General features: G+C 37.9%; 21 protein-coding genes across 38 annotated transcripts in view; 7 read left to right on the forward strand and 14 right to left on the reverse strand.

Annotated features, from left to right (window-relative positions):
* The first annotated feature begins 1,839 nt into the window (after window positions 1-1,839).
* On the forward strand, window positions 1,840-15,763 carry abhd16a (abhydrolase domain containing 16A, phospholipase). Its single transcript, XM_084435600.1, has 20 exons — window positions 1,840-1,996; window positions 3,215-3,271; window positions 3,428-3,494; window positions 5,633-5,719; window positions 5,836-5,921; window positions 6,010-6,083; window positions 9,580-9,687; window positions 9,851-9,965; window positions 10,720-10,821; window positions 10,947-11,010; window positions 11,102-11,151; window positions 11,269-11,392; window positions 11,472-11,576; window positions 11,666-11,729; window positions 12,269-12,325; window positions 12,412-12,474; window positions 12,556-12,632; window positions 13,406-13,504; window positions 14,939-14,985; window positions 15,223-15,763. The coding sequence occupies exons 1-20, from the start codon at window positions 1,895-1,897 to the stop codon at window positions 15,313-15,315; spliced, it is 1,641 nt and encodes a 546-aa protein (XP_084291726.1). The 5' UTR covers window positions 1,840-1,894; the 3' UTR covers window positions 15,316-15,763.
* A 1,341-nt stretch (window positions 15,764-17,104) lies between these two features.
* On the reverse strand, window positions 17,105-39,466 carry vars1 (valyl-tRNA synthetase 1). The gene is made up of 31 exons (XM_084435439.1): window positions 39,377-39,466; window positions 38,358-38,702; window positions 37,845-37,988; window positions 36,943-37,150; window positions 36,607-36,722; window positions 36,415-36,490; window positions 36,222-36,322; window positions 35,142-35,269; window positions 34,734-34,898; window positions 34,555-34,636; window positions 34,287-34,406; window positions 33,575-33,683; window positions 33,403-33,491; window positions 33,223-33,313; window positions 33,020-33,144; window positions 32,807-32,910; window positions 30,656-30,814; window positions 30,489-30,579; window positions 30,288-30,393; window positions 30,094-30,164; window positions 29,349-29,474; window positions 25,994-26,098; window positions 25,835-25,903; window positions 25,650-25,728; window positions 25,141-25,268; window positions 24,874-25,029; window positions 24,502-24,720; window positions 20,946-21,057; window positions 18,697-18,875; window positions 18,229-18,378; window positions 17,105-18,129 (listed from the first exon to the last, which is right to left on the reverse strand). Exons 2-31 carry the CDS (start codon window positions 38,700-38,702, stop codon window positions 18,061-18,063), a joined length of 3,822 nt encoding a protein of 1,273 aa, XP_084291565.1. The 5' UTR covers window positions 39,377-39,466; the 3' UTR covers window positions 17,105-18,060.
* A 2,609-nt stretch (window positions 39,467-42,075) lies between these two features.
* LOC311275668 (uncharacterized protein) lies at window positions 42,076-46,342 on the reverse strand. Of its 2 annotated transcripts, none has more exons than XM_084384826.1 (2): window positions 45,876-46,316; window positions 42,076-43,573 (listed from the first exon to the last, which is right to left on the reverse strand). In XM_084384826.1, the coding sequence occupies exons 1-2, from the start codon at window positions 46,170-46,172 to the stop codon at window positions 42,284-42,286; spliced, it is 1,587 nt and encodes a 528-aa protein (XP_084240952.1). In that variant the 5' UTR covers window positions 46,173-46,316; the 3' UTR covers window positions 42,076-42,283. The 2 variants fall into 2 exon arrangements, with proteins under 2 accessions (XP_084240952.1, XP_084240953.1); XM_084384827.1 differs by having other exon boundaries at window positions 42,086-43,570; window positions 45,876-46,342.
* A 344-nt stretch (window positions 46,343-46,686) lies between these two features.
* ino80e (INO80 complex subunit E) lies at window positions 46,687-52,697 on the reverse strand. 2 transcript variants are annotated; one of them, XM_084384830.1, is made up of 9 exons: window positions 52,211-52,697; window positions 52,054-52,124; window positions 51,912-51,964; window positions 51,766-51,838; window positions 50,547-50,664; window positions 50,072-50,186; window positions 49,575-49,673; window positions 49,168-49,376; window positions 46,687-46,758 (listed from the first exon to the last, which is right to left on the reverse strand). In XM_084384830.1, the coding sequence occupies exons 3-8, from the start codon at window positions 51,936-51,938 to the stop codon at window positions 49,170-49,172; spliced, it is 639 nt and encodes a 212-aa protein (XP_084240956.1). In that variant the 5' UTR covers window positions 51,939-51,964; window positions 52,054-52,124; window positions 52,211-52,697; the 3' UTR covers window positions 46,687-46,758; window positions 49,168-49,169. The 2 variants fall into 2 exon arrangements, with proteins under 2 accessions (XP_084240956.1, XP_084240955.1); XM_084384829.1 differs by lacking the exon at window positions 50,072-50,186 and having other exon boundaries at window positions 52,211-52,688.
* LOC311275669 (zinc-binding protein A33) lies at window positions 52,637-59,202 on the forward strand. Its single transcript, XM_084384828.1, has 7 exons — window positions 52,637-52,699; window positions 54,524-54,632; window positions 54,895-54,990; window positions 55,405-55,638; window positions 55,964-55,986; window positions 56,108-56,223; window positions 57,190-59,202. The coding sequence occupies exons 2-7, from the start codon at window positions 54,567-54,569 to the stop codon at window positions 57,750-57,752; spliced, it is 1,098 nt and encodes a 365-aa protein (XP_084240954.1). The 5' UTR covers window positions 52,637-52,699; window positions 54,524-54,566; the 3' UTR covers window positions 57,753-59,202.
* A 3,855-nt stretch (window positions 59,203-63,057) lies between these two features.
* Window positions 63,058-73,913, reverse strand: LOC311275666 (uncharacterized protein). Its single transcript, XM_084384825.1, has 9 exons — window positions 73,728-73,913; window positions 70,641-70,693; window positions 68,758-68,778; window positions 68,383-68,655; window positions 67,205-67,495; window positions 66,044-66,331; window positions 65,663-65,841; window positions 64,828-64,929; window positions 63,058-64,680 (listed from the first exon to the last, which is right to left on the reverse strand). The coding sequence occupies exons 2-9, from the start codon at window positions 70,684-70,686 to the stop codon at window positions 63,748-63,750; spliced, it is 2,133 nt and encodes a 710-aa protein (XP_084240951.1). The 5' UTR covers window positions 70,687-70,693; window positions 73,728-73,913; the 3' UTR covers window positions 63,058-63,747.
* A 197-nt stretch (window positions 73,914-74,110) lies between these two features.
* Window positions 74,111-83,769, reverse strand: mdc1 (mediator of DNA damage checkpoint 1). Its single transcript, XM_084384824.1, has 10 exons — window positions 83,492-83,769; window positions 82,912-83,056; window positions 82,212-82,799; window positions 82,042-82,126; window positions 79,730-80,961; window positions 76,059-79,216; window positions 75,792-75,974; window positions 74,936-75,061; window positions 74,730-74,840; window positions 74,111-74,641 (listed from the first exon to the last, which is right to left on the reverse strand). The coding sequence occupies exons 2-10, from the start codon at window positions 83,042-83,044 to the stop codon at window positions 74,432-74,434; spliced, it is 5,826 nt and encodes a 1,941-aa protein (XP_084240950.1). The 5' UTR covers window positions 83,045-83,056; window positions 83,492-83,769; the 3' UTR covers window positions 74,111-74,431.
* An 814-nt stretch (window positions 83,770-84,583) lies between these two features.
* On the reverse strand, window positions 84,584-90,116 carry tubb5 (tubulin, beta 5). 2 transcript variants are annotated; one of them, XM_084385016.1, is made up of 4 exons: window positions 89,917-90,116; window positions 87,527-87,635; window positions 86,706-86,816; window positions 84,584-86,549 (listed from the first exon to the last, which is right to left on the reverse strand). In XM_084385016.1, the coding sequence occupies exons 1-4, from the start codon at window positions 89,971-89,973 to the stop codon at window positions 85,492-85,494; spliced, it is 1,335 nt and encodes a 444-aa protein (XP_084241142.1). In that variant the 5' UTR covers window positions 89,974-90,116; the 3' UTR covers window positions 84,584-85,491. The 2 variants fall into 2 exon arrangements, with proteins under 2 accessions (XP_084241142.1, XP_084241143.1); XM_084385017.1 differs by having other exon boundaries at window positions 86,706-86,813; window positions 89,917-90,070.
* A 1,489-nt stretch (window positions 90,117-91,605) lies between these two features.
* On the forward strand, window positions 91,606-102,067 carry flot1b (flotillin 1b). Its single transcript, XM_084385115.1, has 13 exons — window positions 91,606-91,730; window positions 92,460-92,514; window positions 94,283-94,358; window positions 95,795-95,885; window positions 95,966-96,109; window positions 96,339-96,458; window positions 97,054-97,149; window positions 97,239-97,391; window positions 98,492-98,673; window positions 98,804-98,849; window positions 100,175-100,312; window positions 100,409-100,585; window positions 101,469-102,067. Exons 2-13 carry the CDS (start codon window positions 92,472-92,474, stop codon window positions 101,490-101,492), a joined length of 1,290 nt encoding a protein of 429 aa, XP_084241241.1. The 5' UTR covers window positions 91,606-91,730; window positions 92,460-92,471; the 3' UTR covers window positions 101,493-102,067.
* Window positions 102,068-103,576: 1,509 nt separating this feature from the next.
* On the reverse strand, window positions 103,577-151,564 carry ddr1 (discoidin domain receptor tyrosine kinase 1). 3 transcript variants are annotated; one of them, XM_084385111.1, is made up of 19 exons: window positions 151,201-151,537; window positions 132,875-133,027; window positions 129,936-130,038; window positions 126,974-127,202; window positions 126,733-126,880; window positions 126,504-126,606; window positions 121,832-122,018; window positions 119,818-120,067; window positions 118,997-119,110; window positions 117,960-118,007; window positions 116,055-116,215; window positions 114,415-114,616; window positions 113,752-113,865; window positions 111,925-112,220; window positions 111,645-111,772; window positions 107,696-107,893; window positions 107,339-107,603; window positions 106,042-106,191; window positions 104,662-105,962 (listed from the first exon to the last, which is right to left on the reverse strand). In XM_084385111.1, the coding sequence occupies exons 2-19, from the start codon at window positions 132,969-132,971 to the stop codon at window positions 105,822-105,824; spliced, it is 2,934 nt and encodes a 977-aa protein (XP_084241237.1). In that variant the 5' UTR covers window positions 132,972-133,027; window positions 151,201-151,537; the 3' UTR covers window positions 104,662-105,821. The 3 variants fall into 3 exon arrangements, with proteins under 3 accessions (XP_084241239.1, XP_084241238.1, XP_084241237.1); XM_084385113.1 differs by lacking the exon at window positions 113,752-113,865 and having other exon boundaries at window positions 103,577-105,962; window positions 151,201-151,564; XM_084385112.1 differs by lacking the exon at window positions 117,960-118,007 and having other exon boundaries at window positions 104,633-105,962.
* Window positions 151,565-165,553: 13,989 nt separating this feature from the next.
* gnl1 (guanine nucleotide binding protein-like 1) lies at window positions 165,554-172,148 on the reverse strand. The gene is made up of 12 exons (XM_084385207.1): window positions 171,904-172,148; window positions 170,642-170,795; window positions 170,388-170,524; window positions 170,061-170,212; window positions 169,242-169,313; window positions 168,798-168,990; window positions 168,616-168,714; window positions 168,346-168,531; window positions 167,627-167,805; window positions 167,362-167,536; window positions 167,115-167,255; window positions 165,554-167,031 (listed from the first exon to the last, which is right to left on the reverse strand). Exons 1-12 carry the CDS (start codon window positions 171,974-171,976, stop codon window positions 166,784-166,786), a joined length of 1,809 nt encoding a protein of 602 aa, XP_084241333.1. The 5' UTR covers window positions 171,977-172,148; the 3' UTR covers window positions 165,554-166,783.
* Window positions 172,149-172,887: 739 nt separating this feature from the next.
* znf384b (zinc finger protein 384 b) lies at window positions 172,888-186,482 on the reverse strand. Of its 4 annotated transcripts, none has more exons than XM_084435722.1 (11): window positions 186,290-186,482; window positions 185,368-185,426; window positions 181,449-181,680; window positions 181,248-181,337; window positions 180,897-181,036; window positions 180,178-180,251; window positions 179,349-179,573; window positions 176,907-177,074; window positions 176,665-176,743; window positions 174,075-174,233; window positions 172,888-173,977 (listed from the first exon to the last, which is right to left on the reverse strand). In XM_084435722.1, exons 2-11 carry the CDS (start codon window positions 185,422-185,424, stop codon window positions 173,669-173,671), a joined length of 1,533 nt encoding a protein of 510 aa, XP_084291848.1. In that variant the 5' UTR covers window positions 185,425-185,426; window positions 186,290-186,482; the 3' UTR covers window positions 172,888-173,668. The 4 variants fall into 4 exon arrangements, with proteins under 4 accessions (XP_084291848.1, XP_084291847.1, XP_084291850.1 ...); XM_084435721.1 differs by having other exon boundaries at window positions 185,356-185,426; XM_084435724.1 differs by lacking the exon at window positions 179,349-179,573.
* A 758-nt stretch (window positions 186,483-187,240) lies between these two features.
* On the forward strand, window positions 187,241-198,216 carry LOC311307027 (telomerase protein component 1). Its single transcript, XM_084435725.1, has 13 exons — window positions 187,241-187,560; window positions 187,866-187,981; window positions 188,297-188,439; window positions 188,647-188,770; window positions 190,549-190,670; window positions 191,013-191,099; window positions 192,088-192,177; window positions 192,638-192,726; window positions 193,261-193,489; window positions 195,538-195,660; window positions 195,756-195,921; window positions 197,543-197,628; window positions 197,879-198,216. The coding sequence occupies exons 1-13, from the start codon at window positions 187,471-187,473 to the stop codon at window positions 197,965-197,967; spliced, it is 1,554 nt and encodes a 517-aa protein (XP_084291851.1). The 5' UTR covers window positions 187,241-187,470; the 3' UTR covers window positions 197,968-198,216.
* Window positions 198,217-198,560: 344 nt separating this feature from the next.
* On the forward strand, window positions 198,561-206,195 carry pianp (PILR alpha associated neural protein). Of its 6 annotated transcripts, none has more exons than XM_084435731.1 (6): window positions 198,561-198,708; window positions 199,077-199,129; window positions 199,431-199,700; window positions 201,285-201,363; window positions 203,469-203,588; window positions 205,339-206,195. In XM_084435731.1, the coding sequence occupies exons 1-6, from the start codon at window positions 198,704-198,706 to the stop codon at window positions 205,358-205,360; spliced, it is 549 nt and encodes a 182-aa protein (XP_084291857.1). In that variant the 5' UTR covers window positions 198,561-198,703; the 3' UTR covers window positions 205,361-206,195. The 6 variants fall into 6 exon arrangements, with proteins under 6 accessions (XP_084291857.1, XP_084291853.1, XP_084291852.1 ...); XM_084435727.1 differs by having other exon boundaries at window positions 198,651-198,708; window positions 199,345-199,700; XM_084435726.1 differs by lacking the exon at window positions 198,561-198,708 and having other exon boundaries at window positions 198,992-199,129; window positions 199,345-199,700.
* A 2,350-nt stretch (window positions 206,196-208,545) lies between these two features.
* Window positions 208,546-215,985, reverse strand: cops7a (COP9 constitutive photomorphogenic homolog subunit 7A). The gene is made up of 8 exons (XM_084384831.1): window positions 215,838-215,985; window positions 214,880-215,002; window positions 213,311-213,386; window positions 212,964-213,052; window positions 211,556-211,758; window positions 211,351-211,456; window positions 209,729-209,898; window positions 208,546-208,867 (listed from the first exon to the last, which is right to left on the reverse strand). The coding sequence occupies exons 2-8, from the start codon at window positions 215,000-215,002 to the stop codon at window positions 208,828-208,830; spliced, it is 807 nt and encodes a 268-aa protein (XP_084240957.1). The 5' UTR covers window positions 215,838-215,985; the 3' UTR covers window positions 208,546-208,827.
* A 1,788-nt stretch (window positions 215,986-217,773) lies between these two features.
* cldc1 (C-type lectin domain containing 1) lies at window positions 217,774-221,329 on the reverse strand. Its single transcript, XM_084435601.1, has 6 exons — window positions 220,931-221,329; window positions 220,713-220,814; window positions 219,634-219,789; window positions 219,391-219,542; window positions 219,128-219,249; window positions 217,774-218,035 (listed from the first exon to the last, which is right to left on the reverse strand). The coding sequence occupies exons 1-6, from the start codon at window positions 221,025-221,027 to the stop codon at window positions 217,870-217,872; spliced, it is 795 nt and encodes a 264-aa protein (XP_084291727.1). The 5' UTR covers window positions 221,028-221,329; the 3' UTR covers window positions 217,774-217,869.
* A 10,321-nt stretch (window positions 221,330-231,650) lies between these two features.
* On the forward strand, window positions 231,651-239,281 carry LOC311306962 (zinc-binding protein A33-like; the record flags this gene model as incomplete). The annotated part of the gene is made up of 6 exons (XM_084435624.1): window positions 231,651-232,266; window positions 232,507-232,602; window positions 233,230-233,463; window positions 233,610-233,680; window positions 233,772-233,887; window positions 238,749-239,281. Exons 1-6 carry the CDS (start codon window positions 231,820-231,822, stop codon window positions 239,279-239,281), a joined length of 1,497 nt encoding a protein of 498 aa, XP_084291750.1. The 5' UTR covers window positions 231,651-231,819.
* A 765-nt stretch (window positions 239,282-240,046) lies between these two features.
* Window positions 240,047-244,291, reverse strand: LOC311306958 (uncharacterized protein). Of its 2 annotated transcripts, XM_084435619.1 has the most exons (7): window positions 244,121-244,291; window positions 243,552-243,872; window positions 243,145-243,450; window positions 241,490-241,582; window positions 241,167-241,226; window positions 240,290-240,370; window positions 240,047-240,186 (listed from the first exon to the last, which is right to left on the reverse strand). In XM_084435619.1, exons 1-7 carry the CDS (start codon window positions 244,161-244,163, stop codon window positions 240,131-240,133), a joined length of 960 nt encoding a protein of 319 aa, XP_084291745.1. In that variant the 5' UTR covers window positions 244,164-244,291; the 3' UTR covers window positions 240,047-240,130. The 2 variants fall into 2 exon arrangements, with proteins under 2 accessions (XP_084291745.1, XP_084291746.1); XM_084435620.1 differs by lacking the exon at window positions 241,490-241,582.
* A 2,026-nt stretch (window positions 244,292-246,317) lies between these two features.
* LOC311306951 (uncharacterized protein) lies at window positions 246,318-267,399 on the reverse strand. Of its 3 annotated transcripts, XM_084435604.1 has the most exons (10): window positions 267,039-267,399; window positions 263,243-263,563; window positions 262,836-263,141; window positions 262,580-262,672; window positions 261,748-261,813; window positions 248,901-248,993; window positions 248,580-248,690; window positions 248,185-248,216; window positions 247,871-247,939; window positions 246,318-247,681 (listed from the first exon to the last, which is right to left on the reverse strand). In XM_084435604.1, the coding sequence occupies exons 1-10, from the start codon at window positions 267,133-267,135 to the stop codon at window positions 247,634-247,636; spliced, it is 1,236 nt and encodes a 411-aa protein (XP_084291730.1). In that variant the 5' UTR covers window positions 267,136-267,399; the 3' UTR covers window positions 246,318-247,633. The 3 variants fall into 3 exon arrangements, with proteins under 3 accessions (XP_084291730.1, XP_084291731.1, XP_084291732.1); XM_084435605.1 differs by lacking the exons at window positions 246,318-247,681; window positions 247,871-247,939; window positions 248,185-248,216; window positions 248,580-248,690; window positions 248,901-248,993 and adding exons at window positions 256,849-258,162; window positions 258,684-258,752; window positions 259,010-259,041; window positions 259,400-259,510; XM_084435606.1 differs by lacking the exons at window positions 246,318-247,681; window positions 247,871-247,939; window positions 248,185-248,216; ... (1 more) ...; window positions 248,901-248,993; window positions 261,748-261,813 and adding exons at window positions 256,849-258,162; window positions 258,684-258,752; window positions 259,010-259,041; window positions 259,400-259,510 and having other exon boundaries at window positions 267,039-267,398.
* Window positions 267,400-278,405: 11,006 nt separating this feature from the next.
* LOC311306950 (zinc-binding protein A33-like) lies at window positions 278,406-284,006 on the forward strand (the record flags this gene model as incomplete). Its single annotated transcript, XM_084435603.1, has 6 exons — window positions 278,406-278,982; window positions 279,223-279,318; window positions 279,890-280,123; window positions 280,269-280,339; window positions 280,431-280,546; window positions 283,474-284,006. Exons 1-6 carry the CDS (start codon window positions 278,536-278,538, stop codon window positions 284,004-284,006), a joined length of 1,497 nt encoding a protein of 498 aa, XP_084291729.1. The 5' UTR covers window positions 278,406-278,535.
* A 13-nt stretch (window positions 284,007-284,019) lies between these two features.
* Window positions 284,020-287,067, reverse strand: part of LOC311306957 (uncharacterized protein) — a 4,312-nt gene continuing 1,264 nt past the window's right edge. Inside the window, exons 4-7 of one of the 2 annotated variants that reach the window (XM_084435617.1) lie at window positions 285,623-285,706; window positions 285,300-285,359; window positions 285,013-285,093; window positions 284,020-284,909 (exon numbers count right to left, since the gene is read on the reverse strand). In XM_084435617.1, coding sequence (XP_084291743.1) covers window positions 284,854-284,909; window positions 285,013-285,093; window positions 285,300-285,359; window positions 285,623-285,706 — 281 coding nt within the window. In that variant the 3' untranslated portion in view covers window positions 284,020-284,853. The remainder of the gene's footprint in view (window positions 284,910-285,012; window positions 285,094-285,299; window positions 285,360-285,622; window positions 285,707-287,067) is intronic. The other variant, XM_084435618.1, reaches the window with a different exon arrangement.

Genomic DNA, 287,067 nt, shown 5'->3' on the forward strand with positions numbered 1-287,067 from the left:
ACAATAATAGGTGAATTGGTAATAGGTGAGGGTAAAAGGAGCAAAGCAAAGACGGGTCATGACTCATCACTTTGTGCCAAATTTCATGAGAGGATTGTCAAACAATTAAAAAAATTACATTTCTCAATGCAAGATTGCAAAGTATAGGTCTTTCACCATCTACCATACATAATATGGTAACAAGATTCAGAGAAATCTCAGTCTGTGTGTAGGGCAAGGCAGGAAACCTCTGTTGAATGTGTGTGACCTTCAGATGACACTGCATGAGAAACCGTCACGGACCTTATGTAGCCCCGCCCCTTTTCAGCGCTGCGCTCGTTGTCTTTTGACTTCCGGTCTGTATTTTCACAGCGATTTTGCGTGTTTATTAATGAATGAGGTCTATAATACAGCCACATGGGCTCAGAAGTACTTTGGAAACCGTTGTCATTTAACACAGTCTGCTGCTGCATCAAGGAATGCCACTTGAATCTTTGTTATGCAAGGAGAAAACTATACATACCTTCTATGCAGAGATGCCACAGAGTTCTCTGGGCCAGAGCTTGTCTTATGGTCTAGAAGACAGTGGAAATGTGTGTTGTGGTCATGACCCCATGTTTAAGCTTGTTTTTGTGAAAAACGGACATTGAGTTCTCAGTCCCAAAGACGAAAGGGACCAACCAGACTTTTATCAGTGACAGGTGCAAAAGCAAACATCTGTCATGGTATAGGGGTGCATCAGTGCAAATGGCATGGGTGACTTGCATGTGTGTGAAGGTACCACTGACTATATTGGGATTGTAAAGAGACATTTAATGGCATCAATGGGAAGCAAGATAATGCCTCATTCAGGATGTGTTACAACAGAGTGGTTTCTTAGACACTCTACACCATAGAGTGCTTGACTGCCTGCAGTCCACATCTGTCTCCTATTGAGAATGTGTGGCCCATCATGAAAAGGAGAATAAGACAACGATGACCACAGACTGTTGAGCAGCTGTCTTGTATCAGGCGAGATTGGGCAAAAAATCCACACACAAAAAAATGTGTATCCTCAATTTCCAAACTGGAGTGTGTAGCAGCCATCCAAATCTAAATCTGTTCATATTTACAAAATATAATTAAGTTGTTCAGTGAAAACATTGGACATCTTTTCTTTGTACATTTGTCAGTTAAATAAAGTTGAAAGAGAATTAACAAATCACAGATTCTTGATAGCATTCACAGATTTTAAAGCATTTTGCAAAATGTGCCAACTTTTTTTTTTGATCTGAGGTTGGGCTTATTAACAAAGTTAACATTGGACCCTACTTTTATGGACTTTTTCTTTTTTTGAAGTAACACTACGATATTTTAGGTATTACCACCTGATGTATTATATGTATTATGCATACATAAAGGTGCATTGTGTCTTGTAAAGTTTCATAAAACTCATATCAATTGATAATCGGTCCTGACTCAATAATAAAATACCCATTCAAAATACAATTCTGAACATTTAATATGTAATAAAATATTTATAAAAAATAGAATCATTATTTTTTATTAATAAATATATTTGTCATAAATGTATTTAGAATAAATATATAATGACAAAATATCAGAACATATAATATACATTTAATATATATATATAACGTGAGCAAATAAATTCAAGTTTATGCGTGAGGCTTATTTATGATCACGTTTAATTTATTGATTGCAACATTTTATGATTTATTTATTTATTTGATTAGTATTGTCTGCTATATCTCTCCATAAAACTCTTTTTTTTTTTTTTTCAATGTAAAGAATAATGGTTTGAACACCAGTAATGAAACGTATCGAACTGTGACGTGTAAAGGCGCGTTTTAGCATGCGCTACTGTAGCACTTTTGATCCTCGCACGCCGCCGTAGTTCCTGACCGAGGTGAGAATGGCCGGCTGGATGTGGCTCCGGTGCCTTTTTGGGCCCAATCTGCAGCGGATCCACCGCTCACCGGACCAGACACGAGCCGACGGCAGAACGCCCCGCAGGGTACGACTCTTTCTTCCCCTTCAAACAGACCCGTAGCAATGAAACACTGCCGAGATCAGTCTTGCACGAATGTGCGGAAGTGCATTATCGTGTTGTTGGCGAAGTCCTAAATCCTAGAGAGCTGCCTATCTAGACAGCAGTTTGGGCACCATATGCATCATTTGATTCAAACGTTTGTATTATGCGCCAATGATGTCCTAAACAACTAGAACCCTAGATAGGCAGCTCACTCGGTTTTGAGACACATCGAGTGACGGAGAGCTGTTTGCTAACTGAATTGAGCTTAACGTTAGCTCTAATGGTCGACTGACAGTGACAGATCATTCAAACCAACTGTCACGAGGAGCGCAACCATATCAACACTATCACTGTTGATTGATTGCGTTTCATCGTGTTTCTGTTTAGTTTATCAGACGTTAGCTATTGGCATGGCATCGTACTTACTTGCATTAATAATTGATTAATATTGTGTTCACCATCTCATATCTTACCCTCGTCTTCACAGAAACTCTAATTAATACTGCATGCATGAAAGCAATACGTTACAATCTACCTATTCAAAATGATCCCGACTTTTCATTGGCTCACCTTAAAAAATAAAATAATGTAAGAAGCTTTTTTAATCTTTATTTATTACGACTATGGTGGCTAAACCTTGTATAGATTGACTGATATTGTTTTTTGTAACTGATAATTTTCATGTAATGTTATTTTGTCCATAATTGTTGATAAACACGTGTTTTTAATTATTATTATTTTAACTTACTGTTTTATTTCTGTCTTGAGGCACAATAATAAATAGCCTAATCATTAGACAACAACAATAAAACCAAATATTCATTCTGAATATTTCAGTAATAATAATAGTGTTGTTGTCGTTGTTTTGAAATATAAATGGTAACAAAGTTTGAAAATGAAAAAAATGACTGTAAGCATCAAATATTGTCTCACTTCAGAATGAAAGCTTTTACATGAAAAATAATGTATGTAAAGAATAAGTTGTTTATGAAAGGAACACTTTCCTCCTGAAGGGTAGAAAATGAGAATATCAGTCAAATATATCCATCAAGCATATTATGAGTCAGTCTCTAATACCAAGTGACCGTGTTTTAATGTTGTAAAATATCTGTGGTATTTTTATGTGCTAAACACTATGGTCACCATAGCAAACTTTTGTAAAGATACTCATAATAACTGGCATGTCTTTATCTTCTGCAGGGGTGGAATTATCAGCCCAGAGGTTTGGAGAAGCACACGGACAGCATCCTCGGCTGGGTATGACTTCAGTGATGTTTCATGCATTTTTTCTCTACAGTTTGTGTAGTGACCAAGTGTTATCAATGTATTTATCCTTGTCAAAAGCAAAACAAAAACAAAAATCCACAAGTTTTGTAATGTGAAATTGAATCACTATCATATGTTGTCCTTCAGGCCTCAGTGCTGTGGTCTCTGTCATACTACAGTTCTCCACTGCTCCTCTGCTATCTCTACAGGAAAGGTAAAACACAAATACAGCGTCATACAATGGCAAACCACTTTTATTTTGATGGTCTCCTTTAGATATTCTGTTGACTATAACATTGCACCTACATGTCAACTAACTCTCATTAGAGTATTAGTTGAGTATTAGTAGACTTTTAGGGTTAGGGTTAGTAGAATAAATTGACATGTACTTGCAAGGTTACTCATATTCAGTAGAATGTCTGTTGGGGAGCATCAAAATAAGTGTTAGCAGATATTAAGCAGACAGTCTACTAATACTCTAGTAAGTTGACTTGTAGTTGCAAAATTACTTATAGCCAACATATAAAATTATTAAATATAAAATATAAATATAATATTATCCAATACAAAATATAAAAAGTGTTTTTATTCATGCTCCAATATTCTTGTCAAAGCTTTTCCCGGTTCTTGTTTCCCTATTGTGAATATAATATGCACAGTATAGTGCAGATCTTAATGTTATTACACGAGCAGGTGTTGATTGGTTCAGTCTTAACGTTACTCTCAGTCGGTGTAATCATATCAAATGAGTCACGGGCTAATGCTCTGACAGCAGTGCTGTATGTATTTTTAGCCTGGTTCATTCATAAGAGCTTTCAGTGATGTTGTTCTGCTAAGCAGACCTGAGGAGTTCTGATGTTCGGGTTGTGTATGAGCTATGCTGTAGTTTATAAACCGAACAAGTTCTTTGCTGACTCACTACACTAGCCGTATTTTACATCATGGCCAAGCCAAGGTAGGATCTTGTTTAGTTAATATTCAAATAGCTGAATCAGAGATGTTATAATGGTGTGATATATACAGTATGAAGTACTGAATACATTTAATTACTGTATTTTAATGTTGTATCCAGTATGATGTAGTTATGTTATTGTGGTTGTTCAGTATCATTTGGATATTGTGCCGTTAAAGGAGTGGATTGTGGTTGGAGATCATGTTGCTGTCTTGCAAAAGAGAGTCTGGGCCTTACAGAGATGTGGTTAATGGCATTTTCTAATAATTGTGTAATTAAATGACAAGGAAATGCTACTAATACATTGATAGTACATTGTAATGTACATTGTAATTTTTATAAATGACAGATTATATCTGCAGATTAGTGTAATACGTTATTGACCACAAATAAAAAGAGTCAACGATTTCTGCTGTCTCTGGTGAACTGTAGTTCAGATTTTTGCGCACCCTGCTAAAAATACACCATACCGTTCAAAATGTTGAGGTCAGGAAGAATTTTTTTTATTTATTCAGCATTAAATTGATCAGAAGTGACAGTGAAGACATTTGTTTCAATAGATTTCTATTTCAAATAAATGCTATTCTTTTGTACTTTGCATTCAGCAAACAATCCTGTATCATAAGTAAAATCCAAATTTAGTCTTAAGGAATTATTTTATTTTAGTATTATTTTAACATCAGTGTAAACCACGGGGTTTAGGGTTTCAGGTAGGCCTACATTGTTTATTTTACAACAGAAACTGACAAATCTAATTTAAAAATAAACACTGCTTAGTTATCATTGTATGAATTAAATATATACTCATTCTTATTAAAGCTACAAAAGTTATTCAGCCAAGAGCAGCGAGTGATTTTCTCTTTGTCTTTTGTTCATGACCCGTTATTGCAAGCGGTTGCGATATGCATATTGCGATGTATTTGCGACATTTCGATAATTTCTATATATTGTGCAGCCATAGAAGCTGGCATGGCGTTAAGAAAGAAAGAAAGAAAGAAAGTAAAAGAAATGTTTCTTGAGCAACAAATCATCATATTAGAATGATTTCTGAAGGATCATGTGACACTGAAGACTAGAGCAATGATGCTGAAAATCCAGCTTTGCCATCACAGGAATAAAGTACATTTTAAAATACATTTAAACAGAAAACACTTATTTTAAATAGCAGTAATATTTCACAATATTACAGTTTTTACTGTATTTTTAATCAAATAAATGTGCTTTGGTGAGTATGTAACATGTAAACATGTAAAAGGTGACATTCTCGTTCACATCTGACCATCCTTGCTGTGCCCTGAATAATATTGTTTTCTAAATGGTGTCACACTGAACAATTGTAATATCAAGCATTAATATTGTGATGAGTTATTGTGGGCTATTAATAATGCCATCTCTTCTAGGGTACATCTGCAGCAGTAAGCTGGTTCCTCTCAGTCAGTATGTTGGCACAGCGCTGGTCTGTCTGCTGGGAGTAGCCTGTCTGAGAGGTGACACTATATTTGACCTTGTTTATTAGTAATGTTTGTCTGCTTAATGACTCCACACTGTTGTAAAATAACATTTAATACAGGGATAAGTTTAACGTTATTGTGTTTGTTGTTAGGGTGGGGGCGCTGGAGAAACCCAGAGTACATTCAGTTCTTCAGCATACTGGAGGAGACCAGGAAGAACCACACACCTAGCAACAAGGTGACACAGTAGCAGTGTCATAGGAACATTCCCATGGAGCTTTGCTTTAATGAACACATTAAATTGATGTTGATTATGTCCCCTACAGAAAAAACTGGCATGCTTTGACTTCGACTTCAAAAACTGGCCTGTGGATTTCAGCTGGAAAGAAGTTAGTAGTCCGTAAGTAAAGCCTGTCTTTCTCTCACCAAAAAAGAGGAATATCCATCCCCGACCGCAGCTCGATTTTTACAGCAGAAGCAAATGTTATCATCTCAGAATAGAGAAGTTTATATTTATAATTTACTTATAAATACAGACTCATAGTCATGACTTGAAGCAATGTGTCATCCCTTAAAAATGATCACATAGCACTTGTAATAATTTTATGTGAACTGCTGGATAATTTTCATGTCTACTTTTGTTGGGTACCTGGACACTGGAATAACGGGAAACAAGGAAGCAGACAATGCCTCAAAAGAAGCACTATCAGCAGGCCTCAACAATGGATCTTAAACCTAATATAAATTCCTATATTAATAACAAATGGCAAACAGAGTGGGATCAATACAACATGAACAAAATGAGTCCCAAAGTTGGGAGGAGAGGTTTATATCATTTTTTAAATCTATGGGTCCAGATTGTTTATACCCGTTGCCAAATAGGTCATTCCAGGAAGACTCAAGTTTTTAATATTGGAAATAGATTCACCAGCATGATCTTTTTGTCAAAATCCTTTATCCCTAAAGCCTGTTTTATGAGATTGTTCTGGTTTTAACCCTGTTAGAAACCCTTTTTTATTTACAAAGTTAAACTCAATATAGAGTTTTTAGTAAAAGTAGAATTTTGATATGGTTTACCATACATTTTTCTTGCCACGAAAATAATTAAAGGGCACCTATTGTGCCCCTTTTCACAAGATGTAAAATAAGTCTCTGATGTCCCCAGAGTGTGTATGTGAAGTTTTAGCTCAAAATACCCAACAGATCATTTTTTACAGCATGTTTCAATTGTCATTTTTTAGGGCTCAGAAAAACGCACCGTTTTAGTGTGTATCCCTTTAAATGCAAATTAACTGCTGCTGCACGGCCCAGGGGGCGGAGCCTCACGAGCTCACGCTAAGAGCCAGGACAATCTCATCTGATAATATCAAAACAGAAACTCTCAGTAGTGGTGTTCATTTCGACTCAGAGTCGGACAATAATGCCCACATAGACAGAGAATATATGCTGTATGGAGATAGAACAGGAATAATTTAGTTTAATTACGGTTATTTGTCATCTGCTTTTATCCACTATTAATACAAGCCTGCTGTAGCAAACCCCGTCCGAATGATGACCAAAATATACTGATGAGTTCAATTAAGTTTAAGTATTCTATTCTAGAATATAGAATTCTAATATAGAATTCAATCTAGTTTAAGTATTTAAGTATTCTACCTCACACAAAAGATGAAGCCTTAGTTTTACTCCAGAAAATCACTGTAAGAGCCGAATAAACACAGTATATAAGTGCGCATTAAAGTCTTATCCATAAACTCTCTCTCTCTCTCTCTCTCTCTCTCTCTCTCTCCCTTTCATTATCATGGAACATACACAGCGAAATACACAAAACACTCGTTAGAACTAACAGTAAACAAATATATACACACCTTTTCAGTGGGTGCTTAATCAACTGGTAAACTCTATATCCACGACTGGATGAGCTGTCATAAAGTGCGCACTCTCACTTTAATTTTTGCCGTGATTAGTAACGTTAGGCCTGTCGCTCCAGAGACTGTAAGCTGGATCACGAACAGTACAGATCCATCCTCGAGTAACAACGAGAGTAAATGAAGACTGCTAAGGTCATTCTTACATCCAACAACAAAACACCTCAATCGCTTAGGAGACATTCTTGTCTACAGTTGCTCCAGCGTGGAAACAATGGCGGACTGTGTCCAGCTCACTCAGGGCGGGTCTAGGCTCAAACTGCAGTGTCCACCAACAGTCGTGGGAGGGGCCTGTGCAAAGTGACGTCACATTAGGCTTGGGCGGTATTCGAATTTTGATACCGTCAAACCTCCTCCCTATTTTACCGGGGTATACGGTATTACCGTGACTAATTAAAAATTATGACATAATGGGCTCAGACGGCGTCACCAAACTGTTGGCTTGTGCCTACACCGTTCAGAAACTGAATGCCAGATCGGGCAAAAATAAAAATAAAAAATCAAGCCCAACCCGTGCACGTTGTGTCTGAGTCCGGCCGACGGCATTAACTGTTATTATGAGCCCGAGCCCACCATTATTCTACATAATATCTGTGTGCGTGCAACAAGCAAGAAGTGCCTTTGTAATCCGGTGACGCGTGTCCATTGATTTTTATTAATAAAACTTTTCTGCAAAGATGGAAGTTGACGATCGCCATCTCTGTAGTGAACGCGCCTATAGAGAGAAATGCACATCATTACACAATCAGAGAGTGGCCTTTTTCTTTTCGCTTTGAATTGTTTCGTTTAAAGAAATTGACGATCGGCATCTCCGTAGTGAACGTTATAGAGAGAAATGCACATCATGGATTACAGAGAGTACGTTAGGCTAGTCTATTTATTTTCGTTTTGAATGGTTTCGTTTAATGAAATTGATGATCGCATCTCTGTATGAACGCGCCTAGAGAGAAATGCACATCATGGATTACTTAGCCTAATCAGTGAGTAGCCTATTTCTTTCGTTTTTAATTGTTTCGTTTAAATAAATTTCAAGCTTTATTTATATATATTTGTCATGTCTGTGAGGCATAGCCTACAATGAGTTTCGGTTAATTTATGAGATTTCAATGCAAGTGACCGCGGCATGCCCATCATGTCATGATTATCCAGGCACTTGGTTGATGAAAAATTTATTAAAATTAAGAAACAATATATACAAAACGAAATTCGTTTTAAAGAGGCCTTTTACAAAACGAAATTTATTGAAGTGGATCGTCTGACTCCCTATGCATCCCATCTTATTTGTGCCGTTCACTTTTCATAATCAACAAAGATGGAAGAAATAACATAATATTTTAACAAATACGAAACTTAATGCGCTTATTTAATGAACTCGAGAACAAAATGCATCCTGGCAGTAGTGAGTGGGCGGTTGTTTCGGAGATGCGACATTAGGTTAGAGGTGTTTACATCTCTTGAATTTACCGCCTCTCCCTTCTCATTCGGTTGGAACCAGAAATATTGCCAAACTGCAACCACACATAAGCATTTTTTAAGCAATAAATAAATTATATATATTATAGGCTATATAAGTGCCGGTAATGACGGTATTGAAACTGATACCGGTGCTATTTTAAGATCCCGCGGTATCCGATATTACCGTAATACCGCCCAACCCTACGTCACATTGCCCCGAATCTGAGAACAGCTCGTTCTGAGACAGTGCTTATGATTTATGGGGATTTAAAAAAAAAAGCACTTGGTGGATTTTTATCATTATAGGGTGGTTGTGTACACACACTGCCAACACACATTTATGTTCAAACACCATGTAAAAGTGAATTTTGCATAATAGGTGCCCTTTAAAAAACAAACTAACAATGCTCAGTCTTTCAGTTTTAGAGGAGTTTGCTTTAATTGGGTGTCATTGGCTAACTCTGAGATAACGCTAACATGTTTCTAATGTATCCGCACTTCCTCTGTCTGCAGGAAGCTGTCTAAAGGCGGCGTGTCTCTGCTGCGTCCTGAGCCGAAACACAGAGGAGCAGCAGATGGTGTGCTGAGTTCAGTTCGCACGCTGCCTTGCCACATCTTAAGGTAACAAGCATGTGATAACACATTTACACACTTGCAGGGATATACTTCATTGTTAGGGTTGTACAAATACAAAGATTTAGATGAGGTTTGGTAACTGGTGACCTCTATTCCATATTCATCAGCAGTCATGCCACATGTTTGAGTCTGTGTGTGTTTTGTGTAGTTATCTGATAGCTCACTCTTTCGGGCGGAGGATGCTGTACCCGGGGTCAGTGGGTCTGCTTCAGAAGGCCATGAGGCCCATGTTACAGCAGGGTCAGGCCAGACTCGTAGAAGAGGTAACACCGAAAGATAGCTACAAACACATACTGGAACACAGGTCATTTAAAAGACCTCAGGAAAACTTCTCACATTTTACTAAGTGACAAGTTAAATTCTACACATTCCTAAGGTCATGAAAAACCTGGACATATCATGGATAAAAAAAAAGAAAATAATTTATTATAATTTTAATTAGCAATAAAAAATGGAATTAGCAATACAAAATAATTAAATCAAAATAATTAAATTATTTATATATATATATATATATATATATATCCAAAACCGATAATATGTTCAGTCAGTAAGAAAGAAGTCTTTTATGCACAAGGCTACATTTATTTGAACAAAATACAGTAAAAACAGTAATATTGTGAAAAATTATTACAATGTAAAAAATGTTTTTTATTATTTTAATACATTTTAAAAAAGTCATTTATTCGTGTGATAGTAAGCTTAATTACGTCAGTCTTCAGTGTCACATGATCCTTCAGAAATCATTCTAATATGCTGATTTGGTGCTCAAGAAGCATTTCTTATTATTATAAATGTCGAAAACAGTTGTGCTGCTTAATATTTTTGTGGAAACTGAGATGCAGTTTTTCAGGATTTTTTGATGAATCGAAAGAACAGCATTTATTTGAAATTAAAATATTTTGATCGACTTTTGTATGGTATGTGTATCCGAGAAATGATATGGAAATTTGTTGATTAAATGTGTGGGATTCCTGAATAAAGGTCATAACCCCATCTCTGCCCTGTTGTGTTCAGTATGACGGTCAGCGGAACAAACTGGTGGCTTGTGATGGGAATGAGATTGACACCATGTTCGTGGATCGGAGGACAGATGGAGGACCAGCCGGAAAAACACTGGTAAGAATCTGAATAGTGTAAATAAAGTAAATTTGCCATTACAAGCTTCAGAGAAAGAAAGTAGTATAGTTACATAATGACATATTACCTCAAGCCACTTCCCAATGCTGATATGATTATCACAGGTGATCTGCTGTGAGGGAAACGCAGGATTCTATGAGGTCGGCTGCATGAATACGCCACTGGACGGTAAATGTGTTTACCTCAGTGTGTCTGTGTTGTATTCTCAACATTCATGCACTAGATGGATGTGAAACTGTTTCCTCTGTTGTGTTAATAGGTGGATACTCAGTGTTGGGCTGGAATCACCCAGGGTTTGGCGGCAGTACAGTAAGTGAACATCACGCCATCTGTTCCTCACGCTGACCTTGTCATAACAGCACACAGCTAATGTGGTGTACACTAAATACATGTTTTATCTAAAAACCTGTGTACTTTTTTTTTCAGGGAGTTCCATTCCCTCAAAACGAGGCCAATGCGATGGACGTCGTCATTCAGTTTGCCGTTCACAAACTGGGCTTCCAGTTGAGTGACATTATCGTGTACGCCTGGTCAATAGGGGGCTTCACAGGTAACCCATCACAGATCAGACAACAGACAAAATGATTCATTTGTTTTACTGTAATTCTTAATGTCTTGCTCTATTTTAGCCAGTTGGGCTGTGATGTCATACCCAGAGATCCGAGCTCTGGTTCTAGATGCCTCATTTGATGACCTTTTACCCCTTGCGCTGAAGGTCATGCCAGAAAGCTGGAGTGAGTGTTGTACTCTCTTCATCTCTACTCATCTCTAAAGAGAAACCCGAACAATTCACTGATCAATCCGTTTGTTTCCATTTCCTCAGGACCGTTGGTCACCCATACGGTGAGGCAGTACATGAACCTGAACAATGCCGAACAGCTTTGCAAGTTAGTCGTCTTTGTTTTTAACTATTAAAGTCGTTATGAAATGAAAGTCGCAACAGTCTTTTCAGTTGATGTATATCCGAGTGAAACGGCTTCTCGAATAAGAACAAAAATAGGGCGGGACTTGATTTTCTCCATCAGGAATTGAGTGGATCATTGGATGGTTGTGGTTTGCTAGTGATGTCATGTGAGTGACAGGTTGTCCCGCCCTCACATCACTAAACACATCATCAGAGAATAGAAGTCATTGCAAGAGGAGGGGAAGTTATTTTGATTAAAGATCACGAGGGCACATGAATTAAAAAATAATGTGCACAAGAGAAGTCCTTTATAATAAACTGCAATATTTTCCTAAAACAATAAGCATGGTCCATTTTGATTTCATGGTGACTTTAAATAAATCACGTAAGCTTTACAGCCTGAGCTCCATTTAGAATCAGAATCAGAATCAGAATCAGAAAGAGCTTTATTGCCAAGTATGCTTGCGCATACGAGGAATTTGTCTTGGTGACAGTATTTAAATACTTTGGCTCTCATTTCAGGTACCAGGGTCCAGTGTTATTGATCAGAAGAACCAAAGATGAAATCATCACTACCACGTGAGTTATCCAGGACTCAAATAAACACATTCTCGCTTGCGGAGGCAAACGTGATCTTGACGTGGCCGTATTGTGTTTTGATACAGGGGTCCAGAAGACATCATGTCCAACAGAGGGAATGACCTGTTACTCAAACTTCTCCAGTACAGGTCAGACACCATTCACACAAGCAGCTTAATCTGACTCCGCTCCTTCAGTTGCTTTCATCTCTCGGTCTCTCCGTCCCTCAGGTATCCTAAGGTCATGACAGATGATGCGATCAGAGCCGTCAGGCAGTGGCTCGCAGCAGGGACACAGGTTGAAGGAGGTGTGTTTTTATAGTTGTAAATTCATTTTCATTAATATTATAAGTTTTTTTTTTTTTTTGGAATAACGGCATTTTTTTTATTAATTTTTTCTTACATTATTTTATAATTTTATTCAGTTGACAGTTCAGTTGTTTATATTCATGGTTACGTTTTACAGTAATGGTAATGGTGGATAGAAAACAGGTAGTGTACGTTTAATGGGATGGTTCACCCAAAAATGAAAATTCTGTCATTTACTCACCCTCAAGTTGTTCCTGCTGAACACAAAAGAAGATATTTTGAAGAATGTCAGTAACCAAACAGTTGATGGACCCTATTTTTCTTTTTCTTTCCATACTATGGAAGTCAATGGGGTCCAACTGTTTGGTTACCCATATTCTTCATAATATCTTTTTGTGTTCAGCAGAAGAAAGACATTCATACAGGTTTGGAACAACTTGAGGGTGAGTAAATGATGACAGATTTTTCATTTTTGGTTGAACTATCCTTTATTAGAAACCAAATATTTTCCAGATAATATTTTTCATGCACTTTAATATATTTTTATTTTGTACAGTATCAATTTGGTCTAAAATAGTCCCTTGCAAGTGAATAATCATTTTGGGGTCAGTGGCATCAGAAAGTTTGAAAACATCTTGATTAGAATACTGGCCATTACACCTTATATGTAAAGAATTGTCAGTATCAGTCCCAATTTCTAGGGTTCTTTCCGTGTTTCCTCTGTTTTATTTGGCTGTATTAAGCAGAATGTCACTTTTACCCTGTTCCTCAGAATCTGTGTACACCGGCTATGAGGTGGATGATGATTGGTGCTTGTCTGTGCTGCAGTCCTATCAGACAGACCGAGAGACCCTGTTCCCCTGGAGCGTTGGTACGTGCTTCAGATTCATACACAGTAGCCATGCTCACTTCCAACTTAAAGGGTTAGTTCACCCAAAATTGAAAATTCTGTCAGTAGTTACTCACCCTTATGTTGTTCCAACCCCGTAAGACTTTCGTTCATCTTTGGAACACAAATTAAAATATTTTTGATGAAATCTGAGAGCTGGCTCACTCCTTCATAGGCTGCTAGGCAATAGGGGTTATGCGGAACATACTTCCGGGTTCTACAAAACGGGTATAACTACTTCCGGTCGTCAGCTACTGAGGTAAACACAGCGTAGGAATGGCGACCTTTTATAGCCGGTGTTTACAGGAGCTACCCATTCTATCCATTTCAGATGTACATCGTATTGCCAAACGGACGTCCAGAGCCCCGAGTACTCCGTTAGATAAAGGATTTAAGTTTTTACGCCTCCTCATTTATTCATGATTATGAAGGTATGTAAGTTAGTATATGTAGCTTTTGCTAATGGCACCCGATGTAGAGTTAGCTAACTATCAGTAAGTTAGTTTAGACTTGTATGCTATCAGTAGTTTAACCTTTTATATTTGCTTGCAGACGATTAAAACAATCAAATGAAGACTGCATTTTATTTTTTTATAAAAAATTTTTTTTCTGATACTTAAGCATTCGTGACATTTTAATTAAAACAGAAATAAGAGTTGTATTCTAAAAAAGCGAAAAATAAGTTACCTCAGAGATCAACTACCGCTGTAGATGCGTACTTAAGTGCAAAGTACGTTGGGCGTTCCGCATAACCCCTATTTCATTCTGCCGGCCCAGAAAAGTTAGTAAAGACATCGTTAAAATAGTCCAAGTGACTACAGTGGCTCAACCTTAAGTTTATCTAGCGACGAGAATACTTTATGTGCGCAAAAACAAAACAAAAATAACGAGTTTATTCAACTATTCATTTTCTTCTGTGTGGGCGTTCACGAGAGCGCCACAACGCGTGCGCGAGAACTGAGAAGATGACGCAGATGGGTCTCGATGTAGTGTTAAAATGGTTCTAAAGTGTGCATTTACTGGATGTCCGAATCGTGAGAAACCAACGAGAAAACGTAAAAGTGCTTTATCAATGCCGCAAAATGAATGGCTTACCTTTCACACTTTCCCATCAAATGATCGTAAGTGTAATTTTCTCAATGAAATTGCCTAGCAGCCTATGAAGGAGTGAGCCTGCTCTCAGATTTCATCAAAAACATTATAATTTGTGTTCCAAAGATGAACGAAAGTCTTACGGGGTTGGAACAACATGAGGGTGAGTAACTACTGACAGAGTTTTTGGGTGAACTAACCCTTTAAATGGGGTGGTGTGCTAGAAACGAGGACATTCAGCAGTGATGTCCATTACTATGGCTACAGTTTCTGCTTAAAACAATACTGACATTTGACTGTCGGCGATCTGATCTTCTGTTTTAGGTGAAGACATGACACTCGAGGGCAGAAGACAGCTTGCTCTATTCTTGGTATGTAACAAAAATGTCAGAGTATACACCTTGTTTTACTGTATTGTAGTATTTTGTAGCTACCCATATTCTTGCACATCGGAGTGCAATAAGCTCTTAAATGCTTCTTTTTTTTTTTAAATACTTCATTATCACAGTTCAAACCATAATTGCTGTCTTTATAGTGTTTAAGCTATTAAGGGCTTTTGAGTAAGTTTTTGTTTTAATTAACTGGTCATTTCTTTCTCTCTCTCTCAGGCACGAAAGTATATGCGAAATTTTGATACCACACACTGCACTCCACTCCCCATTTCTGAGTTCAGGCCTCCCTGGAGACTAGAGAGCCAATGAGAAGGACAGGAAGAGAGCGCTGGAGGCCAGAGGTCAATGGGAATCACATACCAGTACATTGGAGTCAGTTCTGTGGGACAGCAGGAGGGCGCTTAGAACTAGTCATTCATCTAAATGTGACAGGGTTACTCGTTTTTTTTTCGTTCACATGGTCTGACAGAGCCGTTTTTAAACTATTGGTTGTGCCATGCCTCCATCGCAGTGGGCATTTAACATGAAAATGAGGGTTGGAAATGTGTCGACACTCAGGCTTGTCGTCATCGCCTGGACGTTTGTTTCTTTTGAGAGACTCAGTGATGGGACTCAAAGATCTCTTGCCTCTTTCTCAGTCTGTTTTTATTTTTATCCTCTATTTCGTGGAGCACTGTAATTATGAACAAATCGTATCGTTAAATGTCCTGAATGTTATATTGTATGAATATTAAATAAAAACAGGGGATACTCTTTTTTTTGTGGTTGGATTTCTCTAAGTCTTCAAACACGTGATTATTTGTTTCACACAAAATAAAAGTTTGTTATTGTACTTGAAATGGTATGATTGTATGTTTCTTTAAAATGTAAACATGAGAATATATAGTTTGAGATTTTATATTCAAGTATAAATTAATTTATATAGCATATATATATATACACATTTTTAAAACTTTCAAATTTTTTATTATATATATATATATATGATCTACAGCTTAAAGGAACACTCCACTGTTTTTTGAAATAGGGCTTATTCACCTTCTTTCCTACATTTAGATAGGTGGGCAAATGCATTTTTGTCTCAGTGCATGCATTGTTTTAGTTTGACAGGGTCGGCGCTATCTTAGCTTAGCATAGAATCCTTTGTTGCCAGCTAGCATGTCCTGAGTAAAAGTGATATAAAAAATTGTAAAAACCCACCTAATTACTTCTTGTGGCCTGCGTATTCACAACAAGTACAAATAGTGATGCAGATTAACACTAGGCGATTTCCTATGCAGATATTGACATGGGACTATATTAGGGGGAAGCACAGGCGACGCACTGCTACTTGGGCGCAGAGATATCACGCCCAAGTAGCAGTGCTTCGCCTGTGCTTGCCCTTAATATAGTCCTTAATATATAACTCAATATCTGCCTAGGAAATCGCCTAGTGTTAATCTGCATCACTATTTGTACTCGTTGTGAATACGCAGGCCACAATAAGTAATTAGGTGGGTTTTTATAATTTTTTATATCACTTTTACTCAGGACATGCTAGCTGGCAACAAAGGATTCCATTCATTATGCTAAGCTAAGCTAGAGCCGACCCTGTCAAACTAAAACAACGCATGCACTGAGACAAAAATGCATTTGCCCACCTATCTAAATCAGACCTGCAAACTCCTGAGACTAAAAAAGGTGACAGTGTCGGGGGGGGGGGGGGGGGGGGGGGGGGGGGTTTAGATTATGCGGTGCATATGCGGTCCAGGTATGCGGCGCATCCCATGCAACAAGAGATTAACACAGTTGCCAAATTGCTTTATGTTACACTTACAGTATGGGGTAGGGGTGTAACAGTAGGGGTGTAACGGTTCACAAAATTCACGGTTCGGTTCGATACGATACACTTGTGTCACGGTTCGGTTTGGTACATTTTTGATACAGCAAAAAGAAAGAAATGCCAGAGAAATTTCCTTGATTTAATTTTTTTTATTCTTTTTTTTATTAAAACTAACATCATAAAGTATGATATTTTTTTTACTTTGAGCAATTCTGGAGCAATAATTGACTCTTTTTAGGAGCATATAAAACAAAACAGCTCCTTGGAAAAAATATTGTAGTAGTTATAAACAAAGGTTTATTTTATTTCAGAATGATTAACATTTGAGGGCAGCAATTGTATTCATAATGTCAAAATAAAACCGACGTAATGTTACTTGAAGGCATTTACTATTCCTGCCAACTTCCATGGTTGCAGTTAGTGTTACTACAGTAAATTCATGGTGAATGTTGCTGATCTACACTGGATAGTTCATTCATGCCACAATGTTTCTTCCTGGTTTCCACGTCAGCGCTGTTTGATCCGTTAATAACGGAGAAATGTGAATGTTTCTCACTAGATCTCGCAGGAGTCGCAGCGATGTTATTACTTCTGTGGCGAATTCAAATGCTTTCTTTACTGGATCTCTTATTAGCGCTGTGTAGTAACAGTGTCGCTTTATCAAGATCGGCTCGCGCTGCTTTGGTCCAAACTGATAAACGGTCCGTCAACCACACATTAACGAGCAGTTTCGTTCCGCTTGCATTACGTTTGCCATTTGATGTTGGGCAATGTTGTGGTCGCGCCGGCGGATGAGCGCGCTCACCACGCGCAACGCGCCTACATTTGAAATAACGAAATTTCAAATGTATTTTGAAATTTCAAAATACCCCCCCCCCCCCCCAAAAAACAAAAACTATTCGGTTCTACGCGATTCACGTAAATGACCCAACTGACCAAAAAAACGGCGATTGTCGCCGAAAAGCGACAAGTTTGCAGGTATGCTAAATGTAGGAAAGAAAGTGAATAAGCCCTATTTCAAAAAACGGTGGAGTGTTCCTTTAACTTTCTATATTAAATTAGACAAATGAGAACATTTTTTATATTTAATCTAAGGTTGATTTTTATTCAAGCTTCCCCACATAGTTCAGTGGACAGGACTGAGTGACATTAAACAAAGGAAAGTATCTCAATGTTCATAAATGTGATGATTAAACGATGATTAAAAAAACATGATAAAGGTGAACGGTCGGTTACATCATTTTTCTGAAGTTCTCGATGGCTTCCTTCACTTTCTGCAGCTCTGTTTCATTCTGCCTCAGCTGGAAAGAAAGAAAATGTTGCACTTTTCTTCAAGACCAGTAGAAAACTAATTTAAGATTATTTTCTCAGACAAATTGCATCCCCTCCATCCTACTTACCTTCTCAGCATCCGCCTCCTGCACCTTAACAGGAACTTTGTCCTTGTAGTCGTTCTTGTTCATCTTTTCCTTCATCTTTTCCATCTGTTTCTCCAGCTCCGCTTCCTTTGCCGTCAGTTTAGTGACCTCCTTTTCCAAGTCGATCAAACCCTGAGTCGGAGACAAGGATTTCGAAACTGGCATGTTTACAGACACAGAAAGCTCATTATACTCATTAAAATGTGATTCTGTAGGAGGGGGAAATGAATTTTTGATGCAAAGCCAAACCAGATTATTGGGTGTTGAGCTGGTGGTGATGTTATTTTTGGAGTATCATATTTAAATTCACTTTATCTCCTCATTCCGGCTGATTAATTGAATTATCGTATTTGGAAGCTGTGGTGGGGATTATGACAACCAGAATAAAACTCCCTTCAGGTGTATAAGTGCAAGCGAAAACGCATTCTCGTCACGCAACAACATTTTTACCTTCAGCATGAGGTGAACAGTGCATCTGTCCGAGGCGATGGCCACCGCACAGCCTTGTGGGATAGTGTTGTCGCCTCCAACCACTGCGTGAATGGTCTGAGAGTAAGACAGTGTCTGGATCTGAAGGCTGTATGCCTGGACCAGAGCCGCAGTATCAGAGTCTATGCACTGCAGGTAACCTGACACAGATATAACACAAGAGGTACATTTGTGTCTGCTAATAAAATATGAAATTGTGATGATATGGTCAGTAGGTTGTGTGTAAACCTCAACCTGTGTGTGTGATGTGGCTAATGTTTAGACTAGGGATGCACCAGCGTTTCTCTCTTGTGATTCTATAATGAATCTGCTAATGTTGTTCTGCAACATAATTGGAAACTCAGTCTCAGAAATGTATTTTTGATGGCTTTACACAGTAGAATTTTCACATTTGGGTCCATTTTGACCTTTTTTTTTTTAATCCATAGTATGAAGATGAAACTTTAAGTTTGTTAATACACATGATTCATGTTTTAACAAAAAAGGTAAGAGATAAAACTGAACTGTGGCTTTAAACATGAAATTACGCTTTTTTTATTTTATTTTACATCTGTTAGATTTGTCTCAAATTACTTCTGTAAAATACATTTGGCTTCTTTCCTCATTTTGTTTATGAACATGCTTGTGCAATCACACACAATAAATCTGAAATTACATTAAAATCACAAGCACAAATTGTCTTAATGTGTTTGTAGAGCAAAAGTTCATAGACCAAATAGACCAAACAGTCTAAACATGGAAAAGGAAAGAGGGTTTGGACAAGGAAAAAAGTCCACATTTTACTTTGCTGCCACCTATTGATGAACTATTGCAGCATTAAAAAGAGATTCAAGCTGTTTATCATCATCATTTTTTCATATGAAAGTAAAATTAATATATTGATGTTTTGGTGTTGTTTTGTTAAAAAAGAAAATGTAGGTTTCATAAATGTACACTGTTTTGAGCAGTTTAATTAAATCCACTAAAGTCATTGCAGTTCATACTGATAATTCTCATATTATAAGTTCTTCTAAATTTCATCAATAATATATTCAAATAAAATTTCTGATAAATAGTGATAAAAATATGTTTTCTTGCATTACATTGGTTTTTGCAGTCGTTCTTGAAAAAAAAAAATCTAAATTTTTTGTTAACAAAAAGGGGGTATATTAAGTAATAACCTGGTAAAAACATGGTAATGTTCAGAAATGTAACATTTCTGTGAATTCAGTTACTGATTAGATACTATATGAATTTAGTTTTATAACATTACTTTCCACCAGGGCTATCCAGGTGTATACAGTTTTTAATCCATTAGGAGGGTTAAAACAATTCCATCATGTATATATATATATATATAGATATATAGATATATACTTTGTTAAAATGTTTGGGATCAGTACGATTAGTTTTTCTTTTAAGAAATGTATTTATTCTTTTAAGAAACTTTTTTCAGCAAGGATACATTAAATTGATCAAAAGTGACAGTAAATTAATTTAAAATGATACAAAAGATTTCTATTTTGAACTTTCTATTGATCAAAGAATTCTGGAAATAGTGATTTCTGAAGGATCATGTGACACTGAAGACTGGAGCAATGATGCTGAAAATTCAGCTTTGACATCACAGGAATAAAGTACATTTTAAGAGGTATTAAAAAACAGAAAACCTTTTATATTGTAATTATATTTTACAATATTACTGTTTTTACTGTATTTTTGATCAAATAAATGCCACCTTGGTGAGCATTAGCTTTCTTTCAACATTTTTTTTTTTTTTAAATCATACCGACCCCAAACATTTGTACAGTAGTGTATATGGCTGATATGAAGATTCTACACTATTTTGTCTAAAAAAAAAAAAATAAATTAAAATAAATAAATAAAAACCCTAATTTTAAATGCTACAAGTTAATTTAGACATGACAACATTAAATGTTCAGAAGAAAAAAAAGTTTTTTTGAGATCTGCCAAGATTTTAAAGATTAACTTCCAGTAAGTGTTAGATGAAGGCAAAGTAACATAAATGTAAAAATAGAGAAAAATAGCCAATACCAAATACTGACTAATACTGATTAAAAATTCTAAAATCAGTCAGATATAGTATATACCAACATATTGTGCATTCCTTAATGACCAGCACTGGATTTGGATCAGTCACATCAACAATATTCCCTAGCTGAATCTATTCAGTGTGAAATGAGTGTGCAGTGTACTGTGTGACGTCTCACAGTCAGCGCGGGTCTTGGTCAGGTTGTAATCGGCCCGGAGTGATCGGATGGTTCTGACCACAGACATGACAAACTCCATCTGACGGTCGACCTCCTCGCTGTGCCAACAGAACTACAACCAAACAAAACACCATTTATAGTAACCAACACAGGATGCATTTGTTTCAGATGGTTTCCTCTCTCCACTCTTCATGTAATTTAAACTTTATGTCACTGAAGTTCCAAAAGGTTATTTTTATTCCAGTCATCTTCACATTCAACTACATTCCCCTCTCCAAAGAACTCATTATAGTGGTACATCAAAGACTATATCATGATTAATAAAGCGTTTGTTATCTAAAACTCGATCTTTTTTTATTCTGGCTGGTTCTCTCTGGGATTTTGTCCCTTTTGACCAGAAAATTATTCTTATTAGATTCAGTCTAATAATACAGGTTTGCTGAACTCATTTGTAGAGTTCCACAATTTGGACAAAACTTGGTAATTATATACAAATATGGCTATAAAATAATAGTAATAAAAATAATAATATTGGCAAATATTCAATATTCAATAGTTCATATTCAAAATCAATAGCAAATATTATTATTATCATCAAAGTTTGTAATATAATTGATAAATTAAAGCAAAATAAGAAATATTAAGCCGCGTTTCCACCGCAGGAACTTTCCCCAGGAACTAGGAACTTTGGGCTGGTACTCGATGTGTTTACACCGCAGGAACCAGGGTCTAAATGAAGTTCCGGGTAAATATTTCCCCCTCCGATAGTCCCTGCTCACGAGGTAGTACTTTTTCAAAGTTCAGGAACTTTCAGGGGTGGGACTTGTGCGCTGCACAAGCTGATTGGTTGTGTTCACGCCGCATTTTGGTTGGATGACTCCACGCAGCATTTTCTTTATTTTTAACCTCCCTTTTAAAAAGTGGCTTCATGCAGTAAAGTTGTCTGTCTGCAAATATGGAATTTAATAAAAAAAACTGGGGGACTGGCGACGAGTTTCAGGCTTTATTATTTGGGTATTTGTGGAAGAGGAAACTTTCTGCGCGTTCGTCACAGCCATCTCACGGCCAATGTCCGCAATAGCTGATAACATACAATTTTATATCCAACGTTAGCATTACGAGCTCTGAACACGCTTTATCAGTGCTCGTCTCTTTTCTGCCACAGCTTTTAATATTAAGTCATTATGTTTACACATTGTCATCTATTGCAAGGCAAACCATGTTACAAATTTACTATAACAGGATTGGAATAGCGCATTGAGGTGTAACAAACAACTATTTACAAGACTGTCACTATTTATGATTGATAGACGGGGTTCAGGCTTTTTTTAAAGAGTATTTGCGCAAAAGGAAATTTTTGCGCGTTCGTCCCAGTCATCTCACAACGTACCTTGTCTTAATTTTATACGCATACAAGCTTTCTGAACACGCTTTAGTATCAGTGCTCGTCTATTTTGTTATGTTAATTACCTCGTTAGTAAACCAATAACTGCAACACAGTTTGAATCTCCTCCAAACTTATAAATGTGGCGCTCAAAACTGATTACTGTCCGTCGCAGACTGGGAGGAGCAGTTGCGCGCAGTTTACCTGAATTCCCGGTACTTTAGACCGCGGTGTAAACGCAGAAAGCAACCGGTCTGGGGCAAAAAAGGTTCCTGGGAAAAAAGTTCCTGGGACAAATTGTTCCGGGTAATTTCGGTGGAAAAGCGGCTTTACTTTAGAAATATTTTACTTAAGTATTTAAGACAATATCAAATAATAATTATATTTTAAATTACAACTGTAAAAATTACAATACTAATATTTATGGCTGTCACAACATTTTTAAACATTAAACCATCAAACTTTTATTTACAGGGAGCCCTTAAAGCTAATAAACGTAATCGTATAAACGTAAATAAACGCTTCTCATTAAAAGTATAGGAAGATGGTTGGCGCATGTTGCTTTCCCAAATGCAGAGAACTTGCAGAGATGAGATCATGCATAGCAGCATTTACTGCAAACCGAACCGTTCTGAGATCCTGCAAACATCAGCGGATATTGAGCCGCTCACGTGTAAGAAAACTTGATTCTGAAACAAGCACTGCATATATTTATTTAATCTGAAGCTACCAGTAGGTGGCGGTAAGTCACTGTCTTAACCATAGACTGTAAAAAAAGATGGACGACGCCCCTTCGCTCTCTTCCATTGGTGAGAACTGAAGCCGCCAGTGTCCCGATATGGCGCTGACATATTGGAACTTGAGTCTGCGCAGTAGCGATCTCGGGACCAGACCTGCGCAGTAGTGAGCAGGAAGTAAAGCCGCGAAATCAACGCTCCGCCCTCACTCTCGCAGAATGCACTTTTTAAAAAATGTATTGCAGTACGACACGAGGCTTGTTAAAATGAAGTAAATACAATCTCCTCAGTCCTCCGAAGATCCCGAAAAAAATGTCCGTTGGTGCTTCAGTGACTAATTTGCTCAGAGAACCTGTCAATCACAGCTGTCAATCATGACGTTACACCACCGTTTTTATAGCATCACGTAACTAACTAAAACCAACTTATTTTTGAAACAGACACTTGAACTTACATCAGCGTGATAAAAACGACAGCAAATGAAAGAAACCACCTTTGGAAAAAAGATATTTGAAGTGTAATTTAATTGTTTAGTTGGTCTCACGTCTTGTTGAATAACACGGGGAGGCGGGGCTTATGACCTATACTACGACCAGTCAGCGATCGAGATGTTTTGGCTTCACTTTTCAGGGCTTGTGCGGCACGCTTGGTCTTAACATGTGAGCCATCAAGTCATTCATCTTTTAGCAACAAAGCAAGTGGCTGTATTTAAGGGTCATTGAATCATTGACTATCGCGATTCGTTCAAAGCCGCAGATTCGTTCACGAAACGCCGCTGTGTGTTGCAGTTCTGCTGTGGCTTTCGCTGGAACTTATTTTGTAGCAAAATAGAGCAAACAATTCTGACAATGTACATCACTTAGTATTACACTTTTGTTTGTTGAACTGTTGTATAAAATCAAATGTCACTTTTGCAGTCGTGTGGAAAAATTGCATTCTTGCTCGTATAATATATGATCAACATTAAAAACAAGAACTCGCACGGGGTGTGTTTTTGTATAAAAGAGAGTTTGAGTCTTAATCTCTATGCACAGTCTGGGTCTATATTTGTTCTTCGTGCAAATAAGTGCTAAATTCCCACTTTTTACATTTTTTACATTGTCGTGAACTGAGGCAGCGTACTGTGCAGGCAAACCTATCATCTGTCGCTGCTTGTGTGGATGCAGTCAGTTTTGACCGAAAAAGATGAGGTAATATGATTGGATGTCATCTATTTGACCTTTTATGGCATTTTGCCTGTTAGAAATACATGCACGGTTTTGAAATTATAATAAGGTGGGGTAGAATTAAATGAATGGCAAAACTCAGCTTTTTGTCCACGTAACCCTCTGTCACCCCACATATCCCAGTTTGGGAAGCCCTCGATAAGCCATTTCACGATTTCGGTTGTATTTCGATTCATCGTGCAACCCTATATTTGGTCACCCCTGCTCACCTCTGAAGTGTCTGGATAAGGTGTGACACTGATGCTGGGGGGGCTGTCCTGAGACCGTCTCCTTGGCAACCGCTGGAAGAGCTCTTCAGAAACAAAAGGCATGATAGGAGACAGGAGGCGGAGTCCCACCTCCAGACAGGTGTAGAGAGTCTGTCTGCAGATGTCTGCCTGTTTCTGCCCTTCTGAATCTGTCCTGCTCAACACCGGCTTCACACTTTCCTATATGAGCAGAAAAAGAAAAAAAAACATCTCAAAGTTAAACTTTTCAACAAAACTCTAAAGCTTATTTAGAAATGTGTGCAGAGACCAAATTAAATATACAAATGAAGAGGTCAAAAGCAATTGTGTGTAGGTGGTGTGTGTATTCCTTACCAGATAAACATCACAGAGCTCATACAGCCAGAAATTGTAAATGGCAGTGGTGATTGTCGGAAAATCGTAGGCCTGGAATCCGTTATCACACTGCGCTATTGCTGCGCTCAGACGGGACAGAATCCAGCGATCAGACACACTTTCACTGCCACACAGCTGAGAGACACAGAATCACGTGTTTAGGGAAATAAACCCACAATACACCACAAAGTGTATGTTTTTCACAATGTCCTGACTCCTGACACATCGTCCATCTCTTTCTCTCACCTGAGCTTTTTGGCAGGGAACAAATCCCTCTCCCAGTGTCCTCATGGCAAACTTCACTGCGTTCCACAGCTTGTTACAGAAATGCCTGTATCCCAGAATCCTGTTCACGTCCAGATTAATGTCTCGGCCTGGGAGAAATAAACAGAAAAAGCACAAAGTAATACTTTATCAGGACATGTTTTATTATTATTAATTATCATTATTATCATCCACCCAAATATTCAGAATACTGGTATATCAATACAGGTTTGCCAATGATGATTTTACATTTATTTTGTTATTGAGAGGAAAGCATGCAACACACATTTACATATTCATTTAAACACTGCTCCCAGTTACATGGGCGGCATTGGGAAGTTCACTAACAGTAAATCCCAGCAAAGGCATTTCGATCTACGTTTTACCCCTGAGCAAAGAATGAAAAAGAACTTTGCCTTGAGTTTATCGGGGCCTTTATGATAATATTTGTACTTTTCAATGTAGATATGCTTTCGATATTTTTTTTTTACCTTGACCGGTATAAGCACATAGAGCAAATCTGAGCGCATCAGTCCCGCATTCTGGAATTCCACTGGGATAGTCGGATTTCTAGAGAGCGGACACATGCACAAACAGAATGTAATAGAAAAACACAGCAACAGCTAAAAGGTACAATAAAAAGAGATTACAGGAGCTCATAGAAAACTGGTTATACCTGTCCCTGTTTGGCCTTCTCAATCTCCAGAGGATCTAGATTACTGTCTATTAGTTGACCGTGAAGACCCTTACACACACACACAACTCAAATTAATTTTGTGCAACGATGCAGTATGTAGCCACATGGTGTTAATGTAAGAGTAAGTAGTTTAGCTACCTCCAGTGAAATGCCAGTGATGACGTCCAGAGGGTCGATGACGTTACCGAGAGACTTGCTCATTTTCCTGCCATGGGCATCACGTACCACTGCATGCAGGTACACCTAAAAAAACACACCAGATTTACACCACAAGTTACACTAGCTTTGAATGAATTGACACATGCTGATACATCTAAGTGGAAGTTTAACAGTCTGTTAGAAACTCTTTTAAACACTTTTAAATTTTGCAGGTCCAGAAGCTCTAAATATAAAATATACAATATCGGGGGTGACCCCGAATAGTCGAAGATAGGATGAGCCTGATTCGACTACCAATCTCACGGTCGGATCTTCACAGAGGTGTTATGAAAAGAGGATCATGCCACTTTGGCTATATGAGGGCGCTCAATGTCTCTGATTTCACAGAACTACCGGTTTTCTGTCAATACGTTAATATTCAGCCTATTATGATAGTGCTGTATATAAAAATGTGCAAAGAAAGAAGCTTTTAATAAATATTTTTTAACGTGCTTTAAGTTTCACTTTCAATCCGTGACCGAAAGAGGAGCGTCTTGGCGGCAAGGATTTAAATCTTTAACAATGTCTGGGATAAGAAAATCTAAAGTGTGGATGTACACCGATTAGGGCTGTGACGGTATGGGATTTTTTCTTACCGCGGTGAAGAAGCAACAAATATCGCGGTTTGGCGGTTAACCGACACCACCCCCCCCCCCCCCCAAAAAAAATCACCCGCGGCCGCATCACACACTGCAGACGCGATCAAGACCGCATGTAGCTTGTAAATGACAATTGAAATGAATAATCATAAAGCAGTATTCTTTATTAAAAAAATAAACAAATTAACATTTATATTAAATTGTAAATATTAATAATTAACTATTAATTAGGTAGTCTTAAGGCCGGCGACACACTGGCTGTGTGGTGTGAGTGTGGCGTTTCTGTTGCGTGTCAGTTGCGTGTCTTTTTCTATGTCTTTGCACACCAGAAACAGCGCTGCTGCTGCTAGGTGACATATACGCCTCATTGGTGATATATTCGACATATGGGGAGAGAGTTGTGGAAGGCCTAGGCTACTTAATGTTAAACATAAATATATAGCAGCAAAGACAGCGTCGGCACTCGGCAGTATTGACGGCAAAATAGGCTACAGAATAATTTCGTTCTGTATTGACAGGTGCAATATTTGAAAATCGATAATATTTTTTTAATTACATTTATATCTACATTTATGTCAAAACCTTAACTTTCAAACATCAAAATGTAATTTATTAATATGTATTCATGTCAAAATGACATACAAACATCTTTTCCTATTATATTTTGCCAGGAAACGCTTCCAACAGGCTTGCGTGTCGCGTGAAAAATAGGCGTTGGTTCTATTTCTGGCATGCACGCGTTTTCAGCGCGGCTCGTGCCGCACCTGAGAAGCGCGTCTCACGCTCTCAAGCTCTAACCTGTTAACATGGGAGCCGAAATAAAAACGGACACGCCACGCAGCCAGTGTGTCGCCGACCTAAGGTAGGTGTGCTGCACTTAAGTCCTGCAAAAAAAAAATTTCTAAGATGTGGTCTAGTTATTGGTTAGTGGTATTTCCTCACGAGACGGATACTTTTGTGCGCCTTGTCCAAATTCACCGGGTTCCCCTTAATTGTCACCTGCCTCAAAGGCGACACAGTATTTGGCTTAGACACTAGATTCGTGGCTATTTTTTGAATCATTCGGCTAGCGCCGTCAACTATTATTTCCTATACCATATAAGAAAGATCGCTATACTTGCAATTAAAATCTAACTCCAACTGTTTACGTTATGCTTGTCTTTTATTCCTGTGTTTGTTTGTATTTAATTGAACATTATCTGTAAACATCACAAAACCTAGCACTAAATTAATAATAATCAGACACACACAAAAAAATAAATCCCCCATAGGCTATGTTTAACGGACTGTCCCTCGACTCCCTCCCTTGCACAGGAAGCGTTTTTTTTTCTCCAGAAGCCCTTGAACATGGGACTCGCAGAATACAGTAAATTATAAACAAAATATTAATGTGTTTATAGTTCATATCACACACCTATGCACTCCTGTAACTTTCAGCAAAAATAAAAAAACGTGCGGTGTTGACCTCACACCGCGGTAGGCATCTCATCAACGCGATATTGCGGTGATGCGATTATCGTCACACCCCTAACACCGATCAGAAAGGATATTCTCCAAGGCTGGATTTAGCATCAGGAAAACCATGATCGCACTTCTGCCGGCCAACGTTAACAAGTTGGTTTTCCACGGGACATTCTAAAATGCTTAACGTGAAAAAAGCTTTTAAAACGCTTAAAAGGCACTTTAACGTGGCTTAATGCATGTACACAGTACACACTTTATTAAGAAACCATACTATGTGCAGATAAGCAGATGAACCCAGAATATGAACGCAATGCGTTCCTCTTATAGTAAAGCGTTTTCTTTACATAATTTGATATTTTAATTGAACTATTTTAGGAGATTAAGTCGTTAACCTTTTTTTCATGTTAAGTGTTTTAGAATGTATTTTATCCGCGCGCACAATTTGAAAAGACTCCAGCGGACACAGACAGAGTGAAAGACTGGATTTGTTCTCTCGATCAGGTGGGGTACAAGTGATTTCAAAACTTTTCAGCCGGTTCTAATTCGATTTTTGGATGCGGTGAACATTTGTAGCTAAAAAGACTGCCACTCCAGTTTAGCATTTATTGTTGTTTCTGCAGTTAAAAAGACAAAGTTGAAAATTCTGGCTACTATCGTTATTTTAATATTTTCTTTATTTTTATTTTCTTTATTGATCTGTCAAGGTTATCTAATGTAACTATTTGTGGCTTGTGTTTTGAATATATGTTCCCCTGCACTTCAGGCATTTTGCACACATTTGCTCCTCAGCTTGTGACTTGATTCTGATTTATTTCGTTTTGTATTTTTATTTATTAGAAATGTATATTCTGTTCTAACTTAATTCTGTAAATTAATTGTTTATTTTTTCGGTGCATCGATGTTGTGCTGTACTTAGAGCCTGCTCGCACAGGCAATTTAGCCGATTTAATTTGATTTGCATGTGAAATGCAAATCCTGTCTGCAGTGTGGCCTTTCTGGAGTTATTTATGTTATTTCTTAGTTTTATTGATCAAAAATGTTTTTATACATTTTCTTCTATATCTTTGTGTGATGTTCGGTACATCGCAGCTTTGAAATGTTAAAGCCCCGCCCCCAGACACATGATTCGACTATTAGTCGACTATAGGCAAGACTTGACGACTCTGATTCGACTATGAAAATCCATAGTCGGGGACACCCCTAATATATATTAAAAAACACAAAACACCCACCTCTTTGAAAGGTAGTTTTCCAGTAAGTTTGAGGCCCATCATGACCATACGAGCCACCCAGAAGAACAGGATATCGTGGCCTGTCTCTAACAGTGTTCCTGGGTAGAAGACTCTCAGGTCCTCTGACTAACACATAAATATTGCAAAATTACTTAATCACTGCAGTCTCTGTATATATTATTGAATAAAAACAATTAAAAAAAATGTGCAGAGACCCAGGGACATAAAGAACATATACTTTCTCTATAGCACAATATAATATTTTCATTGAAAACATGAACTGACATGCATTGAACTGCATTATATAATGTGTATACAGACATTAGAAATGTAATTAGAATATTTAATGTTTTATACACATTATATAAAAACAAAAATAGGAAGTAAATTCAATTCAACAAAAAAATACAACTTTTTATTATTAGATATATTTACAAAACAAATTAAATAAATAAAAATAATCTGGTATTATACAAGTAATATAAAAATATTATAAAATAAGCTGAGCCATAATCGCATTAATTATCGCAGGCGATACGTCCGTGATAATTAATGCGATATGGCTCAGCTTGTCAGTGAACTACGGCTCTGTGTAGTTACTGCCGCTCCATCTGAAAGCAGGTGATGGCGATTTACTACTAATCAAGGAACCGGCTTTACTGACGAGATGCGCATAACAATGTCATGCGATATATCGCCCAGCCCTAGTGTGTGTGTGTGTGTGTTTTCTGTATTAATATCTGACCTCATTGGGCCAGCCAAAGATGGAGAAGGGGAAGATCCCTGAGGAGAACCAAGTGTCCAACACATCCTCATCTGAAACAAACAGACAGAAAGAAAGATGCTTTATTGATGCCAGAGGGTAAAAACTGACATGAACAAAACAGAAGGATAAAATGACTCAGTGGTAATGAGAGCAAGTGTATGTTTGATTCGTACCCTGGCGTAGAGAGATTTTGTCTGCAGTGACATTGAAGCGTTTGGCAGCTTTTTCTCTGGCTTCCTCCTCAGATCTCCCGCTGACCCAATAATGTCCGTCCACATCCTAAAAGCATGCAACAATACAGTATCTTAATTCCCAGCATCCCTGTGTGTCCACAGCACATACAGCAGGCTGCATTTTCCTGTGTCTCTGCTCACCTCGCCTTGTTTGACTGACGAATCATTCACAGTCACAAAGTACGCTGGTATCCTGTGGCCCCACCACAACTGCCGTGAGATGCACCAGTCCCTGATACCCAAAAAGTGTTACTACACACACACGGTGACTCCAGCAGAAAACGTCTGAGCTGAAATAGATGGGTCACCTGATGTTGTCCATCCAGTTGAACCAGGTTTTGAGGTGGTGGTCAGGGATGATCTTGAGCTCTCCGTTTCTGACGACATCTGCGGCCTGCTTTCCCATCTCTCTGCAGTCCACGTACCACTGAGGCTTCAGCAGAGGCTCCACTATGTCCTTAGAGCGGCTGAGAAACACACAAACACTCATCAGTTGCTTTGTGCATGTAAACATAACAGCTGTAATGGAATTAAAGACACCATGAAATCAAAATGGACAAATAATTTCTTATTTTTTTATGTAATATTGCAGTGCTCATAAATTATTTATCGGTATGCATCATTATTTATTTTTTTATTCATTCATGTGCCCTCATGATCTTTAAATCATGATAACTTCCCCTTCCTCTTGCAACGACACCTCTACTCTTCGCTAATGATGTGTTTACTGGCACAAGGACGGGACAACATGAGATCACAGCAATAGCAAACCACAACCATCCAACGATCTAATCAATTCCTGATCCCGAAAAATCCTGCACCACATTTTTTTCTTGTTCGATAAGTCGTGAAAAGACTACTGCAACTTCTGTTTCATGACGACTTTAAAGGTCTATTCCAAGATTAGATGGCACTTCTGCATAGATCAAAGCGGTGCTTCTCATGTGGTTTGGCTTCAGGACCCAGACTTTACTTTGGACATCAAGTATGAGAATTGTTAACTGTACAATATTAAATTACAATGGTTTCATGCTCTCGTAGGCAACAATTTACTGCACAAAAAAATTGACAAATTATAGTAATAAATTAAAATTTCAACTTATGAAATTGTAGTTAAAGGGATACTCCACTTTTTTCGGAAATATGCTCATTTTACATCTCCCCCAGAGTTAAACAGTTGAGTTTAACCGTTTTAGAATCCATTCAGCCGAACTCCGGGTCTGATGGTACCACTTTTAGCATAGCTTAGCACAGATCATTGATTCTGATGAGTCCAGTAGCATTTCTTTCAAAATGACCAAAGAGTTTCAATATTTTTCCTATTTAAAACTTGACTCTTCTGTAGTTAAACCGTGTACTAAGATCGACGGAAAATGAAAAGTTTTTTGAAAAGCGATTTTCTAAGCCTATATGACTAGGAACTACTCTCATTCCGGCGTAATAATCAAGGAACTGTGCGGCTGTACCATGAGTGCAGCAGGCGTAATGATATGACGCAGCGCCTGAAAATAGGTCTAATAGGTTAGACAAACTTAGTACCGGTCACGTTGGAAGAAGTTACCGAGCTGGGGACTATTTTCAGGCGCTGCGTCATATCATTACGCCTGCTGCACTCATGGTACAGCCGCACAGTTCCTTGATTATTACGCCGGAATGAGAGTAGTTCCTAGCCATATAGGCTTAGAAAATCGCAACTTTTCATTTTCCGTCGATCTTAGTACACGGTTTAACTACAGAAGAGTCAAGTTTTAAATAGGAAAAATATTGAAACTCTTTGGTCATTTTGAAAGAAATGCTACTGGACTCATCAGAATCAATGATCTGTGCTAAGCTATGCTAAAAGTGGTACCGTCAGACCCGGAGTTCGGCTGAATGGATTCTAAAACGGTAAAACTCAACTGTTTAACTCTGGGGGAGATGTAAAATGAGCTTATTTCCGAAAAAAGTGGAGTATCCCTTTAATAAAGAATGGTTTGAATATTAGTTTATTGTTGACGGAAAAGGGGATGTCAGGCAAACCGGCCACATTGGCATCTCCATAATATGCATATTCTGGACGTACAGACAAAAAAAGGAAATGAAAATGTATTATTTCTTCCTCTCCACAAAAAATAAATAAAAAGATTTCCTCCATTTTCAACAGTGGATCTTTCATTGTTAACTTCTTTGTTATTCCACTAGGAGGCACTTTACCTGTGGTTCACATCTGGTGATAGACAACATGTTTGGTTGTCACTGGCTGTGAAAGTTAGCAAGTTACTTTAAATGTGCAATTGATTTATTATAAATCATTGCAAATAAAGTTTTGCCAGCTATATGACACTTTCTAGGCATTTAGTCAATTTCTGATTTTAGCATTGATTTTTCCCTGCTTTACACAACCTTATCAGACCAGACCAGCGAACTACCAGCTGAAAACAACTGAAAGTTAAGGAGTTAAGAGGAAGTTAGTGTCTAACCTGCAGACGGGCACCACCATCGGATTGTCCTTGACCTCCTTAAACTGGCCTCTATCTTTCAGTGCCTGGAGCACAGTTTTCCTCGCCTCAAAGCGCTTCACCCCCTAAAACACCAGAGAACAATTTGTCAATCTTCCATCATATTTATGACGAGATTAAAAATAATACCTGGTGTGAACAGGGTCAAAGATATCACAATGTGTGTGTGCCTACCAGGAATGGAGGAGGAACATTGATTAGTAGACCATTTTCATCCAGGATGTTGATGAAGGCCAGTTTGTGTCTCTCTCCCACCTCATAATCATTATGGTCATGAGCAGGAGTGATCTTCACGGCACCTGTACAACAACACTCCACTGTAAACTGCAGACAAACTTACAGAAAATATATGTTTTTGTCCTTGTAACATTTATTACCTGTTCCAAAGTTCATATCAACAAAGTCATCAAACACGATGGGCATCTTTCTGTCACAGAATGGGTGAACGACCATCTTTCCTTTGAGATGCTGGATAGTAAAGAGTTCATTTAACTCAAACACATTCTCAAGACCATTTCTCAAACACCAGAGTTATGAAAAGGAAACGTCGGCATCACCTGATATCTGGGGTCATTAGGGTGGACGGCCACAGCCGTGTCTCCAAGCATGGTCTCAATACGTGTGGTGGCCACTACCACCTCCTCATCTGCAGGAGAACAATACATTTTAATCAACCTCTGTATGTCTTGTCAGTACTTCTAACCTCATTTATGCAGACACAACCCTTACCTGATCCTTCAATCTTGTAAGAGAAAGACACCAGCACGCCAAACTCGACTTTTTCCTTATAACCCGGCACAGGAAGAAGGGTTCGCCCTGTCAGCTCCTTTTTATCGACCTAGAACACAACATTCATCAGGTGACCACAGAAAACGGAGACTCTGAGACTGTTAGTGAAGATGTAACTTCTGTCATCTGCTACTTTCTGACATAAATGTAGTTAAACTGTCAAATAATTGATGGATATATTTTCTCAGACTAGCTTTTACTGTGTTTGGAGAGTTTAAAACTCAATTTTATGAAAGTTATCAAAAAGGTAAAACTTTGTTCACACTGCATTTAATTTGATCAAAAATACAGTTAAACGGTAATATTGTGAATAGTGTTAAAATAAGTTTTTTATTCATATCATTTAAAAATATGATGTATTCCTATGATGGCAAAGCTGAATTTTAAGCATCATTACTCATCTTCAGTGTCACATGATCCTTCAGAAATCATTGTATGACAATTTGCTGCTGAAGAAACATTTATTATTATTATCAATGTAGAAAACAGTTGAGCTACTTAACATTTTTGTAGAAACCATGATAATAATAAAAGTCTTTACTGTCACTTTTGATCAATTTAATGCATCCTTGCTAATTAATAGTATTCAATTCATTCATTCAAAAAACAATTCTTGACCCCAAAACTGCCCCCACATATGATATGAATGTACCTCTATGTCAGAGATGGCGGAGTTGAGGGTGCAGGACCAGTTGACGAGTCTCTTGCTCCTGTAAATCACACCTTCCTCATGCATACGTATAAATGCCTCCTGGACCGCAAACGACAGTTTCTGCAAGCAGACAGTATTACACATGATTAAAAACTGATTATCCATTATTAAAAAGCGACACTTTAAAGCTTAGCAATGACAAGCTTTTTAACAAGAATTTTTGGCTGTCATTTAACACCTGGGTTGGGTTTTTGTGCATTGTACTCACAGTGTCCATGGTAAAACAAGCTCTGTCCCAGTCCAGAGAGGAGCCCAGCTTCTTCAGCTGATGATAGATGCGATCTCCCTTTCTGTTCGACGCCAAAAGGAAGACAAATTTGTTCATATAATTGGAGTTAAATCAATTATTTAATGATCTTAGAATTCTCCTCAACCTCACACACTCACTCGTTCTTCCACTTCCAGACCTCCTGGATGAATTTCTCTCTCCCGAGATCATGTCTGGTCATCTTTCGCTCTCTCATCAGTTTCTTCTCCACCACCACCTGTGTGGCGATACCAGCGTGATCACAGCCGGGATTCCACAGAGTGGTCTCTCCTCTCATCCTGTGCCTGCATTAACACATTAAAGCAAACCAACGATCAAACATATTATTTCGGACACATGATGTCATAGGCTCCATATCATAAATTACCATTTCAAATCTATCTTAAGTTATCCAAACATTAACAATCAGCCACAAAGTGTCTCGCCTTGACTTTTATATGCTTTTTTATTACAGCTAATAAAGCATAAAATGTATATAATGGCTAATAACATTACATTAATTATATATAACAATTATAACCGGTTACCATCTTGTCAGGGAGTCCTGAATTGCATTGGTCAAGGCGTGACCAAGGTGGAGGGATCCCGTCACATTAGGTGGAGGAATACACATCATGAACACGCCACGTGGGTTTGGCTCACTTACATTCTTTCTCTGGATAATAAACAGCAGAAATATCATTTAATGAATATACACTATCGTTCAAAAGTTTGGGGTCGGTAAGATTTTTTTATGTTTTGGAAAGAAGTCTCTTATGCTTACCAAGGCCGCATTTATTTGATCATATATATATATATATATATATATATATATATATATATATATATATTTGCTCATATAATTATATAGATCACAATATATATTGTGCAATATCACAACAATTTTAAATACTGTTTTCTATTTTAATATATTTTCAAATGTAATTTATTCCTGTGATGTAAAAGCTGAGTTTTCAGCATCATTGCTCCAGTCTTCAGTGTCACATGATCCTTCAGAAATCATTTTAATATGCTGATTTGCTGCTCAAGAAACATTTCTATTTGCCTACTCATTACAGAATCGAGTACAAAATCTTACTACTTGTGTATAAATCTTTAAATAATCTAGCACCTTCTTATCTGACTAAGTTACTACATCCCTACACTCCCGTGAGAGGACTAAGATCGGACGGCAAATTCCTCCTTAAGATCCCCAGAACCCGCCTAAAGACGAGGGGTAATTGAGCCTAGCACCACTCTTTGGAACAATCTTCCTAATTTTATTAGAATGGCTTCCTCTCTATCTGAATTCAAATCTTGACTTAAAACTAAACTTTTGTCTTTGGCTTTTAATGTAATTTTGTCTTTTTTTTTTTGGTTGCTCTTAAATGTTTTTTCTGTGTATTTTTATTACTATTGGTGAACAGAAAGTTCAAAAGAACTACATTTATTTGAAATAGAAATCTTTTGACTTTCAATTTAATGCATACTTGCTGAATAAAAGTATTGACTTCTTAAAAAAATATAAACATTTGATATTTAAACATTTGTACACTACATTTTGGTGGTGTACCTACAGTGTTTATTGTATTAGAGTATAAAAATACATTATGATTTTCAAGTCATACCCCATATTCAGGCTTGAAAAATCCCTGTTTCTCCCACCAGGGGTACCAGGCCGCTTCCACATACTGAGGACTGTAAGAATCGGGCAGAGGACTCAGGACATCTGAGACACATGAAGAGAGACACATAAATGATTAGATGGGTACGTGACAAATTAAAAAAATACAATTCCTGCTAATGGAAGCAAAAGCACACCTTTTTTCTCTCCAGAAGGCGTGGGTATGTTATAGCTAATCACACCCAGTTCCTTCTTCTCAGGTTTGGCCTTTTTCTATTGGAGGGGATGGAAGAATAAACAATATGGCAAGTTCTGCGTTCTGCTTTCTTTCTATCTCTGCTTGTGTCGATGTCAATGAGAGAATAATATGCTGAGATTCATCGCTCTACCTCAGTCTGAGGCTGCATCTTCTTCTTCTCCTCAATCTCTTTCTTTTGTTGAAACTTCTCCAGCTTTTCTCGCTTCTTGGCCTCTTTCTTCAGCTGAGCCTCTGTCTTAGGAGGACCTGAGAATCACAAGGACAAGAGGACAAAAATAATTATTCATGGGCAACATAGACTTCTAAAATGCTTTCAGACTCTGATAAGACTAAAGTCTATCTGAAAGATCATGTGAGCTGTTTTAATTCACTAGTTTTTAATGGTCTTAAAATGACCCTCAAAACGCTATGACACATTTCTAAAGAAATTAAAAAAGCAACAACTTCCAAATACACACATCCTTACCGTTACCAGGTGTGCAGTCTGGTGTAGCAGCGTCAGAAGCAGCAGTTGATGTGGCATTGGCGGCAGCGCTGGGTTTGGGGGTCACGGGCACCATTTTCTCACACAGTGAGATTTGACCCAATACCTTCAGGAATTGTGGCTGGTTCACACAGGTATTAAACCACCTGGTCACATTCACCAATGACTTCCTGTCTGCAGGCTCCAATGCCTTAAATAAAAGTACTATAATGAGCGATCAATTACAGCAACTGAAAGTTGAAGCAGTTCCAAAAATCATTTACTCACGCTCATGTCATTCAAAATGTGTATCAGTGTTGTTTTTGTTAACTAAAAACTAGAACAAAAACTTATTGAAATAAAGTTGAAATAAAATAAAAATATTACATTTTCAAAAAATTACTTTTAAAGTTAAAAAAGTTGCCTTAACTGGTAACTAAATGAAATAAATAAGTTTAAACTGAAGTACTAAAATTACTAAAATTTAAACAAAAATATATTAATGCCATATAGAAGTATATAAAAAATAAAAGCTTATTCACAATATTGATAAATACCATAACAGTACATAAATAATACTAAAATAACACGACTTACTTTCTTCTGTGAAGCACAAAAGAAGATATTTTAAAAAAATATTTCGTTTTTTATCCACACTATGAAAGTCAATGGCATGCAACATTGTTTTTGGACCCCACTGACTTTCATTGTATGAATAAAAACAGCTGAAACATTCTTCAAAATATCTTCTATGATGTTCCACAGAAGTAAGTCAGCCATGTATGGAATGACACGAAGGTGAGTAAATTATAACAGAATTTTTTTGTGTGTGAATTGTCCCTTTTATTAATACAAGCCATCATGCTAAGAGTTCAAATGGTTTAAGATTACAGATGTGCACTCACATATTTGAATGGCAGTAATGCAGCCATAGCAACAGCCATATCAGCCAGAGTCACACCCTCTCCTACCAGGAATGTCCGCGGTGCTAGAGTCTCATCTAGAGCTTTGAGAACACGCAGCAGCTCCGCTCTGGAACTCTGCAGAAGCTAAAATGAAAAATGTAAGTTAGTGCAGCTTCTCATCCAGAAACAGTTTAGAAAAATAAAAATACAGGGGCAGTCATGGCCTAATGGTAAGAGAAGGTTGTGGGTTCAATTCTCAATACCGGCAGGAAACTTTCTTGAGCAAGGTACCTAACCCCCAATCACTCCCCAGGCGCCACAGCAAAATAGCTGCTCCCGGTGTGTGTACCCACAGTTTGCAGTGTGTATGTTCACTACTCACTGGGTCAAATTCAGAGTATATCTCTTTCACTTAAAAAGGTCAAAAAATTTGGAGCCGGAGGCGTACACTCAGTGATGCCTATCAATCAACACATGAGATAGTCAGACCATAAAGGCACACACATGCCTTACCTTCTTATCAACTCCCACGATCCCCAGCAGAGGGAATGCCACAGAGCAGGCCACGGGCATCAGTTCATTCTCAGCAAAGCTCAGCCATTGCCAGACCTGACTTTCCTGTTTCTTATCGCTGCCTGTCCGTTTGCCCGCTGATGCCAGGTACCAGCTCACAGCATTGGCACCGGTGAGCACCGTGCCACCCACACCCTCTAAGACCAGTGCAGGACGGGACCTGCCCACCTCAGCCGGAGGGTTCTCATGGACTATTCGTGGAGGAGATCGACAGAATTCAGCAGCGATCAAGGGTAACAAACTCCTGAAGTCATCAGGGTGTGAAGAGATGTAAAGAGTGTCCATCTGACAGAGAGATATGGGTCATGTCAATTAGTAATTCACAAAACGAGTGAATAATGTGTAATGTGCATCTTTTTCATTTCTGCAGTTTTTTGCATGTCACAATGACTATTATTAAACTTAATATGACAGATATATGTCATTGAAAACCGTTTGCACTTCAATACATAAACGAAAGCAAAAGTGTCAGATTCAGTTTTCACTATTCTGTCAACAAACAACACTTTTAAGATTTACAGTTATTGAATATCACCTACTTTTCTTATATATCTAACTTCTGTGATCTGAGCCTCGTCATACATTTATGTAAACTGTTCAAATGACAAATAAACTGAACTTGACAATATTAGTGTCAGTCAGATTATATTCTGAATATGATCTCACTGATTTAAGATTTCCTTAAATACTTGTATTCATTTCAAGATCGCAATAAACTCTTTTACTCAGTAACCTTTTTGTATTTACATTACAATGTAATGCTTCAATAATAACTTGAGAGGTTTGAAGTCTAAAGATAGACCGGCTAATTGGCTAAACGCATGATCTGTTCATTTCAGCAGAGCTATGACTACTAAAGTCAAGAAATCACATATAAGACATGCAAACTTTTAGAGTTATTGATCAGCACATATACGGCAGCATCTGTATTTGAAGTCTGAAGATCATTAATAACTCACCTGTATGCAGCTAGGGAAACGTCAGTCTAAATCCAGCATGCACACAGACTCCAGTGCTTTTGCGTGCTTCACAGGCGCTACCGTAAAGGCATAATAACCGTCGTAAAGCGCATCCGTCTGACGCAATAAACGTGTAAAACAGACTAAAGTGCCCGATAGAGGCGCTAACGAACCGTAATAACTTTCTTTTTTTCTTTTTTTTACAGTCTATGGCAATAACATGAAACACTAAACGTTATGATGCAAGCCACTGAAAATGAGCTCTGATAGGCAGTTTACGAATTAAATTATGGATTAATTATGAATTATGAATATAATTATTTATGAATATAAATTATCTTTTTTTGTCACTTAAGTGTAATGTTGCCTGTTAAAGACATTATTTACTATTTTAAATATAAAAATAAATGTATTGACAACATTTTTAAACTATAGTTTTGATATTCAAATTTTATATTCGCAAAATGTAGGATGGAATGAAGATTTATATTTTATTTTTTATCTCATAAGGCTTTTTTGCAAAGATCTTGTCTCTTTAATAATACATTCATTTAAATCAGGGGTTTTCAAACTGGGCTCCAGGGACCTTCAAGGGGCAACAAGAGAGCGTTAGCGGTCCGTGGAAAAGTTCAGGGAAAAACTGTAAAAAATGTCAAATTAATACAAATAAGATTAAAATAAATACATGAGAAAATCAACAAAACAAATTATTTTTAAAATGCGTGACTAAATAGGTAGCATAAATGAGTAAACTTCATGGAAACTATATATTTTCCAAATAATGTTTTAGACATATTTATAATATTAATTTCACAGTATTGGGTCTCTGTTCAAGAATATATATAGATAGGAGACATATATACCAATATACCATATACCAATTTTCTTTGTGAATGAATAATGTATCGTAAATAAATAAATGTTCTTCCTTAAAATACATGGTGCATAAGTGAGTACACCCCTATGTTAAATTCCCATAGAGGCAGGCAGATTTTTATTTTTAAGTATTTTTTTATTTTTATTTTTTAGGATACTATGCATCCTGATAAAGTTCCCTTGGCCTTTGGAATTAAAATAGCCCCACATCATCACATAGCCTTCACCATACCTAGAGATTGGCATGGGGTACTTTCCATAAGATCATCTCTCAATGCAAATCAAACTAGCTATTAGGCTAACTGAAATAAAACCATGCCAATCTCTAGGTATGGTGAAGGCTATGTGATGATGTGGGGCTATTTTAATTCCAAAGGCCAAGGGAACTTTATCAGGATGCATAGTATCCTAAAAAAAATTTTTTTAAATACTTAAAAATAAAAATCTGCCTGCCTCTATGGGAATTTAACATAGGGGTGTACTCACTTATGCACCATGTATTTTAAGGAAGAACATTTATTTATTTACGATACATTATTCATTCACAAAGAAAATTGGTGTCCTTTAAGGTTGGATTTTTCCTAATTTTTTAAATTAAGGCATTAAGTTCAATTTCCAAAATATGATTTTTTATTCCTCTTTTTAGTCAACTTTAGCATGGGTGTATTCACTTATGCATTGCACTGTGTATATATATATATATATATATATATATATATATATATATATATATATATATATATATATGTAGGCTATACCTTTTATTTTTTTAAATGAGGGTCCCTCACACGAGGATGGTCATATTTGGGGTCTATGGCAGAAAAAGCCTGACTTAAATAACCAAGATTGGAAAATTTATGTTTACATGTTATTTACAGTTAAATGTTACAAATTTGTATTTGGCACAATGTGTGTACGTTAAGATTAGGCCTACATGCGTACTTCTTTTTTTATCACTTCATAAAGGTTCCACTTTATAATGGCTGTTCATTATAAAGCATTATGCACAGCCAGGTGCTATTCTAATATTAGTACAAGTGATGATGGTATATTAAAAACAATTCTTATTTAGATTCCAATATAGACAGATACAGATTACCTTGAAGAAGGTCTTTTACGATAGATTGGCCTATAAATGACAGAGAGCATGACTCACAGAGAAGAGGTTTTATTGCAGCATATAAACCATGACACAGCAAGGCCTTTGTATGTCAGATTAAATGACATAAACATCTCACACAATTACATCGCTTGTTTGTCACTTAATAAACATTGCTCAACACCTTGAAATGGGTTCAAATAACCCTGCAGTGTACCTTTCATTTCCTCCTTTTACGGCAGACAGACACATAGAGGTTTCATGATTTAAATCCACATGCCATGGTCAATATTCATTGTCCAGTCCACAAGCGACTATATAGTGTGACAGTTGGGTTCTGGCAGTAAAAATCCCATTCAATTTCACTAGGGAATTGATTTTTTAACAATAACACAGACCTACTGTGAGCTATGAGGTTGCTAATAGATGTTTTTTTTTGTAAAAGCCTTTGGTCAGCATTATTTCTACTTATTCTTTAAAGACTCAGCTGAATTTGTGTTAAAAACTACATTACCCATGATTCTACACAGAAATCTCCACCAATCAGAGAATCGAAACAAGCAAATTGCACCAACTCTTAACAATATCTCTCTCTCTCTCTCTCTCATGTGTATATATATATATATATATAGATAGATAGATAGATAGATAGTTTAATCAATTATGTCGCAATGCAATTGGATTGTAGTTTTCTCATTAAAGCCGTAAAGTTGTCTTTTTGTTTGATTGCAAAATTTGATTTAAAGCAAAAGTATTTGATAATGTTGTGATTTACCTCGTTTGCTTTGCTTTTTACAAATCCCAATTGAAAAAAAATGAATGGGACAAATACTTCCAGAACTGCTGAAAAAGTGGGTGGGAACTGTTTAACTCTATTTGTAGTGCAATATGCAAATAAGGTTTCTAACACAGGCATAAACACACTTTTAAATCTATTCACCAACCACTTCAGATGTCAGCAATTCAGGCACTTGCGATTCGGATGATTCCCCTGAGCTCCCTCCGAAAGCTTCCTGGACATTGGTTATTGTATTCTCCACGACTCCACCTACGAGGGACGCAGCGATGTTTAGCATGTGACCCACCCCTCTTCCACTTCTCCAGGTAAGTCTTCCAATCCCACTACCTACTGTTGACACTTGTAGGCCCATTTCAGAGCATACGGTACACAGGTAATCTACCATCTGATCCCCAACTGACCCAAGAACCATCCTGATGATACTAAACCCATTCCCCACCGTTCCCGTCATGATCCCTAAGGCATCCGACGCCAGAGTGCCCGTCCCTGTGAATGCATCCTGGAATGCCAGGACCAGGCAGCTGGCTAATGGACTGAGGCAAGAGTAAACCGTGCACACGCTTGTTTCTCCTGTCTGATACAAGGTGCTAAAAATGCATGAAACCCCAGAAGACACTCCTGAGCACAAGTTGTTGACCAAAGTGTAGCTGTCGACAGGCACCGAGGCCAGAACGGCCAGATCTTCCTGAAGAACGTAGGCGAGCTGGAAGGGAAAGTTAGTGACCTGGTTTACGATCGGAGAAAAAGGGGCATAAAGGAGAGAGATGGTGGAAGACAAAATGTAGAGAAGAGCAGACTCTGAGCTCTCTGTCTCATTGGTGCTCTCCTCAACGTCCATGTCTGAGCTAAAGGAATATGTGTAGCTTGGGGCTTCGCCATTCACATGCTCTGTCACGTCCTCGTTTTCTAATTCTGGTGTTCCTGCTTCCTGAGTGTTATGTACGCCAACGTGTTCTTCACTTTGTGCATCAGAGTTGGGTGTTTTGATGTCATTCAGTTGCTTTTCCAAGAGTGACGTCAGTCTTTCTTCTCTCTGATGTCCCATTTTACCACAACCTCCTGAAAACAGGCTTGTAACTCCTATCAGCTCCTCTAACTCCTCAATGCTGAGCACTCTCACATCCCCCTCCTTCACTAGCCCAACACTGAAACTACCATCTCCATCTGAAGCAGCACAACACACTGCTGACCACAATAGTTTCCCCTCACACTCATTAAACCCACCCACACCAATCTGCACATACATTTCCCCGCTCATCTCTGAACACATCGGTACGACAGAGCTCTGTGTCAGCTGTGCTGTCAGAGCATCCCATTTCAGGAGAGGGGAGTTTGAGGGAGATGGGGTCATGTTGGTGGTTCCTCTGTAAAGAGCTGGGATGGCCACATGGGAATCGTCATTGATTTCTTCTTTGGCATCCTGCTGATGTGTTGAGAGAGACAGGTATAATGTAATTAATTACTTGTTTCATTGCAAAAGTATACAATGTATTTCTCCACACTATAAATGGACAAAACTGCACAACCATGATTTACATCATTTACAGTACTCACCTTAATGTCATTTCAAACCTGTATTTTCTTCTGCAGAACATATGAGAAGATATTTTGAAGAATGGTGGGGTCCAAACATCGTTGGACCCCACTGAACTTCATTGTATAGACAAAAACAAAACAAAAACATTTTTCAGAATTTCTTCTCTTTGTGTTCTGCAGAAGAAAGGCATGGGGTCGAGTAAATAACGACAGAATTTTACCACCAAGAGTTTGAAATTTGGGAGATTCGTGGTTGACAGGGAGGAATGAGATGTTTTGAGGTGTGACTGAATTAAACAACCTGTTCTGAGTCACTTTCATGAATAGCCCCATTAATTAAATGCAACCAGACTGTCTAGGGATACTTTACATATTGTAGTTTTACCTTCATTTTACTGTAGTGATGTATGTCTGGAGACCGGTCTTGGTATCGAGACCACTTTTACGTGGTATCGGTCTTGTCACGGCCTTGACGGTCTTTGGTCTTGGTCTTGTCTTGGTCTCGGACCTCTCGGTCTTGTCTAGGTCTCGCTGTCTCAGACCGACATAGTGGTCGGGGATTTAGCAATACAATAGGCTACTACAATATCCACGACGACACAACGTTCGATAATGCAACATTATTATCCGCAACGGAACGGATTGAAGCGCGCGTCCGAGTGAAGACAGTGCGGCGTGTGCGCCCAATATACGAGAAAACACTTTATCCGCGCCACTGATCGCAGCGGCGACGAGCACTTTGATCACTTGATTTAAAAAACACATATCAGTGACATGATGGCTTTTAACTTCATTCAGGAGATTTTGGGTAACTGCACAACTGACAGATGACTTTGAGCGCACCGCCAACGGTGTGTGTGTAACCATGGCGACAAAACGACCGACTTTCGGATTCTGCACTTAAGCCTATAATTTCGTTTTTAAGCATTTTATTATGTATTTAAAAGTTGCAGAATGGATTAATTTGGAGACTCCGAAATCGGCAGAGATAGGCAGGCATTTGCTTAGATGAATTTGTCTTTGATATCTCTCTCTCTGTGTGTGTGTGCGTGTGTGTGTTGTTTGATTACAGTATTGTATTTAAGATGGTGTTAGACTAAATAAATGGTCTTTTAAATATCATCTGCATATCTCCGTTGTGTTGACTAAACATTAGGCCTAATCCAAGTTTATAATTGTGTATCTTTAATTTGATGTTACGATTTCATCTACACATTAAGTATAATTTCAATTGGTTACATATTTCTCATTCTTTAGACAGTTGTTGGAGGAGCAAGGTGGTGTTGGAGGTGTTTGATGTTTTGTCATAATGAACCAGTCAGTACCAGTCATGTCAGTCCTCAACAGTACACAAAAGTTAAGGGAGTCTCAATCATCTAATAGTGCAGTAACAGCCGTCATGCAATTGCTACACATAGTTGATCTCACCCTGCAAAAACATTTACAGTGAGCTCACAGTCACACACATGACATGGTCTGTCTCTGTATTGTTCTGCCTGTGTAGTTGAAGTAATACCATCTAATTGAATGTAAACTGCGGCTGAACCCTAGTATGTTGCTGTTCTTGAATTCATATTGCTTAGCTTCAACACTAGTCTATTTTTTTTCCCCTCCGGTCTCGACTTGGTCTTGGTTTTGACTTGGTCTGTTTTGGTCTTGGTCTCGATACCCTTTGGTCTTGGTAGTGTCTTGGTCTCGGTTTAGGCGGTCTTGACTACAAGTCTATTTTACTGTACACTGTAGAACTCTACTGCACTGGTCTTGCATTGCTGATTGGTCTGCATTATTACTGGTCTGCATGGTCTTTTATTGATGCTGGTTTTGTGACGTGTTGAATAAATTTAGAGAAAGGACAAAAATAAGAATCTTATTTTCTCTCTTTTTCTTATTTTCAGATTGACCTTACTAATATGATCCTTGAATTGGTCAAATGTTTATTTTCCACTTGACTTGACAACCTTGTACATTTGCATGTCGGCAGAAACCGTAATGAACGGCGTTTAGCAAAACTCTCTGGTCAAAACCTCAAGAAATCTATAACCTATGCTTACACTCGTTTAGTACAAAAACTGTGTCTGTGAGATAATAACAGCCTTCACAACTACTCAGCAATGCCTTTTTAGCAGATAAGCATGCTCAAGTCTACACAAAGCTCCAATACAGTGACTAAGGAAAAGAAACAGTCTCACCGTGCTGTGCACTCCTCTGCCCCATCCATTATTCAGGCCGAGGTGAAGGGCTGTATAGACGGTGGTCTGGCAATTGGTGTTATAGAGCGATGCAAAAGGCCGTCCGGTCAGATGTCTGTGACACCTCTGCTCCAAACCCAGCTCAGACAGTGATTGTGGAGGTGTGCCTCTGAAAAAACACTCTTGACACTGGAGAAACCCTGGATCAAGCTCCGTGTGTGTACTTGCCCAGACTACAACACCATTGAACAGCACTGCAGAGATAAACACAGCGAGTCTGGGCAGAGCAAACAGCATGGCCAAAACCCTTGGTACAGCGAAGCAGAGACTGCAGCTAACAGTGCTGAACTAGCAGCTATACAAAACAAGATCCTGCTAGACTCTCTCTCTCTCTCTCTCTCTCTCTTCAGCAATGCAGAATGAGTCTGGGCACAATCTAACCTTCTTCATCCCTCCCCCTTTCACTCACTCTCTTTCATCCATCCCTCCCTTTCTAAATCACTCTTTCTGACTGCACCTCATCTTAGTATTACTATAATGCACACAAACCAGTACACACACCTCTCACACGCCTTAATGACTACCTGTGTGTCAGCATTCCCCAACATCCCCACAAGCAAACATGCCATTTGTGTAGCTGAAGTCATTTTTTATGGCCAAAAGAACATTCTGACAGGAAAAAACAAACAGGAAAAATGTTCAGTCATAAATTTGGAATTTCATTTAATAAATCAGAGGTGGTGTATAAAAACAGGTGCTGGTGTACTGACTCAAAAACAGCATAAAGAAAGTAGACAGAAACACAGAAAAACAGATTTTAAATATTTAATAAAAACAACAACAACATAAAAACAAATATTTTGCTTGCAGTTTCCTTTGGCACCTGTGTGAAGACAAAAAAACGAGAATTGAATTGCTTTCATTTAATATTTTTTTATAAAAGTAATAAAGAATTGTGTTAATAAACTGTTAGAGATACTGTCGTGTCTAGTTCATGTTCAGCTGGTGTGTGTGCATGATTAATAATCCCATAGCAACTTGCCTGGACTTGTGTTGATGTGCTCCTGGGTAAAATGGGTGTGGCTCTCTCAATCTCAGTGTGTTTTTCCTCTCTTTGTTCTGCTCACTCTCTTTCCCTCCCTTATTGTCTAAATTCTGTCGCACAACTCTAAATGTACTGCATGCTTACAGGTAATGTATTGCAGCTCAGCAGTCTTAAAAGAATGAGCCTATCCAGTATCCAAGATGAGTCAGGGTTTTTTTTTGGTAACTCAATCTGTTACACAACCAAATGCCAACATTAACAACACAGATCCAGCTTTCTTAATGACGCATCACAAAATCCTGGTAACTTGGTCAATCTCCAATTTCCCACATGGGATAAATAGAGTACCTATCAATCTGGAAAGATCTGAATGATCTCTAACAATATAAGACGTGCAGAACGAGTTTACTGGTTGTCCTGCCAACATTTTCATTGGCCCTACCACAAAAAATTGATCAAGTATTAATCTTAGCGATGCATTTTTTTTATATTTGCTAAAAATATTTACATTTTCAATTAAAATAACAACGTAATATAATGTTATAATGTAACTCCATAAATCCATAAACACAATTTTGCTGGAAAGCGATGGCATATGAAGCAAAACATTTGTAGTTTTCAACACATTCATACCAAAACTTTCAAGCCAATTACCAAAACCACATATACAGTGCTATGCATAAGTTTAGACACCCATACTAAAGTTGACTAAAAAGAGGAATAAAAAATCATCTTTTGGAAACTGAACTTAATGCCTTATATTAAAAAATTAGGAAAAATCCAACCTTTAAGGACACCAATTTTCTTTGTGAATGAATAATGTATCGTAAATAAATAAATGTTCTTCCTTAAAATACAGGGTGCATAAGTTTGGACACCCCTCTGTTAAATTCCCATAGAGGCAGGCAGATTTTTATTTTTAAGTATTTTTTTTTGTTTTGTTTTTAGGATACTATGCATCCTGATAAAGTTCCCTTGGCCTTTGGAATTAAAATAGCCCCATATCATCACATAGCCTTCACCATACCTAGAGATTGGCATGGTTTTATTTCAGTTAGCCTTATAGCTAGTTTGATTTGCATTGAGAGATGATCTTATGGAAAGTACCCCATGCCAATCTCTAGGTATGGTGAAGGCTATGTGATGATATGGGGCTATTTTAATTCCAAAGGCCAAGGGAACTTTATCAGGATGCATAGTATCCTAAAAACAAAACAAAAAAAATACTTAAAAATAAAAATCTGCCTGCCTCTATGGGAATTTAACATAGGGGTGTCCAAACTTATGCACCCTGTATTTTAAGGAAGAACATTTATTTATTTACGATACATTATTCATTCACAAAGAAAATTGGTGTCCTTAAAGGTTGGATTTTTCCTAATTTTTTAAATTAAGGCATTAAGTTCAATTTCCAAAAGATGATTTTTTATTCCTCTTTTTAGTCAACTTTAGCATGGGTGTCTAAACTTATGCATAGCACTGTACACCATTGTTCATATGTTTAGGGTCAGTAAAATTGTTTTATTTTATGATGCATTAATTTGATAAAATGTGACAGTAAACACTTTTACATTGTTACAAAGGATTTACATTGCAAATAAATGCTGTTTATCGTTAAACCTTAAAGAGTAGATAGATAGTTAAAACTATTTATTCATTAAAGAATCCTAAAAAATTTATTATGGTTTCCACAAATATATTAAGCAGCAAAACTGTTTTCAACATAGATAATAATAAGCAATTTTTCTTGAGCAAGAAATCATCATATTAGAATGATTTCTGAAGGATCATGCGACACTGAAGACTGGTTCAGCTTTGCCATCACAGGAATAAACTACATTTATATATTAAAATAGAAAACAGTTATTTTATATTGCAATAATATTACACAATATTATTTCTATTTTTGATCAAATAAATGCAGCCTTGGCCAGACTTCTTTTAAAAACATTACAAAATATTATCAACCCTAAACTTTTAAACAGTAGTGTATGTTGGCCAACTAGATAACATTATCATGCCATTCTTATTGTTGAGCCCAGTAAAAGCAACTTGGTTTTGGATTAAATGTGTTGCAAGATCTCGTCAACGGGTAACTCAGCATGATACTGCCTGACAAAAAGTCAGTTTAAGCTGGATTTAATAATATATAATATTCATAATGATGAAAAGTCCCCTAGATAGAACGATTTTTCAGTAGTTGTATCTACAGCTAAAGGCTCACAGAGGCCTGTATTTTTCTATTACCTTCACTCATTGGGTATGTCAATGACCAGCTCTGCCTCATCACCCTCTCCTCTCTCCTCCTCTCCTTGGTCACTATCTCCGTCGCTTTCTCCCTCTTCATCGGCTGCATCCTCACTCAGCATCTGCTGTGGGACCCAGCTGAACGGCCCACTCGCACCCCCAGCTGCACCACTGCCTGCAGGGTAACTGGACGTGACGTGGCCGACCACCTGAATGAGAGGGAGGAGCAGAGACATTTTTGTTATTATACTGCATATCAGAAACATCATGTAAATAAAATGCATGAAGAGAAATGTGTTACTGTAAATGCAAGATTATTAAAAGACGTGACAAACAGTGTAACAATAATGGCCACATGAATCTAGGCCACTGTGTTTCCAGCATCAAACTCTCTGTCCCTCTCTCACCTTCCCTGAACCGTCTTTCCTGTGTTTGGCCAGTTTTGTTTTTCTCTCTTTCTTCACACGCTCAGCAGAGGGAGCCAAATACTCAGGAGGGAAGGGTAACTGCTCACCCACAATCACACACACACACGGCACCAAAGAATAAGAGTCATTCCCACACACACACACACCCAGAGTGCCCAGAGAGATGTGTGTGAAGTCCACATAAACCAGGTGAGGTGATAAAAGACAAAAAGAGAGAAAAAAATGAATAAAATGACAAATTAACAGGTGACAAAAACAGAATGTAAAACACTAGCCTAGTTTCCATCCACCTATTTTTATGTAAAACATTTTTTTTAACGCTGGATGGAAAATCCAAGATATGCATACATTTTAAAACTTTTGTGCTCAACTGAGGTGGATCATTTTTTTTATCCATTAAGAAGACATGCGCATAAACTACATGCGCATAAAAAACATTAAGGTATAAATTACTTGATGTGCAACAAAAAACTCACGTGACTTTGCCTCAACAGAGGATGTGATTGGATAACTGGACTAACCAGCAGACAAATTTCATTGCACACCATCTCAAATGTTGTTTTGGTCATTCTGAAATGCCTGAGCCAAAGTCTGTCATCAAAAAGGTTGGGTATAATTACCTCCCAGAACTCTCACATTATTGCAAGGCATCTGAATGCAAGATAACATGACAGCATTTAACCCGTTTCATCTGTGCGCAAGTAACAACCACAGTGGGTTCCCTGATTGCAGCAACTTTCATTTTTATTAAAGATATTTTGCACCAATTTCACAGGAAGTGATGGATTGAAACGGTACTTTATTTGCAAATGTTTCATTTGATATCCCAATTTTGAGCAGTAGTTAAATTGGCAACTTTCGATGGAAACATAGCTAATGTGAGTAACTGAAAAACATGAGTGCACTATGTATGAGGCCTGTGGAGAGCTCATGGAGGTGTGATGTACTCACAGTGTTGAGGTACTGTGCCGGAGCAGATGACTGGAGAGGAACCGCACCAGAGCGGGACAGGAGAGAGAGATGAGGAGATGAGGACGACGGGACGGGAGGAACTCCAGGACTTCTCCTCCTGAAAAAAAAAAAAAAAATCAATCAAATTATTGAAGACACAGAGCTACTGTAAAAAGATTAAAACATATGCAACAGCAGAACTGACATATGCATAGCACATGTTAGCTTGATAAAATCAGGAATGGCACAAAAAAAGAAAGAAAGTTGCCATACTTTAATCATGCCCAAATTAGTTCTTTCAGGTGAATTTAATTAATTTTAATTTCCATTTTTTCATTTAGTAGAATTATCATTTTTCAAATTATATTTTTTCAAAGCTATTCAAAAGCAAATTGTCTATCACGACATATGAGTTACTATAGATGAGCATATACAGTACATTTATGTGTTTTTACAAGTCTTTTCCTATCGGATGGTTATTTCTTTTAAGCAGCATGTAACTGGCAAATTTTAAAACACTTGTTTAAGCTCAATGGATAATTAAAAGGTTAATAGGCAGTGCAACAGATAGTGTTAAGTGATAATTCTGACTGTTGCAAAATTCAAGAGGTTTACATCCATAAAATGTCAACAAACCATAAAGGGTATCTATACTAGGTTTGCGCACTTTGCGTTAAAAATGTATCTTATGATCACCAAGGCTGCATTTATTTGACCAAAAATACAGTAAAACTGTAATATGGTGAAATACTATTACAATTTAAAATGTTTCCTATTTTAATATATTTTCAAATGTTATTTATCCCTGTGATGGCAAAGTAGCTGTATTTTCAACATCATAACTCCAGTCTTCAGTGTCACATGATCCTTAAGAAATCATTCTAATATGATGATTTAATGCTCAAGATTATTATCAATGTTGAAAACAGCTGTGCTGCTTAATATTTCTGGGGAAATCAAGATTTTTTTTCCCCCCTGAATTATTTGATTAATAAAAAATTCATAAGAGCAGCGTGTATTGATCAATTATTCAATTGCATCCTTGTTGAGTTGCATGAGTTGAAAAGAATACAAATCTTACTGAGCCTAAACTTTTGAACAATATTGTACACATTTTATTTAAGGCAAAAAAAAAAGAGAGTGTTAAACTTTACCAGCTACATTTCTAATGTTTTACATGTGTCAAATCCAAACAAAAATCCACTTGCTGTAGACTCACTTTTTCCCTGCATCCCTGTCTCTCTCTCTGGCTCCCTCTCCATCGCTGTCCGAGGAGACTGTGGCGTCAGAGTCTGAAAACAAAAACACTCTCAGCACACAGAATCCCTGGAAGTTTCCTAGAGGTCATTTTCTTTAGAGACCTACCAGAAGACTCTTCATCCACTCTTTCATACTGCAACAGCCTGTCCAACAGAAAACTGACAAAACAAAAGCATTCAATTATGTACAAGCAAATGTGAAGCATTGATAACTTTAATAAGAAGACTAGGGGTTCTACTAACGTTACCTTTTGTCTCTTGAAACTTTTAATAGTTTCCTCTGAGCTCTTCTCAGCTCCTCCTGAAAACACTCTTGCTCCTGAACAGAGAAATGAAGACAGAGGATTAACAAGCTTTTTAAAACGACAAATAAAAAATCGAACACTGAAGAAAAACGATACTCACATATACTATAAACTTCAACTTGCGTTTGAGATTTTTGTATTTTCTCTTGTAATCCACCTCTACTTCAGCTTGTCCGTTCATGTTATACTTCAATGGATATATACCTACGGTTTCAAATGGCTTTGCTACTTTATATTGATTCGAGACCGAGACTGTCCAAATGTTAATATCTATGTTTATCCAGAAAGATTTAAGAGACTCAAAAAGATTTAAAGAAACTACTAACTTCACTCCTGTTTCCTCTGTTAGCCACGCTACCGCTACATAACCAACCAACAAGATAAAGAATTAACTAAATATTTATTTGTAGAGTCTAAAAAACAAGTACCGATGAAGACAACGACAATGTGATAATCTATTATGCCAAACAAAATTACAAGACATTTAACAATAAACACCTATCTCTCGCATGTCAGGTAACGTACAGTGCTGAACTGCGACGTGCTCTTTGTTTACTTCCGCTTTCTACGTCATACGTTCAGGAAATGGGTAATGCAGGCAAATCTCTAAACAAATGCTGACTTTTTAAAGTTCGCATAAGTATCAGTGCCATTTCTCGAGAAATATAATATATAATATAATATAATATGATATAATTAAGCAATAAGCCCCGCGAAGCCGTGTTTTACAGTGGATTTAGAACAGCTAAGGGGCGTTGTTAGGCACGACGCGGTGCGGAACTTTTAAAGTTCGCCTAAGTATCAATGCCATTTCTCGAGGAATATAATATAATATAATATAATATAATATAATATAATATAATATAATATAATATAATATAATATAATATAATATAATATAATAACACAATATAATAACACAATATAATTTAATATAATATAATATAATAACACAATATAATTTAATATAATATAATATAATTCACATTAACACATTCAATTCACATTAACAAAATAAACGCATTAAAATGAATTAATTTCATGCATTAAATTTAATTAAAACAAATGTAAGTAATTTTGTTGGTGTCCACTAGGGGGCCTCATTATGCATCCAAAAATGATTAAAAATAAGTTGAAATATAATAATTTTAAACGGTAAAATGCGATAAAAATCAAGAGGTAACTGACATCACTTCCTTTTTTTCTTTCCCAATAATATTGATTTTATTGAAGAACACAGTTATTTTATCACTATTATAAAAAATCTACATTTATTTTATTTTTTATTAAAAAGACAAAGCATACTATCAATTCTGAAATAAATGAATAATGTAAAAAAAATCAGAATTGTAGTCAATTTAAGCTATTGACACTACTAGTTTCTGTTAGCCCAATAAAAATGTATGACAACAAACAGCTTTGTCATCATTGCAGAAGAAGTACCACGAGGGAATCTCTTCAGGCCATTGGTCTCAAAATAATCTGAGAGCCACTGCTCATTATCATTAAGTTCTAAAAAGCCTGTGTAATTGATATGTAATTTCATCATTTTGAAGAGTCTTATGTAGACCGTGCATTTAAAATGATTGCACTCTTCCCTTTTACTGAGTCTGCATCTTAATCTCAGCAGTCACACACTCAGGACGGGTCCATGAATAATACATTGCCTTGGTTGAGCAGTGTTCACACACGCACACACACGCACACACACAGAGAGAGAGAGAGAGAGAGGGGAGGGGGGGATGACGTTCACCACTGTCATTGTCATTCAGCCCTCAACTATTTCACAGAAATATTTGAAAAATCTTTGTCAGACAGACTGCTCTTTATGAAACATAATCTTCCTCTGTTTGCACAGACAACACAGGCACACACTCACTTTGTCTGCATATTATATATCATTTGTGCATACACACACAGACAAAATCCTTGTGTCAGACCCCTTATAGCATGAAACATAAGCCCCCCTATAGCCCTTCTCTCTGTGTTGCTGCCTGTAATAGTCTGCCTCTGTTCTCTGACGTTGGCTCTTGTTGCAGACAGAAATAGAAAATCTCTTCCCTCACTTCCATAAATTGCTCATGCTGTGCAGCGAGACAGCTGTGGACCCCACAATACATCCCTCTGCTTTTCTTCTCCTGAGTTGATATTCTATTATGTGAAGTCAAATTATGTCTCAAGCCATTAAAGATATTATACTGCACTTATTTTGAACTTAAATCGTTCCGTGCAAATTTAAGTTGGTTGTGTGCTGGTCACACATATAGCCCTCCTTTGATATATTACCCTCATATTGCCTTTGTCCTTCCTCTCTCTCTCTCTCTCTCTCTCTCTAAAACTCTCTCTCGCTCTCTAAAACTAATACACACCTATCACTCAGTTTAATTTAACCCCTCTCTCTCTCACGTATGAGATCCCGGAGCTCTGTCTGCTTTGTTCTGACAAGGAAAACTGGAATGCACACAAATCACATGAAGGACACAAACAACAACTTTAACAACTCCCTCCTTGGCGCCCAAAAGGTAAGAATAAAATCTCACCTTCATATGTCATACCAAGGTGAAATACACAGTGTGGATTGTTTTTTGGATTCCAAGTGGGACAACAGCTTAAACTTGTTATTTTGGACTTTCTGAGAAGAATAAATAGAAAATTAGTTTTTGAAGAAGTAGATTACGTTTAGGGTTAATGCATAAACTGTATCAATCTAATTAGTGTATTTACTGAGTGAGCTTGTTACACTACAAAGTGGCTTTGTGTTTGTGCTGTGTGTTTGTGTTTCAGGAGAAGCTTATTCAGGCGATTAAAAAAATTAAACATGAAATTGATGAATGTTATGAAGCTGAGAAAGACACCTTTGTGGACGCACTGGAGGTCGAGGTACAGATTGATTTACTTTTGTAATATGTACGTGTGACTGAATGAGTATTAATAGTCTTTCCTAGAATACACTGACTGACTCGCATGGAAAGATAACTCACAAAAATAATTACGAAGGCCTATGAGAAAATCATTATCATAATGTAAACTCACCTCTTCCAAAAATATGTAGAAGTTAGATATTCGTAAAGATATTATAACCTTATATTATAAGACCCACAGCATCTTTCTGCAAGCCCATGGGGGTACCAGGACCCCATTTAGAAAATTTGACAATTTCTGGTATTAAATTTGAGTACTAACTTCATTAAGCTAATGTCAGCCTGCTCATTTCTCCAGAGTTAAGTTATTAGTCTCTCTTCCTCTGTGTTTCTCATTAAGTCATTAATGTCTCTCATTTACTTTCCCTCACAGAACAGATTTGAAGAGATAGAGCGTGAAATCCGAGCAGAGTTCCAAAACCTCCATCGTTTCCTATATGAGGAGGAGGAGACGGACCTGGAACGACTGAAGAAGGAAAGGGAGAGACGAGTGAAGATCTTAAAAGAGAGAGAGAAAAAGATTGCCATGCAGGGTAGAGATCTAGAGAAAGCCATCGAGACACTGAATTGCAAACTGCGGGAAGATGACAGTCCCACACTTCTGAAGGTGGATTTCCATTTTAAATTGTATGAACTGACAGCCTAAGCAGTGAAAGACTTTATCTTTAAGCTTTAAGTAGTTTGGTGTTTTGACATCATCTACATTTACCACATCACATATTTACTTCCATAGTTAGTTCATGCAGTGCAATAGACACCCACAGAACATGCTAGATGCCATTTGACACTGTTCAGATCAAGTGCCGAAACAATCACATGATTGAAAGAGTGAGGAATCTGAAGTGCTGACTGCTGTATTCAGGCAGTGAAACATGCCTTTGAATCTACATGTTCATACTCTAGTCTAAGCACTATATTTTTTATCCATTTAGGAAATCAAAGAGCTTCTGAAAAGGCAAGTGTCTTTTCTATTTCTATTTAACATATTATCATATTCATTGTTGTTAGTTTTCTCATTTTTTCAAACTGGTCATCATCTACCTTCTTTCTTGTTTATCTGTCCTTATATTTATTAGATGTGAGGTGAATTTCATTCGACCTGCCCCAATAGACAGCGAAATCCTCTCTGGTCAGTTTGTGGGGCCCATACAGTACCGGATCTGGAAACACATGAAAACAGCACTTTACCCAAGTACTAAATATTTAATAATATTACATTATTTTATTACCCATACTAAATAAAAAATATTTTATTTCCTTTACTTAAGAGCTAAACATCTCATTAAAGTGGTGGGAATTTTGATTCATCCCAGTGAATCCAATCTTTTGAAAAACGATTACTTTAGTGACCATTTGTGCAGGTTACATCGCCAGTAGGCTAGGTGGCGACAGATGAGTTTTTCTGTTATGATTGATATTGATATCATTTATTCAGGTGATTCGTTAAAACATTGGCTGTGTCCAAAATCGCATACTCTCTGAGTAGACACTTATTTTGAATAAGTAGTTACTTTGCGAACACTAAAAAGGTAAGTTCTGAATAAAATGAATGTGTCTAGTATGAATGTGATCCGAGCATCCTACATTTGCCATGTTGTCGCTGTCATGTGACCTACCAGCATCAGTTGTGTGACAATACTGCCTTTCACAGATTCTCTCCTGTGGCCTCATGGGATTTTAAAGTGTCCAACAGATGTACACTTCAGAATCTCATCAGATGTAGTAGCTCACTCGTGTATTATTTGCCTACTCTTTTATGAGTAACGTGAATTCGGACACGCTACTCTTGTCACATGCTGTTTTTAGCCTACTATGGGGAAGTATGCAATTTCAGAAGTAGCCAAGTGTTCCTTCAAGCCTTGTTCAGACTCAAATCACTGACTTGTTTAGTAGGTTCATCCAATGAAATGCTCCTTTAAAATGCTCGAAAGCTATTTAATGCTATAATCAGTATTTGAAAGTTGGAAAGCATTCACACGCTTCAAAAAGGACAAAAAGTCAGTTCATGGAAGTGTTCAAAACTCTGAATCATTCTCAAACGAAACACCACCACTTTAGGCTAATAGATGAAATGTTTGTTACATTATACTTTTATTGTACATATCACTGATTACTATTACTGAATTCTCAATATACTCTATTTCGTTTTCATACACAGACATATCCACGTTGACTTTTGACCCTGAAACGGCACATCCCCTATTGACCTTATCTGCTGAGAAGACGTCAGTGATTTTCAGGGAGGACAAGGTGGTGCCCAAGGAGAACCCAGAAGACAGGAACCCGAAGCGCTTCCACTACTACTATAGCGTGATGGGCTCAGAAGGCTTCACCTATGGCAGTCATTACTGGGAGGTGGAGGTGAAGGGCAAGACCGCCTGGCGAGTGGGGGTGGCCAGAGAGGACGTGCACCGTGGGGAAATGGACTCTTCCTCCACGTTAAACGGACTGTGGACGCTGTGCCTGAAAAATGGCTCAATCACGGCCTGCACCCACCCAAAGCCCACACAGGTGCTCTTGTACGCCCTCCCCATCCGCATCGGCATCTTCCTGGACTGTGATAATAAGGAGGTGTCTTTCTACAACGCTGTCACCATGACGCCACTCTTCTCCTTCTACATGGGGACTGTTCTTTTGCCGATCTATCCATTCTACAACCCATGTGACTCAGATGAAGGACAGAACTGTGCTCCTCTTTCCATCTTCCATCCATCACTCTGAGGGTTTGACATAGGAGATAGATGTTTGTTTTTTTCCACCTACTGCTGACACAGTTTGAAATGATGAATTCTGATCACCACACAGTGTGTGTATACCTAGAGCAGTTTTGCTGTGTAATTTTGTTTGGATAAACTGTTTAAGTTACAATATACAGTGGCATGAGAGAGTGAATTCGGACAATAAATTAAAACAATTTTCTGTTGAGAGGCAGGAATTCTTTTTTGCTCACAGTGCATGAATATTCTGTAGTGGCTAGCCGTTGAGTGTACATCAGTTGCACACTTGTTATTGAGGTGCATTATGGGATTGAATGACTGCACTTGTTAATTCTGTCATTATTATTTACTTGTTCCAAAACGGAATGCAAATATGGTTTGACATCATGATGTTGGAGATTCTCAAAAACCAATGAGCTTTTATTGATGTCCAGCCTGCATCATAGTGTGGTTTGAGAGGCACAGACATATGGACAACACGGCTATATAACCATGAGCATCCAATTTCAGAAGCTAACCAGGGTTTGCCTTGGTTAGAGCTTAGTACTTGGATGGGAGACTGCCTAGGAATACAATGTAATAGTGTTTTATTTTGGGTGGCTCAGTGGGTAGCACTGTTGCCTCACAGCACGAAGGTCCCTCATTCAGGTCCTAAGCCAGGAGGCCTTTCTGTGTGGAGTTTGGATGTTCTTCCTGTGATGCTGTAGCTTTCTTCCGGGTATTCTGGGTTTCCCTCAAAGGCAGGTTATGTAAAATGAGTGAGTTTGAATGTGCGTGTTAGCACTGTGATGGACTGGCCGTCTGTTTAGGGTGTTCCCCTGCCTTTGGTCCAGGATGCTGAGTAGGCTCCAGCATTCCAGTGACTTTACATATGACAGTTGGTTTAGAGAATGGAATTTCATCAGGGTGAGTAAATAATTATTTTTTTTGTATACACTTTATTAATAAAAGATGTGTAAGTTATCATGCAAACTGTGTGCAAATCATCTTTGTGCATGTAAAATAAAATGGAAAGCAATGGAAAAATAATAAAAAAAGGAATTATATTTCTGTGCCAATTGACAGAATTTTAATATTTTTACTGTTACCATTACCTGTCTATAAATAAGCCAGACCCATCTGTTGCATTCAGCCATGCCCGGGAACTACTTTGGAAACTATGTGCTGTTGGAGGGGGCTCTGCGCCCTGATAGTGACAGGCCAAAGGAGAAGGGAAGAGAAAGCTAGAGAGACACTTTTAGTGTGATTGACTGACTACAGGCAGAAAGCCCTTCTTCTTACTCTTTTTTTTTTAATAGTTTTTTTTGCAAATGTCTGGCAGTCACAGGAGAGTCATATCAGAGTGCTGTGTCACAGGTGTGAGGAGGAAAAATAACACTACGACTCTGAGAAACATTTTAAAATCATTTATTATTATTTGTAGGCATGAAATAAAGGAAGTATTTCTTCTTTACAAAATGTTTATGTGTTGTGTTTGTGCAAAAAGAAAGAACGGGAACTGATCAAATGTAGAGCATCACTCAGGTGGAATAAGGAGAGAAAAAGAGAGGCAGAAACCTCTCATGCACCTGTGGGACACAACTGCACGTTGAGTTTACTGGGAGAATGCACAACACTCAAGGATACTTAGACTTCTCATGCTCTGTACATTCTCACCACTCATTCTCCTCACTCTTGAGAGATGATTCCACACCCATTGAATTCTGGGTATTTACTTAAAGGCATAGTTCATCCAAAAATTTAAATTCTTTACTTTGCTCACCTGCATGTCATTCCAAACCTGTATGACTTTCTTCTGTGGGGCACAAAAGAAGATAGTTTGAAGAATATTTCTGTCCATATTATGAAAGTCAATGGGGTCCAAAACAACTCTTGACTCCACAGACTTAAAATGTATGGACAAAAAATATTTTTGCAAGAAAGCCAGTGATACAGCTTTAGACTAGCATGAGGGCGGGTAAACAATCAGAGAATTTTCTTTTTCAAATGAACAACCCCTTTAATGCCCTTTAGAATGTCATTGACCAATCAGGTCTAACCCATGGAATGGTAAGATACAGGGTGAAACATACAATGCAACAGTTTCAGTGACATCCATGGAAGGGATGTTTTACACAATGGAATTGTCCAATTAGAGACCTGCAGAGCCATGCGATACATGAAGATCAGAGTACTTCTTTTAGACGTCTACACACTACCTCCTAAATATGCATGACCACACTAGCACAGATAGACACTATGGGAGAGTAACTACAGCATGCAATGACAGACTGCAATGACAATGCATCGTTACTTTAGTGTCTGTATTTTGTAAAGCACCTTGAGCAAGGGAAAAGCTTTATATAAACTAAATTACTATTCCGTTGGCGTAGTCTTGAGCATCAATTAAATCAAAATGACCTGTAGTACATGGCTATCTTGATATCAGAACAGATATAGTCAGGTCCCACTAAACATCATGGAGTCCATTCTGATATAAATCTCGCACTGTGCTCTTCTTTAAATTGCTTCTGCATTTAATACCACTTAAAAAGGAACAGCAATTACCAGCCAGCCGGGGAGAAAAGGGACATTGCTAATTGCATTGAAATGACAACTTTCCAATGGAGATTGTTGCTAACACACTGACACACACAAACATACTCACGTGCACTTGTACAAACACATACAGGCCTCCTGATGTTGCCAATTGTGAATAACATCTATAATCTCTCATCATAAATACCATACATACAACACAAGTATCAACACACAACACACAAAATACAAAAACAGACAGTAATCATGTCATGATACAAGACTATCATCAGTGGCAGTGTCCTGAAGGGTAACGGATATCTTAAGTATGGTCTTCTGCTTTAAGACACTGTGATGATTCAGTGAGTGACCAGAATAATATTGATTTTGCCTGGAAACCTGTGTGATGTGCATTACCGGGATGCACTTAACTGTGACATCATTTGCTGGAGATGAACGTAAGGGGATGTGACGTTTAACAGCCAATGGCATTAGCTGATGGGAGCATGATAGTTATGCTACACTATTTTCATTGGTTTTGCATCGTATAAAAGCTGATAAAAACCATAGTGGCTGCCTGTGAATGGTTGTGAAAAACTAAAGAATATGGAAAGTGTAGAGCAAACTACAGAACCTCACAATACACAATTGACAGCAAGTTATTATTATGCATGTGTACACCATTGTGTGTGTATCTGCACATTTTTATATTGCTTAGATGTTCTTACTTCAACACCGGCTCTCTTTCTCTCTCCAAACAGAGTGAGGAGGTTAACTTTTAAGGTGGACTCAGTAATTTTATTTAAAATTGGCTTGTTAAAAAAATGAATAAGTAGTTTTGAGTTTAATTTTACATGGAGTGGGTCACCTCATGGGTGCTGCCATGTTGAAATAACTAGCAGAGAAGGCCTACTACTCATTTTATTTTAGAGGCCCACCTATTAACAGACACGTTCAATTATTGTATAAATTTATCAAGGCTGACTGCAAACAGAGCATTTCTACAGTAGAAATGCTCTGTTTGCAGTCAGCCTTGATTAACCTAAACCTAAAACTATTGAATTTCCATTACTCTGCCTCCAACCCACCAGGTGTTAGTGCAAGTTCAAGAACACTGTCGGCTAGCGCAACTAAAATTACTGAGTGCATCTTCAACATCTCAAAACATGGTTTAGATGTGCTCATAATCTATTCTGTGTCAGATTTACTTACTTTGTAGGTTTGGTCTGCTTTGTCATGGAATATATCATTTTGAATGCTACAGTGCACATAGGGTTATGACATCTAGGGTTTGTGATATTTACATTATGAGATGTGACACTAAGACTATATTGGTTTCAAGTGTCATTTCCTTTCACTGATATTAAAACAGCTGTTGATGGCTGAGAAGAAACAAGGCCATTTTTGGAGGTTCAAAGGCATTGCCAAATATCTGATTGAGATTTGTAAACCTTTGATTGTATTTCAAACCTTGTGCTTTGCCAAAATAACAACATCTTTTTTTTAAATGTCGACATACGTTACAATGTTGTTTAGTTAGTGGTTTAGTAGTTTAGTCAGGATTAAATGTGAGGTAGTAATCATCTTCAGTTAGAAATTCTACCCACAAACCTCCAGTCTGTCAAACCTGCCCATGCTTTAAGTTCTTAATACATATATTAGCTACCATCCGCTTACTCACTGCGATTTAACATCAGCTCCCATATAGTGTGGTAGGAGCAAGTTCCTGGACGGATACAACATTAACAGGCAGTGGTGTTCAGGCTCCACCGGAGGCACCTGGAATATATGTAAACTGATATGTGAGACTGTCTTTCAATTATGACTATAAATCCAAAATTACTTGTGGAACATTTTAGAATAACCAGAAGCAACACAAACAATCTAGATCTTCCTATGAACCATGTCCACTTGCTAATCCTAACCCAAACAAGAATCAGCGGATTTAACCATACAAGATGTTCTTGGGCTAATTCACTAACCACCTGCAATCACTGTCATTCTTTTCAGCACAAACAAACTAATTTATGTAAATTAGGGTCATTATAGATTCAGAGTCAGCGCTATTTACCATTGCGCTATTATCGTCTGTGGAAAGTGGGCGGTAAACAGAATTTAATTTAATGAGATGTCTGGGTACACTTTCAATACATTTTCGACCACGGGAGCAATTCATCAAACGATGAAATGATCTTGAATGGTGTGCTATCAAACTCACTTTTTAGCCAATTCAAGAGTTTGGATAACAGTGTGGGAGTAATGCTGTAAGCCTGCCAGTAAAAGCATATTGGCATATTGCAGTAGTCTGCTGCATCCTCCACAACCGAGCACTCAGTTCCAGGCAGCAAAATGGGAATATGCACTCAGTGCATATTTTTTGGGTGTGTTTGCATCATTACCTGATTTGCATATTTCCTTTAGGGAACCATATGCTAAAATAGCACTATTAGTAGGGTCAACTATTTTTTAGCACAATACTCCAGAACACTTGCTAATGATGGAAACAGCCTCACTACTGAGATCTATCAATCTTAACATGACTCACTCAAAGAACCAAACTTGTTCATATTCACATATACTGTTGCCTTTGACCATTGTCCGAAGTTCTTGCTCACAGAAATAACTGAAAGAGACTTCAACAGCAATACTTTTGTTACTAGATGAATAGGAAATGTGCACCGTCACATCTCTGGACAAGAACATCTGTGAGACTAGAGTCCTAGGTTAGACTGATAGAAGAAGATTCTCAAAAATGTCTTTCAGGTACAGATTAGTCTATGAAGGTTTGTGAATTCTTTTTTTTTTTTTTTTTTTTTTTTTTTTTGGCTTTGCACTTCACTTCAGTAGTTCCTCGTTCATCCCCTTTGTAAAAAGGACATGTTGACTTGCATGCATCGAAGTGACATGATTTTTCAATCTTTCCAGTCCTCAGACAGCAGATGGTTGGCTCACCACTTTCTCAGTATCAATCCTGCAATTTAGATTCTCCGACTTGTCAAAATGGAGCAGAAATGATCTTGTAAAGAATGAAAATGATTAATGTCCCATGCCCTTCTGTGCCTTTCTCCAAATTCAACCACAGTTATCTTGGATTACGGAACTGATGATAGAGTTTATTTTCTCAATAGCTTCATGCAGTGATGTATTATTTCTGTGATGGAAGATTTGTCTTTGTACACTTTCGTGGAATACCCCAGATAGTCTCCCTCATTTTGTATTAAATCAGCCAATGGTGTAAGGTCTGAAGTGCTTCATCTCTGTATTCGAACCCTTTTATGGGGTGATTAAATATTAGTAAACTGAGTGGATTTACAGTGGATCTTTCCATTGATGCTTGTTAATCGTATTAAAAGTGAGACTCAAAAGACTGAGGAACCCACCCCCTTAGGAAGTCTTTTAGCTTTTCTTTGTTAAGTCAAGTGTCTAGATTGTCTGTGGTGGTTAATATAGGAGGAGGCAGGAACTAGGCTATGGTTTTTATCTCAGTTGGTGGCAGCTCCATCAGTGCTTGAAGGTGGTGCACTGTCATTGGGAGAAGCCGAGTCTAGGCCTCCACTAGAGATGAGCTCAGGAGTTTTGACTGAGCTTTTCCCAGTATCAGGGGTTTTGGGAGGGGTAGTGCCCTTCACATCCAGGCCAGGAGATAAAGGTGCACTTGGCTCCTTGGATTCGGGAGTACCATTTGTAGTTGGTTTCGAGTCGAGAATCGGTGAGACTGGTGGTTTAGGCTCAGGGATTGGAGAAACCGGTTTAGGATCCGGAGTCTTGGGATCAGGTGTGGGGCTTACGGCGGGTTTCTGTTCAGGGGTGCCAACTTTAGCTGGTGTGAGTTCAGGAGTAGGTGAAACTGCTGGTTTGGCATCTGGAGAAATGGCTGGTTTCGCATCAGGAGTTGGCATTAATGCTTTTGGAGATTCAGGGGTTGGACTTGGAATTGGTTTAACATCAGTTGATTTGGCCTCAGGTGCTGGACTTGTTGGTTTCGGGTCAGGTGTCACGGGTTGCTTGGGTTCTGGCGATGGGCTTAATGTCAGTTTTGTTTCAGGTGGTGGTGGTGAGATGGTCACTTTTGGTTCAGGTGTAGCAACAGATTTGGGTTCAGGTGATGTCGTTACTGGTGGTTTGGGTTCAGGCGAAGGTGGTGGAGGAGCCGTCGACTTGACCACAGGTGCTGGTTTTAGATCGGAAGTTGGTGCTGGTTTTGGAGGTGAGGGGGCAGTCTTTGGCTCTGGAATTTGGTTGGGAATGGCTTTGACGTCAGCGGCAGCAGATACATCAGAATCTGCAATGGCTATTGTTGGGGCATCAGTGTCACTGTCAAGTGGGAGCCCAGTGGTATTAAAGCCCACTCCAGAGTCACTGGTCTCCATGTTCCTCTCTTGTAGGCTTGGCTCTTTAGTAGACACCTCCAAACCCTGAGGAACATACTCAGAACTTAGCATTCTTAAAGCATTTCAAAAACATTAAACATAATTCAGCATTTTATACTGAGTAAATGCTAAGAGTTTAGATATAAAGCTAGATCAAATGACTAAAATGTCTTTCAGCTCTCTGGTGCTCACCTTAATGCTGACCTCTGTGCTCTGTGATTTCTCAGTGATGTCTTCTTTCTGTGACAGGGCCGGGGCTTCCTCATTCTGACGGGTACAGGCTTCTTTCACAACCTGTAGAAATATGAGCAAAGGGCTTATAATATTCTCCAATATATAAACACAGAAAGACAAACACTTTTTCTTATTTCTTTCATGTTGTAGAAGACATGAAATGAGAATGTAAAACATAAAGCAAATGTTTGTACTTTACATATCTATTATTTATTTATTTTCAAACTTTAGGTGTGTCCTTTTTATGGCACTTGCAAATGGAATTGCAAAATTTTCAATCAGGTTTCCCCAAACAATCTTCCTGTTTTTCATTGGTTAGTCAAACAGAGAGCTCCACCCTCCAAATTACGTCATTGGTTGATCTAATGTTGCTCTGTTGAGCTTGTCAGGATTCTGTTTTGATAGTGTCACAGAGCCACAGTTTGTAGACCTTTTGGGGAAATCAACATGTGAATTGATTATTCAGCTAAATAAAAAGTAATAAAATGTATTTGAACTTTTGGTTCCCTACAATATTCACAGAAAAATCTGTAAATTTTACACTTCGCTTTGACCCTTTTCACTTTTCAAAAGTGTTGGGTACAAATACATCCAAATAAAAAACGAAACCTTAAATAAGACTCATTTGTTTGGAAATGCCACTTGGTTGGATATTTTGTATCTAATGCAGTGACATTAATATATCTGTAAGTCCACATACTTTATGTATGTGGCCATTATGTATTTGATTTGGGTTTTTATGTTGTTTTTTGTCCTTGGTGCTTATATAGGTGATAAGATAGGTGGTAAATACCTTTCTGAAGGTCTCTCCCTCCACTTTCCCTGCATTCTGGGCTTTCTCCTCAATGGCTCTGGCCTTTGCTGCACGTCTGCGTATCTTCACCAAACATGACACCAAGCACACCAAAAGCAGCAACACCAATAATGCTACCAAAGCGATGATGGCAATGTAGAGTTTAGGAAGCGTGTATGCTGAGAGAGAAAGAGATACACCATTAGGTGCAAAGCATGAAAATTAAATTAACTGGCCTGAGTTTTCCAAAAGCACCGTAAGCCAAAGTTGATCATAGAGACCATTGGTGGCAATTGTTCTACGATTAACTTAGACTTACAATGCTTTTGGAAAACGCAGCCCGTTCTTTTCATTTCCCTTTGTCATCTTGCATCTCCTCACCTTCCATCTCCAGGTGGACATCAGACACCAGGAATCCCTGAAGGTCAGTCACACTGAAAACTCCGGCATCACTGGCCTTCACATCTGTCAGAAGACACATGGAATTCTCCAAAGAGAGGCGACCTTCGAGATCCAGGTTAGGAGGCAGGTTGAGCTCTCCACTCTCCATAATCAAGTAATTATGGTTATCAGACTTAGGGGTGTACACCAGGCGAACTAAGGTGCTATCTAAGTGCAGGTTTATTTTCAGAGTGCCACCGTATGAAAGGGTTTCAAATATCTGATGTGCTGGAAGAAAGAAAAAACGAAGGACAGAAAGAAAGTAAGCTGTTACTGAAGCCAAGGTGTTCAGCTATTTTCTAAGATGATGTCATGAGAGTGAAGAAAGAAGAAAAAGAATCGGTAGGGAGGAGAAAGCATAAATTTTTTAGGGAATAAATGCCGCAGACAGAGAATGGCAGAGAATCCATTCCATCCGTCTTTCTTCCTGTCTTTGTACTTCCCCTAATATCCTTTCTTTGAACCTGAAGAGTTCTCCCCACTCTTAAAAATAAAGGTTATTTATTGGCATTAATGGTTCCATGAAGAATAGTGGAAAAGTGGTTCTTCTATAGCATCACTGCAAAAGAAAAAACCTTTTGGAAGCTTTATTTTTAGCACTGTATATTCCATAAAAACAACATCCAGTCTTATATTTCACACCTCAGTTTTTATGCCTCTCAGGATACTTGATTCTGATTGGTCAGTTGCAGTTTTTGTATAATGACCACTAAACCTTTAATTGGACTATTGTCCCCGGGAAACAATCTTCTGGACAAGTTTCAAATATCTCATATCACTCTGCGGCCTCTTTGTTTTCTCATAATCAAATGATTTCACCACAAATCAATATTTCCATTTATTTATAGCCATGTACTGTGCGGTAAAATGTACAAAATAAATCCCCCCTTCAGGATGATACAAGACACTTATGCTTCACATTGTGGTCCTATTCACCTTCTCAGTGTTTATTTTAGGGACTGGCAGACTTTATTATCCCATTTCATTTCTCCTTCAAAATGTTTCCCATAGCTACTCATATATTATTAATATGTTACTTGAATGTTATTTAAAAAATATTGTTGTGTCATGAACCCCTGAAAATGTGCTTCATGCTCTCACCTTTAACATTCAGGCAGATCTTCTTCTCGACTTTCCCATTGGGATCGCTGAAGGTGTAACTACCTTCATCAGCCCCTGTAACGGCAAGCAGAGTGAACTTTTGAGGAGTGATCTTGATGCGCTCCTGGTAATTCTCCTTGGGTGTTCCATTCAACAGTTCCACAGCCGGTAGTGAAGTCTGATTGGCCTCCACTGAGCTGTGTCGAAAGCCCACGCGCACCGTGTCTGAGATATCACTGAGCGAAACGTGAAAATCTGAACCATAATAAACAATGTCCTCATTAAAGCAATCTGGAAAAGTAAGAGAGAGAGAAAAAAGAAAAGGAATCCATGAGATTTTTACATTTTCTAAGAAGAATAGAATTGCAGGTCAAAAATATGTTGTAAGAACTATTAGATGTTGTATGTTGTAACCTTTAAAGTCTATATTATTATGTCCTGTCCCATATCAGAAGTAGACAGTTAGACGTTCTCAACTGTATCCAACAAAATCATACATTATTTTGATATTGCCTATTGAATTGGTATTCAAATCACTGTAGTAAAACACATTTTCATTATTAAATTTGCAAATCCACAGTTTGTGCAATAGCCTGTTAATAATGTATACCCTAAATATCCTTTATAATTAAAAAAACTAAAGTTTTGACAGCCAAAATGTACTGTAACCTTTTGCATATTTTCTACAGCATGTGTCAAGTTGAACCTTCAATACTGTAACCCACGTTATAGTAAGAAACAATTATACAATAAGAAACAAGTGCAAATTTGGTAAAACAAACAAACTATAGTATCTACTGGGTGACCGCTTAATTCAGACTTAACTCAGGAGTATTTGCAGAATTATTTTTTGCAGAACATTTTTGTTTATTTAATGTTTATTAATGGAAAGTGTCAGCCAGCACCACTAATAATGGGAGAAATAGATATTTGGGTAGAGAGAAAGAAGGACCTTTAGGTAGAGAAGAACGGAAGGCAACCAGTGTGCCTTGACAGAGCTACAATTACTGCAGGAGGTCATTAATCCTCCCTCACTGTTCACCACATGACTTCCTATAATAATGGAAGTCACTCAGAGCTATTCTAATGTGAATGTGTGCATCCAATTTAGTGTGCAAGCTGTTGTTCAAAGTGAGCAAACCATTTTTTGGTATTTTGACATGAAAATGATGCAGTACCTCTAACATAGAGTATGATGCGTGTAACATCCTCTGTGGTTTGGTCAGATGTGATGGTGTAGACTCCTTCATCACTTTCTCCAACATTTTCCAAGATCAGGTGGGTCAAAGCAGTGTTGAGTTTGGCACGAAGATCAACCACTTCACCAGATCTCATCAGCGACTTCTCACGTCGTGGAGCGAGCGAAGGCTTGAAAGACACGTCAGCTTTACCTGCAGGCATGGGGATGTGGAAGTCTTCCCCAAAAAACAGAGCCTGGGACACTTCTTTGCCTACAAGAAACACAAAAAGATAGAGAAAGATTTTATTGTGCTACACTTTTTTTTTTATAAATCATTTGAATAATAAAAAGTGACTTGTTGCGTTTTCATTACCTTGTAGAGTTGCAGAGAATGCTAAAAATTCAAAAAGAAAAGCACCAGTGTTTAGATTAACACATTCATTAGCGGCATAATGTGACATCAGCTAGTCAAATCATACGGAACCTGAGAATGTATTTTCAATTTATGCAATATTCAATTTAATTACATTTACATTTTTCTTTTGGATTTGCATGTCAAATTAAGGAATTAAACATTGATTAAACATCTGTTCAGGCCATATTGCATGTCGAATGTCTAACATTTTTTATTTATTAATATGACAATTCATATAGAAAGACTTTTTTTAGGTTTATTGGAATATTTTAAAGAAAATATGTAAAGTGCACATCTGACCATTTCAAAGCACAAGAACTAATTTAATACTTCAAGTTTTCTTTTCTTTTTTGTATTGATATCCAATAGTCATTCCGTGTTAAATCAACACAATTTCAGAAACTTCTCCAGCTCAAATTTTTTTGATTTTGTTAATATTTTCTTCTGAAGAGAGACGAACACAAGTAGTGATGAAAGCCAAAATATTAAATGAATAAACTATATTGTTAAAAATTGTCAAAATGAAGTTGAAAAATGGGGGGGGGGGGGGGGGGGGTGACTTTAGGAAGATGGCAGAATCATTATTTTAAGAGAGCTATGTTGTATGAAATTGTTTTGATAGAGGGAAAAGAGATACATTTCTTCTTTAAACACAATCAGCTGTTTAACCACATCTGGTTTTTGACCATTGAAAATGGTTAAACTTCAACAGTTTGAACATGGAGCTGCATTGAGACCCCCATATCAATGGGATTGAACCATATAGGGCCTTAAAAATAAATAAAGATTACAAAAGAAAAGTTCATTAAGAATGAGATTCTAGAAGGATATTGAGATATATTGAATACTTCTTGAGTTACAGGCATGCAAACTTTGGAAAAATGATATTTTTAGCACCCAGACAGGTATGTTCTATGTAATTGTGCTGATTGAAAAAAAAAAAAATAGTTTCAACATTATTTGTTCTTCAGATATTCCTCGTTAAAAGAAAAAAGTATCAGCTATGCAAAGTGACCCACATTTAGTTTTTGACTACTGAAAATATGTCGGCTACAATTTACCAATTAATTCATGAAGACACATTGAAATCCCCATTTCTCTGGAAATGAACCACATTAGGGCTTAAAAATGAAGATACTAAAAGAAAAGCTTGTTAACTACCAGAATCTAAAAGCATTTTAAGATCTTTAATAATTTTTGAGTTACAGGCATACAAACTTGGTGCAATTATTATTTTTATTTTTAAAAATAATAATAATTATTATCTTTGTGCAAAAATAAAATAGTGATGCTGGCATCTTTCTAAAGTCATTTTTACCCCCCATGTAAATTGACTCCAAATCTCAGGTGAAAATGGTCATTTTGACCCCCCTCTACAAAATAGTGGATTACTCTATTACTGTACAAATCTGTGACATTTAATATTTTGGCTTTTAGCACTACTTCTGTTTGTCTTTCTTCAGAAAAAAAATATTTGAGCCAAAGACACGGAATGACTCAATACATAATTTAGTATGTATGAAAACGACCCACTTTGTTGCTAAATATGCTAAATACATCCATTATAGATGGCACATTTAATATTACTTGTCACGTGGTCAGATATTCATTATAACTAAAATCTATGTATGTACAGTACACAGTCCTTCCAAGCTGGTACATTCAGAACTCCGCTGCCATTTGTGAGAACATTACAGCTCTTATAGAAGATGCATTGTGGATCAGGACTGTAATTAAAGAACTACAATAGCTATTAGCATGTCAGAGCCACTGTCCTTAACATTTATAATAATGATACAGAAGATCAACCACTCAAAAGATTCACAAGGACTCTTTCTTACCCGAGTAGAACAGCATGCTTAAGACGAGCAGTCTCAGATTCAGCATATTGGCTCTGAAAACATTCACACATGAAAATACATTTACATTCAAAGAGGATTTCAATTCTAAACACTGACATTGAAATCGTATAAGTTTCATGGTACATTGCTCAATTGCTCTCAAATTCCTGCTATGGAAAAGGACAATGATCAAAAAGGCAGTGTTTCGGCAAATGGACACAGGTCGATTGAGTGCTTTGATGTGGACTTGCAAATATAGGGTGTGACTATAAAACAAATCCGTTTATGTGAATGTTAGACAAGCATCTATGTTTTCCAGCTTTTATGGGAGACGTGTGAGCTCTGATCGTCAGGCCAAGGATCTAAAAGGGCTGTGTTGAGGAATGAGCCTCTTAAAAGAGCTAGGCTATTTGGACATGTCAGTAATTGTGGGTTTATTGGCTTGACTTGTGGATTGCTTATGACATCTGACATTGATCTGGTATCTCAGAGGGGATTTACAATGAATCGTAAGAACAGTCCGTTTATTGAGATTCCCAGATTCATCACCAATAAATTACATTAGTCATTTCATGAGAAATGATGCTTTTAGATACAGTGCTGTCTGTTTGTGTCTTTATAAATGCATATGGAATGAGAAACATGACATCATTTGGGTGGATCATTATCTCCATAATCAAGACAGGATTGTAATGACTGAAGACATTAAAAATGTGAGAGGAAATGAGACTGAATCTATCGGTTAGCCTGATTTGTTCTACAAAAATCTCTCGTAACATGTTACATCCCAAAGAAATTCCATGATTTTTACACAACTTTTCTAGTCTGCATTTTCTTTGCTGACTTTAGGCGATTTAAATGTGAGTAGGCACTTATTGGAAAAAGAAAGCATAAGTAAAATATAATATATATATATATATTATAATATAATATAATATATATAATATATATATATATATATATACAAAAATATAATGATCGATGTTTAAAAGTGAATAACAGGTGTTTAAACTCAGCATATATCTATCTATCTATCTATCTATCTATATATATATATATAGTCTTAGGTGTTTTTTTTATTTCCATGGAATGGAATATTTCCATTGCAATTATTTATTATTTTTGAGTAAAAGATCATTTGAAAAAAAATAATAGGTTAAAGATAATTAATTTATGTAATTATTTCCATGACATTTACAGGCCGGGATATCAAAATTTGAACATTCCCTGATATTTCCAGATTTTCTAATGACTGTGGAAACCCATATTTTGATGCACAAACTGTACTTTATACTTAACATAATAGTTAAATTATATTTAAGTTTAAATGTATTAATTATTTGTAAAGGTGGCATCATATAGGTATTATGATCAGTAGGCTAATGTCGAAATATCAGGACAAACACCATCAATAACGGTCTGAAAGCCGGCACTTCACACATAATGACATAGCAAGATTCCTAAGAAAACCTTTGCCAGGCCAGACATTAGACAGCAAGGCAAGCATCCAGAACAGCAGATGCATTTAGGCCATTCAGTGATTTCATAACAGACTTCTGCTCAGACGCTCAAATATTGCATATGAATGTTTTATTGTCATTTAGTTGCAAAAATAGTCAAATAAGAATTTTAAAAATAAAAACAGCAAATAAGTATATTATTTTTCTGTCTCTGGACAGTGCTGATGTGTAAATGCGTCGGCGCTTTTTTAGTTTCAAATGGACAAAGTGCCATCTGGTCCACTTACATCCTTTCCCTCCCTCCCTCTCAGTATGACACCTCTTACAGCAACCTCACAGTTCCTCTCATGTAAGACAGCATACATAAAACATGGGCAACACAAAGGCAGAAATGCAGACCGGGTGCTCTCGTATACAACATAAGATGCAGTTGCAATGCAACAATGAACCTCAAATCAACCTGCAGCGGATAGCCTATATGAACTGCAATATCATAAATTGGTTAATTATGCAAGAAGCAGGCTGTGTAAACCAGGGAAATAAAAAAAAAGATAAATAGGGGCTCAGGGAAATCAAGCTCAACCTTTGGAAAGGTGCTGTATGACTATTTCATATGTGGTTATTGATGTTGGAAGCAGGTCATCTCCTTAGAGACCAGGACTGGGAATCTGGAAATTACTTCCAGATCATTTCATTCAGACTCATTTGCTATACTAGGCTATGTCTTGGATCATAATATATTTTAAAGCCTTGAATCATACTATTCAAAAGGCGATAATGTAGTTAGAAGGGTCTGATGTATGACATGAAAGGGGGTGAGATCATGGCTGTGTCTTACAACCTAGTGAGCTGTCTACCTAGGCACCATTTTGGGGCATCATTATGGTTAAAAATATGGCGTATAGATAAGCATCTGAATAGGTTTTGAGACACAGTGCAGCGGGGGCGGCGACAGCTTGACTTACCGCATCTCCCCTCTATTTCAGACGAAACCTTCAAATGATCTTATCACCTCCCAATCATAAAACTATTTGCCAGTCAAACAAATTTTCTCTCGGTCACACGATGAGAAAGATCGCCCACACATGTTCGGGTTATTACGGTGCACAGACGACGAAATGAAATACGCCGCAGTCAACCGGCAAAATTAGACTTAAATAAGAATTATACAAAGACTATAAAATCTAGAATATTAATGTTATTATAAAACTGACATTTTTTCGAGCTCATCGCGACAAATAAGTCTAATTATCATATTTGCTTTTCTCATTTTAATTTCCCGGTAATTTCATCACAAAGCATATTTTAGTGCAAACATTTGATATGATACAGGGTGCTTAACCTGCACGCGCGAGCTGACGGGGCATTTAATGTGATGCTATGCAGAACCGACCGCAAATCTCTTCAACAAGCCTAAATGCTCTTCTAAACCTCTAAATATGAATCTTACGTCTTATTGTATTCGCGTTCCAACAGCAAACATCAACTTTATCCAATCGGAAAAGTACCAGACGAAGCAGAAACTGCAGAATTTAACCCTTCAATTCCTGCAACCCAAAGCCAGCTGCCCGTTTATGACATCCCTGCCGCAAAATTGATATTCTCCCTTACCGTGTTCACAGCTCACCTTCAATGTGCTCCTCGAATGATAGAGTGTAAAAGGGGGAATTTCCGTTATTCGTCCCTTTCTGCTTCCAGACCAGCTCAAAAATCACTTAAGGGCTAAGTTGCACCTCAGGAATCCGTCCGGTCTCTCGCCGCGTCTCGAGTGCGCTCGGTAAAGCCCGGCTCTTCAACCCCTTATGGGCGTGTCAACGGATCCGAACACACTCAGACAACCTTTGCAGAACCGACGTGAAGGTCTTTAAGGTGTTCTTCAGATCGATCCATCTCTGAGACCAACGCCCCTATGAATAAGAATGTGCACTAGACCATTTTGCCGTTTTTATCTGCATTTTCTATTGATCAACAGCTTTTTAAACACTAAAGGGCAAAAATCCACAATGTCTCTGTATTTTGGCTCTGAAAGTGTTTATTGAAATATTACATTAAAAAATTAGAGAAGCTCATTCTCCCTTCACTAACAAACTCATCATTCATCGACAGCCAGCCACCTCACACTCTCCATCTCTCACATTCACAGGAATCGGTGAGTGTGTGGGTACAAGCCTAGCAGCATCTCATCTAATTCATTTCGGTCTTCAGAAAACTGGGATGTCATGTGTCACATTTTCATCTTGCGCAATCTGAACTTAAACGTCTGTGCATAAATCAGATTCTGTCTTCTGCACAAATGTATTACAAGGAGAGTCCTTTTCTATGTCATTGTCACTACTTCCTACGGCCCCTGGCAGCAGCTTTGGGGGCTGCAGGCTGATTGGATGTGTTGAGAGAGGAAGTGAGAGAATGGGCCTGCAGGTCAACTCTCTGCTGCAGAATGCCAGTCAATAGGAACTCTGTGCTGACCACGGGCAATGACATACTCACTGCCTTCTGACAAAGCCCCCTGTCCTGTTCACATGACACCACCACAGTGTGCTCCTGAATAGAGAGGGAGAAACACAATAAAATATGGGAATAAGTAATATGTGCAATACAATTAGAGAATATATGCACTGGTTCTGGGTACCTTCTGAGCAGAAGGCATTTTAGGGAGGAAACGTGCACCGCAGCAGGTGATGATTTCTTTCATTTGAGATGGTTCTGGCATCACAGATGGGGTTACGTGAATCTCATAACCCTATAAAAGCAAAATTAGAGGAGAGAATATGTGTGATGGAAATAGTATACTTTGGGTTTGATACGCAAAGGCGGAAGAGCTTGTGAGGGACTAACCTTTAAAAGAGGTTGACTTTGAGCGGTTTGCAGTGTCTTCTGTAGGCTGAAACTAAACTTCTTCTCTTGCTCGACGTCTTTCAATATGTATTCATCAGTAGAAAGGAAATGGCCAACTTTTCCACACTAGGGGAGAAAGAGGATGTTGTCACACTAAAATTCAAATTAAAGTTCAAAATAAAGTCTGTATTATGTACTTGTTAGACTTCTTTAATTATACAGCTAGAAACCCTTAAACAGATTATATATATATATATATATATATATATATATATATATATATATATATATATATATATATATATAATCTGTTGGTATTGATGAATATATATATATATATATATATATATATATATATATATATATATATATATATATATATATATTCATCAATACCATAAAAAACATTCTTGACCAGGAAATTATACAGTAAAAAAAATTTAAGTTCAGGAAAATCATTTTAATGTTAATTATTGTATACATGATTTTTCTTGATTTTACAAAACTGGTAATAATATTTCATAATATTATGTTTTTTACTGCATTTTTGATTAAATAAATGCAGCATTGGTGAACATAAGAGACTCACCGGTAGTAGAGCATGTGTGTTGAATGTGTAGGGTTATTAAAGCATTACTAACAAAGATCGTCTACGGCACTGTTGTACACTTTTTTGTTGTATATTGTCACCCAAAACAGAACCATTTTCAATGTGTGAGAACATCTCACAATGCATTTAAAAAGATACATCAAACCAACATATGCATTTTATGGGAGAAAAGTCAGATAAGGATTGTGGTTTTTAGGTTTGGCTTGGTTTGAATCAGGAACATTTCTGTAATAATCACTCCCTCACCTTCTTAAGCCAATCAGGATTCACGATCGGCAGCCCCCTGGCAACAGCGCACAAAAACTTGACAGTGCGTCTTGCTTTATCAGTCACCAGGTGAGTCATATCGTTCACCCCTCTCGCCAGACTTCCACCCAATCGAGAGACCACTCTTTCTCCATCTTCATCCGTCAGCCCAGTGAATAACACCTAAAAGAGAAGAGGACAGATTGGTGTCATCCACACAGTGAAAGAACTTGCTAGTTAATGTCTGTATCCGAGGGTGTGTGTGACCTTGTACGCCTGACTGGAAACAGAGCGCCTTGGAGTCTTGGGTGTGGGTGACGGAGCCTCTTCTGTGGATGTGCTAGTGTTGGCTGCTCTCTTGCGACCTCTGCTGTTGCTTTGGGGTACAGAAGTGTCATTTACCATCTCTGCATCTTGTTCAAGCTCATTGCTCATTCCGACATTTACATTCTCCACACCAGAATGCCTGCCTCCTCTCCCCCTGCCTTTCCCAGAAGTTTTAGTTTGGGAAACTTTCTGTGGCTCTTGTAGCTTCGCACTCTTCCTGCCTCTGCCTCTTCCTCTCGTCCCTTGGTTTGACGTTATGACACTATTAGCAGATCTCTCAGAACTTGTAGAACTGGAGCGGGTTCGTGAACGGGTTGTTGAATTGGAGTCCTGCTCTTTGTCTTCGACTCCAATAGCTAGTCCTCTCTGGCTAGACTGTCTAGCACTGATTGGTTGCTCATTAGTTGTCTGTTTCCCTCGGCCCCGTCCCCGTCCCCTGCCCCGCCCTCGGCCTCTCTGGATGGATGGCTCCTGTTGTGAGGATACAGATTGTTCCGAGTTTATAGATGAGCTTGAACAACGCCGTGATCGTCTGGCAGGAGGAACAAGAGGAGTTTCCAATTCTGTTTTGTCATCCTCCACTCGCTCATTCTTTTTTGCTTCCTGACGGTTCCCATCCTCCATTTCTTTTTGTTCTCTTTCTCTCATCTGAAGCTCCTCATTTTCTTGTTTCTCCTTTTCTAATTGTTCTCTCTCTGCCGCTAATCTTTCTTTCTCTTTTTGTTCCTTCTCCATTTGAATTCTTTCCTCTTCTTTTTGTCTTTGTACTTCTCGTTCTCTACTCTCTCTCTCCAACCTTTCCTTCTCTTCTCTTTCTAAACGATCCTTTTCCTCTTTTTCCCTCTGTATTCTCTCATTTTCTTTTCTTATTTTTTCCTCTTCCCTTTTCAGTCGTTCTTTTTCATCTAATTCCTGCTGCTCTCTTTCCAGTTTTTGCCTCATTTCGGTTTCAGCCCTCTCCCTCTCTTCTTGTTCCTTTCTCTCACGCTCCAGTCTCTCCTTTTCTTCCCTCTCTCGCTCCTCTTGTTCTTGGAGCTCTTTCTCCATCTTCTCTTTCTCTGCTTGGGCATTTCTCTCCTCCAATCTTTCCTCTTCTTCCTTTTCACTACACCTATGTTTTATACCTGTTCTTCTGGTTCCTCTCCTTGTAGTTTTTTCCTCTTCACTCTCTCCCTCTTCCTCAGACAATGCTTTTGCCCTCTTTCTTTTCCCTTCCTGCCCTTTTCTGGTTTTACCTTGGACTTTACCAGATGAAGGTGTCTCACTCTCCACCTCTGTCTTGTTTTTCCTATGTCTTCTGCTACTTCTGCCACTAGGTTCTTCTTGAGTGTTTTCCTCACACATGGGCTGTGTTTCAACAACCATGAGATCAGAGTTTGGTTCAACAGACTGTGCTGGTTCACCTTCATCTTCCTTTTTTCCTCTGCGAGATCTTTTGGATCTGATGATACTCAGATTTTCATCCCTTCCAGTTCCATTCTCACAAACAGGGTGTGTTTCTGTGATAGTGGAAAGGGAACTGACGGCAGCTTCAGCAGGTTGTGGAACGCTATCCTCTTTTATCTGTCTTCCCCTGCGGGATCTCCTGGATTTGATTCCACTGCTTAGATCTTCATCTCTTTCAATCACTTCCTCAGGAACTGGTTGGGTTTCTGTGATAGTGTGATGAACAGCAACCTCAGAAGTTTGTGGAACCTCATTGTCTTTCTTTGGTTTTCCTCTGCGTGATCTTCTGCTTGACGTTTTACTGCTGAGGTGTTTCTCCTGTTCTTCATCTTCTTCATGCATAGGCTGTGTTTCAGCTATCATGAAATGGGAAGTGGAGGGTTTTGGGAGTTCTGTGGAGTTGTGTTCATCTATCTGGCCTGTGCTAACTGCCTTAGTCAGATCTTCACATGGTGCTTCTTCTTCACACATAGGTTGAGTTTCAGCGATAGTGACACAGGATTTCAAGCCTGTTTCAGCAAGCTCTGGAGATCTGATTTCATCTGTTTGTTGTCCTGTACTAGGTGCACCGTTGTTGATCCCACTCTTCAGATCTTCATCCGATGCTTGCTCCTTCTCACACATCAGTTGCGTTTCTGTGATAGTGTGATGCACAACATTCTCAGCAGGTTGTGGGGCTTCCTTTTCTTTTTTTGGTCTACCCCTGCGTGATCTTCTGCTAGGCATCTTGCTTCTGAGCACATTCTCCTGCTCTTCATCATCTTTACCAACATGTTGTGTTTCAGGGATTTCAAGACTGGAAGTAGAGGCTTTTTCAGTTTGTTGTATGGGTTCGCCTTTGTCAGTTTGTCTTCTACTGAGCTTGTTTAGATCATCCTCTGGTGCTTGGTCTTCCTCAAACATTGGTTGCGTTTCAGCGATGGTGATATGGGACCTGGTAGGTTTTTCTGTATGAGTACTGCTGATCACATTGTCCTGATCTGGTGCTTCTTCATCATCATCACCCATTGGTTGCGTTTCAGCTATGGTGACATGGGAGCAGGAGTTGTTTTCATCAAGATATGCAGAATCACATTTCTCAGGCTGTTGTCTTGTACTTGGTTTCTGAAAGCTGTCCCCACTCAGATCAACATCTGTTGCTTCTTCTTCCTCACACATGGGCTGAGTTTCAGTAATGATAAGATAGGAGCTGGAGTGTTTTCCTTTGTGTACTTTTCCTCCACCATGGATTCTCCTGCCTTGTTTCATGTTCTCCTCCTCTTCACCCTCTTGCGTTTCATTGATGGTGTCTGCCTCTATGAGCTGGGTGGGCTCACTCTGATTAAACTCTTTGTCTTCTCCCTCCCAGATGAGTTGCGTTTGAGCTGAGAACAGAGAAAAGGGCTGTGTCTGCTCTTCTCGTCTTGGGGTGCTGGCGATGATTATAGTGTCTGCTGTGGAAAGGTGAGAGTAATTAGGTGTCTCTTCATCTTCCTCCTCCACATTTGCTACAGGAATTAACTGAGTTTCAGCAGTGGAGAGGTTGGAGTAGAGTTGGGTATGGCTCAGTGGCTCCTCCTGTTCTTCCTCTCTGTCTGTCTCTGTGCCATATGCCTGCGTAGCCTCAAGATCAAGCTGCTTTGGCTTGAACCCAGCACTGGCCCTAGCAGCTCCTGGATTTGACATTAAAGACAATGTATGGGTATAAGTTAAGCTCAACTGAATACATTTGTGGCATAATACTGATTAGCACAAAAAATACATTTTGACTCATTCACAAAAAAAAAAAAAGAAGAAGAAAAAGTTAGGTTATGGTGAGGCACTTACAATGGAAGTGAATAAGGCAAATTTTTGGATGATGTAAAAGTAGAAAATTGTTGAAATTGTAATGTAACTTTCATTCATTCTTCTGTTAAAACTTGTATTATGTTGCGTTGTGTTGTCATGATAAAGTTGTCAAACTGACCATAACTTTAGACAGAAAACGTTAAGCATTTTTTTCACACTAAAATCAACATGCACACTGTTCACATCGTGTGGCTATACTTTTGAAATGGAATATTTTAATGTTTACAGATTGGCATTTCAATTTTTTTTTGAAAGCAATTTTAGACATTTACTGTTTTGTGAATATTATAATAAAAAAAGAATGAGATTAATAGGCAGGAAGTGAACGGGATGGTTACCATATACTTGTGTGGGTGGTAGGTCCCAGTCTTCCAAGTGACCAAAAGCTTGGGTTGGTTCCTCAAGACAAGTCTTTGCTTGAGAATGATGGTCTTGTTTTTTATGGGTGCTCTCTTCTGACTGCATTGCTTTGCCACCCACATACGCCTTCTGACTCTCTGCAACCTTCACAGCTTTGCCTGGTACAGGTTTAAAAGGATCCTCATCATCTGTTTCACTGTTCGCTGACAGCAGATCGCTGGCCTTTATCTTCTCCTTGCCCTCATTCTCTTCATCTACATCTGTGTCACTGTCCATGTGGAGCTCTGTCCCTGGAGTTGATGTAGGTCTGACATAACTTCCCTCTCCAATGGGAGGTGAAACCTCTGTCACCATGGAAACCTTCATGGGATTTTCATCTTCAACATCAGTGTCACTGTCCAAGTTGAACTCTGTAGGTGGTGGTGCTGCTGATGAAGTACTTTCTGTAACTGCTAAAACTTCTGCTTCCTTTTTGGAGACATTTTCAGTTATAGGAGCCTCATTCTCCTCAACATCAGTATCACTGTCCATATGAAGATCTGCTGAAGGTACTGATTTTACCTTTGGAGCTTCTTCAATCAGAGCCTTTTGTTCAGTCTTGCTTTTCTCTTCCTCTTCTTCAACATCTGTATCACTGTCCATATGAAGTCCAACTGAAGATACAGATTTATCAAGAGTTACTGCATTTTGAGCCTCTGGTTTAGCCTTATTTGCCTCTGGCTCCTCTTCCTCAACATCAGTATCACTGTCCATATGAAATTCAGCTGAAGGTACTGGTCCCACTTTTGGAGCTTGTTCAATCTGAGCCTTTGGTTCAGTTTTGCTTTTCTCTTTCTCTTCTTCTTCTTCTTCAACATCAGTATCACTGTCCATTTGAAGTCCAACTGAAGATACAGATTTCTCTAGAGTTGCTGCATTTTGAGCCTCTGGTTTAGCCTTATTTGCCTCTGGCTCCTCTTCCTCAACATCAGTATCACTGTCCATATGAAATTCAGCTGAAGGTACTGGTTCCACCTTTGTAGCTAATTCAGGCTGGACCTTTGGTTCAGTCTTGCTTTTCTCCATGTCCGCTTCAAAATCAGTGTCACTGTCCAAGTTGAGAGCTAGCAGACCAGGCTTAGATGAGTTTGAACAGGGTTCACCGGAGGTTTCCCTCAGTCTGAATCTGTCCATTGAGGTCGAAGATGGAGTGATGGAGCTCTCATCCTCACTGAGAAAATAAGACAGAAAATAGTGAAGTTTATTTTAAGCACAAGAAAACTAAGAGTATTTGTAGAGCTGTACGATTAATCGTTAAAAGATTGCGATCTCAATTCAAACACCCACATGATCTCATTCCTAAATGACAATGATGTGTCTAACCTTTAACGAAATCACACCGGAACATTCAAATCTATGTTTGTGCTAATCTATGAATCGTGCAGCTCTATTTATTTCTACAATATATAGGAAAATCCCATAGGTGTATTGCACAGTTTAAACATTAAAGTGCAGTTCATTAGTGAAATTTTGAGGACACTGTCCATTGTTAATAGTTTAACAATGTATGAAGCACAGAAAGCACTTTCAAACCAAGCAGCTTTGTGATTAATTTGTGTGACCAACTTCAACCTGAAGCAAAATCTGTGAAAGGGAAATCTTTTGCCCCCACACAAAATTTCCAATCACATGGATTCCTACTAATTACAGGATTTTGTCTGTGAAATTAATTTACTGAATGGAAAGTGCTGTCTGTGTGCCTGTCACTGCATGAATTTGCATCAAGCCAGGCAGATTTTTTTTTTTTTCATTCACTCCATTGTTTTAGGTTGCTTCATACGTACCTATTTTGCAAAAGGCTGATTGGCTAAACAGGTTACTGGGACTCATTGAAACTTTCAAGCTCATAAAAATAAAGTTAGAGTGAAATGAATCTATATGAGTCAACTGGTATATTGTAAGTGTTCTGAGGTGACACTTCAAGCCTTAATGTGCTTTCAAATCATATTTTTCAAACACATTTAATAACTACAACAAATAGGGCAATACAAACCTCAATGGTTCTTGCACATTGCATGACATTTAAATTTGAGATGAAATAATGGCTTACATTTCTGTTATACAACACAATTGCGTTGACTTAACTGAATTTACCAGCTGAGTCGTATTTGTAGAAAAGTAAGAAAGTAAGAATTTGTAAGAAGACAATGACAGAATTTTCACACATGGGTAAAATTTCTCTTTAAGTACATATCCGTTGCCCTGCTTTATGCAGTAAAAAAAAAAAACATTCAAGAAACATTCAACCTACCTCTCTGGAATGACTTTTTTTGCAGGGGTCAGGAATGATGAATTTGTGGAACTACACAGATGAGAGGAGGACGCTGAGTCTGAAACTATAGCAAAAGAGAAAAAAGAAAGCATCAAAATAGTGTGCTACCATAGCTTTCAGTAATATTCTTTAGGTCTCACTTTACTTACCAAAATCTTTCCTCTCATCACTCTCTCCATCTGAACCAGAGTCTGAATCAGGTACCAGGGTGATCTCAGGATGTTTGTGAGCTGGCTGTGGTGAACACATTTTGGGTTCTTCATCCTCAGGGCTCCATAAAGGCACAGGAGGCAAGGCACTCCTCTCTTTCTCTTTCAACCCATTCTGCACGCCTTTCCTCAACTTTGACTCCGAGTCACTGCTTGACAGCGGCGAACTATCCTTTTCCTCCTTTTTGGAAAGTCCTTTCTCTGGGGTTTTGTGTGTATCTCTCTTCGAGATGTTCAGGCCAATGTACTGACATGGCACGTCAGCGATCACCACACTATCTCCCTCGGTCAAAGCATAACGTACCTGAGGCGTCAGCTTGATTCTGCCTTTTCTGGTACCATTCATACTGCCCATGTCCCATAAAAGTGCTTCCACAGCATCACCGTTACCGGAGCGGCTGCTGCTGGAGCGGAAAACCGAGATGGAGATGACAGCATGCCGACCGGACACAGATCGGGCCGGAAGCAGAACAGAACAGGCAGCAGGATCACGGCCCAAGACATTCTCTCCGACGTAGAGAGGGAATTCTAAATTAATGTGTGAAGAGAGAAAAAAAGAAATGAATGCCATCATTTCAATAATGTTCAGGAAATATTAGTTATACAATATGACACAAGGTAGTCAGGTTTATTGTCTCACCTGTCTCTGGTATGTGGTCATTTTTAAACACCTTCAGTGTAGCTAACTGTTCTCTTTCTGGTCTTCCTACTTTCTCCTCCTCTTCTTCTTCTTCTTCAGAGAAAGGATCCTCAATCTGCTGAGTGGCATCCATCTTCCTCTCTGGCTAAAGGATCAAGAGTGATGTTACAACAGAAATACGGTTGTTATGGATACCATTCACAATGTAAATAAAGACGTTTTTAAGCCCGAATGTATGCAATACACACATAAACAACATTGCTAATATCATCATTCTCAGTTTTATGATCAGTGGAGATGTATATGTGTGATAAAAGTTTACTTAACACATTTGGTATGATATTAGGACACTTGTGACTTTTTCATTAGCTACTTCTTAATCGAATATGTTTTGCTAAGTGCAACAGTGGAAGCAGTTAATTACGTAGAGGAATGAAAGCAATACTTCTCATGAAAATGTAATCAGAAATAATGCATCCCATCATAATGCAAAGGTAAACATGCAAGACATGGCCATTGTTTACGTTTGTGCTGGTATATCGTGCATGATCCACTGCATTTAATAAAAACGTGCGCTTACCTTGTCATGCAGAACACTTGGAAACCATTTCCTGAAAACTAAGGACCGCCTTTTAAATGAAGACTACTGATTCGCTAGTCAAGTTGTCAGTCAGAGAGTGAGCCTACACTTATTGGGTGAAAATGCGTCACTGCGGCTTGATTGGTCAACTGAGAAATAGCAGTCGTCTTTGTCCAAAGTTTTCCGCGCTCTCTGCAGAGGGGGCGTGTTTGGTAGGGTGCTTCTCAATTCTTAAGTTAATTATTTGTGCATCCTCGTTTCCTTTCCTCGAGGGAAGGCTGCAAGGAAAAAAAGGATGACGGAGGAATCGAATGAAAACTTTTTTATACATTGGAATACTTGATCATGATCACTCGAGCGTCACTAGCAGCGCTCAAAGTATCTTCCCTTATGTTGTTGAAGTTTGGCTATTTAAGAAATTCAGAATAAATAATAATAAAGCAAGATACCCTATTGAAATATGTGTGGTTTATATAAACTGCAGTGGTAAAGTATAAATTAAAATTATTGTGACCAATGTGAATGGGGAGAATTGATACGTGCGTCATGTTTAGTCGATAAAACTCTTCCGCAAAGGATACACCTGTGCATCATCGCTCATGACTCCTCTGCAAGCCTCCTCACTCCTCTCCTCCTCGCGGTGCAATTCATAGACAGTATATAAACGGTGCAATTAGAGAATTGAGATGTCCTTCAAGATGGCTGAGCTCGATCGGTTTCCGGGTCTTAGGATGGAGGACGGAGGAGCGAGGAGACGAGGAGGGATATTGAGAGGCACCCAAAGTGTTTTTTTCCCTTCATCAGGATTTTTGAGAAGCCATAATTTAGATATTTCTTACTTTTATATATGTCTGAACCTCGCGACTAAGGTTAATATATATAGTATTACGTATATAGGCCTCATATGCATACTCCCATATCATTTGTATATCGTGCTGTACTTTACTGTAGGCCTAGTATGAATCATGTGTTTAATGCAGGCAATTCACTAAGGCATTATTATTCTAAGTGCAAAATAAGTGTGACTGTATTGGTTCGACCTGAGCTTCTTCAAGGATGTGTACCATGCCAAAAACCACAGCAAAGACTTGATTATTAACGAAATCGTTTTCTTTTTTATTTTGGTTTTCTCCAGAGGCTCAGTTTTTTTTTCCACACAGGGACAATAAAGGAACATCAAAACATTTAAAATATGACATATATGCAGTAACACTTAAAAGTATGGGCTCAGAAATTAGACATAACAGAGTCCAAAATTGCACCAACAATCAATTCAACATGCTAAAACTTTCTTTCCATCTGCATAATCTAAAATACTTTCCTGTATCATCCATTAATCAATGTCCTCCTGTAGACGTTGGCTGGCGTCCAAGCGAGGTTAAGATTAAATAACCCTGTTACCCTGAACCTGTTATTTCGTCTTTCTTTCTTTCAGTCCTTTTCTTTTCCTTCATTTTTCACACAACATACTTTTCTCTTCTAAACATTTCTTTAAATACTGTGATCAGACCCATCAAGGGTCACGTTGAAGTGCCATAATCTCACAGAGTTGCCCTGTTCTAGTGCAATAGTAACAAAAGAAAACACAAAAAACACCATAATAATAATAATATGCATAATTTGCATACAAAAAGAAGCGAATGTTAAAATTAAAGAAAAATGAGATGTTACTGTCCTCCTTGTCCCCGCCATCTGTTCAATTATAACATTGATTCTAACTGGATGTTTGCCTTTTTTTTCTTCCTTTTTCTGTAAAGATAGCAGCTGACCATCAGAATAGTAAAGAAATACACAAAAAAGTGAGCAATTTGTAATTGTAAACACAGTTATCCACCTATTCTGTTTAAGAACATTCTTTCTGCCTTCCTCTGGTTATTTTTGGCCCCATTGGTCTAGTGCTAATTCCTACTTCATCTGATTGAGACACTAAAAGTTGTTGCCATACTTTGCTACATTTACTTGAACACACTATCCCCCCCAAACACCCTTTCATTTCCTTCTTAAGCATCGTCATCTGCCTCTTCCTCAAACTCGCCCTCTTCTTCTGCGGTGGCGTCCTGGTACTGCTGGTACTCGGACACCAGATCATTCATGTTGCTCTCCGCCTCTGTGAACTCCATCTCGTCCATCCCCTCTCCCGTGTACCAGTGCAGGAAAGCCTTACGCCTGAACATGGCCGTGAACTGCTCGGAGATGCGCTTGAACAGCTCTTGGATGGCCGTGCTGTTGCCAATGAAGGTGACGGCCATTTTGAGACCCCTAGGAGGAATGTCGCACACTGCGGTTTTGACGTTGTTGGGGATCCATTCCACGAAGTAGCTGCTGTTCTTGTTCTGGACGTTCAGCATCTGCTCGTCGACTTCCTTCATGGACATGCGGCCACGGAACACGGCGGCGACGGTCAGGTAGCGCCCGTGTCTGGGATCGCAGGCTGCCATCATGTTCTTGGCGTCGAACACTTGCTGCGTGAGCTCAGGCACGGTGAGGGCGCGGTACTGTTGGCTGCCTCGGCTGGTCAGAGGGGCGAAACCGGGCATGAAGAAGTGCAGACGGGGGAACGGAACCATGTTGACTGCTAATTTCCGCAGATCTGCATTTAGCTGGCCGGGGAAGCGCAGGCAGGTGGTGACTCCGCTCATGGTGGCAGAGACCAGATGGTTGAGGTCGCCGTATGTGGGAGTGGTGAGTTTGAGGGTGCGGAAGCAGATATCGTATAAGGCTTCATTGTCTATGCAGTATGTTTCGTCTGTGTTTTCCACCAGCTGATGGACTGACAGTGTGGCGTTGTATGGCTCCACTACGGTGTCAGAGACTTTTGGGGAAGGGACCACGCTGAAGGTGTTCATGATGCGGTCAGGGTACTCTTCACGGATTTTGCTGATCAATAGGGTGCCCATGCCGGAGCCGGTTCCTCCGCCCAGGGAGTGAGTGAGCTGGAAACCCTGCAGGCAGTCACAGCTCTCGGACTCCTTACGGACCACATCCAAAACCGAATCCACGAGCTCCGCCCCCTCCGTGTAGTGGCCCTTGGCCCAGTTGTTACCAGCGCCGCTCTGTCCTGTGAGGTGACAGGGAGGAAGTGCACACATCAGAATGTGCAAGCTGAGACATTTTACATCTGTTTTTATATTCATTTGCTTTTGCTACTTTCATTTGATATTTTTTACATTATATCTGCACATTTTTAACATATTCCCTTTTGCCAGTCACTCACCAAACACAAAGTTGTCTGGTCTGAAGATCTGTCCGAAGGGTCCTGAACGCACAGAGTCCATGGTGCCAGGCTCAAGATCCACTAGAATAGCTCTTGGCACATATTTACCTCCTCCACGAGACAGAGAGAGAGAGAGAGAGAGACATGGGAAAGAAGCAGACCAGCTCAGTACACATAAGAAAATAAATATATAAAATAAGCTATCAAACATGAAGGCTAAGTTGCCATTTTCTCTTGACCTTTAGATGTCAGTTCAATTAAAATGTGGTTTATTGGCATTGTATTGCCAAAGCATTTCTAATGTTTACAGTAATTCTAGAACAGATGAAAACAAATGATAAAAAATGTGTAATTAAATACAACAATCAGCATTTTAGAATTCTATGAACACTTTTTGTGTCAATATATTGTGCCGCTAATAAGATACAATCTCTTTTTTCACCTAATAAATATTGAAGTTGTGTATTATTGTTTAACTTTCTGAAGCCATGCAGGGTTCATTATTTCTATTGATTTGATTGGATCGTTGTTGTTTGCTAATTGCTGCGTTCATGTCATGTGAGTGACAGGTTGCAGGAGGAGAGGGATTATTGTCCTGCCTTGCTGGTGAACCCATCATCACAGAAGAGAAGTGATGTCATAGTGAGGGGGAGGGGCATTACTTTTTTTGATGAAAGATTACAGCCATTTTTTTTTTAAATAATAATGTGCACAGATAAATCATTTACAATAATCTTTACAAAGAACTTTTAATGGGGACACACTGTTATTAAAGGGTGCGTCTTCCCCATCTTGCCCTATTGTGTATCTTAGTAAAATACCTGTTGCTTCATTGTAGTAGACACTAATTCTATCCAGCTGCAGGTCACTGTCTCCATGATAGGTTCCTGTTGGGTCGATTCCATGTTCATCACTAATGACCTCCCAGAACTGTAAAAAACACACAGCAATTAAAACTTGCATGCAATTCAGTAAATTCTAGATCAATTCTATCTTATTAAACACTGAGAACATATTGAGAAACAGTGTCAACTAATCACTAATCTGGAATTGGCTTCAAATGAGTTTTAGCTCAGAAAGAGGCTTTATTGATGTTTAAATCGTTAATTCTATGTTACTCTCCTAGTGACCTTAATCTGAGAGAGAAGCAGGGAGAGAGGGGTCGAGATGAACTTAATAAGGCAGCGAGCGAATGCGAATGGAGAAAGAAAAGATTGTTCTCGGGATATATTGAAAATAATTGTTTTGAAAGAATGAGGCCAATAAACTGGAAGGCGCTGACTGACACAGCTCTACAGTGACCCCGCTCTGATACTCTTGCCTATCAAAAACCTGTTACTCCAGGCAACCTACATTTCTGCTGTGTCATCACATAACATCATTATAAAACACCACGCTGACACATATGAAATCATTCGGCTTTACATATTTGACACTCCTGGATACATTTGATTTAACCAATTAATCCAGCAAACATAATTACTTATGTTTCATTTAGATCTGTATACTGTCGAGGGGATGGGTAGCAGCTGTTAGAGCTATTAAGTCCAGTTGTGGATGCCTCCTCCTCCCCGCCTTGACCTCAGATGAGTTTAACAGACACTCACAATCTCATCATGTGAAAGGCATTTCAAAGTCTTTTAAAGGATGAGGACGATTTAACCCAATTTCTGATGCCACAGAAGACATGCTACATCTCATGGGCAATCTTTAAAAAATGTGCATCTATAATGGGGCCATGGGTGTGAACATGTCCTTATAGGCAGCTTTAATCTCTATGTTGATGTGGCACAGAATTGGATTTAAAGGAATAGTTCACTTAAAAATGAAAACTCTGTCATCATCATTTATTCACCCTCAAGTTGTTTTTAAACCTGTATGAATTTCTTTCTTCTGCTGAACACAAAAGAAGATATTTTGAAGAATGTCGGTAACCAAACAGTTGATGGACCGAATTGACTTCCTTAGTAGGAAAAAAATACTATGGAAGTCAATGGGGTCCATCAACTGTCTGGTTACCGACATTCTTCAAAATATATTCTTTTGTGTTCAGCAGAAGAAAGAAATTCATACAGGTTTAAAAACAACTTGAGGGTGAGTAAACGACGACAGAATTTTCATTTTTAAGTGAACTATTCCTTCAATGGATTAATTGGATATTTTAAATGCATTTAAAGGATAATCCTTTTATGAGAACAAGAACCTAATTTTAGGGCAAATTAAACAATGCCTCGTACAAAAAGCACACTAAAAAAACTTTATTTAACTGATTAAGAGTTCATAATTTCACATTATTAACCTTCTTTAATAACAACTACTATTAAAATTGTTTATTAATTCTCCATCGCCCCACCCTTCCCATCCTCCTCCGCTTGACCATTGACCACAGCGGTCAATATCTGCACATAATTTCAGATTAAGAATTTAGTCAAAAGACAGAAAAGACTTGCTAAAAGTATTTCGCGTGAAAATGATGTTAAGGTATGCGGTAGTAATATTAGTGGCATGGCATGCATCATATGTCATGGCTCGCGACTCGCGAGCTGGTCCTGTCATGACAGCTGTTTAAAGGGCTCGTGACACTGATAACGGGTAGTTTAATGAGAGAGCTCTGCTGTTCACATCAGATCCGCCACACCCGGTGCGCATTGAGAAGAATGAAATAAAGAAAGAGGACAGACCCCCCTTTCCCACAGTCAATCCCTTCACCCACATCTCTGTTTTACAGACAAAGAGATTTATGGTTAGAGTCTACGGAATGTGAGCATCATATATTTAGAGAAATAGCTATACAGAGGGTGTTAAAGAAATAGTGAGAATGAATGAAGAGTGGGATCCGCAAATTTTGGGCGTGAATGAAGGGGGTTCACAAGGACACAGCAGTGTAATGGAAAACTATTCTTGTACATTATGTGGGTCTATAAAACTGCCCAACGTGTTGCTAGTGTAATGCATTATTAATAACATTTGGTAAGATGTGCAATGCAAAAAAAGAGGTCTGTTCTGCATAACAGTGTGCCTTCTAATATGTTCAGAAACAAAATTAAGATCAAATCTTGCTGTTTTAGATTTAGTAAAAGCTATAAACTAGTATAACATGGAGTTCTTCGCCGGGGCTTTATTGTTGCATTCTGAGACCTCTGCACAGTATTCTTTCTCTTACATTCAAAATATAAATGACTCACTTTGTACTCTGAAAAACTGTTCTTACCTTGGCACCGATTTGGTTTCCGCACTGACCGGCCTGGATGTGAACAATCTCCCTCATTGTTACAAATTGTGCGAGAAGTTCTCAGATAAATCTGGAAAGTAGCGGGGCGTACCTCAGAAATAATTTGGAAAAGCCGGACAAAGGCTTTATATTCCTGGACTGTCTCCAGAACGAGGCTTGGTGGTAGTGGGCGGGGCTCTGCTGGATGTTGAGAAACCTGATTGGTGCATGACCGGACCGGAAGTATATAGGGAGTGTCACTGCCAACAAGGATTGCTTGTAGAAAAAAGAGAGAAACGTCTGCTTGTTGTATTCAGTTGTTCTTTTCTTATTAAGATTTTTTTTTAGTAACATTTTTAAAACAAATCACAGACATTTTTTACATCAGTTTGATCTGTATCGCAACAATAGCCCAAATGTGCGCTTGAACTATTAGCCTACTCTTCTGAATATGAAAATGTCCTTATTGAACCTCATTGTTATTAGGTTGAATGTAGGCTATGTTGCACATTCCTGTTTTAACTTATAATTGTTTAACTTTATTTAATGAAGTTTACCCACTATTATTATTGTCACTGTGGGTACAAACTGGGGAGACAGAAAAAATACAATGGCAATTGTCATAAAAATTTGTTTTCAATTCCAATTTTTTATTGATTTTTTTTCAATTCCAAAATTTGTTTCCAATTCTCACTGAGCTTTCTGCATAAATATGGAGTGGATAGAAGAACCAGAGACAGTAAAAGAGGAGACAGCAGACTTTCTTAAGTTAACATAGACAAAATAGATAATGAAAAGAATAAAGAAACACACAGAAAAAAGTTTAGACTCACCAGTTACCTTTGGTTTTTGACGAATGGATGTATTGCCTATACGACGTGTTTAAAATGTAGGCCTAGGCTACAATAATAATAATAATTATAATAATTATAATAATAATAGGCTAAACGTGGTGTGATTAACTGGAACACATGCAGGTAGGTATAAATGGTAAATATGTTCCGTATAGGCTATAGCATATTGGACTTCTCGCATTTGCAATTATAATAATGATAATATTTACATTATTATTATTATTATTATTGTTATTATTAACCCCAAATAAGAAGTGTTTAAATGAAATATTAATCAATATCCTATCCAATTGTTTGCTAAACTATGTAAACCCATTTATGCCACATAAGAAAATAAATGCTTTGGTAAATCATAAGTACAACATAAAAAGACGAACATAATAGCTGAGATTTTGGCATAAAAAGTCATAGTTATGACATAAAAAGTCAAATTTTGTATTTAAGTCATACTTTTAATATTATAATTATGACCTTTATATCATAACTATGACTTGATAGGCTGTCATAATTTGGACTTTTATCTCATAAATTATGACTGTCATAATTTCGTTTTTTTTTTTCATCTCATAATTTTGATTTAGAATCTCAACATTTTGTCATAATTATGTGGCATGATTTTAAAAACTTTCATAATTTTCAGATATCTACTACAGTAAATGACGGCATATTTTTCCTCAGTCCACAGCAGAGAGCAGTCTACGCACTACTCACAGACTGAAAAAATATCACTACTCCATGACCGTCGCAAAACCTAGTGAACTACCTACCTAGGCTGCATTTTACGCATCTTGAACGCTCAAAACTGCAGTCACGGTTAGGGAGCTGACAGAGTTTTAAAACACAGCCTGAGTGTTTTGAATGGGCGTGGCCGGCGGAGACTGCGTGATTACGACGAGCTTTTACACAAGGGAGACAATCCGGACCACATCTACTTCGTATTTACCGAAATATCAACAATCGGTAAGAACACATGGTTTGTCTAAATGTTACAGTGTCAGAACTTACGATTCTCAACACCAAACTAAACTTAAGTGCGCGTGATATGCGGCGTAGTCGCCGCTAAGGAGCAGCCAAGCACTTCCTGTTCTTTTGCAAAATACATTAGCGTTTCTAAACACGTAACGTTAGCTTACAAGTTGTTCATTATTCGCACCTGTTTTGTTAGTGATTCTGCTGTCGTGTCTAGGTTTTATAATGAGAGATTAACGTTTATTTATCGTCAAGGGTTAACGTTAGTGTTGACAAATTCTTGTTGATTTTAGTAACGTTAGTTTAGCCTTTTACAGTGAGTTAGATTATTGGTATTTAGAAGCAGATATTTTATATCGATTATATACATTATATGGGAACTATTTTTAACCTCACGGTATATTAAAGTTAATTTTAGAAGTAGGCTATATCATATTTTGGGATATAATTATGCGTATTATGAGATCTCTTCTACTGTAATGTGATTGTTGAAGTTTATTGGTTGGTCGACAGGTCTGTGATTTGAATAAAGTGAAAAGAGTTGTAGATGTTTTACAGTAAGGCAATGGGAAGAGCAGACTCACATGAGAGACATAAACTACTAGAGTCATCAACATATCTGAACTCGTGAGATTAACTGGTGCTTTCTGTGTTTACTCAGATGTCATATCTAAAATATTCCCAGCATGTGTTGATCTAGTGGCTGCTTTCTTTCCTCAGATCTAATTCAAGATGTTTTACACCTGTGGTCCCAATGAGGCTATGGTGATCTCAGGTATGCTGCATCTGTTGGTCTTTATTACAGTTATGTATATAAATAGGCTAAGTAATGAATCTCCTTTAAGGTTAGAATAAAGATACTATATATATAATAATAAACTGAAAAGCAGCTGTGACTAAAGATTTGCACCCATCAGACTTTATCAATAACCCTTAGTGCTCTGTAGTGATTTTTTTGTTGTGCAATCTGCATTCTTTTTTAAACAATTACCAAATGTAGAACTGGTTTCAGCTATTCATGTGACTTTCATTCACAGGTCAAAACAGACACAAAGTTCACTGTAATGGTTGTGATATTTTGTGTAGATAAATGTCAGTGGTTACACATTAAGATAACTTTAATGCTCAGGGGAAGAAAAAAAACCCCAGCAGGCTCACATTTACTATAACAACAAGGTTAATGTAGGCAAACCGCACTGTACAAAGGGGAAGAAAATAAGTCACGAGCTCCATTATGTCTCTGTCGCCCTTGTTCTCTCTGTAAACAGTTGACAAGCTGCTGGAGACATGCAATGACATGAAGTGTGCTTATGAGTTACTTTCCTAACATTGGAAATCATGCAAGGGATTGACATTGCTTTTTAAAGGGAGATACATTTTGTACCGTGATTTGTTAAAAGTGGAGGATTTTCAGCAATGTAATGTTACATGACGACTCTGTTGTTAAACTAGAAATGTGTCCTGATAAAAGCAAATGATTCGTATAATGGTTGACTGTTTTTTTATTTATTAATTTTTTGCTGTAATTTAAAACATAGGACTTGTAATAGGAAATATTTGTTCAAAAGTTTGGGATTTTTTTAAATGTCTCTTATGTTTACCCAGAATACATTTATTTGATAAAAATACAGTAAAACAGTCATGTTGTAAAATAATATTACAATTGAAAAAAAAACTGTTTTCTACTTGTAAAATGTAATTTATTCCTGTGATGGCAAATCTGAAATCTAATATTTTGGTTTACATCTCAAGAAATATTCCTTAGTGTTATCAATGTTGAAAAATGTTCAATTGAACATTGGAATCCTTGGTGCAATTTTTTTTCTGGATTTTTTTAATGAATAGGAAGTTCAAAAGAACTTTTAAAAGAGCATTTTGTTACAATATATGTCTTTGCTATCACTTTTGATCAATTTAATGTATTTTTGCTGATTAAAAAAATAATAATTACTGACCCCAAACTTTCATGGCCGGTAAAAAACATTTATGGCCTGTAGCCCATATAACAAACCAGTATTAAATAACCAGTATTGATCAATGCCTATGTTATGTATCCCTATAGATGCACAATATAGGCATTGATCAATACTGGTTATTTTTACCTTTAGATGATACTTATTTGAAAATGTAATAACACTGTTAAATGTGCATTTTCAGCATATCTCAAAATGAATATTACATTTTCATACTTAACATTATTATGTTCTGATGCCTAAATTCACTTCTAGCATTTAAAAATGATTGATTTTATTTCTTAATTTATTTAGACAAAATAGTATTACATTATATTATTGACCGTTTATCAGTTATCGGCTATGACATAATAAAGGCATTATCGACTTATCTGTATTGGCCAGACTTTTAATATCGAAGCATCCCTGTTGTTGTGATGTTTCTGTGATATAAAATAGATATAATTAAAAAGTTTGGACATACCTCCCTCCCACCCCTAGCCAGTGGATTTTCAAAATTCCACCAAGTATGTTTTTAGTCAAGTATTGACACTTTATACCAGCAAAAAAAAACCCTGTCATCTCTTTCAGGATGTGGTCGCTCTCCTCCCCTGATGATTGCTGGTGGAAGAGTGTTTGTTATTCCCTGCATTCAGCAAATCCAGCGGTATGTATCGAATTACAATAGAAGGCGGATTATTACAACATGTTAGTGCCTGAACACACGTGCATTGGAACCATTCTGTTTAACCAGGTGCTGCAGGGCTAGTCTCTAATGTGATTCAAGAATAGACTGGGACTCACTGGCCTCATGAATGATGGGAACAAGAACAATAGGCGGCTCTGTGTGCAGTAGAGACTCCACTAGTGTTTACATTCCTCTCCACGTATACATGGAGAAAATTAATGAATCATCCGTTCCTCAGAGAGAATTCCTTCATTCCATTTTGTAGATCGCTACAGATCAGTGCAGTAGTTTGTGGATGAATTTGCATTAGTCTGTCCATAATCTGATTACTGTACATCAACATTCACGTCTGTTGCCCTGTTTACACCTGGTATTAAGAAGCGTTTTCTTCGATCGGATCACAAGTGGACGACACTAAATTCCGGTGTAAACGGGGTCTAAAACGTGTTAGAGCTTGTCCACTGCGACCACTTCCAGAGGTAGTCGAAAACGCGTTTCGCAAAATTGCTTTTGTAGTGTAGACGCTCACGTGGTCGAATGCGTTCAAACACCCACAAAAAACCACCTCCGTCTACTGACCTAAAGCGTAAACATTATGGGAAGCGCACTAGCCACAGTAGCCAGACAGGATTTAAACTTTATTGACTGAAGACCCTAGTTTAGTTTGAAGACAAAAATTGTACTAAACCCAATGTTCTCTCACCATTCCTGATTTCTAACACGCACTCACATCGTTTGGCGTGGTCTTGCAGCTCTTAAATCTGAAACGAAAGCTGTGCGTTTATATGTAAATTGCGCAAGCTTATTTCGTCCATTAGATCGAAAGATCTACATTTACCGCCCATAGACCCTCCCCTCGAAGAAATCAGGACAAGAGGGGCGGATTAAAACACCAGGTGTAATCGGGAATATGTCTCCCTCATCTACTTGTAATCCGATCGAAGTGGTACTAACTGCATTCAAATGACGTCCAGCTCCACCTCTCTGGACGTCTAATGGGGTGGAGGGATAGAGTTGTGGGTAGGGTTAGGGTGTAATTGGATATTCTAGCTCCTCCCATTAGGCCGCCCAAATTACATTCGCTCCTCCTCACTGGATGTCTAGCTAGACGTAAGCTCCACCCATTTGCTCTGCAGTGAGCATCCTCTTTATTGAACAAGGTGTAAACAGGTCCAGTGTGAGATTAAGTTTAGCCATCAATCATGCTGTGTAGCTACGACCACATTGAAATTGCTAATTAGTGCACTTTTTTTATGATAAAAAACTTCTGTTCCAACGTAATGTGTAGATATATGTGGGTGTGGTTTGGGGGCGGAGCCATCTGTTTGTCCAAATACTGGTAGTCAATGGATATGTTTGGGAAACCTGTTTCATGCCGACGTAAATGTTTTACAGCTGTTTTTCTTTTCTCCTAGGATCTCTCTCAATACTCTGACTCTGAATGTAAAGAGTGAAAAGGTCTACACCAGGCATGGAGTACCGATCTCAGTGACTGGCATTGCCCAGGTTAGAGACACACACACTTTACGGTCATCTGTTACATCAGTTTTACAGTCTGTGAGTGCTGTTATTTATGTGCTCTGCAGGTGAAGATCCAGGGTCAGAATAAAGAAATGCTGGCTGCAGCCTGTCAGATGTTCATGGGGAAGTCTGAGACTGAGATTGCTGAGATTGCCCTGGAAACCCTTGAGGGACATCAGAGAGCCATTATTGCCCACCTGACTGTGGAGGTACTGTGAGATGCTTAAAGAGCTATTTGTGTTCTGTATCAAACACACACAGAATGGAAGAAACAAGCTTTTTATAAGAACATTTCAAAGAGGACTGGAGGGTTTTAGTGCTGAAATAAACAAACAAGCAACCTCGGCTGACTGAGATATGTGGTGTGCTACTAACTGTGCTGCTGTTTTCTGATTATTTGTTATTTATTGTACAATCTCTCATTCTTTCTCTTTGTAGGAGATCTACCAGGACCGTAAAAAGTTCTCAGAGCAGGTGTTTAAGGTGGCTTCCTCTGACCTGGTCAACATGGGGATCGGTGTCGTCAGCTACACGCTCAAAGATGTGCATGACGATCAGGTGATGTTATGCACCTCACACCCTAAACACTATTTTTCAAAAGTTTGGGGCTGGTAGGATTTTTTATGTTTTTTAAAGAAGTCTCTGATGCCCAAGGCTACATTTGTTGGATTGAAAATACAGGAAAACGTACAGTAATGTTTTAATTAAAAAAAATTAAATCCATTTTAATATATCTTCAAATGTAATTTCTTCTTGTCATGTCAAAGCTGAATTTTCAACAGCCATTACTCCAGTGTCACATGATCCTTTAGAAATCATTCTAATATGCTGATTTGGTGCTCATGAAACATTTCTTATTATTAATGGTGATGACAGTTTTGCCGTTTAATATTTTTATGGAAACCATGATACATTTTTTCAGGATTCCGTGGTCGATATAAAGTAAAAAAGTACAGCATTATTTGAAATAGAATTTTATATCATTATAAATGTCTTTACTGTGACTTGATCACTTTAATGAGTCTTTGCTAAATAAAAGTATTATTTTCTTCCCAAAAAATCTTACTGACCCCTTTAAAGCTTTTTAAAGAGTAGTGTATATTCATAATAATACATGCATTTTAGTATGAAACTCACCCGGACTCTCTCACAGGATTATCTAAGCTCGCTGGGTAAAGCTCGTACTGCCCAGGTGCAAAAAGACGCTCGTATCGGTGAAGCTCAGTTCAAGAGAGATGCCGTCATCAGGGTAAGATTTTTCATATTCCTGTTGTCGTTAAATGGTTTTGGATAAAACTGAATGTATGTGTTTGTGTGTGTGTGTGTGTGTGTGTGTAGGAGGCTCACGCCATGCAGGAGAAGGTCTCTGCTCAGTATGTAAATGAAATTCAGATGGCTAAAGCGCAAAGAGACTTTGAGCTGAAGAAAGCATCCTATGACTATGAGATCAACACCAAGAAGGCAGAGTCTGAAATGGCCTATCAGCTTCAGGTACCAAATGATATTCAACTTGGTTTCCAGCTGGTAAAATGAGAAATGCTACTTTACATCAATTAATATTTTAGGAATTTCAAGAAAAACAGCAATTAAAACCCTTTTTGGAGCCCTTTCACACCAAAAGTAAAATAAATAAGCCTCAGGCTGAAGAAAATGTGATTTTTATCTAAAGTCATTTAGTATGGTTTCATTGGATCATTGAAGGTGAGCAGCAAATGTATTGCTTAATAAAGTGAGATTAATTACATAAAGTATATTTGTGTAATGTAACATTTAATTATTGCAGGTTTGCGTAATATTCTGAGTTAACCTTATGTAAATAAGAGGTTGCATCAATCATTCATTTTGAGAGATAAAATGCAAGACAGAAAACCATAACACATCAAATGAATGAATTAAAAGAATAAATAATACATAAATAAGGTGACATTTTCCTGAACTGCTGAACTGACCGCGTGAGAAGTGCATTTCTGGGTTTGTAGGATCACAGAACTCATTCCTCTCACTCCTTACAAATGTCCCCATAAAAAAAATATTACCATCCGAATAGGGCTTAAAGCCCAAAGTATACTTCCAACACGGACACATAGCCTTTCAAAGTATACTCCATTTGATAGCGTTCGCGATACATGCGCTCTAGAAAGATTGTCCAGTGTCTGCTATTTTTCTCCAGAAGTTATGACTGCTATAAATGTCTTTGTATTCTTTTAAAGTAAAGTTGCAGCTATCTCATAACCCCTCTCACAAGAGCTTGTCAATGTGGGCGTCTGTTGTTGTTGCAGTCTCCGGTATTTTGTTGTTGTTTTTGTTGTTTTTATGTCTCTTTAGTTAATTTTTTTACTGTGAAACAAAAGCCCAGGCCAGTGTTGCCACCTATTGGAACAACTGATTAGTGCAAAACAAATTTAATGCACATATATGTGCATACAAAGTATGCACGGTTACAATAATCAGGCAGCGTGTGTATTATTCTTGTGCCGAAATTTGCGCCGCGCACCTTTCTCGCTGACCCTTGTGTATGTGTAAAAAACCAAAGTATACTTTGGGCTTGAGTCACGTCTACTGACGTTTTTACCCGCTGTCATTTGATTTAGGTGGCCAAGACTAAGCAGCGTATCGAGGAGGAGAAGATGCAGGTTCAGGTTGTGGAGCGTACGCAGCAGATCACTTTACAGGAGCAGGAGATCACCCGCAGGGAGAAGGAACTGGAGGCCAAGGTCCGGAAACCAGCCGACGCTGAGAGATACCGTATTGAGAAGATCGCTGAGGCAGAACGGTGAGGAACTGATGCAGTGATACACAAACATCGAGATTTTTTGCGTTTTTGTCTACTTTAACACACTGATAAAACTGATAGCTTGGTATCATAATCTCAAAAAACCTTTTCATCTCCTCTCATCTAACAGGCTTCAGTTGATCATGGAGGCAGAAGCTGAGGCAGAGTCCATCAGAGTGAGTTCATGAATCTCTCCACACACCTGTTTTTCGCCAGTGACAATGAGCGTTGCTGTTTGCATAAGACGCACCTTACGCGACATACACCTTTAATTCTTTTGAAAAAATGTGCCAGCCACATCAGCATTTTTGATCATTTTCACAAAAGTTATAAGGCCCTCAGATTATTTTTTGTATGAATATCTGAACATGCAGTAAGTCAAAAGAAAGAACAGACCCTCTGCTTTTAAACAAATTCTAACTCCATGCATTCCTTTTTTATCAACTCTTGAATATGGGTAAGTTTCATTAAAAAAAGCAACATTTTGAGCAAAAAGCTGAGAAACATGCTTTTTTGTCAAGACTATATCCAGATAAGATTCAGTACGATGATCAAAACATATATGGAGTAGATAGAGTCCATCAACACCGCCTAATGCTTGCACAGTCCTTTCATTCAGTAACATTAGGCAGTTTTGATTTATATGCCGTTTAATGTTGATGAAAACGTTATTTTACATATGCATCTGCTTACATATGATATAGTTTGTTTCTGCGTCTTTTTCGTCTGTCTTTTGATCAGGAGATTCAGTATTCCTTCAGAAAATGCCTAATAGCGCCCTCTACTTTATAACAGTGAAAAGGACAACCTTGAAATTTCGATTAATGGCGGGGAAAGAGCCAGCTGTACTTAAAGCGAAATCGAAAAACGAACTGGTGTGATGTCATTTCAAACAAAATCAAGCCAAAGCAAAGTTCATTTTGGGAGTTCAAAACAGCTTGCCAACACCTTTGAACTACCATTTGTCCGTGGCGATTATAATAAGTAGGTGTGCTCTGGGGTTCCGCCTACTTTGGCACAATTGAAGTTTTCTCCAGTTCATTTCCTATGTTCACTCCGTTGAGGTCACGACACAAGTAAAAACAAACACTCTGGAGAGCCGATTTGTGGGAGAAATTGAAGCGACACTGACATTATTTTTTTCATGTAAAGCTACTTTTGACTTTGCTATTGTATAAATAAACGTGACATGACCGCTGCAGTGCCGAATTGCAGAGTTTGTGCAAACATCCACATCGCTATGATCGGATGCTTTCTTAACTGCCGTTTTCTCATCTGTGTTATTTTCTTATGCGTTTATTTTGTTACTGAGAGGAAAGCGCGCGGCATGAGCATAGTCAGGATGTTCCCTAAAAGTATATCCTTGCAAAGGTATTTTAAACTTATTTTTACCCTTAAGCAAAGAACGAAAAATAACTTTGCCGTGAGTATATCGGGGCCTTCAGACTATTTAACACATCCCCATTCTCTCATTCTTCATCTTTTTCTGTCTCTGTTTCAGATGAGGGGAGAGGCACAGGCCTTTGCGCTGGAGGCGAAGGGTCGGGCTGAAGCCGAGCAGATGACCAAAAAGGCTGAAGCTTTTAAAGAGTACAAAGAGGGAGCCATGGTGGACATGCTGCTGGAGAAACTCCCGCTGGTTAGTGCATCTGAACTTCTGAATGTCATTAAATAAGTTCAATGATAAGATAACACTCAATAATGTTCAAATGCCATTTGTCCTCCACTGCTCTAGATGGCAGAAGAGATCAGCAGGCCACTCTGTGCAGCTCAGAAGATCACCATGGTGTCCAGCGGTGGGTCAGAAGTGGGCGTTGCTAAGCTGACAGGAGAAATTCTGGAAATCATGACTCGCCTGCCGAGCGCGGTGGAGAAACTGACTGGAGTGAAAATATCACAGGTTACCTCACCTGTGAGTTAATGCACATAAAAACACAAACCAACACATTCTCACCTGTGAAAGGTTATCCCATTTCGTTTTTAAATCTAGTTGGTTTCGCAATGTTATGGCATAATTGATTCTAACTGTGAGTGATGACACGCTGATCGCTCCAAAATGGCGGTCGAATGTGGCATCTACGTATTTATATCTATGCCTCTCACACTGACAGCGATTAAATCACTATAGTGCTGGTAGTCAGCAGGCTTTCCTGTAGTATCAATGTCTGCATTCCCATTGGTAGTTTTCATTTTCTGATGCATCATCAACGTTCTCTTTCACATATGTCACTGCTAATGACCAACAGCTAGGTGATATAGCTAAAAAAAATTGTTAACATAAGTAATGTAATTAATGTTAAGTAATGTAATATAATTATAATCATTATGTGTATACGTATGTGTTATATATATTTTTATATTCATTATATAATCTTGTCATCATTAAATCAAATGCACTTGTATAACAATACATAATTTTAAATCTATTCATTGTCATTTATAAATGCAATTTGTTCTGATTCAGGGATATGTATCAAACTTAACAACTCTCACAATGTATTGGTTAAAGTTTAAATCAGAGATGGTAGTAAATGTATATTAAACATAATGGCTAAATAAATAGCACATTTAAATCTTTGCAGTAAATCTAATTTAAATCTTTCTGTGTGAATGCCATAGACTGTAAAATACGTCTGTTGTTTGAAAATGTGCTATATAAATAAAGTTGCTTTCTTGCTAAAAAATATATGCCCATTAAGATCACATTGAATATTTTGGTATTACATTGCTGTAAAACACCTGGTTTCCACTCCAGACACACTAAATGTAGATGCCTTTTTCTTTTCTTTGGCCAGGCTGGTTTAACCCGAATGGGCTGATGGAGTCAGATGAAGAGGGAATCAAGTCTGATCAGCTCTGATTGTGGATCTCAACGCTTCCTGTGTGTGCGCGCATGTGTGCATGCCTGTGTTTGTACTGAACTTAGAATATTGAGACTTTTTTTTTTTGTAATCAACCATTTGTTACATTCAGTTTTTATATTCTATTTTGTGAATTACATGATTTTATCACATTATATTATAATTTTATACATTTATTAGGTGAACTACATCTACTCTAGAGCCTCTGTTAATAGTTAATATTCAGGGAAGCAGGGTTGGTCTTTTCATTTTTGAATAGTTTCTGTCTGTTAGAGCCACACGCCTGTTGATTCTGGTTCAGTTCCTTTCTAAAAACCAAAGTGCATTCCAGACCAATGCATGTAAATTCACCTCAAGTGCATTACTGAAGCCATAGTCCGCATGCATAATTGCCTTCCGTATCCAGACACCGAAATGTGACGCTTTTTTCTTGCCGTTTTAAAACTCTTTGTGACTTATGTTCTGAGAATATATTGTCCGGTGGTTTAATACTTTTTCTTTTCAACAGTGGCACTAAAGTTTGCAGACATTTTTTTTTTTTTGTTAATCAGGCCACTTTCCCTTAAAGGAACACTCCACCATTTTTTGAAATAGGGCTTATTCACCTTCTTTCCTACATTTAGATAGGTGGGCAAATGCATTTTTGTCTCAGTGCATGCATTGTTTTAGTTTGACAGGGTCGGCGCTAGCTTAGCTTAGCATAATGAATGGAATCCTTTGTTGCCAGCTAGCATGTCCTGAGTAAAAGTGATATAAAAAATAAAAATAAACCACCTAATTACTTCTTGTGGCCTGCGTATTCACAACAAGTACAAATATTGATGCAGATTAACACTAGGCGATTTCCTAGGCAGATATTGACTTGGGACTATATTAGGGGGAAGCACAGGCGAAGCACTGCTACTTGGGCGCAGAGATATCACGCCCAAGTAGCAGTGCTTCGCCTGTCCTTCCCCCTAATATAGTCCTTAATATATAAGTCAATATCTGCCTAGGAAATCGCCTAGTGTTAATCTGCATCACTATTTGTACTTGTTGTGAATACGCAGGCCACAAGAAGTAATTAAGTGGGGTTTTTTTATTTTTTATTTCACTTTTACTCAGGACATGCTAGCTGGCAACAAAGGATTCCATTCATTATGCTAAGCTAAGCTAGCGCCGACCCTGTCAAACTAAAACAATGCATGCACTGAGACAAAAATGCATTTGCCCACCTATCTAAATGTAGGAAAGAAAGTGAATAAGCCCTATTTAAAAAAACGGTGGAGTGTTCCTTTAAACAGGTCTGTGTGCTCAGGTAAGGGGTTATTTTTTACAGCAAGTTGAAAAGTAAGAGGGGGTGGGAAGTGAGTGCAGAAAAGAAACCTAATGGTTTTTGAAGTTGATGAACAAACAGGAAAAAGAAGAAGAGAAAACAGGTCAGGTTTTTAACGCTGGCCGCAAGCATGTCTTTGTGCCCACAGTAACTCAAGTGAAGGCTGATTGTGGTTTCATTTCTCGTATCATTTTCCAATGGTTGCAACAACAACAAAAAAGTTATTGTTTTGGTCTTACCATGCTGCTGTGTACTTAACACTAAAATTGACTCAACATTACCAGAGGTAAACCTATGCATCTCCAGTTTACGCCTTCAAAGTGCCTCAAAGCGCCATTTAACTACAGCAACCTGCTCTTAACTCTAGTGTTTCAGCAACAGGAACAGAACGGTGATGTGTCATGTGATACTTCCTGGCCCTAATGACTAATTTCATTCAGATTCAGTTTGTCTTCATTGGCTTAAAACCTTGTTTATATATATTCAACAAACCTACCTAATATTTGCCTTATTGTGTGTTCAATTGTGAAGTAAATATTTCACCTTAAACTGTAGATCTATATATCCAGGCTGAGATTTTTACATATGATTATACAAGTAAGTACTGTTTAATAAAAACAAACTATTAGCATGTATTCTACGTTAAAACTTGTGTGGAAGTGTATGTTTGCGCAAATTTTGTTGTGAAATCACGTACTACTCAAAATGAACAAATTGTAAATGAAAATGAGGATCGGATTTCGCTTTATTGGAAAAGGTTACTTTATTAAAACACCTACAAAAAGAGACAACACAGGCAATTGCACTGACTAACACAGGCAGGGAGTCTAAAACAGAGACAGACAGACCCGATTAATAACAGATAGCAATATTAATGAAGAAAATTATATCCCATGAATTATTTACATTTTTCATTATTTAAGAAACATGAATAGCTGAGGACAGAACGTGCCCAAAACTATTTAAACAAAATAAAACAAAAGTTCAGGCCTCATTGTACCAAAAAAAAGGTCAATAGCATAATCGGGATTGGCATGATAACCTTTGGGAATCACATTCTTCTGTGTACATTACAGTAAATGTTACTTATGTTGCTCTCCACCACACCTACACACGCAGTCTTCCTCTTAAATGAGGATGAGGTGGCGTCACCACACCAGTTTCAAGTTAAATGTACAGTCTGCAGTCACTGAAACCATCACTGAGATTAAATGCAATTACGTTCTGTTGCTTTAAGAGAGTTTCTTTGCAAGCGTCCCACAGTTTTACATAGTAAATTCAGGACAAATGCTTTGGTTATTTTTCTATTTTCTTAGTTTATCTCTATTTCTCTTTATAAACAATACATTTCTTATTGGTATAAATTTACATTTCTGTGGCCATTCCGCATGGACTCTCACTACGTACTTTCCAGGCCCATTCATTTCAATTTCAAGTCCAGGCTCATATCGAGTCCTTTCAAATAGTGCATTGCTAGTACATTGCCATACATCCCATCCCAAAAGTGTTTTTGAATTCCAAAAGTCTAGTTTAACCCAGCACATACTGGTACCAACAAGTTCATGATCTGCGTTCAGCTTAGTTCAAGTCAGTCCACGAAATGGCAGGTCATTAGTCATTTTCTGTGCCATCGAAAATGATAACTCGCATTCACACCTAAGGCCAGTTTCACAACAAGAACAAGAACTATATTGGCGTCCACACCGACGGATAATAACTTCATGTTGTGTGAGATGAGGTTACGTCGTCTGCTGCTTTAAATGCTCGAACTTGAGTGGATTCTGATTGGCTGTCAACGTTTTTTTTTTTTTTATAGTTAGAGCTCTGGTGTGGACTTCCCTATTTTCATAGAATTTAGATTATTAAACAATTAAAGTTATTATCCTAGGTGTGAATGAGCCTAAAGGGACCATTTATATGCAGACAGACAGGGGGTGGAGTCACAAATATCCATCCAATAATTGACCACAATTTGATCGTTTCACACATCAGCATTCGTTTTTTGACGTTCATCGAACTCCAAGAGGTCTAAGGACTCATGAATTTGCCCCATTGGGTTTCCACCGTTACAATGAAACCTCATTTCATATAATTGAAAAGAAAACGTCCACTCAATGTTAATGTTTAGTAATGATGAATTACCCTCCACCACAAAAAAGACATGGAAGAACTGTCTGATATATCCTCAGATTTTCTACATGACCACAAATGGTAGCAAAGTTAGACTGTTAAAATGTTATTCACTATTATTACTTAATATGCAAGTAGAAAAAACAATTTTTGTATTTCTTCTATAGTATGTTTCAATATGCATAATCATTAAATTGTCAAATGCTGCCTGAAGAGAACTACGACTAAATAGACAGTTTGTAGAGCCGTGTGCTTTTGTGCTGCCTGTCATCTACCTATAAAAACCCTCCACCAGTTCCTACGATTATGTTTTGAGATCTATTCAGCGTTCAGGGAATGAAAAGACGGTTTTGATACATGTGACAGGACCAGGATTTAAGGTTCAGAGGCCAAGCAGCATTTTATCCCCAAAGCAATTTCATATTATTCCTGTATCTTGTTAGCCCATTGTCAGAGCTTAGTCATCAGAACTGAACCTGACAGAACCATTTACATATTCGTATAAAAGACAGAGGAATGCCAATTATGTGGTGCATTTTGGGAAATGTGAGCTCTGTGAAACCAATTACTGTGAAATAGTGATGTGGAATATATAAATAGTGAGGGAACAGTGAGCCTAAAAATGAGTTGGGGATAAAATGTTGCTTGAAAAGTTCAGGATAAGGGATGAGAAGTGGGTCATTAAGGGGCACCGAACCTGCGGCTTTTCTTCGCCCCATCCCATCAAAAAAAGACACTAATTTACATAAGAGTGCTTAGCCGTGTCTGCTTAAGAACACACCACCTGTCTGTGGTCCACACACACTTTCTTACATTCTTCCTCTCTTCATCTCTGTCCCTCTCTAAACCATGTTCATTGCGTCTTCGGTGAGGAAGGAGTGAATGTACGCAAAGGAAGGCCGTAGTTTACAGTCTCTGTTCCAGCAGCTAAGCATCAGCTCATACAAACCCTGTGGGCAAACAGCCGGGCGAGACAGGTACACCTGATGAAGAGAGAGAGAGTTTGGCTACGCTTATTTTTTTTTCATAAGGGTTAATAAGTGTTAGAAAATATACACATACCTGTCTGCCCTGGTCTCTGAAAAACTCCCCTGCATTGTCAATGACCTGCTCATCGGTCATGTGACTGTACGGTTGCTCTTGACACACACTCAACATCTCCCACAGCGTCACACCAAATGCCCACACGTCACTTGCAGTGGTGAACTTCCCCTACACACACAGCGCACACACACACATAAAAAAAAAAAACTTGACTGAGACGAAGGGCACCAGTATTGTGTTTTGCATGAATGACACGTTGCTTATGTGACTGGGGTCCAAAAAATAAATATGATAAAATTATATTTAAGATTTGTGACAGTAAGCATGTGAGCTCCTTTGAACAGATAAGATAAATGTTAATACACATTTTAAATAAAATATAATAAGTATGATAATAAATTATAAAAAAATACAACTTGATACATATAAATTAAGTAATTAAATGTCTATTAATTTTGGTAATGAAAAAAAATAAGCATTTTCACTAGTGGTCGCAGTCTTTTTGGACCCCATTATATATATATATATATATGTATATATATATATATATATATATATATATATATATATATATATATATATATATATATATATAATTAATTATTAATAATATTTACAAAATGTTATAATAATATAATATTGTATTTCTTTATTATATTATAATAAATATTAAGTCTGACAATAAATGTGAATTAGCAAATATACATTTAATAAATATATATATATATCTTTATTATGGTAATGCAAAAAAAAAATGAAGCAATTTAACTAGTGGTTGCAAACTTTTTGGACCCCATTTAATATATTATATTTTTATTAATAATTAAAAAAAAGATGTACAAAATGTTATAATATTCCTTTATTATAAGATAATACATATTAAGTCTGATAATTAAATGAATACATACAAATGAAGCAGATAAATATATCTCAATTAATAATAAATATATTATAATACAATTAATTCATAAATATACATTTAATACATAAATATATCTTTATTATGGTAATGCAGAAAAAACTAGTGGTCACATACTTTTTGGACCCCATTATAAATGTTGTATTTTTATTTATTAATGAATAAAAAAACTGTTATACAAAATGTCATATATATTATATTTCTTTACAAAAAAATATATCAAATATTAAAGCTGATAATAAATATTTATAAATAAACCTAAATTAAGTAATTCAATATATTATCTGTATTATAGCAACATGGATGAATCAAACTAATCAATAAAAAGTTTGTCACTAATATTCCTGAATTTTCATTTATTTATTATAGCCAAGTTACAGATGTGTGTGTTCTTACCATGAGAATGCACTCCCATGCCATCCAGCGAATAGGCAGCACAGCTCGTCCCTGTATCCTGTAATAATCGCCAGCATAGAGGTTCCTGCTCATGCCAAAATCAGCTATCTTTATGGGACGCTCTCCGCCGCGCTCCTCCTCCTCGCCCCTCTCTCCACCCACCAGGCAGTTTCGTGTGGCCAGGTCTCGGTGCACAAAGTTCAGCGACGACAAGAACTTCATTCCTGATGCGATCTGACTCGCCATGGAGATCAAAGCTGGGTAGCTGAGACAGGGACAGAGATTTAGCCTTTCATTTATATCAGGTGCATCATTACTTGATATTGTCGTTGTCCTGTTCTGTGTGAGTGTGTGTACCTGATGGTTGGTGTATTATGTGAAGGTCCAGTCTTGTCCAGCAACACTCTATGGGAGAGGTACTGATTGAGGTCTCCGCTCTCCATGTACTCTGTGACCATACACAATGGGTCGCTGCTTACACACACACCCAGCAGGCGGATTATGTTCGGATCCTTCAGGCGAGATAAGATCTTCACCTCCTTCAGAAAATCATTCCTGTTGAAAGAAGAGCATGAAAAGAATGAGAGTAATAAGAGAAGAGAAAAGGACAGAACATTTTGAAAATGAAGCATGAAGAATTTGAGTTTATTACAATATTACAAAATAAACAACAGCAGTTTTTGTTTAACAGCTAAAGAACTATTCCAACCAAATCTGATTATTTGGCACAAAAATATGACCTTATACATCAACCTCAAACTATTATATTGTAATTATCTGTTTATAAATATATATATACATATACATATACATATATATAACCGAGAACAGTTTGAGAAAAAATTGCAATTGCATTCAAAATCTAAAATAAAAATTGAATTCAAAGTTAATGAGCATATAATTACAAATAAATTATAATAATAAAAGTTCAAAAATGTTTTGATTTGTAAGGTCAAATATATATATATATATAATCTTTGTAAAATAATATATATATCAGAATCAGAAGAATCAGAAAGAGCTTTATTGCCAAGTGTGCTTGCACCCACAAGGAATTTTTCTTGGTACTGAAGCTTCCAGTGCACATATACAAATACAAATACAACAAGAACATAGTAATACAAATTCTAAGAATGAAAATATATAAAAAATAAATAAAAATAGTATAAAAGTAAAAAAGTAGGGTCACAGTTGGTTTTAGTCTGAATAAACATTTACAGATTATGAACATATTTACAGTATTTGAGTAGTATGAATAATATAAATATCACCTGAATTAGAGAATATTACACTAGACAGTGGGAGTCTAGCGCATGTTACAGATTATAAACATATTTACAGTATTTGAGTAGTATGAATAATATAGATATAAATATCACCTGAGTTTATTGCACTAGACAGTGGGAGTATTGCACTTACAGGCATATGCCTTGGGGGGCATGTTAAGTGTTCAGAAGGGAAATGGCCTGTGGAAAGAAACTGTTCCTGTGCCTGGAAGTTCTTGTGGCCAGTGATCTGTGTCGCCGTCCTGACGGTAACAGTTCAAACAGGGGGTGTCCAGGGTGAGTGGAGTCTGTGATGATTTTACCTGCTCTCTTCCTCACTCTGGAGGAGTACAGGTCCTGGAGGGTTGGCAGGGGGGCACCAATAATCCTCTCTGCAGTCCGGACTGTCCGTTGTAGTCTCCTGATGTCCGATTTGGTAGCTGAACCAAACCAGACAGTGATGGAAGTGCTTAAGACAGACTCAATGACGGCTGAGTAGAACTGGATCAGCAGCTCCTGTGGCAGATTGAACTTCTTCAGCTGGCGAAGGAAGTACAGTCTCTGCTGGGCCTTTTTCACAATGGAGTCAATGTGATTTGCCCACTTCAGGTCCTGGGAGATGGTAGAGCCCAGGAACCTGAATGACTCCACTGCTTCCACAGTGCTGTTCATGATGGTGAGAGGGGGGAGTGCTGGGGTGTTTCTCCTGAAGTCCACGATCATCTCCACTGTTTTGAGTGTGTTCAGCTCAAGGTTGTTATAGCTGCACCAGACAGCCAGCTGTTCAACCCCCAGTCTGTAAGCAGACTCGTCACCATTTTGGATGAGACCGATGACAGTGGTGTCGTCTGCAAATTTCAGGAGCTTGACAGAGGGGTCTTTAGAAGTGCAGTCATTAGTGTACAGGGAGAAGAGCAGTGGGGAGAGAACGCACCCTTGGGGGGCGCCAGTGCTGATGGTGAGGGTCCTGGATGTGAGTTTCCCCAGTCTCACTAGCTGCTGCCGGTCCGTCAGGAAGCTGGAGATCCACTGACAGATTGTGGATGGCATGGAGAGCTGAGTCAGTTTGGCTGTGAGAAGATCAGGGATGATGGTATTGAAGGCCGAACTGAAGTCCACAAATAAGATCCGTGCATAAGTCCCAGGTCTGTCAAGATGTTGCAGGATATAGTGCAGTCCCATGTTGACTGCATCATCCACAGACCTGTTTGCTCTGTAAGCAAACTGAAGGGGATCCATCAGGGGTCCAGTGATGTCCTTCAGATAGGCCAACACCAGTCTTTCAAACGACTTCATGACCACAGACGTGAGAGCGACAGGTCTGTAGTCATTAAGTCCAGTGATTTTAGTTTTTTTGGGAACCGGAATGATAGTGGAGCGTTTGAAGCAGCAGGGAACTTCACACTGCTCCAATGATCTGTTGAAGATCTGCGTGAAGACTGGGGCCAGTTGGTCAGCACAGGCTTTTAGACAAGCAGATGAGATGCCGTCTGGGCCTGAAGCTTTCCTAGTCTTCTGTTTTTTGAAGACTCTGCTCACGTCCTCCACACAGACCTTAAGCTCAGGTTGAATGGCAGAAGGGGGGAGGAGAGGGGTTGCAGGAGGTGATGGTGGATGTGTGAAGTGCACATCAGGGCGGGTGTGAGGTGTGAGTCTGGGCTTCTCAAACCTGCAATAGAATGCATTGAGAGTGTCAGCCAGTTGTTGATTCTCCACAGATGGGGGGGATGGTGACTTGTAGTTGGTGATGTTCCTCAGGCCTCTCCAGACTGATGCCGGGTCGTTGGCTGAAAACTGGTTTTTCAGCTTTTCAGAGTAGCTTCTTTTAGCAACTCTGATCTCCTTTGTCAGTTTGTTTCTGGCCTGGTTATACAAGATTTTATCCCCACTTCTGTAAGCATCCTCTTTGGCATGACGAAGCTGTTTGAGTTTCCCAGTAAACCATGGTTTATCATTAGTGAATGATAAGAATGTCCTGGTAGGAATGCATGTATCCTCACAGAAACTGATATATGATGTTACAGTATCTGTGAGCTCATCCAGATCGGTGGCTGCAGCTTCAAAAACAGTCCAATCAGTGCAATCGAAGCAGGCCTGGAGATCCTGCTCTGCTTCGTTGGTCCATCTTTTTACAGTCCTTAATACAGGTTTAGCTGATTTCAGTTTCTGCCTGTAGGTCGGTATAAGATGAACCAAACAGTGATCAGAGAGCCCCAAAGCTGCCCGTGGGACGGAGTGATACGCATTCTTTATCGTGGTGTAACAGTGGTCCAATATATTACTGTCTCTGGTAGGACATGTAACATGCTGTCTGTATTTTGGCAGTTCACGGGAGAGATTTGCTTTGTTAAAATCCCCAAGAATGATTAAAAGAGAGTCTGGGTACCTTTGTTCCATTTCAGCTATATGTTCAGCCAGCTGTTGTAGCGCCGCGCTCACACACGCGTCTGGAGGAATGTAAACATTCGCGAGAATGAATGAGGAAAACTCCCGCGGCGAGTAGAAAGGTTTACAGTTTATGAAATGCACCTCTAAATTAGGAGAGCACATCTTCTTCAGTGTTGTTACATCTGAACACCAACTTTCGTTAATGTAGAAACACAATCCACCACCTCTCGTTTTCCCCGTTAGTTCCGCGATGCGATCCGCTCGGAACAGCTGGAAGCCCGGCAGATGTAGTGCGTTGTCCGGTATGGCTTCACTCAGCCAGGTTTCAGTGAAGCACAGAGCAGCGGAGTTTAAAAAATCCTTGTTAGTGCCGGTGAGGAGAAGAAGTTCGTCCATTTTGTTAGGAAGAGATCGGAGATTCGCAAAATGAATACTGGGTAGTGCAGTGCGGAGGCCGCGCTCGCGGAGTTTAACCAGCGCGCCGGCGCGCTTCCCGCATTTATATATATATATATATATATATATAAATATATATATATATATATATATATATATATATATATACATATATTAAATAGAATTTATTTAAAATATAAAATGTTTTTAAAATGTATTTATATCTTAATTGTACATCTGACAACATGTACAGTTACCTGGCATTTTTTGAAGCATCTGGCCGTAAAATCTTCACAGCCACCAGAAGAGGGCGTCCTTTCCTGACATTAAACGGGAACTCAAGGTTTGCAAGGTCCTGGGGGTTTTCAATCTCACACAAATGAACCTAAGGAAGCAGACAATAAATAGACTGGTATAAAGGGAACAATATTATTAAAAGTCTGCTTTAGGCCGCACAAAAAGGTTTATGAATAAAGAATCCCATAAAGCTAAGTGAGGAGTGGGAATTTGTAATGTTTATGCAATCCAAAGTTGTACCTCTCCAAATTGTCCTTCTCCCAGCTTTTCTTTGAATATAAGTCGTTCCCGTGGCAACTCAGGCAATGGTGGGCAATCAGTGGGCGTGGCTGAGAGGGCGGGAACTGCATATGTATTGTTACCACTAACGCCTTGCAGACTGATGATGTCAGCTTCTGCATAATGAGGAACACTCCCCCCACCTCCTGATGCTTCTCCATAATGAGCCCCTGATAAACCAGGGGGTGGAGCTCCAGGGTAAGGAGGCGGTCCCTCCTGCATCAGTAGGCCTTTATCAACCATGTCAATAGCACATGCTGAGAGAAAAAAAGGTACAAAAGAAAAATTTATAGTAGAGAGCTTATCAGCCATTTTACATTATAATAAGTAATTATGAACTGCACACATGCACTTAAACACTCACATACACTGGAGATGAGACATTACATGCATACTGTGAAATGTACGGCTTTAGCCTGCTGTCAGAAGACAGTGAGAAAACACTAACACACACCCTACAGTACCTCATCTCTGACAAAACAATATCCTTTCTTCAGCTTTGGGCACTTTAAGTTTCCAAGACAGTTATAAATGTGATCTTCCTTAACAAAAGATACGTTTAAATGTTTTACCCCCGGTTTCACAGACAAAGCTTAAAGGCACACTATGTAAGATTTTTGGATTAAAATATACAAGAACCACTAGAACAATGTTATATATTTTGTCGATTTGTGTACTTACATTATCCCAAATGTGTCTAAAAATGTCTAAATACAGAGAAATAAGCAGTTTTAACCAGGACATGAACCGTGTCTGTGTGTCGCCTATCAATGACATAATACCTGCGTTACCCTTTTTTTTTTTTTTTTTTGTAGAAACCATGGAAACACCAATGACGCTTTAGTATATTATGTGTTTTATAAGACAGATGAGCAACTGTTTGGATACATTCATCGACAGAAAACGAATCATTGTTATACAACTCAACAAAGTTAGTCTTTTTGTTTAAATCTTGTTTTCTTGACTTACCGCGAGTACCATATTTACCATGCCTAATATCGATCTAGCTCACTGCAGTGTGCAACAAGTGTATAGTATATAGTGTATAGTATAGAAGTGTATAGTAGCCGCTAAGCGAACGCACAGAGTAGCATTATAACAACTTTCAACACACTCCAATATATCTAATATGATAAAACAGCGCTGCGTTACCCCACATACGCATGACCGGTAGAAGTGGAAGCGGCATAATAAAAGCTCCACTGCTCTCGAGTCATGTGTTGCGCTCGTCTCTCATTAGCAATTGCTCCAATGACCTCATTCTGCTCCAAAGGCTTTCGTAACATTAATACCGGTCATCCATGAATATGATTTCTGCCCGAGTCCCGTCGTATTCTCCACTGGCTGTGGAGGTGAAGACAACAACTCCCATGATTCTGCGAAATCAAGGAGTCATCAAGCTACGTCTTTGTTTTGAATAAGCGACCTCTAGTGGCGAAAAAATACATAGTGTGACTTTAAATGCATGTTTGACTAAATGCATATGTCAGTGCCATTGTTTTGTCTCAAGATGCACATCAGTAATGTTTTTTTTCTAAGGCAAGTTTATAAAAGCTCCTTAAAATGTCCTAAATTAACTAATATTAGTCTAAGCCCTGTCTGTGAAACCAGGACATAAAAGTCACAGAAACGTAATTTAATTAATGTTTAATACCCTCTGTGCTGTTCTGGGGCCATTATATCACTCTAATTGTTACCTTTAAGAGTTCAGGGGACTTTAACTGCTCCCTGGGGAGGATACCACCCCTTGCCCCTTTCTTAGGGCAATTTGAACCCTCTCTCTCTTACCCTGGGACAGGTTTTGGGGTTTTTCTTGCTGGCTGTGGCAGTTTGTCAGCCTGTTGGGGCCATGTGTCAGGTCAGACAGGAGGAGATGATATGCTGGGTTGTTTAACAGCAGTGCTAGGAGGACACATACACAAATCCCACGGACACACAATTCCACGAAGGGTACGACAGTGTGAGCAGTCGCCACATGACAAAAACGACACAACCAAACCACAACACGAGACGACACAACAAAACACAAACAACAGGGCCGTTAAGGGGTGACAGAGCAAACCAGTTACATGTGAGATGCACAAACACAGCAGGCAGTGTTATCATCCATAATGACGCAGGCTGTTAATTATCTTTTCATTGGTCAGTCTGTTCCATTCATTTATGTTAATTAATATATGAAAACAATCACACAATGAAAGTATTCGTCATGAAAGCAACTGTGGCAGGAGAAAAAAAACAACATTTGAGTACAAGTGGAGTTTGAGTGAAATAAAATATCCCTCCTCTCTCTGTCAGATAGGACAGTGGCTCTTTGTGTCTGGGATGTGGATTGTACTAAAGTACTTTTTCTGATGTCGTTTTGGCTGTTCATTCTCCGTGGTAACCCTGGTTCCTGTGCACTTACTGACAGAGGAATGTGAATGCTTCAGTGTGTTTTGTGTGTGTCACCTGTGCTGTCCCGCTGCTCTCGGGGCCGCAGTACAGTGCTGGGCTCCTGGTATTCTCCCTCTCGGTCCCTGTCGTCGGGGAAGGTGTGTATGCGCTGGTAGCGGCTGGAGTATGTGTGCGTGTTAGTGTTGTTGATCACCACGTTGTCCGATGGAACCGAAAGATGAACCCGCAGCTCGTCGCTAGAGAGGCTGCCTTGGGCCTGGATACGTAAAGACAAAATTAAAGAGCCATGAAATCAAATTTGGAGTTTTGTAGCATGTCGTCCATGTCTGTTAGTCGTCTTTATTCTAGTCTACTCCTAAATGTTTTAACAGATAAATGCATATATAAATTATAGTTTTCTATTGAGAAAATTTGTCAAAAGATAAACTACAGAAATATTTTGCTTTTCTACAAGAGTGCAAAACACAAAAAACTTTTATGCGGTGTAATTTATATTTAATACACAAAATTGCCAGTTACTTTGTCTATTTTTTTCTCCACCAATGAAAATAGTTCCAAACAAAGCCAAAGCAGAATTAACAATTGTGTGTCTCACAGTAATGGCGTTCCTGAATGAATTAGTGTTTTTGAACAAATCTGTTGACTGAATGATTCAATGACTCATTCATGAAGAGTTACTTGATTCGTTGATAAATTAATCAGGCTGCATCCAAAATAGCATACTTCCCTACTATATAGAAGGCGAAAAACAGTATGTGACAAAAGTAGTACGTCCGAATTCACAGTACTAATAAAACAGCAGGCAAAAAATACCTGGATGACCTACTTCTTCTGGCGAGATTCAGATAGGTCACATGATAATGACAACATGGCAAATGTAGTACATCCAGATTACATTCATACTATATAGAACACACCTTTTTAGCGGCCGTAATTACTTGTTCAAAATAAGTACCTACTCAAGAGAGTATGCGATTTCGAACGCAGCCTCAGTGTTTTTGAATGAAACTGAGTGAATGATTCAATGACTCACTCAATAACTGCATCCAAAATCACATACTCTCTGACATATTTCTTGTAATTACTTTGCAACCTTTAAAAAAGTTTGTTCTAGTATAAATGTGTGTAGTGTGAATACAATCCATACGTTCTACATCGGTCATGTTGTCCTTATCATGTGACCTATCAGTCGCGTCCCTTCACTGCCATTACCAAATACTATCTATGGCCTTGTGGAATAGTAAAGTGTCTATCAGATGCACACTTCAGAATCTCTCCAGTAGTAGTAAGTCATCTGGGTACTTTTTGCCTATTGTTTTATAATTGCTGTGAATTGGGACATACTACTCTTTTTTCACATTCTGTTTTTCACCCATTAAATAGTAAGTATGCTATTTCAGATTTAGTCACTCACTCATTTCATTCCTAAATTAATTGGTGCTTTTGAATCAATCAGTTGAATGACTCACTCATAAAGACAGTCACTTGTCGCCACGTGCAAACACAGACAAGTGGAGTAATACAAACAGTGAAAAGTCCAAGTTAATCCCAGTCCTATTAAGTTGTATATCAGAGCTCCTGGAACGCTGTTCAACCAATCAGATACAAGGACCGGAACAAACTAATATATAATAGGAAACACATCAACATGGGGAAAAAGAAATACACTGTAGAACACAGTAATGAAAAAACACCTTGCCAAGTAGCTTCTTCCAGTACTGCCTCCACAGAATGACGGCTATAACAGCCAATAGGAGCAGAATAATTCCAACCAGGCAGCCAATCAGGATGGCCGTGTTGCTGCTGTCATCTTTGGCCACAGGTAACCCCGACCTCAGAGTGATGGCAGAGAACTCTGTTAATAAGAAACACGACAGATTTATGAATACGTGTGTATGTTAATCTGACATTGAAATGATTACAAACACCATAAACAAGGCATTTATAGCCTACAGAGTGTTTAGAGTGTAAAACCAAAGCTTATCTGTCCATTACAGCCACCTTTTAATCTCAGTGCTGTAAATGCCTTCATGGTAATCAACACACTTTTTGAGATTTGACTTGCTTTCTTATACACTGTGTGTGTGTGTGTGTGTGTGTGTGTGTGTGTGTGTGTGTGTGTGTGTGTGTGTGTGTGTGTGTGTGTGTGTGTGTGTGTGTTTGTGTGTAAATTTAGGAGGCAGCTGTTGTTTTGGGGGGCAGTAATAAGCTTTGATGGGAGTAAAGGAGCTGTGAGAGTGGGCACATTCCTAAAACTGAGGGTACTGAAGTTAATTCAAAGAGAAACAAAAACAAGGACAGCTAGATGAATCTCACAATAGATAATAAGCTTGGCTATATAAAACACTAACTCAAAACAATATTGCATTGTCAACCAAATCATGCATAAAACTTTCTCTTTAGGCTTCAAAATGGATACTCATGCACACACAAAACCCCCAACCACATTCTCAAGGCATTTTACAGTATGAGAGGACAGAGTTTTTAAATGTAAAGAAATTTAGAGGGAAACATTATAAAAGGCCTATTAGTCCAGTCATTTTAAGCCCAAATGGGGGTCAACCTTGAACAAATTGCAACAGAAGCAAACTCAACTGATTTTGTATCCTCAATATGTCCTGAGTAAGGAAAAAAAAAGCCCTGAAGAATCCCATTAGGGGAAAGTTTAGAAAAAGACCCAAATATGGCCTATTCATACGCCTATTCATTATTTTTCTTACGTGAGTAGGGTAAACGTTTTAACCTTTAGATATCACCATGAAAATTACTGAGTTGATTACTTACATCAAGACAAACTAAAAATGTATTACAAGTTTTTTTAAATTGTTTGTTAACATGGACAAACGGTGCATAATCTAATTACGTATGTGCTAATTTGCATAAATACCACAACAGATCTAAACACTGGATATAGCCAGGTGAAAATGTCTTGTTGAATCTTGTTGACATATAACATTAAAAGACTTAATGTTAAGGTCTGAATGGAACCCATTTAGGCTACCCATGAGCATTAATACATAGAGGCAGGAAGAAGTACTTTAGAAACCAGCCTTTATTAATTTTTAAGAGATTTGGGTTTGGGGCTGGGTCTATGGGACTGTTTCTGGGGGACGAGTCTGAGGGAAGAACAGGAGACAATGGTAAGGAGAATGCAGAAGACAAAAGGTAGGTAAAATAAGATTTATCTTTATACATTTTTAAATGTATCTTTATCAATTTAAAAAAAACTTGTAACACATTTTTTGTTTGTCTTGATGTAAGTAATCAGCTCAGTAATTTTCATGGTGATATCTAAAGGTTAAAACTTTTATCCTATTCACGTAAGAAAAAGAATGAATAGGCGTATGAATATAGGCTATATTTGGGTCTTTTTTGAAAATTTCCCCTAATGGGATTCTTCAGGGCTTTTTTTTCCTTACTCAGGACATATTGAGGATACAAAATCAGTTGAGTTTGCTTCTGTTGCAATTTGTTCAACCTTTTTTCATAAAATGACTGAACTATGTGCTAGAAAACATGCTGTAATTATATGCGGTGTAATAAGCATGAAGACGATACTTTTTCTTCCCCTCGTCCTTCTCTCTTTCTCTCTCTCTCACCTGTTGGCATGCTGCTGGGCAGCAGTGAAGTAATGTTCATGAAGAGGTCTGGAAAAATGAGGATGGACAGGTCAGAAGAGGGAGAACTAGAGAGGTGGGGTGGGTGATTGAGGGGCAGAGACACATGGGAGTGCTGAAAGATGAGCGAGGTCGGACTGTGAAGATGGGGTGAAATTTTCCCAATTCTCCCCCATGTACCTCATGAATAAGATTGGAAATCAAGAACTAGTTCCAATAAGAAAACAATGTTCCTAAGGGAACCATTTGTTCTCGGGGAACCCCCCTGGTGGCTAGCTCCTAGAACTAAGTTCCTAGAACTACCTGGTGCGAAAGCCCCTAAGTATTTATATTTTATATATTATATATATACTTTTATATAAATAAATATAATTTATATACATTTTATATATTTAGTCATTTAATTGTAATAAATGGTACTTTTAGGCTATTTTATTATTATATGTTATATTATTACATTATTATATTATATATTTACTGTATATATATATATATATATATATATATGTGCGTGTGTGTGTTTGTTTGTGTGTATTAATGAAAAATAATGTAAATATATGACATAATAATAGCCTAAAAGTACAATTTATTACAATTATATGACTAAGCACTAAATATGTAAAAAGAATTGTAAAATAAATAACTAAATAATAATAATAATACATACATACATACATTTATGTGTAGTGTGTGTGTGTGTATTATATATATACAGTATATATATAAATATATATATATATATATATATAACATTTATTTATACACACACATGAAAACATTTAAATATGTGAAGTAGCATTGCTTTTGTATTATACTTTTACTTTATATTTTGGACAAATTATTGGGGTGGGGCACATCCTTAAAAATAATACAATTATTTGTTAGGAGAATCATCAAAGAACTGAAAACATTCAACTTTTCTGTTCCAATCCTAACTATTAGCACTAATGCAAACGTCAGACGGCAGTGCGTTGCATACACACTCATAATGCGGTGAGGTTGGCATGCGTCCGACTCACCGGCGGGGCTGCTGGTTCCGTTTGCATAGCTGGGGGTGTGAGGAGAAGTGGCATTGACAGGACGAATGCTGGAGGAAGGGAGAGGAGGAAGGGCAGATCCATCCTCAAACGGCACTGGAGACAAGACAGAGAAATGTTAATGGAGAAAAAATTAGATAAGCAGGCTTTATCTCTGATGAAGCATGAATATTCCTAATTTAGACTTTCTTATCTACAAACAAAACAAGTGTGAGCACAAAGTCTCACTTTCTCTCAAAAAAACTTTCTCTCAGTTGTTGTTGAGGCTTACTGTAATGCCTGCTCATATTCTGGATGCTACTGACCAACCAATCAGAACTCAAGGTCACACACTGAAATGACACTAAGTTGTCAGAACTTAGTTAATTTGGTATCTAGCACACTTGAGCTAAAATTCATTAACACGCAGGTCAGAAAAAGAAGGGATGAGGATGAGTAGAAAACAAAAGCAGTCGACCCGTTTTATGTTTCGAATGATGTGGGAATATTTGCTTTGCGGCAAAAGATCATACATTTTGAATTTAGCATGCTAAACCAGCATAGCACCAGCTTGACAAGGCTGGGAGACAAATAGACCTGCTTAGACCCCCACATTAGGCTGGTTTAAGACTTTGAAAAACAAATATTTTTATACAATGACCGCCAAACTATATAATAGAACGATTTCCAACAAAGGTGTGCAAGACACTCTTTCTTCTCACTTTAAATAAAACAGTCATGTAATAAGTTTCAGAGTAAAACATAAATGACTATTAATGAGCCAGTGTATGTTGCTGCGAGAGGTCAGGTGTGTGTGTTCATACTCGAGTAGAAGCTTATCTCGCTGATGAGGAGCCAGCGGTCACTGAAAGCGAAGCGGCAGCGGAGAATCTGGGCCGGTTGTCCTCCGAGTGGCAGTGAGATGGTGCGGGACGAAGGGTCGTGTAGGTCGGACAGCGGCACTTGAAGGCTGAGCGCAGGCTCCGCCCACGGGCTCAACAGACTGGCCTTAAACTCACACACCACCTCGCTGAACACCCGCACGCCTTGAGTGTGTCTGTTATTACTGTGCACCTGAAACAGAGAAATTCAAAAACAACAATCTGCAATAAGACACTACAAGACTACCGGGAACAAAAATAAGGAGCAGTGGAAATAAAGGGCATCAGGGAGAAGTAAACGGATGTTATTACTCCACAAATGGGAGAAGAGGAGAAAAAGAAAATAAACAGGGAGCGAATGAAAGGTGGAGGGCAAGAACATATATAATGTGACAGGTTAGACATTAATGGTGCTGTTAGGTCAACGTCTAACTGCGCACATGTGTGCAAACGCTCACCGACACATGAAACATGTTTCAAAACAAACCAGCACAACAGCGAAGGTTAAAGTGTAGCCGAAGCCATCATGGTGACACCTCATACATCACAAACACACACACACACACACACACACACACACACACACACACACACACACACACACACACACACACACACACACACACACACAGTTTGTATATCCTCAAGTAATAGATTTATATTCATATCCTCTTTGATGGATTGCACTGTAAAAATATTTTGTTGTACATAAAATACTAAATACTAAAACTACTGATACTAAAGACTGATACTATTTCAGTCTTTCTACTATAATTTCATGTTTGATTCAATGCGTCTCCTGCAATTTCTGTGCAATTATTTGTGAAATTTACTGGCAAATTCGGAAAGAAAACTGTTTTAAAGTAAATCCTACATCATTTTTTTTTCCAGTGTGTGACAAACTTTGCATTGGAGTACCTGAACCAATGTGGGGGAGGGGGGGTAATGATTTGTAGAGGAAAACTGCCGGTGAGGCTGGCGGTATTCTGAAACTGCAGGAATACAGATGGAAATACTCTAAACAAAGGTCTGGGAGAGCGAGCAAAGGGAGGCGACATAAATCACCTCACAAAGGCACGTGAACAAGTGCTTGTTGTTATGGGAATTGTTTTAATGGAGCCTCTGGTCCTATTTCTCATGTCTCTTTTGGGAATTTGCTGCGAGATTTAAAGGAAGCGAGAATGAGCGGATGTTTTTGAAACAGTGGGAAGCCGCAAGAAAAACAAGGCAACATGGGATAATGATGGCATTTATGAATTGTGCTATGTCAGAGATAAAGGAATGAAGTCAGAAGTGGTACAAACAAATCAGCATTCCTGGCCAGAAAGACCCTTAAAAAAAAGTGACAATACATGAAACAAACAAATAACAGAATTAATTACGTGATGTTGTTGGAAAACAAAACACTCGGATGCCTCTCAGAATCACACAACCACAAATGCAAAGCCACAGGCAAAAAGACAAATAAAAACAAATCAAATGTTCATTAAAGGGTTGAAGGATAATGACAGACTCCTGAGGGTGATTTACGAGACAGAGCTTCATTACTGCCCTACTAACTGACTGAGATGAATTCTGGGATAGCTTTTGCCATCTAGCATAGTGGGTAGTTTGAGTTGATAAACAGCAGATCAGTTACTTACCCTCATGTTGTTCCAAATCTCTATGACTTTCTTTCTTCTGCAGAACACAAAAGAAGATATTTTGACATTTTTTTGTTTTGTCCAGTGTCAGTGAGTGAGTCCAATGTTATTTTGACCCCCACTGACTTTCATTGTACGAACTAAAACCATTCTTTTGTGTTCCGCAGAAGAAAGAAAGTCATACAGGTTTGGAAAGAACTAGTTCATTTTCCTTCTAGTCTCATTTGCTGTGATTTTTTTGTATCTAAAGCAATGACATTAAGACATTTTAAGTGTGACCAAACATATTTTGGGCTGTTCGCATACATACTAACCTGCATGGTGTGAAAGACCCGTGTTTTCTCAAAGTGAAACTCAATGTCAACAGTGGGCTGGTCCAAGGAATCACGATTCCAGCCCACATAATCATATCCTGGCCACACTCTCAGCTCTTTACTCTCCATGAAATCATTCCCACCTAAAACACCATCACACAACTGGCCCAATCCTCCGAACATCATCCTACGGAGAAGAGAGAGACATTACAGATGTGAAGTCTGTAGCATTAGCCATTTGCACACACATACACACAGATGTATGTACTCACATACATGTTGGAATTTCCCATGCACACACACACACATCTGGCTAGTGTCAAACGTTAGCTTAGCTATTGCAAACATCTCTGCTCCATTAAAACACATCTGGGAATGTTTCTACACAATATCCATCAACCCCACCTGACAGATACACATATATACATGAAAAAGGGGTCTGGACTTACATATCTCACAGAAAATTAAGTACGACAGGACCAGGTGAGAATTGAGAAGGTTAACTCAGCAAGTTCTCAACTGATTGTTTTTGACACACAGCATGAAACTAGGGTTGGGAACAGAGAAACGGTTCTTTGTGCGTGGTTTTCTTTACAATATTTGACTCAAATGTCTTGTTTCGTTATCGATATTAGAATGTGCATTCTTCTACAGTTCTAAACTTGTGTAGTCTTGAATCCAAACAACTCTGAGCAAATCAAAAACATACAAGCAACCAGTGTAGTCTAACCACTTTTCATTCATTCATTCATTCATTCATTCATTCATTCATTCCCAGGTGAATTTTACAATACCCATCCTTACTTAAACCTACTAGATTGTTGTTTGCTGAGAGAGAACTGATGATGAAATGATTTTAAAGGTGCAATAAGCGGTTTCTGAGAAACACTGTTGATATTTGAGATCATTAACCCAAACAAACACACCCCTCCCTTAATTTCTCCGCCCCCAAAATACACAAACACGCAATGCAAGAGTGGATGATGACTTTGTATCATAGCTGAAGCAAAGCAAAATAATGCTTTGAGAAAAATAAAGCTGATAAAGAAAAAAAGAAAAAGATGACGAATGAACAAAAAAGAAAGTTTATGTTTCTGTAAAACATAGCAAAATCAATGTTACCCGCGTATGTAGCAGAATCAACGCAACCTCTGCATTGGTTTTCAGGCCTTCTGGGGCCTGTACCATGAAGCCGGATTAGGTGGCTAGCCGGCTATGTTTCAGCTTAGTTTCCGCCAACCCTGGGTTTTAGGTACTATGAAAGTAGCTCGGCTTTAATCGGTGTTCGTTGCCATGGTATCTTACGCTGCACGGCTAACCTGCTCCGGGGCAGGTTATGATCTGGATTCGAGATCTCAGACTGAAGTTTGACCAATCAGCTGAGAGCAAAGAAACATATAGGTGACGTAACTTATTCCAAGTGTTTGTTGCAATGACTTCACCTTTTCTTCCAAATCCGGTGGACATCTCAGCGCAAATTGTTAGACGAGCACTTTGTAAAGAAAGAGTTTTTAGCCTGACAAAATCCCCTTGCCTTTCCTGATAGTTACTTGTATGAAAGATACAGCTTTTCCGCGGAAGGAATGTCTTATTTTGCGAACTTCTTGAGCCGCACATAAATTATTTAACACGTCGAATTCATGCACTTACTGTACCGCAAATGGTATTGCGTTTGTGTTTTTTTGCAAGTGGTACATACTTGCACGGTGGGTGATGCACAGAAGCTGGGGGAAAACACGGTTTGTCGAACCTGAATAGTTTCATTAATATTGTTCCCCGGACATTTATCGACTATGTCCATAAAAGAGGGCTTTTATAAAATTGCCGGTAAGATATATTGATAGGGTGACATCACATGAACACTTTTTTTTTTCTTCAAAAAGCACATTTCACAAATGTACTATACAATATAATACATGTTAAGAATTATTTTAAATCTTTATTATTATTCTGTTAATCTTATGATAGGATTCCCAATAGTCTATTGCTCCAGTCTCCACTGCTCTAAGAGAACATGAGGCAGATGTTAATAGGAAATCCTATCACTTCAGGTAGAGATGTGAATTTGTGAGATGATTATTTTCTGTGAGATGAATCTTTAAATTAGCAACATTAACAGATATAAAAATGATCTACTAAACATTTCATCTGCTGATGACTTGTGGTCATGAACGTATGATCATAAGTTTGGATGCTAAATGGCCTGGCTCCAGTTCTTGACTCACGAATTTTCCATGAGTCTGTGTTGTGTCAGTGCTTTGAGGAAAGCAAGTTAAATGTGGTACAGTAAAAAACACTTAATTTGAACTGAGATAGAAAAACCTACACAATAACCCCCTGACCTCAGACAGGGCCACAGCACCGCTTCAATGTGGCCCTCAGTAAAACCAGAGTGAAGATCGAGATGACCTTTGGCATCCTAAAGGCACGTTTCAACTGTGTTCAGCCCTTAAGAGTCACCAGAGCGGGCATCAGAGATAGTGGCTGCATGCATGTGCCATTCTGCACATTATAGCCACCAGTAGAACAGAGCGAGAACCACCACAAAACCAGCTTCTCCCCGATGAAACTGACCCGATCACACTTGACCACTCAGCTGGTGCAGATGTAGATGCAATCACCATACAATATTACATTTAATAAAAGCACAATGAAACTGCAGATAAGTCTCAAACTGTTTTATTGGTTTTGTGGGATGAGAGGGAGAAAGAAAGCAAGAGAAAGTTTCATTAATAAATATTAATACTAAAGTGTTACTTGATTAAATAAGTTCACATACTGAGATCAGTATTATTCAGCTGTTTGATCTCCATTTTTTTTTTTCTCAGCTCACAGTCAGCTCCTAGTGAACAGTCTAGTTCAAGACTCCTTTAGTGAACAGTCTAGTTCAGGACTCCTTTAGTGTGCAGTCTAGTTCAAGACTCATTTTTTACAGGGCCCTGACTGAGTCTGTTTCCACCTGAAACATAATTCCTCCACAAACATGATCATTACAAGTTTTCTGGAGGCTCATCAAATCACAAAAAGTTCCTTGACTTCCTACAAACACAGGACTGACTGTAATTTATGTCAAGGGTTTTAAATCCTTACACATTTCTTCTGAAGCCCATTGAGGTAGAGGCCTCAGTTTCTGGGGCAGGTTGTGAAAAATCCTACAATAAAAGATGTGTAAGTGCCCGTCCCTTTTTTATGCCACACATTCAAATGTTTGCCATAATAAAAAGCCCAGTGCATTCACATCAGCAACTGTCTGAGAACACACAGACAGAGTGTCTTAATTTCCTCCACCCTAATAAATAAAAATAGGCCAATGTAAAGCATAACTGTTGTAAAGCAGGTTATGTTTCTGGTGTTCTGTCTGCTGCATACTGACCTCTGTGTGGGAGACTGTGTGTGTGTGTGCTGGCTTCAACAGGGACACATTTCTCTCTACTGCAGAACATACAGTCAGCCATATTTACAACTTAAAAGTAGTAATGTATTGCACACGTACCCAGTGTTCCTTGCTTAGAGGAGCCAGCACCAGGGTCAGATTGTACAGCACCTGTAATCCCATCCATAATCGGCCGCCCCTTATTGCCTACTAAGAGCCAACTCCTCCGCCACAGTGTATTCTGGTTTTCTGAATTTAACTCTTTATTTCTGTTTGCTGCAAACAAGTGTTTGTGATAAAATGTTCACAAAAGTAATAAAAGGTTGTGGTAAATACTCACCACTTTGAATTATTATTTTTATATTTTGTCTTTATCTGCTGCCAAGAACATTTGGAGTTGGGGTTGCATCTAAAAATCAAGGAATATTAATCTTTCTTAGTACATACATGTACATTTTTTATATATTATACAAATAGGCTATAGGGTGTAGTAAACATATAGGCTACACATACATATACATAATTTTACATAAATATAGAACGTATTTGTTTAACTTACACATTAACAATCAGCAATCTTTCTCCAACAGTCTTCTCTTGCTTTGGCAGAGACCGTATTGTTTCGAGCTTGAAATACATATTTAAATTCATCGTAATTCTGAATAATTATCTCTTGCTCCTCCGCGGAAAAATATAACGCTCTCGCTCTACTACCCGCGATTGGCTGTTCAGTGTCGACGTCACTCTTTTATGTGCACGCGCGCGTGGAGTAATCATAGCTTAAAGATCAAAGCCTGAGTTGACAGAGAAAGTTGATGATCAGCATCATGGTACCAATAAAGCCTGATCGCATCGGTTTGGATTTGTCAACTCAAAACCAATCCTGTAACCCCGAGTTTGTTCAGCTACCTTCATGGTACAGGCCCCAGGTCTCTCCAGCGCTGGAAAGCTTTTCTAATATTCTAATATTAGTTTCTAATAAAGTCTCTCAGCTCTTTCTACAGTCTTTCTTCAAATCTCCCTCTTGCTCACTATCAGTGTATACGCTCAGTGTATACGCCCCCTACTGCTGATTGGCTGAAGTGTGTTGTGGTGCTCGGTCCACTTGCAACAGCGTTTCTCAGAAATCGCTCACTGCACCTTTAAAATGCAATTCGGTGGTTTCAACATCATTTTAGTTACTAATATGTGTAGCACACATGTAGTATTTTCATGCAGACATGGAAAACTAGCAGTGAGTATGAAATTACGTTCTTAAAAAAATTCAATTTGAAGAAAAAAGTTGTGTGTGTGTATTACCCTGCCTCTTTACTGCCATCATAGATGGAGTCATTAAGGTAGACAGGCGAGCCTGACAGGTTCATCGCATGACCCACAGGAGCGGTGTACGCCTTCAGTCCGTCTAACAGAGAAGAAGCACATCACTCAATGGGAAACACCATTCCATTGCAGAAAATGCCTGCAGTGAATGTAATGTAGATGAGTGTGTGATCAGGATGATGGATTGCTTGTCACGTGTGAGACTCACCTTTCCAGACACAACCATAGAGTTCAACTCTTAAACACACGCTCATCACACGGTCCGCCAGTGGGTAGAAGCGCACCATGCGTGCTATGATGGGCGGACCCAGGTCCTTCAGGACCACATCATATGTGTTCTCATTCCCTGACACCACCTGAGACAAAAACAACATAGAACTGTAACATACAAAAGATCTAAATTCTGTTGACAGAAGTTTGTTGTGATAGTTCACATAAGGGTTAGAAACCTCCTGTCCCCAGCGGTCCTTCCAAGTCATCCACTGTCGTCCATCACGAGAGTAATGCAGCCGGTAACTACGCGCAAACTCCCTCCCCAGCCCGTCTGCGTGGCGTCCCTGCGTGCCCACCAGAGACAGGAAATAAAGCTTGTGCAGGTCCACCTGCAGGTACTCTGAGCCGCTGGGAAACACCGGACCAGCCGGACACCACGCCCCGTCCCCCTCTCCAGTACTCAACCTGGGACAGGAGACAAACACAAGTATTATGTACATGCTCGACATGTTAGAGCCTTGGTGCTCTTTTTTTTAGTTTGAGTTTTTACAGAGAGACATTTTTTATGTTTAGAGATATTACATGAATTAAAAATGTACAATTATATTTCATACTTTTAAATGTGTGAATCTCATGAAAGCACACACAAAACAAACATACTTTAACAAAATTTTAACTATTCTTTTTAGCATTGTGACATTATGACGATGATTCTCTTTACTGATTCTTTCACTGTATTACAAAACTCATTTTTAAATGAAATTCAGGGAGTATATGTAAACTTTTTCAGTGTTACAGTAATGAGAATTTGGCATGTTGCTTTAAATACTTGAAAATAACAGCACAATGCAAATATTCAGATAATACAGGTTTTAATAGCTGATTTTTTTCTTCTTCTCATTTTTTCTTTTCGTCAAACGAATCTCTAAAACAAAACAAAACAATACCAATAAAATCACAATTTGCCATTTCCTGGCAAAAAAACGTAGGCTAATGAGGCTAACACACACACATGTGACATTTAAGCTGTTTTCTCTTTTAAACTTCCTAGCACACTTTCTTCACTCACAGACACACGTAATGGCCTGAGCGATCCACTGGCTCATTATCAGTACAGACTAAACTTCACTCACTCATAATAGAAAGAACAACTCTGAATGCCTCTGCATTCAGCTACTGTTATCACATAGGTGACGAGACACTGATGACAGACAGCCGAGACCACAAACACTCAAACACAAAGAGAACTGCACCTGAAATAAGATATTCCAGTGAAGTGTGGATATTGTCACCTCACTGAGACCTCATTGAGACACAGTTGAGATCGAGAAACTGAGACCAGTCTGAGACATTTCTGATTGTCCTATGAATCTTCACCATGACCTCAGAGCTATAAAGACACATGAATCAGTCTCACAGACCCTTTCAAAAACAAAATGTAGTCTAATTCACTGAAATGTTATTCTGACAACGAATAGGACACTTAAATGTGAAGGGACTGTTAAACTACTGTCATGTAAAATTATCAGTCCAGACCCAGTTTCAGAAATCGCAAGTACAACAAAGCTGCAAATAAGGTTTGTTCCTGCAGAATATTCCAGTTAACAGAGTTTGTTTTTTCTGTAATATTGTTTATACTTTGATAATTTAATCGGAGTTTTGGGTTGTTTTTTATATACGAGCACAACAGTCAGCTTCCAGAAATAAAAAGTACTTATTTAGTTATAAACTGTTAAAGCCTGTTGAAAACCAATGGTTTATGTACTATTTTTACCAGATCTGGAATAACTTTAAATTAAACTGAAATTAAGTAATTGGAGGAATAATCAACAGATTAATAAATTATCAAAATACTTGCTAGTTGCAGCCCCTCTTCATTCTGTCTTTTTCTCACTGTATCTTTTGGTCTTCAGCATGCTGTCAGACAGCTGTTTCTCTCAGAGGTCATGTGTGTGAGAACCCTCCCAAATTTACAAACATCACACACATCCCTAAACCACTGTATCTCCATCATAAATCCCATCTTCAGCACCTCTCAGCACTCCATCATTCCTCTAAACCCTCTTTCCCCTTTATTCCCCGTTAAAGGCTATATCCCCCTCTCCCTTGCGTCATTTTTCCTGTAAGCTCCTCTCCCCTCCGTTCAAAATCCCCCTGCTGTCTTAAACAGAATGTGGACTTAATAACAACCACATGATCTGCGTGTTGCCAAAAGACAGAAACACGCACACACACACACACATGCACACACACACACACACACACGTCTGGTTCACTATCTTTGTGGGGACTCTCCATAGACGTAATGGTTTTTATACTGTAAAAAACTGTATTCTATCCCCTTACACTAACCCTACCTCTAAACCTACCCATCACAGAAAACTTTCTGCATTTTTACATTTTCAAAAAAACTCATTCTGTATGGTTTATAAGCATGGGGACCTCAATTTAGGTCCCCACAGTGACACAAGTCCCCATGAGTCAGTGTGCATTCAAGTTGAAGTCCACACCGGGATAGAAAAACAAGCACGCACACACACACATTTCAGGATGGGATGGTGATACACCCTATGGTGAGCTTGTTTTTTGGCTGTTTTTGTGTTTGTTGTGTGTGGTTCAGGTAAACCCTAAATTATGGGGACAAAATGTCCCCACAAAGATGGCAATATCTGAAATCCTTGTTCTTCTGGGGACATTTTTGGCTCCCCATGAGGCAAATAGCTAATAAATGTTATGATGTTTTTCTGAAAATGTAAAAATGCTGAAAGTTTTCTGTGATGGTTAGGTTTAGGGATAGGGTTTGTGTAAGGGGATAGAATATGTGTATGTGTGTGTTGCATCTACTACTGTGTGTGTGTGTGTGTGTGTGTGTGTGTGTGTGTGTGTGTGTGTGTGTGTGTGTGTGTGTGTGTGTGTGTGTGTGTGTGTGTGTGTGAGAAACTGGCCTGTATTCAGCAGCATGTGAGTTTCGTCCAGACAGACAGTGCTGTAATGTCATTACCTAATGCTCTATATCAGGACACGCTCCATTACTGACATCTCATGTAACCTAATCACGTCCTCTCATGAGCCTCACAGAGCCCACGAACACAAACAACCAACCACAAATCACACAAACACAAAATGAGAGTGAGAATATTTTATCATGCATGCAGCGAGTAAAAGATGTGTGAAATGAAATCATGTGCTCGTGCTCACCTGCCGTGTTTAGCCTCGGTCGAGTCAGACCAGGCGCTGGATGCGGTGATGTCAGAGTCGGGTATGGTGCCGTCTTCCATCCCCAGAGCATAGCGACACTTAGCTGTGTGATGCACAAGAAACACTTCAGACAGGCACCCTGAACACAAACTCATCATGAAGAGTCAGGATGGTGACAGAACACTTATTCTGAGCGGTGTTGTTATTGTTAACTGAAACTTTTTGTTAATTGAAATAAAGCTGAAAATAAAATAAAATCTAATCTAAATATTAGATGGAAAAAATTGAAATGTTGCAAAGTGAAGTACTAAAAATACTAAAACTGATATATATATATATAAATATACTGTATAATATATATATATATATAAAATATATAAATAAATCAAAAATCAAAAACACATAACAAAATTACTAAAACTAAAATGAAAAATGAACATCAAAAAATACAAGCCATTTCAAAATATGAATAAATTCTATAATAATATATTCATTTAATCATTAACCATTTCAGTTGTATCTGACTTTTGGTGATTCTATGGGCCATCTCTTGCCATACGCGAGAGACTGTTCATGAATCTTCCGTTGTAGATCGACAGGTCTTGAGACACACGCACACACACGCACACACGCGCACAGCACAATTTAGCATCTCCAATTCACCTATACTGCCTGTTTAGTAACAGTAATTATTTAGTATCATTTAAATATACATAATAGTACAACTTTTACTAAATACTATTACTAATACTAAAATAAAACTGATATTTACCAAGCTTTTTTTTTAACCTAATGCCAAGGAAATGCCATGCACTCCTACTCTTATTTTTTTTATAAAGATAATAATCATCACAGACTAAATCACTCCAAAAACCTACCCTGATCAACTAAAGAAAAAGGCAATCAATCAATCAATCAATCAATCAATCAATCAATCAAATCAAATAAATTGTGTCAGAGCTGAGAAGGTTTCAAACTGGGGATTCCAAAACGAAATGCTTGAGGGTCCAACTAGAAATTTGAAAGAAAACAGATTTTGCAAAATGTTAATATTTTACACAAAGCTAACATGCTAAACTAAGACATAAATAAAATATAACAATATTTGTATTATTTCTGACATGTAGTCACAGAGTATAGGACCCTTACAATATTATTGAATTGCAATTTTCCACTATATCTTAGGAGGGGGTTCCATCATGTTTTGGGGTCCCTGTCATCAAACAGTTTGAAACTCCCCTGATATGAGTTAATGGATTAAAATATTTAAATTCAATTAAAGTACTGTAGTATTTTGTAGTTAACAATTCAGTTCCTTTTTAGGAAGGAAAAAATAATAACTATAGGCTTTTGTTTAACATTGTTTATGAATGACAGTGTCCCATGTATGGGTGATATGTCATGAGAAAAAAAATACAGACAACTTTGGTTTTGTTAAATGTTCCATTCTGAGTTTAATTTTTGAATAAATTAAAACGAATAAAAAATAAAGAGGTTCTTTCTCCAACATTCACTAATAAAATGGGGGCTTCACTAGGAATTTCAGTGTGCAAAACTTGTTTTAACATGCTAACTTTTTTTTTTATCAGAATTTTCTAAATCCTTGGGGCATTTTGTCCTTACAGTAATAGGTAAATGAAGTCCCATACACGGCACAATGTCAAATTCTCGCAAAAATACCAAAGCAGCATTGCTGCATTGTTGGAATTGCTTCAGCAATGCCTCACAGATGTAGTGCAGGTCGCAGACAAAAAGAAATAAAGAGATGAAATGAGGACAGTAGAGAAATATTCTGGCACAAACACAGTGTTGAAATCATCCGCACGGATCACATGTCAGTCCTGCCTGTGTGTCAGTTTAGAGGGTGTGCCTGTCAGTGTGAGTGTTGAAGCTGGGGGTGATGGGTGAGGTTTTGGGGGGGACGTACTCAGTTGCTATAAAGTGAGTCATGAGATAAGAATGCAGAGGCTGGAAAACAAACCCTGCCCAGCCAGCGAGACCCTCACACGCACACACACACACACACGCGCACACACATACAGTGGACAGGTGCCCGTTTCATTACATCATCAACCTGCTGCCAATAAAATGCTTTCTCTCTTCCAAACTCTCTCCATGACTCTTGGTCTGTCTATCACACATCTCTAGCTAATATAGAGCAGATGAGCTGTGCTTATATAATATAAAGCTGTGCTTTACAGTCATTTAAAATTATACGCAGATGCTCTCTAGCTTCGACACTGAACGCCGGTCTTGGTGACACGAATACAGTCATTTTCTGCTCCTGATCTATTTGCACCTCCACGTTCATCTCTCTCTCCTGAGAAAACACATTGTTCTCACTAAAAATAATAGTTGCGCTGGGGCAAATTCACTTAAGCAGGGCGTCTGAAAGAGGGTGTGTGTGAAAAATGTTAGAAAAAAATGGTAATAATGGTGCATAAACGCATGTAGTGAATGCAAAAAAACTACTCTATCAGTATTCATTACATTTAAGTGAATTCCCCCCACTATCTCTCCTTGCCTCACCCCTCCTTCTCTCTCTCTCAGTCTCTGGCAAGCTGTACATGCAGACGTTCCAGCTTATTATTTGATTAACTATCAGTAATTGGTCATGGAGAAAAACACTGCAGCCCATACACATGGATCATATGCCTTCATTCAGAGACTGGGCTTGAATATAATGGCTTTTAATGACATTTCATAGGCATTAAAAGCACATTAGAAACCCCAACAAACAGAAAAGATGAAGACTGTGGACTAGAAGAGAATAAAGACACAAGAGAAGACTGATTATAGGAAATTTGACTTTAGGACTTTGTGAGGATCCACACATCCTCAGGGTCTGAACGGTCTGACCACAAAACCACAGTTCAATAAACTGAGAATGGGTGTTTCTCACATTAGCTGTGATTTATGACAACTAAGAGCATTCTTACCGGAGTCAAAATGCCAATCCAAGTCCTGTGCTGCTGTCCAGGAAACAAGGAGGACAATGAGGAGGGCAGGCAACAACGACAGCATCTGTGTTGCCATTGCAACAGTGACACCTGGTTACCTGTCCAGAGTTGAACTATCTTCAACAGACATACCTGAGGACGAGAGAAAGGGAGAGAAAATTATTACATTACGTTTTTATTCATATTATTTAATAATAGGAATACCTGGCTGGAAAACTTGCGTAATTCTGAGCTATGTTTTTTTTTAAAGATGTTGTTCTAATTGGTTCTGTTTTGGTGGAAATGTGCTGTCATGACTACTAATTGATTCGGGGTGAAATTTGATCTCAGTCAGTTATGATGTCATAGCGTGTAATGAGGGGAATCTCCACTGATCTACACTTGATGAAGTCTGTTGGATTTTAAGCACTTGATATCACTTCATTTACACTGGTGGTCCATCAAGTCTTAGAAACTCTCCCAAAAACAACATACTGTCATTCCAAAAGCCACATGTAGAAAAAGAAATTACACAGCACACCATCTTTTCCATTAACATCACCCCTTCTCTGTGAGTATGGGATTTGAGTTTGCATTTAAAGATTCTTTTGGTACATTTAAAAACCACTACCACCACCAGCACCAACAACAACAACAAACAAAAAAAGAAATTTTAACTGACAAATCCAATACAGGAAAAAAAAATCTAACTTGCGTCTCCTGCAAGGGCAACACAGCTCAACTTTATGTATACACTACCGTTCCTAAGTTTGCGGCCAGTAAAGTAGTTTTTTTTAAAGAAATTAATACTGCATTAAAGGATGCATCAAAGTGATCAAAAATGACAGTTAAGTAATTTATAATGTTAAGAAAAGATTTCTATTTCAAATAAATGTTGTTCTTTAGGACTTTCTATTCATTAAAGAATCCCCCCAAAATATTACTACAAAATATTAAGCAGCACAACTGTTTTCAACGTTGATAATAATAAGAAATCAGCAAATCATCATATTAGAATGATTTTTGAAGGATCATGTGACCCTGAAGACTGGAGTAATGATGCTGAAAATTCAGCTTTGTCATCACAGGAATAAATTACATTTTAAAATATAATAAAATAGAAAAAAGTAACAATATTGCTGTTCTCACTGTATTTTTGATCAATTAAATGCAGCCTTGGAGAGCATAAGTCTTCTTTAAAAAACATTTTAGTGTACATACAGTTTTTTCACACACTCATGCTGTTATTCCAGCATCATCTGGCATTACAGTTATTTCATCTCCATAACAACATGGTCTCAGTGAATGCGATTTGTGTTTGTATATGTGTTTTTCACAGCGGCGCGTCCTACAAATCCATGGAATGAGGGGTCTCTGTGAGTGTGTGTGTGTGAGGTGGCAGCTGTCCCCGTGCGGAGTGACAGCGCTGCTTCTGGGGTCTGTGAGAGACAGACAGCTGATGCACAGCTGTGCAGACACAAGGACAAAGAGAGTAGGAGAATCTGAAAGGAGGTGTGGAAAAGAGGTGTAGACAAGGCATGCGTGTAATAGACCCAAGCTTAATGGACTGTGCGTTAGTGTGTGCATGTCATATTCAACATACAACTGTGTGTGTGTGTGTGTGTGTGTGTGTGTGTGTGTGTGTGTGTGTGTGTGTGTGTCCGCAGCAGCCAGTGCAGCTGTCCTGAGCTTGAGACAGGCGGTGGCCAACACACACAGACTGCAAGTGTTTCCAAATCCAGGGAAAACAGAAAGAAAGGGGGAGAGAGATATCAGTTTGTGTGCCAAATAATTCGCTATTGTAACCCAAGTTTGAGTTTATTACAGTTGGCATTGTGAATCCTCTCACGTCTGTTGACAATAAGTGCAATCGCTGTTGCGTAACCTTAGCAACCCATCAACAATTTTAATTAACCGAATCCAAATGATTGAGAGCGAGAGAGAGAACAAAACACAGAGACTCTAGTCCAAAATTAGCGCCAATTCGAATAGAAAAGTGACTTTGGCAAGAAAACAAAATAGTTAGTCACCAGTTGGCTGGTAACTTTATTATTAAGCTGCAACATTACGTCATTCAAGTCAAACTTTAAAAACAAAACTGTGACCTTATCAAATAAAAAAAAATACTGACTAAATAAATGACTGACCAAACCTTAAGTGCAAATGGACTCTAATGTTTCTGGGCATTTAAATTTCATGCAATTAGATGAACTTTAGAATGCCTTTTTGACCCACGTAAGGAAAACTTGAGGACATCTTTATGTAATTTCATAATTCTATGGTCTTTGAATTTAGTCCGATGAAGACGACTGTCATGATTCCTGTCTTGTGTTCCCCTTGTCTTGTGTGGACTTGTTATTTCCTGTTCTGTGCCATGTTTTGTAGTCCTTTGTAGTTTTCTAGTTTATTAGTCTTCCCAGGTGTTTCTAATTAGCCACACCCCCTTGTTATCTTGTTTAGCTTGTTGGTCCCTGTGTATTTATAGCCCTTGTGTTTCACTTGTTACTTTGTCAGTTGTTGTACGTGTAATGGTTGTATCTCTCTATGATTCCCAAGGTTTTGTTCTTTTGTTCTTTGAGTTCTGTGTTCTCTGTTTTGTGTTACTTTGTTAAATCACCCTTAAGACTTTTTTGGGGGGGGGGCTATACAGCCGAAGCTCCGTCGGCCGTGGAGCGTGGTCAACCGCAGATCGCACCATCAGCCAGCACAATTGCGTCCACTGGACCCGTCCGAGGGTGGAGAGGACTGGTGTCCAAGCTGGCCGATCTGCCACTGACATCTGCCCGAACAGCCGATATCCCGAGATTTTCACTGGTCTCAGCGCTCTCAATTCCCCAGGCCCCCATGCCAGAATCTCGTTCCGCCGAGACCACCGATCCAGAGACTGTTCACGTCACGTCTGCCGATCCAGAGACTGTTCAGGTCTCGTCTGCCGATCCAGAGACTGTTCACGTCACGTCTGCCGATCCAGAGACTGTTCACGTCACTTCTGCCGATCCAGAGACTGTTCACGTCACTTCTGCCGATCCAGAGACTGTTCACATCACGCCCGCCGAGCCAGTGTCTCCGGAAAAGATGGCCGCTGCCGCCGAACCAGTGTCTCAGGACAAGATGGTCTCCGCCGAGCCAGTGTCTTCGGACAAGATGGCTGCCGCCGAACCAGTGTCTCAGGACAAGATGGTCTCCGCCGAGCCAGTGTCTTCGGACAAGATGGCCACCGCCGAGCCTGTGTCTGTTCCTGTTCCTGTGCCTGTGTCTGTTCCTGTGCCTGAGCCTGTGTCTGTTCCTGTGCCTGAGCCGGTGTCTGTTCCTGTGCCTGAGCCAGTGTCTGTTCCTGTGCCTGAGCCGGTGTCTGCTCCTGTGCCTGAGCCGGTGTCTGTTCCTGTTCCTGAGCCGGTGTCTGTTCCTGTGCAATGGTCGCTTGCAGGGTCGTCTCCGCCCTGGCCGCCTGAAGGGTCGTCTCCGCCCTGGCCGCCTGAAGGGTCGTCTCCGCCCTGGCCGCCTGAAGGGTCGTCTCCGCCCTGGCCGCCTGAAGGGTCGTCTCCTCCCTGGCCGCCTGAAGGGTCGTCTCCTCCCTGGCCTCCTGCACTGCCTGCTCCGCCCTGGTCGCCTGCATCGCCTGCTCCGCCCTGGTCACCTGCTCCGCCCTGGTCGCCTGCACTGCCTGCTTTGCCCTGGCCTCCCGTCTTGCCGCAGTCTCCAGGTCCTCTTCCATTCCACGGACCTGGCCCTCCATCCCTCCCCCATTCCACCTCTGCTCCACCACCCTCCTTGACCTTTATTTATTTTTGTGTGTGGAGCGTCTGGAATCCGCTCCTTAAAGGGGGGGCTCTGTCATGATTCCTGTCTTGTGTTCCCCTTGTCTTGTGTGGACTTGTTATTTCCTGTTCTGTGCCATGTTTTGTAGTCCTTTGTAGTTTTCTAGTTTATTAGTCTTCCCAGGTGTTTCTAATTAGCCACACCCCCTTGTTATCTTGTTTAGCTTGTTGGTCCCTGTGTATTTATAGCCCTTGTGTTTCACTTGTTACTTTGTCAGTTGTTGTACGTGTAATGGTTGTATCTCTCTATGATTCCCAAGGTTTTGTTCTTTTGTTCTTTGAATTCTGTGTTCTCTGTTTTGTGTTACTTTGTTAAATCACCCTGCGTTTAGATCCTTGTCTTCGTCTGTCTTCCTCAGCAACATTACAGAGACTAAGATTCCAAAAGGTTCAAATAACAAGTATTTTTATTATTCAATAAAACAAACACAGGCAGATCCAAAGGTTATGAACAAACGATACGTGTAACACACGAACAATACCCAACCATGAGCTGAATAAGGAGGAACTTAAATATACAATGATAACGAACTAAATGACGAACAGGTGTAGGCCTATTGATTGTATGAATGTCCATGGTAACTAAAGACTGGCGGGAAACTAGAACAAAGGAAACTCAAGTCAATGAAAATAAAACTAAACAAAAACAAAACGTGATGAGAAATATGGTAAAGTTAAATATAGGCCTACTTTAAATGCCATTTCTATTGAAATTTGCATGTCATGTATTTAAATATATTCGTAATAACACATTTGTAATGCCGTTGCAATTTAGTACATTTAAAATATATGAACTTTAAATGCAATATTGAATAACATTGTACAGTTAAAATTATAATCAAGTACTTTATATATGCTGTCAACATATTAAAATAAGTGTGCTCACCAGACGACAATCAAAACTTCATTTAAAACGAACGTTAAAGGAAAACTTTTTAAAAGTGTAATTAATTGTGTTAATTTAAACTAAACACGTAAAACTTTTTTTGCGCTTCGGTTTTTAACATGTGGCTTTTTTTGCGGCCCGTTCGTTTACACGACAACAGCGTTTTAGATGCCTAAAAACGCTAACTTTTGAAAACGGTTTTCAAAGTGCAAGTTTTTGAAAACGGTCTCCACGTAAACAACAAAAACGCAAATCTCTGAAGACTATGACGTCATGCACATGCGTATTACATGTTTCATCATCGCCATCTAATGGCCTGGCAGCAGAATACAGCGTTTTTAGTCGTTTTTGCGGATCCGTGTGAATGGGGATCGTTTTGACAATACTGTCGTCTGTACGGTGAAAACTCAAAGGAAAAACTTCTCCGTTTTAAGCATATCGTTGTCGTGTAAACGTTCCCTTAGTTATGAGCTAATTGTGTTTTTTTACTCTAGAATGATCATGCACATTACCTCTATTGGCATTATTCGAGCTTATGAAGCAAAATTTATGATTCAGTGTTGCTATTTTTTATTTCTGATTTGATATTTAATCGATAAACAGTTATGTAGATTTATTTCCCCATTGAAGATAAGAGCTGTACTGTACTTGCATGGCTAAATCCTCACTCCAAGGCAGTTACAAACACGACATGAACTGACTTGCCTTTGATATAATGCTGAGACTGATGTAATGACGTGATGTTTGCCACTACTATGAAAGTAAAAAAAAAAATGGCTAAATCGTCCCATTTTCATTAATACAGAAATGTGTGAAATATAGTTTAATTGCCTGTAAGAAATATTTATGGTTTGCTTGCTATTGGCAGTGACAAAAAAGTACCCTGAGTGTAGGCTAAATGAGAAGGAAAAAAAACATCAGAATAATATAAAACTCAGGAAATGAGTCTAGCTGTAAACTCAAAGGTAATGCAAGTTTTTATGTTCAGTTTGATCTGATCTTTCACTTTCCCTATAACTCTCATTTCATGTTCTGCAAAGAAAAACATTTTCGATATAGCAGCATTAGCTTCGCGTCTCCCTGCTGGAGTGTGTGAATGAGCTCAACCTCCTCAGCAGATCTGGTCCAGTGGGAGGCATATAGGAAACGCTCTGGAATGATGCCCCTATATACTGTGTTCAGTTTAAACAGATGAAGATCTTAAACACTCAAATGACTCATTGCATATATCAAAAGTCAATCAGAACCCCCTATAGGCTACCTTATACAGTAACAATGAGGCTCATAACTCAGGTTGACACAGCTGAGGTCACTCTGGGTGTGATTCTGCTCTGGGGAGTTTCACACAGCAAATTCGTCAGTTCAGCTCCTTTTAACAAAACCCTTCGTGACAAAGTTTTAACTGATTGGCCTGAAGCAAGTTCATACACACATCAAGAACTGTCAGTATGAGACCTGCTGATAAAGCAAATCTCACAAATGTGTTTTAGAGTCTATAACCCTAGGACATAACCGTAGGGCAAACTCCTTGAAGCATTTCAGTACGTGTCACATCATCAATACACGCAACAGATCATCACTGCTAACTTTCACCTTCATGACTCCATCTGCACTGTTTAACCCCCCCAAGGGGCCGGGACAAGCTTGAAATAAAAGTGAAATACACTTTCAAAGTTCCAAACAAGTGAACCACGCAAAGAAATATCTGGTTCATATCTCAGGGGGAAAAAAGGAAATTCACAGCTAAATTAGTTTATTTTTTTAAAGAAAATCTCTCTTTCTTTCTCTGTCCATATATATATATATATATATATATATATATATATATATATATATATATATATACATACATATATTGGAAAGTGTATTATTTATTTTCCTTTCAATTTTGTAGTAAAACATGACATTTCTTAACAGTTTTTGTGAGATTCACCATGTCAGATCTCAATATCAATAACTTTCTCCATTCTGACCTAATTTATGAATCTTATAACCACAAATGTCATTAGTGATAATGACATTTGTGGTTAGGTCAAAATGGAGAAAGTTACAGGATGGAAATGATCTTATCTTAAATAAGATTTTGCTATGGAGGTTGTCGTGTGTTAGGATAGTCTTAAATACAGTTTCATAGGAATAATCCAAAATATGGTAAAATGTTTTTTGCTAGGTTGTATTTCATTACTTTTTTTTAAAATACATTAAAAGCAGATAAAAAGGATTTGCAATGTCAAAATTCATTCCATTTCATGCAAGAATAATTTTACCACTTTATAATAATATTTTACTGAGAATTTAAGCTGTATGTGTTAACCTCCAGCTTATTTCTTTGAGATGTTGTCTAAATTTTAAGTTGCAACAGTAAAGCTGGAGCCACACAAAAAGATTTTTAAAATCTGATTCGATTTTCAAAATGTGAGAGACCGCAAATTCACAGATAACCAGAGTACGTACTGTGAACACAGGAAATCTTGCAAAATCTCCTCCATCAAACGTAATTTTAAAGTAAACAAACATGGTGGACAACCGGGCAAAAAGAAATGGCGCGTATAGTGTAAGGACTGCTGGGGGGGGGGGGGGGGGGTGTTTAAATGAAGTCATGGAGACGGTGTGAACATGGATTTTACATGTTACAACACGAGCTGGAGGTGAGTCTTCCGTCAGCTCACTTTCTGATTGGGTATTGTTTTAATCTCCAGAGCATGCACGCGTTTGTCCTCGAGGTTCCCCCCTCACAACAGGATTTCTGATCAAAAATATTCAACGTTTACGATTCGAGATCGGTGTGTCCCCGCCGTTCTTCCGAGCAGATTCAGTCACTCTTAAAACACCTCACACCACAGGAAAATCTGATCAAATAATCTGTAGAACCATCAAGATAATCGAGACTTTACCTAGGATTGTCGGAAGGGGAAATATATTTCCAAAATCACTCCAAATATCTTGTACCAAGGAGGGTGGGACTTAACGAAAGGTCAATTGTTCTAACTGTTTTTTGATGTTGTTATTTGCCAAGTTGGATTCAGACCTGGGTCTCCTGAATGTACACCACAGTTCAACATGCCTTGAGTACTAACCGCTAGGCCTCTGGCAGTTTGGTTAATTTGGTCTCTGACAAATCCCAATTAAAATTTTTAGTAAAGCGTATAGGATATGATATGGCATTACTCTTATTTCATTACCATAACAACATCATAGCGTTGTTATACAACATTGATAGAGTAAAACAGTGTTCAACTAGTTTTAAATGACAGCATAGATGGTCACATTTCACTACTTTGTGTATATGTGAGGCTGTTATGAATTGAGTCAGTGAGGCAGATGAAAAGTTTCCAACCACTCTGTCCAAATCTGTGGAGAATGACTTAACACGATGTGTGCGTTCACATTGGCATGAGAAAGAATCGATGAGTAATGCTCGTGCTGAGAAGACTCAGCGTCCTCAGCTCCATTGTTTTGATTTTCCCTTTAAACCTCTGGGGTTCTCCTGTAATTTTTGACTGAAATTTTTTATTGGTACAAAACTTCCCAGCCAGCAATGACACGTGGGGCCCAGATGGGTTAACTACGGGTTCCATGGGTACTGTGTGGGCATGGGCTTTGGCTGGGTGAAATCAGCGGGTCCCATGTAGGTTTTGTAGTACGAGTCCCACATAGGAAGCCCATATGAGCTGATTACATGGGCCCCATAAGGGACAGGCATGGGCCAAGTGGGCATGGGTTTGAACTGGGAACACATATATGGGTCTTGCATGACATATTTATGGGCCAAGTGGGCATGGGTTTGATCTGGGAACACATATATGGGTCTTGAATGGCATATTTATGGGCCAAGTGGGCATGGGTTTGAACTGGGAATGCACATATGGGTCCTGCATAGAATTTGTATGGTCCAAGTGGGCATGGGTTTGAACTGGGAACACATATATGGGTCTTGCATGACATATTTATGGGCCAAGTGGGCATGGTTTTGATCTGGGAACACATATATGGGTCTTGAATGGCATATTTATGGGCCAAGTGGGCATGGGTTTGAACTGGGAATGCACATATGGGTCCTGCATATAACTTTTATGGGCCAAGTGGGCATGGGTTTGAACTGGGAACACATATATGGGTATTGCATGACATATTTATGGGCCAAGTGGGCATGGGTTTGATCTGGGAACACATATATGGGTCTTGAATGGCATATTTATGGGCCAAGTGGGCATGGGTTTGAACTGGGAATGCACATATGGGTCCTGCATAGAATTTTTATGGGCCAAGTGGGCATGGGTTTGAACTGGGAACACATATATGGGTCTTGCATGACATATTTATGGGCTAAGTGGGCATGGGTTTGATCTGGGAACATATATATGGGTCTTGAATGGCATATTTATGGGCCGAGTGGGCATGGGTTTGAACTGGGAATGCATATATGGGTCCTGCATATAATTTTTATGAGCCAAGTGGGCATGGGTTTGAACTGGGAACACATATATGGGTCCTGCATAGAATTTTTTATGGGCCAAGTGGCCATGGGTTTGAACTGAGAACACATATATGGGTCCTGCATGGTACATTTATGGGCCAAGTGGCCATGGGTTTGAACTGGGAACACATATATGGGTCCTGCATGGTACATTTATGGGCCAAGTGGCCATGGGTTTGAACTGAGAACACATATATGGGTCCTGCATGGTACATTTATGGGCCAAGTGGCCATGGGTTTGAACTGGGAACACATATATGGGTCCTGCATGGTACATTTATGGGCAAAGTGGGCATGGGTTTGAACTGGGATAATATATATATAAAAATATATTTTTGATTTATTTACCAGTATGTTGTGACATTTAAATTGTTTTTTAAAGATTATGTTTGTTGTTCGATGTAATAATTTTGTATTAATGTATTTTTTGGAGAGATGTTTTTTTTCAGAGATTTTTTTTAAATTAAAATATATTTTTGATTTGTTTACCGGTATGTTGTTGTGACGACTACAAAAGTGTTGTATTTGTGTTTTAAGAATATTCACAATTATTGTCTTTTATTTGAAACAAGTGATTGTATTTTTTTTTTTTTTTTAAACAAGTATCCCAATTGTTTTATTTTTAATGGGAATTTTCCTGACTTAAAGTGAATTGTGTAGTGTTTGCTCCAGGCCAGTAGGGGCAGTGTAGAGTGACGAATTACTGTAGCTGCGTGAGTTGCGCGGGTTTTTCATTACTGCAGAGAGCTCGAAACTGATAACACTGTCTCCTCGTTTCTCTCCTGTTTTACAGGTGGGTAATTGTATAAAAACACCTCAGAAGTAGCATTTATCTATGCTGAAATGTATGTGAGATATGAGTGAACTGTTTTTAGTGAAATGAGCTTCGTTAGGGTCTGTTTTTGATTTAGTTTGAAATGAGTTGAAACGAGAGGGCAAAGTCCTACAGAGTAACGGTCGAGAGACATAGAGATCAAGTCAGCTCAACACACACTTTCCCCGTGTATATATATGTACATGAAGATATTTTTTTGAGCTTGTAATGTTAACAGATATGTTTAGCTCACTGTATGTCAGTTTCCCACCATCTGTTGGAAATGTTTTTTTGCTCAATGAGTTTATACAAAAATGTTTACAGTTTAAAACGAGGTTAAAAGTTACACTTTAATCACTTTATGAGTTCTGAGCATGATTTTGCAGTACTGTATTAACATGATACTGATCAAATACTGTGAATGGAAGATTCTAAGTATCTAAAAAAAAGCTGGTGAATATTACCATTGTCTTTACATTTCATTTTGATAAATAGTATAAAATACAAGCATGAAGGGTAAGTGAACATGCATTTGGTGGAAAGAGGTTTATTTTAATATGGATTTTGCATTGACATGGACACTGAAAATTCATTGTAATGTTAAAAAGACACTGAACATGTAATATGTGAAACATACAATGATACTTAACAATAGAGATGTGATTGCTGAAGAAAATTCAGAAAATAAATTACTGCAGAGAGCTCGAAACTGATAACACTGTCTCCTCGTTTCTCTCCTGTTTTACAGGAATTAATCTGTTATCCACGGTGCCGTTGCTACGGTACCTGTTACATTGTGACATTTAAATTGTTTTTTAAAGATCATTTTTGTTGTTCAATTTAACAATATATTTCTTGCAGTTCAAAGCGTCAAGTGTCTTGTATTTATCTTGGACTTATATTCATTCCTCATTTTTTGTTTTTCTTAGATTGTTTCCTTAAACCACTTGGCATGGTTGGGCTTAGATAGGCCTTGCATGAATTGCCCAGTTAGGACCCACATAAGATCCTTACAGAGCCCACTTTAAGCCCATAGGGGCATTCACGGTTGAATCCTGGTGTAAGCCCACTTTAAACCCCTTTAGGCAGGTGGGGCCCAAATGGGTCTGGCATGAATTGCCCAGTTAGGACCCACATAAGACTCTTACAGAGCCCATTTAAAGCCCATCTGGGTAGCCATGGTTGGATCCCGGGTGCAAGCCCACTTTAGACCCATTTGGGCAGGTGGGGCCCAAATGGGTCTGACATGAATTGCCCAATTAAGACCCATGCAGTACCCTTACAGGTCCCACTTTTAGTATGTCTGGGCTTCCACGGCTTGCCCCAATGTGGATCCCGGGTGCAAGCCCATAATGGGGCCCACATTTGCCGCCCATGAAGCCCTCATCTGGGCCCCACATGTCATTGCTGGCTGGGTTGGTAAAGGTTTTGGCACTCGCTGTGTGAACACAAAACAAATCACGGACATGAGTCGAAAAGGTTAAATGGTCCTGAAAAAAATAGTCACACTTGTGTTCCTCGCGGTTAAAAATGACTGCATTTGAAATGAATGGGAGATGAATTTCATCTGGAAACTTCTGGTACTGTGCTCAAACAAAATCTTACTTTTTTTTTTATATCAAGCTCAGATTTAGAACACAACTTGTTTAGATTAATGGCAGCAGCAGTATTTTGAAGAATGAAGGGTCGTGTTTACACTTGGACACATCATTTGTATGCTAAATCATGACTCAGGAGTGCGTCAGTCCCCTGGCTCAGTCGCACGGATGAGCTATTCCTTCGGCAGTCCTGCCAAGATGACTGTTAACTTGTGAATTTGCGGCTGACAGGAAGAGGAAATCAGAATTTCTTACTAAATGAACAGGAAAAGAGTCAGATAAATGACAAACGAGACAGAGAGAGAGGAAGAGTGAAACGAGCAGGACAGAAAACAAAGGCAGTGAAGGTTGAATAACGACAGGAAGGGTTAGTCACTTTACGAGAAAAGAATATCTTACGGGAATTATCTGGGGTTGGCCAAATTATTAAAGCCTCGATTTAAGCCTCATCTACATGAAAAGCTCACCCAGGCCAGCAGACATTATATGCCTTTGACCCGCCAGGTACATTTCTGCACTTGCCTGATTATTCACCTCACCCCATCAAACACTCACAGCTGACAGTTCCCACAATACACTCAGACCATTTGAACAGAAAGCCAAATCCATTTTCCCATGCACTGCTATTCAGAGAACATCACCATATTCAGTTTCCTCATCTTTGAGCTCATAAAATAAGAAATGTGTTTTCTCCGAACCATCTGTGTTGATCTACCTTATTATCAGGAAAAGGGATCTGTGAGGTCAGATATTCCTTGGAAAAGAAAGTTTCAGTAATTAACTGTTCACAGGTGATAAACCAAAAGTTCTCAGGCAACCAGCCAAACAATTCTGGCTATTCTAGAGTCAGTGGTGAAGTGCATCCACACTGATGACATGTGCCTATTAGCAAAGAATCTAGTTAAAGAAAACGACTAAAACAGCTGTATTACACATGCCAGGCCAGTAGTTGGCGAAGTCACTTTGTAAAGAAATACAATGCGCCTATATCCTGAACACATGCATGTGAATGGCAATCAACTGGCTCAAACAATGTACAGGGTGGGCCATTTATATGGATACACCGTAATAACATGGGAATGGTTGGTGATATTAAAGTCCTGTTTGTGGCACATTAGTATATGTATATATCACCACCCATCTTGAGGAGTTTGCCCCCTCACATATACTAATGTGCCACAAACAGGACTTTAATATCACCAACCATTCCCATGTTATTACGGTGTATCCATATAAATGGCCCACCCTGTATACTTGGAGGAAATGCTCCCTGGTTTTTTATTCCAAACTTATTATTTGACCATTGTGGTGGTTTACATTTTTTTTAATCTTTACTTACATTTTTTTTAATTTACTTTATCTGTAGTAAATTGCCAATCAAGTTAGCAAATTTTCACAAGCAAGCACTGGATTCATGGTAATTGGCTTTTAAGCATAATTTTTTTACCGCATAAATGTATTGTATGGAATAATCAATATGTTTGAATGTACAAAAATAGGACCATATTTAACAAAGTTAAAAAATATAATCTTTATTTAAAAAAAATCTGATTAGTTATGAAAAATTCATTAAGGAAAACAATATTAATATATTATTGCGTATAGAGTTTTTGAGGATAATTTAAGGTATATCACCTAAGCTTCTACATCTTATTAAATTATCCGTACACTACTCTCCATTGAAGGATGAAACTCCCTGTTTAATGATAGGTGGAATTGATTGGTTAGATAAAAAATGCAATAATATTCATATAAGAAAAATATTCATCTCTATGAGCAGTATTGCTCCAAAAGCAGTGGCTTTGTGGAAACAAATGTATCCTCCAATTTTTACCCATGTAAGTTATTTTTATCTAAGGTTATGGATATTCAACCAGAATGTTCTTGATCTGAAAATGAATCTGTGCTTCATTTGCTTTTTTTAGATGTCCCTTCACAGTATTATTTTGGACAGAGATTTCAGTTTTGATTTTTACATCCTTTAATATCCTTTTTGATATTACAGAAGAAATGGTATTATTTTTGCTTTCCTACACTGGTTATGTTCTTTTGGAACAAATGAACCATGAACCATGAAGAAAAATGAAAAATGAATGATTTTTCTTCATGGACCATGAAGAAAAATGAAAAAAATTGAATGAAAGGTGAATACAGTCTTTAAATAGAGGGTTAATAATACGGTAATTCAAAACGGGTGAAAAGCCAAGAAAGCCAAAAGTTACGTTTTTTTTTTGCCGCGAACAGGTCAAACGGAAAGGCGTAACACAAATCTCAGCAATGTGAACAGCACTGATTAAATGCTGAAAACACACCAACCTGAGTGCTCGCACAAAACCTTTTACTGGAGCTTATAGCTTCAGAGATTGCACGAGATGTATCTGGACTGATGATTTGATTCAGATATCACGAATGCAGAAAAACATCTCAAGTCAAAGCAAGGCTTGTAGGTGCAATATCTGCTGTCTGGAGGATTATTAAACACGGTTTATAGTTATGGTTTTCCTCTAGTGTTTGGCAATTGAGATTCAGGCAAAGGAAAAAAAAATTAGTTTGCAGAAGTTGCAGCTTTGATGTTGAATGTTCCTGGTTTCACAAACAACTTTCAAAAGCTTGTCTATATTTGCTTGAAGCCATGAGTAATTGCTAGAGAAATAAATGAGCTTGACAGCAGTTGCGAGAATGCATATATATGTACGTTTGTTACTATAGTTATTACGCAGAACCTCTATCTAAATCAAAAATCTCCAACCTGTTTAAACATTTTCATATTACTCTTAGGTTCATAGACCTGCAAGATATATCAAGAGGACATGCTAATGAGTTGTTCCATCACTTTATGTTGGAAGATGAATAATTTCTTCCGGTATGAATCAGTCTGAATAACACTTTAGTTTGTTGCTCTCCATGCAGTTCTGAGACCGCAAGTTGGTTTAAAGCTGGCTGATGTGTGCAGATCCGGCTGTAATGTTTCACTTTGTGGTTACCCCTTCAAGTAAGTCATTAATGAAGGCAGTAAAACCCTTATGTAAAAGTGATTCATACACACAGGCCAAGGATCTATGAACACTGATTTCTTCAATGATCCAGGCTTCAACAGTGGGGTTATGTGTGATTCATGAAATAGATGAACAGCACATAATATATGGAGCATGATGAATCAATAAAACAGGCAGAAAATCCTTGAAAACGTATACTTTAAATCTTTAGGTTGAAATACTGGAGAAAAATAACAAGTGTATCTGTAAGTAGGAGTAAATCTGGAGATCATGTCTATTTGATTCAATCAGAATGATACAAGGGTATCAGGTTAGTTATATATATTATTTACAAATTTTTTCACAAATATCATGACTTATTCATTCATACATTTTATCAAGTTTATTCTTTCTAAGAAATAATAAGAAACAATAACAAATAATATGGAAACCCATTTCACCAAATATGAAAAAAAATCTTGCTCTGTTAAATCAAAATTCTGACTTTAAATGGGAAACAAAAAAGTAATTATGAGATTAAAAAGTCAAAATTATAACAAAATTGATTTTTTTTCTGTCATTATGACTTCATGCCATAATCATGCCGAAACTCGACTTATTTCGACCGTTGTCGGAATATGGATATTTTTCTTAAAAAAGGCCTTTATTAGCCCACTGGAGCCGTATGGATTACTTTTATAATGGATAGATGGACTTTTTTGGAGCTCTATTCACTCCCATTATAAAGCTTGGAAGAGCCAGGATACTTTATTTAACTCTGATTGTGTTTGACTGACTGAAGGAAGAAAGTCATATACACCTAGGATGGCTTGAGGGTGAGTAAATTATGGGATCATTTTGATTTTTGGGCGAACTAACCCTTTAAGAGTTTCTTCATTAAGATTAGGACAGTTGTATAACCCTGATATTTCTGACTTTATGTCTGCAAAAAACAATTGTAATTCATGCATATCCAAGCCAGTGCATCTATGAATTGCATCTTTAATGCATTTCTGGGTAAATTAATATATTTATAGATCTTCCAAATATGAATTGTTTATATATTGACGTTGACGTTGATAAATGTATATGTACACAAAAACACCCACAGCAATGTACAAGAGCTGACAAAAGAGACTGAAGATATAGAGACAGTGATGTGTAACTGATAGATGGAGAGATGGAGAGATGGATGGATGAATAAATGATTTACAGCTACTTCAACATCAAGATGGGACAGCAGCGACGGAAGACAGGAGACGAACAGAACGTGATATAAAGTTAGACATTACTCAGGAGGATGAATTAAAGCATCGAAGGTATGCGGACTAAAGAGAGAGAGAGAGAGAGAGAGAGAGAGAGGTATAGGGTGTGTCAAAAGATAATTTAAAAGATGAAACAAGACGTCTGATGTTAGTTCCAACCAAGAGCTCATTTCCACTCTGTATGCAACCAGTGTCTCTCCCTCTCTTTTAATTATCCTTCAATCCCTCCATCTTTACCCACCACACGCTAGTCAGAGATTAGGCTGTTGTTTACAAAAATGTGAGTGTGAAGACAAACAGGTTTAAAAGATGCATGAAAAACGTTTCATCGTGAGCTCAAACACACACACATATAAAAATGAAGAAAAAAAAAATGCAATGGAAACGATTTATAGTTCTTTCTTTGTATTTAAATAGAGCCACATTTTCTCAAGTATGATGCCCCAGCTAAGATTTCTTAGGTAATTTCTCCACAAACAAACCCTCATTGCTCAGATCAATGCTTTCAACTTCCTCAGAGATGTTTGCTGACTGTGTGTCTGCCTAGTACACACACACACACACACACACACACACACACACACACACACACACACACATTCCTTTGTACCCCTCTTGGCACTTGGTCTCCTCCCTTGGTGACACAGCACAATTCATTTCACTTTTCATTGTGCCTTTATTCACAAGTAATAACAAAGAGAGGAGAAATAGAAGATGGAATAGGGGGATGGGTGAATTCCCAGCTTCTTGGTGCATTCATTAGCATCTCTTCATAGCTTTTGCGCATACTCTGCATTTTCTTTTGCCTCTTCAGAAAATGCAAAAGGCAATTTGATTGTACTTTACTGGCATGACAGGCATTGCGGTGTATTTCTAATGTTCACAATGAATCTAGAACAGATTCAGCAGACAGTATTAAGTCGCTCTCCTGATGCTGATCCGTCCACAAGGTCTCACACGGGTCTGAAGTCACCTCTGGTGCAGAAGGGTCGCAACTACCCCACCTGACCTCATGAGAAAACTCTTTTACAAGGTGGTGATTTCGTATGACTTTGTATGGAAATGTAAGATTTTTTGGGGGAAAAAGGTAAGAATGAGGGTTCACCCCGAACCTAGCTGAGGCGTCACCAGATTGTATGAAAATGTATGCATGAAATTGTAAAAATTAATACAAATTAGCACCAATTCACCGAAACGTATACTTATAAAATGCCATGCGGTGTGTTTCAACTACATGGACATCATAGCAAATACCTGCATTGCAACTCAGTGTAGGGCACTTATAGAATTTATTGAGCTTGAATCGCATGGACTGTGGTGAGAGGATCTTTCAACATAGTGCAGTCGCTAGATCTGACAGTTGCAACTGGATGCCACATTCCCTTTCAAACACGCTACTCTCAAGTGGTTGTTAAAGAAAGCTTAAAAACAAAACCACTGCTATTTAACCCCACTGTTAACATTGATGATGACCAAACGTAGACCTACATTTGAGTTTGAAAGGTCTAGCCTAAACAAAGATGTATTTACACGGAGCTATCAAATAAACAAATGTGTAATACTATTGATTTCATGTCAGCATTTTTACATGGCTGATTATAAGTCACATCAACAAAGCTTTTTTTAATTCTATTTGACCCTCTGAAAGATTGTGTCCATCTCAAAAAGACAAGGATTTTGTTTCATTTTGCCACCCGAGAACGATAAGTAAACATGTGCTGACTTAGCTGGGGAAAAAAAACAATTTGTGATTAAACTGGTTAATGTGGTAAGATCATATTTACAAGCTGTAAATAAGTTCAAACACCAAGAGCAAACAAACATAAATCAGCATAGTAGGTCTGACAAGAACTTTGCCTAAATCTTACTGATTTAACACCGTGACTCGTCAGTTTGGACTGTTTTCCAGACTGCTCTGCAAATACAGTTAAAAGCAAGATTGCGGTAGCCCATAAATACTTACTGACGCGTAATGCCGGGGCCACAGGTGGGTAAATATACCACCATCAATACCCACGGCAGTTTTCAAGCCATTTCACAGTATTTGAATGTTGGCATTAAACCCGGGTTCCAGGTATCATAAACGGGAACCGTTTAAATTCGTCGAGTGTGTGTGAATAATAACTTCACAAACAAACAGCACGACTCGATCCGCAGCAGACCGAGCGGATTCCCTGTACAGTGGCAGACATCCAAACTCCTCACGTACACACTCCGAGACTCTTGGCCGCCATGCACGAGACAGAGACAGTTAAGTTTACTCGCGCGACGACTTAACACATTTGAGCAGTCTAAAACAACTCACGTAACGTTAGAGTTTAATGGAAAGGCAAATGCGTTTCCACGCAGCGGTTCGAAACAACACTGACAATCGCAATCCGAGAAACGACACTGCATTAACTAAAAACGAACATCTGATAACTTGCAAACCATAAATAAACTGCACTTACAAGCAATTATCGGAGTAAGTTAGGCTATTTTCTGATCACTCACCTAGAAGTCTGACAGAACGCGAAATCGTCTCCAAATGTAGGCAATCGCCTGATTCTTCTTTTTAATCCGTGTAGTTCACTTTGGCAGGTTGTTTTTATACTAGTAGGTAAATATAGTCTGGCACAGTCGTATGACTTTGTGCTTAAAGCCACAAAAGTAGCAATGAATAAACAGAATAAAAAAGCAATTAGCAAAAAGTTTCTGAAAGCAAGCAAGTTGTACGTTCCACGTTTGAAAAGGTTTGTGAGTAGGAATGTTCTGTTAAATCCGACGAGCGCAAGTGACACGGACGTCCTTATTTATTTCTCAATCAGTGCTTCTCTCTCCGCGCGCTCATAATATAAGCGCTTAGCTTTTAGACCTCTTTCTCTTCCCCTCAGGGCTTGCAAACACGACCAGGTGCTCATTTACATAACTACACTAGCTGCGTCCAATGGCAGCACTCAGTCAGGTGCTTCTTTAAATATTTAATGAGGTAATTGTCCAATCAGGAGCGAGTAAAGCAGGGAACCCGTGACCTGGCAGCGCCGCTGTAAATGAGACGCGTACCTCTGAGAGACTTTAAAAAAAAAAGAAAAAGTGGTACAGGAACGGAGAGATTTGGGGAATAGGAAATGTAATATTGTTGGTAAGGAAACAATACAGGATTTACCTTGTTAACCCTTTCTGGTGTCCACCGTAACTCTTGTATTGGCAAAATTTCTAATAACTAAACATTATGTTGGCTTTTCTCCATAGAGTTTGATGTCAGCGCCTATAGAAAGTAGGTACACCTTTGTAGTGTTAAAAGATCGCATTATTACAGAGTAGAACTCCAGCAATATACCATTATGTCCTGAGGCAAGACAGTAAAGACTAGTGTGTTAACAGACTAAAACCTGCGCTCAGAGGCAATGAGGTTAAATAAGAAAGAAGAGAAAAGAAAAAGAAATGTCATTAGTTTAAAAAGCTCAAACATACTAGATTCTGCACATGCACAAATACAGGAGACTGAAACGGGTGTGGTGCTTTAATGTCAGTGAAAAGCTAAATTAAAGGTAAATAGGACAGGTAGACAAGGGTGGGTGAGTGAAAAAGAGTTATTCCACAGCTATGTGTTGCTACTTGCCCCGTCATTGGAAGGAGATGGGAACTGGAAACTTGTTGGCAGTCATTCAGTAACACTGAGATAAATAGTGGACAGAGAAAAATAGCAGTCTACCTAGTGAGTCAATATTGTTTCTCAAATCCTATTGACCGCAGGCATCGTGTATGAGCATGAGCATGTGTGAAGTTATTGCTTTTTATGGCACGGAAAGAATTTGCACAGAGAAGTGAAGTGCATTTGAGAAAAACAGAGAGAGAGATCATTTAACATCAGGTCTGAAACTGTAACAAAGGTGTGTTGAAGGAGAGAATGTGTTTAAAGAGAAAAAAGAGAAGAATTGTAAGAGCTCCAGTTCAAACTTTGTTTGGAAAGCAGTCTGTTCTTTTTGATCTCTTCGCTTTGAATGAACAATTGTGCATGACCTGGTTTGACTTTGAACATGATTAACTTTAGCTCACACACACTTTTAATGGTTAAAGACTTAAAGACCCAAATCCCCAGCTTGGTTCTTTCTTTCCCTTACACTTTGTCAGCATGTAATGAAAAATCTTTTTTCTGAATGCATGTTATAGATCTTAAAGGGATACTCCACTTTTTTTGGAAATAGGCTCATTTTACAACTCCCCCAGAGTTAAACAGTTGAGTTTTACCGTTTTCGAATCCAATCAGCCGATCTCCGGGTCTGGGGGTCCCACTTTTAGCATAGCTTAGCATAATGAATTGAACTGGACAAGACCATTAGCATCTCTCTCAAAAAAATGAACAAAGAGTTTCAATATTTTTCCTATTTGGAACCAATGGTCTACTGGAACCAAGATCTTTCCCTACATTTTCAATAATCTATTATACCCAGATATATGTCACAATATTGAAGAAAATGTCTGTCACTACTTCTGTTTCATTGTGACTTTAAAGTAGGCGTGAAATAGAAAATTCAAAAATGTATCTTAATGATCTCAATGTGAACAGTGAATACAAACATATGTTTAATTTTTTTATCAAAATGTCATTACTCAGTCTTCTGGTGAAACAACAGACTTGTCTCAGATGATGAATGCCAGACTTCTCCAATCATTTAGTCAGTGTAAACCACGCCCCTTTCTTACAATCGACCATAAGCTCGCATTCAGATCTGCCTTCATCCAATCAACAACCAAGTCCTGCCCTTCATTCTTTTTTTTTCTTTTTTTTTTTGATAATCAATTTCACTCAAATATGTGACATGGAAGAAATGATCTGTCTACTTCCATTACATCATTACATCACAATGTTATATTGATTCAGACACTGCACCTCTGTGGTTAATAAAGTTGGGAGACATTAACTCATATTTCACTTTTAAATTTTATGTTCCAAGTAATGCAACTAATCTTTCATGTTTTCTAATGAAAATCAATACTGTAGAGGGCATTTCACCGCAATGCAATAAAGCTGAGGGTGCGTCCTTGAGCAGAGCTCAGTTTACCGTGCCACAAGAAGAAAAAAACAAAACAGGAACTATAACTTTTGCACTGTGTTAGAAAATTGAATCCATCCTTCAAAAGCTTAACTGGTGATAACCTGATCACTTCTTCTACTTTCTTCCCACTTCCTTCTTTCTGTTTTTCACTCCCTCTCTCCCGCAGGCCTAGCTTTGTGTGTTGCTCGGCAACCTGCGATCCCCCTGTAATGTTGCAATGACCTTTGCACATTGTTTCATTTGCTTCCACTACTGGCCCTGGCTTTGTCTCACTCTCTCTTTCATTCATTCTCTTCCTGAAGATTTCCCCTCTTTTACGCTTGTTAAATGAGTTTTTCGACAGATCTCTTCTACAGCTAAATTTCCATTCTTGTCTCATGCGCTCTTTCTCACTCACTTTTTTTTTTTTTTTTATTCAGCTAAGCATGAAAAGCAGGCCTGATCCTGTGAGGAATTCACTGTGAAGGATGGAGAGGGAAGAGAGAAGTGTGGCTGAAAAGAAAAGGAGGTAAATCTAATCTGTGAAAAGTGAAGCTGGTTAGAATGAAAGACATGCAAGGACGAGAGAAGCACTTAAATGTGCCTGATAGTTACAGTTTTAACCCCCTGAGGAACCACCAGTAATGCATGGCATTTTAATACATTTTAATTAAATTAAAAACTGAGGATGTGTAATGCATGTAGAAACATAAGAAAGTTATACAACATGAATTATTAAATTAAAAGAATATTTGAAAGTATATGAAACTATGAAACATTATAGGCCTGAAGCATTTAAAAATGCTTTTTTTTTCTTTTCTTCTTTTTTCACATTTAAAAATGTTTACCTTTAAGTTACATAAAGACAAAAAAAAAAAAAAAAATCTATAATTATACATATAAACACATGTATGAAATATACAAGTTTGATGGCCTATAAAACAGGCTTTTAATTTAGTTTGGGAGCATTTCCGGTTTAAGCCCTGCCCATATTCGGCCGATTTATTTCTTAACATATGCACAGACAAAACAGGATGTTTTCTGCAGAAAGGTACAAAAATGCATGGTATGTGGTTATGGTGTGAACACTACAATAGTTGGATTAAAATCTAGAAATTACTTTAAAACAGCTGCCAAGATGCATAATTGTGCAAGGTCACAGCTTAGAGGGGGAGAGAGAAAGATGGATATGGTTTTGAATACCAACGTAATATTTAGCATACACAAAGCATAGCATATTTTAATATTTCACTTTCACCAATGGCCAACGCCTACGATTTATGTAATTAAATGCTGATTTAAGTGAGGAAGCTCAGAACATATGTACACCCATGAGTCCACATGTATGCACCGCTCCCCTCCCACACACACACACACACACACACACACACACACACACACACACACACACACACACACACAGAGCTGTTGAGGGGTAGAGCGGCTTGATCACTCTCACAATGTCAGGCCTGTAGAATGTGGGGAAGCGACACAAACTGGCATTCCGCTCATTCCCTTACTAAAGCACATAATCTATCCATCTCTCTCCCTCACTCACCATGGATCCCTCCCGCTACCTCAGTTATCAATGTCACACACATAAATCCTCCCCCACCTCCACACACACTTGAAGAATGGCAGGATACTCTCTGTTCTGTCCTATCTGGTGTCCTCTTTCAAAATGGCTGGTTTTCTCAGGGGCCCAAAGTTTAGAGAGCTTCTCTAAAGTGCCATAAGAGAGTAAAAAGACAGGGATGATTCAGGGAGGCAGGAGAGAGAGTGTGTGTGTGTTTTGTGAAATGAGATCAGCCACATTTGGTGACTGAGGCTCAAAGGAATTTAAGATTTTTGACTTTGTCTTGTGTGTGTGTGTGTGTGTTTGTGTGTGTGTGTGTGTGATGTTGAAAGACAATGACAGAGGGAGATTCCTCCTGGTGTGATGTTGTTATCACATCATATTACTGCAAAGTATTAGGCATAGTATGAAAGTCAAATGTTTTTAAAAGCTCTTTTCTTTTAACTTTTCCAGTGGACGAAGTACACAGATCCTGAACTTGACTTAAAGTACAGACACCATGGTAAAATATTGTCATGGTGCAGCTATGAAAGTAAAGTTGAGTAGAGAATCTTTTGTAGCAGTTTTAATAAATAAAGGCAAGGCAAGGCAAAATGCAATGTAACAGCATTGCTTAAACAAAGACAATAACAAACAACTCAAGAAAGAAACACCAGGGGCCTGTACCATGAAGCCGGATTAGGTGGCTAGCCAGCTATGTTTCAGCTTAGTTTCCGCCAACCCTGGGTTTTAGGTACTATGAAAGTAGCTCGGCTTTAATCTGTGTTCGTTGCCATGGTATCTTACGCTGCACGGCTAACCTGCTCCGGGGCAGGTTATGTTCTGGATTCAAGATCTCAGACTGAAGTTTGACCAATCAGCTGAGAGCAAAGAAACATATAGGTGACGTAACTTATTCCAAGTGTCTGTTGCAATGACTTCACCTTTTCTTCCAAATCCGGTGGACATCTCAGCGCAAATTGTTTGACGAGCACTTCGTAGAGAAAGAGTTTTTAGCCAGACAAAATCCCCTTGCCTTTCCTGATAGTTATTTGTATGAAAGATACAGATTTTCCGCGGAAGGAATGTCTTATCTTTGCGAACTTCTTGAGCCGCACATAAAGAATTTAACACGTCGAATTCATGCACTTACTGTACCGCAAATATTGCGTTGCGGTTGTTTTTTTTTTTTTTTGCAAGTAGTACTTGCACGGTGGGTGACGCACAGAAGCTATAGGGGAAAACACGGTTTGTCGAACCATTCGTAAGGTGGTCCTCGCTCTGCAGGAGACAGGAGTGCATGAAAAGTTTCATTAATAGTGTTCCCCGGACATTTATCGACCATGTCCATAAAAGAGGGCTTTTATAAAATTGCCAGTAAGATATATTGATAGGGTGACATCACATGAACACTTTTTTTAAGCAAATTTCACAAATGTACTATACAATATAATACATGTTAAGAATTATTTTGAATCTTTTTTTTATTATTCTTCTGTTAATCTTATGATATGATGCCCTAGAGTCATTGCAACATGTATGCAGTCTATTGCTCCAATCTCCACTGCTCTAGGGGAACATGAGGCAGATTATGTTAATAGGAAGTCCTATCACAGCCCTAATGTTCAGGTAGAGATGATGTGAATATGTGAGATGATTATTTTCTGTGAGATGAATCTTTAAATTAATAGTAACATTAACAGATATAACAATGATTTACTAGGCTAAACATTTCATCTGCAGACGACTTGTGGTCATGAACATATATGATCAAGTTTGGATGCCAAATGGCCTGGCTCCAGTGCTTGACTCCCAAATTTTCCATGAGTCTGTGTTGTCGTGTCAGCGCTTTGAGGAAAGCAAGTTAAATTTGGTACAATACAAAACACTGTTAGTTTGAACTGAGATAGAAAAACCTACACAATAACCCCCTATCATGACCCTCAGATAGGGCCACAGCACCGCTTCAATGTTGCCGTCAGTAAAACCAGAGTGAAGATAGAGATGACCTTTGGCATCCTAAATGCACGTTTCAACTGTGTTCGGCCCTTAAGAGTCACCAGAGCGGGCATCAGAGATAGTGGCTGCATGTGCCATTCTGCACAATATAGTCACCAGTAGAAAGGAGCGAGAAACACCACAAAACCAGCTTCTCCCAGATGAAACTGACCCGATCACACTTGACCACTCAGCTGGTGCAGATGTAGATGCAATCACCATACAATATTACACTTAATAAAAGCACATTGAAACTGCAGATATGTCTCAAACTGTTTTATTGGTTTTGTGGGATGGGAGGGAGAAAGAGAGCAAGAGAAAGTTGCATTAATAAATAATATTAATATTATTTATTCATACTAAAGTGTTACTTGGTTAAATAAGATATATATATATATATATATATATATATATATATATATATATACATATACATACTGAGATCAGTTTTATCCAGCTGTTTGATTTTGTTTGGAGGCTCCTCAGCTCACAGTCAGCTCCTTTAGTGTGCAGTCTAGTTCAAGACTCCTTTTGTACAGGGCCCTGACTGAGTCTGTTTCCACCTGAAACATAATTCCACCACAAACATGATCATTACAAGTTTTCTGGAGGCTCATCCAAATCACAAAAAGTTCCTTGACTTCCTACAAACACAGGACTGACTGTAATTTATGTCAAGGGTTTTAAATCCTTACACATTTCTTCTGAAGCCCATTGAGGTAGAGGCCTCAGTTTCTGGGGCAGGTTGTGAAAAATCCTACAATAAAAGAGGTGTAAGGACCAGTCCCTTTTTTATGCCACACATTCAAATATTTGCCATAATAAAAAGCCCAGTGCATTCACATCAGCAACTGTCTGAGAACAAGTGTCTTCATTTCCTCCACCCTAATAAATATAAATAGGCCAATGTAAAGCATAAAGCAGGTTATGTTTGGTGTTCTGTCTGCTGCATACTGACCTCTGTGTGGGAGACTGTGTGTGTGTGCTGGCTTCAACAGGGACACTGTATTTCCCTCTACTGCAGAACATACAGTCAGCCATATTTAAAACTTAAAAAAGTAGTAATGTATTGCACACGTACCCAGTGTTACTTGCTTAGAGGAGCCAGCACCAGGGTCAGATTGTACAGCACCTATAATCCCATCCATAATCGTCCGTCCCTTAATTCAGAGCCAACTCCTCTGCCACAGTGTATTCTGGTTTTCTGAATTTAATTCTTTATTTCTGTTTTCTGCAAGCAAGTGTTTGTGATAAAATGTTCACAAAAGTAATAAAAGGTTGTGGTAAAAACTCACCACTTTGAATTATATTTTTATATTTTGTCTTCTGCTGCCAAGAACATTTGGAGTTGGGGTTGCATCTAAAAATCAATGAATATTAATTTTTCTTAGTACCGGTACATGCACATTTTTATATATTATAAAAATAGGCTATAGGCTATATTACACATATAGGCTACACATACATACATCATTTTACATAAATATAGAACGTATTTGTTTAACTTACACATTAACAATCAGCAATCTTTCTCCAACAGTCTTCTCTTGCTTTGGCAGCAGAGACCGTATTGTTTCGAGCTTGAAATACATATTTAAATTCATCGTAATTATGAATGATTATCTCTTGCTCCTCCGCGGAAAAATCGCGACCCGCGATTGGTTGTTCAGTGTCGACGTCACTCTTTTATGTGCACGCGCGCGTGGAGTAATCATAGCTTGAGGATCAAAGCCTGAGTTGACAGAGAAAGTTGATGAGCTGCATCATGGTACCAATAAAGCCTGATTGCATCGGTTTGGTTTTGTCAACTCAAAACTTATCCTGTAACCCCGAGTTTGTTCAGCTACCTTCATGGTACAGGCCCCAGAGCATACAAGCAACCAAACAAGACACAGGTGAGCATAATCAGTAACCATAGAAACAATCAGTAACTAAGGAAACTCTGGGAAACAGGAACTGAACACATAAAGAACAAGGAAATACAAACTAAAAGTCCATGAAAACATAACCAAAACATGACAAATAGGCCTATAAGTACTGATATTAATCATACTGACTCAAATTGAAAGTACAAAAGTACTCACTTTTGAATGTATTAATCTATAATGCTAATAAAAACAATGTTATTAATATTTTAAAATGTATTTAATATTTTTATTACTTTAAAAAGTATTATTATTTTAACATTTCCTATAAAGCAGATGGGGTCTATTGGAACATTTTCTGAAATGGTGTGAAATAAAAAATAAGATCATACACTCAAATGAACCATACACCATACACATAAGATCATACACTTAAAATAAATAAATAAAAAAAACCCGGTAAAATACTGTTACTGTCCATAATTGAACTTCACAAAGGATCTTAAAATTCCAGCAATCCTGGTGTGAGACGCTAAAAAACAGCGAAGTGCATGACAACAGTTCAAGACATCCATCTAGTGCTTACGCAGACCAACAAATAAAAAGTTGTGATGGTTTTATGTTGCTGGTGATCACGGTAGCATGACTTTATGTGTGTTAAACATATTGGTTTACACATTAGTTTGAATATACCAACCATTTTAGGTTCGTCCCTTGAGGCTTTTCCAAAAGGTGAAGGTGTCAGAGGTCACAGGGTCAGGTTGCAGCCGTGGGCGGGCGTCTGGGTGGGGGTCAGAAGGGTGTCAGTTCTCTGATCTCTTTTTTGGGTATTGGGAAGTAAAAATGCATCGGTCACAATCGCTCCTGCTCCATCACACATATCACTCACGAGGACGTTCGGTTCAAATCTGCTTCAATGCTTGCATTGATCTTAAGTCCGTCAAAACATGCTGACTGGCTTCTGCGTAACCATCTTTTCATTCCGGAAGGACAGCAGTGGACCATCACTAGAAAAGAGGCTTTGCTACAGTGTAATGAGTACAAACAGGTTATTCCCAGACCCTTAGTCATATCCTGAGCAGTAATCCCACTTATTATTTGTTGAGCCTGTCGTTCTTTGTTGTATAGCTTTCTAAGACATATTCATATAAGTATGCATCACATTTACACGCATTACGAGTCTGTATAGCCTTCTTCTGTGCACCTGAATATTAATGCATTGATAAATATTTAGGTTTTGCTTTAAGTCAGATTTTTCTACATTGTATTTGTGTGTTTTTTGTCTTTCTAAGGAAAATCTCCTTGGAAGATTAAAGCAGATGGGTGAGTGTGACCGCAGGTGTTCTTCAGCAGACGGTAATTGCGTTTGTGTCTGTCTGTGTTTTTGTGTCATGTGGTTAGATGTTTTTGCTCTGGTTGACCACTCACATTATATACTTAAAAGACTCAGGACTTAGAGAAAGAATTCACCCAGAAATTAAAATGATGTCATTATTTGCTCACTGTCATGTCTTTCCAAACCTGTACGAGTTTCTTTCTTCTGTAGAAGATTAAAAAAAAACTGTCTTTAAATGATTTATCCATGATCCGGTACAGGAGAAAATGATCAGTGAATCAGTGTTGTTATTGCTAACTAAAACTAAAACTTAAAAATCATTTTTGGTAATTAATAAAGATTAAATAAAATAAATATAAACTTAAATAAAAATAGAAATGTTGCATATATACAACTAACTGAAATAAATAGGTTCTAAAATTACTGGAAAAAACTGATATAAAAATAAACAAACTATATACAAAAATTTATAAAATTGACAAAAGTAAAACATAAATGCTATCATATGACTTCAAAAGACTTGGAATATACTTAATGAGTCATTTGGACCACTTGCATGATACATTTATAATGCTTTTAGTCTACATTTATTGTGATTAAATTAAAAAGAACAACTAGTCAATTCTTCATAAAGTGAATAAATGATGACAGAATTGTCATTGTTTTGGGTGAACTGTCCCTTTAAGGTCCCACCCACAGAGCCCTCTATTGGTCTGCTGCGCTTCATTCCCTCATCTCTGCAGAACCCTTCAGGGACTCTGAATCTCTCAACATGAAAAGAGAAAAGTGATGAGACCCCGAAGTGGTATTCGGCTGTTGCTGGATTCATGCACAAGTTTCACTTCACTTCCTCTCCCTCTCCTCCACCGCCTCTCATTCTATTCCATCAGCGAATAAAAATGTTTGTCATTTATTTGTGCCCTGCTAACAGCGGAAGTCTGCGGCCTAATTCATTAGTTCCCTTGTTAGACACTCATTGTGTTCGCTAATTATGGGTTCTCTGTTTCCCTCCCTCTTTCTTCCACATCAGACAGAATTTGATTCTCCCCAAATGATTGTTATTTTCTGTCTCTGCTCTGAGTGTATGAGTGGTTTGTAGCGGCTGACGGTAATAACGGTTGAGTCAGGGTGTGGCGATCAGGTAGTTCGGCCTTTATAACAGCCCATCATGAGGTCTATTTCAAACTGTCTCCATGGAAACAGAGCAGGGAGGGTCTAATTCTGCATGGACTGTCTGTGTGATGACACAACTGTCCTGCTCGCTCTCTTCCTGGCCGTTTCTGCTCTATCTGGCTCCACAGTGAGAGTGAGGAGTGGGGGGTTGCTGGGATTTTGGGAATGAGTGCCATTGCAATGCAGTGAGAGCCCAAGCTAAAAATACCCATTGACACATAGACTCCAACAAACATGGTGAGCAGCAAACAGTCACACCACCCAAAAAACACATATGCACATGTAGAAAAATGCTTCAGAACATGAAAAAAAAGTGATATAAATCTACAATATTGTTCATTGGATCTGTAAGGCTGTCTGAGCTAATTCTGTCACACGTGGTTCATGGTGGTCCTGTGGTGGTATAAATTCAAATGTTGTTTGATGATAATAAATTATGTCAGTACTGTTTTGTGCCAGCATAATTTGGCCTCTCTGACTTGCCGTACTGAAAGCTGAGTTTAGATTCGGGCAGAAGACAGGACACCTAATACACTCCACTGCCAATGCCAGCACCCAACTCGGAAGCAGACTAGCGACAACTGCCTGCTCATAAATTACACCGGTCCGTGTGTGTGTGTGTGTGTGTGTGTTCTTGAAGCAGTGAGGGTACTAAAAAAATTGAGGGGAAACTCCTATCCAAATATATACAGTAAACAATATAAATCATTTTAAAACTCAAAATCATGAGAAAATGTCAACATTTGTTTATATAGTTGTGCGAGGTCAATCGTGAGGTCAATTTGTAGGCCAGCCTGGAGGGCTAATTCACTCATTCCTGTGTATTTCCATCTCGGATGAAAAAAATAAAAAGGTAATGCAATGTTATTTTCATGTCATTTTGACTTTATATGTCTATTAATGTGACTTTATATCTTGCAACATTATTTCTTGTATATGAGACTATTTTTCATAACTGTGACGTTGTGATATTACTCGTAAATATATTTCACATATCTAACAATTGTGACTTTATATTACTCAATGTGACTTTATATCAATTGCGAGTTTATTTCTCATAATTGACTTTTTTGCAATTCCGTCATTATTTCTTGTACATGCTACTTTTTTGCAAGTTTATTTTTTGAAATTGTGACTAATATCTCAAATATCTAATTGTGAATTTATTTCTTATTTTTATTTTATATAAAAGAACAAGCATCCATATGACTGTTTATGTTGTAGAACATGAAGTAACGTGCAGACCTTATTTTATTCATAAACTGCAAACCAAAAAAAAAAAAAAAAAAAAAAGTTGAATTCCATTCGCATAAGTGTAAAATAATTTATCGTGTGATCAAATATCCCTTGACTCATAAATATTGTGGAGCTACACGACCAGTGACATTCCTGGGATTGCTGTGCCAGTGTTTTCAGTTCCGTTTGCATTCCCAAGGAATGTGATATAGAGGCTGCGAAGTCAAGAAGTTCAAAAGCCTCCTTTGCATTCAGGATTAAGCTGCATTTGTGTGTGTGTACTGTGAGGGATATTTAATCAATCAGACATCCTAACAGGGAAACTTATCCTTGTGATGAATGGTATAGCTGACAGCTTCCAGAGTCTGCCAAAATCAGCAGATGTCTGCAAAAGGTGCAAATGAACACCAATCAGATTAGAGATCCAGTACTTGTCTGATTAACCTCTGCGTGAACTATTGTGTTTCTCACCTTGATAAGAACTCAAACTCTCTCTCAGTCAACACCAGACCCTTATTAAAGCCAGACTGGTCTAATAGGACTAATTCATTCACTCTTTGTTGATTAGTGGTTTAAAGGGTGTTGCAGACTGGTTGTGTACGTCATGTGAAAAGCAGGCTGCTCTACACTAATGCAACACATATGGACAGCACAAGCATGACCAATGACTCGTGTTAAAGACCACAGAATTTAATTTGGATAATTTACGAGGCCACGGTTGAGTGAAATATGAGAATAGTGTGGAGCTGACAGCGGTTACAAACAGGCAAATAGTTTTACACAATCTACAGGAAATTAGTGAGTTGTGTTTCTCTATTTTACTGAGGGGAAAATTGTTTGTATTGGTTATTATGAGCAAATTATGATTGTGAGGCACTGTAACGGATCCAAGTCACACCCTAAACCACAAGCCCGTTTTAATAGTTTTTCCCAGTTTAATTAGAAAAGGATTACAATGTAATCCACATGCTGGATTTCACTCGACTTGTTTTTGATTGTGGTGGAATAATCAAATTAAATAGGAATGCTTCATTGTCTTCAGTGTTTACAGCTGGGAAATGATCAGTAATGTTGATCTGATGCAAGGCTCTGTGACCTGATGGCCAGTGATAGTCAAATGTTTTATTTCCTAAGAGTGTTACTGACTGTAAAGCGCATAATTAGTAGCAATCAGAAGTGTGGACACACCTACTAAATCTTTATGATTACTATTTTTCACGTTTTACAATAATAGTAATTTAAACTAAGGAAAAACACGAATGAAAGCAGGGGAATAATGTAACGAGCAGAAATTCTTAAGCAAATCTTAAATTCTGCTTCTTTAAAGCAGCTATAGCCTACTCTTTACTTTGAGAACTTGTTTATGCTCTCAGACAAATGAGGTAACCACTTGCTTTTCCAACAGTTTTATAGGGAAGGTTCACGCGTTCCACTCCGCTGCTCTTTACCTGTATTTTAATGTAAACATGAGCTAGATGCCCAGATTTTACAGTTGCGTTGAGCATCGCTGTGTTTTCAGATTCTCGCACAGGCGCGTCGTGTTTTTAATGAGTTAGTTCTCCCAAAAAATCAAAATTCTGTCATTAATTACTCACCTCATGTCGTTACAAAACAGTAACACTTTCGTTCTTCTTCTGTACTCTCTGTCCCTCCTTTGACAGCCTACTCAACTACCACTTTCAAGTCCCAGAAAGGTAGTAAAGACATCATAAAAGTAATCCATGTGACTCCTGTGGTTTAACCTCAATTTTATGAAGAGACACGAGTGCTTTGTTTGCGCATAAAACAAACAAACATAATTTAAAATCTTAATCTACAACGCGGTCACAAGAGCACCACGACGCATGCGTGATGTGTTGCCTGATCAGTTGATTGATTACATTACTACTACTTCTTTAATTGTTTTAAGACGGTTGGCAACCAGCTGATTGATTACGTTAAGAATTGCAAACAGTTTTCGTATTACAAGTTTTCTGAAATGTTGTTTAAATATGCAAATGAGGCATTGTCTAATTAATATATGCCCTAATTTGCATTTCCAGAACAGATAGGCATATCTGAACATTGGATACAGGTTAAAAATGTAATTAATTTTGTTGACATATTAGAGTCTATTACAGAGGGGAGAACTGATATCTCTTTATTACTGTCAACAGCCAGTTATTATATTTCACCATGTAACCAAGAAAGTGATATATGAACAAAGCCCTCTATAAAAACCTTCAGAATATAGAACGGAATAAAACTAGTTTGGTGTATGGAAGTGCTACTAAGGTGGCAGTTTCTGGCTCGGTGCATGAGAAAAAACTCAATTTGAGAAAATGGCCTTTAAATGTAGCCTATGTATTGTAATTGAAATCCACAGATAGTGCAATAAAATAAACACTTAGTGCGTTTTGGATGTCTTCTTTCCACTAGTCTGAGAAACAAAAACAGGTTATGAAAAGCCAAATAGCCCAAAATCTTATAAATAGGCATTTTTTGTCAAGTTTATACGATGCTAATTGGTTATTCTCTTTAATATACACACAATTTTATACATTTCACATAAAGATTGTTACCTTAAATTTATGTTCATCTACATTATTCTTTACACTATATTGTCACTGTATGTAAAGAAACAAGTTGCTGTGTCTTCTTGTGCAAACATAATGATAGCAAAGAATCAGGGGAACGTTTTTATTGCAGAGGGCTGTTTCTGTCAGTATAATAACATTTCAATAAAGAAAGAATGATTCACACACTATCACACCCACATGAAATCCCTAAGCAAGGGCATGCAGGGCTGGAGGCTGAAAAGCAGGAAACCAGCACTCTAGTATCGGTCTCTCTGCACATCTGTGATGATGGTCTAACATCACATCATCACCTTTACCTGAGTCCAACAGCAAAAGTGCACAAACTCTAGTTCTTCAAAACCAACCCACTCTCTACTCTACTTTTTAGTCCAAAAGAACATGATCCCCAAATCTTCGAATGGCTTGTGTCAGTGTGCATGTACAATGTGTGGTATACAGTTTAACTTTTATAACTGGAACGCGTGTATCAGGTTTTTCTAATACCTCTTTAAACTTTGCATAGTCTAGAACATTTTGTGGCATAAAGTCACTCCTACTGCAACGCAAAATGACACCCTCGCTTCATTACCCGCATAATAAACGCGTATCTGCTCAGAAATTATAGTTTTCAACAGTAAAAGACTGCTGGTTGCTGCCTTTTGCTTTAAAAGTGCTTTTAGTGTCCAGAACTTCTTTTTATCAAAATAATCTTCTTAAGTCAACAGCCTGTGCCTCTATTTCTTATCCTCATACATGACTGGTTCTGCCCTACATGCCGAGGTTTGCGGTACTGAGGTTGAGGTTAAAATACATTCACATGGGGGAAACTCACAGTTTGAGGTCAAAGCGTGACTTCTGACCTCACCTGACCTTTGGCATCACTGCTGTGAGACTGATAATAAATCAGTGATTGTATTCATCAATGCTTGTTTAGTAACACTGATTGTACAATCACTGGTTGTAAGACATTCCCTCTGACCTTTCAGAAAGGGAAAAGGCTGCATGCAGGAGGTACAAAAGTTTTCAAAGTATTTTGAGACTTTTCTGATGATAATAAATGAAAAGCAGAGAAGGTACAGAGGCACAGAGAGGTCGAAATAGAACACAGAACCAGCCTTATACTGCAGCAAAAATAGGCAGAATGGTGGATGTGTTGTGTTTGTCTATAACTTGGTCTGTATAAGAGCGCAATAAGCGTCAAATGAGAAATAAATGTTCAAGACAGTCCTTTGATTGACACATTGCAGATTGAAATGAGATGGTCATAAAGAGATCAGTGATAAATAAAGAAACCGGAATGTATGAACATGGAATGAGAAGGAGAGCGATCTCATCCCTCACTCACACTCGTTTTGTCTTAGCACACTGAACATGTTGAGAGTGAGGCCCTTCTTGTCAGCCTTCACGGTATCATCTTCATCATCCCCATAAGCGTCTTCATCATCATCTGCGTCTCGATCGTTGTCCTCTTCCAACTCTGAGCTGGATTCACCGTCGTCGTCTTCCCTGTCAGCCCTATCCTCTTCGTCCTTTCTTCCTTGTAGAGCGATGATCTCGGACAGGTCTGGGTGTGATTCCCATTCATCTGAAGAGATTGAGATTAAATGTCAAATTTGGGACACGAGTGGCAGATGACATGAACACATCTGTAGTGGTTTGACCTCTGACCTTTACTCTGAGAGTATCCAGGTGGCCGCAGACACAGACACAACCGTCCGTCGATTGCCAAACGCAGTAGACTGTTGGCTGCTCGATAAACATCATTACGGGCCGCCATAGCAGTCTTATACCCTCTCTTATCAGCCCAGGCTGACAAAAAAACAAAACCAAAAAAACAGACTATTGAAAACCAGTTCCTCCCTCCAATCGAATGGTAAATAGGAAATGAATAACGCCACATCAGAAAAGTACACACCTTCACACACGTCCCATGCTGTCCAGTCCTGTGTGTCGGGGTCACGTGGGGTTTCTGGGCAGTGGTCGGGATGTTTCAGCTTTAATACAGACAGGAAGTTGGTCCGTTCACACAGGTATCCTACTGAACTGTAAGGCTCTTGCAGCTGGGACACTGGATATATACCAGCCAGGATCTGTTTGAGAAGATGAATAACATGCACACACATAAACAAAGCCAGGATGATTTAACTTTCATAAATTATACAGTATCATGCTGTTTCTACCTGTAGTTGCTTGTCCACTTGGGAAGGGAAGACAAGCCCAGGACAATCACACAGTTTCACAGTGGGAGTGAGGTAGTATGTTTGGAAATATTTTGTGTGACCTGGGGTTCGAGACACGCTCACGACCTTCCTGCCGACCAGACTGTTCAGCACTGAAGATTTGCCTACATTAGGAAAACCTGGAGAAAGTGCAAAAGACTCAATATGAATTTTAAATCAATGAATTAATTTTAATTTACACATTGGGGAGAAGCACTTTGTATAAGATATATGTAGCTGATATTGATCTAAAACAACACAACTTAAAGTTGGCATAAAATGGAAATTGCGATCGTCCTTTTTATCCCTATTTTGGTGTATAACCAAGTGAAACAGCTTCTCAATTGAGAAAAAAAGTAGGGTGGGGCTCGATTGTTCATCAGGGCTTGATTATCTCATTAAATTGTTATTTGTTAATTGCTGCAATCTCATGTGAGTGACAGGTTGCTGGAAGTGAGGGATTATTGTCCCGGTCTCACGTCATCAGAGAAAAGATGTCGCCGTGAGGGGGAGGGGTTAAAGTTTTGATTAAAGATGATAAGGGCACATTCATTTTCTTTTTAAATAATGATGTGCACATATAAATCATTTATAATAAACACTGCAATGTAAAAAAAAAAAAAAAAAAAAAAAAAAAAAAGAATCGTCAATTTTGATTTCCTGGTGACTAATCTTTTTACCTATGCAGCCCAAGGTTAGTACTCCATCTTTATAAAGTTCTTGCGTGGGGCTGTTCATTTCCATGGCAACATCAGTATGATGCTCCATCAGCACAGATTCTGATCCATCATCATCAGCCCGATCCCCCTCTGTTCCCACAGCAACAGCATCCCTCTGGATCTTCTTCTCCCAGCTGGTCAAATCCACTGAAAACAACAATCATCATCATCATCATCATCACTCCCTGTGTTCCAGTGCTCATTTAGTTGTCTGGGAGGAACTTGTTTTACCTCTTCCTGCTGTGATCTCCTGACACGCTCTCATGATTTGGAACGGTCCTCCTACCTGATTCCATCCTGCTTTCTTCCTCACTCTCTTCTTCTGTAGAACTGCAGTTAGGACAGATGAAGGAAACATATTTTAATCTGGTCACATTATAGATAAAGCCCTGATAGAGGAAGGAGTCTCTCACGGGTGCTGTAGGGTTGTCCTGGGTGAGAGGTGAAGCCGACACAGTGCAGGTGGGGGAACTGTTTAGTCAGATAGTGTTTCCATGCCAACACCAGCGGTGCGGGGCTCAAGTCCACCTTATTGAGCACCAGGATGATGTGCTTCTTTAACTCACCAGTGATGTAGTGATACACAGCAGGAGAAAGCTGCAGCACCTACAGACAGAGTGATAATGTTTGCATGTGTACTGAATGGTAATGACTACTTAACAACTCCATCCTTCTTTTGCTCAAAAAGTATAACGCAATACAAAAGTGCTGTTTTCTGAGATTAAATCTAATACAATCTCTGGCCCCACCTAGTGGGGACTTTATTACCTCAGTTTAACAGTGTAACAGCTATGCAATTTTCATGACCTTTTGAAAACGGCTTAAAGTTTCAACAGGCGTTACAGCCGCACACTCACTGGGTGTCTGATATCCACTATGAGCAGAATGACATCAGACATCTCCAATACTCTCCACAGCTGCCTCCATGTCTGAGAGAGAAAGACAGTCAGTCAGTAGTAAAACAAACAACATTTTTAATAGCTGTTATTTGAAAGAGCACTATTCACGCAGTCTGAACTTCAGTAATGAATCTTAATCTGTTATTCACATTCTTTCAGATTAGCCAACCTGTTTGTAATTCTTTGGCCCACTTTAGGTAAAATAATGTATGGTCTCCTGTTAAGTATTTGCTACATAAATCCAAAACTACTGTATCTGGAAACTGTTAAAACAACGAATTCATTGTGATCCAATATTTGCCGAGTAATTGCTCAGCTATGTGCTTGCAACATTTAGGAGCAAGTTTATAAGTTCTTAGAAACAACGGTTGTTTGTCTAAAAATTATCTGCACAATATTGTGGTGATTCTGTTGTCTGTAGGCTATTACAGACAAACAGGAATCATAAAAGCCTTTTTTTATTAAGTTTAATATGGCTCATTTTTAGTTTTATACATTTAAACTAGCATTTAAGAGAACTGTTGCTTCTTTTTCACTAAGCAAACACAACAGTTTCAGTGTCACAAGGCTTGAGAAGGGCAATAGCTCATAAACAAGTGAATTTGAACACTTAACAGTGTTTGCCTCCAGCACCGTCTGACCAAACAGATGCTCAAGTGCAATAAAACAACTATTTCATTACAGCTATTGACGCAGCAACAATCCAATTCTGGTTGCTGATAAAAATGATTTCTCTAAGTACTTCAGTACTGTGTTTTCTAACAGAACATGCCTCACCTCGAGATTGTGTTCAAAGTGGCTGAGGCTACCGGGTGGGTTCTTGGAGTGAAGAGTGTCCAGATACTCCAGAAATGACTTCTCCTCTTTCCGCAGCAACTCCTCTCGCCGCATTTCGTAATGCCACGAAGGCCGCCGTGGGATATCCAGGCCTGTGATTAGACAAAATGAAGACACTGAGTTGACCTTGTTGACTCACCTATTTGACAGCAAAGTCTATATATTTATTTTGACACAGATGCTCCGACAAAACTATGGCTAGTTTTGTGAAATGTGTCCCAGTTTAGAACCACCACTACATATTACTGAGCTCAGCAGCATAAATACCTTTCTCTTCGGGGAAGATCTGGTTTATATCCATCTCTAGTTCCTTTTCTGCCACCGGCTTCAGGATTTTCTTCATCGCTATTTTCTTCCTCTTCTCCACCTCCTCCTTGCTCTCCCTCTCAAAGTGCAGACGGAATCTGCAAAGCAAGCCATTATAAGATTAACAAACAGGACGATACATGCCCCTGCTAAAACATCTCATGTTGAATTAATAAGACAAGACTGGACTGACTGTTTCACCTGTCCCGACTCACCTGTTGGGGTCATATCTGCCGTCTCTGGCACCAGGCTGATGGTTGATCCTCCTGATGTCTGTCGTCTCGCTGTCTGATGTATCCGACTGTCTGTCTCTGCCAGGTCCTCTCTCCACACTGGCATTTCGGCTACTGTGACATGAACCTGGTTCTCCTGCACACACACACACACACACACAGAGAAACTTTAAAGAGTGTTTCCTGTCTTGACTGATTCCAAGTTGACTATGATTCCAAGAGGTTGTAAATAAAACAAGGATTATTGGAGTATGTTTTACAAGAAAATACTATTTCATTCTTTATCTCAGTCATTAAAAATGCCATGTTTAATTAAATGTGATACTTGCCATTTATTTGTAACTATATGTGAAATTAATTAGCAATTTTCTATTAAATCCTACTTCTTGTTTTTTCAGTGACAAAGTTTTTCTTTTGTTTTTGAATTATACGCCCTTTTCAGTTGAAAAACATAGTGTACTTCCAATAATCATGTCTCCCCCATAAGTAACACTCTGTCGTCATTACACTATACATATGGCAATAGTGTGGAAATGTACACTGATGACATAATAAATAAATATCTCTGCTATCTCACTCGATCTTCTGCAAACTGTTTATGTAGGTTTTACTGTCTACTAGACACGAATATTTGCAGACCCGCAGGCGAACGCCAGTTAATTAAGCCTGCTTTAGTGTGTATTGATCGCGTAGTTGTTGTGTTACGTAACTTCACGCGGAGTCTGCGCACTTATATACCGCATAACACACGCGCCAACTACAGCAAAACACGAGCTGCTCAAAATCACCCCCTTTACGCGTCATTTCACTGTTGATAAGGCAGAATAGCAATTTGGTCTGTAAAGATTACTGTTCGGCTGTGTGACGTTCGACTTGTCACGAGCAGAGTAGTTGTTTACAGCAGACAACATCCATATCAAGAACATTATATTACATTTATACTGTTGCTGCATGTGACATTCAGCGTCCCTTCTTGTACGCAACCCTCAAATAAAAATGACAGCACGCGCTGTTTACTGCCTGTCAAGTTTGGTTACATACACCCACAGAAACTTAGCAAACAAAGTATTTACAGAAGCGTAGTAGCTCAATTAATGTGCTAATATGTGAGAATATGGTCACATTTCTGCACACTAAAATATAAACCATAAAACAATGAGTCACGTGGCTAATGTGGAACGTATGCGAGCGCGTTCGATCAGCTCGTCGCGCGCTAACTCAGCTAAGCTAGTTAAAGTACCCACCTCTCTTTTTCTCGCGTTTCACCTGGAGCTGCTTCTTTTTCTGTTTGTTACTAAAAGGCTTTTTGCGCGGCATGTTCGCATGGATCAAAGGAGAAAAAAGAAAGAACGCGCGAGGACGTAAACTCCGTTGTTAGGTCTATATTTACATTCGTGAAGTTTCTCCGCTACTCGCATGGACTTTTCTGTGACACGGCCCACTTACTGACGGGGTGGACGGACGCTACCAATATGTACTTCAAATATTCAACACTAGGCGTCACAAATACATTTGATCGACTCTGTACAATTGTTCTGGAATCTGTTACTGCTTCTGTTCACTTTATACGACTAACGTTACTGTTTGCGAAAGTAAAACAATAACAGCAGTAAGTTATTTTGACCCCCATATTTTTGACAGGTGGTGCAATCTGCCATTGTACGATAGAATGTTGGACGTCAGTACGAATAAATATATATAACTTAAATATAAGTATAAATATTTAAATTATTTAAGTTAATTATATGAATAACTATATATCAGTTTTATAAATATCAATAACTAAAAATAACTTGGTGGTAATGATGTTGCTGAAAGACTAACGTGCACACACAAACCTAACCACAAACAATTAATTCGAGACCATATTCTGTTTCTTGGATATCTGACAAACAATACAACTGTTTATGCATTACATTATTTACAGTCTGAGGGAATTTATATTAAAAAGTTTAACCACAAAGAAGTATCTTAATTCTCTAATCCGATGGGGGTCCTTGAAGGTCCTGTAGGCAGTCTACAGACAGCTCGAGGTATAAAAACATAGAATTTCAATAAGTAACAATATTCTATGTTCTTAAATGATTTCTAAATGCGAACAATTACATGAATGATGTAAGTATTATAAAAGGCAGTTGATGTTGTAAATGAAATGACTTAAAAACCCAGGCTGCCAGAGTCTGTAAAGTTTGCAAACCCCTGCGATAAGATAATCACAAGGAGGCACATCAGAAGCAATTGTTTTAATATCTTGTTTTACAGGGTTAAAGCACACTAATCCGATTTTGTTAATGTCAAGAGGTTGAGATTTGGGGAGCATGTTAATAGTTATTTTGATAGAATAACAGTAGTAACAGTAATAATAGAATATTACATGTCATCCGCAGATGGGGATGCTAAACAGGATCATTTTTTAAAAGAAAGAAAAATACATCTCAAGATATTTGCCATTGACATTAGTTGACACAAATTCTTTTTGTCCTATTTCCTGTTGTCCTTTACTCATTCACACACAAAACATTTGATAATCATATATACATTCTTTTCTGTTTTACGTACATGACCGCAAAACAAATTTCCCTTTTAAAACGAAAAAAGACCAACAATTCCCATACATACTGTGCAAGAGACAACAATTTCCATTCTTGTGGACAGTAACAATATTAATATTGACAGTGCAGTGATCGTACCAACAACTACAGATGCAATCATACAAACGTGATAAACCAGAAATTTTATGGAAAGACTTGATAAATGAGCTGGGTACCCACTGAAACAGCCACAATCTTCAAAGGAAGCTTTTGCGAGGAAGATCAGGATTACAGCAATAAATGTTTAAAAAAAATGGAGAGAAAAAAATACAAAGTCTATCTCCTTCACTTTTCTCCATTTAAGTCCACTTGCTCCTTCATACAAATGAGAAGGCATTGAGTAAGAAAATCCTTTCAGTATGCACAGTTCTGTGTAATTGCAACAGTTCTTTCTAAACTCCAAAGTTTCATCCCTTGCTCATGAGTTCAGGTGTTCCACCTGTATGGCGGAAGCCTCCACAGTGATGCAGAGGTCTTTGTGAGGGGAGATGTCAGACACGCTGACAGTTTTATACTGCACATCAGCAGAAGTTAATGGTTTGTACTGGTTCAGGTCGAATATGCACGGCTGACCGAAGACGTCGGTCCTCTCGACTCGGCTCTGTGCGTCTCCTTCCGAGCCGCCTCCTTCGACACGGCCTGGGCTGTGGCTTTGCTGGGTTGATCCAGGTGGAGACGGCAGCATATCCGGGGCATGTTTGCGCATGTGTTTCATCAGATACGTCTCCTACAGGCAGAGAGAGATGCATATTAGTATCATCTTGAGAACGGGAACTGGGAATGCTGCTCATTTATGGTGTGAGATTAGGTGTTCATTTTTGTACCGAGGTATATGTGCGGTTGCATAAACCGCAGGAGTACAGCTTAGCGTGCTTGACTGTGTGAGTGGACAGATGAACCTCCAGGCTGGCTGCGTCTACATAACCACGGTTACAGTGGTGACACTTAAACGGTTTGTCCTTGTTGTGCTGACGCCGATGAGACTGGAAAATATTGGAAGAAATATTGAAATGACAGGTCACTAAAAAAGGAAAATTCTGCTATTTACTCACCCTAGAATTTTTTCTGTCAAAAGCTCTCTTCCAAATAATGAAATTAAATGGGGATCAGGTTGTTAAGCTCCACAGAGCACCATAAAAGCATCATAAAACAACCCATATGACTTAGATGATTAATTCAAGTAAGTAATTATTCAATGAAAATGTTGCAAGCAGGGTTGTGCAAAACACAAAATTGAAGAACTGGCTCCCTTTCAATCTGATTGTGAATTTAAACTGAATTGGCCACATCCTACAGGACGCAAAACAGGAATTTGAATAGGAATGACAGGAAGATCTATCTATCTATAATAATAATAATAGATTACATTTATATATCGCTTTTCTCTGCTCTCAAAGCGCTTTACATAGAAGGGGGAATCTCCTCAACCACCACCAATGTGCAGCATCCACCTGGATGATGCGACGGCAGCCATATTGTGCCAGAACACCCACCACACACCAGCTTACTGGTGGAGAGGAGACAGTGATGAAGCCAATGAGTATCTAGGGATGATTAGGAGGCCATGATGGACAGAGGCCAAGGGGCAAATTTGGCCAGGATGCTGGGGTTACACCCCTATCTATCTATCTATCTATCTATCTATCTATCTAGACACTACCGTTCCAAAGTTTGGGGTCAGGAAGATTTAAAAATTCGAAAGAAGTCTCTTATCTTCACCAAGGCTACATTTACTTGATACAAATACAGTAAGAACTGTAATATTGTAAAATATTATTATAATTTAAATAACTTTTCAATTTATTCCTGTGATGGCATTCCTTACTACAGTCTTCAGTGTCACATGATCCTTCAGAAATCATTCTTATATGCTGATTTGCTGCTCAGTAAACAATTCTTATTACTGATACATTTTTTCAGGATTCTTTGATGAACAAAGTTTATTTGAAACAGAAATCTATGGTAACATGTCTTCTTTACTGTCTTTTTAAAATCAATTTAATGTATTTGCTGAATTAAAGTATTCATTTAATAAAACTTAAACTAAAAACACTTGACCCCAAACTTTTGAACAGTAGTGTATAACTATCTGAATCCTTAAACATTTTTCAAAACTTTCAAAAAGGCTTTCAATAAGCTAAACTTCAGAATTTGTGTTGACAAACTACTTTTCTAGTTCATTTATAGTTACAATGACATGATTTCTTTAAAATCCAATTTATTTTAATATTAATTTATTGTATTCAAATTCAAATAGCAATTTCGCATTCTGTTTGCTACCTTACATCAAACTTAAAGGCATTCTCAATTAAATTGTCCCCATTTACCTTCATATAATGGAAGAGAGCGTTCAGGTTTTGAAAGACATGAGAGTGAGAAAAGGATTCCTTACTCCTTAAGGAAAACTGTAAATTAATATTCTAAATAGGAGTGACACTTAGAAATAATCAACTTTATAGTAGAGCTGCACAAATCTACGGAGTCACATGGGCTCGGAGGGACAAAAAAAATTAGATGGGAAGAAAAATTATGTCAATGTTTTTGCAACTTAGAGAAACTTAGTGTTCACACGGAAAATTGTGTTCTTTGCGAGTGAACGCAAAACATTTTGAACGCAAAGTTTCTGGGAGGAACGCAAAACATTTTTGAGAGAACGCAAAAGCATTGACAAATTATTTTTCCTCCCATCCCATAATTTTTTCATTCACCATGTTTCTTTCAGGGGCTCCGTACAATTCTGGACAAATTGAGAATCACAATTTTTTTTGGTTTAAAATGGAGATCAAGATTCTCCCATGATTCTGAATAGACAACTATTCAAATTCAAATGAAATTTACTTGTTAATTGCTGCAGTCTATTTCATTTTTTATTTTATTAATTTGAATAATTGGTTTAAATGAATATTCAATGACTCACTCATAAATACTTCACTTGTTTCATTACTGGATGAATCAGCATTTTTAAACAAATCTCCTGAATGAATAATTCAATGACAAATAAATTTTTTAACAGTCAATTGTCGCCACCTACTGGTGTAACGATGTAATTGATACAATCTTTATCTGAAGCGTCAAGTTGCATTCAAGGGTGATTTACTTATTTTTTTATCACTACCTAAGGAATCAGTGTTTGTATCTGAACTATAAACTTTTATCCCAGTACTTCTGTGATAATTTGAATTATTGTAACAGAAATAATGATACTGTGTGTGGCTGAAAGACTGTTTGTGAAGCGGTTTTATACATATGACAACGGCTTTCTCTGGCTCAACAGCAGCACAAATGCATATTTGAATGTTCACTGTGATCATCCTTGTCAAAAGTTTATAGACATAGCAGAATTATTATAATTTAGAGATCACAATCTTTTAACAATTAATCGTGCAGCTCTACTTTATAGAGTACTTTTCTCACCTGCAGATTAGAGAGCTGAGTGAAAGACTTCTCACAACCCAAGTGTGTACATTTGTATGGCCTGTCTCCTGTGTGGATCCTGAACAGGGACAAAATTTATGTCAAGAGGTAAGAAATGAATGGAAAACTAAACTGAGTATGTATGGTTAAGAATGAGGTGTAGAAAAAGAAACAAAGATAAGCCATAAACAAATGAAAAAAAAAAAAAAAAAAAAAAAAAAAAAACATGTCCATCACTGCACCTGTGGTGTTGCTGTAAGTGACTGAGCTGTCTGAAGGTCTTCTGGCAGTAGTTACAGGTGTAAGGTTTAACTCCTGTGTGGATTCGTATATGCTGAGCAAGGTAGCTTGTGTTGGCGAAGGATTTCGAGCAGTGAGGACACTTATGAGGTTTGGATTCTGTGTGGTTTCTGTAAAGGAAAGACAAACATGCTTACCTATGGACTCATTCAATAATTTATAGACGCTACACAAATATTTGACATGACAATATTGTTCATTTCTACACTCACTCTGCTGATCTTTCTTTGGTGGTCCCTACTGCCAACAAATGTCAAAAGTGCGCAGTGTATTTCGAAGACACATTTGGAAGTGGTGTGGAAGGTGTTTGAATGAGGTCACAGAAAGGGCAGATCCATTTCTCAAAAAAACATTAGCACTCAATCCTCACAGGAACTCTGTGGGCCACAGAGCCCAATCCCATGTCCAAGTGCGATCAACAGTAGACGAAACCTTTACGTGACCTCTATTTCAGCGCGGGGCAGAACCTCATAAAACTTCCACAGTTATGGGACAATAATGTAGAGTCAAAGAGAACTAGGCTTTCACTGACAGCTTCAATTTCAGTTCAATCCTTCAGTTGGTGTGTGTAAGACTCCACAGTGTGGTGTAAAAAATTTAAGTAGTCCGCAGTAATAAAAAATGTGCCAGAGGAGAAATAAATTATACAAATAGAGAAAAGAAAATGTAATTTTCTTTAATTCTTTTGAGATGGAAAATAACTTTTCCTGACCATCTTTAGTTTCTTCTAGCAATTTTTCTTACAGTTCATCAGTGAGACATTTCAAGTGCAATCCACCCACTACACATGGTGACATCATGCTATAGCTGACTTCACCATTATAAAGACTGTGTGGTATATATTTAAACAGTCCATTAGACATAAACTTGCATTTAAGCAAACCATCACTAGAGTATGTTGCTATAGCAACAAGGAAAAGAGCATGAGGCCATGTTGTCAACCTTTCCAACGTGACCGTGTAATGTCTCAGGGGGCGAGCACCCAGGACACGTGTTTGCGTTTAAAAACTAGATGAGCACAACGGAAAGCAGAATGCGGAGGTCACAAGAAGCACTTTAAACGCCCAGGATTAGTCAGTTATACATAAAGTAGGTGGGTTGAAAATACTGTTAGCTACCACTTTCGAAGTGAACAAAATAAAGTAAATAAATAATAATAATAATTACCTTGAAACTAGCATTAGCCTTTATGAAAAGTAATGCTGCAGAGAAACTTTTTTTATTTAGATTTGTCAAGCACTTTTTTTTTTTTTACAAAAAAATATTATTCAAAATCAATGCGTTAATTGATTGCTTTAACAGCCCTACAAACACATTTTGTTAAATATCTTTCTTTTCTCTCAAATTTTTCACCACACTCCACACTCACAATATTGAGATACATTACAATGGTCCAAGTACCAATAATTTTATGCGTTTATATTTTTATGCATTTATAATTATCTACAGTTCAACTAATACAGAATCAGATGTTTTCAAACCAGGGTCCAAGAAACCTCAGGATTTGCTTCAGTACAATAGTAATAATAATAATAATAATAATTTAATTTACAAAACTTTTTTTTATATTATAATATGAAACTTCATATTTTTCTCAGACATTATAAATGGGTCTTTATTTGATGAAAATCTGCAACAGCCTTTATATTTCAAAAAATACTCAAGGAACATTTCTAAGTAAATATCAAAATGAATATCCATTATTCACATTATAATGTTGTGATGCTTAAATACGTGAATCATTTATAACTACTGATTTAAGTTTCTGGTAACACTTTTCTTAAAGTCTTTATATATAATTAATTATAGAAATACTTTAATGTATTAATTATGCCTTGTATTGCACCTTACAATGAATTGTAAAATTCTCATAAATAATTGTAAGTTATAATATATCTATTCTTTGTTATGCCTTTTAAAAGTATAATTCATTAAAACACATAAAAATTACAGATGCAACAAGGAATCTTCAAATAAAATAATGCATCATCTTAACTTTGGTTACAATTATTTATGAAAAGATTTAATATTATACATAAAGGTTTTCAATAAAGAATTACCAAGTTTTTTTTAGTGTTTTAATTTCATTTTAGAACAGAAATATCAGCAATTTATTCGTATTTGGTCTATATAGGACAAACGCTATAGGTGACTAACACGCTGATTCTCTCTTTAACGTGTTTAATGCAGTTTGAATTTCGATATCGTATCTTTTGCAATGTGTATCGATATCGTGAGGAAGTTGGCGAACTCACACACAGACGCTCCCCGCAGTCCACTCCCTATACTAAAGTCCATCACACACACTCTCCACCACCCGCCTGCTTTGCCACAGACACCCACACACAAACACACACACACGCTTGTGGTGCGGTGCTGAATACCGTGTGTGCTGCTGTAAGTGACTGAGCTGTCTGAAAGCCTTCTGGCAGTAGGAGCAGGTGTAGGGCTTGGCACCGCTGTGGATGCGGATGTGCTGGGCCAGGTAGCTGGTGTTAGCGAAGGATTTGGAGCAGTGCGGACACTGGTGAGCTTTCACCTCCGTGTGCGACTTGGAGTGCAGCTGCATATCTGACTTACTGCAGAACGTCAAACCACACATCCGGCACCTACAGACAGAAAAACACACTCACACACACACACACACACACACACCAAGGGGTGGACAGAGGGATGAGAGAGGAGGAAAACATGGGAGAAGACAAAGTACGGATGAAAAGGGGACAAAGAGAAAAGGAAAGTTACAAGCCTGTCCATCAATAGTGAAAGGAGAAACATGAGACACGACAAACAGGCAAGAAAGAGACACAACACAAGCGGGAGGGTGAGAGACGAGGAGGTCAGTGGAGAACGATCCAGAATGAAATCGTAGACCCTGGCGCTAGAAAAGAAAAATGAGATGGAGAGGCCAGAAACGCGAGTGCAGATGGGTGACAGAAGTGTGTGTGTGTGTGTGTGTGTAGATGTGTGTAGCTGAGGCTGCACATGCTAATGAGCAGAATAACACACACTTCTACAGAAGCACAGCAGACAAACTCGTTGCGAAGCCTTGAAGCCGGCGAGAGTGTGTGTCAGCCCGGAGGGACATGCATTTCTGCCGTATGAAAATGAAGTGGCTTAGGAATTCCTGCCTCTGTCTTTGCCTCTTCTAACAGATCGTAAGAAACACACACTGAGGTCATGCTGAGCTGATGTCTCTTTGAAAATCCATACCTGTATGTTTTACCACCTTCTTTCCCAGCATGCCCTTCTTCTAGAGACAGACTGTAAGGGTTGGCAGAATGATGCTACAGAGAGAAAAACAAAACAAAAAAACAAAACCTGTTGTTAAAAACTTATTGAAAAAATTATTTGGCACTAGATTGGTCACAGTACGATTTATTTTCTATTATTTATAATGTTACAAAAAAATTCAAATAAATTTCTGTTCATTAAAGAAACCTGACAACTGTTTTCAACATTGATGAAATGTTTCTTGAGCACCAAATCATCAATAAATTGATTTCTGAAGGATCATGTGACAATGAAGACTAGAGTATGTTTGCTGAAAATTCAGATTTGCCATAACAGAAATCAATCAATCTATATATATATATATATATATATATATATATATATATATATATATATATATATATACACACATTTAAATAACAATATTACTTTTTATTTTTCTTTACTGTATTTTGATCAAATAATTCAGCCATGGTGAGCATAAGAGACTTCTTAAAAAAAGAAAAAAGAAAAAAAAATTATATATATATATATATATATATATATATATATATATTATTTTTTTTTTATTATTTATTTTACATCTAACCAACCCCAAAATTGTGACCAATAGTGTATCTGGGCTAATCACTATTTTGTAAGTTAAGAAAATGTACTTAAAAACAATTTCACTATATGTTATTAATGTGTTGTTATACCTGTCCTGAAAGACCCAAAATCAAGGCATCTGTCCCAGTAGGTGAGCCAATCAACGGGAGTGTGGCTTTCTTCTTTCTGCCCCGTTTCGCCGGTAACGGGATGATGACCGGTGAGCAGGTCAAGGAGTCATTTCTCTTGTCTGGTGGAGTCATGCAAGAGTAAAATGCTTTAATTATTTGAGACAAGACTGATGAGAAAATAAAAAGTATCTGTGACCATTTCAGGCATATCAAACACTCAATAAACCGACTCAATAAAAGATTGAGTTAATCGAAATTAGTGCTTAATCATACCTCACCAAAAATCATACCACGTGCATGTCTATGTTTATGTAAAATAAGGTGCATTACCCGTTTGGACTGTTATCATGGTGGTGGATGGATGTCCATGAATAAGGGACTGAGCAGATGATACTGGAGACACCAGAGTGACCAAACCCGCTAGAAAGAGTGTGGAAGTGATGGAAGACTTATCAAAGTGTAGAAACGTAATGATAGTGTAAACTAATGAGAAAAGACCCTGTAGCAGTTTAACAAACACACACACACTACCTGCCGTCATGATGCCTGTAGGTGGTACCGGCACCACTGTGATACTGTGTGAGGAGTGAGACGGTTGTGCATGCTCTTGTTTTAGTGTCCTTGCTGTCGTTGTATCTCTGGCACCCCCAGAAACCGCCACCACCGCTGTGGTGGGATAGTGGGCGGGGCCATGCGAGTAGGCGGGGCTTTTGTCCTGAACAAGCTGCTCCTTTACCTTATTGAGAAATACAGCATTCTCAATCTAAAAGCAAACAGGCAAAATTGGGTTAGACAAAGACAAAAAAAAAAATTGATAATGGTTTTTGTTTAAAAAAGAAGACTTATTATCACCAAGGCTGCTTTTATTTGATTAAAAACTAAAGTAAAAACAGTAACGTTGTGAAATATTATTACAAGTTAAAATAACTGTTTTCTATTTTAAAATGTAATTTGTTCCTGTGATGGCAAAGCTGAATTTTCAATATAATGTTCTATTGTAATATATTATGAAATGTAATTTAATCTTGTGATGCAAAGCCAAATTTTCAACATCATTACTCCAGTTTTCAGTGTCACGTGATCCTTCAGAAATCATTCTAATATGCTGATTTACTGGTTTAAAAAACATTTCTCATTCTCTGGCCAAATCAGTTAATATTGATAACTTTCCAGTGTCTGTTTCTAAACAGGATAAAAGTTTGGGTGTCATCTTTGACAGTACTCTATCATTCAAAGCACATATAAACAGTGTCATTCGCTCTGCATATTTCCACATTCATAATATTAACAGACTTCGTCCGGCTCTCTCAGTAAAGAGCACTGCAATTCTTATTCATTCTTTAGTCACTTTCCGTATTGTTTACTAAAACGCTCTTTTTTATGGCCTGCCTTCAAAGCTTCTCTACAAACTCCAGCAAGTAATGAATTCAGCTGCTCAAATTATCAGCAGAACTCCTCTAGCTGAACACATTACTCCCATACTACAACACCCAGTTAAATATCGCATTGATTTTAAAATTCTTCTTCTTCTTACTTGCAAGGCACTCAATGATCCTGCCGCTTCTTATTTTTCTGACCTTCTTCATATTTACACTATTACTCCTACTTTAAGATCATCTTCTGCACTCACTCTTGTTGTCCCTCGAACTTGCACTACTTCTATGGGGTCCCGAGCCTTTAGTCATGCGGCTAAACTTGTTGCCACAGGATGTGTGAAACAGTGAAAGTCTTCATGTTTTTAAATCTCGCCTTAAGACCCAACTTTACAGACAGGCTTTTATGTGATTACTTTTATGCTTGTATCAAGTCTGTCCTAATAGTGGTTATTTGTTTAATGTTGATTGTTTTATTGTGTTTGCAAGGTGTCCTCGAGTGTCATGTAATAATAATTTATTATCAATGTTGAAAAACAGTTGTGCTGCTTAATATTTTTGTGGCATTCATTTGAAAGAGTACAGCATTTATTAGATTTTTTTTGTAACAATGTAAAAGTCTTAATTATCACCTTCAATTGAATGCTTCCTTGCTGAATACATTTTCTTTAAAAAGTCTTACTGAACCCAAACTTCTGAAAGGTACTGTATATGATGTAAAATACTATATAAAGCATGCAAATGCATTAATTTGGTAATATATTAATGCAATTATAGGCCAGGCATAAAATGCAATAGGGTCAAATCAACCAAATTTCGGAAACTTCCCCAGTTAAATTTTTTTATTTTGTTAATATTTTTTCTATAGAAAGACAAACATAAACAGTGATAAAAGCCCAAATATTAAATGTCACTGATGTATATCTACTGAGTAATCCACTATTTTGTTGAGGGGGGGTCAAAGTTACAATTTTCACCTGAGATTTGGAGTCAATTTACAGGGGGGTAAAAATGTCTTTAGAAAGATGGCCGCATCATTATTTTATTTTTACATAGAGATTAGTTGGTCTATTAGTAAAATCGGTTGACTTTAGCAATCTTTCTTTCATTAAATGCTAACAGTGACAGTTCAAAAATGTGTTCTTGTGTTTTTGACTCAAGTTTACATGCCTGTAACTCTAAAAGTATTCAAGATTTCTAGATTCTCATTCTTAATAAACTTCACTTTTGAAATCTTCATTTTCAAGGCCTTGTATATTGTTCAGTCCCATAGATATGAGGATCTCAAAGCAGCTCGATGTTCAAATTGTTGAATTTTACCCATTTTCAGTGATCGAAAACCAAATGTGGTCCACTTTGCAGAAAGCTAAAACTTACTGCATTTAAAAGAGGAACATCTGAAGAATAAATAATGTTTAAACTAGAAATGTATCTTGTTTCCCTCTATTAACTAGTATCAACTAGTCTCGCCCCTGTGAAGGCCTGTTGCACTGTTGTTGTGCGGATGAGCAGGCCTGAGTGCGTTAAGGGTTTTCTGTTGGATTGGTGTTGTGTAAGCGGTCCCTAAGTTAATAACTAATGATCTTTGCAATGGACGTGAATCAATCAAAACTAACTTTAGCTGGATAATAACTTTATTCTAGAGCTGCTGTAAAGCCAAAACAATCGATGTTACTTTAATTTCCTATTATCACTGTAAAGCTTCTTTGAAACAATCTATATTGTTAAAAGCGCTATACAAATGAAGGTGACTTGACTTGACTATTAAAAGAATTGCATAAAACATAACCAGAAATCCACTGGAAATGGTTAAGTTGAGGCACATTATCTTGCTCTCAAAAGTGTATTTATAAGAATCTATATTTGAATCAGTTTTAGGGATATTTGGAAGATGGGATTTTGTTCATTTTAACTTCTGAAGCTACCAAGAGTTTAAACATGCAGTATCGTTTCATAAGAACAAGAATCTAAAATGACATTAAGATATCTTTAACACTTGAATTAAAGACATGTAAACTTCAGAAAAATGTGAGGTGTGTTGTATTCAATATTTTTGATGGGGGAAACAAGATACATTTCAAGGTTTAGTTATTTGTTCTTCAGACATTCTTCTTTAAACAGAATAACTATCAGCTATTTAAGAAGTTACCTACATTTGGTTCTTGACCATTGAAAATGGGTAAAATTCAACAATTTGGACATGGAGTCACATTGGGGTCCCCATATCTATGGGACTGAACTATATAGGGTCTTAAAAATAAAAATTATAAAAGGAAAGTTTATTAAGAATGAGAATCTAGAAGGATATTAATATACCTTTAATACTTTTAGAAACAACTTTAGAAAAATAATCTTTATGGCAACAAATGTTTTTTGCAATTGAGCTGATAAAAAACCCACGAAATTGAACATTTTAAACAAATTAAATTAAATTTAATTAATTGAATGCATAATTCATGTATTAAATTTAATTTAATACAAATTTAAAATGATTCGTTTTTTAGATATCCCTCTTTAAAAGAAAAAAGTATCAGTATGCAAAGTGACCCACATTTGGTTTTTGACCACCGAAAAATGTGTACAATGTGACCAATTTACTCATGGAGCCGCATTAAGATCTCCATATCTCTGAGATTGAACCATCGAGGGCCTTTAAAATGAAGATACCCAAAGGAAAGTTTGTTAAGAACCAGAATCTAAAAGGACATTAAGATATATTTAATACTTATATATATATATATAATGAGACAAAGTTTGCTAAAGTCAACCAATTTTACTAATAGACCAACCAATCTCTCTGTAAAAATAAAATAATGATGCGGCCATCTTTCTAAAGTCATTTTTACCCCCCTGTAAAATGATTTCAAATCTCAGGTGAAAATGGTGGTTTACTCAGTAAATATACAATATATACATTGAATATTTTGGCTTTCGTCACTATTTATATCTTTATACATAAAAAAATATTAATAAAATAAAAAATTTGAGTTTGGGACCTCTGGTTGAGTTGACACAGAATGACCCAATAATCAATTTTCAAACTTAGACAGCTGAAATATGCATACCGATGTGCTTACCTGTCCCTGCACAGGAGACCAAAAGTATGAAGAATTAAAATGGGAATCCTCCATCATCCCTGAGAAAAGAAAGTAGGCATTTTGACGTTCAAAAACCGTGTACACATTGTAACCTTTGACCTTACGAATAGGAACTTAAAATTATATTTTATACATTAAAATAGTAATAAATTATTATTAAATAATTTCACATTTTACAAATTAACTTTTTAATAACACAATTATAAATGAAATTGGACAACATGAATTATGCAGCACATTTTATTCAGGAAGAGCTGGTGTCTGTCATGAGTCTATGTATGGTCAACACAACACTGCAACAAATAAATCATGCGTTTCACATCAGCAAGTTGTTATAAACTTACTACGTGGCTGTAATACATATTATCCATATGACAGAACCAGCATTATTAGTGAATCTGTGTTCAGGGTATATTTTTACAGATGGCGGGTTAATAGAGAAGCTCTTGCGTCTATATGGATGCATTTTTTCATAATGTTGCAGAGAAGAGAATGTGCTTTGCTTTATTCTTTATTAAAAGCGATGCATTGTAAAGTCCTGTTTTTTGACCATATTATGAAATATTCAAATATTTATTTGCAAATAACCAATTATATTTAAATATCTGAATATTATTGACAGGCAGGGGCGAATCTACTGTGCGATAACCGAGGCGGATCTGCAGCCCACAGCATGACGTTACCCGTGCATTCACTCTACTGTCGGCTAAAATAAAAAAGGAAAGGCGAAAAAGGATAGAAAAAAACAGAACAAGTGGGGAAAAAAACGTCGACGCTGGAACCGAGGCGGTTTTACGCAGACTTCCGGCACATGAGTGTCGACGATCGGGCGACAGCAGCGCCAGCGGCTCACATCAACAGCCAAAAACAAGCTTCAAAGTGAAAAATAAAGACTGATTACCAGCTCCCAAGACTTTAGCTTCGCCCGCCGGGGATTTCCTCCAATCAGGATAGTTTGAGAAGTCTTTCCGAACCCACCCGATTAAAGAATTTCAATGTTTTTTTTTTTCCTCCCTTGTGTTTTTTTTTCTATTTTTTTCTATTCTTACGGAGTTGGCCGAACTGTCTACACAGCACTTCCTCCCGAGCGGCGCGAATGATGCCCGTGCGTGCGGACGTCATTTCCGTCTAGTAAGGTCAAACATATCCAAGAATATTGTTCTTAACACGTTAATTATGCTTTTACACTAAAATACATTATTTTGTATTATACTGTAATTTAGAGTTTAAAAACTTTTTGACAAAAAATTGACATTTCTGTAAGGCATTTCTATGTTTTCAAATGTATTTACGTTTAGATGTATGTTACAAAGCAATGCTCAATTAATCTGTTTGGGTATGCCATGTTTTTTTGTATTTTACACCTGTATGTATGTGTTACTTAAAAAATAAACATTTCAAAGAAGAGCTGTGTTGTAGTACACAAAGAATAACGTAAGGTTCCAATGCCATGGAAATATCAGGGAATTTTAAAAGTGTATGGAAATGTAATAAAATTATGGAAATGAACAAAAAATAAATAACAGAAAATCGAATCTGTAATTTAGTATTAGCATTTCGGACAGCCACAATGTCTTAAATTTCTTCTTTACATGTATAGCTTATTTTTTTATTTTCCTCTCTTATACTTTATTCATGTTGTGTGATACCTTAGAAAAAAAAAATCATTGTTTAAATTTCACGTGTCCAAACTGACGTACAGTATGGCTGCTCAGAGATAATTAATGTAATATTAATGATACTAGCAGCAGGTAAATGAAACACGAAAGTAAATGTATTTCCCCAATTCCACGCGATGTCGCCAGAGAGATCAGACATGTCCCTTTAGATGAGGTCACATTTTAAATCTACTGATTTCCGGCAGATGAGGTCTGTGTACACGTCTACATACTGTATCCGTGAGTGTAGTCTGGAGAGCAATAACAATTCCGTTTACCCTTGTCTACAATATCAACCGTGGATTCACTTAATATAAAACATCATCAAAAGCATGCACGTCTAACAAAGAGCTTACTGACTTGACGAGGAATCCCTGCAGTTTGAATTACATCGGCACTGGGTTTGTGTTTACACTCAGTTCAGATGGGGGAGGTGAGGAAACTCCAAAAGAAGTTAAGGCAAATTGAGAACTTGGAAATCAAAATTTCCCTAACTCCCGAGGAAAAAATAAAGGTACAGCATTATCATGGTCTTCTTCACTCACATGAAATATTTGTATCCTCCTACTGGACTCAAAACAGTGCAGAATTTGTGCACAGAACCATACATTCAGACCATATACTGTATGTTCAGTTGGAGGTCTCTGAACTGCCACTTTTCCCACTTCACACATTAAAAAAAGATCACTCAAGAATGACTTACAGAATGGAAACACATAATTTCAAGGATAACTAATGCATTCAGCTAAACCATAACTTTAAGTTTTGTCTTTTATGATTATTGCACGCAAGAAATCTCTAATCTTTTACTCTTTGTAGGTCTCGAAGAAGGTGGAGCTTCGCTCCAGATTGGCTGAGCTTCTGCTGCAGCATTCTGGCCCCCAGCAAACTCAAGGGATTGTGGGAAAAGAGGAGGATAGAATGAAAAGACAAGTGTAAGAAAGAATGAGTGACTAGGTAGGGAAGGGGAGAGCGAGACTGTCGGGACGCATGAGATTAAACTCTCTGCCGGTGGCTAGTCCTCCACTGTCTGGCATCTAGGCAGTATTGATTCATAATATTTCTTTAAAAAGTCTATGCTTGAACTCCCACATCCAGGCTTTCTGTCTTGCACATTGCTATTTAATAATATAGGTGTTACAACAAAGGTATAACAGGACAAGTGTTTGTTTAACACATTTGGACAGGCTTGAGGATTATGCAAAGTGAGATTTCTTTTTGAGCTTGTTGATGTTTATTTTTCATGATAGTGAGGAGGTCACAGAACAACATGTTGCTCGTCCTCCTGCGCTAAAGATTGCACGAGACGAGAGACGAGAGAATGATGGAAGCCAGACAGATGGCAGAGGAGAGACGCATTTCCCCGTCAGCACCAGTGTGGAAGAACAAGAAGGTCAAATTAGTGCACTTATCACACACACAATTACAGTTACTCGCACAGATGTTGATTACAAGCCTGCTTGTCTTTCACAGGAAGTTCTGCCTTATGGCTGTCTCATGCAATGATATAACAGATGGTTCTTTTATCGCCATTCATGGGAGAGAGAAAAAAATGACCTCAGCTTATACAAAACTGTTTGTGTGTCTTCATACATTGCAGATGTCCAATTCAGATCTCGCAAACAAACTTGGGAAAAGTCCAAGTTTCGTCTCAGAACTCTGGAGGGTCACAGTGACATCATTACCTGTGTGGTCGCCGTCGACAATCTTGTGATTTCTGGCAGGTACTGGAACCAATGAGGAATATATATATATATATATATACAGTAAGGAAAATAAGTATTTGAACACCCTGCTATTTTGCAAGTTTTCCCACTTGGAAATCATGGAGGGGTCTGAAATTGTCATCGTATGTGCATGTCCACTGTGAGAGACATAATCAAAAAAAAAAAATCCAGAAATCACAATGTATGATTTTTTAACTATTTATTTGTATGATACAGCTGCAAATAAGTATTTGAACACCTGTCTATCAGCTAGAATTCTGACCCTCAAAGACCTGTTAGTCTGCCTTTAAAATGTCCACCTCCACTCCATTTATTATCCTAAATTAGATGCACCTTTTTGAGGTCGTTAGCTGCATAAAGATCCACTGCTGTCCACCCCATACAATCAGTAAGAATCCAACTACTAACATGGCCAAGACCAAAGAGCTGTCCAAAGACACTAGAGACAAAATTGTACACCTCCACAAGGCTGGAAAGGGCTACGGGGAAATTGCCAAGCAGCTTGGTGAAAAAAGGTCCACTGTTGGAGCAATCATTAGAAAATGGAAGAAGCTAAACATGACTGTCAATCTCCCTCGGACTGGGGCTCCATGCAAGATCTCACCTCGTGGGGTCTCAATGATCCTAAGAAAGGTGAGAAATCAGCCCAGAACTACACGGGAGGAGCTGGTCAATGACCTGAAAAGAGCTGGGACCACCGTTTCCAAGGTTACTGTTGGTAATACACTAAGACGTCATGGTTTGAAATCATGCATGGCACGGAAGGTTCCCCTGCCTAAACCAGCACATGTCAAGGCCCGTCTTAAGTTTGCCAATGACCATTTGGATGATCCAGAGGAGTCATGGGAGAAAGTCATGTGGTCAGATGAGACCAAAATAGAACTTTTTGGTCATAATTCCACTAAACGTGTTTGGAGGAAGAAGAATGATGAGTACTATCCCAAGAACACCATCCCTACTGTGAAGCATGGGGGTGGTAGCATCATGCTTTGGGGGTGTTTTTCTGCACATGGGACAGGGCGACTGCACTGTATTAAGGAGAGGATGACCGGGGCCATGTATTGCGAGATTTTGGGGAACAACCTCCTTCCCTCAGTTAGAGCATTGAAGATGGGTCGAGGCTGGGTCTTCCAACATGACAATGACCCGAAGCACACAGCCAGGATAACCAAAGAGTGGCTCTGTAAGAAGCATATCAAGGTTCTGGCGTGGCCTAGCCAGTCTCCAGACCTAAACCCAATAGAGAATCTTTGGAGGGAGCTCAAACTCCGTGTTTCTCAGCGACAGCCCAGAAACCTGACTGATCTAGAGAAGATCTGTGTGGAGGAGTGGGCCAAAATCCCTCCTGCAGTGTGTGCAAACCTGGTGAAAAACTACAGGAAACGTTTGACCTCTGTAATTGCAAACAAAGGCTACTGTACCAAATATTAACATTGATTTTCTCAGGTGTTCAAATACTTATTTGCAGCTGTATCATACAAATAAATAGTTAAAAAATCATACATTGTGATTTCTGGATTTTTTTTTTAGATTATGTCTCTCACAGTGGACATGCACCTACGATGACAATTTCAGACCCCTCCATGATTTCTAAGTGGGAGAACTTGCAAAATAGCAGGGTGTTCAAATACTTATTTTCCTCACTGTATATATATATATATATATATATATATATAGAAAGAGAGTTTATGACTAACTGACTGTGAAATTGGTGACATATCCGTTAATGCCTCACTCTGCTTCCCTCTTCTGTTTTTTTCACCTACCATTTTAAGTCGAGATACAACAGTTAAAGTGTGGCATGTTCCCACGGCAACAGAGCAGCGCAATTTGGGAGGTCACAGCGGTGGAGTCACCTGTCTCAGTGCACCACCTCCAGAGTACTGCAGGAGATTTGGTACACACACAACAGACTCACACTCTCTCAAGCCCGGCAAAGTAAAGAATAATTGATCCTGTTGACGGGGCCAGCCGGTTGATACAGATGTACCCACGATTGTTCACTCATCCTTTATGCTCTCTCTCCTTTCTCCCACCTCTTTTGTTCCAGCTACTTATGCCCTCCTTCCCATCTGTCCCTTTTGCTCTCCATCACTCCCTGTCCTGCTGTTTTGACAGTGCATTTGTTCTTCACATCCTTTGTCCTTCGTTCTCCCTTTTCTCATGTCCTGCAGTCACTCTTATTTTTTATCTCATTCGCTGTCCCGCTCTTTCATTCTCTTGATCTGTTTTTCTGCAGCACGTGCATTCGACTTGGCTGACAAGGAAAGATTTGTTCTAAGTGGTTCCACAGACTGTTGTGTGAGAATTTGGGCTTTGAGCTCGGGTGAGTCACACATATACACACACACACACACACAAATATATATATATATATATATATATATATATATATATATATATGTCCACGTTAAATTGATCAAAAGTGGCAGTAAAGATGTTACAAAATGTTACAAAAGATTTCCATTGCAAATAAATGCTGTTCTTTTGAACTTTCTATTCATCAAGAAATTATGAAAAAAATGAGTCATGGTTTCCACAAAAAATATATTAAACAGCAAAACAGGTTGTTGATCATATAAATGAATCCTTGGTAAACAAGACACTGATCTGCCAGAAACCTTTACGGGACGATACATTTTTCTAAGATTATCATGTTTAATATTTCAATTACTACAACTGTGGTTAAAGCTGAATATGACATAATATATTCAAATTTTGATGTGAGTTATATTTTCATAAAACTATAAAACATTTAAAAAAAAAAAACTTCTATATATCAGGAGATAAAAAGTCATATTTGGTCTAAATTATTGATGTTATTCCTTATGTTTTGGTAACAAAACTCGCAGGACTAATTCAATTAATTTCTTGTGTGTATGTGCTGAATGTCTGAATTGCAGTTCAGTAAATCTCACCTCCTCTCATTCCAAATTCAGCATCCTGTGATGTGTGAGCAATGTGATTCAAATTCACACTCATGAATCAAAAGAATGACAGTTTTTAAAATTCTGAATTTTGCCAAACCATGCTTAAAATGTAGTGTGGCATTAGAAATACTTGTTTTAAATGTTCCTTAAAAAAAAAAGAAAGGATTGCAATGTTAAAGGATGATGTTCTGTTGTAATGGTTGCAGTGTGTTCTGAATGTCCATTATCTGAATCTCAAGAATCAAGTCATTATATAACTGGTAACAGGGGGTACTCACTCCTTTTGTGGAAACTGCAATTTTTTCCAACCCCTGCTTATGAGGGTGAATTAAACTCAAGTGTGTTTGGGGTTTGCATCACATGCTGATTTTGTTACTCCTGCAGGTCAGTGTGTTAAATCCATCTACACCTTCAATGCAGTCACAAGCCTGTGCTTCATTCCTGAAGGAGAGGGCTTGATTGTTACTGGTTCAGGTACAGTAGGTATCTCTCTCTCTCTGTGTGTGTGTGTGTGTGTGTGTGTGTGTGTGTGAGTACTTGTACAACTATCTTTGTGAGGACCAGTTTGAGTTTTAGACCATTGGAGTGAGGACAAAGAGAGTAAAGTGAGGACATTTTGGCCGGTCCTCACTTTCTGAGACCCCTTTGAAGGCCTGTTTGAGGGTCAAGACTTGGTTTTAGGGATAAGGTTATAATTAGGTTAAGGGTAGGTTTAGGGTAAGGGTTCGGGTTAGGCACTTAGTTGTGATTTGTAAGGTTAGGGTAAGCAGCTAGAGATTGCAATGAATGTCCTCCTAAAGATAGATGTACAAGAATGTGTGTGTGTGTGTGTGTGTGTGTGTGTGAGTGAGGGTGAGGGTGAGTTGACCATGCCTTGCATCAGTCTCGACATATCAGGTGCATCTTAAGCTCAGTGTTATTGATCTTACTCTAGATGCTGGGAAGCTGCAGGTGTGGAGCTGGAGCTCACAGGAGAACTGTCAGTCAGTGAACGCACACCTGGACGCAGTCACCACAATACAGGTGGGCGAGCGCCATGGCAACAGAACTGTGCTGGCATCTAGAACTTTCCCAGTCTGCCCTTTAGAGCAGCACATGTTTAAAAAAAAAAAAAAAGAGATTGTGCCTCCGCTCAAAGCTGAAGTGTTGCCTGTAGAGGAATCCCTTGAGAACACGTTTGCTTCTCGGGCGATCTTAAAGTTCACAGAAATGTACAAGCTATTAAATGCCAACATTTAAACACTTTTCTTCTGCAAGCTCTGTCTCTTATAACTTAGTGAATAATGAATGCAAAGATGACTATGAAATAAAACTGGACAGAACAATATATTATAAGGAAATCAGATACAGAATAGAAGTAAATAAATTCTGTTGCAATTGTGAGAATATTGTAACATCAAACAGCGGTGACTCTTTTCCATATTTAATACTGTTAGTTGGCATGAGTTGTCATGGAAACACAGTGGCATTTACCCTCCATTCTCTCACTCTCTCTCTCTCTCTCTCTCTCTCTCTCTCTCTCTCTCTCTCTCTCTCTCTCTCTCTCTCTCTCCGCAGTCCCAGGGTCCTCTGCTGTTCAGTGGCTCCGCCGAGGGATGCGTGTGTGTGTGGGAGGTGTACAGTGAAGGGACGGAGCCCCTCCGCAGGCTGCACCTCTGGGGCCCAGAAGTCACAGGGTGTAGTGGGGATGACGGGGTGAACGGGAGGCTGATTCTGAGCCCCCGCGGTGACCGTGTGTTTCTCTCGTGTGGGAGGGCCAGCATACGAATCCTAAATTGGAGAACGGGTAATATATTGGTACATATATGGAACTTTAATATTGATATTAATCAGGATTATATTTATTAATTTAATTATTAATTAATATTACTTAGGATTTTAAATATATAAAATAGTTTTGGCTCGTTACAATTATTATTGATAAATTCACCAAGGCTGCATTTATTTGATTAAAAACTGTGAAATATTACAAGGTAAAATAACTCTTTTCTGTTTTATTATATTTTAAAATGTAATTTATTTATTCAAAATAAATTTCTTATTTCTAAATTTCTAATTCAAGAAATTTCTTATTCAAAATTTTCAATTTAATATTAAAATTTAAAATAAATGTGTTCTATTGTAATATATTATAAAATATAATTTATTATTGTGATGCAAAGCCGAATTTTCAGCATCATTACTCCAGTCTTCAGTGTCACATGATCCTTTAGAAATCCTTCTAATATGATTTGCTGCTTGAGAAACATTTCTTATTATTATCAATTTTGAAAACAGTTGTGCAGCTTAATATTTTTGTGGAAACTGTGATACATTTTTTAGGAGTCTTTGAGAAGATAGAAGGTAGAAGAAATAGAAGGTTCAAAAGAACAGCATTGAACTAGATTTATTTGTAACAATGTAAAAGACTGCGTGCTTGCTGAATAAAAGTATTATTTTCTTTCAAAAAGTTTGAATAAAATTTTAAATGATAGTGTACAAGATCTTGGCTAAAAATGTTATGCACCCCTTTTAATGGACATAAATGTTGTGATGTTATTTCCATCAATTTTTGAGTCCAGCACTCTGTAAAGTGTCCTCCAGCACATCCCAAAGACTATATCAATGAATTTAAACTCTGGGCTCAGAGGTGCCAATACATGTGTGAAAATTATTGTTCATGCTCCCTTCCAACCATTCTTTCACAATTTGAGCCTGATGAATCTTGACATTGTCACCCTGAGATATGGCCATGTCTTCCTACATGGTTGTTTAAGAAATGAAAAGCTACACACTCCATAATTAGGGTTAGAAGAACTGTTGCCAAACATATAACACGCTAGAAACATAATTATCACTGCAAAAATGATCCAATCATTGACTCTGAAGCATTTGCCTATTTAAATCCAAACAGCGATTTGTTTTTGTAGCCGGGGCAGTGTATATATACTACCATTTTTATAAACAGTTAATCTCATATCTCAATATTTGATAAAAACAGCCCTCAAATGAAGATATTTCAAAGACATTACATAAAAGTGAGCAGATGAATATACCAACGTTTCTTTTTTTAAATTAATCTAATCTAAATTAAACCAAAGGAACACAATCGACAGCCTAATGCGCCTATGTCAACATAATCCTATGATCTGCCATCAACACCATTATTTAGTCAACATCTCATTTTATAAAGCACTTCTCATGGATATGCTGGATTCTGTAGCAATAAATATTTGACAACCCCCATTGGACCTTCATTTGTTCTTTGACTCAGGGCTATTTAACAGATTTATTAATGGAATACATCTTGACTGAGTCTATTCGCTCAGAGCTGCTAATATAATCTGTGTTAAAGTCCCAGTGGCTCAGAGAACACAGGCAGGAGAGGGGGCTGTTCTCCCTAGGGCAGAGGAAGACGTAAAAACATCCAGCGCTTTCAAATTTTAATCCCGTTTTCTCACAGGATATTTGTGCTGAAGGCCATTATCTAAAAAAATAAAATAAAAATAACAACCTGTAAACAATTACATCAGATAAATCAGAGTTGCTGGTAGGAGCACACTACATGATGTGGATGCTCTAATCGAGAGTGCTGAGGTTCATAATGAAGCCAGTTCATCAAACAACTCGTAGCTGGAGCTCTCAGAGAAATAATGAGCTTCTTACAGACAGAAAAAAACATTTGTATTAACAACATAAAACACACAGCAAATTCGGCAGCTATTGACAGAGTCCATAAATAGACAGATTATGTGAATTTAATTACTTTTTTCCCCAGTTTTTTTGTGTTTCGGTGAATAAATGTTATAAAGATGTCCCTAATGATGCGTGTTTGCGCTCTCCAATCGTTTGCAGGCGTGATGACTAGACTAACCAATCACAGCAGCACTGCTGGTGTCACAGATTGTGTAAATCAAATACCCGGTCTTTTGATTGGTTCTTGTTTTGACCTCGCTAATGGAGAGAGCAAGATTAACCGTGAGTGATTTTAACATTCATTTAACATCCCTGAAAACTGCAAGACAGTTTAATCACTTACCCTTTCTTTTTTTCTTTCTCTCACACTCTTTCAGTGTTCTCACTTCCCCAGTGCAGGTACCTGGTTTCGCTCACCTCTTCAGATCTTCCCAGAATTCTTTGTTATGCTGCGTGGCTAACATCAAGTGGAGACCACCGTTGGGTCACAGGGGGTCGTGACCTCATTGTTTGGGAGCAGCTTCCAGGAAGTTTTAAAAAGAGGTGTGTTTTTTTTTTTTTTAGATATAATGGTCCCTTTCGAGGATCTCAAACCCACTTTGTACATCACAGCCCCATTTCCAAGCCCTTCTCTACCTACTATATGTAATGCATTACAGTATATATTAATTCATAGACATTCACTGACACACAGTTCCTAATATAAGACTCTGCTCAATGTTTAATTTAGTCAGTATATCAATATGTACATCAGTAATGAGATACTGGCTGGAATATTGTATCTTTGGGATGCGTATTAATGAGAAATCTGCAGGAATGCTCCAGGCACTTGACACTGAGAACTGTAGCTCACATCGAGCACTGGATGCAGAGCTGATGATCCTTTGTGGAATAAATATTGATTTCTTTGTAACTACATTTTTGTTGAGTCTATAGATACAGGGTCTCAACTGGTGGGATACAGGGAAAACGAGGCTGAATGCAAATAATCAAACGCAACTAGCCATTTAATTCTGCATATTTAGATTAGCAAAAAATAGACTTCTCATGTTTTTAAAAGGAGTAGAAAATCCTTTCCGTATCTTTTGTTGTTGATGTCAAAGTCTTTGCGTCTAAAATTTTGGCACTTAATCTGTCAGTTGGACCCTAGCCAAATTAGGCTGATGCCAACGTTTCATGGAAATAGTAATATCACTGTTTAATTTCAAGGACATTTGCTTAGTCTTGTGCACACTGCTGGCAAAAACAACTTAAAGTGTCAGTAAAATGTCTGTTTTAGCACTGGTTTGGTCTTAAACTGGTTTGTCTGTCTTGGGCTGGTCTGTTGGCTGGTTTTAGAGGGTTTTTTGGCACTTTTCAGCTGGGAGACCGGCTTGGTAAACCCCAGCTGGGTTAGGCTGAGAGACCAGATTAAAATTATTTTTAAGCTATTTTTTCTTCTTCCAGCAGAGTAATAAACAATTTTGGTGTTGTGTTGGCTCACCACTCAATGTCCAATGTAAAATCCAAAACCAAAACACTTTGCGTCCAATATTTAATCTGTCACTTGGAAGATGGCCTAATTAAGCAGATGGCAACATTTCATGTTTAATGTCAATGTTTAGTTTCAAGGACATTTGTGCTTACATTTGTACACACTGCAGACAAAAACATTTTAAATCAACCTAAGTTGGTTTTCTGGTCTGTTTGCTGGAGAGCTGGAGTGGTTTTGGGGAATTTTCAGCTGGATTGGCTGGGAAACTAGTTGTTTGGCGAAATTTTGTAAACGATATCCAGTCATTTAAATAGCAATTTCCACAATTGGGAGTATCGCAAAAGCAAAAAGTTTCTCACACAGATTTCGCTCATGCTCAAGTTGGTCTTGAAAGCTGCCTGGACCCTTTTCTGCCCACAAAAGTTCACTGAAATATTGCTAATGTGACACCTTAAGCCAGATATGAATAATATTTTTATGTCGAACTGCCTCTGCCTAACTCTTAATGATGCACTTGCTACTTCAAAAGCAGTTTGTATAATGAAGTCATTCCAAACCCATTGACAGCGCGCTGTTGTCAGCAGAGCTGCTTTGCTTTTTGCTTCAGGCTGAGTTAAACATCCTTCTGTCCTTGTAAACAGTGTGACCCAAGTGCCCTGCAATGACGTTCTTCTGTTGTTTTTCCTCTAGAGGCGATGTCACAGTGAGACGAGACAGCCGATTGGAAGATTGTCTTCTGGAATCCGACAGAGACTCAGAAGATGACAATAGTGAGGGTAAGAGAGAGAGCCAAAGACAATGATGTTTTAACCTATGTTGAAGAACAAATATTTTAACAATTTGTTTTTTATGTATAATGTATTTTTTTAATGTATTCAGTTCCAAAGAAAATCTGCAAGAATTCAATAATAAAACTTTTCAAGCACTTTATGGACTTAAATTAGTTAACAGCATTCAAAAAGTGATGCTACTAAACATATATAATTTATTTCGACAGCCCTAATGAAAATAACTTTTTTTCTCCAGTGGACGATGATGAAGACTCCATAACCCAGGATGCATCTGAAACAGAGGAACCTGCAAGTTCTTCATGGCTGCGTTGTGTTCTTCAGTGAGCGAGAGGAGGGGTGAATGAAAAAAGAGTGCCGACAATGGGAAGGAGATTGAAGGAGGGTTAAACAGAATGAATTGGAAAGGAAGAGCGAGAGAAGGCAAGGTCAAGGGATGACGGCGGAGTGCGAGAAATCATGCGAAGGGACTGAAGTGGAACAGATTGACTGACTGGCAGGGAAGAAACAGAAGGAGGAGAGAAACAACATACTGTTTTCTATGTAAACGTTGATCCAATAAAACCAACCACGTTATGTCTGTGTGCGTGTGAGAGAATTTATCATCGCTGGCACTTCTGTCTATAAATATATATAGCGTTGTTCATCATGTAGGGCTCCCGTCCAATGCTACATTAATGTATATTGATTTTCCTGCCGCTGTCTCTTTGGATTTGTCCTTTCTGAATACTTTTTATTTACTTCAACTGGTCTTCGGAATATTAATAAGACACTCTTTTATTCCGTCCGGCTATTTTCGCCTTCAAAATTCATTTATTTTCTTCTCGCTGTCTATTTAATTTGAACCAGTTAAGATGCGTAATTAGTATTTAAATCTTTCCTCCAATCCTCTCTTCCTCCCTCCCTCCTGTAGTGCTCTCTCTCTCTCTCTCTCTCTCTCCCTCCCTCTTCCGCACTCTATTTCTCACTCGCACAAATTCTACATGTCTCTGTCGCTACGGCAACCAATGCTTTTCCCCTCTTCCAGGCGCTAAGCCTCTCTCCCACTCCCTTCTTCAGTGGCATGAGGTAGGCATGTGAGTCCATATCTGTCTTGAGAGTGAGAATCTGCATGTTTTCAAGTGTGTGTAGATGTGTTGACTGGAAGTCAGAGTGTGCCGTAAATCTGGATACAGATGCTGAGTTTTGTTTGATGGCTCGGGATGAGGCTTAACGTAGGGAACGCATCCACAGGTGTGTTCGCACTCGTTTGTGAGAGTGTTTCTCTGTTGATCTTGCGCTGCGGTGTGTGATCTGGTGGTTTGGTTCTTAATGACCTGTGTGTTTTTATTTGTGTTGCCTTCAGCCATCTGTTTATGGTCTTTTAGTCAGTGTCAAGACTGAAACCTCTCCCTTCCAGCTCTCTTTCTCCTCTCTTTTTGTCATTCTCATTTCAGAGATGATCGGAGCAGCGAGGAGCCAGTGAACAGGCAGAAGCGATGGAGCGATGGTAAGCGCCGAACAGACTGTTTTGGTTGCACTGTGCTCTCAGATCTGACCAATTAGTTTCCTGCAGCCCGTTGGGTTGCATCAGCTTCTGCTTTATGTCTCTTTCCATCTGTGCACGGTTCACGCCTCTCAGTTATGTGTTTTTTCCGATCTCTAGCCTTTCCTTTTCAATCCCTCCTTCCGTCTTTTCGTTGCTTTGTCTCTCCTTCCCCCTAGCTCCATCTCTCCCCACATTGGATTCCTTCCCCTTAGGAGCTTCCTGCTGGTCACTGTAATTTTTTGCACTGCCACCGGTGACACAGATGACAGAAAGTGGGAGGAGTTGGGCGAAATGCAGATGCCAGTCACCGCGCAGGCCAGCACCACTCAGCTCTGGGCGGTGGACTGGGGTCCCACGCAGCCCCTGGAGGACGAAACCCATCACGTCCTGTCCAGCCTGGAGACGGAGAGTCTGAGGGTGACCCCGTCCCAGGACTGGACGCATCATCGGAGTGCGGCCACCAATCAGACGCAGCGCCCAACTACTGGAGAGAGGAACACGATAGAGACAGAGGAGCCGGACACCAAGGAAGGTTGGTATCCGTGAAATTAGTTCTTTATCTGAGAGCTGCATTGCCAACAGGGATCTGGGCTCATGCTGGTTCCTCAAAGTAGCAAATCTGCGCTTGAGGAGAGCTTAGATTTCTCTCCCATTGTGCAGAAGGCAGGCATAAATCCAATCAATTCAATTTTACCTGATTATGACACTCTGCCCACTCTTTTCGCCCCCACATACCTCTCCTGAAAACGGCTTCTTGTTGCTTTCACTCAAACGTCTTTCTTCACGTTCTTCTACATCTCTATTTCTTTTTATTACTTTTTTATAGGGTTGTGGGACATTAGAAATTTAATGACTTTTGAAATTCTAGTGTAATTCTTGAATTTGAATTGAGGTAGCAAACAGAATTTACTTTTATGCATTTGGCCGATGTTTTTTTAAAAGAGATTTACAATGCATTGAGAGTATATTTTATATTAGTTTATGCACTGCCTGGAAGTTGAAACCATGATCTTGTCCTTGCAATCACCACGCTTTACTCTTTGGGGAGTGTATTGTTAACTGTAATTCAAATTAGAACTTAAGGAATAATATCCATACAACTGCTATTAGGTGTACTTTATGAGTTGATGACATCATACCCACAAGATTACCCTTTTAGATTAGATGATGTCAATATTTGATGCTTGAAATTCAATAGACCTTATTCAGAGCAGCGCCATGACAGGTATGAAGAGCGAGGCTGTGAGGGATAGACTTACCGTGTTTTCAATGGCATCCGCTGTAAAAAGCTGTACAAAGCTCCTAGATCACTTATAATTTTCCACAACTCATATTGCCTGGAGTTTTTCATCTACTATAATTTCTTGGAAAGATATTTTTGCTGTGTTTTGTCAGCAGAACAACCCAACCCAGAAAAACACACTGGATAACAGTACAACTCACTGAAGAGATGTATGTCTATCCCTCGCAGCCTCGCTTTCATTCCCGTTTAAAATCAAAGATGGCGCTGCTGTGAATAAGGTCTAAAGAATTACCATAAATAGATTTTTGTATTTTTATTTAATATTTCATTTATCTATGTATATACACATCATTTATATATAATTAAATATATTTATTTATTAAATGACATGTATAATGCATGCAATAATTGTATTTATTTATTTATTTATTTTAAATGGACCATTATGGAAGAGAACTTTATTTTTTTCCATTTCCAAAATGAACATTTATCCTCAAGTCTCCAAAATGGCACCAAAGATATATATTTTTTCAAGGATATAACCAAATATTCAAGATTTTGTGGGACTAAATGTAAATGTTTAGGAATCGGTCACTAAAAATCCACATTTGTTGGCCACGACTCTGAACATTGGAGGGAACATGTCCCCTTCCATGTCTATTTTTTAACCTATTTCTTTAGCTCATTGTGTGTTGAATTTCTTTGCATTGCAATTCAGCATGTCCTCATCCATTCATTCCAATTCAAAGTATAATTCAGCATCACATGGGTCCAAATCAATTGAAAACCACTCAAATTGAAAGGGAGCCAATTCTTCTGTAGTACTGCTCACTCCGTCTGATTATTCTTTTCCTGTGCCATTTCTTTCTTCAGTGGACCCACAGTTTTATGTGACGGTGACAATTTCATCTCTGCTGATTCTCACTGCGGTCATCATCTCTGCTAAACTCTGGTGAGACGTTTCAACACTCCTCTGCTTGCACGGTTCTGTCATACATCCCCTGAGACAGCTTGCTGCCCTGTGTGTGTGTCTGACTGAACAGTCAGTGTGTCATAATGGGTTCACACAACAGATTTCCACAAACTTTCAGTCAAGGATTCTGCTGTTCAGTAAGACTTCCCTGCATGCAGAACTGTTAAAAATGTCATTTATGGATATTCTAACTCTGCAGACACTAACAGTGTGGACATCTTACAGTGTTTTATTGTGCTGGTTTAATTAGAAATGTAGCCGGGAGCGTTGGGGGACATCAGGCACAGGAATGCATTTGTACTTACTCGGACGGCAGCATTCAATCGCATAGGCGATCATTAAAATGATATAGAGAGCTGAGGAATGGCCCATATCATCCTGAGAGTAACTATAAACACGGGGTGACAGGTTATGAGCGTGATTTATTACTACCTGCCTTAGTTTATGCTAGAATGTTCCCCTTGCTGAATTCAGTTCCATTGAAACGTGTCAAAAACTTCAGCCAACACACTCGCATGGCAATTCGTAACTATTTTACATTTTGGCAAATTGGTGGCTAATTTGTATGAATACGTTTTCGTACGGTCTGCATAGGCACAAAGTATACTTGCGGTTTTTGCGTATGCTAGGGTATGTGTCTATTGTGCAACATAAATTTTGTCAAACAGCATTATACACATACATAGTCTACTTTTTTTCTTTCTAACCGCACAACATTTTTTATAGCTTATTATTAGGCCTACTTATGGAGAGAAACAGTTCAGACATTGTACACTAGATAACTTGTGTGTACTATGCATGTGTCAAATGTCTGTGAATGCTATTGTAGCCTACTTTGAAAGGCTGTGAAGTCCACTGCACCCAGAGGCTTTTTTCTTTAAAAAAAAAATACTGTGATATCAGTTTGCAATATCAAGCAGCAACGGACTGTTTTTGTACACCTAAAAGAACTGTAAACACCAGAAGTCTCGCAAATTCAAGTTAATGGCCGCACCAGCTCGTATATCGGAGCGAAACGGCTTCTCAAACAAGAAAGAATGTAGGGCAGGACTTGATTTTGTCCATCCAAACTGCCCGCGAAGGGTCAACTGATTGGATTGTTGTTGGCAAATTTATGTCTGAGCATAGCCTATATATTGATTTCATGGTGACTTTAAAAATAACAAGGTAATACTTTACGGTCATAGGTTGACCTTCGTGCTTACATTAAATAAAAAACAATTCTGTACGAATCACATCGTACAAAGAATACGAAATCGCCACCTCGTAAAATTGTTACGTTTTCTTATCAGGTTGCTTCAGCCAATTCCATAGCCTACTTTCTTTACGCTGCGGTAAAGCAATGGTGCAGCCGTGCAGGTACTATAAATCAGACATTATGGGACTGTTTGAGAGCTTGTTTGTAAGATCGATAAAAAGGTCACATATCGCGAACTCCCGATAGGTTATGTTAGCGTGAAGCCGCCACTCACGTAGAAGATCAGACTGAGCGAGACGAGGGGGATTTTATTGCATGCACAAGCTAACGTACATCTCTGTAATTAATCTCTGAATGCCGCACACTTGCCTTGAAAGACACCCTCGCGCTCGTTTAACAACCCCCAGCCCTCCATCCCATCAGAGCAGAGGTGGAGTGAACTCACTCCTGAGTCACTGCAGATAAGTGCGTGTCGGTGTGGGGTATTAATATTACATGGGACGTCACACAGAGTCTGTGACACTTTGTCTTCCTCATGGTTGCCGGACAAATATGATTTTAACTGAATATTTCAGCGTCTTTCTCTCTCTCTCACACTCATTGGCATGCTTTAATTTCCCCTGCTCTGTTTTTTCGCTGAAGGCAGTCTATTAAATTAAGCCAGTGAGTGAATGAACTTCCTGTCAGTATCATTGAAGTGTTTGCCTTCTATTCCTTTATTCTTTAATCCCTCTTTTCATGCCTCTTTCTCACTTTTTCCAGTGTTCTTGAATATTCCACTGGCTGTCGTCCTAATCTCTCTCTCTCTCTCTCTCTCTCTCTCTCTCTCTCTCTCTCTCTCTCTCTCTCTCTCTCTCTCTCTCTCTCTCTCTCTCTTCTCATTCAGTTACGACCGCAGTCTCTCCCAGCGTCCTCCACCTCTCTCCCTCACCATCCCTCGTTCCATAGCTCAGGAGGACAGCAGGCAGACACTGCACAGCACTCCATCCTTCTCCGACAGAGAGAGGTAGTGTGCGTATACTGTAAGCCTGTGCGACAGCCAGGTTGCCAAGACTGGTTTAGGTGCTTAGTGTGTGTGTGTGTGTGTGTGTGTGTGTGTGTGTGTGTGTGTGTGTGTGTGTGTGAAAGAGGAAAAGCCAGAGTTAGCAAGACTGGTAAGCCAGTCACTGACTGTCAAAGGGAACAACATAAATAAATAGTAAATGATCCCAACAAAGAACACAAGTAGGGACTACACTAAGTTTGACTGATTTGTTCATTTAAAATCATGTCATGGTGTCTGTGGATACTTATTAAAATGTCAAAGACTCAAAGGCCTGGTTTCACAGACAGAACTTAGATTAAGCCAAGTTCAGTTAGGACATTTAAGGAGCTTTTATAAACATGTCTTAGAAAAAAACATTACTGATGTGAATCTTGAGACAATACAATGGCACTGACATATTTTAAGATATGTCAGCAAGTTGCTTTCAGTTAAAACAATATTAATTTTAGTTTATTTTAGGACTACATTTTAGGACTCTAATTTTAGGACTAGCTTAAGCCTTGTCTGTGAAACTGAGGGTAAGTTTTCAAAAAGCATCCTAAATAGTACAGAAAGAGTCTTGTTAAAGGTTGTATCAGCGATTTCAGGCCCAAAAAAGGCCCAAACATAAATGATCACATTCATCTAATCTTTCCTAACGATCAACTAGCTGCCCGCCCCGTCAGCAGGCCGTCAAAAAAACGAATAAATAGTGTTCCAACCAATCACCGACAGGGGGTGGGTGTTGTGAGGTTTTGGCAAAACCTCACAACACCCACCCCCTGTCTGTGATTGGTTGGAACACTATTTATTTGTTTTTTTGAGTGGTTGGTGAAACCAATTGTTTTTGTGTGCAGATCTCAGAGGCTGCCTACAGAGACGCGTTTTTTTGACGGCCTGCTTATGGGGCGGGCAGCTAGTTGATCGTTAGGAAAGATTAGATGAATGTGATTATTTATGTTTGGGCCTTTTTTGGGCCTGAAATCACTGATACAACCTTTAAGACAGACTAAAAGGATTATGATAAATGTGTACGTATATAGGCAAAATGTTGTGTATTATGAATTATATTGTGACATAAAATAAATTATTAAGATTAAATTATATCATAATTTATGAAAAAACTGTAAGTGGAAAACATAAGTGGTCTATTTGAACTTTTATGCATATTTTGTTGGAAACAAATAAACAAATTAGTATTAAGATTAAATTTATATTTGTTTCATAAACTCCTTTGGTGAAAATCTGTAAGTGGAAAACTGGCCTAATTATTTGAAGTTGATTTCTACTGTATTTTAGTTCCCACATATATTATTAGATATAAATAAAACTCGTATTTATCAAATGTACTAAATCATTAATTATAAAGAAATGTGTTCAATTAATTCAATTAGAATCTATTTTAATTGAAAAATGCATATACCCTGTACGCATATCATCACGGCTGATTGTGTGAACATGAAGGTGTGTAAATAAGTGTGTTGTTAGATCAGTGGTAATGGCTTGCAATACAAAACAGCCAGTTAGGCATTGTTGTGGATGTTTTCTTCAATCGTTGTGAATATTTTAACAGGAGCGATGCAGAGAGAGAAACAGAGCGTGCCATCCATGAAATCAGACCCCTTCCTGCTGCTCTGTGCATTTCAGAATTAATCTCACACTCGATAATAGAGTGAGACCCTTATTAATTTCATTTGCCGTGTCTTTTTCATCTCTTTACCCCTCGCTGCAGGATACCAGTGGTCAATCTTTGAAGAGCAGACTGTTCTGAGCATGATAATCAAATCCCGTGGGCATGACACAGACTTTGGTGTGAACACATGGGCAAACCATCCGAATGTAAATAAAATGCAGATTGACACATGTGGATATGTGGATGTGTACATCTGTTTGGACACTCTGATGGAGACTGTGAGGTTTTGTGGTCCAATGGCTCTTCGTTTCTGGCTGTACCTCTTTCTTCCAGTGCCGTTTGTACAGTATTCTATTCATTAGCTCAACGCAGCCATTCACAAGGGCTCCGGGAATGCTATGTCCTCTACCATGAAAACAATCATTAGCTTCTGATCTTGGAATAAGCTGTGATGTATGTAGTCATTAATTTAGTAACCGGCGTGACATGCTTGCAGTGGCCTATCTCTCATGCATACAAAGGTTACAGCTGCCTACCGCTGCCTTTATCGCACTTTGTGTAGCATTTATTTGGGCTTAATGAATGACTGCAGTTATTTTGAAGGGTTAAATATAATTTACATCAACTGTTTATAGTGTTTTGTTTAATATGGCTCTGTGTCTCATGGCAACAGCGACTGCAGCGACGTCAGCTGATAAAAACAGATATCTGGAAACACCACTGCAGTGTTATCTTATAATTTACTCTATCTGACGGACGTTTTCGTAATTCCGACTCAACATCTGTTGAGGTGTTCGTGAAACTTAAGTAATTCTATTCCAAGTGTGTTGTTATACTTCTAAATCATGGCCATATATCTCTTCTCGGGGTGTTTGAGACCTTGATGGAGAGGAAATAAAAGAGTCGTTTTGGTTAGCAGAAGGCTAGCACACCCCAAAATGACTGATGTGTTTGATATATTCGTGTTGAGTTTATGTAAAGCACAATTAAGGACATGTATGAAGGCAAACTGAAAAACGAGCTTGGTGCTTCCATTGCATATTTAGTTTGAAGAGCAGTTAAAAAAACATGCCACACAAGTTTGTTTGATGTTTCGCTACGCTAACAACCCTTGGCTAGCGAGGCAGCTTGGGGATTCTTATTTATATTTATGAAACGCAACTATCAGGAGGCTTTGGGTTTTCAGACGGTTGAAATCTTTTTAAATCTGTTCTGTAGTCTGTGTGAATTGCTACTGATTTTACTTCTGTATTTTGACATATTTTATGTATGAAAGAGGATATTGGCTTTCTGTTCCAGAAGGGAGCCAGACAAAATTGTTAAAGCAATGCGTGAATAGCTATCTGGCAAATGTTTAACATTATCCAATAGAGTGCATCAGTGTCCGCCCACTTTTTCAGCGGCCTTGATTACCAAAGTATTTTTTCCATTAATCTTTCCCATAGGGATTTGTCTGTGTAAGAGTTATAAGCCATTAACCAAACCAAATAAGCTGAATTACAACATGGCAAACTTTGAGTTGAAGCAAAAAAGTGAACATTTGAAACCTAAAAATACAATGAACTGGTACAAGACTGCATTCTTAATAGCTTTAATGAGGGAAAGAACTACAATCCCATGAAGCATTGCCAATGACATAATTGAACTAAAAATGTTTAATAATAGATATTGAAACAATATATTTTAAGTTCATTCATATATTATGCATACAAATATTGAAGTAGTTTGAGAGCATAGGGAGACTATGTCAATCGCAGTGTTTAATATGAGTGGGCGGCCGCTGAATTGTTCTTTTGGAGTGATTTGCTTGTTGCGACTGATTAGTGAAATTTTCTGTACAGCATCATGGGTAATGTAGCTTTTCACCATGCATTCAGATGTTCAACATGATTATTAAAAAAAAAGTTTAAATAATGCGGACTGATGGCTTCCACAGAAGCATATACCATTGATTAACAACCGCATAGCTTACATTAGGTCTTTCTAATGGTTTATAAGTTAGCGTTAATAATCAGTTCCCCTATGGAGAAACTGAATGGTATTTTTACTTCTGGAACCCGACTGTAGCTCTCCATAGCCTGTGCGGTCTAAGTGATGTCATCGCACAAGGAAAGTCGTTTCAGAGGAAGAGCAAGTTTTTACTTTGTATTCAAGATTCAAAGACAAATGTTTTTTTCTTTAGAATATGCACTGATGAATTATTCACAATATGATGAAGAACAAAACATGATCAGTTTTGATTTATATTGCTACATATTGACTTTAAACCAGAAGAAATCCTTCTTTTAGCTGTATTTTTCAAGGAAATCATAATTATTCCCTCTCAAATAACCGCGTAACTCATGAAAAACACTAAATGGCTAAAGGAAGAGAATAAGAAACTAATGTGCCATTATAGTTTATGGGCACAGCAGATTGAATTCTCAATTGTTCACATCATGCACAAGAAGCTACACTATGTGAGATATGTTTAGAGGTTTCACATCATTTATGTAGCACTGCCTTAAATATGTGGTTCATTGTACTGTGAAGTCAATAAAAAGCCATCTCTGGTGTTTTAAAACGTGTTTCTGTGGCATGGTTTTTGAAAGGCCTGCCTGTATGACAGTGACTCATACAATCACGCACAGCAAACAGTCAGGCCAAAGGGACACCGGGAGGATTCATTAGCCATTGCACAACAACAAAACACCAGGACACAAAAACACTTCACACGTTCACCTCAGACGCGCACACACACTGTATGTAAACTGCAAGAGTTCACAGCTCCCATCTGCTCAGAGCTGAGAGACTGAGAAACACTGAACCTCAGTCACACTGACTGAAATTAACACCACTATTTATAGAGAGAAAAAAAAGAGAAGATTTGTGCTTAAAAAAGAATCAGATTTTGAGGTGGATGGATTTTTACAGACACAAAAGAGAGAGGAGGCAGGGGTTAATGTAAAAGTAGATCATCACTCTCCGCTTTTTATTGTTCTCCTCATTTCTGAGTGGCTACCACAAGTTAATCGCTACCATTACAGACCATTATGCAGAACAGAGAAAGAAACATTGCTTTAGTCAGCCTTTATGGCTGGATAAATGGCATTTCGCACAACACACTGGTGGGAAGAGTATATGTGCTGAGAGAGAGAGAGAGAGAGAGAGAGGGAGGAAACCAGGATGTTATTTCAGGGCTCCGACATTAAAGTGTGGCTAATTAATGTCATGACCTCTTAACAGACATGCCCCCATTGAGACGAAACATTTAGCAGCACTTAACATTAGAGGAAAGGAAACATGAAAGCCAGACACTACACAGGGTGACAGATGGATATCATTTATTCATTAGCTTCATCAATTTACATCCAGATTTAATAACGAACAAAAACAAATACGCAAAGGAAAAGGAGTATGACTCAAATTAAATGACATTTACAGCATGCACGCATATGAACACGCACCCAACGTTGTGTAAAAGTTGTATCTGTGTTAGACTATGATGATGGTCTGTGACTGAGAAGTGGCCATCGGTTGGTTAATCGGTCTATACAAGCAAGCAGTCAACAATATGTGTGTCTGTGAGCGGGTTACTGAAGATTGAGATCAATTAGACTTTGACCAAATCTTTCCGCTCCCACGAAGCCTGAAACATACAAAAAGAAAGAATTGCTCAAGTGAGGATTTGTCATTATAATGATACTTTATGATTTTCCTTGTGGCTATAAATAGTGGTGAATATTAATTTTCTGGCCCAATTTACATCCATTCTGAATGCTTACAAAAAAAGGTACGTCTTAAAGTACACATTTTTTTCAGCAATCAACATTATGCCACAATTGATCTTAACTTACATAAAACCCAAGACGTTCTTTTACTCTATTTACCTCATATTTTAATAATCACATAATTATTATTGGAAACTTAGCAGCAGCACACGGACAAGGAATAGTCCCGAAATGTTAATGACGAGTCTCCGCTGAGAAGCCTTTAAAGCCTTGGACTCAGATTAATCTCTGTCAGACCGGCCCTGAATAAATTATACCTCTTCTTAAGTGACATTCTTTAGTGACAAAGAAAAAGCAGTGGTGATCAAAAGCCCCCCTCTCTTTCCAGAGCACATCCTGACATGAGATTTCTAAACCAGGACAGAGACAATTTTAAACTCATCGGGGCTTAATTAGGACTATAAGCCTGTGGGTGATTTCTTACACATCACACTTAACTAAAGACAGGAAGCAGTGCATAAGCTCACTGAAACAGCACACAAAAACATTCATAAATCATATTCTGTGTGCTTAAAAATGCCATTAGTAAATATAAACTCCTTGAGTGTTGATTTATGTGAGGTCAGTAGTTTTAACAGCTAAAAACTACACAGGGCTTCTTTAATATAAATCACTGTGATGTTTTATAGAGTTATGATACATTTTAGAGTTATTTATAGAGACTAAGATCAATTGGAGGGAATTCTAAAGCACTAAACCCTAAAATACAATTAACTTACCCTTTGACCTTTGAACTCTTTTTCCCTGGTTGCCGTGGTTCCTGAGAGGAGGCAGGGTCTCTCGGCTCAGCCGGCTGGTCTGCATCCTGATTGGATGCTGCTCCAGCAGGGGCGGGGCCAGATGATGGGGAAGCAGAACTTGCCTTGAGGGTTTTCTGTAGGTTTGATACCTAATTAAAGAGGTGAGAAAAAAACCTGTCACTGAATCCTGAAGTTGTCAAATAAGTAAAAATTAACTCTTTTAACATACAAAAAAAAGAGGCTGTTATATCATATGCTATATATGCAGATGTATATGGTATATCAGCTTAGTACTGCAAATTGCACCACATATATCCTATACTGCCTAATATATAAGCATTATGCCACAATAAACACTGCAAACTATATTATGCTACATTATTACTACTATAACCAATAAATATGGTTATTTTGCATATTTATCCAATGATGTGTAAAAATGCATAAACTGATCGCATACTATATACACTTCAGCGACAGTAAGAGTTTTTTAGTATTCTGAATTTAGACTTAATAAACTGTTTCATTTTACTTCTCAAACAGGCAAGCACATAAAACAGCCTTCATATATGAGTCGGTGAAGTGATGCTTTTTTATCATTAATAAATATGAATTTGTTCAAAATACATTAAAAATGGAAATCATACACACAATAACATGAATACACCTCTTCTATGATGAACATGTTTTTGATTCCTGATATTTTTGGGGAAGCTTAAAGTAAAAAAATGTCAGGGTGATGCAACTGTCCTGAAATCACAATGAAGAAAAAAGCCTCAAAAGAATGAATTTCAAAGGTAGTAGTTTGGCATTATGTTTTATTATTTATATAAAGGTTATATATTTACATTATTATAATTTATATGCATTTAAAATTGTAATTATAACTATATAATTATTAACTATAGTCTGCTAAGTCAAAGTAAAAAAATAACTTGAAAAATATATTTTGAAACCTTCATGAAACCAATGATTAAATTTGTACACTTACATGTATCCAAAGTATAACGAAAATATGTTTACTTTTTACAAAACGCATGAAATTTTAGGGTCATTAAATTGAAACTTGAGATGATATTTAAAAAAAATTACAAAGCCACATGAAATCAACATTTCTAAGATTTTGGCAAATGTGTTTTAAACTTAAAGTTGTATCCAAAAATTATTTTTTTATACTTTAAAAATGAGGAAAGTACAAAACACTAAACTTGGTTAAGGTATTTATCTGACAATGGCAATAAAGGCAAACTACAGCTACATGTTTTATTTTACTATGCCCCCCAAAAAATGCATAAAAACAAAAAGCTAAAATTTACTACAACAAAATCAGTTATTAATATTTTGTTGATTTTCTCTTGTTTTTGCATGTGCGCATTATTTCTTTGTTCGACAACCTTGCCAAAAATTATGTCCGCACAATATGACGTTTCATTGCTTTATCACAAATAAAACTGACTCCAAGAACAACTACGTAATATGATTACAAAATGTTTAACACATTTTAATACTATTTGTGTGTATGTGAATTTTCCTAGGCCAGACATAACTTTTGGCCACTACTGTATATGTCATTAAGGATGGGTGAAGATTCACACACAAACCTCTGTTTCCACTTGAACTTTGACCTTGAGCTGGCTTTCTCTGTACTGATTGGCTCTTGACACCTGCTCCTCAATGCCACACAGAACTGCTTCACAGCCTGCACACCTGAGCGAGACAGACAGAATATTTAACACCAACACGCAAGGCATTTTGCGACAGCATCCATCACACTCCATACTGACACAAACACAAATGAACACTTACCACTCCTGCAGTGTGTTGGCAATGTTGGGTAATTCGTTGGGGCCCAGGTCTCGACCTATGCTGCAATCTACCTCGACCTGCTGGTTCCTCTGGTCCAGTTTCCCGTGGATAATGTCACTGTAAACAGCCTCGATCAGCAGGTCTTCCAGCTCACGCACATTCTTCAGCTCTAACTGCTGGAGCAGTAGTGAATACGGCAGACACTATCGAGAGACAACAGCACAAAGAGGTTTGTTTGCTTCGTTTCTTATGAATAGTATGCTCTGGGGTAAGTTAAAACTTTTAATTTGTCCTAGTAATATTATAGAGGCTTGAAAGGAGAACACTGGTTTCGTCAATAATGCAAGCCAATAACACTAATAGCCCATACAGTTAACATCTGTGTGCCGTTCATAACAGAGCCTTATTAAAAACAGTGTTAAAGATGGCATAAAAGGGATGTTGGGACAGTCTTTCCTATTGTGACGCATCAAAGGCAACATTCAGACACACACCACATAAACTCAACAAACCACATAAAATCTGATCTTTTCAATTCCGATTTGTGCCAATCCATATGCGGTCCTAAATCCCGATACAGGTCAGATGTTTTGCGATGCAACCTCAGTCTGAACAATTCATGCGACTTTTACGTCACTCTAGAGCAACATTCGTCACAATTCTGTGCTTATGGGAGTCACTTCAAAGATTTTACAGACCTGAGATTATGAACAGTTGTGAAAGGTTGTCAGTGGAAGGACAGTGATGTGCCAGAAGTCAGAACTCGTAAGTATTACAATGACAGCTCTATATACAAGCAAAACATTAGGGCTTGTTTCATAAAGGTTTAAAACTCTGGTCTTTTTTCACATCCCCGTTTTAGTTTTTTTATATTGCCTGCACATAAATTCGCTGGCTTCTGCAGCAGATCACACAATAAATAAACGCGTAATCGCTTACTTTAATGTCCTCGTTTACTTCCGTAAGACAGTGTGCTGCGTGACGTCTTTATCGTCTTTTGCAGATGCGGGTCAGTCCAGGACCATGATCTGGTCACACTTGAATCTGATATTGGCCACATTTAAAACAATAATGTGAACAGCTATACAAAAAAGGATCTACGGGTCGCAGTGTGAATGTAGACCTTTCGAACTACAAAAAACGTAGGGCGGGACATGATTTTGTCTATCAGGAATTGAGTGGACAGTTGGAAGGTTGTGGTTTGCTATTGCTGTGATCTCATGTCGTCCCGTCCTCACATCATCAGAGAAAAGATGTCATTGAAAGAGGGAGGGAAGTTATTTTGAAGATTACAAAGGCACATTAATGTTTATAAAAAGAATGATCTACACAGGTAAATCATTTACAATTAATACTGCATAAATTGTCAATACTGATTTCATGGTTTGTTTAATAAATGAATCACTACCTTTAGATTGGAGGCCAGGCTGATGATTGACAGGTGACGGAGTTTGTTCTTCTGGGCGGGTGTGAGTTCAGGAAGCGAGGCTGCCCTCTCTAAATGGCAGACATACATTAAATTAACATACATTATAACCAAGCGTACAGCCAGGAGGGAAATAACTGATTACATTAAAGCCCTGGTAAAATCTGCAACAGAACATGGGCCAGAGACTCCCGCTTCCATCTCACAGGAGTTAACTTATTTAGCAAGGCAAAGGGCAGCATATACAGTCTCATTCTGAGTCAGAGCAGGGAATAAACCTACTGCCTCAGGGGCCAATATCTGGTCAGATCATTTGTTGTCATGGTTACCTTTATAGTCGCAGTAGGTTCCATACGCAAAAAGATTGAGAAGCTGGTACACTGGAGCATGGGGACCCGTCTCCAGCTAGAGAGAGAGAGAGTGAAGTACAGACAAAGATTGATGTGACAAAGTGTTGAAGTATTTTGTGTTTAGCACTAGCAGATAAGCACTTTAGTTCAGCTCTGAAGGAAATAAATGGTAGTGCAGTGCATGGGAACTCTGGGATCTCTGAGCAATATGTGGCAGAGATTCTTGCATGACCTGTAATGCAATAATGATGAAATCTGTTGACTTGCCAGTTTGTTATATTACAGCACTCTTAGCAAACATCAATATAATAATATATATTATAACAAATATACATATATTACCATTCAAATTTGTGGGGTCTTAATGTTTAAAAAGTTTGAAAGAAGTGAATCATTTTATTCAGCAATTAAATTGATTAAAAGTGACAGTAAAGATTAATATATTAAAGATTAATATTTCAAATAAATGCTGTTTTTTTTTTACTTTCCCTTCATCAAAGAATCCTGAAAAAAGGTATCATAGTTTCCACAAAAATATTAAGCAGCATAACTGTTTTCAACATTGACGATAATAATAATAATAAATGTTTCTTGAGCAGCATATTAGAATGATTTCTGAAGGATCATGTGACACTGAAGACTGGAGTAATGATGCTAAAAAATTCAGCTTTGATCGCAGGAATAAATTACATTTTAAAATACATTCAAATAGAAAACAGTTATACTAAATTGTAAAAAATAGTTCATGATTTTACTGTAATAAAAAAAATAAAAAAAGGATTAAATGCATCGGTGAGCATAAAAGACTTCAAAACCGATTCAAAAATCATACCAACCCCAAACATTTCAACAGTAGTGTATTAAATTATATATTTAATATAAAGTAATATAAATATCTATATAAATGCATACTGACATGAAATATGTGTTCTGAATGGGGGAAAACTTGCAACCTGACTGTTGAGATTAAATGTGAATAGGATTACAAACCATACATTTTTTTATATGGATCAGATTTAAATAATCAATGTTTTCAGGTGAACATGATTTTACCAAGTACAATGTGTTCCTGGATCAACATTCCAATCATCCAATCAGATTTGAGGGATGGGTTTACAATTAAAGTGAAGTTTAGGCTTACAACCAGGGTTAGATGCTTTAAAATCAGTGTTATTCAACTATCATTTCCCTCTGATTTTAGGGATAAGTTATGGGTACTGGGTAGGGTCAGGTTTAGGAGTAGGGATCTGGTTAGGAATGTGTTTTCGGACAGGAATGTCGTTCCTAGGATCAGGAACATGTCTCATTTGGCAAAATCATGGTGACCAAGGTTTTCAAGACCATAATACACTAATCTAATTTGAATTAGATGTGCAAAAAGGATTTGGTTTTAGACAGAATGGCGGAACATCAAGAAAGAAAACACTTGAACAGAAGATTAATCAACATGACATTAAAGATGACACACAAGCGTTATGTTAGACACAGAATTCATATAAAGTCATAAAGTATGACTGAAATAGATTTTTCAGCACACACATTCCTCACCTCACGGACGTTGGGCAGTTCTAGTATGTCTGAGAAAACATAGAGGCCTGGGGTTTCCAGAAGAGAGCTGATGGCCTGAGCCAGAGCTGGACCTGAGAGAGACAGCAGCTGATCCACCTCCATCTGACGGGACAGAAAGAGTTTAAACAACCCAAAGCCCACCATCTCAAAGGATGAGGTAGTATTAAAAGCTGAAGAAAGTTTGCCTTTCATAAATAAAGAGAACTGAGTTCAGACTTCTTAACTGCAATAGTTGTTCTTATTAAATCCGTACCAGCAAGCCTCAATAACTCATGTACAATAAACCTGTTTCATTGGGCTTGTTAAATGGCTGTTGATCCAAAGCAATATGCTTTCGACGACACTTTGATGCAGGGATTTAATAAGACAGGTGGCTCACGGTAAAATTAACTACATTATCAGGGTGAAGTTATGCATGATGCACTTTCATGATGATTAAAACAAGACTGCCAAGCGCACTAGGAGATTACAGCTCTGAGACAGCCAAAAAAACGATGCGTTTAAATGCACTTGACATAATACGATGATTTAGGAGACCACAAATGATAATGAAAACAATGCATGTACAATTGCAACATTTTTGGAAACAAGCATAATAGTGAACAAAAGTGTAAAGTTGTTCATCAACAAACTAGTCAAAAGGTTTCAGCAAATTAAAACATTGTCTAACTGTAGATATACTTTGTTAAATGGGGTCTAAATGCATTCGGTGTTGTTTAATACTCATAAAAAGAATAAAGCAGTCAGCTCGTACTCAATGTTGAGCACCCGGTATGGAATACATCAACACAACACCAGCTAGGCCTTGCCGTTGTTAAACTAATGTCGTACATAAGCACGCAGCGTTGGGAACTTTACCAAGCATGCTCAAATGTATAATATTAATGTGCGACCACATTTTGCATGCTGAAATGTGCCGACAAAGCGATATAGTTACCTTATTTATAAAGACTGAGGTTGTTTGTGCCAACTGTGGTGTCACTGCTACTTCCGTTAGCAAGCGTGCTACGACATAAAAACGTGCCCTCTGATTGGCGGAGAGGCAGAAGGGTGGGCGTGACCACAGAGCGATTACGAGAGTGAGCGGACACACATCGCCACCGTGTGGTCACGAGAATTATACATTCTTGGGCTGTGTTCAGTCAAATCAATATCTACTTTTACTAATCTCTCTCTCTCTCTCTCTCTCTCTCTCTGTATATATATCCATATCTATATCTATATATATGTATATATGTGTATATATATATATATATATATATAGATAGATAGATAGATAGATAGATAGATAGATAGATAGATAGATAGATAGATAGATAGATAGATAGATAGATAGTACTAATACTTTTACTAATATTAATATATATATATATATATATAACTAATACGTTTACTAATATATATATATTATATATATACTTTTGCATCTGAACTATATATATATATATATATATATATATATATATATATATATATATATATATATAGGCTATATATGAAGAGTTCAGATGCAAAAGCCTCTAAGTACAGGACAGTTAGGATATTTTTTAAGATATTCTGTGTTTTCATAAAGCTTCTCTAAAGATACACAAGCAGTCAAACATTTGGATATGAATGGTTTAATCTAAATGCTCATGCTTCATTTTGGATTAGTAAACAAATGTAACATGTATTATATATATATATATATAGCCTATATATGAAGAGTTCAGATGCAAAAGCCTCTAAGTGCCTGCATGCCATCTGAAATTTTCTTCTAGAATGATAATTTTTATCAAGCTTGTATATTTAAGTTCAATAATTTCACTTAAATTACAATTAATAGGTAATTTCCATTGCCATTTAAGTGAAATTACTGAACTTAAATATACAAGCTTGATAAAAAATTATCATTCTAGAAGAAAATTTCAGATGGCATGCAGGCACTTAGAGGCTTTTGCATCTGAACTCTTCATATATAGGCTATATATATATATATATATATATATATATATATATATATATAATACGTTACATTTGTTTACTAATCCAAAATGAAGCATGAGCATTTAGATTAAACCATTCATATCCAAATGTTTGACTGCTTGTGTATCTTTAGAGAAGCTTTATGAAAACACAGAATATCTTAAAAAATATCCTAACTGTCCTGTACTGACATAACATGATCTTGTGCTGAAATGTCTTGTATTGAATTCTGCTTGTACAGTTCAATATGGCAAGCCGTTTTAGCTTAAATTGTACCCAGCGTTACTCGTCGTAATTGCATTATTACTAGTACAATTACAATTACAGAGCTCTCTAATTGAATTTTTACTAGTAAAAAAACGAATTAAAGATATGTATAATTGCAGAGCTCTGTAATTGAATTAAAGAGCTCTGCAATTGTAATTCTTACTAGTAACAATTCAATTGTAGAGCTCCGTAATTAAAAATGAATGGAAGTCAGTGGAGACATATATGACTAGTAAAAATTAATTTGTAGAGCTCTCTAATTGGAATTGTTACTAGTAAAAATGCAATTACGACGAGTAACGCTGGGTACAATTTAAGCTAAAACGGCTTGCCATAGTTCAACAGTGTGCTCAAACAATTAAACAACCTTTATTGTTTGGTTTTCCCTGCTGACAAAACTAGCTTAAACCACGCATAGATGGTTTATAATTCTTAGCTTGTTTAAGCTGGTTTATTCCCAAGCCTGACCAGCTTGTCTGTAGACTTGCGTTGTGTTTGATTGCATTTAATACTTAAACGTTTTTTTTTCTTTGGTGCCTTGGGAAAGTGGGTGATGATGAGTGGGAAAAAACATTATTGTGCAATGTTTTCAGCTTTTTCAAACGTCAAGTCAAATTAAAAACACACAACTGAACCTTAACCTCTGAGAATTTCACTGTTTATTTAAAAGAAGGAGGGCAATAGAAAAATAGATATTGGCTACATTTTTACACATTTCAACTCAACTCAACATCAATTCAAATGTTAAAAGTGATAGGATCCATCTCACAGATACGTTTATAAATGAAATCACAGGGCACGTCGAACCAGGTTTTCGAGTGCGAGTCCAGCACTGCACAGTCTTCTCCATGAACCCCTCCTGACTGGTGATTATTGGGCTCTTTATGCCATTCATTCCAGTACCTATAGAGAGCAGCGGCGAGTCCAGAGGAACCACCAGGAAAACATCATTATCCCACACAGTGACGTCAATTTAGCAATTTTGTTGTTAGATTTAGCAACTTTTCAGGCAGCTTCTTCTTTTTCCCCCAAAAAGCACCCAGCAACAAATGTAGCTAATTTTTTAATTTATTTGGTGACTTTTAGCAATTTTTCAAAAGTTGCTAACTCAAACAAGTGTACCCTCTAAAAGACACAACAATTGCATACTGTATAGCAGGTAGGCCTACTACATTTGGTTTGAAACTTACTTTGTGACTGTTGAAAAAGCATGTTCTTTAAAGTAGGAATGTGTGAACGTACTACATATAGGCTATGCCATGTTGTCACTACATGCGGCCTCAAAGAAAAGTGAAGTGTCTATGGAATAATCTGTCTTCATAATCTCTCCGGAAATAGTAGGCCATCCTGGTACTTTTCTCATTCTGTTCGAATATGTATTCAGACATAGGCTACTACTTTTTTGGCATACTGTTTTTCGTAAACTTTACAGTAGGGTAGTATTTGATTAGGGAAGTATTTCGAACACAGCGGCTGCGTCTGAAATCGCTTCACATAAAAAGTATGTTCTATATAGTATGAATGTAATCTGGATTCGCCATGTTGTCATTATCATGTGACCCACCAGCGTCAGTAGTGTCACTTCACTGCCATTCACAAATCCTCTCCCGTGGAGCATCGTATGCACACTTCAGAATGTCGCCGGAAGAAGTAAGTCACCTGGGTACTTTTTGCCTACTCTTTTATGGACACAGCTAAATATTCTTCATGTTTTCATGCCGTCACATACTGTTTTATGTCACTATGTAATGATGCCATCACGCAATGACATCATTAGCAACTTTTAGCAACAAACTGACCTGCCTCTAGCAACTTCTCCTAAAAATGATTTGGCAACAGTGATCCCACCATTTCACATTTAAATAACCATCAATGTCTTGACTGTCACTGAGATGTTTAGGAAGAGTTCTAAAATTTTATAAATAGTTTTAGAAATGATATAAATCTAAAATTGTGTGTGTGTGTGTGTATGTATGTGTGTGTGTGTGCGCGTACGTCTTATTAACCACTGTGTTGTCCACCCATTTCCACACTCCCTCAGTCTCAGCGTCTGATAAACCGATCCAAAAATGATAGTCAAATCCACCAAGATTGCGTGCGACACCCTCAAGGGTGTGCTGTATTAAAAAAAAAAATACATCAATAGTAGCCTATATATCATAATGAATAAATATATCACAGTGAACAAACATGATGCAAACATTATTTATTGAAATAAATGTTTTTATTTTCCATCTTAGAAGTGGAAGAAGACTTACGTGTTGTTCGTGGCTGTGCAGTATTGTCAGATGGCCACCCATGGACGCGCAGCTCTCTTTGCTGTGCTGCCAGTCAAGTTTATCCTCACTAAAGAAATAACACCTCCCTTCTAAATGCATCCAGGCCTCCGGGCATGGCCTGCATTTGATCACTGCGAAAGAGAGATGTTAATGATTCTGAATGAAAACCCTTGGGCGTCAAATACCATTCAGCGATACACTTATTTTTGCCTCAGTCCTCACCCTGTTTTGAACAAGTCTTTCCAAGAGTTGTGTATTCTGAGCAGAGGCGGGAGAAACGCTCCTCCATGGAAGTGAGTTTGAGAGACAGAGACGCAGCCTCAGACTCATCACTCTTGACTGGCTCTACAGTGACAGATGGTCTGCGACTGTTTACCACTGCAGAGACACAGAGACAGAGAGTTTATACCATCCAAAAAGTGAAAGGGACATGTGAATTGAAGCAGTGGGCAGCCATTTTTGCTGTGGCAACTGGGAGCGATTGATGGCACCTCAGTCATTCCTGGTATTGGGAATCGAACCTAACCCTAACCAGAACCTGCAACCTTCAGCTTACCAGTCTGACTCTCTAACCATTAGGCCACGGCTGCCCCAATATTTTAACCAGTAGTCGATCAAATGCTTATCAGATTCAGAACCAGCCATTTATTATCATTACCTGATAGGGATATTTGGAATTAATATTATTAATATGCCCTAAAGCTGAATACAAAACATTCAACAAAAAATCTATTCTATTCTATTCTATTCTATTCTATTCTATTCTATTCTATTCTATTCTATTCTATTTAGGGACACACACTATATCAGTATAAATATTGGTTATTGGCCAATATTATAGATTTGTATTTACTGGTATATTATGTTCATTTGCATGCTCATTTCCCATAATTTTACATTTATATATCCTTTACTATCATCATGATCTTATTAAATGTAATCTTTAAATACTCTATTAATTTAATAACACATTTAAATGTAATCTTTAGCAAATCTCAAAATTAATATATGATGCCTAAATTCACGCATTTGTGTGATTTAAGTTTTTACTGTTTTTTGTAATTATTTAGACAAATTAGTAAAGAATATTAATACCAGCGTTTCAGTATCATCCAAAATTGTAATATTGGTTCATCTCTAATTCTATTCTATTCTATTCTATTCTATTCTATTCTATTCTATTCTATTCTATTCTATTCTATTCTATTCTATTCATTATGCAACCCAAACGTACTTTGACATTACCAGAGAGGCAGAGGCTTACGTGCATGATGTGTACGTGTAGCAGTGTGTTTACTTACAGAGAATGCCAAGTACTATGTTTGCACAAACTGAGGTCAATAGAGCAATGAGCAGGACAAGAGAAGCCTGTCCCCTCAAACACTTCGTCCCTTTCTGAACACCTGATGAAGCACAAAATCATTGGTTATTACTCTGACTTGTCCCACATGTCTCTTTGTATTCCACTCTCCCCTCAAGTTCACATACAGTTCTCACATTATGAACACACATGCATTACCTTGTTTGCCCTGTGATGTGAGTATGGGTCTGTTCCCACTCTGAGAGATGTCTTCTGTGAACTCTTGTAAACTGGTGTAATTTTCAATATCTTCCATCTTAAAACATAAAGTTCAGTAAATCTGTCGGCCACCGTCTTCTTTATTTAATAGCAGAGCTTTTTAAGTAATGTCTTTATCTTGTAGTCCTGTCCTCCAGATCACCAACAATGAAACAACAGTCCATGAAGAGGAGAGCAATCAAAGGAGAGCTTCCCTGGAAGAATTAAGAAGAGAAAGTTCTTCCTGAGTTTTCTCTGCTCAGACTTGTCCGAACTGCTCCTTTTTACAGCTCTCCCGGCTCTAACTTTTATCCCCTTTTCTCTCCCTCCCCCGTATTTCGGTGGTCACGTGCCCATTTCAGGGTTGGAAGAAGATAAACACTGGCAGGAAGAATTAGAAGAGAGATGGTTATGCAATACTGATTTTTTTTTTTATGAGTCAGTTGTAGACTGTTCTAGCCAATACGAAGAACAGTTTGTTCATAATAGTGTAATATGTTTTTTCCCACATATATTCCTGTAAAATGTTTCATACTGAACAAGTTGTGAAATCCAGCTGTACACAAAACATCAAAACCAAGTTTGTATTTCATTTCAGATGATTTACTTGCGTGTGTACAATGGAGTCTTAAGGTTAAAAGCAACTTAATTATTTAGAGGTGAAACATATAATTAGGCTTTTAATTCCCTTTTCTGGGAAATTGTGCCTAATCTGACATCTGATTATTGAAGTTATTACAGCCATACTTTTTAACTGGTCCACACAAAGCAGTGCTTAACCTGTATGAACTTATTTCGTGTGCTGAACACAAAAGATGATATTTTGAAGAATGTGGGTAACTAAAAAAATTAAAAATACTATGGAAGTCATTAGGGAGCAGCAACTGTTTGGTTACCAACATTCTTCAAAATATCTTCCTTTATGTTGAACTGAAGAAAGAACTTCATACGTTTAGAATAACTTGAGGGCGAGTAAATAAATAATAACAGAATAAAAATTTGGGGGTGAATTAACCCTTTCATATAGCAAAATAGATAGTTTTATGAACTTTTAACCCTCTGATGGTCCTCGGTCATTTCTGACCGAATAATTTTCTGTTTTGAAATTTTAAAAATCACAGCTTCATCGGAAGGTTATGAAACTTGGTGACTTTTCTGGCATTAGGTATGTGAATACAAAAAAAAATTGAGGTCATGATCCTAGCATGCTAAGTGGTCGTAAACAAAAAGAGTCACACTCGTGGTCTTCGGTCAAAAATGACCGACCAATAGGAAATGAATGGGAAATTTACAAAAACACAATGTACAATCTACAAATCGGACACGATTCTAAAACAAAGTACACCGCAGTAAAGGGGTGACACTCTACAAAATCAAGAGTGCAAAAAATTCACACCCACCCACACACACACACATACAAACACACGTTTATACACATACACAAATTCAGATTACAAAAATCTGTTTTGAATTTTTAAAAATCACAGCTTCATCAGAATGTTACGAAACTTGGTGACTTTTCTGGCATTAGGTATGTGAACACACAAACAAATTGAGTTCATGATCCGAGCATGCTAAGTGGTCGTAAAAAAATTTGTCATGATTTTGGTCTTCGGTCAAAATTACCCCCATAGGAAATGAATGGGAAATTGACAAAAACACAAATTCTCTACAAATCAGCCACGATGCAGAAAAAAAGTGCTCAGCAATGAAGGGGTGAAGCTCTAAAACATCAAGAGTGAAAAACATAACATAATTAATAATTATAATTAATATATGTATATATAATTAATATAATAATTATTAAAATTATTAAAATAATAATTAATAAAATGTTATAAACCTTGGCAAAAAGTATTATTTGAGAATTTCTAAAAAAATACATTCAATCCACATCTTAAAAGTAAGTAATTTGGTCCAAAAACAACTAGAATTCACAAGCATCTCCATTTAGAGCTATACATTTTTTAGAGTTTCATTTTTAGGTGTCCGGTCATTTATGACCGGGAAGGCCCCCAGTGTGACTGCTAAACGAAGACCATCAGAGGGTTAAAAATGCTTCTTATCTCTTTTGGTGTCATTCCATCGGTCAGTATTTTGGTGGAAATCCTTAAAACCGAAAAACTATGTAAACTAAAAAAATCCCAGACCACATTACATGGGTTTCTGTGGCTAGGGTTAAACACTATATCACTAAAGGTTTTGGCAAACTCTCTTTTGCTACTTTCAGAGACTGATGAGACATAAAACTGATGTGTAGGAAAAAAACAAGTCAAAAGCATGACTCAGCACTGTCACAAAATCATTACGCAAGATTTTGGTCAATCCATGACTCGGAATTTATGCAAACTAATCTGGCCTGATTTAATATGACACTGCTGTTTTAATATTTAACTGACAGAGCTCTGTACTGACAGGTATTCTTCTCTGGATCAGAATATAGACATTTTAGACCATACATAATGTATGTTTTGTATATCTTCGTCACAACATCACACTATTTTTCCTGTGGAGACGAATTTCTTTTTGCTATTCTGTCTCCATCTTTTTTTTTCTTTTTTTATCCAGTTTAACTGAGTTTAACTTTTCCTATGCGTGACTGAGCCATTCCCCAGATAGCAGTCACTTTCCTACTTGAGATAAAAAGGACCTTCAATGAGTAGAGAAAAAAAACCCGAATGAATACATTTCATGAGGGAGTGTATACTCCTGACTCTTGTTAATACGTTTGAATATGACAGTATATATAAATCACAGCATCACTGTGGTGTGGTGTTTTACATCGTTTATCCTCCCTCTGTCAAAGAAAATTCATTTTCATTCCACTGCTGTGGAGAAATGAATCAATTCTGCTAAATGAATAAATGGAAATGTGAATGTAAAACCTCAATTGTATTAGTTTAGATTGACCTTTCGCTTGTGTATATTTTACCGTGTCATGTATGCCTTCTCAGATGTTTCTGTCTCTTGCAGCTGTTCGTTTATCATAAAAAGGTTATTCAGCATGGCCTCGGCTGCATTCCTTTTCTATCTCCAGCTGTTTCTTCACTTCCTGTTCCTGCTTTCTCAAAACAGCTGCATCTCCTCCAAACACACAACAGAGCTTTTCTGAAAGCAATAATTATTATTATTATAATATTAATTTAAAAACATACAAACATTAACTGACTTTAGTATCAAAAATCACTTTGAGATAGGCCCTAACTGCGATGTAATACTGTAATTTTCTGTTATTATTAAAAAATGTTATGCCATATTATTCAGTTCCCTGTTGCCTTTGGCAAAACAGTTAAAATAAATCCCAGTCCATCCTTCAGCACGTACTTTAGGATAAAAAGACTCCAGCAGACTTCCTTAAAAAGACATTAATTGCCATTGAATAAGTTCAATTCAACAAGCTTTGTAATGTCTTAAAAAGCAGTGAGTTGAAACACTTGATTTTATTCCTCTTTCAAAAATGCTGTTCATTTTGTAAATAAAATCCTTGATTTTTCCCTCCATCCACCAAAACACTCAGAATACCTAAAACACCATTATTACTATAAGATTGATAAAAAATTATTCAAGGTATGATACTGTGCGTGAAAAAATAGTAAACGTTTTTTTTCTTTTTTACTGTCGACACCCAGTACCCCCTTGTGATCCCAAGACTTAAATCCTTGTCTTAGAGATTTACTATGGACTTTATGTGTGGTCCATCTGTGTCACAGCTTGTTCCACAAAAGAAAGAGAGATGTGTATCTAATCGCATTAGTTTTATTAAATTAATAAAACAAAACTACTCTGGAGCACAGCACAAGAAAATAAAAAGAGAACCACAAAATTATCCAATACATCAACAATGACGGATAAATAACTAAACTCAACAGGGGGTATAAATATACAGGATAACAAGGAACTAAACAAGAAACAGGTGAACATCATAATCAGTACCACAAATGTATGTTCTATAATATAGTATGGACGTGTGTGTGAATGTTATTTGGACGTCCTACGTGCCATGTTGGCACTGTCATGTGACTTACCAGCATCAGTTGCGTCACTTTACTGTCATTCACAGATTCTCTCCTGCAGCCTCATGGGAAAGTAAAGCGTCGTACGCACAACACTTCAGAATCTCACCAGAAGAAGTATCTGGGTACTTTTCGTCTACTCTTATGAGTACTGTGAATTCGGACATACTTGCCTACAATCCAAAACAGGCCTACAAAATAGAAGGTTTGATTTATAGATACATCTATTTATCTCCACACCGCTCTGTGTGAATGAGAGACATTTTGTCTGCATTGCAAAAACACAACCTGACGTGTCTCACTGTCACTGGGGATATTTTGGGGATATTTAATTTGATTTTATCAATCAATAAATTCCACTAGAAACAAACCTTGTTGTATTATTTTAATTTAATACTGTGAAGCTGCTTTGATACAATCTGTATTGTGAAAAGCGCTATACAAATATACTTGACTTGACTTGACTTGACTGTCTAGAATAAACCCCAACTCTTCTGGTTATTATCTGGCTGACAATTAGGGTTTTTTCACTGCCCCTTACAGCATACACTGTCATCTGTATGTTGATTGTCATCTTTTACTGAAAGAGATATGTTCTCAAAACATTTAGAAAATAATGCCTGCCAGAGAGAACCATTCTTCTCCTTTGGGTAATATCTAACTGTAAGTCCACGTTCCCATCCTGGTTCAACTTCCATGCCAACCTCCCAGTACATCTGACCAGGTTGTATGTTCTCCACAAAATTTTCCTTATAACCTTTGTGAAACTTCTGGAATTTGGCAAAGCAATCTTCCCCTTGAGACTGCAGATGGCTATCTTTTCTGATTCAGGTCTTTGTCTATAACGTATCTAATAGATCTAAGAAAAAAAAAAGATTATAAGAATCAAACATTTTCCAAACAAATGATAACTTAAAAAAACGTCTCCAAACATAATAAATATGGTGATCTAGACATTTATAGGCCATAATGTTATTTGTATTTTGTGCATATTTTATGTTTAATAATAGTATATTTTTCTGTGTTTATCTTATATTTTTTTGTTTCCTATGTAATGTTTCTAAACTATGTATTTGGTATTTAACATGGTGTCTCTTTAAGAGAATAGGATATGAATGTTTAGAGGATGTATTATTTAAGCCTGTAGTGGCATTACTTATCTGTGTGATCAGCTGTGGAAGCACATGGCTTTTCCTGTCTTTTGTTTGCTTCTGTTCTGTTTGGAAACTAGAATAAATCAGTTTTTTGTTAAGGAATATGATGCGTGTAGAGACTTTAAAGACACAGACAGATAATCACCAAATTATGGACTTTACCTTTATGGTTCTGTTTAATAACAGAAATAAAAATGTGAATGTGTTAAATAATTTTTCATAAAACATTACCATGAGAGATGTTCATAGACCTTTCTCACAATAACCGGAAATACGTAATCGTTGTGAAAGCGGAGTTCCTGTCAAGCGTCAACACACCAGAAAAACATAAACCCGGGCAAGTTTAAAATGGATCAAAGAGTCTACACAACTTCATTAACGGATTTGCCAAATATTACATTTGCTGATGTGACGACTCGTAGAGGAAAACTCCGTCACAAAAAAGAAAAAAAGAAATAAAGGGTACAAAATTTTCCACACGGAATTTGGCCATAAATATCAAGGTAAGTAGAGAGCGAGGCTAACTGTTACTGAACTGTTAACTAAAATGACAAATCATTAGCGTGTCAATAGTTCTTGCTAGTTACTTGAGCCATGTGTTTATGTTGCCTTGACTGCGGAGGAAGTAGATTACCACGACGATTGCGTATTTCCGGTCACAAATACGGAAGTTGTGAGAAAGGTCTATTAGGGCTCAACTCACCATAGCTGTGTCCCAATGTTGAAGGCTGCATCCTTCGAAGGACGCAGACTTCAAGGATGCAGCCTATGCGTCCTCTGAAGGACGCACCATGTAGCCTTCCTAGGATTTCCTAATTGTGCAACCAGGTGTTCCCGATCACCGCTCCTGGCACCAAGCAACGGTGCGAGAGGACAGCTGCTATCCTGATCATTCATTTTGATAACTGAGTAAACAGCTATGGAGCCAGAATTGGCTATTGTCATTTTTATGTTTTATATTTTACTGGAGGTCATGGTGTGCCCCGGCGCTGCCGAATCGTGTATTTTCGGTTTAGCCCTGTTTGAATACAAAACCCAATTTATTATAAAAAGTCCAGTATTTCTCGCGCTCGTCATCTGCAGCTGTCACAGTTGCCAGGCGACAAGAACAATCCTTCGCAGGCTAGACCAGTCCGAGCGCTTCAGATGCGCCCTTTGATATGGGACGCTGCTGTAGTTAGCAACAATTTGTTAATATTGTGACAATAAGCCTACATTTTGTTACTTTAATTTTCGGAACTGCATATTTCGTTAAGTATGCACTTACAAATGTGAAGTAAGTACTTTTTTCCCTCACATCACAATGTGATTACATTACACTACACAAAAGTATATAATGTAACAACCAGATATTACTGTATATTGAAAATATACAGAAGTAAAATGCAACATAGCCTACGCAGTAATGCAGTATTAGCCTGATATAAATGCAGTAGTTATTAAAAGTACTTTTTTCAGAAAGCCGTCGATTGAATCAGCCCTGCAAACCTGTTGGTAGACAACTTAGTGGATAGTGGAAATATGCACTTTAACACTCTGGAGACCATCCCAGATGATGTCCCACCAGCAGGAGGCATTACCAGGGGCAGCCCATCCCGGTCCAGCAGCTCAGCTCAATCTACATCATTTTTTTCTTATTTTATGTATTGTAAAATTAAATGTTTTATGTTGATTTTGATATGTTTAACATATTTTGTAAATAGTTGGAAAAAGTACTTTAATGTAGCCTAAAGAACAAATGATTTTCATTTACCAATTTTATTTGAAAAAATAAAAAGGTGTAGAATTTGTTTCATGCAGAAAGTATTACTGTCATTACAAAAATAAACCATGTCCAGAACAATTCATTCTCTTTTATTTACACAATTAAAGTTGCATAAAAATAAATGTACATAATTTTTCTTTTAAAAAATAAAAGTGAAAAAAGTGAAACAAGAATATGTAGAAAATATATATATTTTTCAATCATTCTCTCAAGAAGAGAAAACAGCCTGTCCATCCTCTCCCTTCTTTCCTGTGCACTCCTCGCCTCTGCCTCCCTCTGTAGTTGCATTTCTTCTCTGATCAAGTCCAAAAACTCGTCCTGTCTCGCCGCCTTTGTGGTGCTGCTGCCCCTGGCTCCTCCTCACCGTGGGCACCCACTACTGAACTCGGCCCTGGTGTGTCCTCAGGGATTGAGGCGATGAGGACAGGGGGGTTGGTGCAATGCCTCTGTCCCAACATCTCATCCATGAGGACAAACCAGGGCCAAGTTGCAGCAGTGGGTTTCCCACTCACACCCTCTCCTGTCCCAGGACACTTGCAATCCTAAAGGCAGAGCAAATGAACCATGGCTTGTTAACAACAACAGGACAATACATTTCAGCAAAGATGTGTGTACTTTTCTTTATATATATATATATATATATATATATATATATATATATATATATATATATATATATAGACCCATTTTTTCCTGAATTGTTCTAAAAAAGCAGAAAAGGGTACTTAACACAGAGGAGCAATCTTAAGTGTATTGTTAACAGTGCAAAATATGACACATCAAGACATGCATACAAAATACTTAAGAAATCATATTTCTGTATACTAAAATTAGGTTAAAACCACATAGCTTGCATGACAGCACTACAAAAACACATAAAAGTGAAACCCCATTGCCTTATCTACTGCTTTTCTTATTGTTTTGGGCTTTATTGTGTGAGTGATATTTCTTATAATACACAAGTGCAAATATTACAAATAGGTCGTTAAACTAATAACGTTATTACCACAAGTTTTGCCTAAAACTACCTGATAAATGAAGCCACGCAATGGTGACGAAGAAGTTAAGAAGAAGTTTATAAGAAAATTTAACTCTGGTTTCGCTAGCTATTTGAGTAAATGAAAACATAATACTTACATTTTGCTGTCCACCACCGATCTCTAGTCTCGGCCGCCTTTAAAAATAAATAAATAAATGCTGTCGTCAACGGCGCGCAATGACTTATGGGGTAGAATAGGCCGCTAAGTGTCCATTTGGATGTATCCTACTTTTCACGGGGAAACGAAGGGTGCATTTGGCGTCGCTTTTGAATCAGGGAAGCCTTCGTCGCGGCGCGATGACGCAACCGGCCTTCGAATACGGCCTTCGAAGGATGGAGAATTGAATTGGGACAGCCTTCATCGAGCTGCGGTGACGCAATCGGCCTTCAAATGCGACCTTCCAAGGATGCAGCCTTTGAATTGGGACGTCCTTCGTCGCGCCGCTGTGACGCAATCGGCCTTCAAATACGGCCATCCGGCCTTCAAATACGGCCTTCGAAGGACGCAGCCTTCACTTTGGGACACAGCTCATCTTTAACGGTTATGGGTAGGTTTCATGGTCTGGGGTAGGGTTAGGGTTAGACCGCTAGTAGGCGCCTTCTGGCCCATATCTTTCTGCGTCTCAAATTGACGCTAAAGGGTGACATGTGCGTTCGATGTAGACGAAATGTCAAAAGCGTCAGTATATGACGCCTTGGGATGAGAACGGGCTGCTCATTCATTCATCCCACCAGGGTCAATAAGTGCTCTCACAGTCACATTATGTTGCTTCTAATTTCTTAAATTGTGCGTCCTTGATTTCTTTCCTTGCTTTCTTTCCTCACGTCATAGCAACTTACTCCCAACCCAAGGACGCACTTAAGTATCACTTCAAAATTTCATCAGCTGCGCTCAAGGGATCTGGCCTTATGTTGTTTAAGTTGGTTATCTAAGAAATTCATAATAAATAATAATAAAGCATGATACCCTGTTGAAATATGTAAGCTGTATGATTTAATTAAATTGCAAAATGTAAAACATAAATTAACATTATTGTGACAGATATGAAGGAGAAGGAGAATTAAACGTGCATCAAGTTTTTCGACAAGAAAGACACATACACCTGTGCATCCTCGCTCATATCTCCTCTGGAAGCTTCCTCACTCATCGTGGTGCAATTCTTATTCTTCTTTTGAATTTAATGGCGGTTGGCAAATTAGTGCCATAAATCAGCCAATTAGTGAATTGAGATGTCTTTCAAGAAATCCCTCAACAAAAACACATTATTATAGGCCTACAAAAAGCTGTCATTACAGTTTCATCCTGTCAAAATGATCTCCTAGCTTCTTCTACAGGCTTGAAACTGTGTCCAGTGTGTTTCTCTCCCTCCTTGCAGATGAGGCAAACCAATCTCTGATCGTTCTCACAGAGTTGCTCTTCATGGTCAGGACACAACAGTTCTTGTGCTTTCCTTGGAGTCTGTTGTTTTGTCTTGCGCTGTTGTTGAACGACGTCCACGACGTTTCTCAGAACTCGGTTACCTTTAACATCCTGTCTGGTGAAGTTTCTCTGCATTCAGGGCATTTGTGAGCATCTTCACTTGATTCCAAATAACTTGTAATACACTGTCGGAAGAAAGCATGCTCACAGGGCAAACTTACTGGATCTCGGAAGTCACTCAAACACACTGGACACATGAGGTGGAGAGACAACGTAGAATGTTCAGTGATGTTCAGTGAAAAACAGAAAGCTTCCCCTGTTGAAGTCCGACTATAGTATGTATACACGTTCCTGATGGAACAATGAAGCTGTAGAGTTTGTTCAGTCTTTTATTGAGTGAGATCACACCCTCTCGCATTAGTGAACAGATTCTGCATTGAATTCAATCCTTTATAAAACAGTATTGCAAACAACTAATAAAAAGAATTTGTTAGTATTAGTTAATGCATGAGCTAAACTAAAAAATGTCAAAAAAATTTACAGCATCTATTAGGTTAATGTTAATATATAAATATACAATATAAATATACAAGTGAAAAGTTTGTTTTTTGGACTTTCCTAATGGAAAAAGTGGAGAACTTTGAGTTACGAAAGTTAAAAATGGATTGTGGAGTTTTTACAACCATAAAGGGATAGTTCCCCCAAAATGTTTAATTCTGTCATCATTTCCTCACCCATTATTTGTTCCAAACCTGTATGAATTTCTTTCTTCTGCTGAACACAAAATAATATATTTTGAAGAATATGGGTAACCAAACAGTTGAAGGACCCCACTGGCTTCCATATGGGAAAAGAAAATACTATATAAGTCAGTGGGGTCCATCAACTGTTTGGTTACCCATATTCTTAAAAATATCTTATTTTGTGTTCAGCAGAAGAAAGAAATTCAGGTTTGAAATTGAAGGGTGAGTAAATTATGATAGAATTTTCAGTTTTGGGTAAACTATCCCTATTGTTTATCTCTAAATACATTGGGTTATTTTTGTAGGGTGCACCATTTTTAAACCATTTGTTCAGCTGTTTTGTAAATATTACATGGAAAAAGTTGACAGAATTAACAATGGGCATGTCAACACAAGCTTAAAACAAGCATTGGCCTATGTACATACAAGCAAAAGTATTTGTGCAAATACAATACAATCTGAGTCTCCATGTAGAAATAGGCATATGGTCTGGCATTCCAGTTTGACTACTTTTCATATTATACAACCTGTGGGAGGAACAATAGTTACGCAAGCCAAATTTAAATGTATATGTGAAACCAAAAGTGTTCACTTATGAAACAAGGTCTTGGTAGAACAAGCACATCTAACAAAATAACATCATCATCTTTGGAAGAAAGAATAAGTTTATTCAACCAAAACTTATTGTTTAGCAAGATTTTGAAAAGGAAGCTAAAATGCATTCTCCTTTGTCTTTGCAGATCAAGTGCTCCGTGTGTTTGAGTGATTTTACGGATCCGGTGACTCTCTCTTGTGAGCACTCGTTTTGTCGGGAATGCATCACGGGCCACATGCAGGCCAGCCTGGGACCAAGCGCTTGCCCAGAATGCCAAAGGCCTTATAACGCAGAAGACCTGAAATCCAGCCGTTTACTGAGGAACATGACCTCGAGTGTGAGAGAGCACCTTGCCGGGCAGAAATTGGACAGATCCACATTTAAAGAAGGAACACAAACCTTAAAATCTCCAGAAATGGAAAGGATGCTGATGTGTTCTGAACACGATGAGAAGCTTAAACTATTCTGTGAGACTGATCAGAAGCTGGTGTGTGTCATCTGCAGGGATGGAGACAAACATAAAGGCCACGTCTTTAAACCCGTGAAAGAAGCTGCGCAGATCAACAAGGTAAATCTCGGTCATTTACATAAGAGCCGCATCTGACTTCCTGATAAAAGCACTGCAGATTAAAAACTCCTTTCTTGCTTTCAAGTGTCTTTCAAACTATGCTATTTGTGTAATGTTATTCCTGGCATAATTAGGTTTCTAAAATTGAACCCCAGGCTTGTTTAATTAAAGATATCCAGAGAGCCTTCTCTGCTTTCTCTCAGTGCGTTTTAAATCGTGTCTGACGTGTCTTTTCTGTAGGGGGAGCTGAAGACTGCTTTGGGTTTTCTTGCCAAAGAAAATGGACAGTTGGATTACATGATACAACAACAGACAACTGAGATCACCAAAACGGAGGTATATCAAAGCATATAAACAAAGAGAAAATAAAAAATAATGAATGAATTATCTGCACATGTGGCTCCACATTTCATGCTTGTACTCATGTTTTTGGCCTATCTATCAATTTATTCAGAAATACATTAAAAAACAGTTCATACACACTTGTAACATAAATGCATACATTACATACATACTTGAATATGCCTATCTGTTTATAATATGCCTGCAAGTTTATAATATGTGAATTAAAATTCATTCTGATATTTTTTTTTTTGGATGACAAAGTAAAATATTTGAGGCTGATATAACTGTCCTGATATTATAATGAAAATACAATTATTGTAAAATATTATATTTTATTATATCATAATACTTAATATATATCATAGTACTCTGGTTTTTTTCCCTCAAGAATGTCACTCCCAAAACTATCTCGGTTAATAATTCATGACATTTGTAAAAAAAAGGGAGGATGAGCCATCCTCAATGTTACATACCGAATCAACCAAGTACATTACATATACACAAATATAAATATGTTAAACATTTAGATCAGATAGAAATAGCTCCTGAAGGTAAGAATGGAAACACAAAAATTCACTAATTTACAAATATTGTCTTTCTCTCTCTTTCTCTATTTAGGATAAATCCAAAACCTTATCAGCCCAGATCTCTGCTCAGTTTGAAGAAATGCACCAGTTCTTACGACAAAAAGAGGACGAGGTGAAGAAACAGTTGGAGGATGAGGAAAATAAGGCTATAGAAGTCATGCAGAGGAATCAGTCTTTGATAAACAAAAGATTTATGGAGAACAAAGAAAAGGAGATTATTCTGCAGTCAGCACTGGAGATTGATCAATCCGATCACTTTCTACAGGTTACAACACATTAGATTACATATTTCTATTTTTAAAGGGTAAAGTTATAAAAAGCACATATGATAATCTTTTAGGACTAGTTTTCAATTAGGTTTTAGCATAAATAAAACACAGAAGTACTTTTTGAGTCTGCTTTTTTCTACAGTGGTGGAATGAAAAAGGATTTCCAATGACAAAGAACATGAAGCAGAAGGCCGCTGGGACACCAACAAATAAGTTAATAACATGCAATGCTGTCATTTAGACCTAAATCACACTTTTTCTTTAGAAATTAAGTTTCTGATGCTGAATTGACTTTCTGTTTCAGGTATATGTCAAGGGTGAAAGATCTTACTGTTCTTCCTGATTCTCTCTTTCTTGGCCCCCATGAAACTCACCTGCAGTTCTTTGTGTGGAAGGAGATGCTGCAATCCATCAAAGCAGGTGAAGAATGACAAACATGCATGTTGAAAGTGCATTCCTCAAAGAAATGCCTGATCTATTAAATTATTCAAAATATATAATAATAATAATAAAGAAATATCTAGTGTAATGTAATGTTAGATTGAGTAACCCTAAGAAAACTTCCTCAGAATTCATAATCCAAACAATTCAAAGAATTCATTAATCAAAAACAATTACTTGAAAAAAAAAAAAAGGTTGGAACTTTTACAATTTAATTATTAAGCAATGTTTTCTAACATGGGTTCAGCGTGCAAGGAAAGTATTTCAGTATGTTTAGTGGTTACACTTCTTTTAGACCCTTTTAATCTATGGAAATATAACATAATATCAGAGATGGGCAGTATTTTAATTACATGTATTTGAAATACGTATTTAATTACTTTTGAGTATTTTGTAATTTGTATTTTCCTTAACAAAAATAAATGAAATGTAATTTGTAATTAAATACTTCGAGAGACTGTAATTTATATTTAAAATACTAAAATACTTTTTTAAATATATAATTTTATTTCGCATATATTAACTTTCATCACCAGGCTTAAAGGGATAGTTCACCCAAAAATGAAAATTTTCTCTTGATTTACTCACCCTGAAGCCATGCTAGGTGTATATGACTTTCTTCTTTCAGACGAATACAATCAGAGTTATATTATAAATGTCCTGGCTCTTCCAAGCTTTATAATGGCAGTGAATGGCCGTTTAAGTTTTGAAGTCCATCAAAGCATATCTATCCATCATAAAAGTGCATCTATCCATCATAAAAGTGCATCTATCCATCATAAAAGTGCTTCACAGGCTCTGGGGGGTTAATACAGGCCTTCTGAAGCAAAACGATGCATTCGTGTAAGAAAAATATCCATATTTAAAACTTTAAAGACTAAAATAACTAGCTTCCGGCAGACGGCTGTACACATCGATTTACGGCGAAAGAGTATCACTTGACCCGACGCATGACGCAATGATGAACGCGGAAGCGCAGAGGATAGAGCAAAACAAAACACCAGTCACGGATTAGAAGTCTAAAACAATTTTTTTTAAAGAGAAATGTGGGAGGACCTTGAGTTTGTTGGCCAGCCCTGTTTGTTTGAACCGCGAGAGGCGTCAAAGCTTAGGCTACTCCTACATCTACGTCATACATCGTCAAGTGTTACTCTTGTGGCGCAAGTCAACGTGCGTTGGCCGTCTGCCAGAAGCTAGTTATTTTAGTCAATAAAGTTTTAAATATGGATATTTTTCTTACACAAACGTGTTACTTCCCTTCAGAAGGCCTTTATTTACCCCCCAGAGCCTGTGGAGCACTTTTATGATGGATAGATGTGCTTTTATGATAGACAGACGCACTTTTATGATGGATAGATGCACTTTTATGATGGATAGACGCACTTTTATGATGGATAGATGCACTTTTATGATGGATAGATGCACTTTTATGATGGATAGACGCACTTTTATGATGGATAGATGCACTTTATGATAGATAGATGTACTTTTATGATAGACAGACGCACTTTTATGATGGATAGATGCACTTTTATGATGGATAGATGTACTTTTATGATGGATAGATGCACTTTTATGATGGATAGATGCACTTTTATGATGGATAGATGTACTTTTATGATAGACAGACGCACTTTTATGATGGATAGATGCACTTTTATGATGGATAGACACTTTTATGATAGACAGACGCACTTTTATGATGGATAGATGCACTTTTATGACGGATAGACACTTTTATGATGGATAGATGCACTTTTATGATGGATAGACACTTTTAAGACAGACGCACTTTTATGATGGATAGATGCACTTTTATGATGGATAGACACTTATGATAGACAGACGCACTTTTATGATGGATAGATGCACTTTTATGATGGATAGACACTTTTATGATAGACAGACGCACTTTTATGATGGATAGATGCACTTTTATGATGGATAGACATAGGGCTGGGCGATATGGAGCAAAAAATATATCTCGATATATTTTGCTATATCTCGATATACGATATATATCTCGATATCTTTACAGGAAAAATAACCCCCCAAAAACTACTGCAAAAACAAATATGCCAAATACCACAAAGTCTTTTTTTTATTGACGTGCAAATAGGTAGGCTGTTCATGTAGGAACAAAGTGCTTCTGCGACATTTAAAAAAAAAAAATCCCTGTATACAAAAATAATAATTTACCTGTAAAATAAAGGAAGAAATAATACATATTGCACTATTTTTAATAAACCTGTATAGAAATATCATTACTAATTTTGGCAAAAAAAAAAAAAAAAAAAAAAAGCCATATATCCCCCAAAAACTGCACAACTGTAGAGCAAAACATTAATTAAAAAAAAAGTGATAAAAATGCATCTAAAAATTGACATGATTGTCACAAAATCACACTGTCTGGGGCCTCTGGGGAACTCAGAACAACTGCTAGCATAAAGTTTAAGGTAAAAATAACTGCCATTAAATTACAGTATCTTACTACTATACAATTAGATAAACTGTTCATTCATTACATCACTTTACCTCTGTCTTTATCCACCTTTATCCTCTTCTCTTCTTTTTGGCACTGTATAGCAGAATAGGTAACTTAGGCTAATGCTAATTTATAATGTGTCATGTAAATTCAGCCATCCGTCACAATCAGGAAACTTTCACCGTGTCTAGACCTTGCGCGAGCTGCCAGGCCCGTTTCTACAGGGGAGCATGTTAAGTGTGAGTGCGCCCTCAAACAAAAGCAATGCGGCGAGAGGCGACGCTACACAAAAAATTACCAACAACAACTGATCGCGCGCGCGCTGTTTCTGACGCACTTCAAGCACTCGCTGGGCGGGGAAAAATGTATGTGCCTGACCGGACTCGGGGCACTTGGTTGAATGAGACAACACGCGAGGGGAGGGGGAACAAAAGCAAGGAGGCGGAGGAGGGCGGGGGCGAGCGCGAGCACAGCACAGAGAAGGCAAACAAGCAAATTGCCGAAATCAGAATTAAATATAAACAATATATCGATATATACGATATGTCAAAATCCATATCGAGTTTAAAAAATATCTCGATATATCGTAAATATCGAGATATCGCCCACCCCTAGATAGACACTTTTATGATGGATAGACGCACTTTTATGATGGATAGATGCACTTTTATGATGGATAGACACTTTTATGATGGATAGACGCACTTTTATGATGGATAGATGCACTTTTATGATGGATAGACACTTTTAAGACAGACGCACTTTTATGATGGATAGATGCACTTTTATGATGGATAGACACTTTTATGATGGATAGACGCACTTTTATGATGGATAGATGCACTTTTATGATGGATAGACACTTTTATGATGGATAGACGCACTTTTATGATGGATAGATGCACTTTTATGATGGATAGATGTACTTTTATGATAGACAGACGCACTTTTATGATGGATAGATGCACTTTTATGATGGATAGACACTTTTAAGACAGACGCACTTTTATGATGGATAGATGCACTTTTATGATGGATAGACACTTTTATGATGGATAGACGCACTTTTATGATGGATAGATGCACTTTTATGATGGATAGATTATGATTGTATTCTTCTGAAAGAAGAAAGTCATATACACCTAGGATGACATCAGGGTGAGTAAATCATGGGCTAATTTTCATTTTTGGGTGAACTATGCCTAGGACCATAGACATAAAATACTAATAGGACTACCAAATTGCCTATCACAGTTTTTGGCAAGTAAATCACGTGATGTGACACATCCTATTGACCCTGTTCACATTTCTGGGTTTCTCAGAAGTGGAAGGCGTCATAGTTGGGTAAACTTCTATAGCAGTGAATGAAAGACTACATTAAATATATTTTTTTGTGTTCCAATTTGCTCAAATAGCAAAAGAAAAACGCCACAACATCGTTTTCACAACTTTCAAAAAGAGTAAAAAAATAGATAATGGCAGTCGGAAGAGAGAAAGTTGTCAACTTTGTCACAGCTGCGCTATTAGAAACACCCTCACAGCAGCGTTAACTAGTTTTTGTGTAATATAATACAAATATAGTGTTATATGCGTAATTATCTTTTATTATGACAGTATGTGGCAACATGTACGTTAAAAGCGCATCTTCTGCACTAAACAATGATATTGCAATATTCTAGACTCTTACATGTATCTAACGCCACACTTACTCTCACACTACAGAAGACTGTACATTTTGTTTGTATTTTCAAATTACAAATTACTTGTATTTTAATTAAATACTTTTTTTCACAGCAGTATTTTGTATTTTATTTAAACACATTTGATGAGTAAGTATTTGTAATTTGTAATTAAATACTTTTTGATGTATTTGTGCCCATCTCTGCATAATATAATCTTGGACATCCTTGTTTGTAAGACATTTGCAGTGTAAAGGCAGCTACAGATGATTAAATAGATAGAAGAAAGAAAAGACCAATCAAAATTTACCATAAAAAATACATGTGACCAATCAGAACATAATATACAAATATCACAAGAGATATTTAGTCAGTTGCATATTTATAATCAAGCATTTTATTAATGTAAATCAACAGGACATTTTCAAACTTCAAACTTAATTTTCTTAAAAACATAAACCAAAAATAGCACAGTTGAAAAGATGAAATACAAAAACAAAATTTGAATGAAGGAATCTGTACATTTAATGGTTTGGGGAATTAATTGCAAAAGTTTCATTTGTACTTATAGGTTTAGAACGAAACATAACCAGAACGTTCAATGCAAGATCTGCAATAACGTCTCATTCAAAAACTGATTCATGATTTAATAATGTTGTCTGTGTCTGTGCTGTAGTTCCTGAGAGTTTAACCCTGAAAAACCCTGGAGAGTCGTACTTAAGAGTGTCTCCAGGGGGCGCCAGAATCCGACAAGCTGACAGAATGTCTGGTCTGTATAAAGACTTCAACCCAGGTACAGTTTCAGTGGAAAACTTCCAAACTGGCCAGCACTACTGGGAAGTAGAGGTCGATAAAAAACCAGACTGGACTGTGGGAATTAAGATGGGTGCAGAAAAGCCGACAACAAAGTCAGGCGAGAGTGAGATCCTGCTCCACCTTAAACACAATAAAGGATACGTTCTGTCCTGTGATGGAAAGGACACTCCATTAAGTACTCGAGACAAACCACAGAAAATAGGGTTGTATCTAGACTGTGAGAGAAAGCAGGTGTCCTTCTATAACGCTGACAACATGTCTCGGTTGATCCAGATAAACTACAGCTCAAAACAGCCTTGCTGTCTCAGTCTGGTGCCAGGACTTTATCTGGATGGACTGAATAGTGACCCTCTCACTGTCTGCTCATATGAGTTTAACTCTGGCAGACAGTAACATGCAGTCACTATCTGAAAATTCTTCTAGACGGGATATTGTTAAACAGCTTTGATATCAGACCGGTTGATGAAACATCAAATGAAACATCACGATGGCATGAACTAAAATTTAAATGTAGCTTCTTGAAGTTTGTGCGATTCACTCACTGCATTAATGACAACAGGGACGGGTGATAAATATTCATTATACCGGTAATTCTTCAAATTATGAATAATTATGAGAAGTGGGCAATTAACAGTTACGTTTCTCCCTTTTATCCAGTCAAGAGATATGAGTTGTTTTCTGTTATTTATTATATTGTTGCTTGATTAACATTCCTTAATTATCCTTAATTTTCTCTAATGCCTTAAATACCTCCCACTGCTTTTATATTTGAGTTAAATAAACTCAAATAATTTTTCAGCACATATTTGAGGACCAAAAAAGACGTTTGCATGTTGTGGGTGGGGAAGATAATCATTCATATATTTTCATATTTAGGGTTAGGAGGAAACATACGGATTTGATTTTGCCTTGAAATGTTCAGTGAACAAATAATAATAATTTAAAAAAAAACATAAAAAAAACTCTGTACATATGTCATGATAATTAACAGACTCATGTGTCATCATTTAAAATTGACTTTTGAAACATTTAAAAAGCCCTCTGTAAAAAGTTTAAAGATTAGAGGAAATAAAGTTAAAAGGTGAAATCACCATGTATTTGTATTATGATTTCTGTGTGTGGAAATAACCATTCATGTTTATTAAGGTAACTTGTTTTGTTTACATCATTTTTATATGGAGCACTGGAAAATGATAATATTCACAAACATGAAGATAAATCTTGTTATTTGTATAGTGTGTTTTATTCTAATACTGTAGGCATCTCTATTTCCTCTGGATGGTGTGAGTCCTTCCTTCCTACAAAATAATTAAATACAATTTACTGACCGTAAGTTTTTACCATGATCACAGATATACAGATCAGTGTGAATCATCAGATTCTGTGTCTTTTAAAACTCACCAGCTCTTCTTGCACAGATGATCTGAAGAAGGATCACAGTCGGAGCAGTGAACACTGCAATCTTAACAATATTTACAATCTCTACAGAAAACATGTGCGGACACGGACAGAAGATAGAAAGAATAGAGAAAAAGAAGAGAATGAATATGTGAAACTGTAAATGACTTTGTAGATGAAATCAAGGATATAAAACAATGAACAATTATTATGACCGCCGCTAGCGTAGCTAGCGAAAGCGGTCATATAGGGATTGTCAAAGTTTTTTTTTTTTTTTTTTTTTCGTCATCTACTGAATTTTTCGTCAACGATACCAGGGACACCGAAACACCGGGGAACATGAAATTTGGTGGGCATGTAGCCCTACTAGACTTTTACGGAAAAATTTTGTTTGGGCCCCGGGGGCCATGATACTGTCACACACACACATATGCAGGAATACAAACAAACGCAAGCATGCACACACACTGACATCCACACGCACAGACACACACCCATACAGACACATACAAATCCACATGCACAGACAGACACACACACACAAACACACACACACGCGCACACACATGTACGCATGCATACATACACGCACAGACACACATACACACAGACACACACATACACAAACACACACACATACACACACACACAGACAGACATGCACATACTACTACTTTTTTTAGGTATATACATAAACACGCAATACAGCCAAATTGCTCCACGTCATTTATTTTTGTGGAAAGCCAGTGCAGGCCTGAGCGGCGGTCATATTTTGTACCGCCATGCGGTACATCTAGTTTACAAACCATTTACAAATTCACTGACATTTTAATGGTATAGAGTTATCAGTATGAAAAAAACATGCAAAGACTTTTCATACCTCTGAATATTGATCCAGCAGCCATACAGACTTCATGATCTGATGATGTGTCAGCTGGATCTGTGGATCATGTCTGTTAGTTCACTTCAAACACTGTAAACACTGGAATTTAGAATATCTAGGTATTGACAGCATCTAAAATGTAAAACGTTTTATGTATGAAGACGTTTCAGATGTACAAATATAATACAAATGTTTTGGATAATGAAATTATGGAATTAATAATTTCATTGTGGTTAAAGCTTTCATTGTGGTCAAATCAATTGTGACAAAAAGTGCAAAGCACTGTAGAGAGAGACTGATGATGTGTGTCAGTCCTGCACCTTGTTGTGTTGAATCTGCTGCTGTAGTTCTGCTTGATTTCTTCTCAGAGTTTGAGCTGCTGACTGGAGTCAGTGTTGTTGAATCGACTGGAGCTGCAGAAGATGATGTTTAGATGTAGGACATCAACATCATATTTTCATACTTGATCATTACATCACATCATGACATAGGCCAACAATTGTGATCCATCATCACTGTTTACAGTGGCAGTTGTTGGGAAGAGAGGTTTGTGTAACATTAAGGGCCCCATCATACACCCGGCGCAATGCAGTAGGCTACCAGGCAAGTGTGTTTTGTGCATGCAAATGCATTTTGCACCCATTTGGTCTGAAAATGAGATGTTTTTCAAGCGCATTATAGATGTGTTGCTATTTTGAGGCAAATAGACTGCGCCATTGACCAACTGAAACCTGGTCTAAAGTCAATGGCGCAATATATATATATATTTTTTGTTATTTAGCACGTTAGTAATATGAGCCTATAGGCGGGTCCACAATGCGTGTAGGCCTACACTCTGCTTACACACACTGGGACGCGCAGCAGCACATAAACATGTCAAATATTAAAAATAAAAGGTCAAATATTATTGACCTATTGATAAAAAATAAACAATGTCAAATATTATTATTGTGTACATAAAGATATGGTGGAATCCGGCTTGATGGTCTGCTTGCGCGTTTTAACCTTGCGCACAAGCAGATCCGTTTCCTCTCTGGAGAAGCGTTCAGTCTTTCCTCTATCAAATTCCGTCATGTAGGCTAAACGAGCGCAAAACACAAAATGGGCCAAAACACACCCATTACTCATTGCGAGAATAGGGACAACCGTTTAAGATCATGCACACCATTTTTTACGTCGTTAAACTAAAAGTGGATTTGGACTTAAAGTGAGTCATCTATGTGACCTTGCGCAGATCGTTAAAATAGGGCCTTAAGGCTGTTTCTAAAGCAGCTGCTCAGGAGCCACAAGCCAGCAGAGGCCACTGCAAAGCAAAACATTGTTTTTTCTTTTCTTTTTTAAATAGGCTACTTTAATCTGCAAGTAAGACCCAGGCAGCTGTAATGGCTCAATTGGACAGTTTTAGGGCCGCTTGTGGCTCGAGAGGGAAGAGTGCAAGAAGAGAGCTGTAGATTAAAAGGTTTTTCATCATCACAATGCTCACCTACAAATCATGTATAAATGAAAAATGACAAGGCGGAGAAACAACAGCCAGACCACATACATGAATGTAAGCAACTTATATCATGATTAGATATCGCTTGTTCATTGTCATGAATTAAATTTCAACAATTAACTAATATTTTCTCTTATGTCCTGTTTTTCAAAGGCCTACATGTTTTCTGAAATTTTTGCTATCTATATTACTAAGGTGCTATAGCTAAAACAACTTGATGATCTTGCTTCCAAGAAGTTAAGGAAGCAGAAAACTCTGTTCAGTGAATAATGGAGGTAATATGATTTCTCTCAGGACCCCTTTATGCCCAAAGTGGCCCTGGTGTGGTCACCATAAAACCACATGAAGCAGTTTATGTCTCATTTATATGAGAGAGAAACACACTAAACTAGAATATAGCCCATAAACCATCATTTTGTCCTGAATGAATGACAAATGTCATCATGTCTCTGAATAATTGGGTCTTCTGGAACTGAATACCTGAATACTTGACAGTATATGTGGCTGAGGTCTTCAGTTGATTTCTCTGAGTAACCTGACATCTCCACTCTCTGTTGTGATCTTCATTCAGGAGTGTTGTAGTCAGAGTGCTGATACAGTGTGTTGAGGAGAAAAATATCTGATATCTGGAGTCTGTCATCACACTAACACCAGCCTGATTCACCCAGATCAGCTGAAGTCCCTCAGAACGGACCAAAACATCACAAGAGACTCCATATGAATACAACTGACAGGAGAGAGTCACAGAGCCTGATCTGATCTCAGTCTGTGAGGATGATGAAGAGACTGAAACACAAAATAAGACAGAAATCCCACTGCAGACGTCACTCTTTTTATTACACATGTGAGTTTTAAGGTATTATTTAAAAAGTTACAGAAACACTGACCATGAAGAACATGCAGATAAACACGTGCATCAGTTCCTTGTTGTTTTCCACTTCCATTCACAAATTGTCGGCAGGCGTAAAGCCCATAATCTTCTTGTGTGACTTTCTTGATGTTCAGAGAGCAGTCAGACCCCAGACTCAGTCTCTCACGTCTCTCTATGTCATTCTTCTTTTTCCCTCCAGAAATCAGTTCAACTGTCTCTGAAAGTCTGGTATAGGTCCATGTAGTCGATGTGCAGCCAGAAAGAGCATTATTACAGGGCAGACGGACATTTTCACCAGAACTGCTGAACACACGAGTCTCTTCTGCTCCACTGGTACCTACATATTAATATAAAACAGTAAAATAATAGTGTTAATTATTTAAACTTTAATGACATACAAGAAATATTTTCTTAATTATTAAAAACTGAAGTAATAACCTTTTCAGCAAGATAAAACCATATATGCTTAATCCAACTCTTTGCCAGTCTCTATCCCAAAGTAATTCAATTATTTTTGAACAGATGGTTGTTCACATTATGAAGATATTGCATAATGTTTTATAGACCATATAAAGATTTCTTTACCTGTCAGAAGTGGACAGAGAATGATCAGTCGCAGCAGACACATGTGACACAACGATCAGCCATTTTCTGTTTCTGTCAGTCTTTCTTTTCATCATATAGTTACAGTTCTTCCTTTAATCATCATCAGCTCCTCCTGTGGTTGTGAACTTCCTCTGACCAACTGACTGTTCAGTGCTGACACTTTATACAGCTGCATTTCACTGACATTATACCATGCACGACATACAAAATATAAATATGTTCTTGTGGAATCTCTATTATGTTAAACGTGTTATTGATGTCTAAGATGTCTATTGATGGTGACATTAGATATCAAGTTTTAAATATAAAGAACACGGGAACGTTTGTTTGCAACTATCGCAGTCAAGACTTTATGATTATGACGATGTCATAAGTTACCCCTGATGCGGTGTATGCCCTGATTGTTTGGTTTATATTTTTTGCATAAATGTTTGTTTCTCATTGTTTGGTTAAATATTTTTCTAGTCTAAGGTGCACATTAGACTGATGACAAAAGACACCAAGACTTTTATTTCTTTATTTTCTTTATTTAGAATTGACATCAGCTATATTAGTTTATATCCCCATTTTCTAAACTTGCCTTCTGGGTTCATGTCTGCAGCATGGTTCCGGAGGTGGGGGTTTAAGAGGAAGTGCGGCCTTCATGTTCCTCATTTTATGCCATCCCAAGGAATTCTGGGTAGTGTAGGCATAGTCCATTTCCCAGTGTGAGCAGGGGGTTATTGCTTCATTGTTTTATTGTTTATTTTGATAATATGTAGAAATGTATTGTTTATTATTTGTATTACTTCCATTGTAAAATTGATGTTAATGTATTTTGAATATTATTTTCATTAAAGTTTATTTATGTATTATGTATGTTATTATTTAAATTCTCTATTATTATGAAATGGTTGAACCTTTCAGTATAAAATAATTTATTTTGTCTGTTCAGTCAGTGCTGGTGAGAGATCTCTGTGAGGAGGGTCATCTTTAGTGTCTTTGTTTATGTTTTTTTTTTCTTTTTTTTTTTCTTTTTTTTCTGAAGTCAGTAAAAATTTGAATTGACTGCATGCAGTGTCTCCTGCCTTTGCTCTGGTCATGTCCCCACAATAATACTCAACCATATCACAAATAATCAAATTTTAATCTAAAATATTAAAATCAAGATTTCTCAAGATTATTTATTATAATATTATAATTTAATAGGTTAATACATAATAAATAATGAAAGAAATAATACAAATATTTCTTTCTTCCTCCTCAATATCTGTTGGTTTAAGAACATACAGCTGAAACTGATTGGGATAAATAATTCACAAACAAAACTAATTGTGATAAATTAATTTATATCAATACTCTGTTCACTTCTGTTCTTTCAAAGTTTCAAACAAGCAGTCATAATCAAGTAGAAATTCTGGAAAGTCTTTATTAGGGAGCCGTTTAATATTGGAGAACGGAGAGCCTTCGCGTCATAAAGGTTGAGAACCAGTCAAACGTAAAATATTTACTTACTGACAGAATCCAAAATGTACAACATTTATATATGAAATCTTTTTAGGTTTACAAATGTTTATGAATCCTCTGAGGTTCATGTAATGTTGAAATAATGGAATTAATAGGCTGATTTTATTTTATCCGTTTTTATACTGGAACTGAATGACTTTAATGGTTCTCAGACATGCATTTTTCCATTGATTCGGATAGATCACTGTGGTAAAATACTCTGGCTGTATCCAGAATCATCCCCATACTCTCATTCCCTGTTAGTCCACTAGCCCACTTGAAGGAGTGAATAAAAACGAGTTTGCACACTGAGTTGCTGGGCTGCTGTTTTTGCATAGTTTGAGCTTGGTGTTTAATAATAATTTGATATTTAGATAATTGGCAAACTCCATTAGGAATTAAATGATTTATTTAAAAATCTGTCATGGAAACCGTGACCCTCACAGTGCAGAGCTGTTAATTGTACATCGGTTGTAGACTCATTATTGCAGTGCATTATGGGATTGAATGAGTGCACTTGATAATGTCAACTATAGGGTTTCAGACACTATGGTCATCCACTCAAATAGTGCACTATATAAAAATATATAGATAACTTCAGATGCAGTCTCTATCTCTGACAGAGTTCCTGATATATTCAGCAGCAACACCACAACATCGCTAATGAGACCAGAGCACGAAACACAGGACCTGATGGCTCTTTTTAATCAATCAAAACATATACAGCAGTGTAATCTGATTCAACAAATGACTCTAAGGAGTAGTTTTACTTGGTCAAACACATACAGCTTACTTATTAAGTGTGAGACATACATAAATGTGTTTGTATTTAGGTTGCATATAAAAAGACTGAAAATTCATTTAAAATCTTTTGCAATAACTATAAAGAGAAATGTGTTAATCATTCAAATTATCTCTACATTTGGTACATATTTTTTTCATTAAAAGAACTTCATTCAATCATTAATGGAACCATTAAAGAACCAGAATCATTAAATAATGATTCCATTCATACTCATTATCTTATCTATTTCCTAGAAACTGACTGTACTCTCAGTTCCTTTACAGTTCCGTTAAATAAAGCATTTCTGAGCATCTCTGCATCAGACACAAAACCCTCAAGCACAGAAATAGTTTAAAAGATGATGCTTATCAATGTAGCCTGCAAACAGTAACGATGCAACATCATATTCACAATGACATCTACAATGAAAAACCAATGTCAGTTCTGAGCTGACAGGCACATTCTGCACAGGAACAAAACAACTTTCAGAAAGTCACTTCTGACACTGTCATAATCCACTGCATCTGTATCCTAAAGGTATAAACCCGCACAATAAGAGGTTCTCCTCAGAAAAACTGCACAAGGAAAAATTTGTAATGACGAAAAATACTTTTCACTGTATTATACATTATACATACATTGAATACATTTGACATAGGCTACTTAATACATTTATTATTGACAAACACAATTTAGTATTACAAGCATTACTGAAAGCATTTGCAATCGGTTCAAACACCAAATTTTCATTCCTGTCATATTGTGATTAAAGTTTACATTGCCTGTTTTCATAATCACTGCAAACTGACAGTTATTAGCCTGCATTAATCAGTCAACAAAAATGATGATTAAATGAGAATGATCTAAGAATGAAACTGTCCTTCATTTTCTGAACTTTGTATAAGCATATCATATCTTCCTAAATTAATAATAAAGCAATAACATTAACTGAACATCAAGCAGACAGCTACTGTAAAATAAACATCCCAAACGAACCAAAATACTACAAATAAATCTGATCACCACTGGGGTTTGTTTGTTAACATGTGAAAGACAGTAATTATAATGTCACTGAATGAAACCCGAAGGAGTCAATTATATATTCCTATATTCATCATAATACACGGTCTGTGTATAATTAATGAGTGTTTTACTCATTTGTGACGGTTCTTGTTCACAGAGGCATAAAGTTGACTGCTGTTATCCTGAGGTCCAGCTGTTGGTCAGCTTCCTCTGATGGAAGCGTAAGTCACTTTATCATCATCATGAACCTGAAAGAACATCACAGATATTGTCAAACAAGTTTCAAGTTTCAACCCACAAATATTACAGCCTCTTGTTAGATTTTTACTCAAGAGAGTTAGAAGAACTGCATTTAAGAAATAAACTGATTTAGGTATAGCATATAAACTATCAGTTTGAGAGATGGATGGACATTGATGTAGGAAGTGTTTAGTCACCTTGTTCTCTTTGGCTTGCTTTTTACAGTACGTGGCAACCTCAGTATAAGTCACATCATCTTTCTGCTCCTAAACAATGAAAATATGTAGAACCAAGTTATGAAATACAAATCATTGTTTTCAAATATATTTATTCTTATTGGTAACATTTACTAAAGAAACGGTTCAAATACTGTATACTAACTTAACATTTAGCTGAAGCATAACGTGAATAAAAACACATTCAGGGATCATTTACCCTGGAGCAGTGATTATGGACACAATAATAATAGCTTATGGATCAACCTCTTGGTTTTTGGCATTACAATACTTACCACAGAGTCATCATCAGTCCCTCTTTTGTTATCTGAAAAATAATGGTGCCCCATTTATTAGGAATACTTATGATAAAGACAGAAAAACAAAACACAGAATGTCTGTAATGCAAGTTAAAAGTGTCTAGAAGAATTCAAAACTTTATTATGTCTTGTTAATTTATTGATTCCTCTTCACTTATTACAGGAATTATGTTAAAATTACATACAGTAATTTGCTAATCAGCAAAATCTGACAAAACCATAGTTTAAAACAAACACGTCAACATCTTTACCATCATATTTTTTCCAAATGAACTTTCCATGACAAACCCAAAACTAGTGTGCTTTTCTGTAAAGTCAGATTTCTTGGATTCTTTCTCTGTTGTAACGAAATATGAGAAACTAAATCTCACCAGCTTTTGTATTTTTTTTCCGAATCAGCCAAAAAATAACAGCAAGGAGAACAGCCAATGCTGCAACAACACCAACAACCACTAACGGCAAGACAGTCGCTGAAGGAGAGACTATATAGAGGGACACATTCAGATCCAGATGAAGACAACAGCAGAATATCTATTGTACATTACTATAATTTTTAACAAAGATATAAAAACAACAACTACTGACAGCAATATAAAATGATACATTTTTAATATCATAATTATCTTAGAAGAAAAAAGAAGCCAGTGCAAAGCACTGAAGTGAGAGACTGATGATGTGTGTCAGTCCTGTACCTTGTTGTGTCGGAGTGGCTGCTGTAGTTGTGCTTGATTTCTTCTCAGAGTTTGAGCTGCTGACTGGAGTCAGTGTTGTTGAATCGACTGGAGCTGCAGAAGATGAACGTTCAGATGCAGATGAACACAACAGCAGAATATCTATTGTACATTACTAACAATTTTAACAAAGATATAAAAACAACTACTGACAGCAATATAAAATGATTAATTACACATTTAATATCATAATTATCTTGAAGAAAATATTTGTAGATGATGAGTTTACAAAAAGCTTTTCTGGTTACAGTTTATTTCGATAGTCCACTTTAGACATTCTAATAACTTTAACTTTCCAACTAACTCTCTATTAGTATTAATAGGAAAAAGGAATATGATAAAAGTTCTACTGTAACTGCATGGCACTGTGAAATGAATAAGACTTACAAAGGGTGACTGTATGTAATGTGGTTGTAACACTTTTGGTTCAGTATCTGTAACTCACAAAGTTTTTGAGCGCTAGAGTGCTCAAACATTTATTCAAAGTACCCACATTTGTTTACTACAAAAGGCACTCATTTAAACCTCTGTAAGAATATTACAGCCCTTATGATGTCAAATAAATGGTTGTAAATTGTAACAAAAAAATAAGCAAAACAGAGGCTACATTATGCAATATGCTTAAAAAATAGGTTTATTGAAACAATCCAAAACAACGCATCTCTCTTTCTGTGACTGACCATAACTCAAATCCACTAACTGTTTGACTCAGGAGTGTGTGTGCGTGTGCAAATTAACAGTGTTTATGATTAGTTATAATTATTAAATGCTTGACTCCAGTGTACCTGTGTAAAGAACATGTAACAAAAAACACTATCAATATGTGTGTGAGTTTGTGTGTGAATATTCTCAATCATAGGTGACAAATTAGCATTGTTAACCCTGGAGTGCAGGCTTGGTGGGCCCAGAAACTGCAAAGAGCACTTTGCAACTTTGCAAAAGGTTTAGTACTAAACAAAATATTTTGGCCAAAATATATACACTCACCTAAAGGATTATTAGGAACACCTGTTAAATTTCTCATTAATGCAATTATCTAATCAACCAATCACATGGCAGTTGCTTCAATGCATTTAGGGGTGTGGTCCTGGTCAAGACAATCTCCTGAACTCCAAACTGAATGTCAGAATGGGAAAGAAAGGTGATTTAAGCAATTTTGAGCGTGGCATGGTTGTTGGTGCCAGACGGGCCGGTCTGAGTGTTTCACAATCTGCTCAGTTACTGGGATTTTCACGCACAACCATTTCTAGGGTTTACAAAGAATGGTGTGAAAAGGGAAAAACATCCAGTATGCGGCAGTCCTGTGGGCGAAAATGCCTTGTTGATGCTAGAGGTCAGAGGAGAATGGGCCGACTGATTCAAGCTGATAGAAGAGCAACTTTGACTGAAATAACCACTTGTTATAACCGAGGTATGCAGCAAAGCATTTGTGAAGCCACAACCTTGAGGCGGATGGGCTACAACAGCAGAAGACCCCACCGGGTACCACTCATCTCCACTACAAATAAGAAAAAGAGGCTACAATTTGCACGAGCTCACCAAAATTGGACACTTGAAGACTGGAAAAATGTTGCCTGGTCTGATGAGTCTCGATTTCTGTTGAGACATTCAGATGGTAGAGTCAGAATTTGACGTAAACAGAATGAGAACATGGATCCACCATGCCTTGTTACCATTGTGCAGGCTGGTGGTGGTGGTGTAATGGTGTGGGGGATGTTTTCTTGGCACACTTTAGGCCCCTTAGTGCCAACTGGGCATCGTTTAAATGCCACGGCCTACCTGAGCATTGTTTCTGACCATGTCCATCCCTTTATGACCACCATGTACCCATCCTCTGATGGCTACTTCCAGCAGGATAATGCACCATGTCACAAAGCTCGAATCATTTCAAATTGGTTTCTTGAACATGACAATGAGTTCACTGTACTAAAATGGCCCCCACAGTCACCAGATCTCAACCCAATAGAGCATCTTTGGGATGTGGTGGAACGGGGGCTTCGTGCCCTGGATGTGCATCCCACAAATCTCCATCAACTGCAAGATGCTATCCTATCAATATGGGCCAACATTTCTAAAGAATGCTTTCAGCACCTTGTTGAATCAATGCCACGTAGAATTAAGGCAGTTCTGAAGGCGAAAGGGGGTCAAACACAGTATTAGTATGGTGTTCCTAATAATCCTTTAGGTCCTATCCTTTAGTTCTTACTATTAAATATATTTTTTTCTTCATAAAATCAGCATGTGCCTATTTCCAGCTTTGACAACCATTCATTTGGGATCTGGGAGGAAGTGGGTAAACACTGAAATTAATTTGGGATTTTCCACTTATTGGGAATACTTATTATTCTTAATATTTTTGACCTGCCTGCTTTGACAACATTGTATGAGAACTGAACTGAGCTGGACGATGACATCACTGTTCTCTTTCATAGGTTCACTCAACGCTGCGGATAGCGCAGTGGGATATTCTCTGAATGTGCCAATTGTCTGAAGCCCTATAGAATCACGCCAATTCATTGGCTGATGGCGCCCGCGCAATCTGGCTCCGCCCCGACGCTCTTACGTCGCATCATTACATATTCGCGCGCGCCATCTGCTCCTCAGATTTCTCTGCCTTCAGAACGAAGCGGTCACGTTGCCCTTCGTTCGTGATTTTTCTGAGCTCAAACTTTCTGGACTATTCTCGGCGCTTCTGCGACTGTTCAAGTGGAACTCTGTTTCTCCTTTCGGTGAAGTTGCCATGGAATACCGACGCTGTACTCTGCCATGTGCTCGTTACATCGCTAACGACGACCCGCACAGTAAGTGTGTTAAATGTATGGGTTTTTCACATGTGCGCGAGGCAGTCATAGGATCGTCTAAATGCAAATTCTGTGAAAATTTGTTGCTCAAGACCCTCAAATCGCGGCTCGCGGTTTTTGAGAGGGAATCATTCGTCTCCCCCTGTCGCGCTCCCGAGGCCTCTCGAGGATCCGCGACTTGGGGTTCGGATGTAGAGCTTGAGGATGTGGAGTTCGAGCAGACGAGCCCCGCTCTTTCTCTCCCTCCCTCCCCTCGGAAACTTTAGCCGACCATCTTGCTCCGTCGTCTGCACCGTCCTGGAAGTCGCGCCCCCTCCTCCCCTCTAAAGCATGTAGGACTACTTCCTCTCTCATTGGGAAATCCTACATGGCGGCTGGGCAGGCAGGCATGACCCTGCACACTATGGCCATTCTCCAGGCCTACCAAGCGGACGTCCTTAAGGAAATGGACGAGGGCGACGGCGTGACCCCTGAAGCGGTCAAGGAGCTTCGTAAGGCTACGGATTTAGCCTTAAGAGCCACCAAGCATACCGCACGCGCTATAGGTCGCTCTATGGCTGGTTCCGTTGCGGTGGAACGCCACTTGTGGCTTAATCTCACGGAGATCCGTGACAAGGAGAAGGTTTTCCTCCTGGAAGCCCCCATTTCTCAAACAGGGTTGTTTGGTGAGGCGGTCAACACGGTGGTTGAGAAATTCCGCTCCTCCAAATCCCAATCGGCCGCGTTCAGACAGTTCATACCCAGGAGGGCTAGGGAACCTTCTGCTCCCTCCCCTGTTCGACCCAGAGAACGTCCCTCTTTTAGACCGGAGTTCTCTTCCAGGAGGAGCGAACCGGTGCATCCCCCACCTTCCACGGTTTGGGGAGCCCGCGGTCGCCCGTTTCCCCGTCAACGGCCTCACAAGCACCTCCAGATGAAGCGGTCCGACAAACCGACCGCTCCGGCGGCCCAGAGCCGTTCCTGACCCTCCGGTCGGAAAAAGGAGAGCTCCTCTGCTTCCTCAAGGTTGGGACAGACCGCGCAAGCGTTTCTGCCCACCTCCCAGCTCTCCTTTCCTTGCCCTGTCACCTTCGCCACTCAGAGTGTCTCGAAGTGCAGGCCATTTTTCACCATCTCTACTCAGCCCGGCGCGGAAGGAAGGAGACGCTTTTTGCTTTCTCCCCTCACCCCCAACACTCTCTATAACTGCCGGTCGCATTCTCGGAGGCACTTTTCGCTTTCCTCCGGAGCGGGCGGACCTGGTCACCATGACCCCAGCATCGATGCCTCCCATCACGTGTCAGGACGCCAAGGGCTCTCCTGCACAGTCAACTTCTCTACCTCACGAACGTCAACACGGCACCCTCACTCAGGTATGTCGTCTGCATTACAACATCCCTCTTCCTCTTTCACATTTCTTTCAAGAATGGGAGCGCTTACCAGGGGTTTCGTCTTGGGTTCTTCGCACAGTCCGGTTCGGTTACACTCTTCAGTTTTGCCGCAATCCCCCTTGTTTCAACGGGGTCTTTCCTACCATAGTAGACAGCGTCACTCAGGCTTCTGTACTTCAGCAGGAAGTTTCATCCCTCCTTTTCAAAGGAGCAATAGAAGAGGTTCCTTCAGGGGAAACCGAACGGGGCTTTTACAGCCGTTATTTCCTGGTCCCGAAGAAGGGCGGCGGTTTGCGTCCCATACTGGACCTCCGCCGACTGAACTTCGCCCTTTACAAAGGGAAATTCAAGATGTTGACGCTGAAAGCTATCATATCTCAGATTCGGCCAGGGGATTGGTTTGTGACAGTAGACCTAAAGGATGCTTACTTTCACATCCAGGTTGTACGGCGACACAGGCAGTTCCTCAGGTTCGCCTTTGGAGAAAGAGCGTTCCAGTACAGGGTCCTTCCCTTCGGCCTCGCTCTGGCCCCGAGGACATTCACGAAGTGTATGGATGCAGCTCTGGCCCCTTTGCGGCTCCAGGGCATCCGTATTCTAAATTACCTGGACGATTGGCTCATTTTAGCCCAGTCCAGGGAGCTAGTGACCCACCACAGAGACATCGTCCTGAGTCATATCCAGTCTCTCGGTTTGAGGTTGAACTCGGAGAAGAGTGTTCTTGCTCCGGCTCAAAGCACCGTTTTCTTGGGGGTGAACATGGATTCCGTTCTCATGCAGGCCCGCTTGGCTCCTGCACGGATTTCCAGTCTGACGTCATGTTTGGCCCGTTTTTCGCTAGGCCATCATGTGTCTGTGGGCACTTGCCGCAGGATGCTGGGCCTGAATGCCGCGGCCTCCTCCGTGCTACCGCTGGACCTGCTCCACATGAGACCCTTCATGTGGTGGATGAAGCTCTCAGGGGTTCGGCCCTCCGGGCCAACCCTTCGCCTACTGAAGGTATCGCGCAGTTGCTTTCGAGCCCTGTCAGTTTGGCGGGACCCTCTTTTTCTTCGGAAAGGGGTCAGCATGGGTGCGGTATTTCGTTGCCAGATGATTACGACGGATGCCTCTCTCACCGGCTGGGGAGCAGTTTTCGAGGGCAGACCAGCGTGTGGGGTCTGGACTGGCGAGACTCTCTCTTGGCACATAAACTGCCTGGAGTTAAGAGCCGTTTTTCTGGCTCTGCATCATTTTCTCCCTCTTCTGGAGGGACTCCATGTTATTGTCAGGACAGACAACATGGCAGTGGTGTCTCATGTGAACCGGCAGGGGGGTTCTCGGTCGCGCACCCTGGACAGGCATGCGCGTCACCTTCTCCTGTGGTCTCAGAGCAGATTCCTATCTCTGAGAGCAGTTCATGTCCCAGGGGTTCTGAACCTCGCAGCAGACTTTCTGTCGAGGCAGAAACTCAGATCGGGAGAATGGATGTTGAACCGCCAGACAGTGGCCCTGATCTGGGAGGTTTTCGGAGAGGCGGAAGTGGACCTCTTTGCATCTCAAGAGTCGTCCCAATGCCCGCTGTGGTTCTCCCTGAGTCCCCCGGCTCCATTAGGGATAGATGCGTTCGCTCACCCTTGGCCAACGCAGAAACTCTATGCCTTCCCGCCCAGCAAACTGATCCAGGCGGTCTTGGCCAGAGTGAGAGAGAGCGGAGTCAGCCTCCTCCTAGTAGCTCCGTTCTGGCCGTCTCAGCCATGGTTTTCGGAGCTAATTCCTCTGCTGGAATCTTCCCCCTGGAATATCCCGGTCAGGGAGGACCTGCTGTCCCAGCTGCAGGGCAGGATATGGCATCCTCGCCCAGACATGTGGAAGCTGTATGTTTGGCCGATCAGAGGCCATTAGCATTAAGTTCTGATCTCCCAACTGACGTTCAGGAGACCATTGCGAGTGCTAGAGCCCCTTCTACAAGGAGGCTATATTCTTTCAAATGGAAGGTTTTTGAGGCATGGTGCTTAGCACATGATAGGAGTCCAGTTAACTGCCCTGTTGGTTCAGTACTAGAATTCCTGCAGGAGAAGTTTGCTTCTGGAGCAGCTGCTACCACTCTCAGAGTTTATGTCGCAGCTATTGCAGCACATAGGGAATCGGACGAGATTCCCCTGGGGAAACTAAGGTTAGTTTCGGCCTTCATGCGTGGGGTTAAGCGCCTGAAACCGGCTCGCTCCCCTAGAGTTCCCTCATGGGACCTTTCTGTTGTCCTAGAGGGTTTGACGAAGGCTCCCTTTGAGCCCTTGGAGTCAGCTCCGGAGCGGATTCTGACGCTCAAGGTTTCTCTTTTGTTGGCTTTGTCCTCATTAAAGCGGGTAGGAGACTTACAAGCTCTTTCTGTTAGCGAGTCTTGCTTGGACTTTGCTCCTGGCTTGATCAAGGTTTCCTTGAGGCCGAGACCAGGGTATGTCCCCAAAGTTCTTTCCACAACTTTCCGCTCGCAGGTGGTTAACCTTAACGCTTTCCACCCTCCTCCATTTTCTTCTGAGGAAGATAGGAAGCTTAACTTGCTCTGCCCAGTTCGTTCTCTTAAGATATATGTAGACCGCTCAGGCGGTTGGAGAAAATCTAACCAGCTTCTGGTTTGCTTCGGTGCTGGCCGCCGTGGGCTTGCTGCATCAAAGCAGAGGATTTCTCACTGGGTCACAGAAGCTATCTCGTTGGCTTACGAGGTGCGTGGCTTACCTTCACCTCTTAGCGTTAGAGCACATTCCACCAGAAGTGTGGCATCTTCTCAAGCTCTTTTTAGAGGAGCACATTTGTGTTGCGGCAGGCTGGTCCTCTCCGCACACTTTTGTAAGGTTCTATAATTTGGATCTTGACATGACCCCGGGTTCCCAGGTTCTTTCTGTTTGAACTCATCTTGGTCGTTGTCTCTTTATGTACCAGTCATTGAAAGCGCTCTAGCTTGGCGAGTTTGGTAGTCCGTTCCCACTGCGCTATCCGCAGCGTTGAGTGAACCTATGAAAGAGAACGTCTCTGGTTACTTACGTAACCTATGTTCTCTGAATAGGGAACGAGACGCTGCGTTAGCTGCCAAGCTCCTCGCGCTGCTGACAGTTTTTCTTTTCGGCAGAGAAATCTGAGGAGCAGATGGCGCGCGCGAATATGTAATGATGCGACGTAAGAGCGTCGGGGCGGAGCCAGATTGCGCGGGCGCCATCAGCCAATGAATTGGCGTGATTCTATAGGGCTTCAGACAATCGGCACATTCAGAGAATATCCCACTGCGCTATCCGCAGCGTCTCGTTCCCTATTCAGAGAACATAGGTTACGTAAGTAACCAGAGACGTTTTCTCCAGATAACTAATAATTTTTACAACAGAAATGAATCAATGCTGAATTGGTAACACTTTAGAATAATGGTTCGTCATTAATAAGTAACTATGCAGGAAGTAATGCAGGACTAATGAGTAGTACTACATTAACACTTCAGCAACTACTATTAATTAATATTAACTAATCAGTAAGTAATATCAAATTAAGAACTATATTTCCTTATTAGGTAATCAATAATTACATAAAGAGATTGGCATCATTAAGAACTAATAGGTAATTATGACAAATTATTAAAAATTACTAATTAATTACTAATCACAACATTAACGTGTCTGAGACGTTAGCAATTTTCTTAACGTGGTCATAAAATGCATCACTAAATATACCTCCTTTCTGAAACAGGCCCCTGAGCACGAAACACGGGACCTGATGGCTCTTTTTAATCAATCAAAACATATACAGCAGTGTAATCTGATTCAACAAATGACTCTAGGAGTAGTTTTATTTGGTCAAAAACATACAGCTTACTAATTAATTGTGAGACATACATAAATGTGTTTGTATGTTGCATATAAAAAGACTGTGAAATTCATTTAAAACCTTTTGCAATAACTATAAAGAGAAATGTGTTAATCATTAAAATTATCTCTACATTTGGAACATATTTTTTTTTCATTAAAAGAACTTCATTCAATCATTAATGGAACCATTAAAGAACCAGAATCATTAAATAATGATTCCATTCATACTCATTATCTTATCTATTTCCTAGAAACTGACTGTGGTCTCTCAGTTCCTTTACAGTTCCGTTAAATAAAGCATTTCTGAGCATCTCTGCATCAGACACAAAACCCTCACGCACAGAAATAGTTTAAAAAATGATGCTTATCAATGTAGCCTGCAAACAGTAACGATGCAACATTATATTCACAATGACATCTACAATGAAAAACCAATGTCAGTTCTGAGCTGACAGGCACATTCTGCACAGGAACAAAACAACTTTCAGAAAGTCACTTCTGACACTGTCATAATCCACTGCATCTGTATCCTAAAGGTATAAATCCGCACAATAAGAGGTTCTCCTCAGAAAAACTGCACAAGGAAAAATTTGTAATGATGAAAAATACTTTTCACTGTATTATACATTATACATACATTAAATACATTTGACATAGGCTACTTAATACAATTATTATTGACAAACACAATTTAGTATTACAATAAGCATTACTGAAAGCATTTGCTCAATCGGTTCAAACACCAAATTTTCATTCCTGTCATATTGTGATTAAAGTTTACATTGCCTGTTTTCATAATCACTGCAAACTGACAGTTAACAAAATCTAAGAATAAAACTGTCCTTCATTTTCTGAACTTTGTACAAGCAAGACATCAGTATATCTTCCTAAATGAATAATAAAGCAATAACATTAACTGAACAGCTACTATAAAACAAACATCCCAAACTAACCAAAATACTACAAATAAATCTGATCACCACTGGGGTTTGTTTGTTAACATGTGAAAGACAGTAATTATAATGGCACTGAATGAAACCCGAAGGAGTCAATTAAATATTCCTATATTCACCATAATACACGGTCTGTGTATAATTAATGAGTGTTTTACTCATTTGTGACGGTTCTTGTTCACAGAGGAATAAAGTTGACTGCCGTTATCCTGAGGTCCAGCTGTTGCTCCGCTGATGGAAGCGTAAGTCACTTTATCATCATCATTAACCTGAATGAACATCACAGATATTGTCAAACAAGTTTCAAGTTTCAACCCACAAATATTACAGCCTCTTGTTAGATTGTAAAGGGATACTCCACTTTAAAATGAAAATTCTGTCATCATATACTCACTCTCATGTTGTTTCAAACCTGTATTAATTTCTTTCTTCTGCTGAACAGAAAGGAAGATATTTAGAAGAATGTCAGTAACCAGACAGTTTCTGATCTCATTGACTTCCATAGTAGGAAAAATATATACTATGGAAGTCAATGAGACCAGAAACTGTCTGGTTACTGACATTCTTCTAAATATCTTCCTTTCTGTTCAGCAGAAGAAAGAAATTCATAAAGGATTGAAACAACATGAGGGTGAGTATATGATGACAGAATTTTCATTTTAAAGTGGAGTATCCCTTTAACTCAAGAGAGTTAGAAGAATGCATTTAAGAATGAAACTGATTTAGGTATAGCATATAAACTATCAGTTTGAGAGATGGATGGACATTGATGTAGGAAGTGTTTAGTCACCTTGTTCTCTTTGGCTTGCTTTTTACAGTACGTGGCAACCTCAGTATAAGTCACATCATCTTTCTGCTCCTAAACAATGAAAATATGTAGAACCAAGTTATGAAATACAAATGTTGCATCATGTTTTCAAATATATTTATTCTTATTGGTAACATTTACAAAAGAAACGGTACAAATACTGTATACTAACTTGACATTTAGCTGAAGCTTTTATCTAACGTGACTAAAAACACATTCAGGGATCATTTACCCTGGAGCAGTGATTATGGACACAATAATAATAGCTTATGGATCAACCTCTTGGTTTTTGGCATTACAATACTTACCACAGAGTCATCATCAGTCCCTCTTTTGTTATCTGAAAAATAATGGTGCCCCATTTATTAGGAATACTTATGATAAAGACAGAAAAACAAAACACAGAATGTCTGTAATGCAAGTTAAAAGTGTCTAGAAGAATTCAAAACTTTATTATGTCTTGGTAATTTATTGATTCCTCTTCACTTATTACAGGAATTATGTTAAAATTACATAATTTGCTAATCAACTAAATCTGACAAAACCATAGTTCAAAACAAACACGTCAACATCTTTACCATCATATTTTTTCCAAATGAACTTTCCATGACAAACCCAAAACTAGTGTGCTTTTCTGTAAAGTCAGATTTCTTGGATTCTTTCTCTGTTGTAAAGAAATATGAGAAAATAAATCTCACCAGCTTTTGTATTTTTTTTCCGAATCAGCCAAAAAATAACAGCAAGGAGAACAGCCAATGCTGCAACAACACCAACAACCACTAACGGCAAGACAGTCGCTGAAGGAGAGACTATATAGAGGGACACATTCAGATCCAGATGAAGACAACAGCAGAATATCTATTGTACATTACTATCATTTTTACCAAAGATATAAAAACAACAACAACTACTGACAGCAATATAAAATGATTAATTTTTAATATCATAATTACAGTATCTTGATATTGATATTATCTTGAAATTAATATTTGTAGATGATGAGTTTACAAAAAGCTTTTCTGGTTACAGTTTATTTCGATAGTCCACTTTAGACATTCTAATAACTTTAACTTTGCAACTACATGCCAACTAACTCTCTATTAGTATTAATAGGAAAAATGAATATGATAAAAGTACTACTGTAACTGCATGGCACTGTGAAATTAATAAGACATACAAAGGGTGACTGGGTATGTAATGTGGTTGTAACACTTTTGGTTCAGTATCTGTAACTCACAAAGTTTTTGAGCTAGAGTGCTCAAACATTTATTCAAAGTACCCACATTCGTTTACTACAAAAGGCATTCATTTAAACCTCTGTAAGAATATCACAGCCCTTATGATGTCAAATAAATGGTTGTAAATTGTAAAAAAAAAAAAAAAAAAAAGCAAAACAAAGTTTTGCAATAACATTATGCAATATGCTTAAAAAACAGGTTTATTGAAACAATCCAAAAGAACAATCTAAAACAACGCATCTCTCTTTCTGTGACTGACCATAACTCAAATCCACGAACTGTTTGACTCAGGAGTGTGTGCAAATTAACAGTGGTTATGATTAGTTATAATTATTAAATGCTTGACTCCAGTGTACCTGTGTAAAGAACATGTAACAAAAAACACTATCAATATGTGTGTGAGTTTGTGTGTGAATATTCTCAATCATAGGTGACAAATTAGCATTGTTAACCCTGGAGTGCAGGTTTGGTGGCCCAGAAACTGCAAAGAGCACTTTGCAACTTTGCAAAAGGTTTAGTACTAAACAAAATATTTTGGACAAAATATTTACATTCTTACTACTAAATATATTTTTTCTTCATAAAATCAGCATGTGCCTATTTCCAGCTTTGACAACCACTCATTTGGGATCTGGGAGGAAGTGGGTAAACACTGAAATTAATTTGGGATGTTCCACTTATTGGGGATACTTATTATTCTTAATATTTTTGATCTGCCTGCTTTGACAACATTGTATGAGAACTGAACTGAGCTGGACGATGACATCACTGTTTTCTCCAGATAACTAATGATTTTTACAACAGAAATGAATCAATGCTGAATTGGTAACACTTTAGAATAATGGTTCGTCATTAATAAGAAACTATGCAGGAAGTAATGCAGGACTAATGAGTAGTACTACATTAACACTTCAGCAACTACTATTAATTAATATTAACTAATCAGTAAGTAATATCAAATTTAGAACTATAGTTCCTTATTAGGTAATCAATAATTACTTAAAGAGATTGGCATCATTAAGAACTAATAGGTAATTATGACAAATTATTAAAAATTACTAATTAATTACTAATCACAACATTAACGTGTCTGAGACGTTAGCAATTCTCTCAACGTGGTCATAAAATGCATCACTAAATATTCAAGTGTTACCTAGTCACTATGTAGGAACTAGTGATCTGGACCTAAAGTGAAAAACATCTTTTTCACTTTAAAATAAGGGTCCAGATCACTAGTCCTTGAAGAGTGACTAGGTACTCGAGTAATTAGTGATGCATTTTATGACTATATTCAGAGTAAAAAATTATGACAGATTACGTCTCAGAATCACCATAATGTTCTTTATAATTTATCAGTTAATAGTTATTAATGAGGCTAATCTCATTAAGTAATTATTGATAATAAGGAACTATCTCCTCAATTTGATATTACTTACTGATTAGTTAAGCTTGTTTCTATATTAGTTAATAGTAGTAGCTGAAGTGTTAATGTACTACTCATTAGTCCTGCATTACTTACTGCATAGTACTTATTAGTGACGGACAAAAAGTGTTACCGCTGAATTTACTTAAACTGGACAATGACTTTCTTCTAGAGCTGCTGTACAGCCAAAACAATCTTTGTTGGATTCATCTCCCGTTACCACAGTAAAGCTGCTTTGAAACAATTTGTATTGTAAAAAGCTCTATGTAAATAAAGGTGACTTGAGTTGAAATGATCATAGGACTCCTAGCTTATCCCTGACTGATGGAATTGGTGGCGTTACAACTCTCCCCATGTTACAACCATATCCGTCTCCCCTAAACACCTTGCTGTGTAGGAATTACAGGTGAAGCTGAAGTCTTCTCAGAGTTTGGGATAATGATCCGTTTATCTGGGTGGAGGACCATATTGTAGAAAAAGAAATAGAAAAACAAAACAAACAAAAACAACAATAACATTAATCTTAAATATATAGGGCCCTATTTGATTTCATTGCCTTACTTTCTTCAACAACTCTGGTTAGCAAAAACTACCTTGTATCCTCATATAGTCTTCTGCTCAAATATATGAGCGATTTCTACAGCTATTAGATCATGTTTTAAAGGAATAGCTCACTTAAAAATGAAAATACTGCATGTCTTCATTTACTCACCCTCAAGTTGTTCTAAACCTGTATGGGTTTCTTTCTTCTGCTGAACACTAAAGAGGATATTTTAAAGAATGTCAGTAACTAAACAGTTGATGGAAGTCAATGGTGTCAATCAACTGTCTGGTTACCGACATTCTTCAAAATGTATTCTCTTGTGTTCAGCAGAAGAAAGAAACCCATACAGGTTTAGAACAACTTGAGGGTGAGCAAATGAAGACATGCAGTATTTTCATTTTTAAGTGAACTTTTCCTTTAACATCTATTGCATCATGCCCTGTATGTTACAATTGTTCTGTTTAATGGTGAAGATTAATGATTATTTTGAGAGTTATTTATACAGACTATACCAGAAATTATTATGGTCATGACTCATGATCCAAAAGGACCTGGACTCAATCATTGACAAAGCTGATTTAAAGAGTTACTTTGCAGATAATGTGTGTGATGATAAAAAAAGAAGCCAGTGCAAAGCACTGAAGTGAGAGACTGATGTGTGTCAGTCCTGTACCTTGTTGTGTTGAATCTGCTGCTGTAGTTCTGCTTGATTTCTTCTCAGAATTTGAGCTGCTGACTGGAGTCAGTGTTGTTGAATCGACTGGAGCTGCAGAAGATGAATGTTTAGATGTAGGACATCAACATCATATTTTCTACTTGATCATTACATCACATGCAGTTTGTTAAATCATCAGTATTTACAGTGCAGTTGTTGAGAAGAGAGGTGATTCAAGAAAATTGATTCAAGAAATGTCGTTTTTTCTTCTTACCTGAATACTTGACAGTATATGTGGCTGAGGTCTTCAGTTGATTTCTCTGAGTAAGCTGACATCTCCACTCTCTGTTGTGATCTTCATTCAGGAGTGTTGTAGTCAGAGTGCTGTTACAGTGTGTTGAGGAGAAGAATATCTGATATCTGGAGTCTGTCATCACACTAACACCAGCCTGATTCACCCAGATCAGCTGAAGTCCCTCAGAACGGACCAAAGTATCACAAGAGACATAATATAAATACAACTGACAGGAGAGAGTCACAGAGCCTGATCTGATCTCAGTCTGTGAGGATGATGAAGAGACTGAAACAGAAAATAAGACAGAAATCACACTACAGACGTCACTCTTTTCATTACATGTGTGAGTTTTAAGGTATTATTTAAAAAGTTACAGAAACACTGACCATGAAGAACATGCAGATAAACACGTGCTTCAGTTCCTTGTTGTTCTCCACGTCCATTCTCATATTGTCGGCAGGCGTAAAGCCCATAATCTTCTTGTGTGACTTTCTTGATGTTCAGAGAGCAGTCAGACCCCAGACTCAGTCTCTCACGTCTCTCTGTGTCATTCTTCTTTTTCCCTCCAGCAATCAGTTCAACTGTCTCTGAAAGTCTGATATAGTTCCATGTAGTCGATGTGCAGTCAGAAAGAGCATTATTACAGGGCAGACGGACATTTTCACCAGAACTGCTGAACACACGAGTCTCTTCTGCTCCACTGGTACCTACATATTCATATAAAATAATAGTGTTAATTATTTAAACTTTAATGACATACAGCAAATATTTTCTTAATTATTAAAAACTAGTGATAACATACTGACACAAGTGATAACATACTGACACAAAATTTTCAGCACGATAAAACCATCTTTGCCAGTCTCTAAGTAATTTAATTATTTTTGAACAGATGGTTGTTCACATTGTAAATATTTTGCATAATGTCTTATAGACCATATAAAGATTTCTTCACCTGTCAGAAGTGGACAGAGAATGATCAGTTGCAGCAGACACATGTGACACCGATCAGACATTTTCTGTTTCTGTCAGTCTTTCTTTTCATCATATAGTTACAGTTCTTCCTTCAAACATCATCAGCTCCTCCTGTGGTTGTGAACTTCCTCTGATCAACTGACTGTTTAGTGCTGACACTATACTGATGCATGATAAAGAAGCGTCTATAAATATATATTGTTTAAAGCAGTTTGGTTTGTTCATAGCGAGGGGCCACTGAAACTCAAGACTGCAATTTTTAAAGGTTCACTGAAATAAATGGATACAGCAACTGAGAAAAATAAAGAATTCTGAAAAATGGACTAAACGTAACATATAAAGGTCATTTATTAGTTGTGTTTTCTCAATTTTTTTTATTGTAATTGAAAGTTATTATTATTTTATGATATCACCATAATTGCTTTTACCATTTTTGTATTGGACTTGTTTTCTAGTTAGTACTTCAAACCCTAATGAAAATTCAGAAAATATCATGCTGTCACAAGGCGAGGGAGGGTTGGATCCAAATGCAGGTTTATTAAAATTATACCAAAACACTATTACCGGTAACTCAAAAAAACTGAAAAACAAAACACAAGGAGACTGAACGGAGAACACTAATAATCAGAGCCACAGAAGGACAATAAACAGGTTCTCATTATACTCAAATTGATGCTTCCTTGTTTCATCGTTCCTCCGTCCTCCAGCCTGTGACCTGGAAACCGATCAAAGAAAGTCATCTTGAAGAACATCTCATTTCTCTAATTGCACCATGGAAATTGCGAGGAACGAGGAGCGAGGAAGCTTCCAGAGGAGATATGAGCGAGGATACACAGGTGTATGTATACAGCGGGGGAAATAAGTAGGCTATTGAACACGTCATCATTTTTCTCAGTAAATATATTTCCAAAGGTGCTATTGACATGAAATTTTCACCAGATGTTGGTAACAACCCAAGTAAGCCATACATACAAAGAAACAAACAAAAATAAGTTCAGTGCTCCTCGCAAGATTTCTGATAGAGGAGTGAAAAGAATAATCAGAAGAGTTGTCCAAGAGCCAACACCAAGTTGTATGGTGTTTTTAGGGTAATGTGCACTTCCATTTCTCCTCCAAATATGTCACATTATTATGGCATCCAAACAGTTCAATTTTGCTCTCATGTGACCACACTATATTCTCCCAGTATTTCACTGGCTTTTCCAAATGTTGTGCAGCAAACTTTAAATGAGCTTCAACATGCTTTTTTTTCAGTAATGGAGTCTTGCGTGGTGAGCGTGCATACAGGCCATGGCGGTGGAGTGCATTACTTACTGTTTTCTATGAGACAACAGTACCTGCTATCTGAAGATCTTTTTGAAGCTCTCCACAAGTGATCCTTGGCTCTTGGACAACTCTTCTGATTATTCTTTTCACTCCTCTATCAGAAGTCTTGCGAGGAGCACTGGTCGAGGCAAATTTATGGTGAAATTATTGTCTTTTCACTTCCGTATTATGGCCCCAAAAGTGCTCACTGGGCCATTCAGAAGCTTAGAATGGTGCCTATAACCAATGCCATCATTATGTTTTGCAAACATTTAGGTTGCGAAGGTCTTGAGACAGCTCTTTGCTTTTACCCATCATGAGATGTGTCTTGTGTGACACCTTGGCAATGAGACCTTTTTGTAGGCCATCATTTGGGACTGAACCAGCTGTTATTAATTTCCACTGACAGGGGGCTGGATTGCTTTTTAATTACTGTAAGTTTTCAGCAGTTGTCTTGGCTTTCCATGCCTTTTTGTGCCTCCCTTTCTTCATGTGTTCAATACTTTTTCCCTGTGTTATTTCACATTATTACACATAGCTTAATTTCTGAACTTATTTGTGTTTGTTTCTTTGTATGTATGGCTTACTTGGGTTGTTACCAACATCTGGTGAAAATTTCATGTCAATAGCACCTTTGGAAATATATTTACTGAGAAAAATGATGACGTGTTCAATACTTATTTCCCCCGCTGTATATGCGGAAGTCTGAGCTGAAACGTGAGGAAAGGAAACGAGGATGCACAAATAAGAAAGGAGAAGCACCACAAAGGGTAGTAGACTAACAAAACACACTAATGCCGGGGACACACTTTACGACTGTAAGGCAGATTATGAATGTAATTTTATACTTACGACTGATCATACCCAAACATGCAGAGTCAGAGACAGTTGCGTTCAGCCTGTGTTCACTGTTCACAGTCAGTGTTTAATATCTGCTGCAGTCATTGGAAACAGTCTGTGTTCAGTTCAGTCTTAGAGGGTTCCAGCTAGTCGTTAAGTGTGTCCCCAGGCATTAGAGAAACAATCAAAGACTAATGAGGGGAACAGGAACCAGGCACACTACAAAACAAGACTCCAAGGAACAAAAGCACTCGGAACAAAAAACATGGTTGTATACATAATACCAATATGTTTATATCAGGTGTGAGATCTGTCCACTCTGTGTGTGCAGTTCTCACCCTATACTCAGTTATCCACCAGCTTTTAAAACACACATCAACACCCTAGCTACCACCCCATGTACCCTAGCAACCACACATCAACACCTTAGCAACCAGCACAAGTACCCTAGTAACCACATAGCAACACCCTAGCAACTGCATAGCAACTACCCAGAGTACTTTAACAATTGCATAGCAACACTAGCAACCACCTCAAGAACCCTAGCAACTGCATATCAACAACCTACCAACCACCCAGCCTAGCAACACCCTATCTAATATTTTTAGTCTATCTATCTATCTATCTACCCTTACGAAAAAAAAGTATACTTCAAGTTCATTTTATGGAGTATACTTGAGTAATGTTCAAGTATATTTTTAAGTATACTTTATGTAGTAAGTATACTAATGTCAATATGTACTAGTAGTAAACTTGTAAGTGTACTATTTTAATACCGTTTGAGACTAAATTGGCCCACTTGAAGTATATAAAAGTATATGTTTAAGTGTACTATAAGTGTAACAGTAGTAAACTTTAAGTGCACAACTAGTTCAATTATGTTTCTCATTTGTACTGCAAGTGAACTTATGAGTATACTAGTAGTTTACTATTTTAATACTTGTAGCAACTTTGAAGTATACTCTCAGTAAACTATTATTCTATTATTCTATTATTGTACTGTATTCCACTCTCCCCTCAAGTTCACATACAGTTCTCACATTATGAACACACATGCATTACCTTGTTTGCCCTGTGATGTGAGTATGGGTCTGTTCCCACTCTGAGAGATGTCTTCTGTGAACTCTTGTAAACTGGTGTAATTTTCAATATCTTCCATCTTAAAACATAAAGTTCAGTAAATCTGTCGGCCACCGTCTTCTTTATTTAATAGCAGAGCTTTTTAAGTAATGTCTTTATCTTGTAGTCCTGTCCTCCAGATCACCAACAATGAAACAACAGTCCATGAAGAGGAGAGCAATCAAAGGAGAGCTTCCCTGGAAGAATTAAGAAGAGAAAGGTCTTCCTGAGTTTTCTCTGCTCAGACTTGTCCGAACTGCTCCTTTTTACAGCTCTCTCGGCTCTAACTTTTATCCCCTTTTCTCTCCCTCCCCCGTATTTTGGTGGTCACGTGCCCATTTCAGGGTTGGAAGAAGATAAACACTGGCAGGAAGAATTAGAAGAGAGATGGTTATGCAATACTGATTTTTTTTTTTTTTATGAGTCAGTTGTAGACTGTTCTAGCCAATACGAAGAACAGTTTGTTCATAATAGTGTAATATGTTTTTTCCCACATATATTCCTGTAAAATGTTTCATACTGAACAAGTTGTGAAATCCAGCTGTACACAAAACATCAAAACCAAGTTTGTATTTCATTTCAGATGATTTACTTGCGTGTGTACAATGGAGTCTTAAGGCTAAAAGCAACTTAATTATTTAGAGGTGAAACATATAATTAGGCTTTTAATTCCCTTTTCTGGGAAATTGTGCCTAATCTGACATCTGATTATTGAAGTTATTACAGCCATACTTTTTAACTGGTCCGCACAAAGCAGTGCTTAACCTGTATGAACTTAATTCGTGTGCTGAACACAAAAGATGATATTTTGAAGAATGTGGGTAACTAAAAAAAATAAAAAATACTATGGAAGTCATTAGGGAGCAGGAACTGTTTGGTTACCAACATTCTTCAAAATATCTTCCTTTATGTTGAACTGAAGAAAGAACTTCATACGTTTAGAATAACTTGAGGGCGAGTAAATAAATAATAACAGAATACAATTTTGGGGGTGAATTAACCCTTTCACATAGCAAAATAGATAGTTTTATGAACTTTTAAAAATGCTTCTTATCTCTTTTGGTGTCATTCCATCGGTCAGTATTTTGGTGGAAATCCTTAAAACCGAAAAACTATGTAAACTAAAAAAATCCCAGACCACATTACATGGGTTTCTGTGGCTAGGGTTAAACACTATATCACTAAAGGTTTTGGCAAACTCTCTTTTGCTACTTTCAGAGACTGATGAGACATAAAACTGATGTGTAGGAAAAAAACAAGTCAAAAGCATGACTCAACACTGTCACAAAATCATTACGCAAGATTTTGGTCAATCCATGACTCGGAATTTATGCAAACTAATCTGGCCTGATTTAATATGACACTGCTGTTTTAATATTTAACTGACAGAGCTCTGTACTGACAGGTATTCTTCTCTGGATCAGAATATAGACATTTTAGACCATACATAATGTATGTTTTGTATATCTTCGTCACAACATCACACTATTTTTCCTGTGGAGACGAATTTCTTTTTGCTATTCTGTCTCCATCTTTTTTTTTTTCAGTTTAACTTTTCCTATGCGTGACTGAGCCATTCCCCAGATAGCAGTCACTTTCCTACTTGAGATAAAAAGGACCTTCAATGAGTAGAGAAAAACCCCGAATGAATACGTATGAATACATGAATACATATGAATCATGAGGGAGTATATACTCCTGACTCTTGTTAATACGTTTGAATATGACAGTATATATAAATCACAGCATCACTGTGGTGTGGTGTTTTACATCGTTTATCCTCCCTCTGTCAAAGAAAATTCATTTTCATTCCACTGCTGTGGAGAAATGAATCAATTCTGCTAAATGAATAAATGGAAATGTGAATGTAAAACCTCAATTGTATTAGTTTAGATTGACCTTTCGCTTGTGTATATTTTACCGTGTCATGTATGCCTTCTCAGATGTTTCTGTCTCTTGCAGCTGTTCGTTTATCATAAAAAGGTTATTCTGCATGGCCTCGGCTGCATTCCTTTTCTATCTCCAGCTGTTTCTTCACTTCCTGTTCCTGCTTTCTTAAAAACAGCTGCATCTCCTCCAAACACACAACAGATCTTTTCTGAAAGCAATAATTATTATTATTATAATATTAATTTAAAAACATACAAACATTAACTGACTTTAGTATCAAAAATCACTTTGAGATAGGCCCTAACTGCGATGTAATACTGTAATTGTCTGTTATTATTAAAAAATGTTATGCCATATTTAGTTCCCTGTTGCCTTTGGCAAAACAGTTAAAATAAATCCCAGTCCATCCTTCTGGGATGAATTGAACTTATTCAATGGCAATTAATGTCTTTTTAAGGAAGTCTGCTGGAGTCTTTTTATGTACTTTAGGATAAAAAGACTCCAGCAGACTTCCTTAAAAAGACATTAATTGCCATTGAATAAGTTCAATTCAACAAGCTTTGTAATGTCTTAAAAAGCAGTGAGTTGAAACACTTGATTTTATTCCTCTTTCAAAAACGCTGTTAATTTTGTAAATAAAATCCTTGATTTTTCCCTCCATCCACCAAAACACTCAGAATACCTAAAACACCATTATTACTATAAGATTGATAAAAAATTATTCAAGGTATGATACTGTGCGTGAAAAAATAGTAAACGTTTTTTTTCTTTTTTACTGTCGACACCCAGTACCCCCTTGTGATCCCAAGACTTAAATCCTTGTCTTAGAGATTTACTATGGACTTTATGTGTGGTCCATCTGTGTCACAGCTTGTTCCACAAAAGAAAGAGAGATGTGTATCTAATCGCATTAGTTTTATTAAATTAATAAAACAAAACTACTCTGGAGCACAGCACAAGAAAATAAAAAGAGAACCACAAAATTATCCAATACATCAACAATGACGGATAAATAACTAAACTCAACAGGGGGTATAAATATACAGGATAACAAGGAACTAAACAAGAAACAGGTGAACATCATAATCAGTACCACAAATGTATGTTCTATAATATAGTATGGACGTGTGTGTGAATGTTATTTGGACGTCCTACGTGCCATGTTGGCACTGTCATGTGACTTACCAGCATCAGTTGCGTCACTTTACTGTCATTCACAGATTCTCTCCTGCAGCCTCATGGGAAAGTAAAGCGTCGTACGCACAACACTTCAGAATCTCACCAGAAGAAGTATCTGGGTACTTTTCGTCTACTCTTATGAGTACTGTGAATTCGGACATACTTGCCTACAATCCAAAACAGGCCTACAAAATAGAAGGTTTGATTTATAGATACATCTATTTATCTCCACACCGCTCTGTGTGAAGGAGAGACATTTTGTCTGCATTGCAAAACACAACCTGACGTGTCTCACTGTCACTGGGGATATTTTGGGGATATTTAATTTGATTTTATCAATCAATAAATTCCACTAGAAACAAACCTTGTTGTATTATTTTAATTTAATACTGTGAAGCTGCTTTGATACAATCTGTATTGTGAAAAGCGCTATACAAATATACTTGACTTGACTTGACTTGACTGTCTAGAATAAACCCCAACTCTTCTGGTTATTATCTGGCTGACAATTAGGGTTTTTTCACTGCCCCTTACAGCATACACTGTCATCTGTATGTTGATTGTCATCTTTTACTGAAAGAGATATGTTCTCAAAACATTTAGAAAATAATGCCTGCCAGAGAGAACCATTCTTCTCCTTTGGGTAATATCTAACTGTAAGTCCACGTTCCCATCCTGGTTCAACTTCCATGCCAACCTCCCAGTACATCTGACCAGGTTGTATGTTCTCCACAAAATTTTCCTTATAACCTTTGTCAGAGGTGTGGACTCGAGTCATGTGACTTGGACTCGAGTCAGACTCGAGTCATGAATTTGATGACTTCAGACTCGACTCGACAAAATGTACAAAGACTTGCAACTCGACTTGGACTTTAACATCAATGACTCGTGACTTCACTTGGACTTGCGCCTTTTGACTCGAGAAGACTTGCTACTTCCCATGAAAACTGGGGGAAAAATGTCCACATGGCCGCGCCGCTCTCAGTTTATCTGCATCTGTGAAAAAAATGTGCACCACCTGTATGCATGCAGAGAGCGCGCGCGCTGCCTGCACGACATCCAATCACTGTAGTTGATTGAATCACGTTGTTTTGATTCGACAGCATACGCCCGTTTCACATTCACACATACTCCGTTTGCAGTGCGTATGCGCCAGCGGGTGCGTATTTTTTTTCCATACCCATGTTAACAGGTTAGAGCTTTCACACTGCACGCGGTTGCAGTCCGTCGATCCGTTCCCGGTGCGGTGCGTATACAGCAGTGCCGCGATCGTTTCCGCACCGAGTCTATTTCTGCTGTGCTGCACATGTGCTGCACGCGCTGAATTAAAGTGACAGCGCATGTTTCGTGGTCAAAATGAACACAGATTGACCTAAATTTTTTGTAATTTCACCATAAATGCGATTAATTAAATAAAATGTAGTAATCTCACCATAAATGTATTTAATTAAATACTATTTTCACTTTAAGACCAGGGTAAAGCAAGGAAAACTACAATTTACCTCAACAAGGCGACATAATGAACAAATCTCGTCTCATTCGTGGAGGTGGAAAAACATGTTCCTTGTGACATGCAAGATTTATTGTATTAATTTAAATATAAAATAAAAGGCATGAGAGTCGGCTGTTTTTTTTATATAAAAAATCTGTTTTGTAACCTACATGGTTAAATATTTGACCACTTGCTTTAGGAACTTAATATAAGTAGAAGTAATGCATTGAATAATAGGCCTACGTTGTTTAAATTGTGTTTAAACGTGCATACGTCTATTAAAGAGTGTATATGTGTACAAAGAGAATCGCAATGCTGAGACGTAAGACCGGGGTAGCCTAAATCAAGGGAAAATACAATTATTTCAACAAGGCAACATAACACTCGTCTCATTCGTGGAGGTGGAAAAACAAGTTCTTTGTGACATGCGAGATTTATTGTATAAAGATTTAAATTATGCAAAAGAAAGAGTATGAGTCTGCTGTTTTTGTCAATTTTAAGTTTTAATTTAAAATGTAGGCTATGCGATTTTAATATTAGTACATGGTTAAATATTTTACCACTTGTTTGAGCAACTTAATATATAATTATATAAGAGTAATGCATTAAATAATACGTTGTTTAAATTGTATTTAAACGTGAATACGTCTATTAAAGAGTGTATACGTGTGTACAAAGAGAATCGCAATGCTGACAAAATTTTTTTTTTAAATAAAAGATGCTAATAACTTCTGGATTTGAAATACAAATAGTGAGTATGTATTTGTGGTACAGCTGCGGATCACGCACTGCAAACGCAGCATATGTGAAAGCACTATTGCGCGTGCTGGTCTTGCACCGCATACGCACTGCAACACGCATTCCAATATTATCAGGTTGGTCCAGTTTTTCAGAAGTGATAATTTTGAGGAGTGAGGATTTTATTGATGACATGTTTAAAAAGGTTTAGGCTAAAACGACCCATGTCTATTTGAAAGTTAAACTGTTTTGCAATATGAGGTTAATACAATACAGGACTGAAGCTGCATGCTGTGCATTGTTCTAGTGCAATATGCTGTTGAAATACAAGCATTTTTTGTGAAAATTAAATTCTGTTTTTTACTGTATTTGATTATAAATCAAAGTATAAAAAGAGGTTTAAATAAATACAAATCTTACAGACGTACATGATTTGTATAAATTTTATTTCTGTGGTAAGAGGACTTGAAATGACTCGAAACTAAAATGGTAGGACTTTGGACTCGACTTGAGACTTGTTGGCTTTGACTTTTGACTCGACTCGGGACTTGCCTCATCTTTGACTCGACTTGACTCGGGACTCGAGAGCAAAGACTTGAGACTTACTTGTGACTTGCATAACAATGACTTTGTCCCACCTCTGACCTTTGTGAAACTTCTGGAATTTGGCAAAGCAATCTTCCCCTTGAGACTGCAGATGGCTATCTTTTCTGATTCAGGTCTTTGTCTATAACGTATCTAATAGATCTAAGAAAAAAAAAAGATTATAAGAATCAAACATTTTCCAAACAAATGATAACTTAATAAAACGTCTCCAAACATAATAAATATGGTGACCTAGACATTTATAGGCCATAATGTTATTTGTATTTTGTGCATATTTTATGTTTAATAATAGTATATTTTTCTGTGTTTATCTTCTATTTTTTTGTTTCCTATGTAATGTTTCTAAACTATGTATTTGGTATTTAACATGGTGTCTCTTTAAGAGAATAGGATATGAATGTTTAGAGGATGTATTATTTAAGCCTGTAGTGGCATTACTTATCTGTGTGATCAGCTGTGGAAGCACATGGCTTTTCCTGTCTTTTGTTTGCTTCTGTTCTGTTTGGAAACTAGAATAAATCAGTTTTTTGTTAAGGAAAATGATGCGTGTAGAGACTTTAAAGACACAGACAGATAATCACCAAATTATGGACTTTACCTTTATGGTTGTGTTTAATAACAGAAATAAAAATGTGAATGTGTTAAATAATTTTTCATAAAACATTACCATGAGAGATGTTCATAGACCTTTCTCACAATAACCGGAAATACGTAATCGTTGTGGAAGCGGAGTTCCTGTCAAGCGTCAACACACCAGAAAAACATAAACCCGGGCAAGTTTAAAATGGATCAAAGAGTCTACACAACTTCATTAACGGATTTGCCAAATATTACTTTTGCTGATGTGACGACTCGTAGAGGAAAACTCTGTCACAAAAAAGAAAAAAAGAAATAAAGGGTAAACAATTTTCCACACGGAATTTGACCATAAATATCAAGGTAAGTAGAGAGCGAGGCTAACTGTTACTGAACTGTTAACTAAAATGACAAATCATTAGCGTGTCAATAGTTCTTGCTAGTTACTTGAGCCATGTGTTTATGTTGCCTTGACTGCGGAGGAAGTAGATTACCACGACGATTGCGTATTTCCGGTCACAAATACGGAAGTTGTGAGAAAGGTCTATTAGGGCTCAACCATAGACAGTAAAAGAAATGGACACAGCGACCCCATTGGAACTCAATTGAGACAAGTGAAGCCCATTTTTAGCGATTTCTTAGCACTTCCTTTCCTGACGCGCAGACTCAAACCGAGCAAAGCTTTACACGGACCACGTGAGCAACCCGTCTGTCTTCTAGTAGCTGTGCCAAGAGAAATCTGAATCATTCCCTTCCGAATCTTGCAGAGACGGAGAGTGTGAGTAGGAGCTGTCCATAAGCTTGGAGCAGGAGCAACTTTTGTTAGGTATTCTGATTAATTATATTGTCATTTTTCCTCCACGTCCCCCCGATTGCTCGCGAGCTTCTCCTCCTGTCCATACGGTAATCTCTCTACTGTGCGACAGAGAGTCGCGTGGTTATGACGCAATCGTTAGCCTACTTTTACAAAAATTGCTTCTACGGGGCCTTAACATAAGCTACAAGGTAATGGAGCATTTTATACATTGTCGTGTTTCTTTAGAAATAAATAATGGACAAATGGAGTCTTTAAACGCCTCAGATGTAAAGTTATTCGCTGTCAAAGTGACGCCAAAATGAATGGGAGTCAATGGGATGCTAACTGCAGGTGAAGTTCTGCTACAAGATGGCGGAACGCGGCCGACTTCAACTTCCGGTCGACTTCCTTCCCCCCTGGGCTCAACTCACCATGGCTGCGTTCCAGTCCAAAATTGTCATGCCCTTCACTTGCTAACTTCCCTCCGTCTCGTTCACTCGGACGTACGTCATTGCAAGTGCCCACTACTGGCGGAAACTGCAATGGTCTGAACTGGAACGTCCTAAGCCCTTGATCACTTGGAATCAGCTGTGGAGTTGATGTATTACTTACATTTTTTTCCCTTTAATAATTTGTTTAATGCAGCATCCAAATGTTTATAGGTGTGTTTGGGTTGTTTTAAATTAAAAAAAAATTACAATTAATATATCATAGAGTTGTCTGTGTGGTGGTGATTAGACGAGCTATGTAGTGACGTCACAATCGTACTGCATTGTGGGACATATAGGTGCCTGAAGTGTACATTTGAAGCAGACTCGCTCCCTCGGTCAAAATCGAGGGAACGAGGGTCTGTCCATATAAACTTCCCTCGTCCACTTCACGAAGTGGAACGCACTTCAAAATGGCGGCAGGGATTCCCCCAAGGGGAAGTGCTTAGGGAAGTTCGCAAGTGCGTGTCTAACAGTGGACTGGAACGCAGCATATGTTTAAAGGGATACTCCACTTTTTTCGGAAATATGCTCATTTTACATCTCCCCCAGAGTTAAACAGTTGAGTTTTACCGTTTTAGAATCCATTCAGCCGAACTCCGGGTCTGACGGTACCACTTTTAGCATAGCTTAGCATAGATCATTGATTCAGACGAGTCCAGTAGCATTTCTTTCAAAATGACCAAAGAGTTTCAATATTTTTCCTATTTAAAACTTGACTCTTCTGTAGTTAAACCGTGTACTAAGATCGACGGAAAATGAAAAGTTGCGATTTTCTAAGCCTATATGGCTAGGAACTATACTCTCATTCCGGCGTAATAATCAAGGAACTGTGCGGCCGTACCATGGGTGCAGCAGGCGTAGTGATATGACGCAGCGCCTAAAAATAGTCCCCAGCTCGGTAACTTCTTCCAACGTGACCGGGACTAAGTTTGTCTAACCTATTAGACCTATTTTCAGGCGCTGCGTCATATCACTACGCCTGCTGCACCCATGGTACGGCCGCACAGTTCCTTGATTATTACGCCGGAATGAGAGTAGTTCCTAGCCATATAGGCTTAGAAAATCGCAACTTTTCATTTTCCGTCGGTCTTAGTACACGGTTTAACTACAGAAGAGTCAAGTTTTAAATAGGAAAAATATTGAAACTCTTTGGTCATTTTGAAAGAAATGCTACTGGACTCGTCTGAATCAATCATCTGTGCTAAGCTATGCTAAAAGTGGTACCGTCAGACCCGGAGTTCGGCTGAATGGATTCTAAAACGGTAAAACTCAACTGTTTAACTCTGGGGGAGTTGTAAAATGAGCATATTTCCGAAAAAAGTGGAGTATCCCTTTAACGGTTATGGGTAGGTTTCATGGTCTGGGGTAGGGTTAGGGTTAGACCGCTAGGAGGCGCCTTCTGGCCCATATCTATCTGCGTCTCAAATTGACGCTAAAGGGTGACATGTGCGTTCGATGTAGACGAAATGTCAAAAGCGTCAGTATATGACGCCTTGGGATGAGAACGGGCTGCTCATTCATTCACCAGGGTCTATAAGTGCTCTCACAGTCACATTATGTTGCTTCTAATTTCTTAAATTGTGCGTCCTTGATTTCTTTCCTTGCTTTCTTTCCTCACGTCATAGCAACTTACTCCCAACCCAAGGACGCACTTAAGTATCACTTCAAAATTTCATCAGCTGCGCTCAAGGGATCTGGCCTTATGTTGTTTAAGTTGGTTATCTAAGAAATTCATAATAAATAATAATAAAGCATGATACCCTGTTGAAATATGTAAGGTGTATGATTTAATTAAATTGCAAAATGTAAAACATAAATTAACATTATTGTGACAGATATGAAGGAGAAGGAGAATTAAACGTGCATCAAGTTTTTCGACAAGAAAGACACATACACCTGTGCATCCTCGCTCATATCTCCTCTGGAAGCTTCCTCACTCATCATGGTGCAGTTCTTATTCTTCTTTTGAATTTAATGGCGGTTGGCAAATTAGTGCCATAAATCAGCCAATTAGTGAATTGAGATGTCTTTCAAGAAATCCCTCAACAAAAACACATTATTATAGGCCTACAAAAAGCTGTCATTACAGTTTCATCCTGTCAAAATGATCTCCTAGCTTCTTCTACAGGCTTGAAACTGTGTCCAGTGTGTTTCTCTCCCTCCTTGCAGATGAGGCAAACCAATCTCTGATCGTTCTCACAGACTTGCTCTTCATGGTCAGGACACAACAGTTCTTGTGCTTTCCTTGGAGTCTGTTGTTTTGTCTTGCGCTGTTGTTGAACGACGTCCACGACGTTTCTCAGAACTCGGTTACCTTTAACATCCTGTCTGGTGAAGTTTCTCTGCATTCAGGGCATTTGTGAGCATCTTCACTCGATTCCAAATAACTTGTAATACACTGTCGGCAGAAAGCATGCTCACAGGGCAAACTTACTGGATCTCGGAAGTCACTCAAACACACTGGACACATGAGGTGGAGAGACAACGTAGAATGTTCAGTGATGTTCAGTGAAAAACAGAAAGCTTCCCCTGTTGAAGTCCGACTATAGTATGTATACACGTTCCTGATGGAACAATGAAGCTGTAGAGTTTGTTCAGTCTTTTATTGAGTGAGATCACACCCTCTCGCATTAGTGAACAGATTCTGCATTGAATTCAATCCTTTATAAAACAGTATTGCAAACAACTAATAAAAAGAATTTGTTAGTATTAGTTAATGCATGAGCTAAACTAAAAAATGTCAAAAAAATTTACAGCATCTATTAGGTTAATGTTAATATATAAATATACAATATAAATATACAAGTGAAAAGTTAGTTTTTTGGACTTTCCTAATGGAAAAAGTGGAGAGCTTTGAGTTACGAAAGTTAAAAATGGATTGTGGAGTTTTTACAACCATAAAGGGATAGTTTCCCCAAAATTTTTAATTCTGTCATCATTTCCTCACCCATTATTTGTTCCAAACCTGTATGAATTTCTTTCTTCTGCTGAACACAAAATAAGATATTTTGAAGAATATGGGTAACCAAACAGTTGAAGGACCCCACTGACTTCCATATGGGAAAAGAAAATACTATATAAGTCAGTGGGGTCCATCAACTGTTTGGTTACCCATATTCTTAAAAATATCTTATTTTGTGTTCAGCAGAAGAAAGAAATTCAGGTTTGAAATTGAAGGGTCAGTAAATTATGATAGAATTGTCATTTTTGGGTAAACTATCCCTATTATTTATCTCTAAATACATTGGGTTATTTTTGTAGGGTGCACCATTTTTAAACCATTTGTTCAGCTGTTTTGTAAATATTACATGGAAAAAGTTGACAGAATTAACAATGGGCATGTCAACACAAGCTTAAAACAAGCATTGGCCTACGTACATACAAGCAAAAGTATTTGTGCAAATACAATACAATCTGAGTCTCCATGTAGAAATAGGCATACGGTCTGGCATTCCAGTTTGACTACTTTTCATATTATACAACCTGTGGGAGGAACAATAGTTACGCAAGCCAAATTTAAATGTATATGTGAAACCAAAAGTGTTCACTTATGAAACAAGGTCTTGGTAGAACAAGCACATCTAACAAAATAACATCATCATCTTTGGAAGAAAGAATAAGTTTATTCAACCAAAACTTATTGCTTAGCAAGATTTTGAAAAGGAAGCTAAAATGCATTCTCCTTTGTCTTTGCAGATCAAGTGCTCCGTGTGTTTGAGTGATTTTACGGATCCGGTGACTCTCTCTTGTGAGCACTCGTTTTGTCGGGAATGCATCACGGGCCACATGCAGGCCAGCCTGGGACCAAGCACTTGCCCAGAATGCCAAAGGCCTTATAACGCAGAAGACCTGAAATCCAGCCGTTTACTGAGGAACATGACCTCAAGTGTGAGAGAGCACCTTGCCGGGCAGAAATCGGACAGATCCACATTTAAAGAAGGAACACAAACCTTAAAATCTCCAGAAATGGAAAGGATGCTGATGTGTTCTGAACACGATGAGAAGCTTAAACTATTCTGTGAGACTGATCAGAAGCTGGTGTGTGTCATCTGCAGGGATGGAGACAAACATAAAGGCCACGTCTTTAAACCCGTGAAAGAAGCTGCGCAGATCAACAAGGTAAATCTCGGTCATTTACGTAAGAGCCGCATCTGACTTCCTGATAAAAGCACTGCAGATTAAAAACTCCTTTCTTGCTTTCAAGTGTCTTTCAAACTATGCTATTTGTGTAATGTTATTCCTGGCATAATTAGGTTTCTAAAATTGAACCCCAGGCTTGTTTAATTAAAGATATCCAGAGAGCCTTCTCTGCTTTCTCTCAGTGCGTTTTAAATCGTGTCTGACGTGTCTTTTCTGTAGGGGGAGCTGAAGACTGCTTTGGGTTTTCTTGCCAAAGAAAATGGACAGTTGGATTACATGATACAACAACAGACAACTGAGATCACCAAAACGGAGGTATATCAAAACATATAAACAAAGAGAAAATAAAAAATAATGAATGAATTATCTGCACATGTGGCTCCACATTTCATGCTTGTACTCATGTTTTTGGTCTATCTATCAATGTATTCAGAAATACATTAAAAAACAGTTCATACACACTTGTAACATACATACATAACATACATACTTGAATATGCCTATCTGTTTATTATATGCCTGCAAGTTTATAATATGCGAGTTAAAATTCATTTTGATATTTTTTTTTTAGATGACAAAGTAAAATATTTGAGGCTGACATAACTGTCCTGATATTATAATGAAAATAAAATTATTGTAAAATATTATATTTTATTATATCATATTATGTGTTTTTTTCCCTCAAGAATGTCACTCCCAAAAACTATCTCGGTTAATAATTCATGACATTTGTAAAAAAAAAAAAAAAAGGTAAAAACATTAGGTTACACAAATATAAATATGTTAAACATTTAGATCAGATAGAAATAGCTCCTGAAGGTAAGAATGGAAACACAAAAATTCACTAATTTACAAATATTGTCTTTCTCTCTCTTTCTCTATTTAGGATAAATCCAAAACCTTATCAGCCCAGATCTCTGCTCAGTTTGAAGAAATGCACCAGTTCTTACGACAAAAAGAGGACGAGGTGAAGAAACAGTTGGAGGATGAGGAAAATAAGGCTATAGAAGTCATGCAGAGGAATCAGTCTTTGATAAACAAAAGATTTATGGAGAACAAAGAAAAGGAGATTATTCTGCAGTCAGCACTGGAGATTGATCAATCCGATCACTTTCTACAGGTTACAACACATTAGATTACATATTTCTATTTTTAAAGGGTAAAGTTGTTTATGAAAGCACATATAATCTATTAGACTAGTTTTCAATTAGGTTTTAGCATAAATAAAACACAGAAGTACCTTTTGAGTCTGCTTTTTTCTACAGTGGTGGAATGAAAAAGGATTTCCAATGACAAAGAACATGAAGCAGAAGGCCGCTGGGACACCAACAAATAAGTTAATAACATGCAATGCTGTCATTTAGACCTAAATCACAATTTTTCTTTAGAAATTAAGTTTCTGATGCTGAATTGACTTTCTGTTTCAGGTATATGTCAAGGGTGAAAGATCTTACTGTTCTTCCTGATTCTCTCTTTCTTGGCCCCCATGAAACTCACCTGCAGTTCTTTGTGTGGAAGGAGATGCTGCAGTCCATCAAAGCAGGTGAAGAATGACAAACATGCATGTTGAAAGTTCAGCTAAAGTGAAACTTGATTTGCGTTCCTCAAGGAAATGCCTGATCTATTAAATTATTCAAAATATATAATAATAATAATAATAAAGAAATATCTAGTGTAATGTAATGTTAGATTGAGTAACCCTAAGAAAACTTCCTCAGAATTCATAATCCAAACAATTCAAAGAATTCATTAATCAAAAACAATACTTAAAAAAAAAAAAAAGGTTGGAACTTTTACAATTTAATTATTAAGCAATGTTTTCTAACATGGGTTCAGCATGCAAGGAAAGTATTTCAGTATGTTTAGTGGTTACACTTCTTTTAGACCCTTTTAATCTATGGAAATATAACATAATATCAGAGATGGGCAGTATTTTAATTACATGTATTTGAAATACGTATTTAATTACTTTTGAATATTTTGTAATTTGTATTTTCCTTAACAAAAATAAATGAAATGTAATTTGTAATTAAATACTTCGAGAGACTGTAATTTATATTTAAAATACTAAAATACTTTTTAAAATATATAATTTTATTTCGCATATATTAACTTTCATCACCAGGCTTAAAGGGATAGTTCACCCAAAAATGAAAATTTTCTCTTGATTTACTCACCCTGAAGCCATGCTAGGTGTATATGACTTTCTTCTTTCAGACGAATACAATCAGAGTTATATTATAAATGTCCTGACTCTTCCAAGCTTTATAATGGCAGTGAATGGCCGTTTAAGTTTTGAAGTCCATCAAAGCATATCTATCCATCATAAAAGTGCATCTATCCATCATAAAAGTGCATCTATCCATCATAAAAGTGCTCCACAGGCTCTGGGGGGTTAATACAGGCCTTCTGAAGCAAAACGATGCATTCTTGTAAGAAAAATATCCATATTTAAAACTTTAACGACTAAAATAACTAGCTTCCGGCAGACGGCTGTACACATCGATTTACGGCGAAAGAGTATCACTTGACCCGACGCATGACGCAATGATGAACGCGGAAGCGCAGAGGATAGAGCAAAACAAAACACCAGTCACGGATTAGAAGTCTAAAACAATTTTTTTTAAAGAGAAATGTGGGAGGACGCGTTGCTTCCCTTCAGAAGGCCTTTATTAACCCCCCAGAGCCTGTGGAGCACTTTTATGATGGATAGACGCACTTTTATGATGGATAGATGCACTTTTATGATGGATAGATGTACTTTTATGATGGATAGATGTACTTTTATGATGGATAGATGTACTTTTATGATAGACAGACGCACTTTTATGATGGATAGACGCACTTTTATGATGGATAGATGCACTTTTATGATGGATAGATGCACTTTTATGATGGATAGATGTACTTTTATGATGGATAGATGCACTTTTATGATGGATAGATGTACTTTTATGATGGATAGATGCACTTTTATGATGGATAGATGTACTTTTATGATGGATAGATGTACTTTTATGATGGATAGATGCACTTTTATGACGGATAGATGTACTTTTATGATGGATAGATGCACTTTTATGATGGATAGATGTACTTTTATGATAGACAGACGCACTTTTATGATGGATAGACGCACTTTTATGATGGATAGATGCACTTTTATGATGGACAGATGCACTTTTATGATGGATAGATGCACTTTTATGATGGATAGATTATGATTGTATTCTTCTGAAAGAAGAAAGTCATATACACCTAGGATGACATCAGGGTGAGTAAATCATGGGCTAATTTTCATTTTTGGGTGAACTATCCCTAGGACCATAGACATAAAATACAAATAGGACTACCAAATTGCCTATCACAGTTTTTGGCAAGTAAATCACGTGATGTGACACATCCTATTGACCCTGTTCACATTTCTGGGTTTCTCAGAAGTGGAAGGCGTCATAGTTGGGTAAACTTCTATAGCAGTGAATGAAAGACTACATTAAATATATTTTTTGTGTTCCAATTTGCTCAAATAGCAAAAGAAAAACGGCACAACATCGTTTTCACAACTTTCAAAAAGAGTAAAAAAATAGATAATGGCAGTCGGAAGAGAGAAAGTTGTCAACTTTGTCACAGCTGCGCTATTAGAAACACCCTCACAGCAGCGTTAACTAGTTTTTGTGTAATATAATACAAATATAGTGTTATATGCGTAATTATCTTTTATTATGACAGTATGTGGCAACATGTACGTTAAAAGCGCATCTTCTGCACTAAACAATGATATTGCAATATTCTAGACTCTTACATGTATCTAACGCCACACTTACTCTCACACTACAGAAGACTGTACATTTTGTTTGTATTTTCAAATTACAAATTACTTGTATTTTAATTAAATACTTTTTTTCACAGCAGTATTTTGTATTTTATTTAAACACATTTGATGAGTAAGTATTTGTAATTTGTAATTAAATACTTTTTGATGTATTTGTGCCCATCTCTGCATAATATAATCTTGGACATCCTTGTTTGTAAGACATTTGCAGTGTAAAGGCAGCTACAGATGATTAAATAGATAGAAGAAAGAAAAGACCAATCAAAATTTACCATAAAAAATACATGTGACCAATCAGAACATAATATACAAATATCACAAGAGATATTTAGTCAGTTGCATATTTATAATCAAGCATTTTATTAATGTAAATCAACAGGACATTTTCAAACTTCAAACTTAATTTTCTTAAAAACATAAACCAAAAATAGCACAGTTGAAAAGATGAAATACAAAAACAAAATTTGAATGAAGGAATCTGTACATTTAATGGTTTGGGGAATTAATTGCAAAAGTTTCATTTGTACTTATAGGTTTAGAACAAAACATAACCAGAACGTTCAATGCAAGATCTGCAATAACGTCTCATTCAAAAACTGATTCATGATTTAATAATGTTGTCTGTGTCTGTGCTGTAGTTCCTCAGAGTTTAACCCTCAAAAACCCTGGAGAGTCATACTTAAGAGTGTCTCCAGGGGGCGCCAGAATCCGACAAGCTGACAGAATGTCTGGTCTGTATAAAGACTTCAACCCAGGTACAGTTTCAGTGGAAAACTTCCAAACTGGCCAGCACTACTGGGAAGTAGAGGTCGATAAAAAACCAGACTGGACTGTGGGAATTAAGATGGGTGCAGAAAAGCCGACAACAAAGTCAGGCGAGAGTGAGATCCTGCTCCACCTTAAACACAATAAAGGATACGTTCTGTCCTGTGATGGAAAGGACACTACATTAAGTACTCGAGACAAACCACAGAAAATAGGGTTGTATCTAGACTGTGAGAGAAAGCAGGTGTCCTTCTATAATGCCGACAACATGTCTCGGTTGATCCAGATAAACTACAGCTCAAAACAGCCTTGCTGTCTCAGTCTGGTGCCAGGACTTTATCTGGATGGACTGAATAGTGACCCTCTCACTGTCTGCTCATATGAGTTTAACTCTGGCAGACAGTAACATGCAGGCACTATCTGAAATTCTTCTAGACATGATATTGTTAAACAGCTTTGATATCAGACCGGTTGATGAAACATCAAATGAAACATCATGATGGCATGAACTAAAATTTAAATGTAGCTTCTTGAAGTTTGTGCAATTCACTCACTGCATTAATGACAACATGGACAGGTGAGAAATATTCATTACCGGTAATTCTTCAAATTCTGAATAATTATGAGAAGTGGGCAATTAACAGTTACGTTTCTCCCTTTTATCCAGTCAAGAGATATGAGTTGTTTTCTGTTATTTATTATATTGTTGCTTGATTAACATTCCTTAATTATCCTTAATTTTCTCTAATGCCTTAAATACCTCCCACTGCTTTTATATTTGAGTTAAATAAACTCAAATAATTTTTCAGCACATATTTGAGGACCAAAACAGACGTTTGCATGTTGTGGGTGGGGAAGATAATCATTCATATATTTTCATATTTAGGGTTAGGAGGAAACATACGGATTTGATTTTGCCTTGAAATGTTCAGTGAACAAATAATAATAATTTAAAAAAAAACATTAAAAAAACCTCTGTACATATGTCATGATAATTAACAGACTCATGTGTCATCATTTAAAATTGACTTTTGAAACATTTAAAAAGCCCTCTGTAAAAAGTTTAAAGATTAGAGGAAATAAAGTTAAAAGGTGAAATCACCATGTATTTGTATTATGATTTCTGTGTGTGGAAATAACCATTCATGTTTATTAAGGTAACTTGTTTTGTTTACATCATTTTTATATGGAGCACTGGAAAATGATAATATTCACAAACATGAAGATAAATCTTGTTATTTGTATAGTGTGTTTTATTCTAATACTGTAGGCATCTCTATTTCCTCTGGATGGTGTGAGTCCTTCCTTCCTACAAAATAATTAAATACAATTTACTAACCGTAAGTTTTTACCATGATCACAGATATACAGATCAGTGTGAATCATCAGATTCTGCGTCTTTTAAAACTCACCAGCTCTTCTTGCACAGATGATCTGAAGAAGGATCACAGTCGGAGCAGTGAACACTGCAATCTTAACAATATTTACAATCTCTACAGAAAACATGTGCGGACACGGACAGAAGATAGAAAGAATAGAGAAAAAGAAGAGAATGAATATGTGAAACTGTAAATGACTTTGTAGATGAAATCAAGGATATAAAACAATGAACAATTATTTACAAACCATTTACAAATTCACTGACATTTTAATGGTATAGAGTTATCAGTGTGAAAAAACATGCAAAGACTTTTCATACCTCTGAATATTGATCCAGCAGCCATACAGACTTCATGATCTGATGTTGTGTCAGCTGGATCTGTGGATCATGTCTGTTAGTTCACTTCAAACACTGTAAACACTGGAATTTAGAATATCTAGGTATTGACAGCATCTAAAATGTAAAACGTTTTATGTATGAAGACGTTTCAGATGTACAAATATAATACAAATGTTTTGGATAATGAAATTATGGAATTAATCATTTCATTGTGGTTAAAGCTTTCATTGTGGTCAAATCAATTGTGACAAAAAGTGCAAAGCACTGTAGAGAGAGACTGATGATGTGTGTCAGTCCTGCACCTTGTTGTGTTGAATCTGCTGCTGTAGTTCTGCTTGATTTCTTCTCAGAGTTTAAGCTGCTGACTGGAGTCAGTGTTGTTGAATCTGCAGAAGATGATGTTTAGATGCAGGACATCAACATCATATTTTCATACTTGATCATTAAATCACATCATGACATAGGCCAACATTTGTGATCCATCATCACTGTTTACAGTGGCAGTTGTTGGGAGGAGAGGTTTGTGTAACATTAAGGGCCCCATCATACACCCGGCGCAATGCAGTAGGCTACCAGGCAAGTGTGTTTTGTACATGCAAATGCATTTTGCACCCATTTGTGCTCCCATGGTCTGAAAATGAGATGTGTTCAAGCGCATTATAGACGTGTTGCTATTTTGAGGCAAATAGACTGCGCCATTGACCAACTGAAACCTGGTCTAAAGTCAATGGCGCAATATATATATATTTTTTGTTATTTAGCACGTTAGTAATATGAGCCTATAGGCGGGTCCACAATGCGTGTAGGCCTACACTCTGCTTACACACACTGGGACGCGCAGCAGCACATAAACATGTCAAATATTAAAAATAAAAGATCAAATATTATTGACCTATTGATAAAAAATAAACAATGTCAAATATTATTATTGTGTACATAAAGATATGGTGGAATCCGGCTTGATGGTCTGCTTGCGCGTTTTAACCTTGCGCACAAGCAGATCCGTTTCCTCTCTGGAGAAGCGTTCAGTCTTTCCACTATCAAATTCCGTCATATAGGCTAAACGAGCGCAAAACACAAAATGGGCCAAAACACACCCATTACTCATTGCGAGAATAGGGACAACCGTTTTAGATCATGCGCGCACACCATTTTTTCCGTCGTTAAACTAAAAGTGGATTTGGACTAAGTGAGTCATCTAAGTGACCTTGCGCAGATCGTTAAAATAGGGCCCTAAGGCTGTTTCTAAAGCAGCTGCTCAGGACCCACAAGCCAGCAGAGGCCACTGCAAAGCAAAACATTGTTTTTTCTTTTCTTTTTTAAATAGGCTACTTTAATCTGCAAGTAAGACCCAGGCAGCTGTAATGGCTCAATTGGACAGTTTTAGGGCCGCTTGTGGCTCGAGAGGGAAGAGTGCAAGAAGAGAGCTGTAGATTAAAAGGTTTTTCATCATCACAATGCTCACCTACAAATCATGTATGAAAAATGACAAGGCGGAGAAACAACAGCCAGACCACATACATGAATGTAAGCTACTTATATCATGATTAGATATCGCTTGTTCATTGTCATGAATTAAATTTCAACAATTAACTAATATTTGCTCTTATGTCCTGTTTTTCAAAGGACTACATGTTTTCTGAAATTTTTGCTATCTATATTACTAAGGTGTACAAGAGATAGCTATAACAACATCATTGATGATCTTGCTTCCAAGAAGTTAAGGAAGCAGAAAACTCTGTTCAGT

Source organism: Rutilus rutilus (genome assembly GCF_951802725.1).
Source record: "Rutilus rutilus genome assembly, chromosome: 17".
NCBI classification, from domain to species: Eukaryota; Metazoa; Chordata; class Actinopteri; order Cypriniformes; family Leuciscidae; genus Rutilus; species Rutilus rutilus.

Bases quoted from the DNA above. Each gene is read 5' to 3' on its own strand.
- znf384b (XM_084435721.1), bottom strand. From the start codon at position 185,424: ATGATGGAGGATTCCCATTTTAATTCTTCATACTTTTGGTCTCCTGTG. The intron at 181,338-181,448 runs GTAGTGTGTGTG...CACTCTTTCTAG, and splicing joins TACAGGCATCATGACGGCAG to CGGGTTTGGTCACTCTGGTG. The intron at 177,075-179,348 runs GTATTCAGCACC...TTTCCTTTACAG, and splicing joins CACTTACAGCAGCACACACG to AAACCACACAGAATCCAAAC.
- vars1 (XM_084435439.1), bottom strand. From the start codon at position 38,702: ATGGACACTCTTTACATCTCTTCACACCCTGATGACTTCAGGAGTTTG. The intron at 36,323-36,414 runs GTGTGCTTTTGC...CATGTGTCTCAG, and splicing joins GCCTTCTGGAGAGAAAAAAG to ATGTCCTGAGTCCTCTGCCC. The intron at 24,721-24,873 runs GTAAGGAATACA...CTGCTCATATAG, and splicing joins AGCTCTGTGATGTTTATCTG to GAAAGTGTGAAGCCGGTGTT.
- abhd16a (XM_084435600.1), top strand. From the start codon at position 1,895: ATGGCCGGCTGGATGTGGCTCCGGTGCCTTTTTGGGCCCAATCTGCAG. The intron at 11,577-11,665 runs GTGAGTGTTGTA...CCATTTCCTCAG, and splicing joins GGTCATGCCAGAAAGCTGGA to GACCGTTGGTCACCCATACG. The intron at 12,326-12,411 runs GTGAGTTATCCA...GTTTTGATACAG, and splicing joins GATGAAATCATCACTACCAC to GGGTCCAGAAGACATCATGT.
- gnl1 (XM_084385207.1), bottom strand. From the start codon at position 171,976: ATGCCGCGCAAAAAGCCTTTTAGTAACAAACAGAAAAAGAAGCAGCTC. The intron at 170,525-170,641 runs GTGAGTCGGGAC...CTTGCTTTGCAG, and splicing joins GGCAGATATGACCCCAACAG to ATTCCGTCTGCACTTTGAGA. The intron at 168,532-168,615 runs GTAAAACAAGTT...TGTTGTTTTCAG, and splicing joins GGAGATCACAGCAGGAAGAG to TGGATTTGACCAGCTGGGAG.
- flot1b (XM_084385115.1), top strand. From the start codon at position 92,472: ATGTTTTACACCTGTGGTCCCAATGAGGCTATGGTGATCTCAG. The intron at 97,392-98,491 runs GTACCAAATGAT...CATTTGATTTAG, and splicing joins AAATGGCCTATCAGCTTCAG to GTGGCCAAGACTAAGCAGCG. The intron at 100,586-101,468 runs GTGAGTTAATGC...TTCTTTGGCCAG, and splicing joins TATCACAGGTTACCTCACCT to GCTGGTTTAACCCGAATGGG.
- LOC311306951 (XM_084435604.1), bottom strand. From the start codon at position 267,135: ATGGAAGATATTGAAAATTACACCAGTTTACAAGAGTTCACAGAAGAC. The intron at 248,217-248,579 runs GTGAGATTTAGT...ATTATTTTTCAG, and splicing joins GAAAAAAAATACAAAAGCTG to ATAACAAAAGAGGGACTGAT. The intron at 247,940-248,184 runs GTAAGTATTGTA...TTCATTGTTTAG, and splicing joins GGACTGATGATGACTCTGTG to GAGCAGAAAGATGATGTGAC.
- tubb5 (XM_084385016.1), bottom strand. From the start codon at position 89,973: ATGAGGGAGATTGTTCACATCCAGGCCGGTCAGTGCGGAAACCAAATC. The intron at 87,636-89,916 runs GTAAGAACAGTT...TGTTTTTTACAG, and splicing joins GAAACCAAATCGGTGCCAAG to TTCTGGGAGGTCATTAGTGA. The intron at 86,550-86,705 runs GTGAGTGACTGG...GTCACCTCACAG, and splicing joins ACCAGACAACTTTGTGTTTG to GACAGAGCGGCGCTGGTAAC.
- pianp (XM_084435727.1), top strand. The intron at 201,364-203,468 runs GTGAGACGTTTC...CTTCTCATTCAG, and splicing joins ATCATCTCTGCTAAACTCTG to TTACGACCGCAGTCTCTCCC. The intron at 203,589-205,338 runs GTAGTGTGCGTA...CCCTCGCTGCAG, and splicing joins TCCTTCTCCGACAGAGAGAG to GATACCAGTGGTCAATCTTT.
- LOC311306958 (XM_084435619.1), bottom strand. From the start codon at position 244,163: ATGTGTCTGCTGCGACTGATCATTCTCTGTCCACTTCTGACAG. The intron at 243,873-244,120 runs GTAAAGAAATCT...ATTAATATGTAG, and splicing joins TCTCTGTCCACTTCTGACAG to GTACCAGTGGAGCAGAAGAG. The intron at 241,227-241,489 runs GTGCAGGACTGA...CATGATCCACAG, and splicing joins AGCAGATTCAACACAACAAG to ATCCAGCTGACACATCATCA.
- LOC311275666 (XM_084384825.1), bottom strand. From the start codon at position 70,686: ATGCTGAATCTGAGACTGCTCGTCTTAAGCATGCTGTTCTACTCGG. The intron at 66,332-67,204 runs GTGAGAGCATGA...TCTTTCTTCCAG, and splicing joins GATCTGCCTGAATGTTAAAG to CACATCAGATATTTGAAACC. The intron at 64,930-65,662 runs GTATTTACCACC...ATATTTCTACAG, and splicing joins AGGGAGAGACCTTCAGAAAG to GTTGTGAAAGAAGCCTGTAC.
- LOC311275668 (XM_084384826.1), bottom strand. From the start codon at position 46,172: ATGCTGTTTGCTCTGCCCAGACTCGCTGTGTTTATCTCTGCAGTGCTG. The intron at 43,574-45,875 runs GTGAGACTGTTT...TCAACACATCAG, and splicing joins GCAGAGGAGTGCACAGCACG to CAGGATGCCAAAGAAGAAAT.
- cops7a (XM_084384831.1), bottom strand. From the start codon at position 215,002: ATGGAGGTGGATCAGCTGCTGTCTCTCTCAGGTCCAGCTCTGGCTCAG. The intron at 213,387-214,879 runs GTGAGGAATGTG...CTCTCTCTCTAG, and splicing joins AACTGCCCAACGTCCGTGAG to CTGGAGACGGGTCCCCATGC. The intron at 211,457-211,555 runs GTAAGTGTTCAT...TGTCTCGCTCAG, and splicing joins GCCAACACACTGCAGGAGTG to GTGTGCAGGCTGTGAAGCAG.
- LOC311307027 (XM_084435725.1), top strand. From the start codon at position 187,471: ATGGGGGAGGTGAGGAAACTCCAAAAGAAGTTAAGGCAAATTGAGAAC. The intron at 187,982-188,296 runs GTAAGAAAGAAT...TTTTCATGATAG, and splicing joins GATAGAATGAAAAGACAAGT to TGAGGAGGTCACAGAACAAC. The intron at 188,440-188,646 runs GTCAAATTAGTG...CATACATTGCAG, and splicing joins CAGTGTGGAAGAACAAGAAG to ATGTCCAATTCAGATCTCGC.
- mdc1 (XM_084384824.1), bottom strand. From the start codon at position 83,044: ATGGATGCCACTCAGCAGATTGAGGATCCTTTCTCTGAAGAAGAAGAA. The intron at 80,962-82,041 runs GTAGGTTGAATG...TTATTTTCTCAG, and splicing joins AAAAAAGTCATTCCAGAGAG to TGAGGATGAGAGCTCCATCA. The intron at 75,062-75,791 runs GTGAGGGAGTGA...TTTCTCCCCTAG, and splicing joins ATCCTGATTGGCTTAAGAAG to TGTGGAAAAGTTGGCCATTT.
- ino80e (XM_084384829.1), bottom strand. From the start codon at position 52,291: ATGAACGGACAAGCTGAAGTAGAGGTGGATTACAAGAGAAAATACAAA. The intron at 51,965-52,053 runs GTAACGTTAGTA...TTGTTTTGTCAG, and splicing joins AAAGTTTCAAGAGACAAAAG to TTTTCTGTTGGACAGGCTGT. The intron at 51,839-51,911 runs GTAGGTCTCTAA...TTTTGTTTTCAG, and splicing joins AGTGGATGAAGAGTCTTCTG to ACTCTGACGCCACAGTCTCC.
- ddr1 (XM_084385111.1), bottom strand. From the start codon at position 132,971: ATGGCAACACAGATGCTGTCGTTGTTGCCTGCCCTCCTCATTGTCCTC. The intron at 120,068-121,831 runs GTTAGTATGTAT...TCTCTGTTTCAG, and splicing joins GGGTCTTTCACACCATGCAG to GTGCACAGTAATAACAGACA. The intron at 112,221-113,751 runs GTAAGAGAGAGA...TTTTTCTCTCAG, and splicing joins ACCCCAAAACCTGTCCCAGG to CATGTGCTATTGACATGGTT.
- cldc1 (XM_084435601.1), bottom strand. From the start codon at position 221,027: ATGGAAGATATTGAAAATTACACCAGTTTACAAGAGTTCACAGAAGAC. The intron at 219,543-219,633 runs GTGAGGACTGAG...TCTCTTTCGCAG, and splicing joins AAAGACTTGTTCAAAACAGG to TGATCAAATGCAGGCCATGC. The intron at 218,036-219,127 runs GTACGCGCACAC...TGCTCTCTATAG, and splicing joins AACACAGTGGTTAATAAGAC to GTACTGGAATGAATGGCATA.
- LOC311275669 (XM_084384828.1), top strand. From the start codon at position 54,567: ATGCACACAAATCACATGAAGGACACAAACAACAACTTTAACAACTCC. The intron at 55,639-55,963 runs GTGGATTTCCAT...TTATCCATTTAG, and splicing joins ACAGTCCCACACTTCTGAAG to GAAATCAAAGAGCTTCTGAA. The intron at 56,224-57,189 runs GTACTAAATATT...TTTCATACACAG, and splicing joins GAAAACAGCACTTTACCCAA to ACATATCCACGTTGACTTTT.